At 51.6% G+C, this 281,213-nt stretch overlaps 7 protein-coding genes and 1 long non-coding RNA gene across 13 annotated transcripts in view; 5 read left to right on the top strand and 3 right to left on the bottom strand.

Moving 5' to 3' along the window:
- Window positions 1-82,079, top strand: part of LOC107535103 (carboxyl-terminal PDZ ligand of neuronal nitric oxide synthase protein-like) — a 122,721-nt gene extending 40,642 nt beyond the window's left edge. The window contains exons 3-12 of one of the 3 annotated variants that reach the window (XM_087828321.1): window positions 34,022-34,114; window positions 42,052-42,125; window positions 48,629-48,737; window positions 54,421-54,562; window positions 59,886-60,052; window positions 61,123-61,290; window positions 66,450-66,615; window positions 67,767-67,919; window positions 78,499-78,811; window positions 79,041-82,079. In XM_087828321.1, the coding sequence (XP_087684447.1) occupies window positions 34,022-34,114; window positions 42,052-42,125; window positions 48,629-48,737; window positions 54,421-54,562; window positions 59,886-60,052; window positions 61,123-61,290; window positions 66,450-66,615; window positions 67,767-67,919; window positions 78,499-78,811; window positions 79,041-79,524 (1,869 nt within the window). In that variant the 3' untranslated portion in view covers window positions 79,525-82,079. The other 2 variants (XM_087828319.1, XM_016210435.2) reach the window with 2 other exon arrangements.
- SPATA46 (spermatogenesis associated 46) lies at window positions 72,793-74,481 on the bottom strand. The gene is made up of 3 exons (XM_016210438.2): window positions 74,379-74,481; window positions 73,745-73,849; window positions 72,793-73,301 (listed from the first exon to the last, which is right to left on the bottom strand). Exons 1-3 carry the CDS (start codon window positions 74,479-74,481, stop codon window positions 72,793-72,795), a joined length of 717 nt encoding a protein of 238 aa, XP_016065924.2.
- A 14,123-nt stretch (window positions 82,080-96,202) lies between the features above and the next one.
- On the bottom strand, window positions 96,203-105,661 carry SH2D1B (SH2 domain containing 1B). Its single transcript, XM_016210481.1, has 4 exons — window positions 105,528-105,661; window positions 97,208-97,271; window positions 96,514-96,679; window positions 96,203-96,240 (listed from the first exon to the last, which is right to left on the bottom strand). The coding sequence occupies exons 1-4, from the start codon at window positions 105,659-105,661 to the stop codon at window positions 96,203-96,205; spliced, it is 402 nt and encodes a 133-aa protein (XP_016065967.1).
- A 7,870-nt stretch (window positions 105,662-113,531) lies between these two features.
- LOC107535134 (uncharacterized) lies at window positions 113,532-115,645 on the bottom strand. Its single transcript, XR_001603002.2, has 2 exons — window positions 115,560-115,645; window positions 113,532-113,941 (listed from the first exon to the last, which is right to left on the bottom strand). It is a non-coding gene; the product is annotated as an uncharacterized LOC107535134 (long non-coding RNA).
- Window positions 115,646-115,825: 180 nt separating this feature from the next.
- UHMK1 (U2AF homology motif kinase 1) lies at window positions 115,826-136,154 on the top strand. The gene is made up of 8 exons (XM_087827664.1): window positions 115,826-116,164; window positions 117,245-117,537; window positions 118,141-118,332; window positions 120,174-120,268; window positions 124,317-124,393; window positions 124,543-124,641; window positions 126,977-127,065; window positions 129,963-136,154. Exons 1-8 carry the CDS (start codon window positions 115,897-115,899, stop codon window positions 130,107-130,109), a joined length of 1,260 nt encoding a protein of 419 aa, XP_087683790.1. The 5' UTR covers window positions 115,826-115,896; the 3' UTR covers window positions 130,110-136,154.
- An 11,571-nt stretch (window positions 136,155-147,725) lies between these two features.
- Window positions 147,726-176,715, top strand: UAP1 (UDP-N-acetylglucosamine pyrophosphorylase 1). Of its 4 annotated transcripts, XM_087827662.1 has the most exons (12): window positions 147,727-147,799; window positions 150,669-150,816; window positions 153,306-153,640; window positions 161,557-161,761; window positions 163,813-163,988; window positions 165,261-165,433; window positions 169,341-169,534; window positions 170,323-170,463; window positions 171,173-171,361; window positions 172,350-172,400; window positions 175,626-175,692; window positions 176,211-176,715. In XM_087827662.1, exons 3-12 carry the CDS (start codon window positions 153,361-153,363, stop codon window positions 176,301-176,303), a joined length of 1,569 nt encoding a protein of 522 aa, XP_087683788.1. In that variant the 5' UTR covers window positions 147,727-147,799; window positions 150,669-150,816; window positions 153,306-153,360; the 3' UTR covers window positions 176,304-176,715. The 4 variants fall into 4 exon arrangements, with proteins under 4 accessions (XP_087683787.1, XP_087683789.1, XP_087683788.1 ...); XM_087827661.1 differs by lacking the exon at window positions 150,669-150,816 and having other exon boundaries at window positions 147,726-147,799; XM_016210441.2 differs by lacking the exon at window positions 147,727-147,799 and having other exon boundaries at window positions 150,257-150,816.
- Window positions 176,716-191,132: 14,417 nt separating this feature from the next.
- DDR2 (discoidin domain receptor tyrosine kinase 2) lies at window positions 191,133-265,783 on the top strand. Its single transcript, XM_016210444.2, has 17 exons — window positions 191,133-191,239; window positions 225,380-225,487; window positions 237,871-237,973; window positions 239,191-239,422; window positions 239,719-239,866; window positions 240,166-240,271; window positions 243,953-244,136; window positions 245,228-245,471; window positions 248,655-248,717; window positions 249,487-249,617; window positions 254,077-254,287; window positions 255,695-255,918; window positions 257,910-258,037; window positions 259,757-259,948; window positions 260,178-260,412; window positions 261,145-261,294; window positions 263,890-265,783. Exons 2-17 carry the CDS (start codon window positions 225,406-225,408, stop codon window positions 264,022-264,024), a joined length of 2,568 nt encoding a protein of 855 aa, XP_016065930.1. The 5' UTR covers window positions 191,133-191,239; window positions 225,380-225,405; the 3' UTR covers window positions 264,025-265,783.
- A 6,073-nt stretch (window positions 265,784-271,856) lies between these two features.
- Window positions 271,857-281,213, top strand: part of HSD17B7 (hydroxysteroid 17-beta dehydrogenase 7) — a 10,965-nt gene continuing 1,608 nt past the window's right edge. Inside the window, exons 1-7 of the mRNA XM_087828220.1 lie at window positions 271,857-271,891; window positions 272,035-272,238; window positions 274,020-274,112; window positions 275,037-275,151; window positions 276,868-277,062; window positions 279,060-279,164; window positions 279,864-279,920. Coding sequence (XP_087684346.1) covers window positions 271,857-271,891; window positions 272,035-272,238; window positions 274,020-274,112; window positions 275,037-275,151; window positions 276,868-277,062; window positions 279,060-279,164; window positions 279,864-279,920 — 804 coding nt within the window. The remainder of the gene's footprint in view (window positions 271,892-272,034; window positions 272,239-274,019; window positions 274,113-275,036; window positions 275,152-276,867; window positions 277,063-279,059; window positions 279,165-279,863; window positions 279,921-281,213) is intronic.

The following is a 281,213-nucleotide window of genomic DNA, read 5'->3' as shown; positions in this document are numbered from 1 at the left end:
CACCCCCTGTCACTGTGCCCGAGTCTGCTCAGTTATCCTCCACAAGTCTTTGGGCTTTCCTCCCTTCTAGAAGCTTCCCTCTGGAGACCTGTCTCTGCATTTACCTCATTGGTACACGTAAATAGATAGAAGAGAGGTTCTGAGCCACCCAAACTCTGCCTTCTCTGAAGGTGGAGAAAGCTGCTGTTTCTTATGGAACAAGAGGCTTCCGTGGCTGAGGCCATGAGGGGTTGGAGGCACATCTGGCTGGGTTCAGGCTGTGTGCCTAGACCAGGCCTGCTTGGGTCTGGTGGGCTCTGTCCACCTGGCGTGCAGCTAATCCCTAGAGATTCTCTCCCACTCGGGGAGTGGGCTGGGCAGTCTTCTCATCACAGACAAAGTGGGCTCTCCTGGCTGGGTTTCTGAAGGAGCAATGGATGTATCAGCCAAGCAGGGGGCAGGTGCCACCTCTAGATGAGGGTCCTGTGCCTGTCCCCTGCCCACTCCCCACCCCCACAGGCTCTGCCTTTCCTCCTCAGCCCCCACCCCCTCTGACAACCCCCACCCGCTGGTTCTCTCTTTTATCGTAATCTGTTCTTCAAACCTGATTCGATTTCTTGGTTGGATTGCACATCTGGTCTTCATTTAGCAGGATAACACTTAATTTAAGTAAGAGTTTGTCTGCCTTTAAACCAAACAGCTGTACCCTGTTGGAGGTCAGGGAGTCAGTAGCCAGGTTGTTTATTGAGAGCTGTTGTTTATGATTTTCACTTAAATCCATTCCCAGACACCCCCGCGTTCGGTTGCATGGCTGAGCATTCACACTGCCGAGCTTCAGTGCCTTGGTCCCTGTGCACCCAGGACCATGTGTGCTGGTGGTGAGTGTTCCTCTGACCTCACAGAGCACACGGTGCTGCAGAACCAAAGGCTCCTCCCATGCACCCAGCAGAGGGCTCCCAGACCACCTGGCCAGTGTGGCTCGGGTTGAGCATCGACTCCTGAACCAGGAGGTCACGGTTTGATTCCCAGTCAGGACACATGCCTGGGTTGGGGGCTTGATCCCCAGTAGGGGGCAATGCAGGAGGCAGCCGATCAGTGACTCTCATCATTGATGTTTCTCTCTCTCTCTCCCCCTCTCCCTCTCTCTTTCTGAAATCAATAAAAACATATTTTAAAAAGAAACAAAACACCTTCTGTGGCTCCCCATTGCCTGAGAATGGAATATTGTCAGCGAGCTCTGAGGGGTTGTCGGGCCCCTGTCTGGTTTCTCTGTGCGTGTGGTTTTCCACCGTTGCTCAATTCTTTGGCAACTGAGTTTCTTCCTCCTTTTTTTCCTTCCTCCTCTTTTAAAAAGTAAACTTTTGTAAACCAGTCTTAGGTTTATGGAGTCATTGTGGAGGTAGTACAGATGGCACCTTATGCCCCACGCCCGTTTCCCCTCTTGCTGACACCTTACATTGGGGTGGGGTGTTTGCTATGACTGATGAGGCGATGCTGATGCGTTATTATTAACTAAATCCATACTTTATCTCTTTAGCTTTTCCTTCATGCCCCTTTTCTGTCCCAGGGTCCCACCTAAGACCCAATGACACTCATCACGCCCCCTCGGGCTCCCCTTGGTTGTGGCAGCTGGTCGGTCTTCCCCGTGCTCGGTGACCTCGACAGCTCTGAGGAGCGCCTGTTGCCCTGTCGGCTGCCCTCAGCTGGGATTTGCTGGAGTGGAGCGAGGTCATGTGTCCGGGGGAGGAAGAACAGGCCGGCAGGGTCCTGCTCGTCACGCCAGGGGTCCTGCCATCTGTGCGCCTCGCCCCGGCGATGCTGACCTTGGGCTCGCGGCCTGAGGTTGCATTTGTAAGCTGCTTTTGTTCCTTTTCCTTCTGCTGGCCTCTTTGGAAGGTCGCGCTCTGGGGCCCACGTATGGGCCATTTCTGTCAGGAGCTCATGCTGCTTTCCTTGAAGTAGTGTCAGAAGCCGGGATCTGGGTAATGGTGTGCACGTCACTATGGGGTGTCTGCTTGCAGGCCCCCCAGCTGACAGCTGTATATGCACATGGCTATCAATGTTTCTATATGTAACCCCCGTGCCCATGCAAAGTAAACAAATCCCTACCAACACCTCCAATTTGAATCCATCACAGGTGAGTCATTCTAGCTGCCTCCCCCTGCTATCTACAACTTCCTGTTCCAACAGTGAGAAGCCTGGCTCCCACCACCACCGCTTACGTGCTTGTTCAGTCGCAGTGCGGTGCTTGAAGCACGGGTACCCCTGCGTCCCCTGTGGGCAGCCCGCTTGCCAGCTGGAGCACAGAGCAGGCACAGGGCCTCTGCCTAAAAGGGTCTTACAGGCTCACTCATTTCCTGAGTTACATCATTAAATGGAATTGTTGCATTCAAGGGTCTGTAGAATTCTAAGGCTTTTGATACATATGTTGCCAAATTGCTTCCGCCCTTGAATGTTGTGCCTTCTAAATGTCAAGTGTGCGGGGTTCTCGGCCCCCTCCCATGAGCAGAGGTGTATACAGACACGTGCAGGCAGTGGCTAGAGGATGCTGGCTCAGTCCAGGGAACCACAGGTGAGTGATGGTGAGGGCGTGTTCCTGCTGGGTGGGGTCTGGTCTGGCCTTGCAGTTGCAGCAGGTGCCCATGATCAGCTGCCTGTTGCCCTGATTTGAAACTTCCCAGGATCTGAGATACCATGTGACGTGCTGGACAGAAGCCGGGCTGTGAGCCCCAGCTGCTTCGGCCACACTCCTGCAGCCATGTAGGGACCAAAAATGAGAAAGTATTTGTTTGGAGGCGTTCCCGGGGCCACAGAGCTGTGGTGGTGTGATAGCTTGTCAGTGTCCCTGCTTTGCCGCTCTTAATGTGGGGATCGGGACCAGTTTAATCGCCGCCGACTGCCCCCATCTGCCTTGGGGGGATGAGGCTGGCTGCCTCCACGATCACGGCCCCAGCAGACCCTCTGGTCTATAGTGAGCTGGACTTTCCAGATGAAGGGGCCATTTCGTGTCAGCGAACAATGCTCATGCAACCGTTTAATCATTTTGGGCTTGTCTTTGGCCTGCTGGGAAACGTGCTCAGCAGTCTGTCCCACAGGCTTGTCGTAATGAGAGAATTCTCCTCCATTTCTGTGGCTGGAGCCGGGCCTGTGCACGGTCTCTTTGGGCCATTTCATAAAGTTAGCTGAGCTGTTGTTCACATTCCTGGAAGCCCCGGGTACTTGCTTCCTCACAGCAGGATTTCGAGGGTGCCGGGCAGCACTCACATTTCACATGGCCTGAGATGTAGCTGGCAAACACGGAGAAGGGCTGATTTTTTTCAGCTTTGGCACAAGACAGCCATTTGGTTGACCACTGTTAAATCTTTGGGGAAAGCAGCAGAGGGGAGTGAACCTGGGTGCATGTGTGTGTCACATGCTGTCCTTGAAGTTCAGTGAGTGACAGAAACTCAGTTTTCTTCAAACATTGAGCAGTTGCTGATATTAAGATTATTTGAGTGTCTTCCACAATAATGAGAGTTTGTATTTTCAGCACATTGCATGTGCTGTGATATTTATATCATGTTGTTTTACCAAACAATGGAAGATCTAAGGCTGGTCTTCTGCACATTCAGCACTCTAGCCATGAAGAGCTCCCAGAATTGATCACTCAGAGCTGCCACTATGGAAAGTGGAACTAGCAGCACTGTCTGGTCAGGCTTCGTCCGGTAGAAACACAGAAAGAGTTTAAGGCCTCCTTTAGTTCAGCTAATGGTTTATTGAGTATGGAAAAACTGGCATGTTTTTGTCAGTGGTTTGTTAATTCTTACTTGAAGCAAACCAGTGTTCTATAGTTCAGGTGCAAAAGAACATACCTGTGCACATAGAGCCAGCTTTCTCATGCTGAGGGAAGTGGCCTGTGCCAGTGTTTCAGCAAGTGCTCCTTCAAGCAACAAGAATTTGAGGGTCACTATCTGACTGCATTCCAGGCACTGGGAACGGGATGGGTGAGGCCTTTCCTTGTGGGACTTGTATTTGAGTGGGACTTACCAACTACAGTGGTAAGTCCTGTGAGGACATAAAGAGAGTGATGTGATGGAGAGATGCGAGGAGGCCCGCCTGCTTCCGCTGTCTGGGAAGGCCTCTGGAGGAGGTGCAGTTGGAGCTAGGCCTGGATGTGGGTACTGAGCCTGCCTTGCCAAGCTCTGCTCATAGCTGAGGGATCAGCAAGGACAAGATGGGGGGCAGGGCTGAGCTTTGCCCCTTCCAGCCACAGAAGGAATATCTGTGTGGGGTGTTGTTGCAGAGGGACCTAACGGAGTTGGAAGGTGGGCAGGCTCAGGTCCTGGGGGCCTTCACCGATTTATAACCTAGGCTGGGAAATTGGCACCTCATGGGATTTTGTGGAGCTTGACCTTTCGTGGTTGGTATGACAACAGTCACATGACTTTCACGGTCCCTGCATCACCTTTCTGCCCTCTGGCCAGTTCCATATTGAACATGCCTGTCTCTTTCCCACGGTAGCCCACCAGCTTCTCCCCCAGCTCCCAGGCAGCACTTCTGCTTTATGAGCCGCCCATTCCAGTGGTGGACTCTTCAGCCCCAGGTTCCCTCTTCTCTGACACCTTGTCATTGGTCTGAGAACCTCAGCAATGGGAACTTCTGGTGGTGGGAGGACAATGGAGGAGGTGGGATGCTGGGCTAAGCATAGTTGGGCTTTGAAAGGTGAGTCTGCCCAGCAGCCAGGGGTCCTCTTGTGCAGCTTTTCTGGGGTCCACAGTGCAGGGAGTCCTGCACTGGGCCCCCCATCTGACAGAATCTGAGTTGCCCCCCACCATGACTATCCACCCCAGAGCTGAACCTGCCCACGCCAGATGATTTAAAGCAGCTGTAGGGTGGCCTCAGTTTGAATTTCTTGCAGCGTTTCAGTGTTCCTGGACCACTGCACTGCTCCCACGACATTCAGATGGGAATGCCCCTGACTCCTCTCCCTGGGGGGCGGGCACTGCCCTGAAGCTCCTCCTGCCTGGCTTCTCTGCCTCAGTGGACCCCTTCTTCCTCAGGGGTGTTTCTTCCCTACTCCATTCTGAGCATTCTTTTCCTGGGAGTCATTCCTGCCTGAAAGAGCTTTCTGTGCATCGTGCTCCAGTGCCCGGGAGGGACAGCCACCCAGCTTGTTTCTTTGTGTATTTGCACCCTGCTCCAGACCCACTTGGGGGTGCAGGGGGAGAAGTTTCCTGCCGTCCCCCAGGACTCCCGCTGCTATTCCTGGATTTACTGAGTTACTTGAGGATCTGTGTTTGGGCTGCAGGGGAAGATAAGGGATTCCAGAAATTCTTGCTGCTTTCCTCCAGATAGCCAGATAGCTGGCAAAATCCCCCTCCCCCCCCCACTGAAGAGGCCCAGGACGAGGGGCTGAATGCAGATTGATCCTGTCACTGACCTCTGTGTCATGACTTTTGATCTTCTCATCAAGATGATTTATTGGCCCATTAATTTTAATAATGATAATAATTATTGACTTCACAGTTACACTGTTCCTTTATCCTGGCAGTGCCCTGTCCATTTAGAATGAGGTAACAGAGACCAAGTGCTTGTCTATGCACTGGCATATGGTTGGTGCTCAGCGAACGGCTTACTGCTACTCAGACGGAATGGGACATCCCCTGAAGCTGGGGATTGCTTGGGGTTTTTGGTCAAGGACAGTGTCTTTTTTTTTTTTTTTTAATATATCTTTATTGATTTCAGAGAGAGGAAAGGAGAGGGAGAAAGAGAGATAGAAACATCAATGATGAGAGAGTCATTGATCGAGCCCACAACCCAGGCATGTGCCCTGACCGGGAATCGAACCCCGATCACCTGGATCCTAGGTCGACGCTCAACCGCTGAGCCAAGCCCGGCCAGGCAAGGACAGTGTCTTGGTCTCCTGACCGTTTCCTGGATGGCCTGAACGATCTGGGCCAGTGGTTCTCTGTGTGGTTCCCCAGCCAGCAGCATCAGGCTCTCCTGGGACCTTGTTAGGAATGCAGTCTCAGGCCTCACCCAAGAACTACTGACCCAGAAACTCTGGGGTTGGGGCCCAGCAGTGGGGTTTTAATAAGCCTTCAAGTTTGGGAACTGCTGATCTGGATCATCAGCCTGGCTTCTGAGATTTTTCAGGATGTGCCTTAGGCTCCAGTATGGAAGTTACTGCTATTAAGATGATTCTTGAACTGGACGGGCCTCATGAGAGGTTCTCAAAGGCGTGTGGGAGGTCCTGTGATGATTAGTGGGTGGGAAGAGGGCCTCTGAGCAGAATACCCCATGGCACAGGCCTGGGTGGAAGGGGGTGGTTAGCAAAAGGGCCACTGGAGGCTGCAGACTCAGAGCACTTGCATTGGGGGAGGCTAAGAGGCTTGTGGCCACCTTCAAGCCCCAGAAAGGAGCCCCACTGTGTGCTCTGGCAGCGTGTCTGGGAGGCTTCTCTGGCCTGTGCCTCTACGGATGCTCAGCTCCTCTGTGCTCCCACCATGGCCAGCTCCCTTCTGACTTGGGAATGTGTCAGCATAGAGACATAGTGCACATGACTGAATCTGGTCATCGTCAGGTTTGCCAGCCTGGCACCTCTCTGTTTCCTGCAGGTGATTTTGCATCTCTGCATGGGTATGATCTGTGTTTGATTTTCAAGCTAAATGGTCAGCAGGAAGTCTGACATGCTCATGACCACCTTTCTGCAGGGCAGGGCATGTTCTGCGTCCTTAATGCAGACAGTAGGAGAGACCTGGGAAGGTGTCTAGCCCAGTTTCCTGACTGCACTCTCCACTCTGACCCTGGCGAGTGACTGGCATGCACCCTGTGCAAGGAGCCCACAGCCTCTACCCAGAAGTCCCTAAGCGGAGAGAACTCAGCTCCTCTGGAGGACACAGGCTGCTGCAGGAAACTTCTGATGGTTAAAGGGTTTCCTTAACTGTGAAGAACTGCCTCTCAGGCCCTCAGGAGACACCCAGTGCCATAAGAAGTGATGCTGACGTGGCTCAAAGCAGCCGAGGTGGGAGCCTGGCTTGTCTCAGAATAGGCAGCTCCACATCCTGTTTTAAATTCGGCTTAACAGGCTGTCTGTTTGGAAATGGCTTAAGGCCGACTTCAAGGCTCCCAGCCTGAAGTGGAGGCGAGCAGGGTGAAGGAGATAAGATTCTGGGCCGTTCTGTGCTGGCCCCGCAGGAAGTGCTCAGGGCACCCCTAGAGGATGGGCATGTGGCTGCTGAAAGCCTCCAGGAGAGAGACAGCAGGCTCGGCCAGGACGAAGGAGTGAGACAGGCGGCAGGCTGAGCAGAGGGAGGTGCGCGAGAATGGGTGCTCCTGGATAATCGCGTGGGCTTCCTCTTTCTCTTTACCGTTTGCTAAATCTTGGTCTGCTTTGCTGAATAGCGGCCAGAAGACTTGAATTCTCTTGGCTTCAATCTGAATTCAGTGGGTTGTCTGTTCCCTTCCCTGACAGTTCCTTAAAATCCACCGATGGGAATGACTCATGGGAACATGGAGGCTGCTTACTTGGGTTTACCTGAGCCCGACTTTCCTGTCTAGTTCCTTCATTCAGGGTGTGTGTGTGTGTGACACCAGTGTTTCTGTTAAGCTATGATCAATTCATTCATTCATTTATTATATTTTGAGGGCAGAGTCTAGTGGCGTTGTCCATATGCTAAGGATTTCAGGAGGCGTGCAGCATGCAGTAAGTGCTTTGTGAATGTGTGGGGATGGACGGATGAAACGGAAAGCATGCAGCTGGTCTGGGCTGCAGCGAAGCAGCAGTGAGAGTGGGGACAACTGGTGTGTGACCAGGAGAGGGGACAGGACCAGGGAGGAGGGGCTGAGGAGCAACCCATCGCTACCCAGCCTAGAACAGCAGTCCTGCAACGTAGTATTCTGTTGTAATGATGCATAGTCAAGAATTGTCAGTTTTACAGAGGAGTAGGGGTTGGGAAGGTGCAGGCCTGCAGGGAGCAGCTGCTCAGGAAACAGGTGAGAGGGTGGATATTGGCAGAGGCTAGAGGCTCAGGACTTTGTCCCTGTTTCTTTTTCACATCCAGCCCTTCTGCCTTTTCATTTTCCAACTGTAACTTGATGAGAAATTGGGATGAGTGGTTCAGGTAGTTTATTGGTGGTCTTCCCCTCTTCTTCTGTCCTGAGCCACATAGTTCACATGCACTTACTGGCAAGTGCATACAACATGTTTTGAGGGCAGAGTCCATGGCTCTGAGTAATAATTAACTGCTCATGCGTTGTCTTGGGTGCTGTATAGTAAATAGTGAAGAAACAGTCTCTGTCCAATGAGATTTTCAGGCCAATACAAAGACCACACACAGACGAACCTGAAAGGTGGTGTTTTGACTTAATACAAACGGAAACAAAGGAGGAAAAATCCTGCTGGTTTTGTCTTGGTGTTTAATTGCATGATAGTGTCACTTCCAGTGGATTTCTTCCTGCCCTCTGCAGGGTACAGTGGTGGAGGGTGTGCCGCCCAGGGAGGAGGAGAGAGTGGAGGCTCGCAAGTGCCTGCCCTGCGCTGGGCTTCAACTGTAGCTGCTGTAGCTGTGTCTCCTTGGAAGTTTGCAGGTCTGAGCCTGTAAAATGGACATGGGTTGAGCCTGGTCTGTGCTTAGAAATATGTCTCTAAGAACTAAGTAGGAAGCCTGCGAAGAAAGAGCCTGGGAAGCAGACTTGAGAAGAAAGGTGATTTTGGGTTCCTCTCCAGCCCTGTGCAGGTGCAGGGAGAGGAAGTGAATTGTTGAGGCCACGCAGGGCTGGCCCTGGACACGGGATGTGCTGGCCTTCCCTCTCTGTGTATGGTCTTTCTGCTCTACCCCTGAGTGCTGGCTGCTCCTTACCTTCGCTTGTATCTGACCCAGAAACCTGTGTGGGGATCCGTACACAGCATGGTTACTGACAGAGCTGGCCGGAGCCTGTCCCTGCGTCGTCTACCAGGTCTCCTGGCCACCCTGGGAGATGGACAACTGGATGAAATCAGGGGCTTTGAGTGGCTTTTGTGCTTTCTCTAAGCTGGAGCTATGGGGAGACTGGAACTCCTGGAGTTCCCTGGGTAACTCCTGCAGAACAGAGCAGGGTTGCCCTGGTGTGTGAGTCAATCCTCCCATGTTCTCCTTCCCCTGCAGTGAGTGCAGACAACCAGCCCCCTGGAGAGCTGGCCCCCAGGTGCTGTGATGTGGAATACAATTGAATGGACTGCTCTTAACCTTTAAGGTTTTGTGGCTAAAACACGTAATTCTGTGTTTGAAGACAATTACAGTAGACTTGCCCAACTGCTTGATTTACCCACTGTGACTTCTGTGTGCAAATGCTGATTAAGTGGGAGGCAAATGACCCTCCAGTCCTGGAGCTGAGGGAGTAACCGGCAAAACTGGCTTAGGAGGCCCAGGTTGAGGTGGGAGCCTAGGGCAGGGAGTGGAAGCACTGGGGGCATCCCCATGTGAGATCTCAGGAAACCTGGGTCACTTCCTCGGCTTCAGTTCTACCATCCATGAACTAGGAAGAAAAGCCCCTGGCTTATGCAGTCCCCTTCCCAGTGTCTGATCCAGAAGTTAAGGTGCCTCTGGAGAAAGAGCCACAGGCTTGCAAACGGGGGAGCCTGCCCATGAGTGCCTGTGGGTGCATATAGCTGTTTGCTCATGGATCTTGTGGGTGGCTTTTCTAGATCCATCCCACCAGGCCCAGAATGCAGCTTTTAAAATCTGTCCCTGGACTTCATTCAAGACCTGTGTGATGGCACAGGAATAAACTGAATCAGCATGTCAGAGACAGCACCCATGTCCCCTGAAGGGCAGCACTGACTGACTGATTCACTGTGCCCTGGACCCTGCCTGGTCCTCACCTGTCAGTCAGGTATAAATCCTCGGGACTCGCTCGTCCTCTCTGCCATGCTGCAGGCTGCCCTGGCCTTGGTTTCTGATGAGCATCCTCTCCATCTGCCAGGCTCATTTTCTGGTGGCGCCACATTTCCCAGAGGTGGAGAAGGAAAATCTGAGGCCCCTGTCCTCTGTGAGCATCAAACACGTGCCTCCAACTCCCAGCTTTCGTTTGCTTTCCCACTGACTCTCGGGCCTGGAGCCCTTTGGGACGCGCGTGGTGAGGGGTGAGGTGGCCAACACCCTACTCAGATTCGCTTTGAAGAAGTGGGTACTGGAGTAGGCTTACGGGTCATCTTTCCCCTTTGGAATCTCATTTATGGTCTTAAAACTCCACGGGTCCTTCGTGTTTGCAACTTTGGCACAAGATGGTGCTTAATTAACTTAGGAATGGTTTCCAGAAGTATTTGCTGTGCCCCTCCAGGGTAGACACCAGTGTGGGGCCCAAGTGTCCCAGGGATTCAGTTTTGCCTGTGAGCTTGTACCTGGGTTGACCGAAGGGGTAAGCTTTACGTTGGCAGTAGTGCTGGACTGAAGAGTGGTGAGCATGCGTGCGAGCGTGTGTGCGAACATGTGAGGTGGTGAGCACAGAGCACAGGGTCCTGTTCCAGACGCTGGAAACGAGGGAGAGCTCAGTCCTGGTGTGGTGACCGCTCGGTGGTGTGAGGACCTGGGCAGGCAATTTCTCCTCCTGGACCTGGGTCTCACCTGTGAAGGAGGAGGGTGAGCGAAATGGTCTTTACCATCTTTTCCACCTCCGAATATTCTGAGACTTGAAACTGTCACCTGGAGCCCACTTCTCTTACCCTCCGGAGCAGGGCGTGGTGAATGTGGGGTTCCCAGTACTCCGCGCAGACAGGGTCAGCTTCCCGAAGGGCTGTTGTGGAGCCGAGCAGGAGTTCCTTGTGCCCTGAGAGTGGCACCACATGACCGGAAGGCAGATTCTGTCTCAACAGAAGAATTTTCTAGCTCCCTGAGTTGTTGGAATGGGGAGTGAGCCTGAGAGGGAGGGAGCTTTCCTTGCTGGGTTTCCTAGCCTGGCCCACCCTGGTTCGGCCGAAATTGTGTGAATTTTAAAAATTATACACTTTGTTAATTTTCCTAGTATCTTGATCCCTGACAAGGGGAGTGGAAGAGGGACAGGCAGAGCTGCTTCCTGGAGACAAGTCTGTGGTAGGGATGGCGACCTGACGGGGACAGAACATCACCAGTCATGTTTCTTCAAACCCACTACTGAGTGGGGGCAGCCTGCAGCAGAGGGGCTCAGAGATGCTTGTGCCGCTCTCTGAGCTGTGCGGGTGGTGGGGAGGCCCAGGGATGGCCCCAGGCGGCACCCACGGAGAGCCGTCGGCCTGACAGCAGCAGCGCCAGCCACGTCCCGCACCTGTCTGTCTCCTCACCGCACTATGCTGGCTCGGCAGTCACAGCGCGGTGGAGACTGAGAACCAGACAATTCTCTTTCTCTGGAAATTACTTCCTCCCAGCCTGCGGCTGGCCAGGGCTGAGCTCCCTGAGGCCAGCGTCTTTCTGTGATGTCCTTGCCTTCCACAAGGACATTTTTGTAGGGCTCCATGGAGTCCCCGTTCCACTCTGTCATTGATTGGATGTATTTATGGTAATCTGCTCGGGCACCCTGCCCGGCATCGTCCCCACACTTCCTGCCGTAAGCGGAGGTCAGTTTATCTGGAGGGTAGGAAGAGGGTGATGTCCCCAAATTGTCCCATGACACTGGCCTTCCTCTTCCCACTGAGCGCCTTTATTTCTTCATCTCTGCTGTTGTGGACAACATGGCACAGTGGGTGACCAGCTGCTGGCCCTGAGCCGCTGGGTCCCTCCTGCAGGCTGTCTCTGAGCCTGAAGGCTGCGGATGTCCCCATTTGAAGGAAGCTGTCAGTGGGCTGCACTGGCCTTCCCTTGCTCACTGCTGTGTTCTTACTGCTGTCACCCTTTTCTTATCCCACCCAGATGAGGTGAGGAACCCTGATGGGCCCCTGGTTCTGGAGGTGAGGGTGAGTGGTGTTTGAGGTTGGAGATGCCCACAGGCTACGTGGATCTCTACTGTTTTCATCAGCTTGGCTGTCTTACAGAATCCTACAGACCGGGTGACATAAGCCATGGCATTTATTTCTCACAGTCCTGGAGGCTGCAAGTCTAGGACCAGGCCTGGCAGGGGTGACGTGTGGCACAGCCACCCTGAAGATGCCACCTTCTCTGTGTCACGTGACCTTTCCCCATGCACTCTCTTCCTCCTCTTATAAGGCCATCAGTCTTATCAGGTTAGGACCCACTCTATGGCCTCATTTAATCCTAAGTACCTCCTAAATGCCCCATCTCCAAGTGCAATCACTTTGAGAGGTAGGTCCTCAGTATATGAATTTGAGGGGACTTGATTCAATCCATACACTTAATTATTGGTGATTGTTTTTGTTAAGTCCTCAACCAAGGAGATGATATATATATATATATATATTTAATTTTTAAATTTTATTTTTGTTTAAATATTACAGATGTCCCTTTTTCTCCCCAATGACCCGTTCCACCCCGTCCCTTCCCCCTCCCCAGTCCCTCTCCCCACCATTGTCCATGTCTTTGGGTTGTGCATATGTGCATATAAATTCTTCGGTTACTCTCTCCCCCTCCACCCACCCGCCCTCCTCCATCCCTCCTACATTCGTCAGTCTCATCTATGCTTCCACGTCATTGAATCTGTTCTGTTCATCAGTTTATTAAGTTCTTTAGATTCCAGGTATAAGCGAGATCATGGGATGTTTGTCTTTCTCTGCCTGGCTTATTTCACTCAGCATATTCTCCAGGTCCATCCATACTGTCCCAAAGGGTACCAGATTCTTCTTTACAGCTGCGTAGTATTCCATGGTGTAAATGTCCCACAGCTTTTTGTCCACTCATCTACTGATGGGCACTTGGGCTGTTTCCAGATCTTAGCTGTTGTAAACTGTGCTGCTGTGAACATAAGGTAATTAGTGTTTCAGGTTCTTAGGATATATTCCTAGAAGTGGGATCACTGGGTCAAAAGGCAGGTACATTTTTAATTTTTTGAGGAACCTCCATACTGTTTTCCATAGTGGCTGCACCAGTCTGCATTCCCACCAGCAGTGTACTAGGGTCCCCTTTCCCCATACCCTGGCCAGCACATGTCGTTTGTTGACTTGTTGATGGATCCATTCTCATTGTGGTTTTAATTTGCATCTCTGATGATTAGCGACGTTGAACATTTTCTCATGTGTCTCTTGGCCATCCATATGTCCTCTTTGGAGAAGTGTCTGTTCAGGTCCTTTGCCCATTTCTTAATTGGGTTGTTTGTCTTCCTCTTGCTGAGCAGTATGAGTTCTTTGTACACTTTGGAAATTAGCCCCTTATCAGATGCATCCTCGGCAAATATGTTTTCCCAGACCCTGGGGTTCCTTTGTATTTTGAGGCTGCTTTCTTTTGCTGTGCAGAAGCTTTTTAGTTTGATGCAGTCCCATTTGTTTATTTTTTCCTTTGTTTCTCTTGCCCTAGGAGATGGATCAGTGAAAAGTCCACTGCGTGGGATGTCTGTGACTTTACTGCCTATGTTTCCTTCCAGGATTTTTATGGTTTCGTGACTTACATTTAAGTCTTTTATCCGTTTTGAGTTTATTTTTGTGTATGGTGAAAGTTGGTGATCTCGTTTCATTTTTTTGCATGTATCTGTCCAATTTTCCCAGCACCACTTATTGAAGAGACTGTCCTTACTCCATTGGATTCTCCTGCCTCCTTTGTCAAACATTAACTGACCATAATGGCGTGGGTCTACTTCTGGGGTCTCTGTTCTGTTCCATTGATCTATGTGCCTGTTGTACCAATACCAGGCCATTTTGATTACAATGGCTTTGTAGTACAGTTTGAAATCCGGTAAAGTGATTCCTCCCACCCTGTTCTTTTTTCTCAAGATGGCTGCAGCTATTCGGGGTCTTTTTTGGTTCCATATAAATTTTCAAAATGTTTGTTCTAGGTCTGTGAAATATGCTGTTGATATTTTAATAGGAATTGCACTGAATTTATAAATTGCTTTGGGTAGTATGGACATTTTAATGACTGACATTAATTCTTCCAATCCATGAGCGTGGTATATTCTTCCACTTTTTAAAATCTTCCTCTATTTCTTTTTTCAGTGTCACGTAGTTTTCCGAGCACAGGTCTTTTACATCGACCAAGGGTATTTTTTCCATTGCCTTTCAGAGTGGAAGTGAGAGAGAGAGAGAGAGACATCGATGTGAGAGAGACACACTGATTGGTTGCCTCCTGCACGTGCCCCACTGGGGCTTGAGCCTGCAACTGAGCCCTTGACCGGAAATTGAATCCAGGACCCTTTGGTCCATGAGCTGATGCTCTAAGCACTGAGCCAAACTGGCCAGGGCTTATTGGTGATTCTTCTGCAACCTGGGGAGACAAGACATCACTTGCCTTCCAGGTGTAAGTGGTGCAGCAAGGCCTTGGGCTCTTCTTCTTCCTGCTAGACACTTGCTTTTCTTCTTTCTTTGCATCTTTCTCATGACTGAGACCCCAGGGGAGCCACTCTCTCTCTTCTCCATGCCATTCTCTCACCCACAGACAGCTGACTGTTTCCTGGTTCAAGGACAGACAATGTCTGGGTTTCTAGATACCGTGCCATCAGTTAAGAGTGCTGCACCCAATTCAGACCAGGGCTAAAGGTGGCCTCTGTTTAGGTTGAGCACTGTGCCCTCCTCTGCCTATAGATCATTTTGTAGAAATAAAAAAAGACTGCTCGAGTTTTGATGGCTGTTACCTTCAGACAACTTAGTGCAGAACCAGGAGCACAGCCTGTTTATGGTTCCAGGTTGTTGTTGCAGCTGGTAGACTCCCTGGGAGACTGTGGTGGAGGTGCTTCGCCCATCTTGTTGAGTAGCCCTCCCTGGCTTTGCTCCCTTGGGGGTTCTCCGTTTCACACTCGAAGGGACAGGAGAAGGGGGAGATAGCTCATCGTGCGGCCATCTCCATGGACTGCGGAGGCGTCTGTGATGCATAGCTGGTGGTCTGAGCAGGTCTTCTGTAGACCCCACTCCTGTCCCACAGCCTTTCCTTTGGAACCAGCATGCTAGGTCACCCCACTCTTCATGCAAGGGATGCTGTGCTGGGTACTGGGATTTATTTTTTTTTAAATTTTTAATTTATTTTTAAATATATCTTTATTGATTTCAGAGAGAGGAAAGGAGAGGGAGAGAGAGAGATAGAAACATCAATGATGAGAGAGTCATTGATCGGCTGCAGCCCGCAACCTGGGCATGTGCCCTGACCAGGAATCGAACTTCGATCGCCTGGATCCTAGGTCGATGCTCAACCGCTGAGCCACGCCCGGCTGGGCTGGGTACTGGGATTTAATGGATGGTGTGATGAGCACCTGAAATCAACTTTCAGCAAATTTCCAGTATTCCATCCGGTACTAACTATAGTCATCCTGCTGTACATGAGATCGCTAGACAGCCATCTGCATAGCGCTGCGTAACTCCAACTTTGTGTACTTCGCTCACTGTCTCTTTACTCTGTCCCTCCCTGCCCTGGTAACCACACTGCTCTCTGCTTCTATACATGAGACTTTTTAGGTTCCCCACACAGGTGTGGTCATGCTCGGTTTTTTGCTTTCTGTGTCCGGCTGTTTCACCCAGCACAATGTCCTCCAGGTTCATCAATGTTGCTGCAAATGGCAGGATCTCCTTCTGTAAAGCTAGTGATATTCCACTGTGTGATATATATGCGCCCACACACATATATAATATATACACATGCTGTGGTTTCTTTATCTGTTCATTTCGTCAACAGACATGTAGGTTGTTTCCATATATTGTCTAGTGTGAGCAATGCTGCAGTGAATGTGGGAGCCCAGATATCTCTTCAAGGTGCTCATTTCATTTCCTCTGGATAAATACCCATAAGAGAGATTTATGAATCGATCATTTGATAGTTTTATTTTTACTTCTTTGAAGAACCTTCTTAGTGTTTTCCATAATAGCTGAGTCAGTTTACATTCCCAGCAACATTGTACAAGGGCTCCCTTTCTCCACGGCCTTGCCAACACTTAACTTTTTTTTATTTTTTATAATAGCCATCCTGCCAGGTGTTAGGTGATTATCCCATTGTGGTTTTGGTTTGCATTTCCCTGATGACTAGTGTTGCTGAGCACCTTTCCATGTGCCTGTTGGCCATTCGTATGTCTTGTTTGGAGAAACATCTATTCAGGCTCTTCACCCGTTTTTTCATTGGGTGAGATGCTTTTTGCTATTGAGTTGTAGGAGTTTCTTAAATAGCCCCTTAGCAGATATATTGTTTGCAAATACCTTCTCCTAATTCATAGGTTGCTGTTTCATTTTTGTTGGCTTCCTTTGCTGTGCAGAAGCTTTTTAGTTTGATGTGGTCCCACTGGTTTATTTTTCGCTTTTGTTGCCTAATCTTTTAATGTCATCTAAAAAATCACCAAGGCCAATATCAAGGATTTTCCCCTTAATGTTTTCTTCTAGGAATTGTGTGGTTTTAGGTCGTTAAGCCTTTAATGTATTTTTAGTTGGTTTTAAGTATGGGTGAGAGAAGGATCCACTTTCATTCTCTGCATGTGGCTTCCAGTTTTCCTAACACCATTTACTGAATAGACTGTCCTTTTTCCAGTGTATATTCTTGCCATTGTTGTTGAACGTAGTTGATTGTATGTGCTTGGGTTTATTTCTGAGCTCTCCATTCTGTTCCTTTCGTTTCAGTTTGTCTATGTCTGTTTTTATGCCATTACCATACTCTTTTGATTACTGTAACTTTGTAGTATAGTTTGAGATCAGGAAGTATGATGCTTCCAGCTTTGTTTTCTTTCTCAAGATTGCTTTGACTATTTGGGGTCATTTGTGGCTCCAAATGAATTTTAGAATTGTTTTTGTTTGTTTTTAAAAATTTCTGTTAATGTCTTGTATCTGAACTCTCCAAGGAGCATTCCTGCAGCCCAGGGATGGTGTTGACAAGCTCAGCTGTGTGTGGCAATGGCAGTGACTAGATGAGCTTGGAAACTGCCTCCTGAAAGTCTGTTTCACGACTACTTTGAGTTCAAGTGACATTTCTGAGTCTCCTGAGTAGTGCTGGTGGAGCAGGGCACTGTGTCCAGGTAGAGCAGGTATTGAGGATACCCAAGAAGGATCAGGGAAGGCTAGCTGCCTACCTCCCCAGGCTTGAGGCATCTAGGTACAGGTAGAGAAGCTGGACTTACCTGTTTCCTTAGGAAGGACATGAATGTATGATCACAGTTCCTTTTGTTTTGTTCCAGGGATATTTAAATACCTGGCGCCACTCTTCCTGGCACACAGCACTGGCTGTAATAAGGAACTGCATTTCCTGTCCAAGAGCCAGTCCTTCTCTGATAATCAGCTCCTTTGTCCTGCCCTTTAATCTCCTGGCAGTTATACCAGGAGCTGCCTGCCTAGGAATTTCTGCACTAAAGGAGGAGACTCCCACTGGTCCTGTGCAGGAGTTTTTGCAGACAGGTTGCTATGGCTAGAGTTGCCAAATCCAGGAAGCTAACTCCTCCCCCTCACCTGAGTCATGTGCTCTGGGGAGAGAGGGATGTACCCAGTCCCCTTCCCAGCTCTGATTCCTGTCCTAATGGTTGATTTTGGTTGACATTCAACTGCCCAATCTGCAGTCACACCTGACTAATTGGATTGTTTTTAAATTCTCCTCTTATGAATTATGAGCTTTCTTGACTTTGGTTAGGCTGCCTGGAGTCAGTCCCAACCGGGCAGGTGTGGTGCCAACTTCCCTGGCATGTGGCTGTGCCAGTGTATTTTGCTATTGACCCCAGAGCTCCCTGGAAGTGCCAGATCCAGAGCCCAGGAGAGGCACTGCCGCTCCCTCTGAAAGGCTGCTTTGTGCTGAGGGAGCCGTGGCAGGGAGGCCGGTAGCCAGGCCACTCGCTTCTGTAGTCACTCCCCTCGTCTTTCCTCGTCCGTCTTTTCTCAGCGCCTTTAATGAATCTGTTTCAGACTTGAAGTCCAGCACTGTGCCAGACACTGGGAAGGGACCTGGGAGTTGGAGGTTGTGGTCCTGCCCCACAGGACCCAAGGCTCTCAGTGGACACAGACATGGGCACCTGACACCATTGGAGAAAGTGCAGCTGTGCTTCTGGGAGGTGCCAGGTGCGCAGCTCCGTCTCCGTCTCGGGCTGCCACATGGACCAGGGCCCCCCTCCGTGCCTTCCAGACATGCTTTGATTTCAGCCCCTTTAGTGTGGCTTCGTCAGTTCATTTGTTCAATAAGCAGCAGCTTAATGCCTCGTCTTCCCCAGGCAGTGTGCTGGGTGCAGGAGACAGGAGGCCTGGCCCTCACCCACTTCGTCTTGTGGGAGAGGACAGGTGATGATGGCCTGGTGAATGCTGTGCTTGGTGGGGATAAGGTAACTCACCCTGGGAGGCAGAGCTCCTAGCTTCCAGGTTCATCTGTTCAGAAATGACACTCCGGTTTCTCTTGTCCTCCGCACTCACCAATGGCTCCTTCCCACCAGCCGGCGCCACTCTAGCTTCTGAAACACCCTTTTCTTCATTAGTCACCATGTACACCTCTGCCTTTCTTCTTATATATTTGCTGTTTTTGTTGTGTTTCTGAAGCACCCATGGAGCCCCAGAGCTCTAATTTTTCCCTAACTTTCCATCAGAAGTCATCCCCCCCCCCCCCCCCAAGAGGATGCTGGCACCACGCACTGTCTGCCTGCGCTCCGGCTTGTTCGTTAGTCATAGCTCCTCGCTCCCTCGCCTGCCGTCGCTGCCTGGAGTTACCCACTCACCATGGTTATCTCTGAATTCCTAAAAGTGTTTGAAAAATGTCACTATCTCCCTCCAGTGCATACAAGTGAGGGGCTGGGCCCTGCTTTCCTCTCCAGGCTTCTCCAGGTACCTGGAGCCCTGCTGGGAGGTGCCCAGCAGATGCTGGCCTCAGGGGCGCTAGCCTCCAGCAGACCTTTGAGTCCCTCACGCAGGGGGTCTTCTGGCAGGACAGCCCCGGTCCTCTGCTGGTGCCTGATATGCCTGACTCCTCAGCCTTAAGCAGGGACATTTGCAATAATTAAAAGATAAAATGATTCTAAGATTATAAAATAGTGTCCTCAAAGAAAATTTGGGAAACAGGAAAAATAACTCGTGACCTCACTTAGCATCCTTGTTTGGTTAGTGTGGGGCGTTCTCGCCAAGTCCCTCTCTCATGTGTTCTTCACATGGTTGTCTCTTGTTCTGCGGCCCTCCGGTCTGTGTTGGCATTGGTGTGTCCACCCCTCTGTGGGGCTGCAGGTGGAGGCTGCAGCAGCCCCCAGAGCTCCTCCTTCTCCCATCCTCAGTCAGAACCCATCCACTTGCATGCACCCTGTCCCTTTGCACCCCGGTGCTCGGCCCTCTGCTCTCCCAGGTTTCTTTCTTTCTTTCTTTTTTTTTTTTTAAATATATCTTTATTGATTTCAGAGAGAGGAAAGGGGAGAGAGAGAGATAGAAACATCAATGATGAGAGAGTCATTGATCGAGCCCGCAACCCGGGCATGTGCCCTGACCGGGAATTGAACCCCGATCGCCTGGATCCTAGGTCCACGCTCAACCGCTGAGCCAGGCCCGGCCGGGCTCTCCCAGGTTTCTTTCTCACTGTTGCCCACTATGAGCGACTGTGTCCCATGTCCGCTCTCCTCCTACTGGTGACCTCACTGGGCTAGTGTGTGGTGTGTGGCACCAGCAGCATGAACGAACCTCCTTCCCACAGTTGGGAATACGTAACTGCCCTGGCCAGAGCCAAGGGCACAACCTTCGTCCTAACCCTGTGCCTGTACTATAACCTGCCTGCGCACCTTCCTCTCCGTCCTTCCTGCTCTCTGTGTGTCTCTGATGTGGTCAGCGTCTGCCTGGTTTACGGCTGACTGCAGATGGCTTCATACTGGGTGCTGAGTTGTGACAGCCTCCTTCCGGCCCATAGGCACAGAGGTCATGTGATAGTAACGCCACCATGGGCAGGGCATCGGGAACTTTACGAAACCTCATTTATTTCTCATAAGTAACCATGAGGGAGGCAGTATTGTACCTCTTGTTAAAAAGAATCCTAGAAATTCTAGAACTAAAATTTCCCTGGGAGCTAGCAGCCTCTTAACTGAAGATAGGAGTTGGTGTGAGTTTGGAGTCTGGGGCCGTGACCCTGACCGATGCGACAGAGCTCGGGACAGCCCCAGTACTATCCTTCATGTGTGCTGTCTGTGGCCGGAGGAAGCAGAGGGCAGGTCTGAGGACAGGAACCAGGCTGTGCAGATACAAGACTGGAGTTGCTGGTCGAGGGCAGAACTTTGGTGCCCGAGACCCTGGGTCATGTGCAGGGAGGGAGCAGACACCCTGAGCGAGGAAGGACCGTGACAGAAAGTCCTTTTGTTTTTTATGTATCTCCCTGTGGCAGGGTAGGGTACCCAGAGAGCCTAGCTGCTGTTATTGTTTTAAATTTTATATTGTTTTCTTTTATAAGATAGTGATTCGTATACCACCCTTTATTTTATTTGCTAGGCTGTTAGGTGCTTGACGCCAGAGTTTGTGTCACTTGTTCATTTCTTTATTTGCTTGTGACTGCCCCTCCGTGCACTCCCCCACCCGCACCCAGCGCATCGCCTTCACAGAGCAGGAGCTGAGTACATATTTGTTGAAGGAACAGAAGGCGTGGCTCCTGGCTGACTTGACTGACTTGTTAATTCGAGTGTGCCCTGGCTAATGACCCCAGTGCCATGTGTTGCACGGAAAGCGTGCATTTCTGCTCTGGGGACAGAGGACAGGGAAGAGGGGAGATGGCACCTGAGAGGGAGAGGGCACCGAAGGAAGGGACTCCTGACTCCTTCAGCAACATGGTTTCTCTCATTTCTAACTGGGCCCAGTTGGTCCAACCAGGACATGGAAACCACACCAGTAATGAGAACAAGGAAAATTTATGTAACAGATTATTAGTGACTGAATGGAAATGAACTCCTCAGAGGGTGAGAGAATTGTAACGAACACAAGAGTAGCCTGTCTCTAGGGCTGAGGGACAGTGTCTAGGGAAAGAGGGTCCCCAAAGTTGAGGTGTGGCCCTCCAAGAGGGTGTGTTTCCGGGGCCCAGGGGATAGTAGAGAAGTACTGGGACTCCAACAGGACTGGGGGGAGGGGGTGCCAGCATACCAGTGGCAGGAATTGCCTGCTGTGCCCAAGAAGCCAGAACCAAAGCACCTGACCAGGAACAGAAACCTGCCTCAGAGCCGTCGTAGCTCCCTCTGCTGGTAGCACCTAATGAGCCAGTGGCAGAGCACCTTGGATTCGCAGTAGCTCAGTTCACCGAGTGTAATGCAAGTCACATGGGTACTTTTAAGTTTCCTAGGAGCCACCTTGAAAAGTAAAAGGAACCAAGTTACATTCATTTTAATCATTTTGTTTAACCCAGTATATCCAAAATATGTTAAAGTGTAATCATTGTTCAATTGAGATTTTAAAAATGTTTTGTATCAAGTCTTTAAACTCTGACGTGTTTCACACGTACAGCACACCTCAGTTTACAGGGCCGACCGCGCGGGCGCCTGACAACGTGCGCCTGGGGCCTGTGCCGGCTCCTGCCCGTCCCAGGCCTGGCCTGTGGCCACAGCGCCATCCCGGCTGGAGGGTGAGCTGGAGGCAGTCACCCACCTGTGCCTGGCACACAGCTGTAACAACCGTGACCACCAAATAGGATGTTACACGTCATTAAAAGTGATGTTCGACACAGTTACAGGAGTCTTGGGAGAAGTCTTAGGTCAAATGCATCTGGATTTGTGTACAAATAGACCATCAGTAACCACAACAAACGTACTAAAAATGAAGAGAGGAAATGCACCAAAATATTCACAGTGGCTACCATCCTGTGTTCCCTCAGAGGGTCCTTGACATGGGGAAGAGATGCTGTACAGAGAGGGACACTTTTCCCATTAAACATTTAAAACCTTTTTTAACTTGTCAGCTGTCGTGACTTTAGACCCTGGGGACTCGATGCTGAGAGCCTCCTCCATGGCAAGATTTGCTCTGCTAACCTGAATCTGAACTTCACCTCCGTCGTCTCCCCATGAGAGAACATTTTTTTTTCTGTGCAGGATTCGTTGCAAATGTAGCGACCAGCATGGCCCCTACTGGGCGTTGGTGAGGAGGGTCCCTGGTGCTGCTGCTGGCTCCTGGGCCTGGGCTGGGTCTCCTCCAGCCCCTCCCTGCCCCCTCCCACTCTCCACCATTCCCTCCTCCTCCCTGTTGCCCTGTCCCTGGCCTCTGCACCTTTGGGAGCTTTGTCAAGGCTGAACTGTCAGAGGAGTCCCTGGTTTATGCTTCAGGCTCCCGGGGCACGCAGGGGCCAGCAGCAGAAACGCGCCCCAGGGGGATCAAAGCTCTGGTGGCTGGACAGACCAGTCACTGCTCTGCTTGGCTAAAGTGATGAAAGGAAAAGAGACCATTGCTGGAAGGTGGTGGCAGTAAACTCCTGGCCCTCCATCTCCGGATCACCGGGATGGGTGTGCAAGGAGAGCTCCTTGTCTCACCCTCGCTGACACGAGCATGTCCCCTGTGCTTCCACACTCACACGTGGTCAGTCAGGTGAATGAATGATAGAAGTGTGGGCTATGGGAGCTGGAAGGTTACAGGGAGGTCAGTTGGTGCATTCCGCTCCTCTGTTTAAATGCAGGGGAGGAGAGACTTGGGGGCAGGAGTAGGGGCAGGGGAAGTCAGTGGGATGTTTTGTCTTTATGGGAAGCTATAGATGTCCTTGTCTAAAGGATTTGTGTCCAGAATATATAAAGGACCCAAAATTCAATAATAAGAAAACAAATAACAATTTAAGAGCTGGGCAAAATGGTTGAACAGACACTTTACCAAAGAAGGCATGCAGATGGCAGACAGGCACATGAAAGGATGCTTAGTAACATCAGTCATCAGGAAAATGCATGGCCCACAATGAGATGCCACTATGTAACCATAAGAAAGGCTAAAATGGAAAAGAATGGCCATGCCAAGTAGGGGCAAGGATATGGGGCTCGGTTCTCTCACTTTGGAAAAGTTTGACAGCTTATTAAAATGCTAAACATAACTCCTACCATAGGATCCAACCGTTCCATTTCCAGGTGTTTTTACCTAAGAGAAACGAGATGATGCATCCACACAGAGAGGCCTGTGCACAGACGTCACAGCAGCTCTCACTTGTAACAGCCCTGCCTGGAAACGGCCCAGATGTCCATTAGTGATTGATTTTTAGACATTGCTTTGTGAATGAGACACTTTCCAATCCTGCTTGCTAATGGGCTGGGTGGAGAGATGGGTCAGTGGAGAGCCTCTGTTTAGGCCCAAATATCAACTAACTACCTTTTGAGTGTGTCAGAGTCACAGGAGTGAGTGAGGGAGCGAGCAGTGACCCTTTTCTCTAAGTCCCAGGAGGGCTATTTCAATGATGATAGTGATGCTGGATTCTTTAAACCAGAATCCCGACACCAGTTCCATTAAAGCGTTTTATTTATACCAACATTAAAACATTTGGGGGTAACGGTGTCACTGGTCACTGTGACCTCTCCTAAAGATGACAAAGAGCCAAGAGTGGGAGCCAAGGAGAGAAATGGCTTCGAGGGTACAGTGTTCCATTGCTGCCCCAGAAATAGCCAGGGTTTTGTGATATGTGTGGGTAGGTCGAGACTCACTTTGGAATTCATTTTTAATTTATAATCTCCTTGGAGCTACTGATAGATGTTAGGCCTTGGGATCTACATGGGAAAGAAGACATGGTCCAGTCCTGTATTTTAAGGTCTCACTGTCACGACATATAAATGTGCAAGGGCCGCGAGGAGAGTGCGTGGCATGGTAGAGACAGACACTGCTGCTGTGGCAGAGCGCAGGGCAGGTCCCATGAAGAGCAAGGCAACAGTCGGTTGGGAGGTGCTCCAGCCTTCTCTCTGGATGTCTTAGCCTGGGGCTGGGGTTATGGCATACACGCCCAAAGTTACCAGGAGGAGATACTGTCTCGCTGTGAAGGAGATCGTAGTCTAGGAGACGAAGTTAGCAGGCATGGGGTTAAGGTGCCACATACTGAGAGAGAAGAGGCTCCAGAGAAATCGTTCTGGCGGGGTCTCTCCCACTTGGTGCTTTACCTGGGCAACTCATTGACTGGGTGTCTGGTCCCTGTCTTCTTGACTCTGAAGTGAGAAGCCAGGGGCCAGTCTGTGGAGGTGCTGTGAGCGCGTTGAGGCGTGGCCTGCGTGGAGTAACTGTGGCCAGCCCCTTCTTGCTGGAGAGACCTGCCTCATGAAGCAGAGAAACAGCTGTGAGAAGGGGCACTGTTGCCAGGTTGGGCACGCTGTGGGGGCAGGGATTTCCGAGGTTCTGGAAGTCACCTTGTGGGAATAGTGTTTAAAGCTAAAGCAAATGTGAGTCTTTCCTTCTGGGACCCTATTTGATGGCGTGGTCTTGGCTTGGTGCTAAGTTTCTATGCTTGTGAAAGGGACCCCCACACAGGAGCGGGGACACCTTGCATGAGTGGTCTAGTCCCTCGCCTTCTGGGTCAGCAGCGCCTCTATCTGAAACAGGAAAGGCCTTGGGTGTCCTTGCCTCTCCCAGTCCCTCCTGTCTGATGCTTTCAGACCGATGTTCCTGACCTCGGGTCCCAGTGCTGCGTAGCACTGTTCTTTGCAAGAAAAGCACAAACGAGGAACTGGTGAACAACGGCCCTGTATTTTCTTTTCTCCCATCTGTCTCAGTGCCCAGATGCCCCCTTTGTCTGACTGTGGGAGCCCAGGCCCGGGCCCCCTTCCTGGTGCGGTTGTGGAAGACTAGGTCCTGCGGGCAGCTCTGCAGGTGCACATTTTGTGAGATGGACGTCAGACTTTTTCTTTCTAAAGAGCGTGAATGACATAAGACTTTCTAGACTGGGGTTGCAGCAGCAGGTAGTTTCTCCTCTCGTATTTCTAGGCTCTGAATCTTTCCTGACTCCCATCGTCTACCTTAAACAGACGTTCCAGGTTTGACAACGTAGCTGCCAGGTTTGCTCCTTGCTTTCCCCAAACAGTGTGCCCTTTCCCTTGACTATCTGGAGAACTTCCCCAGCGACTTTGGCATCGCATGTCATTGAAACGTAACTCCCAGGACTGCTTTGGGGAGGACGAGTCCAATTTTCTCCTTTTGCCTGCACATGACCTCAGGCCTAGGTGAGAAAATAACCAGAGGTCATGGGACGTCATCCAGCTTGCCACCCAGAATTTTCATGCCATAGTAATTGGCTGGGTTTTAGCTATTTTCCAAACAGAAAGTTGGATGACAAAAGGCTTCATAGCAGTTCTGCCTGGGTAATCGCAGGTGAGGCCCTCTGCTAACATGGGTGTGGCATTTCAGGTGACCAACACCATGCGCTTGACATGGGGGAAGAATTCCTCAGTGAGACTTACACCATGTGAGGTAGACTAGCAGTTACTGTCCCCGTGGGATAGAAGAAGTCCCTGAGCTCAAGCCAGTAGAGCGCCCGGTCACGCACATGCTGAGTCATGAGGCAGCCTTCACATCTGACCATCAGACTGTGTGTTTCTGTGTGATTGTTAGTCATGAACTTTTCTATTGACCTCCAAGCTGCTCTCACCAGAGTTAAGAAATGAGCACTGTGGATGGTGGGTATTATGAGGTAGCAGCAGAAAGTCACAGGGGCTCCTCATGTGGCCCTTACCAAAGAAGAGTTCTCAGCAGGGAAGAGGGAGGACAGGCAAGCTTGTGGTGGTTCCTGTGGTCCTGGAGCTTCACAGTCGCCTGAACCACGCTGGGACCCACACACCAAGTACTTCTCTGGAGAGCCTGGGACAAGCAGATAGGGGAAGTCTTTCTTTGTGCCACTCGACTCACCCCAATTCCTCCAGCACAAACAGCAGACAGTCAACACTCACACCCCTGGTTCCCTGGCTGTGGAGGTCAGAGGTCTCCTTATATACACCACACTAGCCTTTAGGGCACTTGCCTCAATGCATTCTTTCCGTCCTGACTTGAGTCCAACTCTTCTAGTTTCCGTCTCCATCAACCCACCCACCACCTCTCCTGCCTTTCATCAAGGGGTGATGGACAATGGATGGTAGCAACAGTTTCTATGGTAACGGACTCTGAGTGGTCTCCTTGGAGAGCCACATAAAGGCCCTCCATCTCCAGACCAGCTCTGTGCAGCTGGAAGGCCTTTGTTCCCTTGAATGCATCAGCATGGGGCAGGCTCTCCGTGCTTGGCCTCGGCAGTTTCCTTTGGCTCCTGGGGCCATGGCACTTTGGGTAGAGAGTTGGATTCCCCCAAATGTTGGTGAAAGCTGGGGTGGTTTTCTGAGCCCAGCCTGTGGCCAGATGCATTGTCTTGGTCGAGCAGCAGATACCCAGCAGATTCAGCCAAGGGGCCTCTTGCTTTTCACAGTGCCCAGCCAGTCCCACCCAGCTCCCGCAGAGACCAGTAGTGGGGCAGGGTGCAGCACACGGTGAGCTGGATGCTCTGCTCTGTCTGAGGAGAAGCCCATGACGGGACACCGTGGGACAGCTGTCCCAGCTGTGCCTCTGGGTGTCCTGCAGATGCTCTGGCCTTGTTCCTTCAATGAGGGCAGGACAGCCCCCAGCAGCCGAGGGGAGGAACCCTCCACCCACCCCAGGAGCAGGCACAGCATGCCCATGCAGCTCCATGTTCATAGACTGTCTTCACGCTCAGGAGCTCAGTCACTTACTCTTTCTCATTTTTCTAAAAGCAGCTTCTGATGAAATATTTGCATCCTTGTCTCTAAGTTTTTAAAGTCAGGACCTCATGGAGCTGGGATTTCTGGTGACCAGGAGCAGTTTAGCAGGTGCCGCTGGTTGGGAAGGTTGGGAATAACACGAGTCGTCCTGGTATGAATGGGTGAGCAGGGGCCCTCCACGTGGTGACAGCCCTGACACGCAGCATGCTGACCCTGTGAGTGCTGGCATTTCTCGCCTGGAAACAATCTGAATGTTCTCACTGATGGTCCAGAATCTTGGTAAGACTTCAGGCACTGCTTCCCAAGAATGCAGACAGCCCTCCCGGCTTCTCGCTCAGTGTCTTCCTTTGGACCCTGGAAGAGGAAGTATGTGGTCTGTTAGTGGGATTCACGGATGAGGATTGAAGCTGATGGCTGTCAGGCCCCAGCAGAGGCCGAAGGTTTTGAAGTGGGCTCCAGGGAAGTGAGCTTAGAGGAGCAGGGTGTGGGCCTGGTGGATGACAGAGTGCCAGAAATTGGACTTGGGGGTAGAGCTGGCGCCACCCCCCCTTGCTCACCAGGAAGGGGCAAGCATGCTGGTCATTTGCAGGCAGGAATATGAGGCCCAGAGTGTGTCCATGAATGTTTCCTGCAGAGGCCGATCCACAAGGAGAGGGCATGAGGGGCTGCTTCAGTCCTTTATGAAGCACCATGGCTCATTGTGCACGTAGGTCATGACTAGAGGCCCTGTGAAGAGGGACATTTCACCAGCAGTCTGCAGTGTGGTGAGGGTCTCCTCCTCCTGCAGTGGAGAAACAGGCTGGGCTAGTCCTGGGCTCTTGTAGCCGGCAGACCCCACCTGGGTTTGGATCCAGATCTTTCTTGCTTCCTCTCCAGAGAGGCGCTGTGTGGTCCATTTCAGTTGGGATGTTCTCCAGTGCTGTCAAAGTGCTCTTCCTCTAAAGCCTGTCAGAAGCGGTCAGCTCTGGGACAGACTGATGCTCTCATCAGATACACACTCACTCTCCTGTGGGCCCGTGGGAGCTGAAGGTGTATTCACTTCTGTGGGGCTGGCCTAAAGTAGCAGGGAGGGCTTGAGATGACCTTGAGGAACGTTTTGAGGCGGCTCCGTTTGTATTGTAGACTGGCCACTGTTTTCCTCTCGGGGAGCTTTTCATCACAGTGGCTCTTTCTCGGGAAGCTGGGATCTGGCTCTTTCCTGTTCTCGACTATTGCAGTAGCCCTGGTCTCACTGAAGTCAGCACCCCAGACCCTCCCCAAACACTGGTCTCCTTTCTTGGCCTCTACTGGTTCATGCAGGAGGTGGGGTAGGGGTCCCAGGATTGGGGTTTCAGGTGGGGGTCATTAGCTGGTGAAGACTTATTTTTCAGGATAGGTGATTCATTGCTCTGGGCTACCCACCTTCTTGGATCTCCTCTTCTGTGACCTCTGCTGCTATGTGGCAGGTGCTGCTCTGGGCAGGAGTCCCTTCCCTGGTGAAAGCTGGGATCAGTGGCCTCAGGCAGTGAGCAAGGTCACATGGCCCTTGAGGAGGATGACCTTCATGGAGCCACATAGCTCATTGTGCACGCAGGTCAGGACTAGCGACCCCGTGAGCCAGGACATTTTACTGCAGCGTCAAGGTTGCCACCTCACAAACGGATACAAACTCTGCCACGCTTCCTTCCTGGGGGCCACTGGGCCACATCTGGGCGAGAGCAGGGTGCAGGAGCATTGAGTGGAACGAGGCAGAGGTGAACTGGGACAGCGGCATGCGCTGGGGCCGGGCTGGGCATCGGCGACGGCTGCTCTGCTGTCCTCTGAGGAGCTGGGAGCATGTGGCAGCTTTTCCTCACCTGGCTTCTGGCTGAACTTAGTCTTCTCATGGGTTGTGCTCTCCAAATGGTCTTTGTTACGTTCGCACTCCTGGGAGCCTTGGCTTGGTGGTGGTTGGCCAGATGACCAGGCTGCGGTGGAGGTGGGCTTACTGAGTCCTCTCTGACGGGCACGTGAAGCGACCATCTCTCGGCACGCGGCTCAGCCCACGCTGCCACGTGCCCTCAACTCCTGTGCTGCCGTCCTCTCTCCCACGTGTACGCTCATGTGGCTTTTATGTGGAGCGACAGTCTCTCGCCTCTGAAGAACAGAGCAGGTGAGGATGCAAAAGCCATTTCTCCTGGGGTCTTGGGTCCCTCGTGCTTTTTGCCCGAGGCCAGGACTTGACTTTCACCTGTTGCCTCGCGCCAGGCCCAGCTGCTTGTGACTGCTGCGGCGGGAGGCCGTCTCTCCATGCTGCTTCCCCAGTTAATTCTCTTCTTGCTCCAGAGCGTGTGAAGGTGAAACTGGCTCCTGTTCAGGTTTCCCAGCAACCGACTGGTCAGGAATCTTGGGTATTAGGGGTGAAAGGGGCCCCCACTGGGGGTAGGGGAGCATCCTAGGTGATAAAAACTCAGCTCATTACACAGCCCTCACATTCAGGCCTTGAGCCCATGAACAGTTTCGTACAGCCTCCGGATGGAGGATAGTTTAGAAGGGCCACTGTGGCGGGAACTTGCCCAAAGCCAGGGAGTGGACACGTGGTGGACAGTGGGGCCTTGGCTTCTCTGTGTGACTTTTCTCATAAGAACCGCCAGAGGTGGCTCATGAGCAGGAAGCAGTCCAGGGTCCAGTCTGGTGCAGGTGTGACAGGTGATGTGGGGAGAGGCAGCCACCCGCTCACTGCCTGTGTGGGTCCCAGAGCTAGATGGCCACCTTACTGCTGTGGTCGCCATAGCTGTTGCCCACGGCTGCAGGCCTGGGCAGAACATTCATCTCTTCACATTTTCTCTCCTGGTCATACCTGTTTCTCTTTTTTATCTGAATTTCAGAGGACAGGTCTCCATTCTGTACCAGATTTATTGCCTTATCTTGGCTGCTTCAAAAGCTGGTCGTGCACTGTCTCTGGCTACAGCCACTCCCTACAGCCATTTCCTGCAGAGGACGCAGGCTGTTTATGTTCCTGAGCTCTAAAGACAGGGGCCTGGGGGCCACTGCACCCATGCTGGCCACCTGACCTCCCAATTTTCTGCTCCCCTTTCCTGGTCTCCCTGGCAACCTCTCGCCCCCTGTCCCCTTTATCACACAGTGTTTGTGACACTGAACCAGGTTTGTCGCACGCCTGCCTTCCTCACTTGTCCGTGGGCCCTGTGAAGGCATGTTCTATGGTAAACAACTCTCCCCTACGCCGCTCTCACACCAGAACTGTGGCGGGATGTGGGTGCTCCTGGTAGGTGTGAAGAGTTGATTTCAGCACAGCCTAGACAGCCAGGAGGCCTCAGTGATGCTGGTGTGTGATCTTCCCCCTGGGTCCACCTCTGCTTCCCTCAAAGCTCCTTCCCTACCTTGGTTTGTTTCCTACCTCAGTGTCCACCTGTCTCATATCCACGGCTCAGCTCTCAGCTCAAGGTGTGTGCCCAAAGGCCAGGCCCGCAAGGTCTTCAGTGGAGATGGCACCTGATGGTGCAGCACTGGGTGATTCTGATGGGTGCTGGCACTCACTCTGCCATCTGTATTTCTTCACGATGCTTCCTGCATATGAGTTCTCTCAGGAGGTGCCCACACACAAGTCAGCCAGCACACTGAGGTCAGGTGCATGTAGAAGCCACTGGGTTTCACACAGGCCAGTGACAAAGGAATAGTCCCGGGTTGGCGGGTGGGGGATGTTTGGTGGCTTCCGTGGGGACCTTCCCTCAGCCTTTGAGCTCTGTGGTGTAGGTAGTTGCTGTTGCTCGGGGCAGGGTGGGAAGAGAGAGCCTGTGGGCTCTGCGGGTCTCACCATCTGGGACAGGACTCCCGGGTTCGTACCCACGTGGGCCTGGAACACACCTCCTGCACTCTCCTCTTTTTTGAGTTGGATTCCTTTTGGTTCCTTTTGGTTGACTGATTTGAGCAACGCTTTCAGTCTTTGAAAAGACTGTCCCACGTCCAGAAAGGCATTCTTGGATGTTTCTGGAGAGTAAATCAGACAATGAATATAAACACTTGAAAGAGTGTGCAGGTCTCTCGTAAGCACAGTGGCCATTTTCGGCAAGACCGAATCGTCTCTCAGGGTTAAACAGACAGAGGTGGCCCCAGAGTCATCTCTCAGGGTTCAAGTCTTCTCTCAGACAGAGGCAGCCCCAGTGTCCGAGTCCCTTCTGCAGGAGTTTTCATTTCCATGATTGCTTTTGAAAGTTTTGTCGAGATTTTATGTAATCGTTTGACTGCCATTCTTTGTGTCCAATTTCATAAATACGGTCCCATCGTTCAGTACCCACAGCACTGTGGCTTGTTTTTACATTTTCTTGTGGAATTTGACTGCATCTGAGATTATTTTTCTTCTTAGTTGAACTGCCAAAAAAATCATTAAAATTTGCTTGCCATTATGTTGTTTACAGCATATAAATACACGAAGTCAAAAAGCCTTTGAGGAGTTTTAAATGTTTTAAAAGGTGTAAAACATTGATATGCATATGTAATGGGGTTGCAGGTCTTACTAGTGTTCTGGGGTTAGATCTGGCTCCCACAGAGCAGAGGGGGTTGTGTTTCAGAAAGAAATGCCTCACTTGTGTTTCCTAGTTGCTTCTATTCCCGTTTAGTTGTAATTTTTAAAATCTGCACTTGTACTTGTGTCTTTCTGTGAAGAAGCTAAGGCCCCTGAGACAGCTGGCGAGCTGCGACGGGTGTTCCAGCCGCCCTGTGCCCGGGGGCAGTCTCCTCCAGTAACCTTGTAGCTTCCCTTTTCGAAAGTGTGGCGCTGATGTTTCTACGGAAACAGTGATTTCACGGGTGTGAATGGGCTCTGGCTTTAGCTGTGAAGTTGCTACTGGACTGTGTTGTCAGCACTGGCCAGGACTGAACCATTAGGACTGGGGGGTCCCCTGAGTTGGGGACAAGGAGCACTGGGGAGTTAGGAGATAGGCTGTGCCCAGCACTGTCCTCACTGTGTTGCCAGCTGAGTGTGCTCCTGGCTCCTGCTGAGTCTGAGGCCCCTCCCCTCATGGCCCCTCAGCCAGGGCTCTGCTCCAGACCAGGCACCTGGCCTGGGCTTTCTGGTCAGTGGTCAGTGTTCCAGGGCTTGTCTCGTTCTGTCCCTAAAGGCTTCATTTGTCCTTGCTGTGGGGCTTGGGCTCGCGGAGCAGACATATGGGGTCATTGGACTACACTGGGGAAAGAGCCGGACCTGTTGGTACACACCTTCTGGCGCAGGCTTTGTGGGGGACGCCTGAGCCGCAGATAGGGCCCCAGCCATCCTGTTTGTCCTTTAGACCTGGCCCACCCAAGCAGACAGGTTCCTTTCCTGCGGTGCAGGGTTTCCTCCCGAGTTCAACTGCCTCCTTGGAGCAGAAAGTCTGGGGAGAGGAAGGGCTGGTCCCCGCAAACCCCGTCCCCGCTCTCCTGGTCCCTCCAGTCTCCCATTCCCACACCCATTTCCTGTCCCCCCACCCCATGGGCACAAGGGCATGGTTTCCTAGTGAAGTATAATTGCTATATAAACAAACAGTTTACGAATAACACCCAAGCATTTCAGACACCGATTTCCTCTCATTTCCGTAGTTCGCAGCAGAACCACAATTTGAGCATGTATTCTGTAGAGAGGGTGGGGGATGTCTGCCTCCAGGCAGGTGGGGTAGATGCTGAGTCCCCTGAGACCCATCTCGGCAGCACTCGGTAGTCCTGGCGGTCGGTTGGCGCCTCTCGTGGCCCCTTCACTTGGAAGCTGGCAGAGCCCGCCAGCTGTGGTGAGGAGGACACCTGCACTGTTTCTGTCCTGGAGACTCCAGTGCCATCCTCCTGTCACACGTCTCCATGTGACCCCTGCCCTCCCACAGATCCCACGTGAGCCCCTGGGAGTATGTGCACAGTGGTCGCATTAGGGCTGTTTCCAGTTCTGGAGAGAAAGTTTAGTTGCATTTTGACTGTTAAGATGAGGGTATTAAGTATATGACTAAGGTTTTCAAAACTTGAGCTATAGAAATAATTAAGGTTTTAGACATACAGGTGAGGAGCTGGCTGGGTGCTTCTAATTAGCTTCTGGTGGGGGATCTTGATTTACCAAGGGTCCCAGAGACAATGGAACTTGTAGGGAGGTGGCCAAACCAGCAAGAGAAAGCTGCTCACTACAGGATTCTTCTGGAATCGAGACAGGTAAGGGCCTGGTTTGCGGACACCCGCTCTCTAAGCCCGGGGCTGGAAGGGCCGCGCAATGCTTGCAGTCGTTCACTTCCTGTCTGCTGCTTTACTTGGTTGCTAGGGAAAGGGGAGAAAGATGTGGGAGGAGCTGATGGAACAGCTGACGACTGGCCATTCAGCGGAGATCGGTGGATGCAGTAGACTGGAGACAGGGTGGGAAGCTCTAGGCTGAGTTCTTAAAACCACCGTACTAAGAGTCATGGCCCAGGCCCGGCTCTGTATTTCTGATGAGATTTTCTAAGTAGGTTATGTTTTCATCTCAGTCGGTGGATTAGGTCCATTCCTGTCACCACACTAATGAGAAATAATTAGGTCTTAGAGGCACAGACAGCATGCCGGAGGCCCCTTGCCAACAAGGGTGCCAGCTGGTGGGAGAGAGTCTGAGTATAAATGGTCTGGGGAGGAGAGTCTCTGGGCTGCAGTGCAGGTCTCAGCTCTGCGCCTCGTTTTATTATTTTTAATCTGTGGCCCAGATGTGATTAGGGAGTTTGGCAGATGAGTTTGTTAGGTGGTGACACCAAGACGGGGACCAGGTGAAAATGGGTGAGTGCTCGGAAGGAGGTGCAGTGAGCAGATGTAGAATATGCCACCGCCGTGAACGTCTGCGTGAGCCTGAGGGGTGGGCCAGCACGGCGCACATCTGCAGTGGGGCCAGCGGGCTGGGGCGACACAGGCCACTGTCACCAGTCAGATGTCTGACTACTCTCCAGCCCCCAGGCCTGCCGGCTGACAGGGCTGTGCTAGACTTGGAGATCCACCTGCAGACCAAGGATTTGGGACTTGAACTGTAGAGAAAAGGAGAATTCACGGTGACCTTTAGTATGTCAAACCCCCACAGGAAGATGGTGCTCACTCCTCCTAACCTTCACTGAGGCTGAGTCGTGCGCCAGAGGCCTCTGGGCCACACAGGAAGCCTGGCGGACAGTGGGAGTCTAAAGGCAGAAAGAGTCAGGAAGGGAACGCGCTGCGTTCCTGAGGAGTTTCCACGTGGGCTCTGCTTTCACGTCCTTAGGACGATTAGGTCCATCCGTGGTCCCGCTGAGAGCTGAGTTATGAAACCGATGACCGTTCAGGGTCCCTGCGCCAACCTGTAGTGCCCAGCCCTGCCCTGTGACACTGCCGGTCTCCACAGTGTCCCAGGAGCCGTCTGCAGCCCTTCTGTCTGGTAGGAACAGCAGGGCCATCAGGAGCTCCGACTGACCGCGTCTCTGTTCTCCTCTCCCTGCAGTATGAGTTCAAAGCCAAGAACATCAAGAAGAAGAAAGTGAGCATTATGGTTTCTGTGGACGGCGTGAAGGTGATTCTGAAGAAGAGGAGAAAGGTAGGAGGCTGGGCTGGAGCCTGCGGGGGCGGGTGGGGCCCCTTCCCCAGGTGCCGGAGCCCTCCCCCTCCCTGCTCTGACCAGCATCCCTGTGGACCGGCTGCCGCTGGAGCCGTCAGGCAGGGCCGTGGCCCGGTCGGCTGCTGGCTTGGTCAGTCCTGGGGACTGGGGTCATCATCCTCGCACCCCCCACAACACCCACACTGTGATACCTTCACCTTTGTGTCTCGATCTTGTCAAGTTTCAGTGATGACAGGTACCGGGGCTTAGCGAGAGAGTGGACGAGGGGAGGCTCCCTCGGCACCGGCCCCTCTGTTGGAGGTGGCAGCTGGTCCCCACGTCCTCACGTCCCTGTGTCCTCTTGTCACTTTGGCTGCTGCTTCAGCCCCCATTGAACTAGCCCCTCGAGACCCACTGTGCTCAGCGTGTGGGGGCCGGGCTGGGCGTAGCCAGGAGGCGTTGCCCGAGAACGTGTGCTCTGACTCTGGCTGTTTCTATGAAGGCCTCAGCCCTGGAAAGGTTGGAGGTGCACGGCGGGGGGGTGGGGGGGCGGGGAGGAGGTGTGTTTTTCCAGAAGGAAGCAGAAAAGGGCTTGGCCACCGAGGACGTGTGAGGGGTCTTGTTTCTCGGCTTTGCAAGGCCTGTTTTATATGTGCTGATGGAGGCCCCCACCCGGTCACCGTGGACTTTGGAGCTGCCATATGCCAAACCTTTGTTCCTCTACATTGAAATGGCTCAAGGTGGCCTTGACACAGATCCAGTTGTGGGCAATGCAGACCTGAGGAGTCAGCGGTCCGGGGTGTGTTTGAGGGTGTGGTCGTCTTGTCAGTCCGAGAACCTGAGTCTTCTCTGCACCCTCCTTGCAAAAGACCTAATCCAGTGATGGGGACACCCTCCTCTCCAGGCAGCCTGGTTCACTTCTGGGCAGTGGGGCATTTACAGGGGTCTCCCATATAGGAAACCAAAGCCTGTTCTCTCATGCCCCCTACATATACTTAGGGGCGGTTCTAGGAAGAGTTTATGGCTACACGGCTGGGAGTGAATTGAAAATAAGAAGATGACACACTGTTTATAAAGAACTAAGTCCTTCGTAGTCCACAGGCTGCAGGGGTTTGTGATAGCTCATCAAACTCTGTGTGAACCTCCACCATGGGACCGAGGTCCTTGCTGGGTTGTTAGTGTGGGGACGTCTTTCCTGACCCAACACATGCACACAGCACCCCCGCCACGCCCATGGGCACACACTTCCCATCGATATCATCTGTGTTTGCTTTGTTAGGTTCCATCCTGAGGCCTCCTGACCTGGCCTGTTCTGCCCCTTTGGGTAACTTGGCAGAGCTCTGGTCTGAACACTGTGGTGACTTCAGAGTTTTGCCCTGAGGGGCCAGTCTTCTTTCTCAGCCACTCTGTGTTCCCATGTGTCAGGTACTGTGTACTGTGTGATCCCAACTCTGCAGGTATAAAAACAGCTCAGAGAGTGTATTTTGCCCAAGATCACACAACATCTGGGGACATCTGTGTGCCGAGGTGTCACCTGGCAGAGGTGTGTCACCGTCACTGTGTAAATGAAAACTGAGCTGGGGAGGTGTGGTCTCCAGGGAGCCTTGGGATCGTGACTCACTGTGAAACTCCATCCCTGTAACCTCCAGTGTGAGTTCAGCCTCCACCAGCCCGAGCAGGTGATCTAACAGGTCTTCCCAGATCTGATTCCTCCAAGGCCAGATTGGGAAGGGGAGCCTCTGGTCCTGTCTGCTCCACCCACGCTGGAGTCCAGGCAGGGCCCTGCTGAGGTTCCTGTGTGCCTGTTGCCACGGTTCTCACTCTGCCTCTGACAGATGAGAGCTGATTGACAGCAGTGAGCCTCCGTGTCTGCTTGCTCCACATGGCAGCCTAGGATCTGAGCTTGCTGATGCCACCTCTATGTGTGTCTCTCTCTGTGTTTATAGAATTGAGGGCGAGAGTAGACATGCCACCCTTGTCTCCAGGAAAGGGACGCTCGCAGGTTTCAGTGGCGGTTGCCTGGTCCGGGCGAGGACAGAGCTCTGACCAGGCCACTGTGGTGCAGAACCAACCATGCTATGCTCAGCCCTGCTGCTGCCCAGTGCAGCCTGGCCCTCTCTCCTGGTTGGCCCCTTCCTGCAGAGGCAGGCTGATTTCGTTGGGCCAGTGTGACATATGGGAAAGAGCCCTCAGCTGAGATGAGACTGCTCATCCCGCCTCTGCCCTTCCTAGCTGTGTGGTTCCTGGTCAGTGGCTCTGCCTCCCTGAGCTTCAACTGTACAGTACTAACAACATACAATAACAATCGTATAATAACAGCTGCGCAATAATCACACTATACAATGACAGCAACTACGCGTAATTATTGCCAGCAGATAGTGAGCCCCAGATTCCTACATAGCTTAGGTTTGTGGTGTGAACCAGTTACTGGGATCATTTGCTTTACTTTGATGTGCACTCAATCATGCATTTTCTTCAGTCCCAACTAGGCCCCAGTAGTTGTCCCTGCTTAATCTATTAGTGGTCATTTACTGTAAGACTGGGTCACACTGTGGCACTGCTGGCCACAGAGTGGAATTCTGAAAAAGAAGATCAGTCTTGACCTTCATCAAGGGGATTTTTCTATGAAAGGACCTAGTGGGCCTGTCCTATGTTGTTACTCTTATGGACCAGTAACTTTGTGGGTCCCTAAGGCAGCATTCTGGATCAGCTGCGTTGTTTCACTTACATATTCATTGTGTGTCTACCATAGTCATGGAGCTGGGCAGGACGTGGGCATGAGATGTGGACCCTTTCCAGCAGAATGATCATGTTAATGGCAGTTACAGCTCCTATCACTGGCACTGTAGCTATTTACCTCTTCCCCCCTCTCCAGGCTGTGAGCCTTCAGGGGCAGGGCTGTGTTTTCTCTCCATTTCTCCTATGTGGGGAGGTAGACTAGAGGGAGCAAACTGCTGAGAGCAATTACACTCCAAGAGATAACAGCCCAGGGTCACAGCCCACCTGGCACTGAGCACCTGCCGCTGGCCAGGCCTGGTGATCCCTTGTACCTTCATCCGCTCTCAGCCATCCCAGGAGGCAGAGCAGCTTCGACAGGCCCGACGCCCGCTCCTAGTGGAGTTGAGGCTGAGCCCAGTCTGTCCTGCTCTCCCGCCTGTGTGTTGTTGGGTGTGTGCTGATCTATCCAGATGCTTTCAGAGAAAAGCTCCCCCACCAGAAATGCCTGGTGGTCCACTCAGGGCCTTGACTTCCGCCTGCTCTGTCACTGGACATCACATTGCGAGGACACTAGCTTCCTGCCCCAGGAGCTGTGTTAGTTACTGTGGAAACACAGAGCTCTGGTCTAACTGTGAGAAAAGGAGGCACTTAGAAGTATAGGACCAGAATAGGAGGAAGGACTTTTAAGGTGATTGAGTCTGATCCCACAATGATTAGATGTGGTGCCGGAGGACGAGAGGTGCGAGACTGTCCAAGGTCATCCAGACTGTTATCAGCAGCCAGGACTGAAGCTGCTCCCGGCTCCCACCGTGCCGTGCTTCTTGGCTTCTCTGTGGCCTGATTGTTTTAAAACAGGTACAGTAGGCACTGTGCACATGTGTGAGGGCGGCTAGCACTTCAGTTTTGAAATGTTTTCCATGCCTAGGGGTTAGACCTGAAAGGAGTGGTATTTTTAGACTAATCTTGTTCCACCTGGAAGCATGGAGAACTCATTGAGCTGAGTCTTCCTCCCTCCCTCCCTCCCTCCCTCCCTCCCTCCCTCCCTCCCTCCCTCCCTTCCATTTGAAGAGTGGCTGTTGCTGCTGGTGCATGCACAATGGTATAGCTGGCAGACCCTGTGATGTGCGTGCTGACATTTCCCCGTAGGGTGTGGAAACAAATGTTGATACAAATCCTTCCTCCACTTTGGGGTCCCCAGGGAAAGGCTTCAAAGATACCACCCCCACTTCCAGATTCCAGAAGGAGGCAAGGTCCCTCTGGTCATTGTCCCTGATGAGGTTGTTGGTACTGGTTCAGGGAGCCTACCCCTGAGCCATTTCATACACGTGCTCCCTGCCCGAGACGGGGCAGTGACAGATGCTGCAGTGTTGTGTGGAGGAGGGGGTCGAGAGCACGCCGACTGTGAGTACAGTCTTTCCCATAAGTCACTGGATGTCCTGACCCCCAGATAACATCAGGGGTGCCTAATCAAGGCCAGGACCCTAGGTGGTCACTTGGCCCTCTAGGTTCTCCACACCATGTAACAATTGTGAGCCAACACAGGTGACTATGCTGTCAGCTTAGCTTTTATTACTTGCAGGTTTAATCCCAATTACAAACACATCAGAACACACACACACAAGGATTGGGGGTTAACGAACCAGAAGTCCAAGGGTCTCAAATGTCCTCTGGTCCAGGCTAGTCACAGAGCAGTGGTTACTGGTCACTCAGAGTCAGAAGCCTTGGTGTCCAGGGGGTCCACATCTTGCAAGGAAGATTGCTAGACTAGCTCGAGACAGCAAGGCCCCAGAATAAGCAACGGCCACCAAGCGAGACACGAACTGTCAGCATGGCTCCCTCGCAGGAGGGCGAATAGCAAGTGTCACTGTCCTTAGTCTCACTTTTACCCTGCTTGTGGAGGTGTCTCCCTTCATCTGCACTTGTTAGATTAGCTCGTGGTCTCCTGAGATTAGCTTTCAACATTCAAATCAAAATGTCTGCCGTGGTGCTTGGTCATCACTCTCATGTTGAACCTGTGGGTCCCTCCCTTTAGCTGGCAGCCCAGGACTTGGCTGTTGGCCCAGACTTATATGTGTTCAGATGACAAGGTTCAAACTCAAGTTGGAGTTGGCTATCCTGACTTTGCTCTCCACAGTGGGGCAAGTGCACCTGCTGGAGGCTGGGGGGGAAGGGCCCTCTGTGGGGGGCATGCTGGCCCCACTTGGGTCCCGTGAGAGTCTGCTCTGCACGCCCTTGACCTGGCTCTGCAGGAGCCAAGAGCTTTGATTTCATCCCTTGGAGAAGCTAAGAGAAGGGCCGTCTATAGGTAGATGAGTGGAATTTCACCTGGCAAGGGGGCCTTGGGGGAGAGTAAGAGAAGTTCCCTGAAGGTCCACATTTATCTTTAAGGTGGACATCAGTTTGTTCTTAACCCTTACCTGAGGACATTTTTTCCACTGCTTTTCAGAGAGAGCAGAGCGGAGAGAGAGACATTGACGTGAGAGACACCGATTCGGTGCCTCCTGCCCACACCCAGAACCAGGGCCAGAACTGAGTCTGCAATCAAGGTCTGTGTCCTTGGCTGGAAATGAACCCGGGACCCTTTAGTCCAAGGACCGACACTCTGACCACTGAGTCAAACCAGCCAGGGCCCAGTGGAGATCAGTTTTGATAGTGTAAAGAAAGTGTCATGTTAACATTCTCAAATGGAAGAAGGGACTTTTCCCCTGCCAACTGGGAAATTTCTTGTCAGAATTTAAAAAAGCAGCTCAGAGAGGACTTGGCTATATCTTTCCTCTCTCATGTCTCTGTGTTGTCCTAGGTCCTCCGAAAAGCAAGTGCCAGGTCAGGATCAAATGCCTGTGGAAATGAGGAGCCTCTGGGAAAGGCTGGGACTGTCACGTTCAGTGTGTGTCTGATGAGGGAGGGAGTGTGGGTGCAAGTCAGACTCGGGGTGTGTGGTCCCTGGAAGTCCTGGCAGGCCTGGATGGCCTCAGTGCACTCAGGTGTTAGCTGGGAGCAGAGAGGAGAGGCCCCGCACACATGTGGCAATGGATTTCAGAGTGCAGAGCCCCCAGAGTCTGCGGGGCACACTCTGTACCACTTCTTTCTCACTCCAGGACAGGAAGCAGAGCCCTCCTTCAAGTTTACTGCCTGCATCTCATTGACTGTTTAAGTTACCTTGGAGTAAGGAATTCATACAGAAAAGAAGAGGGAGGGAGGGAGGAGGAGAGGAGGGAGACTGGTGGGAGTAGTCGCATTGAATGCACACGATGCAGAGCCTGACCACTGCCCAGGGGTCACCAGGTCACTGACCCACATATTGACATTATCAGTGGAGGCCCGGTGGGGAGCAGCAGTAAGGGGCTCCCCCGCAGCATCAGGGGAGCCCAGTGGGAGCTGGAACCCCCCCCGCAGTAACCAGGCTTCTGCCTGAAGGTGACACCCCTCCTTGAGCAGTGCCACAGGGAGACAGATAGAAAGGTCCAAAAAGATCCAGTCTTGTAATAGTCAAAATGTCCGGGTTTCACCAGAAATCACCCATTATACCAGACATGGGGAAAATCTCAACCTCAACAACAAAGCCAGAAAGTCGATGCCAAGACCCAGATGGCAGATGCTGGGATTACTCATGAAGGTTTTAAGGCAGCCATCAGAAAATTACTCCTATGAGCAATCGCAGAAACAACTGAAGGAAGGAGAACCCAGGGGAGACATGAGAACCAAGTGCGTGGATGTCGCCTTGATTGCGGGGCTCAGAGCAGACAGCAGGTGCCCGGTGAATGCTGCCAGCTGAACTGAATATAGCTGTGGCTTACTTTAACATTGTTTAATGTTTGTTATAGTTTGCCGCAAATCAAACGGTGTTTTAAACATGTTATATTTTTCTGTTTGAAGGCCTAATGTGTGCAACAGGTTACGAGGCAGTAAAAATACTGTTAGCCAATTCTGGCTGGGGTCAGAGGGTCAGGAGGAAGCGGGGTCATTGGTGTGTCCCTGTGCCCTGCTACTGTTGCCGAGAACCAGGTCTGAGGGGATGCCGGCCAGTGCACTGTGTATAAAGCCGCCAGCCGGGGCAGCTCAGTGCACAGACCGTGTGCGGTGAGGACTGTGCATGGCCGGTGACTGGTATGGAGAGGAGGTTGGGTGGGCTTTTAGGAAACAGGTGCGTCTCCTCGTTGCCATTTTTACATGTCAAAACCTTACAGGGCAGCTTCTGAACAAATCATTTGTCTTAGTTGGAGCTGAGTTTTACTGTCTGTAAAAGAGCATTTGATACTGAATATTTGTAAATCAACCTCAGTGGGCTGGGTTAGTATGGAGTCAACATTCATGCATGTGTATATATGTGTGTGTGCATGTCTGTGTATTTGTGTGCCTGTGTTCACGTGTCTGTGTGTGTGTGTGTGTGTGTCTGTGCCTATGTGTTGGTACATTCCAGGTGTATGCAGTGTTGTATTTGAGTAAACCTGCTGGGGAAATCCTTCTTCCTGGTGTCACCTATAGACCCAGACGTGGTCTCCCTGGTCCCCGGCAGGGCCTCAATATCCACATCCCCAGTGCCCTGACCGGAGCCCCATGCATGGTCTCTGAGCCCCAAAGAGCCTACTGTTCAGACTGAACAGCATCAGCCCAGCTTGCCCTGGCCTTGAGGCCTCTCCCTCTCCTCATTCTCACCATGGGAGATGAGTGTGCTCCTTCCCAGTTGTCCTGGATGGCACTGCCTCTGAGGTGGGACAGGGCTCTGTCCTTGCCTGGGAGCAGCACCCAGTGCTTCCACAACCTGTTGGTGCTACCCCCCTCATCAAGCACCGGCGTGTCCCCCCAGATCCCAATCCTATGTTCACAGTACCTGAGGTTCACAGTGGAATGAGCGTCTCTGTGGGCGGCTGCAGGTGAGCTGGTTCCCACGCCAGCGTGTTGAGCTCCCCGCCCCACCTTGGAGGGAAGGAGGGAGGCAGGGTCTGCGTTTCCTGCCACTCGACATTGTTGCTTGCCCCTCCTGCTCCATGACGTCCTGACTGAGTCACCTCTGTGCCTGGAGAGACTCTCTCCTGACATGCTCAACGGAAGTGGGTGAGAGCAGACACTTGACATTCACACGTGTCCTTTGGAACAATCAGTTGCAGGCCTCTCGAGGGAAGTCAGGCCAGGAGCAAAGGCATGTTCTGTGAGCACCTGTAGCCCAAACTGTGCCCTGGTCCTGCAGCTGAGGACAAGCCTAGCTTATCCATTTACAGTTTCTTTTATTGCAGAAAAAGGAGTGGACGTGGGACGAGAGCAAGATGCTGGTGATGCAGGACCCCATCTACAGGTAGGAGCTGCCATGAGGCTGCTGAGCCCCCTGCCTCCTCTGGAGCCACCTGCCAGGTGGGGGTGCACAGCTTGCATGCATTTCCACGGTGTCTCCCTCTGCAGAAGTACATTTGCCTCACTCTTGTCGTTGAGAGGGACTCTCCACGTGCTTAGGTGCACTGAGGGCTTGGAGGACTCTGCCAGCTTAATCCAAACCTCAGGGCGTCATCCGAGACCTCACCATTGTGTGTGAGTTTTGTCTTACCTAGAATTCTGTATTGCATGTATGTGGATCGGAAGGAGAAAACTGGGTCTCTGCCCCTCGCTTGCAGCTCCCCGCAGTTGTCTGCTCCACCATCTGCCCTTCACGAGCCCAGCGCAGAGAAGGGCGTTGCATTCACAGGGGAAGCAGGTCACACGTAGACTCCCCAGAAATTGCTTTCACAGTGAGGCTGGTGGGATTCCTACAGGTTAGGTGACTGCCCCCCACGTGCAGAGGGGTGCCCAGGAGTGAATCACTCTGAGTGCCAGGCCCTTCAGGACCCAGGGCAGTGCCTCCCCTCATCAGTCCTGGATATTTGCTGACCAAGCCCCACCTACCCCATCTTGTTTTCTTCCTGGGGAGACTGGACATTAGCTATTCCTGCAGGATTTTCAGGACCTCGATTTAAGTTGTGATTTTGTTTCCTCTCACATCACTTGCCGTGGTTGACCAAGTGGGTTAGGGCTGGAACTTGACTGAGATGCTGGCAGCAGGGTGGCCCAGCCTTTGGTCAGAGAGGAGATGCCTGTGAAACGGTACTCCATTCATTCCAGTGAAATGCAGATGTGAAATACCCACTGGGTACTGTGTCAGGTGATCTCTACAGCTACCAAAAGGAGTGAGTCGCGGTCCTTGGGCTCAGAGAGCGCTAGTGCAGTGGGGAGATGGGGCCTGGCCCGCGCTACATGGGCCACTAACAGTGAACTTCCTGTGTCCTGTGGGACTTGCCGTGTTGCTGAAATCATTGTTAAGACGTTACTGTTACTTTTACCTCTTCAGGGGAAGAACTATGCCCAGTTCTTTTGTATTTCTAGCTCCCAGCCCATGTCTGGCCATATGACACATTTTATAAGTGTGTGCTGGCAGATGGGTAAACAGATCAAATTAATATCTGAAAATTAGCATAAGTGTTGTGGAGACTCACAGGAGGGGTGAGGAAAGGCATTTGAACTGGGCTTCAGGGATGTGAGTGGGCAAACCTGTCCTCTGCATTTTGTACAAGAAAGGGTTTCTTGGTGTGTTGTTTGTTTTGTTTTTTGTTTTTATGGTGGCGCCATATACATAAAAAAGTGAACTCTTTGTGGATGCTGACCATGAAACTGAATCTTGCCAGGCAGGCAGTCAAAGGAGAGACATGTAGTGAATTGGAAGTTAGCAGTGGGTCCAAAAAATAGCATTTTTAAAAAGAGACAATGATACTGTTTTAAAGGGAGAGGGGACCCTTAGCACATAGTAGGTGCTTCATAAACTGCATGACATGCTCGGGTGGGTGTTAGCCTCTTGTTTGCTGCAGTGATGTGCTCATTGCAGAAAGGCCACTGAGCCTGTCCATCCTCTCGGGGGCCAAAAGCACAGCCCCAGGAGGCACGAGCCGCTGGGCAGTGAATGGATGAACTTGGCAGCAAAGTGGAGACAGTGGAACAGTCAGAGTTAAACCTCCACTCAGTCGCTCTGTAGCCTCAGAGGACATCATTGCACTAATAGTGGTGGGAAACTCAATTAGGCCAACTTTAGAAAACCTCACATAATTAACACTGTCTACTGGGGAGGGTCCACCCCGTGGAGGGGACCGGGGGATGGGAAACCAGGCCTGCGCCCTCCACTGTGGCAGTGCTTTCCGATGCCTTGCTCTGTGCTTCCTCTCCTTGACTGAACAAAGGGGGCCGATGTAGAATCTGGGCAGAGCCCTAGAGAGTCTCAGACAGGAACGTTGCAGAATCGAACCCTTGCCCTTCCCTGATCCCTCTCCCTTCCACCAGAGGGCACTGGCCTGGATGTCCAGCCGGTGGTCCTGACCTGCCTTTGAGGCTCTGGAGGAACTGCATTCTCTCCCTAGCACAATTCATTGTTGTACTTCCAAGATTTTGGATGTTAAGACAATTCATGGGCCCATAGAGGCTCATCAAGTCCAAGGTAAGACCCCTGGGGCCATCTGAGGGTTTTGCATCTCCAGCTGGGAAGGTTTGTCACTGGCTGTACTACTACAGGAGGGAAACCAATCTGCCTCTCTTAATAATTTAACATTGGCATGAATAATGGTTTATGCTGGCATTTGTTAGAGGAGGTTCTTATTCAAGACAAAGCCCTCTTGTATTGGTGGGTTTCAGATCACAGAGGGGAGAGAACCTATGTGCAGGAGGAGCCTTTATGGTCCCTGGGGTGCCCCTGGAATCACATGGATGTGGGATGTCGGCATAGTCTGGTCTCACACTGGTGTGTAAGGACCACGTGATATGTGACCAACGTGACCCCAAAGGCAGGTACAAAGATTGCTCTGGGTCTGGAGCTGCAGCCCTTAGTGTTCGTAGGATTGTGGTGGGACCGTGTCCCAGAGTGTCCTGTGTGGCAGCTTGAGCATCTGGGACCCCGCCCCAGTGCAGGTGCTGTGTCACAGGCAAGAGTGGTGGCATCCCAGCTCAGAGAGTGCAGCCCAGTGGGGCCTGGGCTTCCTTTCTGGTCAGATGGACCTCAGCTGTGGAGACGAGGGTGGTGGGGAGGCCTGAGAGTCACTTGTAGAATTCAGGAAAAGGGGCAGGGGGAAGCAAGCCAAATTGTCTGAAGGTCCCCACACCCTTGACCAGAAGGCCCCGAGAAGCGGCTGTGGCGAACTTGTGGCCTTTCCCAGCACCTGGTGGACTCGTGATCAAACTGTGATGAATTGAGTGTAACATGTTAGGCTTCACATTTCTGCCCATCAGATTCTCGTTTGTCTTTCAAGGTTTATTTTAAACACCACGTCCACCAGCAATGCTTCTTTGTTTCCACCCCCCCACACTGGGATCTAATTTCTGCTTCTCCTTTGGAGCCCAAGGCTGTGAGTTCATCCTTGCAGTTATTTGTGCATCTGTCTTATTTTTTTTAGTGAGAGCTATCTTGCTCCTCTCTCTGTCTCATTGACCACTGTCGTGTACATAATTGTGCTCAATACATGGTAAATTGAATTCATTTCTTAGTTCTTGGCAAAATTCCCAGGAGGTGGTACATTTATTCTGTAGAGTTTTATCTAGAATCGAACGATGGATGATTCAACTGACGACTGTCCTACACACAAGCATGAGTTAAGTACTGAATGCGACCTGGATGTGAAGTTAGTTAGGGAAGGCGACACACAGTGTTGAGTGAGGAACATCAGTAGCATGTGTGATCACAGAAGATCGCAGACAGCACACGGGGGACTGTTACAAAGGCAACATGGCAGCTGGGGACACTTGGAGTGAGAAGTAAGGTGACCTTGTTCCACTCTGCTTGGAGGGAGCCTGGCATCTCCCGTGGGGCTACCGGGAGCAGGCTGCCTTAAAGAAGCACCTGGCCCCCTGCTGGCTGAGGCTGCAGCCCTGTCCTCATCTTGTTTTTAGTTGTGGCCCCAGTAAAAGCCTTTTCCGAGGTAAGAACAAGAAGAGCTGCAGATGGGGACCCCTGGTGGTCTGCATGTGAACTCACGTAGCTCACTGTCTCCCTTTGGCACCGAACTAACTATTGTGGATGGTGGTCCCTGCTGTGAGGGGTGGGTGCTGCTGCTGTTTCCTCCCTGAGGTGGGGCTGCTGTGCAGGACATGGCCGGTGGCCTGATGTGCCTGTCCTCCCAACCAGACTCGTTTAAACAAAAATTTGTGCGTGTCCACATACATGCACACCTGTCTTTGTGTAATAGGACCAACCCCTCCCATCGCCTTTGTCCCCTGCTGGGAAGGACAAGGCCCTTAGGACCAGTGAGCTGTCAGAGGCCTGAGCTGGCGAGGAGGGGTGAGGAGGAGCCAACTGGCTGACTGAAGAGGAGCCATGGGCTCCTGCGCCAGGTCCCTGAGAGCCCTTCTTGTCCCTGCCGGGCTGTCTGCTCTCCTGTGACCATTGCTGCTGCCCAGCGGGACCTCAGCTCCTCCTGCCTAGATGTGGCCCCCCCCATCAGGCTGCGAGCCTCTTCTCGTACACTTTGCAGTTAAGAAACTGTCTCTGAGGGTTGTGGCTTTGAGAGAGTACAGGGCTGCAGCCTCAGAGGCTACTGCTCGTCCTATGAGCTCTGTGAGCACAGACCACGGGGCCCCAGGGGTTGGGGGCATGGGTGAGCACAGCTGTGAGCTTTCATGGTGATTTTGCACTGAAAGGATCTATGCCAGCCCTCTCCTCCACTTCAAGAAGGGAGGTGTCCACTGCTTTGAGAGCAAAGGGATAACTTGTCCCCGGTGGACAGGGGTGAGGGGGGAGCAGGGCCGCTTCCAGGCGAGGCCTCCCTGTAGGAGGAAGCCTGAGTCCTCACAGGGGGATGGTGGGCTGACCCCAGAGAACACAAACACAGGAGGTGGAAACCAGGTAGTGGAAGCCAGGACAAGGAGCTGGCAGCCTTGCAAACCTTGGGTTTGAAAGCCAGCAGCAGGTGACAGTTGCGCTGCAGAAATCATCTGTGTTGGAGGGAAGCTAAAGCCTCAACCTGTGTGACAGGGTTTTGTCGCGGTTTGTGAGGGATGCTGGCTGTCTGCTTGCCTGTCCACTGGACAAGAAGAAATGAATGTCTCCTGGCGCTCGGCACCTGGGAGCATCATGGGCTGGTTTGCAGTAGGGTCATGGAAGGCAGGAGACAGTGGGAGATGTTACTGGGACGTGATAAAGAACTTGTTACAGCTGAGAAATTAAAACGCATTAACCACTGAGACCGGCCGGCAGGGCTGTGACCAGGCTTCCAAGGATGAATGAGGATTTCTCTGGCTCTTGCTTGACTCTGAAAGTCAGCTGATGGTTTGCAGAGAGTCTGTGTAATAATAAATTAGATATCTGGGTGACCTCTTCCATGAGGAGGCCTAGTGACCAGCTCCAATGTCTGCACTTCTCTGCCGGCAGCCTGCTCTTGGGGTCTCTCGGTCTCAGGGCCCAGGCTTCTTCCCAGATCACATTGGGGGGGGGCAGTCCTGCAGAATGCGGCCCCGTTGCAGTGACCAGAGACCCCAACACTGTTCCACACTCAGGCACTGCCGAGTGAGGATGGGGCCTGTGTCACGGGTTTGTCACCATTTCTTCATGCCACATAGCCGCCTGAGAAGGTGAAGTCGGGGGTTTAGGGTGGGAGGAGGCAGCAGAAGCTGCAGTAACTTCTCCTGAAGGAAACCAGCCAGGGGGTAAGAGCAGAGCAGACAGACAATCAGACCGAAGAAGCGATGAGAGACAGAAGTGGTTGAGACCAAGGACATGGTGGGGCCTGGGAAGGAGTGACGGCAGGCACAGGCCTGTGGAGCTGTGGTGCTGGGGACGCTGAGGTGAGCAGTCCTTGTCCCTTCCAGGGCCTGCGTATAAGGATCACAGTGGGGGCGGTGAGCCTAGGTACCAGGGGCCTGGGTCAGCAGCTCAGGCTTGGGGTGGGCAGGAGGCATCTCTGAGTGAAGGCTGCTGAAGTGTCGCAGCTGTCGCAGAGGCAGGAGGACGAATGTGACCAGTTCTGAAGGGTTGTGCAGGTCAGGACTCGGGGAGATGAAACCAGAAAGGACTTGATCCTGAGGGCAGTAGGCAGCTTTGATAGCTTTTAGAGGAAAATAATGTAGTTTGTGTTTTAAAGCACCCCTGCCCTGGCAGCATAGAAAGTGGCTTGGCAGTGGGTGAGCTGGGAGGCAGACACCATTCAGCTGCAAAAGTCCAGGTGAAAATTGAGCTGGGAACCCAGGCGGCAGCATGGAGTGAAGGAAGGGATGCACTCAGAGGAGCTCGGCCATGGGCGCCAGGCACTGCAGGACAGGGAGGAAGGGCCGGGATGTTGCCAGGACCTGGCTCCATCAGAACATAGTCAGGAGCAGGAGGAGACATTTGTCTGGCGCTTGATGAATTTGGGGAGCTCTAGAGGTGGTCAGAGGGCACATGGGGAGAATGGGCAGTGCCTGAAGCCCTAGCCATCCCTAACGGGGATAGTTGTCACCAGAGACCACGGGCTCCGGAAAGGAGAAACTGATGCTTCAGTGGAAAGGGCTAGTGTCCTGAAAGGAGAGTGCTGGTTCCAGCCCCTTAATGGAGAGGTGGCCGGTGGCTCCAGGTAGGCTTATGGCTCTGTTGGGATACAGTGATTCTCCTCGAGCACACCAGTCAGCAGGACGGGGCGCTGCCTGGTGACAGCGTGGGGTCCCTGTCCCCTGCCCCCGAGGCTGAGGTCACTGCCTGGCATCAGTGTCCTCTAGGAAGGGAGTCAGTGAGCTCCGTACTTGGACACCTGGTGCAGAGCTTTCCTTGTTGACGTTGGCACCGACTGCCATTCTCAGTGAGTTTTTCGGTTGCTTTTCTTGCAGGATCTTCTACGTCTCTCACGACTCCCAGGACCTAAAGATCTTCAGCTACATCGCAAGAGATGGTGCCAGCAATGTCTTCAGGTGCAATGTCTTTAAGTCCAAGAAGAAGGTAAAGGGACTGTTACCCGCCTCCTGTGATTTCCCTGTGCCCCCACATTGACCCATCTCCCTCATGACAGGCAGGACCTGGAGGTGGCTCCTCTCGGGAGACACGGGACCATCTCAGGATTGTGTGCTGTTGCCCCCTTGTGATGACTGCTCTTTAGTTTCATCTGCATTTTATACCTAGTGATGTACAGACGGCTAGACAGGTTCCCACTGGGTCTGTGCTCTGGAGAGCACAGGTAGGCTGAGCAGTCGTGACCTACTCACCAGGGGCCCTTCCTTACCACCGAGAGGCGTGACACGTGGTGTGTGGCTTAGGAGGTGTGTGTGACATTGGTGGTCCTGGTGACTGCTTTTGTACCGTAACCTTGATCTCGAGAAATGAACTTGGGTAGCTATGGGGCCTGCTTCCTCTCTCCCTGTCCAGGAGCCCAACACAAACTGGGTGTGGCACTCTGTCTCGCTGAGCCCTCCTCGGCAGCCCTGAGCAGTGTCCTGTGGGTCACTGTCCCCACACCTCAGCTTTCTAAGCCAGGAGGAGTCAGAGTCAGCGTTTCCCAAAACGTGCCCTGTAAGGCATTGGCACCCAAATGCTCATGTTGGTGTGGCGCTGTCTAAACTTTCAGGCAACCCTGGAGTTGGGGAAAACCCTGTGATTTCGTTTAGCCCAGTGTTTCTCAAACTGATGTCCCGGGGAACCATGTTTTTCCCACATGATGCGTGTTAATGTCCTGGGAACTATTTTTCTGCAGAAGGGATGCTGGAGACACTAGCCATGAAGGTCTGTAGGTCTGCCACTCTAGCCCGTCCACCAGGCCTGGCCATGTGAGGACCACCCAGGCCCTCTGTGTGTCCTTGATGCTGTGACATCTAGTGCGTCAGGCATCTGAATAGGTTGTAGGTACCTGGTTATGTGGGGACAGTAAGAATCACAGGCAGCAGGGTCAGGATCTAGAATCTGTGTGTGTCCCAGCTGGCACCACAGAGAGAAGTACAGTTTGCTGGCGAAGGCTGAGCTCCTGTCCCAGGCCTTGTAATCAGTCATGGGCCTGGACAGAAGGAGGAAGGGGGCAGTGTGGCGTCAGTGTCAGGTTGCAGTGCCATTGAGAGAGAGGGGCTGAGTCATCTGTGCGCTGAAGAACTGATGGGGTGGAGCCGGAGGGACTGGGCGAGCACAGGGTTCAGGGTACAGGCCATGGTATGTGGTCGGGAGGGCAATGCCAATGTGGCATCGCTCGTGGTATCTCCCGACAGGTGCAAATTCAGAGCTCCTTTCAATTCGTTCCCAGTGCTTACCCCACGTCTGACTCGAGTTTTGTCCAGAGACTGGGCCATGTGACCTTGGAATTTATCAGAGTGACAAATGGCAGGTTATAATTTATGAAGTGCTTTAATATTTAATTGTACTTGATCCTTATAACACCTATTGAAGAAGTTAAGATGGTAATTTTCACCCCCAGTTTGCAGGTGAGTAAATTGAGGCTCCGAGAGATTAAATGGCCTGTCCAGGGTCACGTGAATAGGCCAGGTTAGAGTCAGGGAGATGCTCAGAAATGGGGACTGAGCAGGAAACTGGTAAAGGGACCAAGATATTTGGTTTTTCTGGGTTTTAGTGTAGTGATGCGGACAGTGGGTTCGCTCAGTTTTGCCAAGACTGACGTAAGAACTACGCTCCCTGCGACTTTCACCTTGCAGGGACACACAGGATGAAGTTCCTGCCACCACTGACAAAAAGGTGGTCATTGGTTCCCTGTCATCACTTTCCTGGGTCTCCCAGCTCTCAGCTAAATCTCACCTCTGGCTCTGTTTCCTGTCCCTTTGCCCTCACCTGCTGAGGCTGTGACGTTCTGGGAGCGGGTTCCAGGCCCTTGGCTGGCCGTCGTTTGCAGACATCCTGGGCTGGGAGCCCCTTGGCTGAACTGTAGCTGGAAGGGCTGGTGCCATGCCAGGAAACAGAAGTGAATTGTTCAGCAAAGGAAGCAGATGGGGAGGGGTGGGCATCTGCAGGGCTTGTGTGCTTATCCTGGTTTGCCCACAGACACCCTTCTGGTCGGGGAGATAACAGGTTGGGAAGGAATTGTAGTCAGCAAGTCACAGGAGTACATAAAAGGTGGGGGAGGGCCGCATCCCCTGAGGAGTATGTTGCAGACATGTCTCTGGGTTGTGGGAGGTCGGCAGGGAGATCTCTCAGCTGGAGCCCTCATGTCAATCATAGCGTGGAAGGTCCTCACGTGAGCTCCTTGCGTGAGCTCCTCGCTGCCTGGGCTTTGCTGTCCCCATCACAACATGCTTCCCATGCAGGCACCTGTGGTGTGTCTCCCAGGGCCACTCCTCATGTGGGTGCTGCCCTCACCTCTTGGCTCACCATCGGGACAGAATTGGGTCTCTGGCTGGCTGAGAATGGGCCAGGTGTCAGCCTTCCTGGCAGAGGGCTGCCCTGTACCTGGAGGTCACAGCCACTTTAAAACTAAACTCCCCCGTAGTGAGCAACATTCTGGCTTTGCCTCATCAGGTCACATGATCAGGTCATTAAATCACCTGCTGGCAGACCAGATCTCTCCCATTCCAGAACTCAGGACCCTGGCTCCTCCTTTGTGTCGAAGCCCACACACCTTTTATTGCTTCGGGCTTGTGAGGTCTGTGTTTGCAGTTGTGTTAGACACAAGCTTCCGCCTTTTACTCAAGTTTTAAAGAAGTGCCTGAAAGAAGCGTGACCACTTGTCCTGTCCCGTTGACCGTCTCTGTGATAGGGGAGTGGTCCCACAGCTGGCTCACTAGACTCCGGTGCCTGGAGCTCAGGAGCATGCAACAGACAGATCTCACGTGCTCAGGACAGAGCGCAGGGATGGTAAACCCCGTGGAGCTGAAAGCTGGTGGGCGAATGAAATACTCATGGTGAGATGGGTGCTCCCTCCGTCTGTCTCCACTCTCTCCTCACTGTCATCACTGTCATCATCTTCATCTTCACAGACACCTGCATTCCCAGCTCACTCTCCCTTCCTGACCTACCTGCTGACTCCTCTCATCTCCTGCCCCCCAGGAGTTCTGCACGTGGCTGCAGAGAGCTCTCCAGGGACAGTGGCATTTGGAAGGCACCAGGTTGTGTGTGGAGTCAGCTGCAGAATGAGACTGATAGTCACCTGCCTTTATATGTACACAGCACCCAGAGTCCAGAGTTTGCAGGACCAACAGACAACATGGTCACTTGAGAACAGAAAACAAATTTACCATCAACTGTAACTGTCCTGGGGCCAGGAAATGCAGGAGTCAGCCTTTTGGGTTGCGTGTCTGCCTCTGAGTGGGTGCCTCTCGCTCCAAGAATAGCGCCATCCCCAAGTCGGCGGCTGTGGTTGACTGGCAATGGCACCTGCCAGGTCCTGGTGGTGCCCACATGCGGGCACTGGGGGAGAGCTGACGCTGTGTCTTGCTGTCTGGGTGGGATAGAGGGGTGGCCTGGGGCATTGTCAACATGAGTAAGTAGGTGGTTTAAAGAAACACACTGTGTGTTGTGAGAGGAAGTGGTACAAAGCTCTGTTTTCACAGAGGTACCTGTCCTTATGCCCCTTGAGCTCTGGCATCACCATGTGCAGCAGGGAGCTGCTCTGCGGTCAGCGAACACCTCCCAGCTCTGAAGATGTCCATGCGACTGTGGTGGCCTGACCCTGACAACTGAAAGCTGCAGATGCTCTGGGGTAGCTGAGAGAAAATGGCCTTGGATGGAGGACTTGATCCATGAGGCCAAGTGCTTTCAGGGGCTTATGTAAAACCAACCTGAATTTGTACAGAAATGATGCTCACAGAGATGTCAGTGAATTCCAGAAAATGGGCCAGACCCTGGAGCTGGACAGGCTACCTTCCCAACATCCCAGTTTGCTCTGCATTGCACCTGGCTGCTTCGTGCCTGTGAAACTCCACTTTGAGCTCCTGAGGCCTGTTTGTGGTCCCGAGACCTGAGAGCTGCTTTGTGTGACCAGGGGACCTCTTTATTGGAGTTCTCTCTGTCAGGTTTCTATGTGGCTTGTTAACTATCAAGGCCGGCACATGAGGTGCCTGCCTTCCAGGGTGGTGTGCAGGCGGCCGAAGGCACTACAGCGGGAGGGGCACCCCCCCCCCCCGAGGCAGGTTGGCCCTCCTCGCCACCTTCAAGTAGCCTTTCCCTCAAGAAGGTTCTTATGTAGAATCTCCTAAAAGTAGGCTTTTCACTGGTGAAGGATGAGAGGCTTCTGAGCTCACAGAGCCATTTTTGAGTCTCAAGGGCTGTGCTGCCTCTCTGACTCTCTCGTGCTGTGGCTGAGATAGAGAGGGCACAATAGGGATGCCTGGCTCGGGAAAACAGCACGGGAGCCTTTGGGCCACACCAGCAGGGCATGGACTGGAGCATCGTTCCACATGTGGTGTCCAAGGGCCCAGAAGGCTGTGAAGTCAGCGCCGGGGAGATCCAAGCTGAATGCAGGTTGTGAGAGCATAACCATGTAGTCGCCCTTCATGGGGCCTCACGGGCTGACCACGGCCTGATGCCGCTTTGACTGTCACTCATCCACTGGTGATGCCATTCACCGGCTAGTGATGTCACTTATCCGCTAATGATGGGATGCCAGCTCTTGTGAGCACCACTCCCTAACTGCTGGTGTTGCTGTGGGGGTTGAATGTGGCGTCACCGGGTGGTTACAGCTGACCCGAAGGCAGATCACCCCAAGTGTGGCTTGTGGGAGATTCGGTTGTAGGGGGACAGCCACTACTGAGATCAATAAATGGCAGTTGGTGGTGGGATGTTGGGAGACGGGGGGTCAAAGGAGCAAGTGCTGAGCTTCCTGGCTTGAGCTCAGACTCAGTGGAGCTCACCCAGACTCATCTCAGTCTTTGAGAGACAGACAGGCTGACTGTCCAATTATAGCCCGTGAGCCACTGTGGAGCCCAAGCCCTGCATGAGCGGCTCCACCTCACAGCCGGCGGGGGTCCCTCAGGCTCCTAACAGGCTCCTCTGGCCTGCGCCTCCCCTGGCTGAGCAGCGCAGTGCTGGGGGTCAGGCTCCATCTTGGGCTGTTCGGGGAAGGGTTAAATAGCAAAGCAAAGGGGAGGAGGCACCATGGGTGGCCCAGGTGAGGGCTCACCGTAGACTAAGACGCTCCTGGTGCTGGTCCTGGGGTCTTGGGGTCTTGGGGTCTTGGGTTCCAGGCTTCAGCTGCTTCTGCTGTTTAGACCACAGTGTCTCAGTCCCATGTCACCACGGCCCTTGGTGTGTGGGGTCCAGGGAACCCACTGTCTCTAGCAGAGAGTGTGGAGGTGGCAGAGTTGCACTTGGTAGAATGTGCCCATTGAGCACATGATGGTGGTCGGCAAAGGTTCTAAAGCCTGTGCACTGGCCACTTCTGCTACACTTGGAGGAGGGTCTGGGCTGGTCGGAATGGGGGTATTTGCTCTGTCCCTTCCACTGACTGACTGTTTCGGGACTGTGGTGACAGTGTCTGCTGTCTGTAGTGTCTCAGGAAGGGGACAGGCTCGCACGCTTCTCTGTGAGTGTGTGCGTGTCTGAACATCTTAGGTTCCTGTCTCTCTTCTTGGCTGGTTCCTGCTCCTGGCAGCCTGCCCCTCCCACATCCTACCCCTACCCCCAACCCTCTGTGTCCTCACCAAGGATCCCTGTGTCCTTCACCCACGTCCTTCATCAACATCTCCTCTCCTCCCAGAGCCAAGCCATGCGGATTGTCCGGACTGTGGGTCAGGCCTTTGAGGTGTGCCACAAGCTGAGCCTGCAGCACACGCAGCAGAATGCGGATGGCCAGGAGGACAGGGACAGTGAGCGGCACAGCCACAGTTCAGAGGACCCAGGTAGGTGTCACTGCTGCAATGGGGACGGCCGGCAGGTAGACACAGCACCTGGCAGAGGGTCACTCCTCCAAGCCCAGGCTGAGGTAACTTAAAATGTTTATTTTCCCTATTTCTCTCTAGATTCCAGATTTTCTTTAAGGAGTGTATATTACATTTGTAGCAGACAGTTAACAATGTTTAAACTGTCAAACAAGGAAGCCTTTAAGCTAGACATCAGGAATCACATTTTAAAACAGAGCCACTGCTACCAAATCTGATGCCCAAGAAAGTTCAGAGGGACCTTCGTAAAACAAGTTAGAAAGGATATAAGCCCACAGTCACCTACATAGTTTCTTTTCCTATTCTGAATTCTATAGTTCGGTAAACTCTCCATGAGGACAGTATTGTAATAGCTTCAGTTTTTTATCTGCAAAGCCCAAGAAGATAAACTGAAACAATTAGAAATAATAACTCCTTTTTGGTGATAATGTTCTCAGAGCGCAGGAATGCACACATGAGACCTCAGCTACGTGGCATCTCCTGTGCTCCACTCCTCCTGAGAAAATTGTTGATATTCCACATGTAGAAACATCTGGATCCATCTTGGAAAACCCATCAGGCCCAGTGCACACTTACCTTCAAAGTGTATTATGGGAAGCAAAGCGCTGAGTGGGGCTCTCCCAGGAGGCCAGACCGGGGGTCAGGCTGGGGTTGGCTGTGCTCCCTGTATGTCACATTGGTTCCTGCAGAGGACAGGAGGTGCAGGAGCCCTCCAGTCCGAGTGCAAATGTAGGTGTGGCCTGTGGAGTTATGTCAGTTGCATCAGTCAGGGAGATATGTGTGCACGCGCGCGTGCACACACACACAAACATTTTAAGGGATTGGCTCAGGTGATTGTGGAGGTGATTTTGGACTTCCCACACCTCCACAGGGAAGTGGCGGAGGTTGTCAGGCTGGAGACTCAGGGTGGAGTTGCAGTTTGAGTTCAAAGGTGGTCTGCTGGCGGAATTCCCTCCTCTTCTAGGGAGGTCAGTCTTTGCTCTACCTGATTGGGTGAGGCCCACCCACACTATGGGGGGTAATCTGCTTTACTCAAAGTCTGCTGATTTAAATATTAATCTCACCTGAAAAACACCTCAGCAACATCCAGAATAATGTTTGTTCAAATACCTGGACAGAATGCCCAGCCACGTTGGCCACATAATTAACCATCACAGAAATGACACGGCAGTGGTGTGGTGGGGAGTGCTGGACTAGCAGACCACAGAAGCAGCTGAGCCTGGGTTCTGGCACCCAAAGGTGCCAGAGTCCAGAGCTTGAATTTGGTCTTGGCCACTTCTCAGCTGCTGATCGCATTAAATATCAGAGTCTCTCTGGATCTTTTTTTTCTTATCTGCCAGGAGTTGTGAGATGATGCTTGTAAGTCAGCATTGTGCCAGCGTATAACCCTGTAAACATGCATCAGCTATTAGCAGGTTTTTCAGCTCTGAGTGTGACATTCGAGCCCACTTCTGCAGGAAGAGGAGTCCCATGGTTCTATGACAGGTCCACATTAAATGATTAATCAGGTGCCCTCTGATTTCAGGGTAGTGTCACACCATGAAGCTTAACCTACATTGAGTATTAGTGTTTGAAATACTGCATGTCTGTGATGGGGTGTTTTCTTACTGAGGAAGGCTGCTTACTGCCTCATGGTCCCTCCTTTTGTGTCCCCATTTGCTTTCTTACTGTCCACAGACTCCTAGGGACACATTTTCTCTTTCCGTAAGTGCCTCCCCAAAACGTTTTATCAACTCCACTAGGATTCTCTGCAGTGGGCACCTGAAGCTCCAGGGTTGACCTATTGGTTGACAGGTTTGTTTTTTATTACAAAGATCTCACATCCATCTTAGGGAGCTTTGATTCAGTGGTGCTCATCTTCTGGAAGGAGCTATCCCACGTGACTCGACACCAGCTCTTTGTGTGCAGAGGAAATGAGTTCGCTCTGGGAGCTGGACAGTATGGGGCTTTGCTGTCTGGCATGTGTTGGCTGGTCCCTTTGGGCTTCCAGTGCTTTTGGGATGTTGTCTTCTGTCACTGTGTGCCCTCTCCTTCCGTCCTTACTCCTGTCCCTACCTTGGGGGTCGATTATCTTGGCAGCAGCTGCCCTGTCCAGTCCCGGGGCTCAGAGCTAGATGGGACCACTTTGCCCTGTGTTTCCTTGACTCCTGAGAGGGTTTCCTGGGAGAGGTCCACTTGGAGGCAGCCCTCTTCCCACATCCGCAGCTGGCCCACCACAGGGAAGAATAGATCTGAAAAGTAGCACTCTTGCCACCTGGACGGGCGTTTATTGTATACCTGTTACCTCTGCTGGACCTGGCATCCTGCTCACCTGTGCCCTCCTGCCACCTGTGCCCCAGACCTGTTCCTCTCCTCACACACCTGCTCTTCCCCCACACCTGTTCCTCTCCTCACACACCTGTGCCCCAGACCTGCTCCTCTCCTCACACACCTGCTCTTCCCCCACACCTGTTCCTCTCCTCACACACCTGTGCCCCAGACCTGTTCCTCTCCTCACACACCTGCTCTTCCCCCACACCTGTTCCTCTCCTCACACACCTGTGCCCCAGACCTGCTCCTCTCCTCACACACCTGCTCTTCCCCCACACCTGTTCCTCTCCTCACACACCTGTGCCCCAGACCTGTTCCTCTCCTCACACACCTGTGCCCCAGACCTGTTCCTCTCCTCACACACCTGTGCCCCAGACCTGTTCCTCTCCTCACACACCTGTGCCCCAGACCTGTTCCTCTCCTCACACACCTGTGCCCCAGACCTGTTCCTCTCCTCACACACCTGTGCCCCAGACCTGTTCCTCTCCTCACACACCTGTGCCCCAGACCTGTTCCTCTCCTCACACACCTGCTCTTCCCCCACACCTGTTCCTCTCCTCACACACCTGTGCCCCAGACCTGTTCCTCTCCTCACACACCTGCTCTTCCCCCACACCTGTTCCTCTCCTCACACACCTGTGCCCCAGACCTGCTCCTCTCCTCACACACCTGCTCTTCCCCCACACCTGTTCCTCTCCTCACACACCTGTGCCCCAGACCTGTTCCTCTCCTCACACACCTGTGCCCCAGACCTGTTCCTCTCCTCATACACCTGTGCCCCAGACCTGTTCCTCTCCTCACACACCTGTGCCCCAGACCTGTTCCTCTCCTCACACACCTGCTCTTCCCCCACACCTGTTCCTCTCCTCATACACCTGTGCCCCAGACCTGTTCCTCTCCTCACACATCTGTGCCCCAGACCTGTTCCTCTCCTCACACATCTGTGCCCCAGACCTGTTCCTCTCCTCACACATCTGTGCCCCAGACCTGTTCCTCTCCTCACACATCTGTGCCCCAGACCTGTTCCTCTCCTCACACACCTGTGCCCCAGACCTGTTCCTCTCCTCACACATCTGTGCCCCAGACCTGTTCCTCTCCTCACACATCTGTGCCCCAGGCCTGTTCCTCTCCTCACACATCTGTGCCCCAGGCCTGTTCCTCTCCTCACACATCTGTGCCCCAGACCTGTTCCTCTCCTCATACACCTGTGCCCCAGACCTGTTCCTCTCCTCACACACCTGTGCCCCAGACCTGTTCCTCTCCTCACACACCTGTGCCCCGCACCTGTTCCTCTCCTCACGCACCTGCGCTTCCCCCACACCTGTTCCTCTCCTCACACACCTGTGCCCCGCACCTGTTCCTCTCCTCACGCACCTGTGCTTCCCCCAGACCTGTTCCTCTCCTCACACACCTGTGCCCCACACCTGTTCCTCTCCTCACGCACCTGCGCTTCCCCCAGACCTGTTCCTCTCCTCACACACCTGTGCCCCGCACCTGTTCCTCTCCTCACGCACCTGCGCTTCCCCCAGACCTGTTCCTCTCCTCACACACCTGTGCCCCGCACCTGTTCCTCTCCTCACACACCTGTGCCCCCACACCTGTTCCTCTCCCCTACATCTATTCCTCCCTTACACTTGCTCCCCCCACACCTGTGCCCCCACCTCATCAGACCACCACCACCTGATCCTTGGTTTCTCCTTATTCCAGTTCCTTCTTTCCTTCGTTCGACAAATCCAGCCTCCCTGATGAGCCAGGCTTGATTCTGGGGATACTGTGAACAAGAACAGGCTCCTGCTGGCGAGGGGCTCACATTCTGAGCTGGGTAGGGGTGCAAACAAATGACTGATCAACCCAGTCATTTTAGAGAGCACCGACGGTGGGTAAGGTGGAGCAGGGTGGGGGGACTCTGGGTGGGAAGCAGATGGCACCCGGATTCAAGGCGCTGAGTGACTGGCGGCTTTGAGCCCCAGCCTTAGCAGCTGTGTGCATCAGTTTCTTTATCTGTCAGATGGAGGTAATAATAGTGCTTGCTTCTTAGGTTGGTTATGAGGATAAGTGAATTAATAAATGTAAAACCCCTAAATTAGTGCCTGGAACATAATAAGTGCTATTAAGCAGTACTATTGCAATTTTGAAGTAAAAAGTGGCCATTTCAAGTGCTTTTGGACTGAGCTGACCACCTCTTCGTTGCAAAGTTTGAAAGAATGGGCATCTTTTGGTACTACTCACCTGCTTTCAATCCTTCACGATAAAATCCCGACCCTTTCTTAGTTGGGTCCCTCCCCACAGGGCCATTTGCAGGGTGTCCTTTGTGCCATGGCCCTGCCCATGGGCCTCACTTGCTGAGCTGGCTCTCCCCACAGGTGTACTTGCCCTCTGCCCCTGGGCCACATGCTCCTCTTCTGTCTCACGGGCGACACAGCCTCCTGCTGCCTCTGGTTTGTGTCTGCTCTTCCGTCAGATGGGGGGCAGCTTGTGCTGAGGATTTCCGTCACCTCTAATAAGTACTGACCAAGTGAACGAGTGAACTCAGGTACCTCACCGTCTCTCCTGCCCCTTCCTGGCCTCTATCCTTGGGGCAAGGTTGGAGTCAGGCTCTGGGGTGGCAGGGCCTTGAATCTCTGTCCTATTCTGGTCCATCTCCTGGGGGCCTGACAGCCCCCCAGGCAAGGCTGGGGAGACTCCACACTCCCGGGCTGATTTCACTCCTGAGCTAGATGAGGTTGAGATGACTGTCACCCCTTCTTCCCAGTCCCCACACCCTGTCAACATAAATGTTATGTCCAGGCTCAAGGAAAAGCTGCCTTTGTTCCTGGACTTTCTTACTGGGTTAGAAAGTTGATGGACTTACCTGGAAATGTAAGTGAAGATGTTGGGAAGCCAGAGGCACTCCCTGGTGTGACACTGATGTGTCAGGAGGGAGATTGTCCTTGGTGTCCCGTCCTCTTCCCTGTCTTCTCTGTTGTCCCTGCAGGTCGCCAGCTCACTGGAGCCGAGAGGGCCTCTATGGCTGCCGCAGAGGAGACGGACATTGATGCAGTAGAGGTCCCTCTCCCCGGCAGTGAGAGCCTGGAATTCAGCCGAGGAGTGACCGACCTGGATGCCGTGGGGAATGACGGTGGCTCCCATGCAGACTCCAAGGTAGGCAGGAGGCGGCCCCTGGAGGCTGGGCACCACAAGGCCACCCCGGGTGTCAACCTCACAGCTCACAGCGAGGTAACAGTGCCCCAGGGCTCCTGACCTAACCCAGACGAGAAATGATGAACTTGATACGAGAAATGATGAACTCGATACCAAATCTACCCTGAGACAAAACAAACACCCAGAAGGCAAATTCTGACAAAGGTTCCCCTGCCCCCCATCCCAGCCAGGCCAGGTGTCATGGCCCCTGGTCCACCTCAGTGCAGCGGCGGTCGGTGGGCCAGCTCATCAGAGGTGGAAGCCTCTCTAGTTTGGAGGGCCATTCCGTCCCCAGTTGTCCGCTTTCTTGGTGGTCTTTGTCCCTGCGAGTGGCCTCCATCTCGGTATCCTCCTCTTGCCTTTCTGAAGGACCAGAAGTCAGGAACCACACCTCCTGCAGCTGACATCTCAGGCTCAGAGACACGTCTTACTGGAAGTGCCTATCTGCCAGGAGGGAGGTGGAGGGAAGGGACAAGAAGTGCTTTCCACAGACGGCACAGGGAGGATCTGCCCAGACCTCTGTCTTTGTCAGTGCCCAGACTTCCTTCCCTGGTGCTGTTGCTGTGAGTGGTGGTGGCTGCAGCAGACTCGTGCACAGCTGCCTCCTCCAGAGGCCACCCGAGGATGCAGCAGAGGAAGGGGGCGCTGCCTCTGTCCGTTCCCACACTGGGGTGGCGGGAGCTGTGTTGTGTAGAAGTGGGTCCCTCCGTGTCTGGAAGCTGAAGGAACTCAGCCATGTGACACAGTTGGAGGTGGGGGCAGGAGAGGGGACATGTCATCTGTCCGTGTCCCATCACTGCAGAGCTGGTACTGAGGTGTCCAAACAGGGTTTCCCGCTACGGTCCCAGCCTGGGCAAACACGCCAGCTGCTCCCTGGGCCCATCCACACTTCCACCCAGGACTCATGCCCGAGCCCTTGGTTATAGGTGAGGCGTTATACTCAGACCCCATAGGTGCCACCGTATATCAGTGAGCAAGGTCCCCACGTGGCCCTCCCCCGGGGTCATGCCTGGTGTTCTCTGCCCCTCCAGGTGCCGCCCCTGGAGTCCGTGCCCACAGCCTCACCCAGGATGCTGCTGCCCCCGTCCTGCGCCCAGGCCCCGGGCATGGGGACGCCGCTGTCCTCGCAGCACCAGCTGCAGCTCCTGCACCAGCTCCTCCAGCAGCAGCAGCAGCAGACGCAAGTGGCCGTGGCCCAGGTCCTGCTCAGCCTCCTCCCCACCTCCCAGCTCCGTGCTCAGGGCCTGGATGTGCCCCCCCGTGAGGGACCAGGACAGGTTTAAAGTCGGAGCCTAGGGATCACTCAGCTGGACCCCTGCTTGTTGGGCTGGGGGTGCAGGCAGGGGCGGTGGGGTGCGAGGGCAGTGGGTTTCCCACGTGTCTTGCTGAGCCGGGCTTGGCTGGCTTGGCTGGCTTGGCTGGATGCAGCTGGTTGTGACCTGAACTGATGGAGGGGGCAGGTGCACTGGTCCCTCCTCTCCTGCCTCACTCCTGCTGGAGGGAGGGAGGTGGCTTTGCAGTCAGGGGGCTGTGACTGCGAGACCTGCCTTCAGGGAGCTTAGTGTGAATTTGTGCCAAATGCCCTTGTGGAGAACTCCCCCTGTGCCAGTGCTCATCCATGTGATTCCCAGGCCCTCATTAGCGCTCCAGGTGTCCTGGGTGGGATCTGACACCTGACTTGTCCGGAGTTTACAATGGTGGGACTCGGCTCCCAGGAGCTCAACTGTAGTGTTTGAGCCACAGCGAGAAGAGTGGGCTGGGGTTTGAGAGCAGAGTTGTTTGAGCCCTAGAGGCTTGTTGGGGGCAGCTGGTTCGAGCAAGTCCCCTACTGCCCCCTGCTTCCTTCTGCTGAGGGAGGGCCTCGTGTCCACCTCATCCTGGGCAGTCAGGGAGTGGTGGGGACACAATCATTTGTGCTCTTTAAGGCCGACTCTGGAGATCTGAGTCCAACAGTGTCAGGAGGGTTAGCAGAGGCCGTAGGGAGAGTCCTGTGGGGCTGTGGCTGTGAGGACAGATCCTCTGTCTGACCAGACTGACCATAGGGCTTCCTGTGCTCTAAGGGACACGTACGATCCACGGCTTCTGCTTCCTCTTCTCCGGCCCTCATTGGACAAATATCCCAGACAGTGTGCAAGAAGCCTCAGCAGCCCAGCCAGAACTGGCTCGGCCTCAGCTTGGATTCTGAGGCCTTATGACACAGACCCTCACTGGGTGCCAGCCGTCTGAAATCCTGGCCAGGAAGGAGGAGGCTGTGCTGGGGCTTGGGTGACAGGTGCCCCAGATGGCTGCACAGAGGAGGGTGCCGCTCCTACATTTGGAGAACATGCAGCTCTCTGAGGTTACAGAATCCATGGCTGGTTCGAACGCGGCTGTGGTGAGAACTTGCCTCCCTGGTTTGGTGCTGACGCCAGCTCAGAGCCTGGGCTTGGCCAGCCCACCACTTACCCTTCCCAGAAGTTCCCATGGAACACAAATCATTCAGCATGTCAATTGTCAAGTAATTATTATCTATCGGAGAGTGGGCGTGATGTGCATTCACTGTGTGTGTTACCAGGGACGTGCGTGATGCCTCAGTCACTGCTGGTACTGACAAGGTGCCATTTCAGACGCATCCCCTGCACAGCGGTGGGTTGCTGTCCTCACACACAGCCAACCGTGACTTCCTATGGTTACCAACGTCAAGATGAAACCTCACTGCCCTGGCTGCCTCCTCAGAGATGGGATCGGGAAGGGGAGGGCATGGTGCTGGTGGCCCCTCATGGGCCTCTCAGTCCAGCTGTGTCCAGGCTGCACCCGTAGCCTGTGACTCGAGTCTGTTTTTGGTAGTTGGCACTGCCCTTGTGAACTCTTAGTCAGCAGTGACATGGTTGAAAGGTTACCACCACGTGGATGAGACGGCTTTGGGCAGGACCTCGAGGTCACCAGGCAGTGTCCTGGCACGCTCCTCCCTCCCTGTTCTCCCGCCAGTGGCATCTTCCTTAGCTGCATGGAAAGCAGCAGAGGTATCCTTGTCCCTGTCTCCTGCCCTCGGACAACTGGGTCCTGGGCCCACCTGCTACAGGTCTCTCCACACCCTCTCTTCCACTGGGAAGTACTGCATCCAGGTCTTTGTTAGGATCCATGGCTTTGGATAAAATCTATTACATAAGACACGTGGGTGGGTTAGTAGATGGGCCTCTTGGCATCCTCCACGCCTTTGAAGCAGATGGGATCCAGCTGCCCGGGTCTGCACCAGACAGCTTTTCTCTGCTCTGACACTCCCTGTTGGCACCAAACTGCAGAGTCTCTCGTCATTGAACAGCAGTGGTGCCAGCACCACGGAGGGTGCACTGTGACCTCACTCCAGGTGGGGACATGCTGTCCTCTCTGGGATCATCGAGTCCTCCATGTGGCTCCTGGCGAGATCTAGGGATAAAGAAGTTTCTTGAAAACACGTTCATCCCTGGGGTACATTGTTGTGTTATTTACACACACGCCCCTTTTACCCTCAAGGCCAGTCAGGCTCTGCTCTTGTCCATGGCCGTAGACCTCCCGGGGGTCATGATCAGTCTCAGACCTCAGCCTATTCCCAACTCCCTAAATTGGTTCCAAGCTGGTTCAAAAGGGCTGCCCTGGCTGTAAAGGTACTCGGGCAAAGGCTGTGTTTGCCTGTCCACATTTCCAGGTTAGACCTCTGTGTGTCCGTAGTGGACACCAAGCCCCTTTGCCTGCCTTCCCCACCCAGCATGAGGCTCACCTGGCTGCTCTAACTCCTGCTTTTTGATGCACCCGATGGGCAAGGCTGTGAACGAGGGCGCATGGCCACGGGCTGGGCCCACCAGCTCCAGGTCGCTCTGTGCCCTGGCTGGCTACCTGCAGTAGAGTTGGCTGCCTGCCTTCCCAGTTGCCGGTTCCTGGCGAGCTTGTGAGGAGACCGTTAGTGCCACTCAGTACTGCTGCCTAAAGAGTCCTCCCCACCTGAGGCCCTGCACTCGATCTGATTCAAGTGGTTGTTCTGGAGGCTTCAAGGTCGCCTATGCTGTAGCTAGAGAAATGGCGCTAAAATGGCTCCGCACTGCCCCCAGGCCCTACAGTCAGCCTCTGTCCCCCTGGCTGCTCCCAGTCCCAGGGCCTGTGCCAGACCCCCCACTTATGCATGCTGAGACGCCTGCCTCCACCCTGTGTCCAGGGTGGGGCTCAACGCCATTCCCATGTGCCTGTGCTCCATGTCTTCAGCCTGGCCCTGCCCCCCCTTCCAGCGGAGGAGCTGGAGTCCAGGCAAGTAGGTGGAGTGAGCGGGCAGTGGTCTGGACGCTGGAGGGGCCGAGGGTGGGAGCCAGCATTTCTGGAGCAGCACAGAGCTGGGGCCGGACGCAGAGCTGGACCGCACTCCAGGTGCCCACCCGGCCGTCTGTGACCGGATTAGTTGTCATCAGAAACCACGCGGCTCCAGAAAGGAGAAGCTGACGCGTCTGTGAAGGGGTTTAATATTCTGAAAGGAAAGCGTGCTGGGTGCGAGTGAGTATCTGCGTGCAGGGAGGGTGGTGGTTGGGGACGGAGCTCCCAGAGCTGCAGCCCTGTCTGCATGGCTGGAAGTCCCGCTCCCTCGGTGCTTCAAGGCCCACTGGCCTGGCTGGGTGTCCCGTGGGCTGGCCGCTGCTGCAGCGGCTGGAGCCTGATCCTGTGTACCGGGCAGGGCAGAGGCTTATCACTGTGGTTCCAACTGAGCTCGGTCAGTTGCAAGGGAAGCCTCTCTCTCCTTGTTTGGGCACTGACCACCCACCTGCCAAGTGTGGAGTCAGACCACTGGAGTTGCCGGCCAGGCCCTCTGGGCTAGGGATGGAGAAAGTGAGATCCAGAGAGAAGTGAGCCGCATGCAGGTGCAGAGTGAGATGCGTGGCTCCCCTGCTGGCCGGCTCTCCAGTGGTTTGTTGTGCTGGGGTGTCCAGGTACAGGTGCAGGGGCCCCCAGGTATAAGAGGCAGTGTGCAGAATTCTCTCTGTTCACTGAAAGTTGAGTTCCACGTTTCTGCCCAATGTTTCTGTTTTGTTCCGACAAGACTAGAGGATTCTGTCTGCTCAATAGATCCCTTTCAGTGACGCCCCCATTGCAGTAAGTTACTTGCCAGTGAATGGTGCCGCCTTCCCTCCTGGAGCAGTTCTGGGGCTTCCTACAGCACGTGTCCTGTTCCTCAGAACCCCAGGCTTGGGTACTCTCAGGTGGAATGTCTCTGTGCCTCAGTTTCCAAGGGAGATAAAGCCTTAGCAGCTCCACCCTGCTGTCTGTCCTTGTCCTTGCCGTCTGGGTCTCCATCAGTTTACATGGCAGCAGCTGAGGCCTTGGGGCAGCAGGTTTCAGAGACCTTAGGCCTCCTCACCCAGGGACAGTTAGGCCCCTTGTGGGAGCCAGGAGTGGAAAGTGGCTGCTAATCTCCTTAGAGTCTCCACGTAGAATTAAGGTCACCTGCAAGTGAGGTTGAAATCTGGCAGGAGGGAGGTGGCTGCACCCCAGAGTCTGAGTGCTGCCCTGGGGATGGGTAGGTTGGCTGGTGGGCCCTCTCAGATTGGCCACATGGGAGTGGGGGAGGGTGGGGGCACCACCTTTTACTCCTGGTAAAATGTGTGTCTTTCTGGCACAAACTGCTCTTCAGAAATGCACAGCTTTGTGGTCTGAGCAGGAGTCAGGCAGCTCCTCTGACTCCCCATCCCCCCTTCCCCTCCCACTCCCATTCCTGTCCCCAGACACTGGTCTTTATGCATACCATCGTTTTGGTGCAAGAAGATCCCTTCCCTACAGGCTGCCTTGTCTAAGGCACCAAGTTTATGAGCTCCCGCTCTTCAGGGACCTTCTGGAACCCTCCACAGAGACCCCTTAATGCCCTTCTAGGCACAAGGTCACCTGTGTGAGCATCGTTCCTGCCTGAGGCTCTGTTTCTTAAAGTGGGTCCTCCCCTAGAGTGTGCCCCACACCCAAGCACTCCAGGAGCCAACCTGGGACACAGCAGGCAGGAGGCACAGTGCTGGGGCCATGGAAATAAAAAGGAACGGACAGTCGGAACAAAGCTGGCACTGCAGATGTGAAGACAGGCTTGGTTGTGGCCACCTCACAGTTTAGAAAGGGCCAATGGGGCTTCGGATTTCTCAGTGCGTTTGGGTGTGAGGAAGGGCAAGGTGGAAGGGTGTGGCCACTCTGAGCTGGAGTTGGTTCTTGGTGCCATCTGAATTATAAGCCCAGGTTCCGCTTTGTCCAGGATTGAACATAGGTAGAAGTCATGTCTGGTCCCTGCGCACACCCTAAACTCTCTGGCACTCACATCTCGCCCTCTCCTCTCTGCCTCCTCTCCTCTCTGCCTCCTCTCCTCTCTGCCTCCTGCCTGCAGGTTCACTTGCTGAAGGACCAGCTGGCGGCGGAGGCAGCGGCGCGGCTGGAGGCTCAGGCCCGAGTGCACCAGCTCCTGCTGCAGAACAGGGACGCCCTGCAGCACGTGTCCCTGCTGGTCAGGCAGGTGCAGGAGCTGGAGCTGAAGCTGTCAGGACAGAACGCCAGTAAGCCAGGCCCCGCCTACCCCACACCTCATAGCTGGGGAAAGGGTGCTCCAGACACCACATGTTCTTTCCTGAAAGTTCTTGGTGGTGCTGACCTGCTTGCTATTCCAGCAGAAACCCAAGGCAGCTTCTCGTGCATCCACACACTGGTGGACCTTCAAGCAGTGGGGCCAGGTGGGAGCGAGCAGCCTCCTAGTTCAGTGCCCAGACTGACCTTGAAAGTCATCCTCACGGGTTCCCCCATCTCCCTGCCAGGGCTCGGCTTACCACCCCCGAGGTTTTTCTCATCACGCTCTGGTGGGCCCCTTGGACGGGCCTGGCTGGGTGTGGCCTACTCTGCCTGCCCTGTGCCTTCACTCGCAGACAGCAGCTCGTGCTGGGGCATCTCAGCACGCGTCCGGGAGAGGCACAGCTGGCCGGCGCTGTGCTGCTGAGTGGCAGCCGGTGCCTGATGCTGGCCTCTGCCCAGCTGGCCCTGGGCTAGACTGAGAGGTGTGTCTCCACGCTGCCCTCCTGAGCCTCCCGGGGCTGTCTGCCTGCTCCCTGTGTGTCCAGTTCAGAGCCGAGGAACCGGCTCAGACAGATTAAGGGTGAGAAGGTGTGGAGCCAGGATTCAAATCCAGGCCTAATGGCAAAATGACCGCTTTTCCTGTGACAGCAGTACTTCCCCCAAACTACCCCATAGCTGCTTTAAGACTGTTCCCAGGCCCAGCCCCCGGGATTGGACATCAGGAAGCCTGGCATGGCTGGGGCTGTTTTTACAGCCCAGAGCCCTGGATGGGGACCCACTGCATGTCACCCCCTAGAAGCCTCTCTGGTTTTTTAGTTTCATCCCTTAAGCCCTCCTTGTGGTGATTAATGCTGATCCCAAGGTCACACTGAAGGTCACTACATGACCTTGAGAGCCCTTGGCCTTTAGCTCCTCCTACCACACAGCCTGCTGGCCTGCCCCCGAGGTGGCCCTCTCGCCCTGCCTGAATGGCATTCCCAGAGCTCTTCCCTCCAACCTGGCGTTGGGCCCTCCAACCTGGCATTGGGCGCCTGGGTGGGAAGGACTGAGAGCTAAGAGGCCAGCTCAGCCGGTCAGGGGCAGCGCAGAGGGCGGCCTCCCCACTGCATGCTGACGCCCCTCTCCCCCTTGTGTCCCGCAGTGGGATCCCAGGACAGCTTGCTGGAGATTACCTTCCGATCTGGAGCCCTGCCTGTGCTCAGCGACCCTACGACCCCCAAGCCGGAGGACCTGCCCTCGCCGCCCCTGGGCGCTGGCCTGGCCGACCTGGCCCTGCCCACGGGCAGCCCCTTAGGTAGGCGCGACTGCTTGGTGAAGCTGGAGTGTTTCCGCTTCCCCGGGGCGCGGGGCCAGCCGATGCTGGGTGGCCTGGAGCTCCTCAAGTTCCGGGAGTCGGGCATCGCCTCTGAGTACGAGTCCACCACGGACGAGAGCGAGGAGGAGCTGCCGCGCCTGCTGCATGTGCGGCAGCGCCAGGAGTTGGGCGACGGCCTGGACGACGAGATCGCCGTGTAGGGCCCGCAGCGGGACCTTACGGGGCAGGGGCCCGGGCAGCCGTTGTGCTGTGCTGTGCGGCTGGGCATTTTTGGTTTCAGGGAAGGATTAGGATTTCGCTTCGGAGGGTGAAGGGGAGGACATTGGATTCCTAGAGGGGATCAGCTCCTCTCTCCCTCAGTGACCATGGGGAGGGGCAGACCTTGCAGAGCCCACGGCTTTGGGACAGGGTCGAGGACCCGCAGGCTCCTTGCTGTGTCTGTGATGCCTGCAGCCCCTTGTGCTCCCCCTCTGTGTGGTCCAGCTGGGAAGGGAATCATGTACCTTCTCAGGGGCCTTGTGTCTGGATACCCAGGACGCTGCCAGTTGCCTCACCCTCTGACCTCATGGGAACAGGTCCTCCCCCCACCCCTGCAGAGATGGTGGTGGCTGAACACTCTGGATCAAAATAGGCAGGACAGTCCTTCAGTTAAATGTGGATGTGGGTCAACTCTTGGTAACCTGCACCCAGACATCGCTCTGTGTCCAGCGTTGAGTGTGCTTCTCTGGGAAACTGCGTGTGACATCGGTCAGGCCTTGCTGTGGGGGGACAGCTTCTGTGCTGCTACATCACTTAGGTCCAGCTCTTCTGCCCACCTCCTCCCTGCAAGCTCAGCCATCCACATAGGTGGAGGCTGTCCCCGTCTTCTGTGTCCCCCTGTCCTCTGTCCTCCTGTCCTCTGTGTCCCCCTTGGCTGTCCCCACTGAGCCCCCAACCCCCCATCCACCACCTCTCAACCAATCTCCTCCACTAGGCAGTAGTGATTGGTTCTTACTTCAAAAAAACCAACACGGGCTGGTAGCTGACACTGCTCATGTCCACAGTTCAGAATCTCTGCCACTCGTCAGGGACCACAGCCACGTACCCCTGCCACATCTCTGTGGGCCATGCCTTGAGCACACCTGGGCAGTCCTCTTACCTGGCCGTCTTAGCCTTGCCCACTCAATACCACAGGTGACTGGGCAGCAAGGACAGGCTCTTTTGTGTGATGCTATTCAGGGGTCGGTTGGTGAGAATGGAGATTCTGAGCCCCCCCGTTTCTTAGCTGGACGGCCCAGGGGAGAGGAGCCGATGTAGCTCTGTCGGCCTACAGTGCCCTGGGCAGGGATAGGGCGGCGTGCCCTGTGTGCCTGCATGTGAGGGAACGGGCGGGTGTCGGCTTGTGGGTCACTGGGAGGTGTGTGTTCTTTTCCTCATGTGCACCCTGTCAGAGAGGGTGGCTCTGTCTGTTTTATTTTCTGATTACCCATTGGAGGTGTGTGCAGACACTCAAGGCAGGAAGAAGCAGGAATGTGAGGCCCAGGAACCTGAGGGACGGAGGTCAGGATTCAGGCTTGGCCAAGATGGCAGCCCCCCAAGGGCTCCTGGAGTGGGCCCCCTCAGGTCGTCAGAGCTGAGAGTTTGGAAAGCAGAAGGTTGGGCTCTGAGGCCACTGGGTTGGGGGTGACATGGCGGATGTTGGATAGGATGTGGGAGGAGGGGGACAGTTTGAAAGAGGGTCCTGACAAACTTGTGAACGGATGGAGGAGGGGTGGACGAGGGTGAGAGCATTGGGGACACTGTTCCCTGTGCTGCTGGCCTGACCCATCAGCACCTTGCCCTCAAGTACCCCTGGGCTCCTGACCCCTGCCTGGTCCTGGCCTTTCCCCAAGGTGACCAGACCAGCACCTACTGGGGTGGAGCTGGGACTCAGGACAGATCTAGGGCCTGTCACCTGCCCTCCTCCTGCCCTGCCTCTTCCTCCGAGCCCTGCCCTGCCCTCCATCTTCCTGCTCCACCCGTGTGGAGGACAAGTGGATGCCAGGCACCAGCCTTGTTGGTGCCCAGCCCCCTGGGGCCTGCAGTACAGACAGATGGACAACTCCTCCCTGCAAGGCCCTCTGCACAGCTCCTTGCCTCCTGCTGCTCCCACTGCTCCTGTATGGGGTCTGTCCTCTCGCCCACGCTCTGCCCCCTGCCTCCTGCATTGTGTGGGTAGGGCGGTGGCACAGGCTCTCGGGGAAACGCTTCTGTTCCTGTAAGTGCACTTACTCCGGAGGCTGTCCTTGTCTGGCGGCTTTTGCTAATAAACCTTTATTTCTAAACGCTCTTCTGTCGTCTTCTCTTGCTTCCTCTGCTTCCGCTGCTGCTCCTCCTTCTCGCTGTCACCATTTCAGAGGCAGCCTCAGCCCTGTGACGCGTTCCCGGGCCATGGTGTGAAGATGGATTCATGTCTGACTCCAAGGTCGTGTTTATATAACCGGCCTGGATCTCACCCAGGGACGGCTCTTCCCCAGGGGACACGTGTCCCTGCCGGGAATGTTTCTGCTGGGCACACTTTCTGTCATCACGGAGGATGGTGCTGAGAAAGTCACGGATCACAGTGAGGGAGGAGTGTTGGCAGGTAGTGGGTGGAGCCGGGGACACGGTGTCAGCCGTGCCCAGGGTGAGACACCTGTCAGCATGGCTCCTCTGACTCCAGTCAGCCTGGGTTATGGCGGAAGCAGCCAGTTTGAGTGCTTGGAAATGCATGATGTCATTGCTATTTGGAGCTAAAACTAAGATCACCAAGTCACAGAAGCCCACTGAGTCCCTGACTGGATATCTCATGTGAGGTTGGTCAGATTCTGAGTGAGTCCATCCTAGAAAGTCTGCTCCGAGGCCAAGCTGGCTGCTCCCACAGGTCAGAGGACTGGTGCCATGGCCGTGGGCTCAGTGTCAGGAGGGAGGCCTGTGGTGCCACGGCCTGGGCTCAGTGGAAGGAGGGGAATGAAGCGCAGGTGCTGGCGAGGGCAGCATGTTAGTGGGTAGGAGAAACTGAGTCTTTGGTCAGGACTTCCAGCCATTTGGAGGGCAGATAGCTGGTCGAGCCTGGGTCTTTGTGGGGCCCAGGCCTGCAGGTAGCCCAGCTCACATGCCCTTGCCTGGCTGAGCAGCCTGTGAAGTGCGGATAAAAGGTACCACGTGGAGTTGATACAAGGAGTGGATGAGATTTCATTCTGAAGCTCCCGCAGAGTGGACAGCCCAGGGCCAGTGGGGGTGGGGGGAGGTGCGCCGCTGGTCAGTCCAGTGCTGCGTGCTGGGCGCACTTTCTGCTGTCACTGAGGATGGTGCCGAGAAAGTCACAGGTCACAGTGACATTATTGTGACATGCAGGAAGCACCTTGTCCTAAGGGTGAAACACTGGACAGACAGCGGTTGGCAGGTGCGGTGGCCCTTGGGCTCGCACCCTAGGCGATAGCTTCCCTCTTCTCTAATGAGCTCTGTGTCTGTGACACAGACGCCCTGGAGGAGGGGTCGCAGGCTGGCAGAGGGTGCAAGAGCAGATATGAAAATGACTTTTCTCCTGGTTCCCACAGACCGTGGTGAGGCCATGAGTACCTCCCTGCTCCCACCCTCACGGTATCCCCTCCAGAGCCCTGTCAAGGGGACATATGATAGTAACATGTATACAGAGATGTCTGCAGGGTCTCAGGTGGCTTTTCCACCTGGAGAACCAGAGGGTGGAGTGAGCACAGAGTAACTCATCTGCTCCCTGAGGAGCAGGTCCATGGTGAGGTCAGGCTGTCTGGGGACCACCCGCCTCAGAGTGGACAGGCCAGGACTCTGCTGCAGTCTGCAGGTGAAGGGGATTCTGGGTGCTGGGTGGGTGGGTGGAGGGTGGGGAGAGGAGCAGGGATGGGTTGCGGGTCTGGGACAAGGAGGAATGTGGACTCAGCCTCTCAGGAGGGGACTGTGATGGTGACATCAGGAGAGGGATAGGCAGGAGCAGACGATGGGGCTTTGGGAAGGCTCCCTGTGACCTGGAAGGAAGGGTGGCCTCCTCCCCACGGTGTTGTCCGGGACATGAAATGAGAGGCAAGGAGGCCTGAAAGTGAGACAATTGAGCACTCCGCCCTTTGTCCCCCCTGCTCCCCGAGCCCACCCATGCTTCCGGTCAGAGTGGGCAGGGAGTCTGCTCAGAGTGGAATAAGCGGTGGGCTCTGCAGGGCAGCACCTGGCAACAGGAAGCAGTGTTTTCATGTGTCCACCGCGTGTTGCCAGGACTCCACACAGCCGCGTAAGATGCCCATCTGCTCTGTTTCTGTGTGGAGGACAGTGTTGGGCACATCACCCGTCCCGTCCCACCCCTCTGATCCATTGTCCCAGGAGCTTCCAGACTGTGCCAAGGTTCTGTCCTGTTGGTGGACAGAGCAGGGGAGGGCGTCCACCCGGTTTCCTCATTTGTGGGTGCTGAAGGGGGCAGTGAGGACTGGTTGCAGAGGGACCAGCAAGGGAGCCAGGCCTGAGGGCGGTGTTATCACACCCAAGTGGCATCACGGTCACTTGGGGGCCTAAGAATCTCATCTCTAAATAGTCCTCAGGGGCCGACAGTGCTGGTCCAGGCACCTTGCCCTGAGAACTACCATCTTAGTATTTCTCCCCAAACTTCAGGTGTGAGAGAGAGGCGAGAGAGTGGGAGGGCAGGCCTTCCGGGATGTGGGCCGAGGTTGCTAGGCAACTGGTAGCTGAATGGGCTGGGACAGGGACAGGGACAGGGACTGGAAGGACACAGCAGGTGGTGCCGGGTGACTTCAGACTTGACAGAGCTGTGGTAACGGGTTTATTGGCCTCTCCCTGGAGACATGACCAGGCTCTGCCCCTGCTGGCCTGGCTACTTGCGGGCCTGGCCGCCGCCCAAGGACAGCCTGTCTGCAGGCCGGGCCCAGAGGGCCTTGAGCTTGCGGTAGAAGACCCGGCAGCTGAAGCCCTCCCTGAAACCGCACCTGATGTGGCTCTTGAGGGAGCACAGGGTGGGGTACATGCGGCAGCAGGCTGCACACTTGAAGCCGTTCTGCTGCGCTGGGAGCCACCGGGAGGCCCTCAGGATGTCCTGGGACGTGATGTGGTCCGTGGCATCCCCGTGCCTGGGCTTCTTGGTGGCCTCTCGGGGGCTGGTGTTGTCGGGGGAGGAGGAGGACGAGCGCAAGCTGTCGGCCGCGTCCTCGGGGAGGCAGCTGTCCCCCCGGCCCTCGTCCCGGGGCAGCTCTGGAAAGCCGTGGGCCTCCAGGTAGCTTTCCTTGTCCACACACACGAAGTAGCTGTAAGGGGAGAACCACGGCCGGTAGATGGTGCAGCTGCGCCTTGGCTGCTCCCCGTTCTGGGGGTCCCCCAGCATGCAGTCTGCAAAGGAAAGGCCGGTCTGAGCCTGGGCACCCACAGGGCAGAGGCCGGAGTCTGCGGGCAGCAGTCAGGCGGTGGTCCAGGGCACCTTCTGCAGCCTCGCCTCCCCTTTCTCTTGCTACAAAGGGCAGTGTGATCCCTGGGTAGAGACTCCTCCCAGTCCCCACACCCTGGCATCTGCCAGGTGCAGCCAGCAGCCAGACCTCTGCCTCCGATGTCCCCATTCCGCCACCAGGAATGTGGCCATGATTCCCACTCCACCATCCCTGCCACAGCCCCCTAGGCAGAAGCTGGTCCCCACCATCCTGGGAATTGGGAGAGGAGAAGCTGGAGGCCTGTACAGCTTGCAGGGCTCTGCAAGGGAGGACCAGAGAGGAGCCTGCAGGGAGAAGGCATAGCTGGGCACCTGTCCCAGGGGAGCATCCCAGTCCCAGAGGGCTCACCTGGCGAGAGCACCACCCCTTGCCGGAGGGCGCTTCTTGGGTGCTGGGGCGGTGGGGCCTGCGCTGGGTTGGAGGCCTCCGTGGGGAATGCGGTCTTGGCAATGTCTGGGGGGCAGAGGAAACCTTCTGGGGAGCTGGGCGAGTTTGGGAGTACTCTTCCTCGCCCCCACCCAAGACATACCTCCAGGCTTCCCCTCTGTGCTTTACACAAAGCTGGAGTAAAACAGTGGCTTCTCCTGCCCCCAAGAGGGTCTGGTCACAGCCCAGTGTGGTCCCTTGGAGGACAAGGAGCCGGTTTCTCTGATCTCCCACCCACAGCAGAGAGTGTACAGGGGACCCTAGCTGCCTGTCACACCCTGGATGGCTGCTGACACTTGGATAAGAAGCTGACCTGTCTCCAGTTCCAGGGCAGTGGCCCTGCTCAGTCTGCACTCAGTAGTGTCCCAGGTGTTGGGGAGAGTGTGTGCAGGGCCTGTAACATGATCTAACAAGTCCTCCATTAAAAGTTTCAAGCTGGGGGGTGGGGGGGCATCTGTAATACTTCCACTAGTAAAGATAAATTTTTAAAATAAAGAGGGGAAAAAAGCTTCAGACCCCCTCCCCCCCATTTCTGTGGCCCTTGGGCAGAGCTTACCTGGCAAGCTGGGGCCTCGTGAAGACATGAGGTCAGGAAACGTGCTCAGGGCCGAAGACGAGACTCGTGGTCCCGAAATGCTGAGGAGCGAGAAGCTCTCCATGTTTGGACAGATTTGGGCACGCGGGTCACACGCCTGCTCCCAGGAGGCCCTGGGTTGTCCTGACGATAAGCATTCTGAGCACAGGTGACATCACAAGCAGGCCCCCGGATTCCACCTGCCCACCCGCAGGGCCACCTTCAGAGTCTGTTGCAGGAAAGACTGACTTTTCTAGAGACGCTCCGACATGTCGCTTCTTGTGGCCTCCTTGAAGGAGGGTCCCCAGGGCGAGGGAGACAGAACCTTGGCGGGGGCTGTCTGTGGGCCACTCTGCTCTTTCCCGCCACGTGTGTGTTGTCACTGTCACCCAGCTCTGAGAACCTCTGTCCTCTGAAAAACCTCCCCGCTCTCCTCCTCCACCCGTCTGACCTCTGCCTGACCTGTGCCACCGGTGCTTCTGCTGTTTGTTTTAGTTTCTGGTGATGGGTTTTTGTTTGTTTGTTTTGGGGTATATTTTCCCCATGTTCTTTGGAAATAATTCTAAACTTATAAAAAGTTACAAAAATAAAATTACTACGAAGAACATGGGTCGGCCCTGTGTGCAGATTTCCCTCCTGCCCCCTTCCCCGTTTTCACGCCAGCTCCCTCCCTCTCGCCTGTGCGCAGCCTGTGTTTTCTCCTGAGCTGTCGGAAGGCCGGTTGCCCACATAAAGTCCCTTTATGCCTGCATCCCAGTGCCATCTCCTGGGAATGGGGACCAAGGGCGATTTAAGTGGTTGGTACTGTCGGTTTTTGGCAAACGCCTGGCTTGCTCCATGCTTTGCTCATTGTGAGCAGCCTGTTGGGAGACATAACAGCCTGGCCCGCGAGGGGCGTGTGGAGGGGTGTGAGGGGATGGGGCCCCTTGAAGGTAAGCTGGACGTGCCCCATCCTAGGCACCTGTGACAGGTGTTGGCTCAGTGGATACCACATTTTAGATCTTAAAGGGGACACGTTTGTGCCGTGGGTGCTTGCCCACTCGGAGTAGCCGTGGGGGTGGGGGTGGGTGAGCCTCTGGGTGAGCCAAGCTGTCCTGTCTGTGTTCGTGCTCAGGACCTGACCGCCTACAGGACAGTGAGCACCTGGGTCAGGGAGTCAGCGTGTCTGAACTATGATCCCCACTCCACCCTTAGTCCCCCGGTGGTGCTGGGCAAACCCCTCTGTCCCCTTGCTTTCCCTCAGCCGTGTTAATTCAGACAGTTGGTATGGACGACCATCTTCCTGGTCTGGAATCTAGTGATTTGTGTGTGGAAAAGAGATGGCCCGGTAATGAGTGATGCACACAGATCCTGAGGACGTGGTGGTTGATCCTGCCCAGCCCAGGGCATCTGCCACTGCGAGCTGGGAGCTCTGACGCTCGGTGTGAAGGAACCGTAGGAGCTGACCCAGTGCCTCTTGTAGGTTGTTCAATGCGTCTCTGCTTTATTTAGTTGAAGTTAATGGGGACCTGGCTACCTGGGGCCTGTGGTAGCTGCAGGGTCTCTGTTTCACTTACATGGTCCTCGCGGTGTCGCTGCTGGTGGTTCAGGTGGTCCGTCATGGCATAAACTGTGTCTCTCTCTTGTTTGCTCCCCACCTGCTTTCCGAGCCCCTTTCTTGGTCTCACAGGTAAGATACCATCTTTCTTATACCATCTTTCTTATAAATGACTTATGTCCCCATATCTGATGTGCATGTTGAGAGGGTGTTGGGAGGGCCATGGCGTCCCCCTCACTATTTTTTTCTGAACCACCAAGCCTCTGGTCCTGAGGATGGGGGGGGGGGCAGAGTGTGGGGCCATTAGTGCCACCCACAGGAAAGGGGCACATTGCTTGTCCCTTGGAGGTGGGGGTGAGGGATCCCCAGGCAGAGCCCAGCCTGACCCCAGGAGCCCCTTCAGGCCAGTGGGGGGGGGGGCAGGGGGATGGCTGGGCGGCCTTCATAAATTGAAAAAGGCTCGGAAACAGTTTCTTTACAAGTTTCTCAGCCCAAAATGCAGCCAGTTTTTAAGTATCCATATAGAAATTTAACTCAGTTAAACAAATTTCCTAAATGCCTCCTGTCGTGCAAGGCCCTAATGCTGAGCGCTACAGAAAACACAGATCACACGAGGTGCTGCGTCCCCTTGTGGAGCTTGATGTTTTATTGTAGAGACACGTGGACTTGAGAAGAGGGCGTGCAGGGCTGCCTTTAAGTTCCTGGAGAATGCAGCATGTATGTTCTGGAGGGTAGCCAGTGCTGCCTGATCCAAGGTTACTTATGTTCATGAGAAATGTTTTTGAAACAGTTACTCAGGGGCTCACAATTTGACAGGTGCTTTTAGAAATGACTGACTGCTCTGAAAACTCAGTGAGGGAACAGCATGGAAACTTCTGAGCCAGGGGCGGGGGTTTGCCCCCTCCAGCACTGTGGTCCAAACACCTCCTGCTTTGGGGGGAAACAGTTAAATGCCTTGGTTTCCCAGGGCTTCTCTGCTAGTTTGCAGATTTCGTGGTTACAGAATATTTACAAGGATGTGGAATGTGATAGGCAAATTATGCAAAAGAGAATACAAGCCGCCCTCCTTGAGTAGGGTCGGGAGGTGATGACTCTGTTTAGGGTGAGCTGGTGGGCAGGTCTCCAGCCCAAACCCCACCAGCACCAGCTCTATGCTCATGCCCCAGGGACACCCTCATCAAGACCCCACATGTCCCCCCAGGGGTGCTGTCCCTGCACAGGGTCAGGGGCAGTTTCAGAGGTCGGGACTGTGGGCCCATCACAGGGGGAGGTCTCCAGGCCTCTTCCAACAGCCGCCTCCTCCTACCCAAAGACCCTTAGAATATGGCTCACCTAGGTCCTTGGCTCAGAAGGGATTTCTCTGCCCAGTGTGTTCCCTGGACCCAGGACTCAGCTGCACAGGGCAGAGAGCTACTTCATGCAAAGGTCGGCAAAGAGAGAGAGCTCCCTGCCCCCAGCCCCGCTTAGGAGGCCCCGAGAGGACAGGCACGGAGCGGGGGTGCTGATCAGGACAGGAGCCTGGGACAAACACAGCCTCTCCTTCCCCAGGTTGGCAAGCCTGGGGAAGCTGTCAGGACTGAAACCCATGCTCCTTCCAAGGCCCAGGTGGGTCTGGCTGCCTGGAGGAGTGAGCTGGGTTTCCAGGGTCCAAAGATGCCCTATGCGAGTGTGGGCAGCATGGCATAGAGCCCTTGAGCTTGGCCTCCACACTTCTTCATCTGCAAAATGGGTTCAGAATTCAACTCAAGATATTTATTGAGCACCTACTGTGTGTGAGACCCAGGCCCACTGTTGAGGGTACGGAGATGAATGAGGTGTAGTCCCTGCCCTGCAGGTGTTTACACCCAGTGGGTCTGCACCCAGCCCTTTGAGTGGATCATTCCAGCTAAAGAGAGGCCCCTGAGGGAGGGACCGTCCACCAGGCAGGTTTAGGCAGCTGATGTGAGCCATGGCTGGCAAAGCTTTGAACGAGAAAACCGGAGTTTTGGTTCCACCTCAGTAGCAACAGGCCCTGCGGCCTCGGGCCTGGCAGCTCGTCACTCGACCCAGCTCAGGGTTAGCTGAGCTGGTGCTTCACGGGCACCTCCGCGGGGCCAGCCCACTGTCCCACTGTCTTCCCTGGGAAACTGCTGCCTACCAGGCTCCAGCGGGAGGTGCCTAGCACAGGCCTCGCCCCTGCTGCCCTGCCCCCAGAGGCCCAGCCGAGGTAGGCAGCTCTGAGCTGCAGCAACAAGCTCACCCATCTCGTTGGTTCACCCTCATTTTTATTTTCTCCAAGGCGCCTGTGGCCCACGGTACGGGGACAGTGTGAGCCCGGGGGCGGACTGGGGTGGGTCAGCCTCTGGCCGCAGCCTGTGACCGACTCACTCTAGCAGCAGACCAGGCTTTTGGGTCCCATGTTCCCTCCAGAAACCCAGATGGGAGGTTCAGGTGTCTTGCTGGCTCTTTTTTGTATGTTTCTGGATCTTCATGCAGTGACACGTCCTGGGCCTGGTGTAGGGAGGGACATGCAGACCCTGTGGTCCACAGCCCTCCCCACTCACTCAGTTCTGTCTCTGTTCATAGTGGACCACAGCATGTTTGAGAATATGAACGCATCCCTCACGCCAAAGCTGCAGTCCAGCCGCTCTGTGCCCCACTTGTCCCGGCCAGGAGCCCCCTCCGTGGCCATGGCCCCAGGGTCTGTGGAGCCTGGCGGGCCAGGCCTCTGGGTGGGCAGCAGCCAGCACCTCCGGAACCTGGGGAAAGCCATGGGGGCCAAGGTGCATGACTTCCTGCGGAGGAGGGAGCCCTGCAGCCTGGGTGGTGTGGGAGCCATGGAGGTCAACAGGACAGCGGAGGCCCAGCTGGCCGGTGTGGCCGATGGCAAGGATGACAGGTGAGTCACCTCCCTCCTGCCCCAGCATCCCTGTAGCATGTGTCGTAGCTCGCTGTGCCACTCTGACCTCCCAGTGAGCCAAAGCCACTGTGCTCGAGCCACTGAGACCCACGCTGCAGGGGGAGTGAGAGCTGGGCGAGGTTGGGGTGCAGCATGCAGCTGGGGGGAGAGCACACGGCAGGGATGGGTGGCCATCGTCAAGCCTGCATGTCAACTGTCACCCCTGCAGGTCAGCCCTGCCAGAAGCCTTCCCTCGGCTGGACCCTCCACCACCCATAACCCGGAAGCGAACCCCCCGGGCCCTGAAGACCACACAGGACATGCTGATCTCGTCACAGCCGGTCCTAAGTAGTCTGGAGTACGGGGTGGAGCTGTCCCCCAGGCAGCCCCAGGACTCCCCTCCCCAGGCCCAGCCTGGCCCCGAGGACACTTCACAGCCAGAGGCCCCAATGCAGAGGGCCCTGCCCAACGGCGAGGTCTCCCTGTCTGTACCGGACCTGCTCCACCAGGATGGCCAAGATGAGGCCAGGCTGAAGGCGGCCGAGTGCAGGGGGGCCTCCCCAACCAGCCCCATCGAGAGGAGTGGCCTCCAGCTCAGCCTGAGCCCCATCCACCTGGCAGAGTCGCTGCAGGATAGCAGCCCCCAGCCTGGGGTGCGGACCTGCAGCCTGGACAGCGAGGGGCCACACCCTGACCTTCTGTCTTTTGAGTAGAGCCCCTTGCTCCTCCTGCCAAGCATCCCTGTGCTCTCTTCCACCCTCATCCCCAACTCCACGCCCCCCACACCACGTCCCCCTTGTGCACAGGCCCCAACAGAGCCCCCCAGGCTGGGGCAGGGCCAGAGCCGCCGTCCTAGGAAAAGGGCAGAGAACTGGGCCATCCCTGACTTCACTTCCTGTGGGCCCCTCTGCCGCTGGCTGAAGCCCTGGACACAGAGCTCCCGGCCAAGGGTTGAAGGTTCAGGGGAATATTCCCTGTCTGTCCCACACATGTCTGCTCTGGGCCCCCCACGTCCTGCTCTCCTGCTGCCTCAGGAACCGGGCTGGATCAGGAATGATGGGTTTGGCTGGATGATGGGCCCAGACCCAGAAGCCGGCACTCTGACTGCAGCCCAGCCTGGTCACTCTTGGTCCCAAGACAGTGCAGGCCCCTGGTGGTTATCTTGCCTCTGTCCCTGTGGATGTGCTTACCAGGCCTGAGACCCCGAGGCAGCGTGGGGCTGGGTTTTCCAAGTGTCTCCCGCCTGCTGCCTGCTGGGTGGAGAGCTCAGTGGGCGCTCAGCACAGAGCCATCCCAGGGGGCTGGGAGATGCTGTCACCAACTCCGCTCAGGCTTGCTGTGTGAGAAAGCACCCCACTCTGAGCTTGTTTGGTGAGCCCAGCAGCTTGGCATTGGGGGCACTGGTCCCCAGAGAGCTCAGAGCAGACCAGGCGCTGGTCCATGGCAGCTCTCCCACCCTCTGCTTGAAGTGGCGGGTTCTAGGGTCCGAGCTCGGGGTGTACGTGGCCCTGGTGCAGACTGAGAGGTTGGGACACTCCTTTGGGACACAGTGGGGCAAATTACTCAATGGCAGCTGTTTGCTCTGGTGCTGAAATTGCCACTGGCTGGGCCCTCCCTTGGGGCCTCCACCTCCCTTCCTGGTCCTGGTGCCACAGGGTCCCTCACTCCTGCCTTTGGGAGCTTCATAAGGGGCTGACCTACCCCACCCTACCTGGGTCCTGGCCTCAGGTAACCACTCTGTCCCTGTTTCCCCAGGGGTCCTGTCCTGCTGTCTTCCTGTCGCCAGGCGGCCCTGTCTGGGGGCGATCCTCACCCAGGGGGCCTTTGCAGCAAGAAGAGAACATCCCTCCCCTTGAGCAGGGTGGCCGGTTCCTGGGAGAAGGCTGGGGCAGCCAGTCGGGTTCGGCGTCCTGTGACCCCTGCAGCCCCCTTTTCTGCTCACTGTTGGGCTTTGCACTTGGTCACTTCCTCTCTCTCTCATCACCAGCCTGTGATCCCCTCCCCATGCCAGCTCTGCCAAATCTTAACGTTTGCACCCACCCACCCGGGAGCCCTCCCAGCATTCTCACCTCCACAGCCCAGTGACTTGCCACCTCCTTCCATTTCCCCAGAAGAAAGGCTTAGGCCCCAGCTAGCAGGGAAACCTGCCTTCCTCTCCCCACAGTGGTCCCTGCCCCAGGCACCGCAGGCCTGGTGAGGTGAGTGGAACTGTGGCTTTAGGTCCTGCTTCCTCCAAGGGCATCACTAGGACATGACACCTCACGCTGACAGGCATTCGTCCTCAGGGCTCACTGGTCAGGCCTGTGTCTCCCAGGACAGCTAGGCTCGGGGTTTTGCACAGAACACAGCGGGGCCAGGGTAGGGGGGCGCGCCTGGCTTCTCTGGCTCCCTGCCAGGGCTGGGTTTGCTTCTCTGAGGGAGAACATCCTGCTTCCCAGAGACCAGGCTGGCTCTGGCCGGGTGATGCTGTGCCCTGGATGCAGAGGTCGTGGGCCCTGCTGCCCTGAGCACCCTGCCCCCCACACCGAGGCTCATCCAGGTCCTGCCCTCAGACCGGCTTGTCCCAGATCACCACCAGGTGACCCAGGGTTTCTCAGACTCGCGCTCGATGCCTGGTAGGGGCTGTGGGTCTTGCTCCAGGCACTAGCTGGCCTCCCGGTGACCACCCTGCCATCCTCCATCAGGGGCAATACTGCAGCCTGGGCGGGGTGGCAGGGCAAGACTAACCTGGCCCCAGATGTTGCACGTGGGCAGAGGCAGGATCAAGGGCTTGTGACCTTGCTGAGGACCGAGGCTGAGGCCCGCTGCACCCAAAGCCCCGCCCGCTTCCCATGTCCATCTTCAGCCTGACTGCCCTGTGGCTGCGGTGGGCCACCACCCCACACAGCAGCTTCAGTGGGAGCCCGGGCCTCGGTGGCCCTGTCCACGCAAGGACCGGGTTCTGTGTCCATGTGAGGAAGTTGGGGCCACCATCTCTCCCTGTCCCCTGCCCCCCTGTTCGACACAGGTTTACCCTGACGGACCCTGTGAGCTTCCAGAACCGAGGGGGGGCCGGCACCTCCCCTGCCTGGTGGAAAGGGGTCCTGTCACGTGTGCAAGGTGTAGGAGACGCACCTGTAACCCTCCGGCTGTGAAAGAACAATCGCCACCCCGTCGGGGGGGGAGGAGATGCAGAGCTGTACTGGGAGTTTTCTAGAGATTTTATATTTATATTTTTAGCAGTTCTCTGGTGGAAGACAATGACAATTAAACAGTCTGTTTGTTTTTGCTGGTTTGGTCTTTCCTCCTGGTGGGCGGGGAGCGGTTGGTTTTCTGAATCTGACTTGTCACCGAGAGTGTGAGCTCCTAGAGCCTCTGGAGGGACTCGAGGAGAAAGTGGAGCAAGACCGCCAGCCTCGGGCCCTGGGCGGCGGTCCCCTAACTGGCCGCCGAGTGTCCCTCTCCCCACCCGACCCGGGCATGGGTGTGACATGTGGGTAAGACCCTCGGGAGGAGGCAGGGAGGAGAGTAGGTGACCGAGTCACCCCCCAGCCCGGGGACTCTAAGCTAACTGGGTGGCATTGGTTCATAAGCTTCAGGGACGAGGTGCCGTGAGGCCTGTCTCCTGCGTGCCCCCACCCGCAGCCTGGGCTCTGTCACGTGCGCCTGTCCCCTTTCACCCCCCCCCCGTGCCCTCCGCTCCCCTCTTTGCGGAGCCTTTGTGCTTTCATAGTTTGTCGCTTCTGGGTTCACATCCCACCCGTGAGTGAGGCCATTCGGGTTTTTCTCTCCCATCTGGCTTCTTCGCTCAGCACAAGATCCGCGAGCTCGATTGCGCCACGAGTGGCGGCTCAGGGTTCCCTAGTGCGTGCCCCTTGTCGTCTGTGTCCAGACATCCACCCCGTGGCGCCCGGGTTGTTTCCACGTCTCGGTGACCGCGAATAACGCTGCAGTGAACGTGGGGCTGCGCGTATCTTCATGAATGACTGTTTTCGTATTTCGGGGCACAGCAGCGGGATGGCTGGGTCGTAAGGCAGCTCTCCTCTCGCTCCTTTGCGGAGCCGCCGCACGGCTTCCCGCGGACCAGCCCGGCTCCCGCAGCGCAGAGGGCTCCCTCTCGCCGCAGCCTCGCCCCGGCCTTTAGACGCCGGCCGTGGGGACAGGTGGGTGGCTTGATCTGCATCTGCCTAACTCCCCCGCCCTCTTCCACCCAGGAAGGGTGGGCTGTGGCTCAACACTCTTCGGGGAGGGGCAGAGTTGCCACCAGACTTGGGCATAATCGCCGCCATCAGCGTATGTCAGTGGAGTCCCAGCGAACGTGACTTGGAGCAGAGCCACCCTTGGGACCGGTGGCCCACCCGGCTGAGAATCCACCAGGCCTTTGCCCCCTTGACAGGCAGGGAAGGGAGGGCAGGGAGGCAAGGAGGGCAGCCGGCGGCCAGGGCTGGGGTCTGCCTCCGAGCTCGCGGGGTCCCTGCTCCACCCAGAACGGGCTCAGCACTGGGCTGAGGCTCTGGCGTCTTCTGCGTGGGACCCACCCCCACAGCACGTCTCAGGAGGCGCGTGGGGAGGGGGAGCTGCCGTGGGGCAGACGGGCGCCGTGCTGGGAAGGCCGGGAGCTCCACGGCGCCCGCCCCGCGCGCCTCCCGTGGCCGAGCCTGGCTTCCGCGGCCTTCCTTCCCACTGCCGTGCAGGCCCCGACTGGGGCTCAGATCAAATGTGAGGGACTGCTGCATAAAAATAGGACTGGGGAAGATTTTAAGTGTAAAAACGAGTGTATGTCACATTTTAACGCTCTGCCCTGAGCCGAACCTCTGTCTAGAAACGGGGATGCAGACGCTGGTGGGAAGGGTCCCGGCTCGGCCCCCAGGCTGCGTGGGTGGGGGGCTGTGACCCACCCCCATGATGGGGTGTCAGCAGGATGTGAGACCGGAGTGTTCCTGCCACAGAGCTCGATCTCCAACCCTGAGAGGCCGTTGGAAACCTCCGTTCCCCAAACCGGCATATGCTGGGGGAGCCCCAGTTGGGGTTCAGAACGTACAGAATCCACATTTTAGAGCTGCAGCCCACAGACCCCAGGAGTTCTAGGGCTCTCTGTCCCCCCCCCCATCTTCTCCCTGCCCAGCCTGGTGAGGCTGGGGAACTCGGGGATGGCATCTCTGAGATTTTGGTCGTCGGGGTGCCCTGGGCGTCACTGGTCCCTGCTGGGTTTGGGGTACCCAACTGGAGGCACTTCCGTGGCTCCCCCGTGACTGGGAACAAGAAAGTCCACGTGAAGAAATGAGCCCTCATGTTGGAATCCACCTTCCGCTGGACAGAAACGCGTACGGACTTTGTCTCCATCCCCAAATCCACGCTGGACACGGCGTGTGGCCGGTGAGTGTCGTCCTTCGCCCTCCTCCTCCTGCCCTCTCCCCGGGCACATGGTGAAGCCCAGGTCACCCACGATGAGTAAATTCCGCCACTTTCTGAATCCAGAGCCCGATCCTCCTGAGTGTCCAGCCGCTGCCTGAGACACAGGCCGGCTCAAGAGTCTGGAGAAGTCGGCCCACAACCGTCCCTCGGTCACCCGCCACCCAGCAGGACACGTGCTCCAGGAGACGTCACCGACCAGCTCGGACTCAGCGGCTACTTCCCTTGTGTGAGGTGCCTGAGGAATCTGTCGGTAACAGTAGGAAATACTGGGGTGGCTTCACCTTGGAAAAGACAAGAAAAACCCCACACAGAAAGCACCCTCCCAACAGACTGGGGCGTTTCTGTTTGGTTCTTCTGTTGAGCCGGCCCAGGGTTTAAGCACAGCCGACGGTCCAGCCTGCTGCAGGGACGGCTCCCGCAGCACCCCTCGTCCCTGTGGCCACCGTGGGAATGGCCCCCTGAGCCAGCGAAGCGGGACGTCAGCTCCACCGGCCTGGCCGCTCCCAGTGGAAGAGCTCCTACCGCGTCCCGAGCACAGGATGGATGGGCCCACTCGCGGGACAGAACTCGAGTGAGTCCAGACTGACCAGCTTGGAGGGCCTTCCTGGCAGCCTCTGGATTCTGGTGATTCCTGTCTTTGCCCACCTTTTGGGCTTAGTGTAAACCTGGGTGCACCGTGTCAGGAGAGGTCAGAGGACTTTTAAGTCCACCTGCTGAATTCTCTCGACCCGGCAGGTGTGACATTTCCAGGAGCTGGGTCTGGGAGGCAACCCCTCGCGTAATGGGGCTGAAGGCTGAGGCCGTGGTCGTGGTCAGCAGCCCTGCCCGGGCATCTCCCCATGTCCCCTCCCTGGTCCATCAGCAGTTACCAGTGTGTAGTGCAACTGGCTAGGGTCTTCTGGGACGTGTAGCTGGGTTCTCTGCCCTGCCCCTTGCCAGCTTCATCTGTGGCTGTGGCCTCTGGGCTCTAGTCCCTGGAGCCCCATGCTGCTTGAGCCACCTCTATGCCTTCATTCGTGTTTCCCACCTGCTCTATCACCTCTGCCTCTCCTTCCTCTGACTCTGCAAGGCTGTGGTCACTCATCTTTCAGACTTTAGCTCAGTGCCCCTTCCTCCAGGATCCTGTCCAGGACAACCCCACCGCCAGCCCATCTGCTCCCTGAAATGTCCTATATGTTTTCCACGGGGGCACCTGCCCCGTGACGTGGGGAGGGGCTGCCTCCTGGTGTCTCTCCCATGAGTCTCTTAGCTTCTTGAGGGAGGGACCATGCGACCTTCATCTCTAACTGCTCAGTCCCCAGCACCTCACCTGGCACATCGCAGGAGCTCAATAATGACGTGCTTTGAACAGAACTAAGGAACCTGTGGTTTAACGTGGGCGATTTTGTGTGTATGTACACTGTCATGCGAGGACTACTGGTTGCCAACAACTACGCCAAGTGTAGTGACCACTCGGCCAGGGAGGTTCACTCTAGAAGCGGACAATCTGAAGAGGACCGTGGAGCCGAGGGAGGGTGAGACATTTACTTTATTTGGCTCTTGTAGGCCAAACATACAAGAGAGACAAACCCCACTCTCTCCCGGTGGTGGCCAGCTGGGCATTCACGGGGGACATACTACACCCCAGGGGACAAACCCATCCAGGGGGAACGAACTGCTCCCCGGGGGAACAGTCCACACCTCTGAAAGTCCTGGGCCAGTCTTCTAGGAAGCAGGACAATAGTGGCTCTCAGCCAAGGATGGGTCAGACATGAGCCCGCTAACACGGCATCTGTTACGACTCTGCTATATCATGTTTACATAATTGGGGCCTTTGCCTGGAGAAGGTGGCAAGAAAGCCTAAGAGTTTTCACTTTCCCTACAACACAGACACACACACAGACACACAGACACACATACACACATGTGCTGAATGGTGTGGAAGAGGCTGGACTGGGCCCCTCCTGGGTCTCACGTAGACCAACCACCCTTCCTTGGTCCCTGCACCAGAGGGTCGAGCAGAGAAGGACTGAGGGAGGCCGTTTGCAAGGTGGGGAATGGTTCGTGGGCTGTGGACCCTCGTCTGTGTCCAGCTAGAGCCTTTGAAGCTCTGATCCCTGGGTGGGCACCTGGCTGCATGACTGGTAGAAGGGGGCACTGACATCTACCTAATGTGCAGAGGCCACACTTTGGTGCCAGGCACCTGCCCTCTGGTCACCACTCCTCTAGCTGCTCTGAGTCCCAGTTCATAATCTTGTGCTCTACCATCCGGGGTTTTGCTGTTAATTGGTGCTTTACTGTTATGTAATAATAATATAATAATAATAATGATATAGAGGAGTCAAAGGCCCCTCTGTGTCCTAGTGCTAACCGGTGTGCATCCGTCTTGTTTGCTTTCCTCTCTTAGTCGTATGAAGGCCTCTTTTCAGATACAGATGCTGTTGTACATTGTTCAGAGACATACACAGGGTCTTGTTACACCCCCTACCTTGAAGGTAGGCATGCGGGGGCCACTTCATAGACGGGTAACCTGAGGGCGGGATCGTGACTAAGCAGACCGCCTTACAGCTGATCAAAGGCAGAAACCTGAAGGCCTGGGTTTCGACTTGGTGGGCAGTTGTTCCCCCATTGCACCAGCCAGAAAGTTCCAGGAGGTGTCTGTTCCTTTGGACTGTCTTCAGGGTGAGTGCAGTTTCTCCAAACATTGAATATTCAAGTAGGATGGTAATTAGAGGCCCGTCCCCGGCCCTCACCTGACAGCAGAGGGAGCAGGGAGACGTGTTTTCCCTGTGTTCACCTGTGCTCGCCTGGGCTCACCTGGTCTGTGTTCCCAACAACAGCCCTTCGCGGTTAGAGTCACAGTTCTTGTTTTCTTAATGAGGCTGACCAGAGGCTTAGGGAGTTCAGCACCTTGTCCATGTGCTGCACCAGCAGGGACACATCCGACTCCAGGGCCCTGTGGAGACATTTGCTCGTAGGGTTTTGGTGTGAACCTGCTCTGTGAACTGCAGGGATGTAGCCCAAGAGCACCACAGGAGGATTTCTATGCACCTCAAACTGCGGACTCAGGGAGGGCTGATCTGGCTTCAGCCTAGAGGTGAGGCTGTCACACGGGGGTGAGCACTGTTTTGTGGACACCATGGTTCCTGGCTGTGCTAAAAACAAGCTCTGTACTTGCTTTCTTGGTGGCTGTCTGACCTCGTGTGGCTGGCTTGAGGTATTGTAGTTCCTGGTAACTAATTTTTGCTTTTCATGGTTTACTGATGAGATAAATACTCTCCATTTTAGAGAGGCTGAGATTTTCCTAAGATCATTCCACAAATAGTACATGGAAGAGAGAAATCAAAGACACAGCACCTCTCAGCCAGGAATTGTGTGTGTGTGTGTGGGGGTGTCTTCTAGAAAAGAAGGGAAATTCCCCAGAAGTACAGAAAGATTGAAACCTTAAGACCGAGATGGCATAGAGACCCTCAAACAGGATCAAGAAGGACACACTCACAGTTACAGTAAAATGTAGGATCCTAGAGACAAATGTCATTAAAGCTTCCAGAAAAGAAAGCTCAGCCCTACAGGGGATCAGACTGACACTAGACAGCTCAACAGGAATCCAGATACAGAATGCGGATGGCCTGGTAGTTTTATATTGTTGAAAGAAAAGAACTTTAGACCTATATTTTATATTCAGTTCAACTATCATTTAAATGAGTGTAAAATAAAGATAGTATGAGGCATACAAGACAGCAAAAAACTATTCAAGACCATTTGATAATATGTGTTTGGAAATATATGTGTTTGGAGTTCAATTTTTCTTGATTTCCTAAGGACAAAGCAAAGAGATAATTTCAGTGATTATAGAATATTTTAAGGTTTTTTTCTCTCCATCATTGTTTTAATGCTTTTCGTGCCTTTCTTCCTGGTGTCTGAAGACTTTGTGGCAAGCTTCGCTGCGGCGGCCTGTGGGCGAGGCAGGGGACCCAGCGCCTGGGCAGGGGGCAGTGCTGATGACACTGCAGGAAAATCTCTGTTATGTTTTTGGTTTTAGTTGTTTCTTGGGACTTAATGGTAGTTTTTGACCCACCTGAAAACACTGCCTTGTAAAGGGACTGAGGAGCACCTTCCGTCAGAGCCAGCAGCGATTTCTATATCTGCCAGATTTTAAAACAATGAGCCTTGAGATTAAAGATGGCAGCAGACGGAGTGGAAGCTACACCGACACTCTCCCAGGACCAAACTGGAATGACAACTAAAATAGAGAAAAACCACCCTGAATAATCAACTGCAACTGAAGACGAGCTGGAGAGCACTCTCATAAACAAGGAGGAAAAGAGGAGACCACATAGAGACGCGTAGGAAGTGCGGAGGCAAGAGGGCTGGCTGGGCTCCCACAGATAGCAGCTGAAGGTCCTGAGGGAGATCTCAGCTGTGGGGGTTTCCACTGAGGACTCTGGGGTCTAAACCCCAGGCTGGGCTTCCCAGCCAAGAGCACCAAACTGAGAAAGGTGCCCACATAACATCTGGCTGTGAAAAGCTGCAGGGTTTCTGTCTGCCAGGGAGAGACGGCTGGAAAGGCAAGCTCCCTCTTAAAGAGCCAACGCACTAAGTTTCGTGTGCAGCCACTCACCTTGGGCAGAGTGGACTGTAGCTGTGTGAGGAGAACCTAGGGCTGTGGGCCCTGGAGATAGAGATCAGAGGGCATCCCTCTGGATTCCTGTGCCAAGTCATTCCCCCGTACTGCAGAGGAAATCTTTCTTAGGCAGACATTTACCTTCAGGCAGCTTCAAGCAGCTTTTGCCTGATCTGGAAGCAATTGCCACACTCTGCTAGAAAACCTCCCGCACTACCATGTGGAGTTTCTACAGCCTGAGTCTCATTAAGAGACTCAGATTAATCAGCCTGCAGGCAGATGCAGACCTCAGAGTGCTTTGAATCTTTGCCTGATCTGCTTCTGGACCCCGGCCTTGGAAAAGTAGGCTTTGGTGTGCATCTTGGTCCTGTCCAAACCACCCAGCCCAACAGAGGGAGCCTCAAGCCAAGGGTTATTGATAGCTTCAAACGGGGTACTCAGGGCCAGTCACAAACAGCTCCTGACATTGGCTTGCACCAGAGACCTTCCAAAAAGACTGAGAGTCCTAGCAGATCCACCTAATATGTAGAAACAAACCCAAATAGGCAGCTAACATGGGGAGACAAAAACAATCCCCAAATGAAAGAACAAGAGAAGTCTGCAGAAAAAGAGCTAAATGAAATGGAGATAAGCAATACAGTATATCAGGTATAGAGTTCAGAATACTGATTATAAGGATGCTCAACAGCATGAAAAAAATATGGAAACTATGAAGAAAATGAAGAATGACATAGCAGAAATAAAGAATACATTGGAAGGAATAAACAGATTAGTGGAAGCTGAGGATCGGATCAGAGAATTAGAAGACAGATAGAAAAAAAATCACTCAATCAGAGATCCAAAAAGAAAAGACAATTAAAAAACAGAAGGCCAGTCTAAGGGAGCTGTGGGACAACATGAAACATAACAATATTCTCATCATAGGAGTGCCAGAGCTGATGGAAAAGTAAGCAAGGGTTAGAGAAACTATTTCATGAAATTATGGCAGAAAACTTCCCTAAGCTGGTCAAGGAAATAGTCACACAAGTTCAGGAGGCACAGAGAGTCCCAAGCACGAAAAACACAAAGAGGCCCATGTCCAGACATAATTAAAATGCCAAAAATTCAAGACTAAAAGAGAATCTAAAGGCAGCAAGAGAAAAGCAATCTGTTACCCACACAGGAGCTCCCATAAGGCTGTAGGTTGACTTCTCATTAGAAACTCTACAGGCCAGTGGGAATGGCATGAAGTGTTCAAGGTAATGAAAACAAGGATCTGAAACCAAGACTACTCTATCCAGCAGACTATCATTCAAAATAGATGGTGAAATAAAAAGCTTCCCAGACAAAAAAAGGCTAAAGGAGTTTTATCACCACCAAACCAGCATTGTAGGAAATGTTAAAGGAACTGCTGTAATAATAAGAATTAGAGAGAGAAACATAGGCATAAAGAATTAAAATGGAAATAAATAAGGACCTATCAATAATAACCTTAAGGACTTTAAGGGAGAGATCAACAGCAACACAGTCATAGTCGTGGACTTTAACACCCCACTAACTTCACTGGATAGATCCTCCAGACAAAAAGTCAACACAGAAACAGTGACTAAATGACACACTAGATGAGATAGATTAAATTGATATTTACAGAACATTTCACCCCAAAGCTGCAGAATATACATTCCTCTCAAGTGCATATGAATCATTCTCAAAGATAGACCACATGTTAGGACACAAAACAAGTCTCTACAAGTTCAAGAAGATTGAAATCATATCAAGCATTTCAGATCACAAAGGCATGAAATTAGAAATCAACTACAGTAAAAACACTCAAAAACATTCAAACACATGGATGCTAAATACCATGTTATTAAACAATGAATGGGTTACCAGTAAGATCAAGAAAGAAATAAAAAATTTCCTGGAAACAAATGAAAATGAACACACAACAACCCCAAATCTATGCAACACAGTGAAAGCTGTCCTAAGAGGGAAATTCATAGCACTAAAGGCCACCTCAAAAAGCAAGAAAAATTGTTAGTAAACTATCTAACCCTACAACTTAGAGAATTAGGAAGCTGCCCTGTGAAGCCATCTGGACCAGGGCTTTTGTTTGCTGGGAGTTTTTTTATTTCTGCTTCGGTTTCATCAGTTGTTATTGGCCTATTCAGGTTTCCTGATTCTTCCTGATTCAGTTTCACATGGTCTCACTCATATGTGGAATCTAATAAAATAGACTGAGGAACAAAACAGATCCAGAGACATAGAAGCATGGAACAGACTGAGGGATCTCAGAGGGAAGGTGGGGTGGGGCAGTGGGTAGGGAGAGATTCACCAAAGAACTTATATGCATATAGCATAACCCATGCCACAGACAATAGTGTGGGGAAGGCCTGGGGGGAGGGGTGGATGTGGGATGGAGGGGATCAATGGGGAAAAAAGGGGGGACATCTGTAATACTTTCAACAATAAAGAAAAATTAAATAAAAACAATGAGCTTTCCCCAATTTATTGTTTTAAGAGCAAGAAATAGCTATTGTGATTTGAATATTTGGGGCTGGGGGAGCTGGGATGGCAGAGCCTCGTTTACGCCGATGCAGGTGTGATCCTTTTCCGCTCTCCGTGAGGCAATTCAGCAGACCTTTTTTAAAAGACAGTGGCACTCCTCATGCAGACTTGTTTCAGGTGGTTTGGAGTTCAGCAAGCCCTCCTAATTCTGCAAGCTCTTAGCAGGCAAAGCATCTTTTTGAGAAAAACATGGCCCCTTCCAGGTCCATGAAAAAAACATTTACAGTGAAATGGAAAATGAACAGAGAGCAGGGGTGCAGTCAGATGTGTTCTTTTGTTGTGGGAGTTGTTGGTTTGTGTTTTATATTTTACTTCCAGTGTGTTTCATAGCTACGAACAGTTATTACAGTTGTAGCAATGTAAAAGCAAAGTTGCCGGCATCATTTTGCTGTTGTGCCTGTTCATATTTATACATTCTTGTGAAATATAAGTACACTGAGAACAGCAAATGGTGAAGAACCTTGAGAAGGGAAAGAAAGGAATGATATTCTGCACCTGGACTCAGTCGCCATCACTGTAGCCCGGCCGTCCTGGGTTTCAGACCTTGATTGCTGGACCCCTGATGTCTATCTAATAACTGTTTCTCTGTCCAATAACTTGTCTGGCTTTTTTGTTTCAGAAATAGTCACATTTTGAAAAATACACAAAAGCAAAGGGAAGAATATTTAATCGCTAACCATAAGTAAGGACTGTATTTTGGTGTATAACCTTCCAGTGCTTTCTATACATAGTTGTAATTTTTATCAAAAGTGAAATCCTTCCCTCCATTGTTTTTGATCAGCTTGTTGTTCCCTCAGGTCATTAAATAATTACATTTAAAATATATATGTCTTTATTGATTTCAGAGAGAGAAAGGGAGAGGGAGAGAGAGAGAAACATCAATGATAAGAGAGTCATCATTGATCAGCTGCCTCCTGCACGCCCCCTCCTGGGGATCGAGCCCACAACCCTGGCATGTGCCGGGACCGGGAATCAAACCGGGGTCTCCTGGATCCTAGGTCGATGCTCAACTGCTGAGCCATGCCGACCAGGCTAATTACATTTTTTAAGAAAAGAAAATACATGTGTTTGGAAATAAATAGGAAAGTAAGGGTGAATAATTGAGTCAATGAAGTTTACTGTTATTTCAATAACAAAGGACACAAAGGGGTGGATAATAGTAATTTAGATTTGATGAATCTGAAAGTGAGGGGGATCAACAGCAACAGGGAGAGGCGTGTACATGATTATAACAATTGAGACATTTTAAATATCTCAGAGAAAAATAAACAAACACAAGAAGCCTGAGGTCAAGGTCCTGGCAGATCTGATCTCTGGTGTCTGGTGGGGCCACTTCCTGGGGTGCAGGCAGCCCCCCCCCATATCACTCCCCCATCTTCACAGCCCTTCCTCAGAGCTCTGCTGTCCCTTCCTGTCCAAGGGCCCTAATCCCATCAGGGCCTCCACCCTGGTGGCTTCACAGGAAGCTGATCACCTCTGGAAGGCCTCACCTCCAAATACCATCCCATTGGGGGGCAGAGTGTAAACATATGGTTTAGGGGGGACACAGGTTCAGCCCTTCACAGTGGCAGAAATAAATTTCAGTATAACAAATTATAATAAATGGAAGCCTACCGAACTTACCAGAGAAAATCTTAAATTGGAAAAAAATTAGTCCCTGAAATATTTGGTCTACAGAAGGCAGTTAACACAAAAGATTTAAAAAATGAAAACAGGTTGGAAAAGCTCATTAACCTGAGAAAGTGTGAATTAGAAGAAAGCCAGGATATGGTGTAAAATATAATCAAAGGCAAAAAAAATCTTCAGTGACAAAGAGAAACACTTCACAAACTAAAGGAAACAGAACTAGGTGATAAAATAATTATAAAAACACATCCACTCAGAAAACAGGAGCACTGAGAGGACATGTCGGTCACCAGTGGTTACTGTTGGCGAGCCAGACCCGCTACGTAGTGGGCTCAAGTGAAAGACTCATTTCTCTTTAACTCTGAGAGAGCAAATAGATCACAAATCAGAAAAGCTATAAAAATGCTTGTTTTACATGATCTATAAGTTTGACTACATTGAGGGGTAGTGAAGAGAATGAGCTTTAAAAAGAACAGAAAAATATCAATTATTTTCCAACAAATGAAGTAAATAGAACAGGATGTTCACACACTAGGCAGCAAGGAAGCCTCAGGTATCAAGTCAAACCATGTTATCTCACCCTAATGCCACGCAGTGTGGCATTTCATTTCCACCCTAAAACGAAAACTAAAACATACATTTAAAAACAATTACAGTTGCTAAGCAGCCCTTGGATTAAAGAGGGTATTTTATGGGCAGTAAAAGGGCTTTAGACCTAATAGCAATAAACAATATATATTTGTTAGAAAACAACAAATATGGAAAACAGGTCAGAGGACCTCAAAAGGCAAAAATAAATATCTATGAAATAGAGAAAAACAATCTAAAAACAATACCAAAAAAGGAAAGATTAACAAAACCAAGAGCTGGCTTTGAAAATACTGTTAAGATGGACGGAAGTGAAATAAAAGGTGAGATGCAAACAAGACATAGCTGAGGTCACAGCAGTTTCAGAACTGCAGGACAGCGTGAACTACGTGCCAATAACCGAGAAAGCAGACAAAACGGATACGTTCCTGGAAAACAGGAAGGGCAACACTGGAAAATCATTGACCGGACTCTTGGGAATTGAAGAGATTTAAATAGTTAGGAGACATCCCCGCCCCCCAGAGCCTCAGGCTCCATTGTACACGAGTGCTAATGAGTTTCAGGGGACAGACCCTCCTGACCTACAACGTGGCCGCAGAGGGGCGTGAGGACCAAGGCCGTGTGCCTCGCGTGCTGTGGGCAGTGCCTCGAGATTCTGGAATCATGGTTTCATTCACTTTATTTTTTTTATTTTTATTTTTATTTTTTAAAAACATATCTTTATTGATTTCAGAGAGAGGAAAGGAGAGGGAGAGAGAGAAACATCAATGATGAGAGGGTCACTGATCGAGCCCGCAACCCGGGCCTGTGCCCTGACCGGGAACCGAACCCCGACCGCCTGCGCCCGGCCGGGCTGCTTTACTTTATGAACTTGATGCACATTGTCCATGAAACGTGAGCTGCCCGCCGCCACCAGGGTGCGAGGGCCACAGGCCAGCGAAGTGTGTCGCACCGCGTGTCAGCGTGTCGCACCGCGTGTCGCACCGCGTGTCACACAGCGTGTCCCACCGCGTGTCCCACCGCGTGTCGCACCGCGTGTCGCACCGCGTGTCGCACAGCGTGAGGCGGCCGCGCGGCGCCAGCCGCTTTATTAGCGCAGCTGCCCCCTGACGGCCGGGCCCAGGCCAGCGCCGCGCGGGAAACGCCGTCAGAGTCCAATCCCGCTCCTCAGGCCCGAGCGCCCGGGCCCTGGCTGCCCGTCTCCCACCCAGCCTCAGGGGCGCCCAGCGCGGCACCAGCACCAGGCTGGGGGCTCAGGCGGCGGCCGCGGGTCTGAACTGTGCCTCGTTCTACAGGATTCTGAAGCGGGCAGGCTCAGAGCAGTCCCTGCCCCCCAGGACGAGCACGTAGGACAGGGACTCAGTCATCCCTTCTAGGAACCCCCACCAGGATGTCGTCCGTGCCAGGGACTGCCGGGGGTGCGGGAACGGGACACCCTCTTGTACCTCACAGACGGTCAAAGACCCGGGACCGCTCCCAGGGGCCGAGCTTGTTCCCCGCGTCCCCCACTGACCCAGCCAGAGGGCCGCTGCCCCTCTGAATGTGGCTGACCCCACGTCTTAGGTCTTCTCTACTTGGCGGGTACAGTCACGTGACCCAAGACTCCGGATGGCTCATGCTCTGGGGTTCCAGCCTCAGCGTCTGGGGATCTGGAGTTTCTCCCCTTAACACTGGGAGACAGGCTGGTGGGGTAGGAGTCACCCTGGCTGCCGATGAGAAAGAGCCTGGCACCGAACCGGCACGTCCCCCTCATCAGGGCTCAACTGACAGTTTGAACCGGCACAGAAATCCAACGGGCCTTAGGACTAGCTCAGCAAACCCTTCAGGAACGTTTCCACACATCGAGGCGGACACTGGGAACAGCCAGCTTTGGTGGCTCTTAAAACCTGGTTGGGACCAGGAACCACACGGGTTCCTAAAAAATCCCACACACGTCACTGCACCAAGCCCCCTCCATGCTGTCGGATGGTGGCATGCCAATGAAATGAGGCAAAATGGGGGAGCAAGTGTGTCCAGGGCCCTGCTGGGCAGGAAGGTCCAGACTAAGAAGGAGAAGCAGGAAGGTGGTCACCCTGGCTGGAGGGGTGGGGCCCCATGACCAGGACAGTGCAGGCAGCTGCCCAGGACAAATTGGCCGGGGAGGGGGAGGAGGGGCGGGTCCCTGAGCCCTTGCTGATGGGCGAGGTCCGTCCCTCCAGGACCGCAAGCCCGCTCAACAGGACCAGGCTCAGCGGAGAAGCTGGGCCAGTGAGCGTCACCCACCCCAGACCTGGAGGGGGAGGAGCTGCAGCCAAAGGCACGAGGCCATAGGGCTGGGCCCAGCGCCCAGGGCCCTCATCTGTGGAAGCTGCTGCTGCCTGCCTGGGGGAGGGAGGGGGGAACCTGGGCGCCTCGGGCAAGTCAGGGAAGCCCGACCGGTGTCCCATGCGAGGAAGCAGATGGAGGGGGCAGGGCTTCGAGGCTGCTGTGCTGTGTGCTTCTCGAAGGCTGGTGGACGGGACACCTGCAGTCACCAGACCAGGACAGTCTGAATTGTCCCCAGGTTCCAACTTCCAGACGTGCATGTGCCGGAGAAGGAGGGTCGCCAGTGAGAACTCACCCATGTCTTCTCTAACAGTGTTGACTCCCTGTCCTCAAGGCACCACCTCCACGTAGTCACTGCTAGAGTTCTCTGGGGATAAGCAGAGACGAGCCATGAAGCCAGCACCCAGGAGTCGCACTGACCAACCCCTCTCGAGAAAGGAGGCCTCTCCCAGGGCACCAGATCAGCCTGAAGCCACATCAAAGTGACTCCTTGAGGGGTCACGCGGAGCTCTCCTGCCAAATTGGGGGTCTCCTATGAGTCGGGCAGCAGCAGAGACCCTGGGCATCCCCACAGTAAGGAGAGCCCTTGTTCTCAGGAGCTCAGGGAGAGCCTCTTTCTGACCGTTGTGGGAGGTTTTACCATAAGTATCTTCCAAGTCCACCTTCGACCGCCTCCAGCGCAGGCAGGGGCTGGTTCTCCTTATCGGGTATAGAAGGGGGAACACCAGTCCTTGGTTTGGTTTCTCGAATTTGGAGACCAATTCCTTTAGGTTGGGAAAGACTTGTTTGGGACAGCCCTTCGCAGTCTGCAAAACACAAGGAGATGGCTTGTCATCGCACAAGTGTGTATGACGTGGAACACTTCTCGTGGCAGCGGTTTTCAGGTATTGGTAATTAACGATTCAAGTATGTCAATTTTTTTAGCCAGAGAAGTAAATTCAAAAGAAACAAAAAAAGTTTATCTGCTGAGCTCTGGGTGAGCAAGAGAAATGAAAGAAATGCCGCAGACGGCCAGCTGATGGCTCAAGCTCACCTGCGGAGCCCACCCGACTTCCTAACCCTCACGCCTCCCACCGCCCTTCCCACCCAGGCCTGGTCACGGCTGAGTCTTCTCAGCAGCAGCGGTTGACCTGGAGTCCAGTGGTGCATCTGACCACGAAGGGACCACTGCTGTGTGTCTAAATTTTGAGTAACAGCCCTGATTATTCCAAAATGGGCCCACACTGTGGTCCCTTCCCATTTCTGTCCCTTTGTAAAATGCTGTCACCTGAAAATCTCAGGTGAGATGCTCCCAGATGCCTCCCCCCAGCTTAGCTGAGTCAGAGGTGTCCTACCTCTATGTGGTATTGCCCGTATTGCTCCTTGAAGATGCGGTATGTGTAGACGATGTTTTTAAACCTGTGGGAAGAGGGCTGTGTGAGTCAGAAGGTCCGTACGTGCAAACCCGGGAAACACCTACCATCACATCTTGTGTGCAGTCGTGGATCCCAAAAGCGACTGACGTTTCCAGACCTCCTCGTGTATGGGAACTGGAGAGACCGAGGTTTTGAAATGGGGACCCTCGTTTGGACATGGAAGCCTGGGCTGCGGCCAAGGGGCTAAGGAGAGAGTTCACAGCTTCAGTGGTGTTGGTGGGTCTCTCGTCTTCACTCAGCTCTAGGTAGATGTAACTTACAGAGCACCTTCCGGCCTTCCTGTGGTGTCCAGTAAACGATGCTGGTGACCCCATGAGAGACGGTGGTGTAACCAAAATAGACGGTGTTGGCATTTGTATTGTGTTCTGTTCCTCTTTGGAACAGGAGCCACTGGCTAAGCAATTCAACCAGAATTCAGGTAACAGACCTAACGGAGCAGCCTTTGTAACAAGAACCAGCATTCCACGGTTTCTCCAGCTTCTGGGTGTTGTCCATGGTAAGATACCGCACCCACTTAACAATGGCTCTCCAGGGGAAAAGGGACTTGCGGGTGTCCATCAGCATCAAGCAGGTTCAGGCTCCACAGGAATGTGAAGCTGTGAAAGGGAGATTCAAGGGCGCGGGCCTGGGGTTCGAATGATCTGGCAGAGCCCCGTTCCTGCCTCTGTGCCCGCGAATCACAGGGCCAGGGTTCTGACAGAACTGGGAAGTCAGGCACCCCGTACAGCCGTAAGGTCAGGAGCCTGGTCGCTGACCGCCTGGGGACTTCAATCGGCTTCAGTCTCCAGTCCTGTTTGGGTTTCCTGAGGCGAGAATAAGGCCTTGGGTGTCCCCCCATCACAGAGCAGACGAAAGGTTTAACGAGTCTCCACATGTGGCAACTTAAAGTCCCCCAGAGCTTGAGAAGAGGTCTCAGTAACGTCTCCTCACACAAGTACTGTTCAGGCCCGCATGTGGCATTTGGCTGACTGCGTGGTTTTTTATAATCCAACCATCATATAGACTATGTTAAATTCTTCAATTAGTCACTTCATTTTTACCCCAGACACAAAAATAAAATCAGGATGTGACACCCAAAACTATAAAACTCAAGGAGAAAGTGAGGAGAAAACCTGTGTGAATTGAGTTGGGCAAAGATTTATCAGGTATAACACTAAAATTACCATCCTCAAAAGTGAAAATTGAACAGTTGGACTTTGTCAAAATTGAGAACCTCTGTTCTTTGAAATATGCTGTGTAAAGGATGAAAGGACAAGTCACAAAATGGGAGAAAGTATTTACAAATCACCTATCTCACAAAGAACGTAAGTCCAAATATGTAAAGAATCACCAAACTCAGTAGGAAAATAAACACAAAAATAATTAAAAATGGGCAAAATATTTGAATGGACACTTCATCACAGGAGATATGTGGGTGGCAAATAAGCATGTGAACAAATACTCAGACGTAAATTAAAACCACAGTGAAACACTGCCGCACACCCATTAAGGGCCTAAAGGAAGAAGCACTCATCGCGCCCGGGGGTGGCAGTTGCTGTGGGGAACAGCTTGGTAGTTTCTTAAAAATATTAAACCTGCACTGAACGCGTGACTTGGTTGCCCACACTTCTTTTTAAAATGATTTATTGATTGATTGATTTTTAGAGAGAAAGAAGAGGTTGGTGGAGAGAGAGAAACATCAATTTGTTGTTCCCTTTATCGATACAGTCATTGTTCGGCTCTTGTGTGTGCCCTGAGTGGGGCTAGAACCCGAAACCTTGGCGAATCGGGGTGGTGCTCTAAAAACTGAGCACTGGCCAGGGCTTGCCCACACTTCTTATTCTCGTGGGAGAAATGGAAGCATGTCCACAGACACAGACAGACGTTTGTGGCAGCTTCCATGGTGAAGGCTGAGTGAGAAAATAAACTGTGGGTCTGTGAAGTACCCACCTCTGTAACCACCAGGCAAACACCTGAAACGGGTGCAGAGGCACTGAATGAAAACTGGAATTGAAAATAAAAAAACATGTATATTAAGAAAGTGTGACTTGTTCCCAGAGTGGAATATTGCTCAGCAAAGAGGGCCTCTGATGCATTGACACATGGTGAGTGCAGAAAAGCGTGCCAGGAAGCAGACGATGGGGGCCTGGGCTGGGTGGGGAGGGGAGGTCACAAAGAGGCCCAGGGAGGTTCTGCGCCTCCAGCGTCTTGGCCATGGTGATGTTTTCATGGTGTATACCAATACCAACATTCATCGAATTGTGCGATTTTTATTTCATGTCACTGATACCTCAGTAGAGCTGTAAAGATCACTCATGAATGGAATTTGTGCTGTAACATGAAACCGAATTTAAGCTCATTTGGCTCTTGTGGTTTTGATGGCTGGTCTTTGGCATTAGATAGAAAGAATGTTCCCTGTATTTGCTGTTAGGTCCTTAGTCCACATGCTGAGGCTGGACCCCAGTGTGAGAGTGACCACAGTGGGGACAGCTCCGATGTGCAGGAAGGCCCAAGATCCTGGTAGTCACTCAGTCACATCTAAGGTTCGTGACACTTGGTGTGTTGAAATATCTGCATTTTCAGTCATCTGTGCAAATCTTCAACCCATTTAAAATGTGAAAAATGCACAGTCTCGAAGGGCTGTTTGTAAACCTCTGCATGATGTTTCCCGCTGCGATGGGAAAGGCTGGAGTGGAGGGCTTCTCGGTCTCTCCTTCCAATGGGCGTGGAGGTGGTTACAGGAGGTGCTGTGCCAGGCCTCTGAGCTCCGTTGCTGACAGCCCACACGTTGCTGTGGGCCTCATGCTGTGGCCAGCGCTGTGGGGAAACTTGTTCATGGTCAGGTTTATTTTTATTTAACCAAGCCTGAAAGATCAGTTGGAGGAAATGGAGCTGTCTGCTCAGTGACATGAGCAATGTGTCTGTTTCTGAGACGGTTGACTTCTGGCCTTGTCACTGATTTTGACAGCAGTGGTCCAAGCTTTTGTTGTGCAAATTTGTCAGTGTGTGAGTATTAAATAGTCTGGGATTTTATCCTAAGGACAGAGTTGGGCGAACTTTCAAAGATGTAAATGCAAAATGCTAATAGTCTCCAATCACACTGGGTACACTGGACCAGACTGGAAATAACCTAAATGTATGATCATGTATAAGTTAGGATGTCTCCAGTCAATGAAATGCTGAGCAGTCACGGCGGGACTGCGTGCTGGCCGTCTCTGCTGTGGAGAGGTTCCTGTGAGGCACTGAACGCAGCAGGTTGCAGGCCATCCTGTGTAACAGCCACTGGTGCACAGAAATCCGCTCACGGTGTCCGTGAGGTCTCACTACCAGAAACCCTGACTTCTAAGAATTTCTGCTTTCTTTTTTATACCTTTCTCTACATTGGGTTTTTCAAAAACAACAAAAAGATTGTTTTCTTTTTTCTGCCTGAACTTGAGTCTTCCCAAAGATCGCAGGATCTGAGAGTGGGAAGTGCCTCGCGGGGCCTGTCCTCCTCGGTGAGACCGCGCAGGAGGGTGGACTAGGCCCTCTCCCCTGCAGCCTCCCTGTGGCTGCAGGAAGCCCCTTCCCGTCGCACACACGCAGAGCCCCTGCATCCCAGATACCGCCTCCACTGACTACAGGCAGACCAGCTCCCACGTCGGGCACTCAGGCAGTCACACATCAGTGTTGTGCACAGGGCATCTCCTGGAAGCTCTACCAGGCTGGCGATCAGGCAGCACCTCCTGTGCGTGGCCGCCACGGGCCAGCTCTCTGTGACTTCCTTCCTTCACTGCTGTCCTTCCCATGCTATTCTTACTTGGGTGGGTACCAGCACGGAAGCTGGCACATTGCTGTTCTGACACAGCAAAGAGGATGGGAACACAGACTGAAGGGTCCGCAATCAGGGCCCACTGCCACACCCGGTCCCTGCTTGGGCACTTTGTGGCACGGCTGCAAGGTGACCACGTGACCGTGTTTCAGTGGAACGGGGGACGTGGGCAAGAGAGGAAACAATAGCATGCTGAGAGTTTGGGCTTCGACAGGTGATTTAATAAGAGGCTCGTTTCTTTCCCCACAGAACAGAGGTGTCACCTACTGTAAGTGGTTTTGCGAGGAGCACACGGGGTGACGATGGAAGATGTTAGCACAGAGTTTGGCTCATAGAAAGCAGCCCCGCGGTCGCGCCTACTGCACACATGTGGGAGGCCTGCTGTGGTGTGGACCGTATGACTTTGCTCGCATAGGGCTTGGGTGGCTTTGTGTGACCTCCTCAGAGGAACCTTTTCTGCACCCAACTGAAAGTTGCCTCTCTGTCCCTCCCCGTGATGGCCCCCTGTTGTTTTGGTCGTGCTGTCTCCTCTCCCTGTGATTTCAGGAGAGCAGGTCTAACTCTGTGGCACCCGTCACTCTCTCACCTAGGACCACGCCTGGAACTAGAGGGCCCTCGGCATAGGCTTGTCCAATAAACGGATGACAGTTCCGGTCATCCCCATAGCCCGGGCTCCTCCCTGCTCCCCTCCTCTGGGAATGCCTCGCCCCTCGCTCTCCTTCCGGCCGTGCCCGGGGGTCCCGTCCTCGCAGTCACCACATGCATCACGGTTCTATTCACTTTACTTTCCCAACCAAGTGCTGCGTTTTGCTGAAGGCACCAGTCACGTGTCGAGTGTGGAGCCTGACACACGGGAGAATTTAACTAACTAGAGTTGAAGGATCTGTGCTGATTGGCGAGACAATAAAATTCCACCTGTGTCACTGTGACCAGGATGTCTGATGGGGACACCTGACAGGAACTGGAGGCTGCGGCAGCTTCGTCTGCCTGTCAGGGACATGCCAAGAGGGCGCGAGGCGATTGTGGCGACGTCCATTTGACTTACCGTTCTTCCATTTCCAGTGGCTTTTGCTCTAGCAGATGTGCGAGCTCGGTCGGTACACACAGAGGAGTTTGGAATGTCGTCTGCTTCTTAGGAGAATCCGCGCCCTGACTGTGGGCCGGGATCTGTCCTGCCTTCAGCACCTCCCGCAGCGTTTCTTCGCCCGTCCCCTCCTTTCTGTTTGGTCTGCACGGAGAGCTCCTCACGCTACCACCCGACTCAGTCTCTCCCACAGTCACCCGTGGGAAGTTCTCCAAGTCAGATTTGAGTCCCAGAACCTCAGCACCGGTTCGCCCCATCTCTGCTCAAAACCGTCCATGTTTCCCTAATGATGGAATCATTCCCGAGACCCCATCATTTTACTCCAGCCCTACTCTCCCAGGAGTCGGTTTCTAAGCTGCCTTCCAGAGCCCTGCACGAGTCATCTGCGCTTTCAAATATTCTGCTTGGCGACCTGTCCCTGCCTGGCTGCCCTGGAATGCTTCCTGCCATGTCCAGGGACCGACCCTCATCTGGCCTGGGCCCCAGTGGAAACCCTGCCTCCGCTCAGAGGCTTTCCCGCTCACCTCTGTCCTTGAACCTGAGGGAAACAGTCTTTTCTGGAATTTATACTTGGCTTGTTCTGTTTGTTTACATGTTGGGTCTTGTCCTGGGCTCTCCTCAGAACCTCCCCAGGCCTGGCACAGTATCTGAACAGGCAGGATTCACTGCAGTTTTATAAACATTTCTTAAGTTACAAAAGTCCTGCCTCCACAGAGGGCATTTAAATGGTGCCAAGAAGTTATCCAACGGAAGGAGCACACCCACCGCCTTTCCCTCCCAGGTTTCCTGGTTGAGCACTACGGTAAGTTCTGCACCTTCTAGAAACTTTGTACAAATACACACGGATAGAGCCGTACATTTTTTTTTTTTACAGAAATGGGATCACACGACAATAGAGGTTATCTCAGAGCTCCGGTGGGCTTGCCCAGTTTTGCTCATGTCCGTGTGCACACACATAAGCGATTCTGCTCTCATCTCCCGTGACAGAGGCCTGAGCCCGACCGACTTGGGAGGGCCTGTGGGAGGTGACCCCACAGGAAGCCTGTGTTCCTGACGGAGCTCTGGGGTTGTGACCCCTGGGCCTCTGCTCCCCTCTGGAAAGGGCGGTCCCTCTTCCCGGGGCAGACACCTCACCTCTGCACGTATGGACGGCAAACCTCCATAATCCCTTCTGGTGGTGGGATACGGGTTAGATTTGCTTTACTGGGACAGTGACTACAAGGTAGGTTTTCATTAGTGAAATTGGGGTGGCTATCCATGCATTTGTTGCCTCTGGGTGCTAGCAGTTTTCATTCTTGCCCACAACGGGAGGAAGGATGTCTCATTCTTTTATTTGTATTTCATTAGTTGCCAGTGAGGTCCAGCATGTCTGTGTCAGCTCCACATTTCGGCTTCAGATCACTCCTCTCCGTAGACTTCTCTTCATTTTCTACTGACTTTTAAAACTCTTATATGTTAACGAAGTTTTTCTTTTTCCTGTTGGTTTGTCAACTGTCTTCTAAGTTTTTTTGACATCAGTATTTTTTATAATGGTCATATTTATCCATCTTTCCTTTTTTTGGTTTTGCGGTTTTGTATCTTGTTTCAGAAGACAGATGTCCTTACTGAATGTTCTTTAAGTTTTTTCCCAGTTAAATCTCAGATCTCACAGGTATAAAATCATTTCAGCTGCAAACAATAATGTTGTGTCTTCCTTTTCAATATTTGTGTTTCCTTTGACTAATCTCACGTGCTGACACTCTTGGAAAACGGACATAGTAGTGTGGTAATGAGCGTCTTTGTCGCTCGCAGTTTTAGCGAGAATTCTAGAGCTCCACCTGGCGGAAGGTAATCTGTCTAGCTGGTGTGGGCAGGAGCGTGTAAGTGTGCGCGCGCGCGTGTGTGTAATTAAGGGGTGGATGTTGAATTTTACCTAATGCCTTTTAAGTAAATTTGAGTGAGTTATGCAGTTTATTACCTTGGGCCTGTTAATATGTAGTTACACTAATAATTTTCCTGACATGAAACCATCCTTGATGTCTTAGTTTGGACTGTACTTGAGCATAGCGTATTTTTAAAACATATGTTTTTATTGATTTCAGAGAGAGGAAGGGAGAGGGAGAGAGAAACATCAATGATTCCCGTACTGGGGATCAAGCCCGCAGCCCAGCCATGTGCCCTGACTGGGCATCGAACCATGACCTCCTGGTTCATAGGCTGACGCTCAACCGCTGAGCCACACGGGCCGAGTTTGAGCACAGTGTATTTTATACACTACCAGCTTCTATTTGGTTAGTAGTTTGCAGAAAACTGATACTAAATGAGGTTGGAATCGATCTATAATCATCTTTGTGCCTGTGCAGCTTTGTGTTTTTAATGTTGTGTCTTCATCACAGAGCAACTGGAAAAAAATCAATGAAAAGACAAACAACTAATGCGAAAAACAGGTGAAGGACATGACCATGCAGCTCTGAAAGAGGAATTATTCATGCCTAAAGGTGCATGAACACACCCTCAACGTCATGGGGAGCTTGAAAACTTGAGCTGCTAACACGTGGAGGCGAACTTTCCCATCCCGTCCTCAGCACCACTTAAAGCAAGGGATCGGCCGGCCTGTTCTCTTAGCGATGACGGCCACTTCTGTTCCCACAGCTCCCTGATTCTAAGACGCGCTGGAGCAATTCCAGGGACAAGTGGGGTTTTAACCCTATAACAAGTAGGAGAAAACTCAGTGGCCTCTCCAAAGAGGAGAATCCCTAAAGACACCACCAGCTCCTGCTGATTTCTCTACCAGTTGCTTTCTCAGCAGCCTGAGTAAGGCCCTTCCAGGGACTCTGATGGCTCCGGCCTGGAGTTTCACAAGAAGCCCAGAGCCTTGGCCACATGTATAATGTGGCCACATGTATAGTTTGGGAAGCCCAGGCCCTGCTTCATGTATAATGCCCATCTCGAGCCTCCACAGCAGGCTGAGCGGGGAAGCTGTCTGCTGAAGCCCTTTACAGACCTACCAAGATCTGATCGAAGTTATCATAAGCGGAGCCAACAGGATACACGTAAAAACTTGGTCTCTTAGATTCAGATAGAACTTTCACAAGGACCTTGGCCTTTCCCACAGCAAGTGAAAAGCCTCTGCAGGACTGGACCTCCTTGTCTGCGGTCCCCTCGCCACCTTGCTGCCTGCAGCCCTGCCCGTGGGGCCTTCCCACCAGGACAGAGGCAGGCGGAAGCCGAGGACGCACATTCCTCCCACCTCCCTGCAGGATCCATTCTGCTCCCTCTGCTCACTTGCACCACACAGTCTGAGTGAAATGCAAGTTCTTTTCTACTTGGCTGTCGCCTGGCATTCACTACATGGTTTCAAACATGGGGAAGGTGAGGCTACTCACGAGACACAGAGGCACAGGACACCTGGCACAGACTCGCTGTCGCGTAGTAGGAAGTTGCCGTCCACCCTCTCTGCGAGCAGCAGGCTCTCACAGTCTCTCTTGGACAGGGGGCCGTGGTAATAAGGCAGGTCCATGGCCGCACTCTCCTGTTCCTGGGATCAGCCCCAAGTTCAGGGCGGCGTTGACAGGTGGGAAAGGTACCTTCAGCCTCTGGCTGGGCTGAAGACAGTTCTGTGGACTTAATAAGTTTCACAAGAGTCAGGAAATGAGAAGGGTGGGGGTGATAGGTGACCAACGCCACAGCCAGTAGTCAGTCACCCGGATGTGGGTGAGAGCCTGTTTGGGAACCATGATGTTTACCTGGGGCTGTGATGCTTAAATCCAGCTCCCCAGAGTTGGGGTGCACCCAGGCATATCACCCCAAGCCACCAGGTTTCCCTGCTCTGCCTCCTGGTGTCCCTTGCAGGGAGAACAGCACTACTTTTTGCTGCAGTGAGTGCCCATTCTCTGCTGAAACTCTTGACTGTACATGCTCAGCTCAGAGCAGGTGCTCAGAAAGTGTTGAGGTGCTGGGTGAATCTAGATATGTCTAGAAAGAATGGGCCGGTCGAAAGGGTAGGACTTCCACAGGTCAAATGGCATGAAAAATGGAAAACACCAAAGAGAAGCAAAAGCTACTGGACTCCGTGGTGGGGCAGCCCATTCCCTGGACAAGGCTCCTGGACTCGGGGACAAAGCCACTTTTAACATCCGCAGCATCACACTTTAGCGGAGGCAGCAGGTGCACAGGGAGGGACACCTGGGGGTGAGAGTTAGTGCCGGGATGCTTTTCCATGTGCAAGGAAAGAGGAGGTTAGGTTTGGTGTGGAGACCTTCAGGTCCTTTGAAGTCCCCACCCTGAAGACAGCAGAGATGGGTCCCCATGAAGAAAGACCAAGCAGCATCTATCCGGCCGGAGACACCTAACCTATCAGACAACCTGGTACTGGCAAGAGATCCCGTTTTTTCGGCGGAGCCTTTTCTGCCTTGATCAGCAGGCATTCTTGGGAAAGGTGGTTTCCGTCTGAGGCCGAGTTAGCTCTGGGGTAATGCCTAAGGGCCCCCCAGCTTTACTGAGGTACAGCTGACATGCAGCATTGTGTCAACTTAAGGTGTACAGGTGATGATTTGATGCCCTACATATTGCAGAATGACAACACCCTAGCTGAGCTAATGCCTCCATCTAGCCACACAATTACTTTTCTTGTGTGTGGTGAGAACATTTAAGATCTACCCTTGCTGAATAATATAGATTAACTATAATCACCATGCTGCACATCAGATTCCCAGAACGCATCCATCTTCATTTTTAAAAATTTATCTTTATTGTTGAAAGTATTACAGATGTCCCCCTTTTCCCTCCCATTAACCCCCTCCCTCTTGCTCCCCCACGCCTTCACCTCATTATTGTCTGTGTCTGTGGGTTGTGCATATAAGCATATCTTCTAACTGGAAGTTTTTACCCTTTGACCAGCATCTCCCCATTTCCTCCAGGGCTTTCTGAGCAACCAAATCTTCCTCCATATTATTTATCAATCAATCATTTACTTCAACACATCAGCCATGTAAGCATGTCTATATTCCAGTGCCAGCTGGTATAACCTGTACGTGATTTCTCTCCCTGCTCAGCTGCTTCCCTCAACTATCTGTAGGAGTTGTTCCATATCTCAGGAGGAACTTACAAACACAGGACCGAGAGTTCTTAATACTTACTGCTTCCCTCAAGACCTTCTTGACCGAGACGATGACTTCAGCTGCTTGCTGGCCACCACCCGTCCCTGGGAGGTTGGCCTGACTGTGACCCTCCTTGCTGGCGCTTGGGTTCAGTGACACTAATTGAGAGCGATATGCTTTCAAATTCCACTGCTCGTGGGCAGTCGCTATTTGATTTCTTGGGAATCATGGCAGTTGAGGAGAGAATTTTTAATGGTGAAAGAGGAAACTGAGTACCAAGCTTGGTGTGAGGCTATTTTCTGAGTAAAGGAGATCACGGGGTCCCTCCTCATCTTTGTCATTCCAGAGGTTTTCCTACCTTTCTATCCTGTTTCAAACTCAGTCCCCTCATCCTCACTCATCACAAGACAATGCAAATTAAAATCCACACTGAGATGACATCTCTCCCCTACCACATTGGTGAAAATCGAGAGTTTGAAAACACCTTGGCTTGGCCACATGTAGGAACATCTCACACATCGCTGGTCGGAGGAGAGTCCGTCATTTCCAGCAAAGTGGCAGGTGCCTTTTCCTGCCCACAGAACCATCTCCAGTCCATCTTCTGAAACCTAATGAAATAAGTCATCCAGGGAAAAATAGTCAGTGGGTGAAAACTTTAGGCAAATGTGTGAGAATGACCTTTACAAGAGGGAGACCGGGCTGTCACCAGCTGAACCCACTGGCCAGACTCAGTGTGCCTCAGCCTGGGACCAGCAGACCCTGACCACCTGTGCCTTTGTGAACAGGAATTTCACAACAAGTTGAACTTGAATGGATGAAGCCCTTATAACTCACTTCTATTTGTGGGACCGTCAGGAGGAGGCAGACAATTCCACTGGGGGCACAACGGGGGCAATTAATATGGTCTCTTCACAGGTCAGTGCTGTAGAAGTGGTCAGACGGTGGGGGCAGGACTGTTCAGGCTGTGAAGATGCTTGTGAGGCACAAAATCAGGGCAGCATGAGGGTGTTGTCTGGATCCTGGTTTGAAAAATCTTTCAAAGAATGTCCTGCCATTGGCGAAATTTAAGTATCGACTCCTCACTCACGGTGACGCGGAGAGGTTCTTGCCGTAGAGCTCGCGTGGTGATGTGTGCTTACGTGAGCGCACCCACAGCGGGCGATGGTCTGTGGGGTTCCTCGTGTTACTCCGTTTCTGGATGTGCTTAAGGTTTCTCGTGATAAAAAAATCCTTCCACTCTCGTGTTATTTTGACTGCGCGTCACCTTCGAGTCGCTCCACAGGACACAGAAACGTCATTTGTTGCCCACGTGGACCTCGCTCTCTTCCGTGGAAATCCAAGCTGGTGCCATGCTGCTTGTGCGGTTGACTGGACACTGCAGGCCCCTCACCCAAGAGGGCGCATCAGAGACCCTTGCCGAGGAATCTGAAGAAAGTGAATAGAGAAGAGAGACTCGGGGATGAGGAAGGGAGGGAGGAAGTAAGAATGGAACAGGTGTCTCTAGGAATGGCTGACAGCAGGTGCATTTTTGTGCTGTGAACTGGTGGCCGTATCCCACCCAGCAGCCAGGAGCAGAGAGAAACTGTCCACAAAATGAGGAGGCTGACTCACGGAGAGGAGCGGAGTCGCGAGACAGTCCTACAGAATGGAAAAAACTACTTGCAAACCATGTATCCGGTAAGGGGTAAATTTCCAAATATACATACACTCATACAACTCAATAGCAAGAAAAAACAATCCGATTAAAAACTGGACCAGGGATCTGAGTAGACATTTTTCCGTAGAAGACATCTGTAGATGGCCGGCAGGTACATGAAAAGATGCTCAGCATCACTGCTCACCAGGGAAACGCCAATCGGAGCCCCAGGGAGGCAGCACCTCACCCCCGTCAGGAAGGCTCTTGTCAAGAAGGCAAGAGCTGAGCGCGGGGGGCTGTGGAGGAAGGGCCCTCGGCCCCGCCGGCGGGAGAGTAGGTTGGTGCAGGCTCTGTGGGGAACAGTATAGAGTTTTTCAAAAAAGTTAAAAGAACGAGCATGTGACCTAGAAATTTCACTTCTGGGTATTTATCAGAGGAAATTGAAAACACTTATTTGGAAAAGTATGTGCACTCCTATGTTCACTGCAGCTTTATTTACAGCAGCCAAGATACGGAAGCAGCCTAAGTGCCCATCACCAGACCAGGGGACAAGGGTGGGTGCATACGTATGGACAGTGGAATGTTATTTAGCTGTGAAAAAGAGCAAATCCTGCCATTTGTGACAACCTGGAACTTGAGGGCATTACGCTAAGTGAAATAAGTCAGATGGAGAAACAAATACCATATGCTCTCACTTATATGGAGATTTAAAAAGAAACAAAAACAACCGTACTCACAGCAGGGAGATCAGACCTATGGTTACCACAAGTGGGCTGGGGTGGGGGCATTGGAGGAAGGGAATCGAAAGCTGCAAACTTCGTTATAAAGTAACGGCCAGAGACGTTTGCACAGTAGTGGCCGTAGCTAACCCTGCTGTGTGGTAGGGAAGTTGGGAGTAGATCCTAAACGTTCTCAGGGCAAGAAAAGAATTTTTTCTTCTTCTGTTTGTATTTCTAGGAGAGGACAGGTGTTAAAAACTTGTGGCCATCATTTCACAATAGGAGGTTGGAAGGTCCTGTTTAGGCATCTGAGGTCCAGCCCTTGGGCTACTTGTTTTAATATGTCTCTTTGCCACAAGCTAATTGGCATGTTTTTTACCTTCTACGAAAGGTGTTAAGTAATCCAGCCTTACAGGCAAAGCCCTGTTGTCAAGTTCAAGGGTGCATGAGGCCAAATATGAGTTACATGGTTCCAGGAGTGAGCCCCACAGACACTGGACAGTGTGGGTGAAAGCCAGAGCACCCAGGGTCCCCACCATGCAGCTGGGGACACTGTTGTGTTCAAAGCAGCAGCCTCATTGGGGCAGACAGTGTAGGGTCTCATTTCAGGAGATAGCCATGTCCACCTTCTCAAATAGCTAGCCCACTCCAGCACCTCATTCACTGAGAAGACTCCAAGGTCATACACCCACACCCCTGGACTCTCCCTGACTTTAAGGGCAGAACTGGCCATGGGAGAGGCAGTGTGGGCAGTGATTCAGCACAATCAGATCATGACTTAGTCCCTGATGCAAGGTGCATATGAGGACCTGCTTTCACGGTGTAGAAAGATGCTTGTGTATTGTTCAGTTATAAAAGGCTGCAGATCAACAAACCAGATGACCCCATCTATGCATGTGTGTGTGGCTGTGTGTCTGTGTGCATATGTAAATGCACAGAGAGGAGTTTAGAAAGGACTTTGCCAAAATATTAAGAGGGGCATTTATGAATTGTAAGTTTAGAGGGTTTCTTCTGTCTGCCTTTGTATTTTGTTTAAATTTCTACAATGAACTTGTATAAAATATAAGTCTTCCAGAATATAGAGACTTTCCAGACCTCTTGAGAGCCTTTGTCATTGATTTCTTTCAATTGACACTCTCCTTCTTGGTGAGACCGCGCAGGAGGGTGGACTAGGCCCTCTCCCCTGCAGCCTCCCTATGGCTGCAGGAAGCCCCTTCCCGTCGCACACACGCAGAGCCCCTGCATCCCAGATACCGCCTCCACTGACTACAGGCAGACCAGCTCCCACGTCGGGCACTCAGGCAGTCACACATCAGTGTTGTGCACAGGGCATCTCCTGGAAGCTCTACCAGGCTGGCGATCAGGCAGCACCTCCTGTGCGTGGCCGCCACGGGCCAGCTCTCTGTGACTTCCTTCCTTCACTGCTGTCCTTCCCATGCTATTCTTACTTGGGTGGGTACCAGCACGGAAGCTGGCACATTGCTGTTCTGACACAGCAAAGAGGATGGGAACACAGACTGAAGGGTCCGCAATCAGGGCCCACTGCCACACCCCGGTCCCTGCTTGGGCACTTTGTGGCACGGCTGCAAGGTGACCACGTGACCGTGTTTCAGTGGAACGGGGGACGTGGGCAAGAGAGGAAACAATAGCATGCTGAGAGTTTGGGCTTCGACAGGTGATTTAATAAGAGGCTCGTTTCTTTCCCCACAGAACAGAGGTGTCACCTACTGTAAGTGGTTTTGCGAGGAGCACACGGGGTGACACATGAACTTACCTGGGTGTCTGAGGTACCACAGAAGCAGTACACCCCAAACAGAATCCACTGTCTTTCTGCTCCGTCCATCTGTGCTTCCTTGCACCACGACCATCCATCTCCTTCCCCAAAGCTCTGAAGTCATTGAAACTTCGTGTTCTGCTTCACCTCCCACAACTGATCTGTCACCAAGCCCAGTCCCTTCCGGCTTCTGTTCATGTCATCCCATCTTCCTCATCTTCATTCCCTCTTCCCTCATATCCTTGCCCCTTTCCTGGATGGTCCGAATCAGCTCCGCATATGGGGATTTCTCCATATGCCTTTCAAGCCATTCTCCACCGTCTATAGATGATTTAAACAATTTAATCAGGTTCTTTCCTGCACACAATCATGCAAGGCCCTTTATGAGTTGTATTTATTGTCCCTTTATATCGTCATCTCTTTCTGCCTCTGTTTGTTCAGAATCTATTTCTCAGCCTTTCCCAGACACTGGAGACTCCTGAAATCTGGGATCTATATGCATGTCATGCATGGAAGCTGCTGCTGTGCCCCTCCCTCCTTTGATGCCTCCTACTCTTCATCCAGGGACATTTGAGAGGTCAATCCTTCTGAGCCCTTTTTTCTGCTCCTAGGCAGTCCGTGCTACCTCCTCTTTGTTTCCATAATATTCAAACAGGACTACATAACAGCACTCACCCATCCATCATTCATCATCTGTCCACCTATCTATCCACTGAGCCATCCATTCATTTATCCATCCATCCACTGTCCATCCATCCACCCATTCCTCCATGCATCCATCATTCATCTGTCCATCCATTCATCCATCCATGCACCTATCATCCATCTGTCCACCCATCCACTGATCCATCCATTCATGCATCCACCCATTGTCCATGCATGCATCCATCTGTCTATCCATTCATCCATCACCCATTTGTCCATCCACCCACTGATCCATCCATCTACCCATGAAGTCATTCATGCAGGAGTAAGAAGACAATTTAACTTAAAAAAGCTAGCCAATCATATCAAAACTACTTTTTAAAACCTATTAGCTTCTCCAAAGTGGGTCTTCACATTTCTGAACTCTTCATGACAGAATATGAGGCAGGTCTCAGGGCCAATCACAAGGGAGTTAAGAGGGAAGTGACTTGCAATAGGAGCTGTCTGGGGAACGAGCAGAGGCACATCTTGCTGCAGAAGAGGACTTGCTGCTCTCTCTGCCCTCCCCTCACTTCCTTGGGACCTTCCAGCAAAGCAGGTCAGTCCTACCAGCATGTGACTTCCTGCTCAGCTTCCCCTCCTCCTGTTGCTGCTTCTATCTTCAAGTGAGGGGGTCAGAGGCTCCTCCCCTGCATGACCTTCCAAGGGCAGAGGGCCCACCTGGGCACTGCCCAGCAAGGCCCTTCCTGGAACTGAGGACCCTGTGTCAGAGATATTGGGGGAGCAGGCAGAAAGAAGAGGAGTGGCTCCAGGACGTGAGAGAGAGTGACAGATTAGAGAGTGAAGAGAATGGAGGAGGGAAGAGAAGAGTCTGGGGTACACAGACTGGGACATTGTGAATGTAAATATTGGAAGGAATCTGAAAGGCTTTTCATTACAGCCATTGTCTTATGAAAGAAGCGAAGAGGCCAGGAGAAACCACCTTCCTGGAGACCACATGTCTAACTAGAGGATCAGGACTGTCACCTGCAGGTCCATACCTCACATACCACTCAGACGCCGATGGCAATGCCGATGGCACTCAGCTCTGGAGTGCAGAGCATTTCATACTCAGCAGTCAAATTTAGGGCTAAGCAAAAAGGGCTGGACAGGGCAGGGCCTGTCTTCCCAGGGGTCTTCCATTGGGCCTCCAGGGCCAATTGCCCTCAGTAGGAGCCCAGCTTGAGAACTGGAACAGGATCACAGCAGGAAGGGGTGTGAGCACCGCTCACATCCAGCTCCAGCCACAGCACTCATTCTAACACCATTATGCCCAACATTCTGTGGGCCCCAACCTGGAGAGTGAGACTGACTGGGTGGCTGGGAGGCAAGGGAGATTATCCGAGTCAGTATATATCGCTGTTTCTCCTGTTTACAGGGAACAGTTTTACAACAAAGGTCAAATCCATGGATGATGAATGGGACACCGGGGGAGCCGGGGACACTTCCCCTGAAGTTTCCTGCAGAAGACTCTTGGCCTCAGGATGTAATAGCTCTCATGTTCAGACAGAAAGGGAGGTACAAATTTAGGGGCTGACCCAAAACAGAAAGATCTATGGAAAGTTACCCAGTCCTCCTCCTTGCAGGTCAACAATCTGACCATGGCAGACATGGGACTTTACTGAATCGAGATGACCACAGTGACCTATTTGATGATTTCCAATTAGGATCTGAGGACGTTCGATGAGTAAAGGCTTAGAGGACAGTTCCCTGCTGGTCAGTGTGAACAGAGCTCCTCCATACCTGGGGCGGGAGCTGAATGACCCATGGTAAAGCTTGTCCCTTAGTTTCACTCTTAAGTCCAGAGTCTCAGAGGTAGATATTTTTCTTTCTTCTTATTTGTTGTCCTCAGTTACCAGTAGATTCTTGCCAATGGCCGTGGTTGTGGCTGAAAGACAGTGCACAGTTTGCTCTTTCTTCCATCAGCCCCGCAGGTCCTGAAAATGGAAGTCAGGGACCTGTTCTCCCCTATATTCCATGAGTCCTCTTCTCCTAGATGGCCTAGTAAGGCCCCTTATTGCTGTTGGTATTAACACTATTGTTTTAAGCAGAGCAGCTGCCAAGGCCTCGGGTTAGACTGTATTCCATCGACCCTGAGAACGGGACCTGCAATGCCACCTTCTGGTGTTCTGTGGAGGAAGGAGAGACCATGACATATGGGTGGATACCAGTGGGACCAGTGGCTGTTGTGTCCCAGGAAGAATCCGTTCAAGCCAGGGCTTGGTCTCTGGACCTACAGGGTAAGTACCAGTTGAAGGGCCTGGCTCAGTCTTAAAGCTGCTTCTGACATTAAAGGAGATGTGGGAATTGAAAAGAGAGGACATGTCATGACAGACCACCGACTGACTGGTCCACTTGAGGGTGTAGAAGAGAACTTAAACACAGTCTCTTTAAATAAATATTACAATGCCAGGAAGAAATGGATTCTATTATTGGACTATTGTTATATCACATGAATAATAATACCAAGAATAACACAAAAGAAATATGCTGTTAACAAGACTGTAAGAGATGTGCAGCTTCTACCTTGCTATCTCTGGATCACTTGTTTTGGTGGAAGCTAGCTGCCTACAGAGAAGTCCACATGGTGAGGACTGAGGCTTCCTGCCAGCAGCCAGGTAAGACGCTGTTCTGAAAGCCTTCAGACTGCAGCGCTGGCTGAAATCTTCACTGTGAACTCGTGAGAGACCCCTAAGCTAGAACCAACCACTTCTGTGTGACAAAAAACACTTCTGTGTTTTAAGTTGCTGACTTTTGGAGTAATTTGTTATATAGCAACAAAAAACTACAGACTAGAAAGGGCTGATGTCTGTAAATCTTAATGTTATTATAAAATTGCTTTGTAGACCACTTGTATATATTTATGCTCTAATTACCAAAGAGCACATGACTTACCATATCCATAACAGTATAAGGCTCTCTAGAGATTAGAAGAGATTTCAGATAAAAGGGGAGATACTTGTTAGAAATAGCAGGAGAGTGCACAGCTCTCCCTACTCCAGACCCTGTAAGGGCCATGCAGACAAAAATAAGGCATATCTCAGTGGCAACCAGACAAGGTGAAGAGTGATGATACTAAGAAGCAGATGGCTCCTCGCCTCTGCACTTGGCACTGCATAAGCACTCCACCTGCCTGGACGTCCAGCCTATAGAAAAGTTTTATGAGAGTTTGAGCCAAAATTTTGTTGACATGCCTGTAAGCAAAATCTCAAGGGATTGAGGAAATGCCCTGGAAAATGGCAGCTTTGCAGCTTCTTTCACATGTGAGACCCAAAGGAGGTGGCGTAAGGAGGGTTAAGCAAAGCCATTGCTGGTAGATTAAGGGGAGGAGGAAGCGAAGTGGAGGAATTTCAAGGACTGGGTGGAAAGCAAACCGAGGACACACAGCGCCCCTGCGCGGGCGGGTAGGGCAGGGGACCCACGGCGCGGAGGCCCCGCAGAAAAGAAAGCGCCTGGCCCCCAAGGGGCGCGGTCCTAGGCACGGCCGGCGGACGCCGCTCACTTACGGAAAACGCTGCCCTTTTCCGAGGAAGCTACGGCCTGGGACGCGCGGTCCCACCGTGACGGGCCTAGTCAGAGACCAGCTCGTCCAGACCCTCCCGCCCTCCTCCCCGGAACCGGACTCGCCCCGGGCGCCGGCTCCCTTCCGGCGCGGGCCCGCTCGGCCTCCGCTTCCGGCTACCGGCTTCCGGCCGGGCGTGCGCGCTTCCGGCGTCATGGCGGCCTGAGCCGGGCGGCGCGCGGCGGCCCCTCCCTGCGGAGCGGCTGGCGGCGGCGATGTGACCCGCGGGTGGCCGGCTGCCGGGTGTCGCGTCAGCTCCGCGTCGCCCTTAGTCCGCGCGGATGGCGGGGTCCGGCTGCGCTTGGGGCGCCGAGCCGCCGCGGTTCCTGGAGGCCTTCGGGCGGCTGTGGCAGGTGCAGAGCCGCCTGGGCAGCGGGTCGTCGGCGTCGGTGTACCGGGTGCGCTGCTGCGGCACCCCCGGCTCGCCCCCCGGCGCGCTCAAGCAGTTCCTGCCGCCCGGCGCCTCCGGGGCCGCCGCCTCGGCCGCCGAGTACGGCTTCCGCAAGGAGCGCGCGGCGCTGGAGCAGCTGCAGGGCCACCGGAACATCGGTAATGGCCGCGCGGCGACAGGGGCCGCGCGGGGCGGCGGCGCGGGGGGCGCAGAGGCACCTTCCCCCGGGCCGCAGCCGCGCGTCTTTGCTGGACCGCCCTGTCTTGCGTGGGATATTTTCAGCCTTTGCGTAGCAGCAAAAGACGGGAAGTGCTTCTAGGACCTCGGACATCCGTGCTGGCAACTCCTGTAGATGCTCCTCGATCCGTATTTAGTCCGGACTGGGGAGAAATGACTCAGTATTTCACAGGAGTCCTGTGGAAGTGTGGTGGTTAACACTTTGTGCCTTTACCAAGTCTATGGTTCAGACGCTCAGAATGTAAGGTCTGAACTGATTACTGATGAGCGGTCTGTGAAAAGGGCCCTGGTTGTCTAGTCACACCCAGAGCTGTGATTAGCTTTTGGCTTTGCCTGATCCGTGCTTGCTTCCTGGTGAGCATCATTTGAAGACTGGCCTTTTTTATATTACCATTTTGGAGAATAATTTAACAGTCTTGGTTTTTGTGTTGTTGTTTTTTAAAGCTTGCTACATTTTGTACATAACCATTTTATTTAAGAGGGAATTTTTTTGCAGTTTTGGCAAGCCTAAGGACTTGTTGAATCTGAAAGATTAGGTGAAAATATCATCTTCAAAAGTCTTACTCTCTTCTTTTAATATTTAGATTATAGAGTGCTATTTTGGATCAGGAACCAATCTTCAAATTTTGTTTTTCCACATTGTGACGTTCATCCTAAGAGTAGGACTTCATATTTGGATTTTTACTTTAAAACAATTTTTTTACTGTTGATCACTTTTCCTCGGCACTTTGAGTGCCTGGTGAAACAGCTTGAATTATTGTGCCGTTTTTAATATCTTTGAGTAGTAATCAGCTGCTGCAGTTACTCCCATCTTATTTTATTAAAATAACCCAGTTGCCCAAAAATCTTATTCATGGGAAAAATAAGTGAGAGGGAAAGCTTCCTTGCTGATCAGAGTTGTCCTCACCTAGACTACCCCAACTTTACTGTGCCGACTTATCTACTTAGTAGTGACTTACTGTGAGTTTTGTTTTTAAAGTATAATTCGTTTCTTTTCCTAGTGACTTTGTACGGAGTCTTCACAATCCACTTCTCTCCAAATGTGCCGTCTCGCTGTCTGCTGCTTGAGCTTCTGGATGTCAGCGTTTCAGAATTGCTCTTATATTCCAGTCACCAGGGCTGTTCCATGTGGATGATACAGCACTGTGCCAGAGATGTGCTAGAGGCCCTTGCTTTCCTTCATCGTGAGGGTTATGTCCACGCAGACCTCAAACCACGTAATATACTGTGGAGCGCAGAGAATGAATGTTTTAAACTCATTGACTTTGGACTTAGCTTCAAAGAAGGCAATCAGGTAGGAAATATGTCTCCCACCACCCCCCATCATGATGGTCTAAGCCAAATACTTTTAAATATCAGAGGTGGTTTAGTAGAGGCTTAAGAGAGATTTCTAGCTACAATAATGACATTCCTGGGGGTGAAACAAATAAAAAGATTGTCATTGCCAGTGTGTTAGAAAGTCTACATGTTTGGGTCCAGTTGGGGGAACTAGTGGAATACAAGAGGGCTCTGGAACTGTTAGGAGTAATTCACATGTAGAATATCTTTTTGTTCTTTGAGCATTTGGTTACTTGCTGAATTGCTGGTGTCTGCAGTATTGGGGGCTCATGGGAAAACGTGTGTCAGTTCTTGCAAACCCCCCCATTGTCTTGATTTGGCAGCTCTTTGCACACTGTCCTTATTTATCAGTAGTGCCTAGCAGGCAAGAGACTAGAGAAACGAGTAGTGCCTGGAAAGTGTACAGCTTACCTGTGAGATCTACCCACCTAATGAACAAAAGAATTAGGGTAGCAAAGGACTAAACATTTTGCATTCAGTTGGCAGCAAACACAGTGTACAGGTGGATAGATGGAAAGTGAGTAGTGTTTTACTGGTTGTGATATTGACTCATCTTTAGGATGTGAAGTATATTCAGACAGATGGGTATCGGGCTCCAGAAGCAGAACTACAGAATTGCATGGCCCAGGCTGGCCTGCAGAGTGACACAGAGTGTACCTCCGCCATTGACCTGTGGAGCCTCGGCATCATTTTACTGGAAATGTTCTCAGGAATGAAACTGAAACACACCATCAGATCTCAGGAATGGAAGGTAACCAGCGCCAGTGCTTTGCTCGGGGTCCCTGTCCCAGTTTCAGATTCTGAGGCTTATAGTGATTCTTGATGTGAGCTTCCCTCCTGTCCTCCATCCCCCACTTCCTGCACTATGGTTCCTGACAGCTGCTCCCCCTCCCACAGCTGCAGATGCGCTGCTGAGCAGTGTGCTCACTGCCTGGCCTGGCCTGGAGTCAGTGCTGGAATGAATGTCTTTTCCCAAAGAAGCAAAAATGATTTGTTTAGTAATTTAGTTATACTACTTTCTAAAGTCGTAAATACAACAGTATATTATAAGTTAAATGCTATTCTTTACATTATGCTTACAGTTAATGCAGTTGAAGTATTTTCATGCAGAGTCTCATTGAATTCTCCTGACAATTCTGTGAGGATGGTCCGAGTGGATATTGGTTACTCTGTTAAAATGAACTAGAGGCTCAGATGTGGGAAACCACTGGCTCTCGATCATGCGACTGTCTACCCACTTCGGGTTCTATCCACACTTCTGCACGCTTCCTACTCATTTGTCCTCCATGTGTGCGCTTTCCTGGTAACATGACTGCTGCTTACAGCATTGTTTCTATGGGAACATGCTCTGAGTTCTAAACCTCTGACTCCAGAACGGACTTTCTTTATGTTCACAGGTTAGGAATTAACTGCCCTGTGTCTTCAAACACATTCTGGGCCTTTAATGTTGTGATGATGTTTGTATTCTCCAGGCTAAAGGTTCAGTGAGTACTACGATGTTTAGGAATTATGGGTTTGATAGTAAGTGTCTGATACATAGTGTGTGGCTGTTAGGCCATACAGAGCAGCAGTTCCTGGAAGGAATGCTTTAATAGCCTAGTGGGTGTACAGTATGCTTACTTTTGGCAAAAACAAAAAGCTGCCATGTGAGTAAAACCAGTATCCTTCTTTGTCGTTGCTACTGGCAACAGTCAGGAGGCTGAGTACCTTTTTCTAGTGTCACCCATACAGATCAGTTCCTTGCATTGGCTTTGACTGTCTGAGCCCTTTGGACTCTTCTTCTTGGGCCAGAGCCGATCAGAACTAGGTCATAGTCAGACATTTTTTGGTGAAATTTGGAGGCATGATATGTACTAATAGAATTCCCAGTATTCATTCCTAGATAAAAACATTCTGTATTTCATCACTTTCTCTGGAGGCAAAATTTCCGAGTGTAAATGTAGGCTCTGAAGTCAGGCTACTAGAGTTCATACCTTGCCTCCAGCTCTTACTAAGTTATTTATTTAGGTTCATGAAACCATGGTTTACTTTCTGTAAAATTAGATTGATGGCCTATGTCTCATAAGAGTGTCGAGGTTAAAAAAGAAATGCCTGGTTCTTAGCACGTGTGTGCCTGTGGGACATATTCAGGAATTTTAGTGGTAATGATGATACCGGGTCTTTTTACTCATGTACGTACTTCCACAGTGCTCAAGGAGACGGTTATGTCTGACGAGAACTTAGAGTATGAGACATGCAGTTTTTAAATTGTGTCGTATTCTTGACAGTGCATTTTATTTCTACCAGAAGACCAACTGCAGACTTGGCACTGAGCCACAGCACACCCAGCACACCTGCTCTTGCTCACTTGCACTGAGCTGCGTTCTCACGTGGCTGCTTTGGTGTTTGTTTATTCTTCCGTCCGATGAATGCTGCTAGAGGGCCAGGTGCTGAGGACAGGACACGTGAATGATTCTGTACATAATCTCCTCTACTGAAACCTTGAGCTGGCAGAAGAGGGGTTTTCTCTTATATTGGACTTACCAGTTAATGCCTGGTACTCAGGAAATACTGAGTTGAATAACCAGAGGAAGACTTTCCCCCTCTCTTTAGGCAAACAGTTCTGCTGTCATCGATCACATATTCGCCAGTAAAGCAGTGGTGAATGCCGCAATCCCAGCCTATCACCTAAGAGACCTTATCAAAAGGTACGTTATCTGTACTTCAGCTTTGTTCCTCACTGAATAAACTTATGCTCTTACTTCTGGTTTCTTGATCATGTAGAGGTTTTTCTCCCTGAGAAATAAAATCTCCTTGAGATCTGCACAGGTCAGCTTCCTATGAGAACACAAGTGATCAAGGCTTTTGCTAAATTTATTTCCAAAGGAATGTTCTTTTGCATGGGAGTCCCCGGTAGCGGGCTCTTCCTGGCAGCTGTTTATTCAGTGGAGATGGTGATGGGTTGTTGTATCTTTGGCCTCTGGTAACCCTGGCTGTTCTGTATGCTTGATGGAAAATAGGTTTTTAAAGAGAGTCTTTATAAACTAATGACTAAGTTTTCTTTGGACTACCAAAAAAGTTTCAAATGAGGTCCTGTGTATTATACTTCAAATAATTACCATTGAAAGCTGTGGAGACAGAATAGTGTTTCTGGTTCCAGAGTAGATCTAATCACAATACATATTTTAAAATAAGAAATGTATATTATCAAATAGTTATTTTTCTCAGTTCTAGCATTTATGGTCCAGAAAGTAATAAAGTAATTAATATTCGTTTAAATGAAGGAGCTGCAAAAGGGTGGGTCCCCTGACCAGGCCAGGGTGACGTTTCTCTGGAATATTGAGCCTATAAATCTTCCAGTTGGGTGTTGTCTTTTTCACTTTTTATTTTGAAATAATTATAGATACATACATAGCAACATGCAAAAATGTTGCAGAGATATCTGCCCTTCAGCCAGTTTCCCCAGTGGTAACATTTTACACAACTGTGTGTTGGACAGACCAGAAGTTGACATTGTAATGTATGGACTGGTTTCACTGCAAGACAAATTAGGTCTAAATGGCTGTTAGTATCTGATGTCAGGCATCACATGTTGCATTTTACCTTGGAAAAAGGCAGTGTAAAGTTATATAAGGGATTCTGTACAGTTGAAAGTAACTCAATGTTGTATGCCAACTATCATTTTAAAAAAATGGGGAAAAAATTATATAATGGATTATTTTATTATACAACCAATACTAAATTTGGAAGCTACAGAAAATTGTGATGAGGAAAATAAAGCTACACACCCCTTTCTAGTGTTGGCACTTGGTGTCCTGCATCTCACGTTCTCCTGTGCACTTGCTGTGTGTTCAGGCCCCTTATTCGAGCTGTTCACTGTAGAATTACACAGACGTGAGAACAAATGTGCAGTTCAGTGGGCCTCCAGGAATCGCCGTGCCCACTGTTAGGTTGAGAAACATAGCTTTTAGGTCGCCTGGAAGCCCTGTGTCTCCATCCCAACCTGAAGCCCCTTCCTCCCCTGCAAAGTAACCACTGCCCTGACTTTATGCTGATTACTTCCTTTTTTCATTATAGATTATTACCCAAGTGTGCATCCTTAAACACTATGGTTTAGAGTCATTCTTCTAAAAAACAGTCCCTTTAAAATCTTTTAATCTAAAAATCCATTTTCGTCTCCTACCCCCTCTCCTGTGTTTCTCTGTTGAACAGCCATGGCATTGGCTCCACGAAGTTGCCCACAGTCTGAATTTTGCAGGTTGTGTTGTGTGGTGTGTGTAGTTCAGCACAGTTCTCAGATTATTTCTTGTGAATTGCTGATTGTATCAAGAGGGTTGGAATTTTAAGTAATTTTTGCGGGACTGTGCCCTTTGACAAGGAGGCACTGTAGCCACCTCTACCATATGCATGAACCTTATCAGTGCTCCTCATCTAGATACTCACTGGGGGATGCTCTAATTCTGCCATCGGTGCTTCACGTAGTTAACAAGTGTACGGGACATGCTTGATCCCTCTCTTCCCTGGTTTTGTGACTAGTTGATGCCCTGTCATCCTCCAAAGGGGGTCATACCCTCTTTGAAACTTGGAAGTATCATTATTAACTAATGGGTTTAATATATTTGATGTGTATTTGATGCAGTTTCCTCCTGATCGAAGCTGTGTGTCTGGTGGAGGGAGCTTCTACTGGTTCTGGAGGACCTTGTTACCATGTTTTCATTACTTCCTTGCTGTCTGCTGGGACAGGCTGTTCCCAGTTCACCTTTCACATGTCCTGCCCAAACCTGGAAGCAGATGTTTCTCCAAGAAGCATGGTTTCTTTTAGTAGGAAGTGGTATTTTAAAATCACAGTCTGGGTATTAGGTACACTCATTGGTACTGGGTGGTCATTGTGTTTAGGCTTTTTAAGGGAACAGAGGTCAATACTGATAGCTGCAGTTCAGACTCAGGACAACCAGTTGCGTCTTCTGTTTTATGTGTCTACTTTCTTCTGTGTCAACAGTTCTGGCTCTAAGCACAAAGGGGATGTGGAATTAGAGTACTTCTTAATCATTCATTTGCTTTTTGTACTGGTGGAATCACACTGCAGCAGCCTCAGCAATGAGAGCCGATATTCTCTGGTTAGATACTGAATGCAGTTCTGTGCTTGCCTTCTGGCCCTTCCCCCATTGGAACTGGAGATGTATCCGCACCAGGAGGTCACGTGCCCACTGCTCTGACAGTCATCTGACATCGGTTGTTCATCTGAGTGTGTATTGACTGTGGCACCTCTGCTCCTGTGTCTCGTCTCTCTGGTCATTGCAGATCAGCACTGTCTGAGTGCCCACTCGTTACTGCATGTTCTCTTACACACTTCTCTTTTCCTGAGTGTCCTAACCATGTCATTGTGCAAAAGCCTGATGGGTGAACAGTCTTTATACTAAAAATCACTTTGTTTATCTAAATGCCTGAAGGATTTCATCTTTTTCTTAAAAGTCTAGTGATTTTATCAGAATGTATCTTGATTTTGGTTGTTTGGGGTCGATGTTCTCAGGAAGAGATGCTGTTTCAGATCTTGCTGTTTGTTGTACTTCAGTGACAGTGTCAGCGTGTTTCCTGTCCTCAGTCTGCTCCTCTCCTTCAGGCTTCCCTACTGCAGGAGACTGGGCTTTCTGTATCTTCAGTACTCATTTTCTCTTCAATCTTTATCTCTTTATTTTTGATTTTTAAAATTTTTCTTCCTGCCTTTTATTTTTAAGACATTATCTCTTGTGTTTATTCATTTTTGTATCTCTTCTGTTAATTCATGAAATGACTTTTTTATTTCTCATTCTTAACTAGGTTCTGTTATCTAATTGGCTTTATTAAGTGATTCATGAATTGGACAGCATCCCATCTAGCTCCTAGAATGGTGCTCCTTGTGTGGCCCATTTTTATGTAAAATTCATTTTCTTACATTTACAGCAAAAGGTGTAGTTGAGTCAGCCTTCCTAATATACAGGGCTCCTCCTCCTGTTGTTTTGTGTACTGTTAAAGAAAATGTGGTGGGTTTTTCCTGAGATTTCCTGTTTCTTCCCCTCCCTTACTTTTTTCCTGCTTCCTCTGCCTCCCTTCAGCTAGTTGGTGCTGAGAGGTCCTGGAGCCTAGGTTAGTTACTCCAGCCCCTTTGGTCTCCCAGGACCCTCACTCTCACCTGGAGTTAGGATGTGAAGCCCTTGTACTTTCAGCTGCTTTTCTCAACTTGTGTTCCTTCGTTGGCTGTTTTGGGTTATTCTTTGCTCTGGTTCATTAGATCAGCTGTTGCTTTTCTATGCTTCCTTCCACAAAGATGCCCAGTGGGGCCAGTCTCACCACTGCATGGGGCTGTCCCTCGCCTCTTCTATTTTGGCATTTATCAAGGTTACCTAGTGTTGTAGATGATGTTGGTGGGTTTTTGATTTTGCTATCAAGTTGCTCTATTTTTGACAAGATTCAAAAATCACCTCACCACTATCTTTCTCAAATTGGATTTGTCAGTCTGTTTAGCTTTCCTTTCACTTAATATTATAAAGTGTAGATCACTTTGTCATATATGTGTTAATCAGAAGCATTTTAAATTAACATATTGTGTCCTAGGTTTGTGCCATGATTTATTGACCCATCTGTTTATAAATAGCATTTCTGTTTTTACAAATGAAGGGTTCAGCAGTCACACTAATGTAATTAGTGCTGCGATGAACTTAGCTTTGTCTTCCTCAGTGGTTGCTTTTCCAGGAGGATTGACGGTGGTCTGTGTTTCAGCATGCTGCACAACGACCCGGACCGGAGAACCCCTGCGGAGGTGGCTCTGGGCAGCCCCTTCTTCAGCATTCCTTTTGGTGAGTTGTGTACAGTTTAGTCCTCTCTTGGTCATTTGACAAGCAGATAAGACAGCAGAACTAATGTATGTCCCCAAGCTCCCCTGTCTGGTGGTCACTGATTTGTTTGGGGAGCTTACAACTGAGAATGTCATAATGGATCCCAACAGCCCCTCACATCGAGGACCTGGTGATGCTCCCAACCCCGGTGCTGAGGCTGCTCAATGTGCTGGACGGTGACTACCTCGAGAGCGAGGAGGGGTACGAAGGTCAGTGCTGCCTTGGCTGGGTCTTCATGTCTCTTAACAAGTCTGAAGTAGACGCATCTCTCCAAGATTCTCAGACCTTCCTAGTTATACAGTGAGGACATTGAATTCTGTGATCTCTCAAATGCTCTCACTTTTGATTCTTGCTGTAGATTATGCCCCCCCCCAGAGTTCATGTGGCAGAGCCCTGTTCCCCAATGTGATAGTATTTGGAGTTGGAGCAGATTTGGTAAATCTGAAGGTAGGGTATCATGCAGAAGGGCAGAGCATGAGCGATCTGTAGGGTGTCTTGGCAAAACTGCATCTGAGCCCCTCAGTAGTTGGCTGAGGCTGAGGGTGGGGAGAAAGCAGCCCAGAAACCTGCGGTGAGGGCAGCTGTGGCCGTTTAGAGAGCATCAGGTGGTTTGGTGCAGTTACATTGTAGGGGAGCAGTTGGCTGTGTTGAAGGACTTGGATCTTATCCCAGAGGCAGCAACCCTGGAACATGTACTGCACAGAGCTTTGCGTCAGGGACACAGTGGTCTGTGTTACTGAATGAAACAGAGGCATGACAGGTAAAGTAGGAGAGTGATGGAGTCAGACTTGTGCTTTCGTAAGAGTGTTCTGGAAGCACAGTGGTGAGCGGACTAACCAGGACCAGCCTGAAAAATGGCACCTGTTTAGTGTGAAGCCTTTTCTTTGTGGATAACCAAACCATTGGCTAAGTTAGGCAGGGCTAACTTACCACCCTGTTTCTTGTCAGTGTAAATCATTTGAGTCCCCAGGGTTTGCATAGTTATCTAACAGATGAAACAAATACCATTTCTTCGAACCTGTGACAGTTGTTAGTATCTGCAGCTTGACTTTCAGGACATCCTTGATCTGAAAGCATGCCATGCCCTCAATGCTGCTTTAGTTAGGCTCCTAACTAAAGGAGGCAGAGTTCCCCTCCTAATGGTTTCCATCCTTACAAACTCAGGTGCGGCCTACGTACACCGAGTGTTTTAATGTTGTTTGAATGTAGATATTGAGTCTTTGTGTTAAAGAGTCTGGCATGATCACCTTTGTTCTGATTAGAAGGTCATCGTCAGATTATATTACATTAGTTTTAGGTGAGTTTGCTGAGTTATCCTGTGTGGGAAGTCTTGTCATCTTTGTGGGATTGGGTAAGGAAGTGAGATTCAAATCTTCCCCTTTAGACCAAAATAAATTCTCAGTCAAGTGAAGACTGAAATATTAAAAAACGAACAAAAAAACAACAGAGAAATAAGGGAGGGAATAAAACAGATGGATGGAAAAGGAGGGAGGGAGAGAGGGAGGGAAGACAGGCGGGAATAAAGGAAAAACAAAAGTCATGGGAGATTTTTAAAAATAATATTCCTGGAGCAGGAAAGGCCTCTTACAAGTTTATCACAAAACTCAGAAGCAGTAAAGTGACAATTCAGCAACTACCTTGACAGAAGACAAAAACCATAGTCCAGGAAAAAATAGTCACAGCTCTTACCAGGGACAGAGCCCCTGTAAACCCACCCAGGAGACACACACAGACCATCTGGAGTATCTCACCTGTAGATTTCATTCTCACTTATTGAAATGCTCATCAAAACCATACTGTGATGCCTGTGACCCATCACACTGACAGTGGGGACCGTCTGTGGGGAAGTAGGGAGGACACATCGTCATAGGTCCCTGCAGAGAGCCGATGTTGATGAACCTTGATGAAAGGTGATGCTAACCGAATTAATATCAGTTCAGGCCTAGGAAGGTGGTGTAGAAATACACAAATTAAATGAGATCTGTACACATTTGTCTATTACAGATTGTTTATAAGGCAAAGGACTTGGAAGGAGGTTAATAATTCAGCAGGAGGCATATTAGAGACTCGATCAACCATTCATAGAGTGAAATACGACACAGCCGCAAAACAAATGAAATATTTCATATGATATTGAAAGATCTTAAAAGATTTCATGTTAATAAAGATTGGAATTTTTTCACTTAAAAACGTGATCATATTTGCGTGTATGAATTTATATTTATGGAAGGGTACAGAGGAAATGATAATGTTTGTTGACTTCAGGGAAGGGCTGGAATAGAAGTTGGAAAGTGGGAGGAGGACTGCTTTTTTTAGAATTTTTTATTTTGAGTCATTTGGCTGTATTAGCTATTCAGAGCATTAAAATATAAAAAGAAAACTATTAAGTGTATTGAATTTATATTATAATTAAGCTTAATTTTCAAAGCTCTAGAAAGTGATCTCATTATTTAAATATGGACTCCTGACTTTGTTGACGATGTACTGTTTTTAATGAATGGATCTTGTTAATTCCACTGAGTGGTGCTGTGTTTGAAAACGCAGATGCTGTAGAAGATGTGAGGGAAGAGTGTCAGAAGTATGGGCCGGTGGTATCTTTGCTGGTTCCAAAGGAGAGCCCTGGCCGAGGACAGGTGAGTGGGTGTTCTTGTAGCTCCATTATTCGTGACTGAAATTCGCTACAAGGGATTTTAGTTCTATAGAAAATGTAGACAAAAGTGTTGGTAGCGATTATGAAGTTTTCATTATGGAGGCTTTATTTTCTTGTACTTTGCACTTTTTTCCAGAAGTTCTATAATATGCATGTATTTATCAGTTAGTATTAGTTTTTAAAAAAGTATTAATCTTTGAGCCATTGTAAACAGTAACACCAATGGAATCATATGCTAATTTAGGTCAGGTTCAGTACAGAAATATTTTGGCCCAATTTGTTCTAATTAAATAGAGTTAGAAAGCCATTTCGGTTATATTCTGATCATAACAAAATTAACCAGCCATCCGACTTCTGTGACTAATTCAATGTGATTAGTTTTGTGGCATTCCTTAGTTTTTTCATCTATGAAATGTATGGGCTAAAACTAGGATCACAGAAATTTCTTTAGAAACTCTGTGATTCTAAATTAAATTATATGGCAAAGAAGATAGGAGAAATCTTCCTTTTGTCTGTAGTATTTTTATTTTCAGGAAACAGAACATTGTTTTACTGTGTCAGTTTCCCAGCTCGACACCTTTGACACGCTCTCTTGACACACGGGTACTTCCTGCTGGGGCTGTTGTGGGTGCTGTGGGCTGTCTCATTGGGTGGGGAAGGGGACAGACCAGGGAAGAGAATTCCAGGCAGAGGGCACAGGGGTTCCAGGGTGGAGTGTGCTGGCATGTGAGAGGGTCAGTGTGACCTCAGAATGGGAGTGGAGAGAGCAGGTGAGATGTGGGCTGGCAGGCAGGCTGAGGCTGGAGGGGATGAAGATTTTGAATTGAGGATCAATGTGTTCAACCCCGTATTAACCTCTGGTCAGAAGGAAATGGAAGCCCAAATAGAGAAGCAGGAGGAGCATTTTCAGGGGGGTGTCGAGCTTCAAGGTGACAGGGACAAAGGAAGTCTCCTGCAAAAGGAAATTTGCTGCGTTGAGAAGCTTCCCTGAAGTTTTCACTGAAAGAAGACTGACTGCAATGTGGTAACTTGGAATCCCAGGTTTAACTCCTTCTGGTATTTAAACTGTTATCTGAATATCAGGTTTAACTCCTTCCGGTTTTTAAACTGTTACCTGAATCCCAGGTTTAACTCCTTTTAATTTTTAAACTGTCTGTTCCCGGATTACTCATCCCTGACCTGGTTCAGCACAGAGGAGCCTGTCCCCTCAGATCTGCAGATTCACAGGGTACTGCAGCCCCCCCAGACTGTGGACCCTGTACAAGGACACGGGTCCACAGGAGCCACCTCAAAAAACTTTTTGTGGTCGTATGGAGTCCTGTACTTGGGGATTTTCAGGTTGTAATCATGTAAGTTGTACATAAGTTTTAGTTCTGCCAGCAGTTCAACACCAGAGGGAGGTCTTTGCACCAGAATAGAGTCAAGGAACCAAAAGCAAGTTTCCAAAGTCAATGTTGAGTCCTCAGCCCTACACCCTCCTCAGGTCAAGCACCCTTTTTTTTGAACACCACAAGGTTCCCTAATCTGACACTGTTGTCAGCACGCAGTAGCCAGGCCACATCTCACTGCAGTCCCTGTGTTCCTTCACCTCCATCCTGATTTCTTAGTTCTACTGACCCTCAGGCCACTTTGTACTTCCTCCTGATAGTCACTATTAAGGTGATCTGCGCCTCACCCAGCCAGTCTCCCCCGGATATTACAGTCACTCCAGCCCACACCCCTGTTCATGGAGCAGCATGGACGGCTTCCATATTCTAGTTCTGGCCTTGTGGGAAGGAAGCGGGAGGCTGTGGGACAGTGTTTATAAATTCCACAGTAGTGTCCAGTGATGTCCTGGCCTCCACACTCACCCTGGACTCACCCAGAGCAACTTCCCTCCTGCAGGTTCCATTCATGGTCAGTACCCTGCACAGGTGCACCACTTTTATCTTCTCTGCAGTATTTGTGCTGCACCTGTTCTGTTTAGATGTGTTTAGGTGCACAAGTACTTACCACTGTTGGTCCCTTACCTGCAGCACAGTAACCGGCTGTGCAGGCTAGCCCAGGGTGGTAGGCTTGCCATTCAGGTGTGTGGAAGGGCCTGTGACTGCAGGAGGAAATTGCCTTATGACTCATTTCTCAGCAGGCAAAGCAGGATGGCATTTGGAAGTTATCTCCTCTTTTCATGCCCTGGAGGTTTTCACACCCTAGAGAAGTAACTGCTCTGTCCAGTGGGAGAAGGGCTCCTATGCAATGGAAAGGCTGCCTTAGGTAGATCTGATTTAGGAAGATCTGATTTAGGAAGAGATGTGGATGAAAGCGGGGAACCTAGAAGCCCATTTCCTAAACCGTCGTTCTTGCCTGCCTGTGGAAGTCTGTGCCTGCAGCCTGGTCCTGGTGACATAGGTGAGGACAGAGAGGCCGTCCTCCTGGCCACAGACTCCGGATGACTGAGGAGGCGTCATTTCAGGTCACCTCCCTCCTGTGACTTTAGCTTTAGATTAGCAGAGAACCTGTAAGTTGTTAGGCTGTGTCCTCTACCTGTTCAGGTAGGGATTCAGATGCTCTGGAAGAGGATGTTACCTTCCTTCCTGCAGTGATGGCTTCTACACATCTTTCCTACTCTTCCCTAAGTTGGGACTGTTCCCGAGGTGCCTGAAGGTGCTCCGGGCTGCTCCGCCCTGTCTTTGGCACTCCTGTGTAAACTGGGCAAGAGGCTGTATGTTGTCACTCAACTGGTCTGTGTTGGACATTTGGAATCAACAGTTCTAAGGAAGTGTTCTAAATCTTGCTGCCCAAAAATGTGGTCCCTGGGAGTCTGCCTGGACATGGGAGTCGGGTAGAATTGTGGTTCCATGGCAGCTGGTGGAAATGAGGTCTCTGTTCTCTGTCTCCTCACAGGTCTTTGTTGAGTATGCAAATGCTGGGGATTCCAAAGCTGCACAGAAGTTGCTGACAGGAAGGATGTTTGATGGGAAGTTCGTTGTGGCCACATTCTACCCACTGAGTGCCTACAAGAGGGGGTACCTGTATCAGACCTTGCTTTAATCAGCCACCATGGGAGACGTCCTGTTTCTCTTCTTCCACTTTCTGGGTTATTGTATTCTCACCCAAAGGCAGGAGCACCCCTTCCTGCTGTGAGGGGACCTTGTACATGTGTTTCACCTGCTCACGTGCGGCTGTTGCTCAAGCTGTGCCTGCACTGCAGACATGGGCCACCAAGCAGGACGGGGCCTCTCCTGCTGCGTGCAGCCTCAGACCCTCATTATTGCATGTGATCCTCACGTGAGGCAGGAGTGGCGGAGTGGTGATGTCACCTGCACAGCCCTCCTCTGTTGTCCATGTCCTTGGTGGGCGCTGGAAGCTCTGGTGTTGCCTACTTGTCCCACACTGAGTCACAGATTGTGGAGAAGTCCTGTAGTGCCGAGTAGTCCTCTAAAGAAACTGCAGTGAGCCGATCTACATGATTTAAAGTAAGGCTTTTAAGCTAGAAAGCTGATACTTGATGTTGCACAACCTTTTGTCTGGTGTGTTTGCTGGAGTGATTGCAGGCATGAGAGAGAAAACCTGAGTTGGGTTCTTTTCCTGTGAGTCCTGTGAGTGGATCCCACCCACACCCACCTCTTCCTTACCTGTGTCATACCTGTAACATTCAGAGTGTAAGTTTTTTGAGAGTTGGCCTGTGTGTTAGAAGGTAAATGAGAAATTATTTCATTTCTGAGGCTCAGAACAAATGAGTCTGGGCTGGGTTCTGTTGAAATCTCTTAATTTAGTGGTTGGATCAGAAGAATAGTTCTGCCTTGTGTGGCTGCCCACTGTCTGCATCAGACCCTTGTGTGAGCTCATCTCTATTGAGTCTGTGATCACTGTTAGCTTCCTCAAGGTGTAGTTCTCCCTGCTGTGATGGAAAACTGTAGTGGTCAAAAAAGGAGTTTGCTGTTCAGTGAAGGGAAAATAAAAAACAGTTGACAGAGGGTAGGTGACCAAGAGGTCTTCTGTTCCTGCTTCTCTCCCCTCCCCCATCTCTGCCCCCTCCTTCCTTCTCTGATGAGAAGCCAGAGGAACCTCGTCCTACGTGTTCTGGTTTGGAAGACAAGGGAGTTAAGAAAGGTGTAGCTGTTCAGGTGGAAGTCAGAAGGAAGGAAAACTGCTGAGTAGAGGGTGCTGGGCTGAGGTCGGGGACACGGGTGATCACAATTTCCTGTCACTTTATGGTAGATTGTCTTTAACGGTTTAAAATGTAGGAAACCTTTATAAAGCACTGATTGTACAAAAAATAGTAGTGTACAGAGTATGCATTTTTTTGTTTCCTTACCTAAATGAGATTGCTATTTATTTATTTTTTCCTAAGGAAGTGGTCTTGTGCATCTTTCCCGCTGGAAGCCTCCTGTGTTTCCATGCAGGCCACTGAGAGCCAAATGCAACTTACATTCAGAGGGTGAATTCTGTTCCCTGTTTAACAGCGATGGACAGTTCAGTTACTGGCTTACCCAATTATCTAGGCTCTTTCTTAATATTATTGTGAAGCCAAATCTGGTATAATGGGCCGGCTTATGAATTGCCAAGGCCTGTGGCATGGTCCCCGGGGGAAGGTACACAGGGAGCTTTGCACGTGTGCCTGTAGAAGGAAGAACTACGAGTTTTCCTTTTGGCCCTTCCAGAGGTTGATCAGCTGACTTGTTTTCAAATACCAATTCAAGAGAGTATAACCAGTGTGGTGGAGACCTGAGCATTCCTAGAACAGTGTGTGTGGGTGGCAGCTTCCACTGTGATTACAAACACCAGGGTTCTTCCGTACATAAAGATGAACGCAGAATACAAGGGACTTCTTTTCAAGGGCAAGTATTCTAGGGAAGCACGTGTACCCCGCCATCAAAAACCAAATTCTTAGAATATTGCAGGTGGGCTTCCAGGCTTAGTGATGCAGGAGGCTGGCAACATCAGTGCTGCATCTCAGCGTTCTTCAGTTATCGCCTTAGTGCTGTGTATTCAAACATGTATGTGGTGTTTAACACTAGGATTTTATTACAGAAGATGCTAACTAGGTTATGAGGGGCTGAGGGAATACTCGATGAGCCTAAGTAACCATTTATTGAATTAAGTATTTTATATTAAAGTCATAAAGTTGAAAAACGATGCCTCCTATGATTTAAATTATTTTATTTCCTAGCTCTTAGCCCATTACTACCAAAGATATTTGTAGGTTCTCCCTCTTCTCACATGATTAGAAGTTCAAACTTAGTGTCTTTCTTAAACCTCAACCAAACACATCCACAGAGATTTAGATCCTTTGAAATTATTAAAAGCCTAGAAATTTTCTTTTTGAGAGTTCGGGGTGAGGGGTCATTACTTAGCCCTTACCCTTTTGGGAAAGTTTGATCTCAGGTAGTTCTTTCCTGAATTAGTATCTGTGCTTTTCCTTCCCTCTCCCTCCCCAGTTTCTTCTCCATTGTTCATGGTGTCCTGGTGGATTTCTGCCCAGACAAAGCCTGTGAATTGGTTTGTCTAGGGATTGTTTTGATGGTTTGCAGAGACATTTTGGAGGTTAGTAGGTAGCACCTCCTAGCGTGGAAGCCTCTGAGAAGACAAGCATGAGGCAGCACTGGCTGTGGATGGAGACGAAACCAGCTCCAGCAGTGGAGGGTGCATCTTGCCTGGTGTCCTCCTGTGGGCAGCCCCACAGCGCTGAGAGCTCCCTCTGCTGGGCCTGGTGCAAAGCTGCGGCTGCTGCAGAGCAAGCCCCAGCCTGGAGGAGCGTCTTCTGGAGGCGGGTGCTGGGAATTCAAAGATTGTTGGAAAGGTCCATTATACTAGGTTTATATTTAACCTTTGAGCAAATTTATTTTAAGGAATGCTGCTAGAAACATTGCTGCCATGGGGAGGAGACTGCTCCGAGGTGATTCCCTTCTCAGTACCTTGGGCTTCCCGTGCTTGCCCACCAGGCCAACTCTAGAATGAGTCACAGCACTCACCTGGCTCGGCTTCAGCTTGTCATCAAATGCGGGACTTGGACATTTTGGCCTCATTGTCGTCTTAGGTCTTATTTTTGACTTTATGAAGTTAAACCTGTCTTACGTAATTACTATCAGTTACACCTGGCAGTGTGACTTTTTTTGTACTTTAATGAAAACCAATACCGTAGTAGCTGGTAGTAATGTAACAGTTTCTGGGGGAGGCGCTCAGGAACCTAGGGTGTCATGCTGGGGTGTGTCTGGGTGGCTTTGTTCAGGGTAGGGCGCAGATGGGATCCCCTCAGACTTAGTTTGTGAGTGAGCGGGTGTCAGAGGTTTAAGCAAGTGCCTTGTTTCCTGGAAAACATTGAAACTCATTTGCATGAAAGCTTCCCAGATGGGGACAATTAACTGCACTCCCCTGGCTTTTCCTTGGAATAACTTTGGGTGGAGTCACAGAGTAAAAAGTCCAATATTTCCTTGGTTTACCTTTGTGTGTGTAACACTATTTATATTTAATTTCCCATAATATTATGCTTGGTAGAAAGCCAGAGCTACCTGGTAGAACCTGATTCTTCCTTGGATCTATTTCCATTTCTTATATTAGGCCCCTCCCAATTCTGTCCCGCTAGTTCTCTGATACAGTTCATGTCTCTCTTGTTAGGTGTGCTCACATCCAGACCAGCCCAGCTCACATTTCTTCTCAAGGTGCTCAGTGCATCACCTTCACATTGAGGGGGCAGTCTTTTCATGCTAGTCTGGCTCACTGTCTTTTTCAGTGAGGATGAAACGCTGCATCTGCAGGCCAGGGAGCCCTCTGAGCAGTGCGCCGGGATAGTTCCATTTTCTTAGCTGCAGGGAGCGTGGGCATTTTAGTTTCTGAAGCACTGGAATTTGGGAGATTTTGTTTTGCTTTGTTTAGGTTAGATTAGCTACTTACCTGGCACGGGGATGATCATATCTGTTGTCTCATGTTTTATGTTAGACTGTTGTTTAACTTGCAGGATGACCAGTGGATTCACACAGTGGTGCACCGTTGACAAGTACTGTGGGTATTTAAAAAGAAGGCAAAACAATTTTAACTATTTTTGCTGCAATTTTATAGGAGCAGTGGTCTGTAAAAAAAAAAAAAAAAGTATCTGTAAACCAGAGGGCATTTAGGAAATTTTATGTTTTATAGGTGGCCATCAAGGTGACAGTCAGGATTATAAGGTATATTGTTTACACAACCACTGTTTTTCAGATAAACTTTCATTTATCTTCCTGCAGCTCAGCACTTTGGTTGTTTCTTGCTGTGCTTTTATGAGGATTGACGTTTTAAATTTGATTTACTTGTGCTTTTTAGAGAGTTGTCATAATCATGGCATATATGTTTGTGGCTCCATAAATTGTGGAATTTAGGGAAACTTATCAAACTACTGCCCGAGTGTTATCTCCACTGAATAGAGTGGCTGTCACAGTCTGGGGAGCCAGGTGTGCTTCCTGACCTATGTTTGTAGCAGTTTCAGTGCAAGGCAGAGAGAAGCATTTTGTCTTATTTTCCTTAATGACCATTAATCCTTGTGCAGAGAAGAGCTTATTTTGTTAATGAAAATAAGTCACATTCTGGATAAAAAGAAAAACCCAAACTGAATTGTTAATTCTTCTGTTCCTTTTTGGGAAACTTGTGTAAACATCAGAGTTGTAAACTCTGATTGTCAGCAAGAGAATTATTTGTAGGAACTTTCATATCCCGGGTTGGAATCGTCTTCTGCTGCTAGGTGATCCCCTGAAATAGTGTGATGTCAAGACAGTGTGTGTGCAGGGGCAGGGCGTAGCATTGGGCATGCGCACACAGGTCCCTGCTGTGGTGTGATTCTGTGCAGCTGCATTTGTACTGGTGTGGCTGTCAGAACTCTGCCGTTCAAGAGCAAGGAAGAGAAAGATGAGTAATAGCAACAGTGGTGAGGGGAGGAAATGGCTTCCTTGCTGGTATCACTGACCTTCCATAGAGTTTATGATCTAAAAATGAGACTTCATCTTTCAAGCCCAGGCTTGGGTCCTGTAGCATAGAAGCATTGCCTTTCCTACACATTCCTCGTTGTCGTTTACCCTAAAAGTTATTACAAGAGTGTGTGGAGCCAGATTGAAAACCATACTCAGTTTGGTCTAATTTTTAAAAATAAGTATTTGAAGCCCAGCTTTTGTGCACTCGGTGCATGTCAGTGCTCATGTGAACCAGGTGAGGATGGACCCAGGACGGGCCTGTCTCGAGCTCCCCGTGTACTGCAGGTGGTGGCGCCTCGTGGCGGGAGCCATGCTGGTTTATTACGAGAGAGCTGAGCTGCCCATCTGTAGAACAGCTGCTTTGCAGAGCTGCCACACCTTTCTGCAGGGTTTACTCCATCATTTTTTCATTCTTTTCAAAAAACCTAGTAATTTGACATTCCTTTATGTGCTCTCAACAGCGTCCAGTCTTGAGTGGGAGGACTTTCCCCAGAGAGGCCTCTCTGTCCTCTTTGGTCACGCGAGAAGCCCAGTGTGATTGTAGGTTGTCACGGCATGTGGCTTCCTGCAGCAACACTGGAGTGCTTGGCTGTGAATGTCAGACCCGCTCCTGTGTTCTCTCAGTAACATGTACTTGCTGTGTTTTTGATAAGAATGTATGGCTGGGAAAAATGTGGAAGATCACAAAGCCTGTGGGGTTACCTTTGCCGGAGATCTACAGGACTGCTGCGTGTGACTGGTTGCCCGCAGGTTTCTGCTGAGGGCTTCCCTGGCGCCCTTGGCAGTTCCGGCACTTGGTCTCTGTTCTTGGTGACATCTTGTTTCTGCGTTGTTTTTCATGACTACGTGGGGCTGTGAGTGTCACTGTGATCAGTGCCCAGAAGTTCTTTTCTCAGATCCCCAGTTCCTATTAAGTCTTTGAAAACTGTTTTTCTTGCTGAGTAGCAAAGAGCCTTTATTTTCCACTTTCCTGCATATGGAGAAAGTATGGGCTCTGTTCCAGTCAAGTGTATGGTGTGTAGTTTTTGCTGAAACCTGTGAACACAATTGCCTTGCTCAGTTTTGTTGTAAACTGACTCTCCACAAGGTGATGCACTGTTGACATGCTTCCCGATGTGTGTTTGATGAGGGTGATAAAATAAAGCTTCAAAATGAAGGAATGGCTTCCTTATTTCAACTCTGCATTTAGTGTAAGTATCACATTAGCTGACAGGTAAGTAGACTCACTTGGACCTTAACGACACGGCAGATTGTTTTTGTGAAACTTTATGTGTTTTTTAATTCCCCCTCCTGCATCCCATCATGCATTTGAACAGCCACAGCCCTGAGTCCCTTCTCAGCACAAGTGCACTGAACGCTAAGCAGACGGCCACTAAACACCTGGTGTTGACTGTGACATGCAGCTCCCTTCTGCAGTTTTCACAAGCAGGTGGGGATGGGCCGGGGCTGCACCGTGTGGCCACTAACCATTTCCACAGAGTATGTCAGGTCACACAGCTGTGTGTGTATTTATAAATTACATGCAGTGTCTGATGTCTCTGTGTGCTTCAGGATCTTCATTTGCATGTGAAATAGCAATCTGCTCAGACAGTTCCCAGGAGTGAGAGACTGAAAGGGTGTGTATCTAAAGAGAGCTGAGTTGAATGTGGCTGGAGTTGGGAGGACCTGGAAAGTCATTGTGACAAGGTCCTATGCACCCACCTGTGTGGCTGAGATGGACTGTAAAGCGGGAGGCAGATCGTTATGTTCCTGTTGGGACACGCTCACCAGACCGGAAGCAGAGTATTGCTGTAGAATAAGCACCTTTCTATCTTAAGACCACACATCTTGAAGAGAGCTCAGTGATAGATGAAGGGAAATAAAGTTGACTGTTTGCAGGAACCTTTTGAAGGTGAAGCTCTTAAAAAAGGGTGCTACATTTTAGGTGGAAATGAGCCATTTACAAAGGCCTCAAACACATTTGGTCACCTGAGCAGCCCAGTTCTGTGCAGTTGGAAGTCTGTTGGGAGACAAATCTGCCATTGTACTTATTTTTGCTTAAAAAGGCAAACTGTATGTATAACTTTGTTAAAACTTTGTTAAATAAGATGTTCAAAGAGAAAGGATCAAGCGTGTAAAGGCTGATCTTTTAAGAACGAAAGCTCAAGTTTTGTTGAGCAGTGATCGCCCGAATTGGAATTGGAGAGTTTGCATTAGCACCCCCTCGGGTGTGTCGTGGAACACGGACCATCCTGTGGTGCTGGTGCCGAGAGAGGCTTTGGGGCAGGTGGGGTGGGAATTCTGGTGACAGCGGGGGTGGGGGAGTGGGAGGTGTGTGTGTGCTGCTGACTGGTCAGTTGGCAAGGTCCGAGCTAATAGCAGCATACCTGTCACCTGAATTCACCTGGTGTCAACACTGCCTCACATTCCCTTCACTCTTGTTCCCTCTGCCCTATGAATATAAATACATGTAAGTTTTTCCTGAACCATTTGAAAGTTGCACGCCCCTGTGCACATCAGTGTGACTCGCCTTGGAGCTGTGCCCTCTGTCACCACCTTTTCACAGCCTGGAATTGAGCTCTGCTGCAGAAATGTCCCAAATGCGGAACACAGGCAGCTTTTCTCAGTTGTCTCAACGTTGTCTATGACCTTCCCCTGCCCAGCACCCGTCAGGACTCTTGTATTTAAAGATCTATTGAGAATGTGTGGGATGTTGGTGTTTTACAAAACACAGTTTGGGGAAAACTAGACTGTATATTTTTATTTATTTTAAATATATCTTTATTGATTTCAGAGAGAGAACAGGAGAGGGAGAGAGAGACAGAAACATCAATGATGAGAGAGTCATTGATCAAGCCCGCAACCCGGGCATGTGCCCTGACCGGGAATTGAACCCCGATTGCCTGGATCCTAGGTCGACGCTCAACCGCTGAGCCACGCCCAGCCTGGCTAGACTGTATATTTAAATGTGTCCCTTTTCTTGTCAATCATTGCTGACACTCCATTAAACATGCTTTTCCTTTACGGGAAGCAGTGTTGACTGGAGTGTGTCTTCCCTTTGCTCTGTGGGTGCTGAGACCCAGAGCTACCTGACTGACAGTGAGCACCATGGAGAAGTGCAGTTTCAAGAGTGAGCCTGGAAAACAGCCTGTGCCACCTGCTAACAATGTCAAACCCACTAGAGATTTTTAAAGTTCCTGTTTCTAATTCCATCTTATAAATTCCATGCTAAACAAAAATTTGGAAAAACAGTATGTTTCTTCCTCTCTTTATGTCGTGGGAGGGGGGACTGGCATGCTGAAGATGGACAGGCTCAGGGCCTGCACTGCAGAGGATGTTGTGATGGAGTGTCTTTCAGAGGAAGGAACAAGTAGGATCCAAAGGACTCTCACAATTGACAGGTGTCCCCGTGGGCATTCAATAAAAAATAAACTTAGTACCCAAAGTTCCATGACAAATAATGCTGAACACGAGTGTAGGAGTCATGCCAGAAGAATCCCAGGCTGCCGCTGACTCAGGCCTCATAGCCGTGTGTGAGGCCGAACCAAGAAGTGCGTCCGGTGTCCCAAGCAAAGCCAAGGGCTGCATCCTGGATTCTGCGTTCTGAGCAGGTGTGTGGTCGCCTCAGGGCCACTTGCCGTTGGTCTTTCCTGAAAGCAGGAGTGCTGCTCATGAACACTGGAGGTCTCTCTCACAGTCCTGGATATCGTCATTACTTAATATTGTTAGGCTAGTATGATGTTTATAATCTTAATCATATGTTGTCATTTGGAGTTGGAAATTGTTTTAGCCAAACCAAAGGGTAATTTCTACCCTCAGAAGTAACAAGTCTAACTTCCCTCCAGAATTGTGTCTCGGTAGCTCATACTGTGTCCTTTCTGATGACCTAAGTGACAGCCATTCCAACCCATACACTAAACACAGTAACCTTGCAAACCTATTGGATGTCCGTCCCGCTTCGGGGGACGCCTCCATCTCATGACCACACCCGGCCTGTGGTCTGCTGCCTGTCCTGTGTTGCGTGCAGCTGAGGTGCCAGCTGAATGGAACCGGCCAGGTCCAGTTGATGAGAAGGACACAGGTGGGTTCATGCAGTGTGAACAGTGCCACCAGGTCTTCCACGTGGGAGTCGTGCATGTCTCAGCACTGTCATGTGCAGTCCGTTCAGTCCTCCCATCAGACACATCAAGCATCTTAAATCTCAGATGTTACAGCCATTGTCGGCGACATTTGGAGCATGTAAGTCTCTTGCTTAAATGGTCAGTAATCTCCCTGCCTTCAAGCTTCACTCTGCCAACAGAGTTGAAAATTCCTAGCACTTCTGGAAGCTTCAGTGGCTCCCCAAGTGTGGGCAGTGTTCCTCAAACTTTCCTAATCTAGAAATTACCTGGGATGCTGAATCAAGTAGATTCCAGCTCATTCCTCCCTTCGGTCAGTGCATTTGTGAGAGGACCTGGCCGCCTCTGTTTTTAAAGTATTCTGGTTGCTTCCAGTGTTTACCAGACTCCTCTCCCTGGGCCCTGCTCTGTCCTCACCAGCTCTGGCCTGGACATGGGACCCAGTGTTCCTCACCTTCCACTTCCTACCCCGCTGCCTGGCCGCCCACTACCACCGATCAGCCTGAGAATCTCATGCTCTGTCTGTCAGACTTTTTCACACTAAGCATTTCTCTGTCCCCGTGGCATGCGAGACCTCTGAGGTGGCTGTCTTACCTTACAGCTCAAAGGACATGTAATAGGGATGCTACGTTATTTCTACCTGAGGGTGAGGAAGCGGAACACATACCCCTCTGAGTCCTGTCCTGAACTTGTGAGAGAAAAGTCAGCAGGTGGAGCTCAGTTGGATACCGACCACAGACGGGGCAGCCGGAGAGCGCAGTTCAGTGCCCGGTGATGACACGCTTTGTAACTGCGGCACAGAAGAGGATACCCATGACAGCCTCCCTGTGAATGCAGGGCATTAGGCTCAAGCTCACTGATACCAGGTCCCAAACTCAGATTGACCAGTCAGTTCTGTTCCTCAGGAGATGACTGAGCAGGGGAAAGCGAGGGCAGGAGGGGCCTCTGTAGCAGCCTCTCCATGTGGGACACCAAGTAGAACTATGTCCCCTAACACTGAGGGCTCCCAGCTGTGTCAGCCGCGCTCTGGTGACAGCAGTGTGGAGCTGGAGCTCTTACCCAAGTGCCTCACTTTGTGCTCAGGCAAAGGGAATTCTGCCGCTCGGAATGGCTTCCATGCACTGGTCTGTACCTGTTCACGCACATGACAGTCATTTCCTTCTTCCTGTCTAAGGAAAGGGCGGAGTCGGCTGGTTGGCTGACCCGGAGGCCACGAAAGGTCCTGCCAGGCCTTGTCTCTTGCAGCCTTGGTTGGTGTCCCGTGGACGTAGAGGGTCAGGGTGAGGGAACGGCTCCTTTTTCCTTCTCCTGCCTCTCCTTTTAAGTGCTGTATTTCACCCAGTGTCTTTCTGGACAGAGCATCCCAGCTTGCCAGCTTACAAAGGCCAAAGCACTGGGGTCAAAGACAGATGGCCAGATGCCACACGTGTGAGAGACAGAGAAGGACATTGGGGCAGAGGAGGTGGAAGTGACGTGGGCTGAGTGTGCCTAATAAAGGGCTGTGTGACTTCATATTGCTTATGTGACTTTCACAAGCTGCTCAACTCTGCATGCTTTGGTGTCCCCATTTGTAACTATTTGCACCATAAACTATGACTGAGGAGCCCTCGGGAAGAAATAGTTCTGTTCCTTTCCCTGGGTTCCTATTGGCTTCATTACTGCTCATGTCAGGCAGCGAGTTGGGCTTTTCACAACCTTTCCTTCTATTTTAGTTATGTCTCTGACTGTTTGGGTTTGGCGCCCAGCTCTTCCTGACCATGCTCGATAGAAAGAACATCCCAAACAGCCGGATTTTTGGAAAATCCATAGTTTTTATTTCTAACAGGTATACATTTGGAAAACTCACTTCTACTTGGAAGGGCAGGACCATGCATCAACTAAATGTGTGGATCCAGAAACGTCTGTGAAGGGCTTTGCTTCTTCCTCTGTTATTTCTGTATTTTTTCCCTAATTGCTTACGCCTGTCATGGAGTGATGAACTATAACCAGTATTTCCTTTACTGCGGCCACCAGTCTCGTGTTTCATAGGAAGTTATTCTGTATTTGAGTTACCCTCAGTGCAGTTTCACTGTCATTCACGATGGAGACGGTGGGATTTTGTTTGGGATTTTAATACACTATTTCTTTCCCAAGGTAATGAGCCCTCATTTTTCAAGGTAATGAGCCTGTAGTTGTGTGACTAGATGAACGGAGATTATTACCCCAGCACAAAAACTTAGTGAGCTGATTGATGGCTAAGTTAGACTTCCACTGTTCACGTGGGTGTGGCCCAGTTTCCGAAGCTTTTTGTTTAACATGTCAGGAGTCAAGTTTTGTGACCCGATCCACACAGTCTGTCCCCAGTATAGCCAGAATTTCAAGCCTTAAGTCTCCTTCAATTGTGTTTTCACAATTGGTTTTACCAAAGTAGCCTCGTTCCGTAGACATGCCCACGTACACATGCACTGCACAGATAGCCCACAGTGCTCTGGTAAAGGCCAGTCTTCACCCAGCTAGTTCCAGCAGCACGACCCAGAGGGCCTGTTTCCTAGTTTTATCAAGAGGAAACACGGAAGTTAGAAAGACTGACCTCGGGGCATGAATGACCCCCCAGCTGCCCCAATTCAAAGGCAAGTTCTCAAGTGAGGGTGAGTGCAGTGATTGTCCCCAAGCCCACCTGTGGAAGAGGGCAGCTGACCACACGGGGTTAGCAGCTGAGCCTGCTGGTAACAGCCTCTTTGTTCCAGTCCAGCAAGTTTGTATTCTATATGAAATTACACTTTTCTATCCAAAGACATTATTTGTAATAATGGGCAACCATGTTAAAAATCTAGATTGGGTCATTAGGATCCCTGATGGAAGCTCTGAACAAGAAACCAGGGGAACCCCAATCATTTAAGAGTTTTGGGGTCTCCAATTTTAAAGCTGCTTTTTGTAGCTCCAGATAAAATTCATCTTTAGGGGGAAGCTTATGGGCCTTTGGGTAAAGTGAGTGCTCACGGATAATTTGATGAGGGGTTCTGGTGAATGGGAGAGAGTCGGTATGTTCTCAATCAAAAGGATTTATTCCAATCCTGGTGGTATTTTTCCACTTTCGTTATAACTGCTGGGAATGCAGTGCAACTAAATTTATTCTTTTTCTATCCAGAGAAGATTCCAGAATCTCTCTTACAAACACTCTTTATGGCCAAGATGAACCCAGCCAAGTCTGGGTGAAATTCCAGAAAGGCCATGGGCTCCTAAGCAAACCCCAGAACGTCTTGTCTGAAGCTTGTGGGTGAGGAGTGACCTCAGCCAGGGCCGGGTGTGGCTTTGGTAAGTCAGGATCTCCAAGGAGAAGGTTCCTCCCACTCCCCTGAGTGTTTAAGAAGTGCTTACTGTAGATTGCATCTGGCTTTGGTAAGTCAGGATCTCCAAGGAGAAGGTTCCTCCCACTCCCCTGAGTGTTTAAGAAGTGCTTAGAAAACATAATTGTTAATAGGAACAGTTTTACGAGGCAGCCCTTGGGGCGATGTCCTTTTCTCTGCCTTTCTTTCCTGCCTCCTACCCACCTTTCTCCCACCCTTGCCTCCCCTTCCTTCCTTTCCTCTTTTGTACATTACAAATTTTAATGTTTATAATATTGTATAATAAAAAACACACACTAAGAACAAACTTTTTAAGAAACCCAAAAGTTTCTGGTTTGAATTTTAATCTTTCATCACAGACAGGAAGGTAAAAAAGGAGTTCAGGCAGCACCCACTGTGCATGGGGACTTTCTGTGCTTTTTGGGGCAGCCAGGCCCCTCCAGTTTCACAGCGTAAGCCTGGTGCCCAGGGGGTGTGCAAGGCCTTGGTACTGTCTCCGTCCCATGTAGGCAGACATGGTAGAGGAAAGGCGCTCCTCTGCTCTCTGGCCAAGTCTGAGGTCCAGTGTGGCTGGATCTGGCCGACCATGGCAGGATGTGGAGAACACAACGGGAGAAGTTATAGAAGGAATGTGTGTGTAGGGGGGAGGGAGGCAGTCGTATGAGACCATGTTTTTACTCAGATCAGAAGCCAGGGAAGTATGAGCAGATGGCTGCTGGGACTGCAGAGGTCCTTGGAGCTGCCGCTGCCCTGAGAGTGGCTTGACGGGCCAGGCGGGTGCAGGGAGGTCTGTTGGGAGGCTGTCGTCATCTTTGTGAGACATGACACTGGAAACTTGCTGGAGAAGGTAGGGTTTGGGTAGGTTTGGAAGACAGAGCCTGTGGGATTTACTGTAGATTGCATCTGGCAAGAGAGAAGGTGACTAGAGGTGTCTCTAGCCGGAATCCCATATGTGCCATTCACACTGAGTTGAGGAACACAGGACATAAATGCACGATGAACCCAAGTACATGGCCATTCCTGTAGAGCTAACAGCATGCTGTGGACAGTCATCTAGCTGAGGAGACGTGGTGGCTGGACACGGCCAGGTAGGCGAGAATGCAGGCTTCGCACAACATCCCTCGCCATGCTGGTGTCAGTGTAGGTCTGATGCCATTTAGGCTCAGTTTCTGAGGGATTTCCCCTGCTGACAGCACCACTGGGCGTCAGGAAGGCTCCGCACTAAGAACTCTACAGCAACAGGCAGCTGACTTCTCTGGCCTCTGTGTCTTAGATGCCTGTCCTATCCTTAGGCAGACACCTTCCCTTTGGGGAGGCTTTGTTGTCTTATCTGGGAACTAAGGGAGGTGGACCAGATGACCGCTAGTCCACAGCCCTGGAATAGAACTTAAAATCTACTCTCCCACACCATAAAGACATACTCAGTTTGGAGAATGGAGGCATTTTATCTCTAACTATCACACACCAATGCTCTTATCTACTTTCCTCTGGTTCATTCCATTCTGTTCTTTATGTTCTTCCTAAATTCCAGTTGTCCTCCCTTATCCACAGGGAATACACTCCAAGACCCCAATGTGTGCCTGAACCTGCGGACTGAACTCTGTATATACTTGTTTTCTCCTACACATACCTTTTCACCGAGAGGAAGCATTGTGGCTTCTCAGTGGCCACATCTGAATGGCCATTGTCCCCACTCGTGCTCTGTGGGGCCTTTATTAAGTAAAATAAGGGTGACTTGAACATAAGCACTGAGATACCAAGACAGTTGGTCATATAACCAAGATGGTTACTAAGTGGCTAACGGGCAGGGAGCATATGCTGGGTGGACATGCTCGGCAGAGGGATGATTCACGTCCTGGGTGGGACCTCGCAGGAAGTCTTGAGATGCTATCATGCTATTCAGACAGCACGAGATGTAAAACTTATGAATTGTTCATTTCTGGAATTTCCATTTAATATTTTTGACTGTGGGTAACTGAAACCATGAAAATCAAAACTGCAGATAAGGAGGGACTACCAGATAGTTTTATGGGGCTGTACTTAAGTAAAAAAAAAATCATTTCATAGGGTGTATTCGTTATTTCACAATATTTCAAAACACATCCTGAGCTACAGAAAGTTGGAGTGTGGGAGGAGTGGTAAGCTGTTACGTCAGGATCATCTCCTGGGAGGATACGCTGCCCATGTCCTCAGACAGTTGGAGCCAGTCCTTCCACCACCATGTGTCTCCTGGAAACAGTGACCTCAGGCCTGGCCTTGAACCTGGCCCTGAGCTGGGCCAGACTCTGGGGTCAGCATGCACTTCTGGAAAAGGGCCTGGGTCCTTCCAGAAGTTCATTGGCCTGCCTGAGGTGTCTGGTTTATCCCCCCAGCCAAGCTGAAGTATGTATACTCTTCTCATTGCCCATCTTTCATTTGTGAAAACTTGCTCCCACTTTGCTCTCTTTCCTTTAACAAGATTTCCCAAAAGTCACTCCATGTAAGTTCATTTCCGTCTTTTGGGGGCAGATATATCATATTCCATGCCTTCTAGTACTTGTATGATTCCATAGTTAACACTTAGATCTCTCCTGTATTTGAAGTTTATTCTTGTGAATGGTGTGAAGATGGGTCTGTTCTTATCTTGTTCCAAGTGGCTCCTCAGTTGCTTATTAAAAAGTCAAATTTTTGTTCCAGCGGTCTGAGATGCCTCCTTTATGAGAGAGTACTTGGGCCTGTTCTGGGCCATCTAGTCTGTTCCACTGGTCAGTCTATCCATGTGCAGGTCCCACACTGTTTTGATTATAGAGCCTTCTCAGCATATTTTGATGATCGGTAGGCTTCTTATTGTAGCTTCTCTTTTTCAGTGTTTTCCTAGCCATTCTTTCATGTTTCTTTTTCCATGACCACTTTAGTATCAACTTAGCTAATTTAGAAATTTATAATTTAACAAGGAATGTAATTAATAAATGAACTAGGGGTATTTTTCCATTTGATAAAGTACCTTGTGGAGGAGCATTTTACAGTTTTCCTCACCTGGGTTTTGCACGTCTTGTGTTAGATTTATACCTAATTATGTAATATTCTTTGTTGCTATTGTAAGTGGGATTTTCTCTATCATTGTGTCCTCCAAGTAGGTATTGCTTGTGTATATGAACACTACTGACTTCTGTCTGGTCAGTGCGTCCCTGCTGCCCTGCTGACGTCTTTGATTGAATCTTATCACTGATCCTCATAGCCAGAGTTCATCTCACTGATTCTCCAGGGTTTCCCAGTGACACAGCACACTCATGTCATTTGAAAATCAGGGTAGTTCCACTTACTCTTTTCTGATTGCGTTACCTTCATGGCCAGAGGGAACATCGGGCAATGCTCCTTGCCATTAGCTCTTAAAAGGCCATGTAGATAAAAAAGGTTTTAAAGTGTAGAAATAACTCTTCTTTGTGAGAAGTGTCCAGGTATTTATCTAGCAAGATGAGATTAAGGAACTAGAAAAAAAATTTAGGAAAAGGTAAAAATAAAAATTTGATTTTGTAATAGTTCGTTGAAAACACTTGTGCTGGGCTCCAATTCTACCTTTTTTTTTTAAAAAAGAGACTCTTTAATAGTGTTTTTGCTCTTTATTTGTGCATTTATCTAGGATTTATAGAATGCCTGTAGCACTCCAGACACTACCTCAGATTCCTCCTTATTAAACATTTACTACACCCATGTGAAGTAGGCATTGTCCTCTTTATACAGGAGGAAATTGGGGTTTAGCAAGGTCAAATGACACATACCTTATAAGGGCTGAGCTGTGATTTCGAATGTGTCTCCCAGTTCTAATTTTTCTAAGCCCTCTGTATTTCTTTCTCAAGGAGTAGGAATGTGGAAGAGTAACAATCAGTATATTTTTGGAAAGCAACTGTCTTAAACTCTTCCCTTCATGGAAGGTGACTTTGTGGGCAGGCTTCTAGGTCTATGTGGGACCTGGGCATCATTCACGGAGTGGTTTTTCTTTTCAGTTATCATGGGAGATTTAAGAGAAATGTTCCTCATGGCATCAGGCATCCAGGCAACAAAAGGCTTCCCAGATGAAGGTGAGGTATTGGAGTGTCCGGGGGCTGGAACAGTGCCTTGACACCAAGGAAGCACTCAGATATCAAAAGTTAAGTTTATTTAGTATTTACTCTGTTCTATATTCCTTACTTGTGTTTCCCAGTTTAATCCTCACAACAACCCTAAGGGTATTTGTTTGTTTGTTTGTATTTTATAGAGGAGAAAATTGGTGCCCAAGAGCTACTGAGCTTGCCAGAGATCACAGCAATAAGGAAGCTGGAAATCTGTCTGCAGATAATGGGCGACCTTCTGGGGTCGTGAGAGATGAGCGTGTTCAAATTCCCGAATGTAAACCGCCAGCCGATCACCCAGTGTGAATCTGTTTCTTGATGCAGAGGCGATTTGATTTTGCAACTGACAAAGGCCTGTTGCACTCAAGTTGGAAGAAAGGCACCTAACTGCCTGGAATTCCTTATGTATCTTGTTAAATCTAAGGGTGGACTTCTTGCAAAACCGTGCGAAGTGCAACCAGACTTCAAACGTACCCGCGGTTTCTAAGGGCCGAGCCCCAGCACGCAGCTGCCCGCCCGTGTCCCGGCCCGCGCGTGTCCCGGCCCGCCCGTGTCCCGGCCCGCGCGTGTCCCGGCCCGCGCGTGTCCCGGCCCGCGCGTGTCCCGGCCCGCGCGTGTCCCGGCCCGCGCGTCTCCCTGCACCCGAGGCTGGGGCAGGCCCATCGGTGCACGACAGTCAACGCGGCCCTGGACCGCGCGGGGCCGACGCGCTCAGGCCGTCACCTAGTCTCCGGGCCGCCCGCCGCGTCTCCAGCGACGCTCGTTCGTGCCGGGGCGAGCGGGCCGGGCCTCAGGCGCTTAGGGCCGAGAACGGCGAGACAGCCCTCGGGGCGCCGCGGCACCCGGGAGAGTGGAGCCCGCAGTCCCGGGGCGCCGGCGCGCCCGCAGAAACCCGCGCCAGGAAACCCGCGCCTGCCGCAGCCCCGGAGAAGCCCGCCGCCCAGCCGCAGCGCCGGCGCCGGGTCCCCAGCGGGGCTGGGCTGGGGCGCGGGGCGGGGCCGGGCTGGGGCGCGGGGGCGGGGCCGCGAGCGGCGCACGCCCAGAGCCGCCCTCATTGGTCCGAGGGCCGAGTGACGCGCAGGCCCCGCCCCCCGCGCTGGCGGCGCTGACGTGTCCGCGGGCGCTTCCTGCTCCGCGCCGCGTCGGGCCTGAGGGCGGGCTGGCGGCGGCGCTCCCCGCCCGGCCCCGGCCCCGGCCCAGCCCCCGCCCGCCGCCCGCCCGCCGCGGCCGCGGTATAAATGCGAAGCGGCGCGGGCCGCCGAGCCAGCCGGGCGGACACCGTGGCGCGAGGTCGGTCGCTGGGGCCGCGCTGCCGGGAGGGCCGAGCGGGCGGGACGGGCCGAGGCGCGGGGCGGCGCCGGTGGTCCTCCGAGGACCGGGACGGAGCCGGCGACCGTTACGGGAATCGGGGGCAGGGGTGGCGGTGCCCACGAGCCGGGTCCTGAGCGGTGACAGCGGTTCCGAGGGCGCTGCCCCCGGACGTGACCGCGGCGCGGAGCCCACGCACCCCCCGGCCTGAGTGGACGGCGCTGGGGGCGCGGAGGGCGGCGGAGCGCAGGGACGCGAGGGCCCCGACACGTGGCGGGGATGTGGCGTCAGGTCGCGGTGGCTGCGGGACGCGTGCGGTCGGGACGTGCCGCGCCCGGTGGCGGGACGTTGGGGTGCGCTCGGCGGCCTCGGGCCGGCCCCCTGAGTGCCCGCGGGGCCAGAGGCGCGCCGGGCCCGGGCGTGCGGGGCTCCCTGCCGGCCGCGGGCCCTGCGTCGCTGAGGAAGCTGCGTCCGGGAGCCGGTGGTCCCGCAGCTGCCATCTTTTGACACAAGCTTCAGGCTCTGTCCGCACTTCGCGCATCTTCGTCATTTGCAAACTGCGGTGGCCCGTGGAGACTCCGTCCGCTGCCGGGTCGGCACCGGCGGGGAGCGGCCCTGCCTGGCCCCGCACGTCCGCCTCGGACAGTCGCGGGCAGGCCGTCTGTCTGTCGGACGCGGGCCCGCGGGCGCCTCGGAGGTCCCCCTGGCCGTAGGCCCCGCGGCCGGGCCGGCCGGGGCTGGGGTCAGAGCTGTCTGATTGGCACGTGAAGCCGGGTGGGCATCTAGGGCTCCTTAGAAGTTGGACGTTACCCGAAGTGTGGTGACACTGTGCTTGCGGCGGCGCAGGGCTGCGGGAGGTGCGGGGGCGGGGGGGGGGGGGCGAGGGCTTCCTCTTCTTCGCTCCTGGCTCCTGCCTCCTGCCGAGCCTCCCCGACCTCGGACAGCCGAGGAATTAAAAGGCCTTCCTATTCATGTGCATAGGTTTCAGGAGCTAGGATGCCGTTACTTAGCTTTGAAATTACCCCGTATAGAAAAGACCGCTAGAGACAGGTTCACATTAAACTTTTCCATCCAGGAGGACTTTCCTAAGGCTGCTCTGTTTCTGCCTGTCCTCCTTGGGCATCTCCTTGAGCTCGCAAGCAGCGTCCTATATGACCATGACCTCTGAACTCCCATCTCCAGCTGACCGTGACCCAGCGTGGAGATCTACCCTCCCACTCTGCATGCATCCCAAAGTCGGTGCCTGTCCTGTGTGTCCCCACTCAGGATATGGGACACTGCCTAGAGTTGCCTTTGCTTGATGCCTGTGATTCTATTACTCCAGTCTTGAGCTGTGACCCAGTCCTCTAGGTCCACCCTAAGAACTGCCTTTACCACTGATCGCACAGAGCCACCGTCATCTCTCGTTCACAGATGATTGGGTAGTTCCCCGACTGCTGGCTCCATGTGGCCTTCATTATGGTATTTTTTCCCACAGAGCAGCAGAATGACCCTTTAAAACCTGAGCCAGACCAAGATACTGCCCTGCTCCAAATTCCCCACTGGCTTCCCGGGCCCCAATGTCCTTGCCTTGACCACAGGGCATTAGTGAAGTAGCCTCTGCTCATTTTTCCAGCCTCGTTTCCTGTCACCCTTTGCTTTGATCACCTTGCTCCAGCTGCATCAACTTTCCTGCCTGCCTTGAACAGGCCAAGCACCTGCCTGTCCTGTGGCTGCTGCTGCTGAAGGTTCCTCAGCCTGGAGGCTCCTCCCCAAGATGCTGATCATTGAGGTCTCAGTGAGGCCCTGCCTCACCACACCGCTGTCTGGAGTACCTACCACCAGCCCCTGCTCTTTAGCCCCATCACGCTTTGCTTTTCTTTCTCTCTTTTTAAAAAAAATGATTTTAGAGAGAGAGGAAAGGGAGAGTGATAGAGAGAAACATCGGTGAGAGAGAAACATCTAGTTCTACTAGATGAAAGATGATGGACCCACAGCCACCTTCTCACCGACACATATGAATAGGTTTCTCTAAACGTTTCCTTGAATATGCAAAGATGCATTGGGAGGCTTTTAGAAGGAAAACTTTGAAACTTCCTAGCTGCCTCCCGCATGCCCCCTACTGGGGATCGAGCCCACTATCCAGGCATGTGGCCTGGCCAGGAATCAAACCGGAACCTCCTGGTTCATGGGTCGATGTCCAACCACTGAGCGACACTGGCTGGGCCTGCTTTGCTTTTCTTCATAGCACTTGCCTTATCACACTCCTGACACTGTTACTATCTCTGGTGCTGGAGTGTGGGCATGCATATAGTTGATTTACCCACTGCTGTGTTCCTATCACCTGGATGAGCACCTGGCTGACCAAAGTACTCATGAAATATTTGTTGAGTGAATTAATGGCAATGGAAGTTTCAAAGTTTTCCTTCTAAAAGCCTCTCGATGCATCTTTGCATATTCAAGGAAACGGTTAGAGGAAGCTGTTTATATGTGTTGTGAGGAGGTGGCTGTGGGCCTGCCATCTTTCGTCTAGCAAAACTACCATCCTGATGAAAATCCAGCCTTTTGAAGCACTGTTCCTGTTCTGGAACACATTGATTCAGTTATTGTTCGTTCTGTTCTCACTGACTGGACTTTTCTCTCAGTTCTTGTAGCCTGAGACAACCTTCATCCTCCAAAGCCCGACTCTGGTAATGGCTGTGCTTGTGTTCAGGAGGCTGTGGCTCAGCGGTCTGGAGCACACTGCATTTTAGACTAGAGGACGGAGACAGGGCTTCCTAGGTGCCAGGGATGGTTAAGTGCTTTGCATTGTATTAATACCTCAGTCCTCTTCACCTTACAAGACAGTACTGTCTTTGTCCTTTCTTTGCAGATGAGGAAAATCAAGGCACAGGAAGACTAAATAACTTGCTCAAGGTCGCAAAGTTAGGAGACAGGAGCTGGGACATCACCCCAGCCAGTCTGACCCCGAGCCCATGCTGGTTACTACCCCAATTGCATGTGAGACCTTGAGCTGAATGGTTAGTATTTCCTCTGCTTTTATGAGAGACATTGTCGTATTGTGGAAAGGTCTTAGGCTTTAGGGCCAGGGTCAAAATTCTGGGTTGGAATTCCTGTTTTTCTGTCTTCTAGGGCAATTACTTAGTCTCTTTGAGCCTCATTTTCTCATTGGTTGTAAGGGTTATTTTGTTTATGCCTTTGAGCCTTGTGAGGGAAATTTTATTGAACGCATCTGCTCCTTGGCTCAAGCAATAGAATCAGGAGTAAAAGTTGGTTCTGTTTGGTTCCCCAACCCATAAAGACTCACTTTAGGCTGGATGCAGTGTGTGAGGGGCTTCTGAGGATGGCTGGGTTCCTAGAGATGGAAGAGACTGAAGGAAGGACATGGAGGGTGGGTTGGGGTCTGAGGTGACAGCACAGTAGAGCCGCGTCCCACTCATAATCAGCAGGCTCTCATTTTCACTTCATGTACAAGCCTCAGTGTGGGTATGAATCAGTGGTAACTAGGAAAGCGTGTTTTACAGGGGGTACCATTCCTTTCACATTCGAGTATTCTGTCCCCGAAGTAGATCTAAATAACAAACAAAATATAAGCTGTGAATAGAACACACTCAGTCTTACCTGCTCATGTAATGAGAAGTGGATTTTATAAGAGGAATCGTGGAGCCAGTCTGTACTTCAGTTTTGGGGGTCATCTAGCTAAGAGAAAAATATCTAGAAGTTCTGTGTCTGTCTCTGTTGGATTATAATGTCTTTCCCAAGTTTATTTTCGAGTGAACACTGTTAAAGTCACTTCCGAGAAGTTTCTGGTTTTGCTCAACATTCCCAGTGTAGAATAAAGAGAAACAGTGCTTTTAAAAGGAAGTGTTTACCTGTCCTGTGAAGTTCCTCACTGTGTGTCCTGTGCCTCTTTTTCCTTTCTCCACTTCACTGGCGTTTTTGCAAAGCAAGTCAGCTACAAGAACATCAGTTGTGTCTGTCTATTTCTGAATAAATGCCATATGAATGTGTCTTTCTTGCCACCTTTCTCTTTTATATGCACACACGCACAGGCACACGGATAGTCTTCTCCTGACAGGCAGTGCAGCTTGATGGTTAAGAGCATGACTTTGAGAGTCATCTGTTGAGATTGGAATCCCAGCTCTCACTAGTGGGGGGCCCTGGGAAAGTGGTCTCTGTGGCTCCATTTCTTCCTGTAAAGTGATCCTAGTAGCAGTGTCTGCAGTCGTTCTGAGGATTAAAGACACAGTTTCTGCAGGGCAGTTAGGATGGTGCTGCCTCTGCGTTGTAGATGGTGTTTGATGTGCGGTGGTCCTGCCCAGGCAGATACTGTTTGAACTGCGTGGACACTGCCTCACCAGTCTCACTGTGGCATACAGTGGGCTGTTTCCTTGGTGCCTTCATGTCTTTTCCTCTATCCTTCAGGTCTGAGCTGAGCAGTCTCCGTCTGCGACCTCACCTCACAGTCCGTCCGCCCTCCCTCCCTCCCTCCCTCCCTCCCTCTCTCTCATCGCCTTTGGTTCATTGTACTGCGTTGTCGTCCCTTGTTTTTCTGCTTCTGGTTGTCTTCTCTCTAGGCCTCTGTTCCTCTCTGTTGTCTCTGAAGCAGGTGACGCTGCCGGTTTAGAAACATGCTGTTGGGTTCCTTTTCCTGTTATTCGCCTTCAGGTTTAAATCTCTCTACTTAATCTTCAGAACCCTTCTTGGTTCAGCCCTACCCATGTCCCTTCCCATCATTCCACATAAAATGCCCACATTTTACTGCCCTGCCTCCCACACATGCCTGCTTCTGGTGGCCACCAGCTGTGCCTGTTCCTAATCTTATCTTTGTCATCTGCCTAGCCCTCCAGGCACAGCTGTGTGTGCTTCCTTCCACTGTGAACTCTTTCATTTTCTCTGATAACCTAGCTGATTGCCTGTTTCCCCGTTCTCTTCTAGTGCTAGTCAGTTTAATGTTTTGTTGTATTATCACAGATGCTCTTAAAAAACATTGTCTTACCCATTGGTTCTGTGTGTATTGCTTGTCCCCTTAAGGGTTCAGTTTTTAGTAAAGATAATGCACATGTTTTTATCCCCTCTCTGCAGAAGTTGCTGTTGAAATAAAATATTTTTCATGAGTATAGGTGGTCCTGTTTTCTCAAGTCTTGTATTCTGAATACAGTGGAGTTATTGCCATCATTAGAGATAAAAGGAGAACACTCGAAATATTAGGCTGTCAGACATTCTTTTAGTGGCAGCTTATGGTCAGAGGAATTGTACAGAGGAGAGGTAACTACACATGGTAGCGGATGAGCCGGGATTCAGTCTGGGCTCCTGTCCTAGCTCCAACAACTGAATGAGACCATGTAGGTGAAGTGCTTAGTGCAGTGCCCGGGATATAATGGAAGTGTCGTCTTACAACTTGGGTGCCTTACAGACACTGGCGGGAAGGCAGAAGTTCATTTTAGGAAAAACTCATCAGGTTTTGAGGCTGGACTTTGACCTGCAGTTGATTTCTTTTCTCTTGTAGGTTTCTAGGTGCAGAAATCACACCTGTTTTCACAGAGCTTGGTGCCCAGAGCATCATGAATGTCAGTGACCTCAAACTCAGGTTGTCCAAAGTTGGACAGGAGCACCTGCTACAGTTCTGGGATGAGCTGGACAAAGCCCAGCAGGTAGAACTATATTCAGAGCTCCAGGCCATGAACTTTGAGGAGCTGAACATCTTTTTCCAAAAGGCCACTGAAGGATTTAACCAGTCCTCCCAGCAAGAGAAGGTGGATGCGCGGATGGAAGCTGTGCCCCGGGAGGTGCTGGGCAGTGCTACTAGGGATCAAGACCAGCTCCAGGCCTGGGAGAGTGAAGGTACTGGCAGTGAATGGTTTGTTCCGAGGTTTGGGTGAGATGCGCTGACTGTGCAGTGTCTCCCATTGTTGGTCCCTGCGTTCTCTGTTCATTCCTGGTGCCCGATTCGAACCACTCCTCTTTCAAGTCTTAAATTGCCTCTAGTCTCTTCCTTCCTCAGTTTTCGTACTTCTAGGTTTTCTTCCCGAAGCACAAGTTACATGTTTATGCTGCTTGAACTATAAACACTGTCCCCACCTGGCCTGAATGTGCCCTTCAACCCTGCCTCCGCTCTTTCTCTCCATGCTGCTGGCCGCACGTCGTTAGGCAGGCCAGACGGTTCTCCTCCGAACATTTGTTGTGCCTCCCTCCTCTTCTCATGCTTGCCCTGAGAGGGCCAGCCTTTGGGCCACCTGTGAGGCCCTTTCTTGGGCTCTGCCACGTGGGGAACTCATACCCCTTCTCTAAGCCCCACCATGCACTGTCTGACCTTGACTTCTGTGTCCTAAGTTGCAGTTATTTGTCCAGGCTTCTCTTTCATTCCACCTGTGGTAAGAACTGTTTACACCTGTCTTCACTGCACTGTGACCTGCAGAGCAGCCATGCCATGTCCTGCTCGGCTATGTGTCATGTAGCACTTAGAACAGGGTTTTGAGTTACTAGTTGGTGAATAATGTTTGTTGAATTGCCCGATGCTTTTCCTTCTAAAGCAGATCATGAACTGTCCCAATAACTAGTACTAGTTAATGCTTTTGAGAATGAGAAAATAGCTCAAATCTTGCTTTTTTGGTGGAGTTAAGAGCTGTGCTTTTTCTAGTCTACCCCTTTCTGAGTAAAAGGCTGACTAGCAGCGCAGCCTATACCCTTGAGTGTTGTGCTTGTTCCCCGTCAGATCGGGCCTCATCTTCTCAGTGAAAAGGCTGGACTGATTCTGTTCCTTCCTAAAAAACATTATTGCAAAAGTAGTATCAAAATATCAGGAATACTATGGAGAAATTGCCTGTAACCTCATCAGATCCTTTTTTACTTGCTCCCACCACAGCCTAGTACTTGATTATATACGTTTACTGTCTTCGATGTGCAGTAGTATTACAGATACAATCTTGCGGGTCTGCATTTGCACTACACACGGCTCTTTTTTTGGTAATCCTCACCTGAGGATATTTTGTCCATTGCTTTTCAGAGACAGTGGAAGGGGGCGGAGAGAGAGAGAAAGAAACTTCGATGTGAGAGAGACACATCAATTGGTTGCCTCCTGCACGCATCCTGACTGGGGCGGGGGATCAAGCCTGCAACCGAGGTACATGCCCTTGGCCAGAATCAAACCCGAGACCCTTCAGTCTGTGCGCCGATGCTCTAACCAGTGAGCAAAACCAGCCAGGGCATGGCTGGTTTTTTTTTCCAATATGTTTTTATTGATTTCAGAGAGAGGAAGGCAGAGGGAAAGAGAGAAACATCAATGATGAGAGAGTGTCATTGATCGGCCTCTTGCACACGCCTTGCTGGGGATCGAGCCCACAACCCAGGCGTGTGCCCGGACTGTAAATTGAACCATGATCTCCTGGTTCATAGGCTTAACCACTGAGCCACACCAGCCGGGAGGGCATGGCTGTTTTTATTTTGTTGTTTGGCACTCCCTGCCCCTCACAAAAAAAGAAAGATAATTGCCATTATCAACCTTCTGTATAGCTCTCCATATCTTTCTCTGGGCTTACAGATTTACTGGTTTTCAAAATGTGCTCCAAAGAGCCCTAGAGCTTCTACTCCTAGGAAACTGTCTTGTGTCTCATTTAGGGTGGGGGAGCAGAGTCTAAATAGGTGGGTCTCCAACCCCTTCACCTCCCACTACAGGAGCAATTCTACTTGACTCGTTTTATCTGTATCTGATCTTTGCGTGAGTTTTATTTAAAAGAGGTTAGAGATGAAAAAACATTGAAATTAGTTGGACTATCTGCAAAGGCAACTCTAAAATGCTTGGCTGTGAGTAACCTAGCTTCTTACTGAGAGGAGGGCTCACCACTGAGTGGTGAGAGAGTGGCTTCCGAATGGGCCTTCTGGATGGAGATACTTCCGAATGGGCCTTCTGGATGGAGATACTGTTAACTGTGGTGGTACCATGACCCCTGCTGACTGGATTTGCAATCCTTCCTCCTTCCCTGCGTTTCTAAAAGTCTGCTACTCCAATCAGAAGCCACACAGGCCTCTACTTACCCTGGAGTATCCCAGCTGCCAGTATTTCTCTTTGCAGTTTTACGAGGGTGAAGTGTTAGAATGAACTCTTATGGAAACCCAAGGCTTTGAGCTTGTAAAACGGGGACTATGAGCACCTATCAAGGCTTCCTGTATTTGAGTCTTTTTTGTGACCTTTTTGTTGGAATCTGTAAAACTAGTCTACATTGATGACTTTTCCTTTAAACTAAAGACTGGAGCTATGACAGTCTAGCCTAGTATAAGAAGTACAAAGCAAACTTCCTTTTGGCGTAATGTCAGGGAACAGTGTTTATTTGTGATTTAAACAGTAGGCGTGGAGAGACGTTGTAACTGACTTCATATCCTCTTCACTTAGCCAGAAACTTCCGTGTACAGATTCGTGACAAAGTGAGGCTCCACAGGCAGTTGTCACAGGGAGGAGACTGCCATTGTGAAGACTGATGCTGTATTTCAGGAAATAGGAAGACCTGATAACCGTATGAGAGAGTTTTTTACTCCCCTAGGAATGGGGCAGATAGAAGCATTGGGCAGTGATCCCAGAGTGTCTTGTCTGGTGGCTCTGACGTGATAGTGGACATGAGCCACCTGGGGTGGAGAATTACTTCTGAAGGATAAGTGTGTGCATGGCCACAGTGCTCCCTGTTGATAAGGGGGCTTGTGCTAAGCCTAGACATGCTCTGCAAGGTATGGAGCAGCCGAAGCTGTCTCACAGGCTGAGCTCTTGACAGAGAGGTAGAAGCTTCGACCAGGAGTCATTTAGTAAAGACACTCACAATGGGAAAGTATATTTGCTTAATAACCACCCCTTTTCTTTTTAAATAAACACATGCTCAAACTAAGCACAAAAAAATCTTTTGATTTTATAATAGCAAATTAATATTCAGTATTAGCCTTTTTTATCTATGAGACATTTGAAAAATTGATCTTAAGGGTGGTTCTCTCCCATGCAGTGCTGAGGTAGAAAGTGAATGTGTTGTCTAGAAAAATGTGTTCAGAAGGTGGCCTCCTTGACATTTTCTGAGATTTAGTGCGGTGACTTTTTTTTTTTAATCTTCATCTGAGGATATGCTTATTGATTTTAGAGAGTGGGGAAGGGAGAGAGAGAGAAAGAAATACCGATGTGAGAGAGAACATTGATCAGAACCTTGTGGTATATGAGACAGCTCTCCAACTGAGCCACACTGACGAGGGCTGCAGTGACATTTTTAACAGATTTATTTTATTTTAAAAGTAACACATGCCTATTTTGGAGAAGTTGGAAAATAACTAAAAATTACAGAGGCAAAAATAGAAATTTATGCCATCCCACAATCCAGAGACAAATACTCAGTGGTAATATTTTATGGTATTTTCACACACACACACACACACACACACACGATTATGGTTTGTGTATAATTTTGTAGCTTGCTTTAAGAATATGTTATTATGAAAAATTTCAAGCGTATTTTGAAACAGATATTTAGAGAGAAATACAGTGTCATGAACTCCCACATATGCATCACCTTGATTAAATAATTATCAAAACTATGCTATTGCTGCTTCATCCCTCTTTTTCTGTGCTGTTGTATTTTAAGGCAAACCTCCAACATCATGTTATTTTACCCTCATAGAGTTCAGCAGCATGGACATTTTCTTACTGCTCACAATGTCATTTTTATACCTAATGAAATTCACAATAATCCCCTGGTAATTAAAACTGGCTCAAGTAGAGATTTCCTTGATTAGTCTGTTTAACTAACGTGCTCAAAAATGTGTTTAACATTTTGGGGGAAATAGCTAATCTGTAAAATCATAGCTTCAGCTGTGATTAAATATTAACGACTTAAAGTGCCCGCTCAGACTCGCCCTCTTTCTCTCTCCTCGTGGAGCAGCCTGTTTCCCCCATCCCTGGGTTTGACTGTTTAGGAGGAAAATCTGGCAGCCTCCACTTCAGCACCTGTGCGCCCTCCCAGGGTCAGGCAGGTGCCCAAGTCAAGGTGTGTGAAAGGAACTTGTCCAAGCCGGATATTGCCCAGGAAGCATTAGAGCTGACACGTCACTGCAGACTCTCCCTCCTCCTATGAATGCTGCTGGGAAAGGTGCTTGTGACTCCAGGGAGAGGGGCATGGACCCAACCTGGAAATGGCCCCTCTGCCTTGGTGTTTTGTTTGAAACCTGATTTGGTCTGTGTCGAGGTGCCTGCTGTAGGAGACTTTAACTCTTGTGTCCTGTAAGGGGAAGATAGGATGACACACTGATGTATTTTTCAGGTTTTTCCTATATCTGCAGATTTGAAATAGGAGTAGTTCATAATTTCCTAACTGGTGCGTGAATTAAGTACATTTATACTCAGATAACATTTTAGGTGGGTGCGGTCTCCCATATGAAATTTATGTTATGACACCCAGTTTGAAATCATTACTATTGCCATGTAACTAAAAGGCTGACTGAATTTTATTGGCCCCGACTTTGAAGCAGAATGTACCTGTCATTGTGAGACAGACACTAACTTGTGTGACACAGTGTTTGTTGTTGTTTTTTTAACCCTCACCCGATGATATTTTTTCCACTGTTTTTCAGAGAAAGGGGGGAGAGAGAGAAACATCGATGTGAGAGAGACACATCAATTATTTGCCTCCTGCATGAGCCCAGACCAGGGCCAGGGATTGAGCCTGCAACCAAGGTATGTGCCTTTGGCTGGAATCAAACCCAGGATCCTTCAGCCCAAGGGCCGAGGCTCTAACCTCTGAGCCAAACCGGCCAGGGAGTGTGACACAGGTTTGGTAAACATTGCAGTTTTATTGTAGTAGCAACTTGATATTGTCAACAACAGCTGTAGCTGCAGTTATTTCCTGATTGCAGCTGGCCTTGACTTTCTGGGGATGGTTTCTTTCCTCTCGACTTTTTGTCCGCTTGAGAGTGAGACTCATGAGCAGAAGTTAGTGCAGGACCTTTTTATCGCAGGTAGGGTGGACTGTGCTGCTTGTCACTGCAGCAGGTGTGGCTGGATGGCAATGAGATGTATGTGTGATGTGCCTGGACTTGTGTCCCGGCAGGCATCCCCTCATGGCTACTCTGGAGACATGGTGATGGGTGGGCTGTCAGGCCCATGGACAGAGAGGAGAACTGAGGAAAGTCTGATAGACACGGGCTTCAGAAACAAACATGTACCATTTATTTGGATAAAGAATGAGGCTTCTGTGAGCTGCTGGGCAGCAAAGCTTCAAAATGGGAACATTTGGAAAGCTGGAACGAAGTAGTAGTTTAGGGCGCTGACCCAAGGAGGAGGAATTTTATACAGTGATGTTGGATAACTGACTGGAACCTGTAAAAAACCTGATGGATGCTGAATATCCACCAGGCAAGGAGGAGGGAGACACCAGCTGCTAGGAGCCTGGCTCTTACCTTTCACAGGGAGGCAGCCAAGGGACTGAAGGTGACAGTAAGACACAGAAGGGATGGCTCGAGCCACATCAGCATGAAGCAACTCAAACACATGTCCTGTTGGAAGAAAACACAACAGCAAGACTGGCCTCTGGGGGCATGTTCAGACATGTCTTTCATTCTGACACCTGTGGAGGTTTGCGTGGGTTGGGACAGACCAAAGTGGTCTATCTGCAGTTCTAAATGGCACAGAACCTGACATGACCAGACACTCAGTATGGTTCAGTGCTCTCAGCTCTGCTGGGGGCAGAATGAACACGCTACGTGGCCGTATTCCTTTCCTAAGTTTTGAGAGGTTCTGCATTCTGAGACAAGTATCCCCCACGGTAGGTAAGGGATTGTGGACTTGTATTTTAAAACGATGCTTTTGGGTCAAAGACAGTAGAATTAAGTTTACTCCTTAGAAACCATGTTTCTTTGATAGCTCAGGGAATACACAAATGTAAAGCAGTTTCCACAACTGCCTTCCATGGCTCCCTACCCCCTTAAGTTGCTTCTTGTCAGTCAGTCTGTTTCACAGGGTGATGGGATGTAGGAGACTCAGGTCTGGAATGCTGTTGGAAAGTTCAGTGTGTGGCAAGTTTGGGAGAGCATGGGCTCTTCCCTGCCTGGCAGCCTCTCTTTCCTTTTAGGGTGGTGGGTAAGAGATTAAGGAAAAGGCAGCACAATGTCTGGTAAATTCAGTGGAAAGAGGAGAAAGGGCAGGAAAGAAACAGGAAAAGGGGAAGTTGTCCATCCTCATAGTGATGGAGCAGTATGTACCCGTTAACTGTCGGGGTGCGATGAGAGGTGCATGGAGTGGTGGGGAGTGAGCCCTGTCGGGTAGCTGAAGTCAGCTTCATATCAAAGGGGACATTACAGAAAAATCTAATGTGTTTTTAAATTTTTTGATTGAAAAAAAAATCTATAAATTTGCTGAATAATGTCCTTGGGCTATACTTATTTTCTAATGTAGACAGATTGTACAGCCAGGACTGGGGACAGTTCCCATTTTATAATGAACTTATTTAGGATATTACTTTATGTTCTCCATGTATTAGTATATCAAAAACATGTAAAGCACAAAGCTGGTAAGTTAGACAAACCCACATTACCTAAGGATATGAAAATAACAATAATTGATACTCACCACCACCCCACCTTTCAGCCCCGGCTTGGCCTACAGCTGTGGCCAGTGGCCGGCTTTGTTCACAGAGTTTCTGAGAACTTTAATGAAAGTATGAAATTCAAGAAACAAGAACAAAAGCCATCCGTTACTGCTTTATCTCACCTGACACTTCCTAGCTCTTCCAGCTTCCAAGCATCCACACTGTCTCCTCCCCCCAGTCACCCTGCCTGGTGCTGAGACATCACCTTAGTGTGAGCACGAAGTGGCTCTTAGACATGGTAGGCAGAGAGATTGAGCTGATTTAAAAAAAAATCCAAACCGAAAGCCTCTGTGTTTGAATAACACTTTCATTTGTTTGCATTTGGATCTTAAATCCATCTTGAATTATTTTGATGTTAAGAATAAAATTTTTATTCAAGCACTGTGGTTGGTTATCACTTACTGCTGAACATTCAGCTGGTGAAAACTGACCGACCAGCTCCCAGTGCCCAAAATAAACCAGCAGCAGAAAGACTCGTTCTCACTTCCTGCTGCTGCTTTGGATGGCCCACTAAAAAGGCATGTTAAGCTATTTTATTGGAGTGTAATTATATACACTAATGTACTAGTCTTAGGAGTTTTAACAAATTTATACTCTGATGTAACCATCACCCTAGTCAAAAGATAGAACATGTCCATCCCCCAGCCGCCTCCTTTCATTTTGCAGGCACATCCCTTAGCACGTCCAGTCAAGTGGGTTTCACACCCAGGCATCCTGACTCCAGAGCCTAGCTTCTAGCCATTGTGGCTGATGTTCTTTATGTTTACTGCATGGCAGCTTGCCTAGGATATTTGCATGCTCATTGATTGATTACTTATTATTGATTGATTTATAGTCTGGAGGTAGTTCAAGAGCATCCTCTTTATCCTGTCTGTTTCTTGACTTACCTAGTAGTCAGTACTTGTAAGACATTCGTAACATCTCTTGGTCTTTGCTTTCCAACATTATCATAAAGAAAACTATTCATTAAAGTATATTATTTGTTGTTTGGTTGGGTTGTACAAATTAATTTTTAATAATAAAGATATTTTAAGGAGCATCACCCGTGATCATGTGTGGAGCCCTTGTTGGGTATGGGGGAGGGTGACCTTTGGGATTGATCTTAAAGTTCTGGGTTATAGAGCTTTTGTGATGCAGTGTTTTCTTTCCTAGGCCTTCTCCAGATTTCTCAGAGCAAAGTGGCAGTTCTTCTTCTAGCTGGTGGGCAGGGGACACGGCTCGGTGTTGCATACCCCAAGGGGATGTATGATGTTGGCTTGCCATCGCATAAGACCCTTTTCCAGATTCAAGCGGAGCGAATCCTGAAGCTTCAGCAGTTAGCTGAGAAATGCTATGGCAACAAATGCACCATTCCGTGGTAAGAGGCTCATTGGGGGTCCCCACACGTGTTGGTTTAAAATACTCAGAATGCATGCGAACCTATTCCTAAGCAGATCTATTTCCCGGTACTACTGGTTTTCTTGGGAGTTGTAATTTATCATATATATTAAAAGTAACACGTATTATAGCTAGATAGGTGGTCACTGTAGCCTAAAGGAACAGCGAGCACCCACCTCCAACCTCTGCATTCTGACCTGAGTCCCTTTGCTTCCAGTGGGCTCTCTCAGTCTAGAAACTTCATACTGATTGGTAGTTTGTGTGTAGAATATCAATTGAACATTCAAATCCTTGAAATTTGGAAGCATTGCTCTGTGGTTTCCAGCATTGCTGTTGAGGGGTCCATTGCCATTCTGATTCCCAATCTCTTTTTCTCTCTCAGAAAGCATTTAGGGTCTCTCCTTATCTTCAGTATCTGAAATTTCATGACAACATGGTGTGGGGCTGTTTTCAGTGGGTTCTCTTAGTCTAGGAACTCATATTCTTAAGTACCAGGTTATCTAGCCTTCCTGAACCCCCTTCACCCCCTCAGCTGAAAGCTCCACTAATTTCTCTGTGGTGGGTCATGCTTGGGGCTTGGGGTACGGGCACGTGTGTTCTCAGGGCCTGCCTGGCCCAGGGTTTCTCTCCTTTGGGAAATTCTGCTCGCTCTTTATAGAGTTTTTTTTGTTTTTTGTTTCTTTTTAAAGAGAAGATCTTTATTTTTAAATATGTCTTTATTGATTTCAGAGAGAGGAAGGGAGAGGGGGAGAGAGAGATAGAAACATCAATGATGAGAGAGTCATCAGTTGGCTGCCTCCTGGACATCCCTTACTGGGGATCGAGCTTGCAACCCAGGCATGTGCCCTGATGGGGAATCAAACCTTGATCTCCTGGATCATAGGTCATCTCCTGGATCATAGGTCAGTGCTCAACTGCTGAGCCATGCCAGCTGGGCATCTTTATAGAGTTTTTGATTTAGCTCTTTAATCTCTTTCCCCACAGCTTTGGAAGTTAGCATGTTTGGTGGGGGGGTGGACCAGCTGTGGGTGTGAGATTCCTCTAGTCCCTAATCTTGCAATATCGATCGATATTGCACTAATCATGGCAATCAGAGCCATGTGACCCACAAAGGCTCTGCTGGTTTCTCTGTCCTTCTGCCTGGACCCAGGCCAGCTGCCCAGGAAGAGGCAGCCATGTGTCCTCAGCTCCCCTTTGACAGATCCTCCTGTCTGGTTGGTGTTGCTTCTGAAACTGTGATGCCTTCCAGTGGGCTTTTTGTGACTCTCCCAGATCTAGCTCCTCCCACACAGGCTGGCCTGCTGTGACTGTTTTCATTTTGATCCCTTTGGGAGATCAAGTGGCCAACATGCCTTCCAGCCCAGGCCTCCTGTGGTCATTTGGCTCCATCTCTCCTCACAACTCAGGAGTTCTGTTTTTCTTGGGCATCATTTTGTCATCTTCTAAATCACTCCCGCCTTTGTGCCCAGAGTTCAAAATGCCCAGGACAGTTTGTTACAGAGACAGATACCTGTTGTGGTGCATATGTATGCCATTTTCTTCATTGATTCACCCAACAGATGTTACTTGAGTGTCTGTTTCTAGGTGTTGGTTTCAGACAGGACTTTTCCTCCCCTGCCGTCTGCATGGGCTGGATTTCTGTGGCCACACAACATATAATTGCACTTCTCTGACTTTAATGAAGGTGAACAGAGCCCAGATTCCATTTAAGAATTTTGACCAAAAACCCACTAGAGATCATTAGATTGTATTGCAGTTACCCTTTTCTATTTATTTAGAATACAAGTTTTTAATTTAAAATACACTTTTCACAGAGCTCGCAGGTGGTTCCTTGAGCTGGCTGTTGGCTGCTGCTAGAGGCATGTGCGGTGTTGTCCCATCGACATGTCTTGTACTAGGATAGGTGAAGGGGGTGGAAGAGGCTCCCTGAGGGAAGTTGAGTCCCTCAGAGATGTCCTTCCACTCGAGAAGTGGATGGACTTTCTGTGCCTGACCCAGATGGCATGGGCCTCAGGATGCACTTTCCCACAGGTATATCATGACCAGCGGCAGGACAGTGGCACCCACGGAGGAGTTCTTCACCAGGCACAGGTACTTCGGCCTGAAGAAGGAGAATGTCGTCTTCTTCCAACAGGGGATGCTGCCGGCCATGACTTTTGATGGGAAGATTGTTTTGGAAGAGAAGGGCAGGGTCTCTATGGCTCCAGGTCTGTAAACTGCTTATCTAATAGTGACTAGAAATGATACTTGCACTTAGTTTAAGTGCTTCGAACATAAGTAATTACATTTTAGTTTTCTTTTTAATGTGATTTGGATGCTAAAAATTAATATTTTTAATTTCTCTGCAATTTGGCCATGATTTTAAGAAATGAAAGTGCCCATAGGTGAAATGGATGCTTTTTATCCTTTTTGGGGACGTCTGCCTGGAGAGAGTCTGAGCGGCATTGGAGAGCTCGCTCCCTCTGCCTGTGCCCTGCCGTAGTGCTGCTCATGGCTGCTGTCTTTGTTGAAGTGGAAAAATGTCAGCCTTCTGCGGTTTAAGAAGTAAGAGGCTGAGTTAAGGTTTATCTGTAGTATCACCTCTTAAATAGTGTTCAAATGATTGATAGGAGACTAAATGACCAGGAGAAATAATCTCAGTAGGCTGAGGGAGAGAACAAGAAACAGAGCTGCACACACAGTGCCCTTGGGGCCTCTGCCTCAAACAGACCCAGGCAGTGCGAGCACAGGGCACTCAGTCCCGGAGCCGTGACCTGGGTGTGATCCCCACTGGAGCAGGAAGCATGTTGGCAGATTCATGTCTGTGGGTCCATGCGTGGAGGACGGCTGATGAGCAGTGGTGCCAATAGGGTGCTTCCAACTCTCTCTTTTCTCTCCCACTTCTTTTCAGCTGACAGGAGAGTTGACTCTTCTTAGTGCCATCTGGGACGTGGTCTAATTTCTTGTTATTTAAGCGGTGGCTGAGGCTGTTGATGGAAGGAGGACATCAGGCAGCAGTAAAAGGTGGAAGAAGAAGCTTTCACTTGCACTTAGTTTAAGTTCCCGTAGACCTCCATGTTACTCTGGTTTCTAAACAAATTATTTGGTATAAAATTCTCATGTAGCTTTATATTTGACATGGGTGAAATTGTCAGGGCTGTAAATGCAGAGCCAACTTGAATCAAACAAATGTTAATAAAGCTTGAAATGTTAGGGAACAATCATTGCCTGATATGTAATTTTGTATTTCACCATACATTACAGGCTAAAGTGTTAGAAGGGCAGGTTAAAAGGGAAAGTATGGTGTTTAGGGCTAACTTGTCCTACATTAATGATGTCATTCTCTGGATGCTTATGCAAAATTACCTTCAGTTCATGCATTGTGATGACACTTGACTTTTTCCTGCGGACATTGAATTTTCTTGGCCCACACTAAGCAATTTTTGGGTGACCTTCATAGTGGGTTTTGGTGTGCTCTAAGGGGCTGTTTCATTTCCCAGATGGGAACGGTGGTCTTTATCGGGCTCTGGCCGCCCAGAACATTGTGGGGGACATGGAGCGAAGAGGCATTTGGAGCGTGCATGTCTACTGCGTCGACAACATCTTGGTGAGAGTGGCAGACCCGCGGTTCATTGGATTCTGCATTCAGAAGGGAGCAGACTGTGGTGCAAAGGTAAGGCCTTTCTCCACAGGAGGCTTATAGGTCTTTCTCTGTCAGCACCAACATGCAGGAGTCCAACTGGAGTCATTAGGTGATTGGACTATTTTAGAACCACTCATCTCTCCAAAGTACTCAACCGTCCCACACCCACTCTTTTTCTTAAATTTGATTCTAGAAGTAAGGTTGTACCTTGTCCATAAGTGAGAGTTTAAAGTAAGCACCTGGGCAAGGAGATGATCCTCACCAGGCCCGGGATGGACCCATTGAGTCAGCTTATGTCTGTGCAGATGTTTGGAGTTGTAAGTACGAGAAATGTGCAAATAGTGGGTTTGGATGTCAGCGAGGCATCTGACAAGGCGCCTCTGCTACCCTTGTGATAAGATGGAAACACACTGGTTGGGGTGAGGGCAATTGAGATTAGTAATTGCTCGAATGACCTAGACATGCTGAGACTTAAGTTTGAGGGAGGTTTATCATGCCATAGAACAAGGCCCTGTCCTCCCCTGTCTTTTCTAGCATTTCTTTAGCTGCATAGGCAATGCTATGGGAGACATGCTTCATGGAGGCAAACAAGTCATCAACTCTGTCTAGGAGTCAGGTAGACAGGGAACGTGAGGGATCTCAACACTACGTGACAAGGTTTAAAAATACTAATATAAATATTACTTTCTTGGAAATGTATAAAGGTACCACCAAATTGAAGTATAACACCATCCTGATTAAAGTCCCATTGAGACTATCCTGGGACATCTGGGGACAAAGCAATTGTAAAGTTTAGAATAAATTTGTAGCCTGGCCGGGCGTGGCTCAGCGGTTGAGCGTCAACCTAGGATCCAGGCAATCGGGGTTCAATTCCTGGTCAGGGCACATGCCCGGGTTGTGGGCTTGATCAATGACTCTCTCATCATTGATGTTTCTATCTCTCTCTCTCCCTCTCCTTTCCTCTCTCTGAAATCAATAAAGATATATTTAAAAAAAAATTTGTAAAGATGGCCAGGAAATGTGGATAAAGGATGACAATGAGGAGGGACGAGGTTTGGAGACAACCCGTCCAACTTTCAGACGGGTTGTAAATAAAGATGCAGAGTGTGGTGCAGAAGCCAGCAGAGGACAGATTGACGGATAGAGATCAGTCAGACACAATCCAAGTGCATACAGGAATGTACTGTGTGAAAACACACATTTCTGATTGGTGGGGGAATGAGAGATGGCTGGCTGAAAATAAAGTAAGCTCTCTCCGTCAGAGCCCATACCAAAATCAACCTCAAATGGATTACAAGGTTAATATTAAAAACCCCAGAAAGATGTTAGAAGAAAATGTAGAATAATTTTATACCATTGACATGAAGGAAGGGAAGGCCTTTCTGACAAAGATTAAATATCGTAAAAATTTAAAAGGAAGGCCTGCCACAGAGACATACCATATCCTTGGTTAGAGATGTTCTATTATAACTTTGTCATTTCTCTCAAAATTTATCTGTAATGTTGAGCCTGGAAGAGGGATATCAGAGAACCCTGGTCAGCCAGTTTGACCTCAGAAATGAGCACCTTGAGCTCCAGGCCTGCATTAGTCCCACGCCTCAATCCCCACTTCTAGTTTTAGTGTTATATTACATTGTAAAACCAAACTCTTTACAGTGCTTATCTTTTTGCGGGTAGCTTGGAAAACTAATTGACATGCAAACTTCCGTGAGCTAGCTAATCTCACAGTCCCTCTTCTCCACTACCCACTTCTGTGTCTGGAATCCAGATTCCACAGGACTGCTGTGTGTCAGACTTTCAGAAACGTTAGCAACCATTTATTTGCCTCTCCTCCCACCCTTTTTATTTTAGTAAAATTAGGATAATAAAAAGTATTTTTAAAAGCACCTGAGTTAGGGAGTGAGCCCCAGTGCAGCAGTAGAATTCTTTGCAGTACTTTCTTAATAGGCTTCTTCTCGTGAGTTAAGTTTTTTAAGGAGTGAGAGCCTTGAGAAAAGACTGAAGAGTGGAGTGGTTTGCACACAGCTGAAGGAGCAGGACCATTGCCAGTTAAAGATCATTTTCTAGTGCACACCTGTGCCTTTCCCTTCTCCATCCTCCCCCACAGGCGTGCATCTCCTAAATGTCCCTTAGAGTTTAGGAGCTGGGCAGGGGCAGCTTGTCCAGGGCTAACCCCCTGAACTTGTCCCTAAGGCCTCCTTTTCTCTGACTTCTCAGTGAGCCAAAGCAGTTCCTCCTAGGCTCTCCTGTTGTTGTTTCATTGTCTGCAGTTTTAATAAACATACTCTAAAAAAAAAAGGTCATTTTCTAAGGCAGTCACAGCGACTTTGAGGCTGACGGGTTATTTTGACTGTGGAAAGCAGAACAATCCTCTTGAGTTTATACTATGCATCTTTTCTGTATAAGTGGTTTCTAGCTTCATGCGATTTACAGATGCTTTCTTTGTGATCTAGGTTTTTATAACCCTTGCAGGTTAACAGTTGTCATAGAAGTGCACCCTTCACCCCGAGATGAACAGTTCAGAGGTGTACAAAGTACAATGCTTGTTGTTGTTTTCCGTGGCAGTTGGGAGTAGGGGTTTTGTGCAGTTTTTTTGTTTTTTTCCTGGGGACGAGAGGAATCGATTCCAGACTCCCACGGAGTGAGACCCCACTGTGGGGGGTGAGAGGCATGGGCTGGTAGATGGGAATCCACCACTGAGAGGCTGCGACTGGTTCGCATTGTTTGCTGTGTGACAGCTCCCTCCAGCTTCATCCCCTTCTTTGGTAGAAGGTTCCTTTTTACTGAGTACTGTGGTCCTTTCAGCACAAACAGTGAAGTACACAGCTGGCCGAGCCCCCGGCACGAGGCCTCAAGGGCCAGCCTCTGGGCCTCACTGCTGTGCAAACCAGGTTCTCAGTCATAGCCTCAGCTCTCTGGAAGGCTGGCAGCTGGCTGTGTTGACTTAAAGAAATCGGTTGCTGGAGAAAAGTTTTGATTTCATCTGTATTTAGGGCAGACTTTTCAAATGCGGGACATACTTTTCAGAGTACTGGGAATATGCTAAACCGTTAATGAGCCCACAGGCAAAGCAGTCCCTTCAGGTACTTTTACTGTGACTCTCCCGTTGGGTAGTCGTGTTGTCTGAGTCTTGATCTCATAGTGTTCTGTCAGGTCCCTCCTAAACACTGAGTGACTTATGGGGTTGGGGAGGGCTGTCAGAAGCACCTGGGTGGGCTTTAAATTAGATACTCTTCCATCTCCCTGATTGCCGTGCACACCCTTCTCTCACTCCCACCAGCCTAAAGCCATCGGCAGATGATCTAATCACTGATTTGCAAAGAGTTTTTAAATCATAGAACCTCTTCAGACAAAATCTAGCAGCACAGATACATGTGGGGGGCCTTTCTATCTGAAGGTGGAGTGGGAGCCCAGCAACTTGCCTGCTTCCCTGACTCACAGAGACTTCCCCGAAAAACAATGAATGTGCTGTACTCATGAATGAAGGTGAAAGAAATGTCATTTTCAAAGGAAAGAGTGATTTGGTAAAATAAAACGAGAGGCGAAATGCCTTACTTTTTTGTCTTGTGAGTCCCAGAGAAATTTCATTCCGTTTATTCTCAAAGTAGTTGAGTGTGGTTAGGGATAAATTAAATAATAAACATAAAAGGCATTTGGGGGTGTAGATTTCTCATTTAATTATTCCCAGGTCAGGTGACTCCTCTGGGCTGTGTCTGAGGGATTTTCTGCTCTCCAGTCATTCAGGTTTAAGCCTTATGTCCAAGCGGAAAGGAGTCTTTCAAAGACCATAAGGGGCAAGTGATCTCCCACAGTTAAAGATTCTTCCTGACCCGATACTGTAGAGACAGTGTAAGCAAAGTTGCACATGTGGCCTTGAAAATGGCTGGTGGCCAGTGCATGAGCGTCTGTCTCTTCTGTGCTGTCCCTGTCTGGGCAGGTGGTGGAGAAGACGAACCCGACGGAGCCTGTGGGCGTGGTGTGCCGTGTGGACGGGGCTTACCGGGTGGTGGAGTACAGCGAGGTCTCCCTGGCCACCGCACAGAGGCGCGGCCCGGACGGCCGTCTGCTGTTCAGCGCGGGGAACATTGCCAACCACTTCTTCACCGTGCCGTTCCTGAGAGATGTTGTTGAGTACGGGCCGGAGGGGCTGGGGCTCTGGTCACTGTCACGTGAGGAGCAGCCAGGTGCCCAAGTCCAGCCTGCAGACTCGGTCCTCTTCCTGAGGCCCCTGCCCAGTGGAGACACCCTCCCACGGTGGCTGTCAGCTGAGCCTCAGGGCCCCTCCCCATGCGTGAGCTGGGCACACAGTGGAGCTTGCCCCTTTTCTTCCCTCCCCTCCCGCCAGGGTGCGGGGCCCTACAGCTACTGAGCCAGAGTCGGGGACATAGCTGTAGGGCGTCTATGTGTTTACATGACACAGTTTACATGAGCTGGTTCCCAGACGAGATTAGGAGCCTGTGTGTTAGAGAGCGAGGAGAACCGCCTGAGACCTAGGCAGGGACCAACATGGTCATCTGCCCAGAGGACCAAGTGGGAGCTGTGTCCCCAGGTTTTAGAGTGAGGGACGCTTGCTGTCTGACTCTCCACTAGACAGCTTTCAGGCCTCCAGGATGGCTGCTCAGTGGCTTAGCTTTCCTTAGGATACCAACTCCAGTTTCAAGCCACTTCCCCATCCACTGTGCTGTCTGTAGCCGCGTTACTTTATCTGTAGTAACTGTTAGCATTCAACTGTCCATTCCAAACTTGGAAGGGTCTCGGGGGAAGTTGGGGCAAAGAGGAGAATGTTTATGAAACATGGGATTATGGGGGAGACATTGATGTGAGTGGTGGGTGTGTAGTTTTTAATGTCTGTCACTTTGAAAGTGCTGGGCCCTGAGCATTTTACATTTGTACAGTGATTATTTCTTTTTCCTGCTTAGTGTTTACGAGCCTCAGCTGCAGCACCACGTGGCTCAGAAGAAGATTCCGTACGTGGACTCCCAGGGGCAGATCATCAAGCCTGACAAGCCAAATGGAATAAAGATGGAAAAATTTGTCTTTGACATCTTCCAGTTTGCAAAGTAGGTTTAACATGGCCCGTGGGGTGAACTATATGTCCTGGAACCTGCCTGTACTCTCCCAGGCAGGACGCTGTCTTGGGACATTGGACAGCACGTGTCAGGGATGCATTCTGATGGCGGGCGTTTGGTCTGGATGCGTTTTCAGCTCTCATGTAAACCACAGTCCACGAGTGTGTCCAGTTGCCCATGACTCTGCTTTATCTCGGTTCATTTGTTATCTGGGTCTCTGGCAAGATTGCTCAAGTCCCTCACTCTGCCTGAGGGACTGAAAGGTCAGATAGAGTTGGCCCCTGTGTTCAGGCTGTCTCACTGCCTGGAGCAAGCATCTCCTCTCAGCAAGCGTGTTCTTGGACTCTGCAGCTCTCTCTGAAAGATCGCACTCAACTCCAGTCGTGTCTCAGGTGTGTCTCAGAACCAACCAGGATGAAAATGCAAGAAACTAGCTAAGAGTCATCTCACCCAGCCCATTCCTGCATCACCCTTGTTTTCTAGAACAGACATGAAGGGGTTCTTGGTGCACCAAGGTTCCTGGTCTTTCTGACTAGTTTGGGTGGAAGTGATCTCATTGCCTTGGAGAAGTGTGTTCTCCTTTCAACGCTTGTCCGAGACTGAGTGGAGACCTGCTAGTGTGGGGTGGAGGCTGAGCTGTGGGAGCCACACTGCCAGCAGCCTTACTTGTAGTCAGGTGTCCTTGTTCGGTTCCCTGCAGGAAGTTTGTGGTGTATGAGGTGTTACGGGAAGATGAGTTCTCCCCTCTGAAGAACGCTGACAGTCAGAATGGCAAGGACAACCCGACCACGGCCCGGCACGCTCTCCTGTCCCTTCATCACTGTTGGGTGCTCAACGCTGGGGGCCACTTCATTGATGAGAACGGCTCCCGCCTGCCTGCCATTCCCCGGTAAGCCCCTGCCTCCCGACCTTCCTCCAGGCCGTCCTCCTCTCTCATGTTTCCTACGTCTTGAACCCCTGTGGGCACTTCCTGATGGGAACTGGGGGCAGCTCTGCCCGTGACAAGGGGAAGGCCAGCCTCTCCTCCTAAAGAGGAGCCTGCCTTTTCCCCATGTTTCAGACAGACCTCCACCACGTCGGGACAGGACTCCCACTGAACAGTGGCTGGAGGCAGCCCTTCTGGGGTGCCTGTGGGTCAGGCCTTCAGCAGCAGCTGTACCACAGGGCAAGAGGATTGGTCACCCCACACATGTGGGCTCAGGACAAGTGCTGTCTGGGGGACCCCAAAGTCCCACCACCTACACTACCTGTGAGACACAGGCCACTGTGTCTCACCATGGCAGCCGCAGGTCATGAAAGAGGTGCCAGGAAGGGGAGCGAATGCCACTAACAGTCCCTGATACTCAACCTTGAGAGGAGCTCTGGGATTTTAGAACTTAAAACAAGAAAGCACGTAGAGCTATTCAGACCAGAGACAAAGCCCTTTCAAGCTGAATCTCATATTTATGATAAAACCTTCACTGCCACCTAGAAGTCCCCTCTAATTGTTCTGTGTTTCTGTGCTTACATAAAGTGGTTCTGCCATATCGTTTGTACTCTCACGGGATGAAGTGTTTGGTGGGGCGCAGGAGCACGGAGCCCTGGGTCAGCGCTGGGCCCAGGACGGAGCCTGCTGGCCTGGGCTGTCACAGGAGGGGCGGTGTTGAGTGGGGTTAGGCCAGGGCCAGGGCCGGGCCTGCCTCATCATCCAGCTTGCTCTGACATGTCAGGATGTCCTCACACTTCATCTTGGGACTGAGTTTATTTTTCAGCCCCTCCATCTCCTTTGCTGAGTTTATTAATCAGTCCTGCCTTCCAGTCAGGTACAGTTGGCAGTTCCACTTCATCGTTATGTGTGGTTTGCTCCTTCCCATTAATGCTTCTTTATTCCTACATAGCACTGCTGCGAGCGGACAGTCAGAGGCCGTCACAGCCGATGTCAATGACAAGTAAATATCCCAGCCTGCTGCCACGCATGGTGACGGGCTGTGCTTCCTCGCACTAACGGGCAGCCATGTAGTGTAGCGCTCTGCCTTCTGGGCTGGGGTGGAGCTTCGGTGGGGGTGCTGCTTCCTTGGTGGCAGGCGTTTGTCGGGATGACCTAACTCAGAGCCACAGTGCATGCTGGACATGGCCGCATGCCTTACTAAGAGCCCACCCACAGTGTCTGAGCGGGCAGTGATGCTTTGACAAGTGACAGGTAAGATCCAGAGCAGGCCCTACGCTGGGAGCGCATACCTGTCAGCAGGAGCCTAGTGAGAGAGGAGTAATTCTGTGGGGTGTCTCCCTGCACTGGGCATAGTGCCTGAGGCCCTGAGCGGGAGAAAACTGCTCTTTGATTTATTCTCAGATTAACACCTCCCCGTTTTGGTCTCTGTGTTAATTTTTGTCACTTACTATCCTGCTGCTAAGAAAGAGCAGATAATTTATAGCTGGAAGTACTTCATGCTCTCTCTCCTCTGGGCTTGACAGAGTTTGAAAAACCATTATCTTTATAGCTAAAGAGACAGCATCATATGCCTGTTACATGTTCAGGGTTGTTAGGTTTAGTTTGAATTGTAAGTTTTTAAGACAACTTGGGACATGTGCATAGGGTCCGGTGCAGGGACAGGAGTTTTCTCTGCAACAGCGGAGCACTGATGTCGGTCTGTCTCATCTGTGTGCTTTTCTGGCCTGTGCCATTTATCTTGGCCTGCAGAGGCAGGTCCCATAACTGTCAGTGTCTGGGATGTGGCCCTGAACACGGGAAGGGGACCCGCAGATCCGGCTGGTTTCTTCCAGGAGCCACTGGTGACCGTTCCCCTCATTCTTGGGGACTGGGTACAGGGCCCTCCATTCTCTGTCCATCCAGCATCTGAAAGCGAGCTGCCTTCATGATTTAAGAAAGAGATTTTTGACCCTAAATTTCCTTCTCATTGAACTACAGCTTTTAACCTGAAAAGTGAAAATATCTTAATTATACACCTGAAAGCAACCTCCAGCTTCTCAGTTAAGACGCAAAAAGTCTTAAAGTTAGTCCTTGTTCAGGTTCTTTTAGTGACTGCTTTTCTCCCTGTTTACTGTACTTTACTCACGTGGGATAATTGAACTGACACCTTTTTCCCCAGATGAGGTCATGGCCTTAGCTGTGGCTCTTGCTGAGGTCCTAAAAGATGCCCAAGGGTGGGGAAGCTGGGGATCTTGAGGATGGAGGGAAGGAAGGAAGGATGCTGGGTAGGCCTGATGGAGTGGCGTTATTTCCATTTTCACCTGAACAGGGTCAGCCACCGAAAGCAGGCTTGGCTGAAGAATTGGGGCAATAGTGTGACTGGGCTGGTTTGTCTGCCTCCTGAGGTTTTACATTTGGTGATGTGGCTCTGTCTGTTTCCTCCAGGGATTTGCTTGTTAAAATCGACTTTCTTAGTTTTTGAGAGGATCTGTGTGGTTTGAGGGAGGTTCTGTTTAGGCCAGCTGTGTGTTCCTTGGGTTCAAGACCACCTCCTGATCCTGGCACCCCAAGTCCCTCACAGCTTTAGGTGGGGTGGGACCTCTTTCCCATTTGGTTTATGTGACTCCTAGCTTCCCCGGGGGGCTGAGCCAAGTTTCCGGGGCTCTTGTGATAGAGCCTGATGCAGGCCTGGAGAGCTGCCCACCCTACCTTTTAAAGCATATTTCTCCGCATCATCTGTGGGCTGCCTACCCCCAACAGACAGCAGGTGCTGTCCGCGTACAGGTGCTGAAGTAGGTCTCGCTGAGAACAATTCACTTCTCAGCCCATTGGGAGGCCATGATGCACACACATGATAGTACATGTTTATATCAAATGTGTGGCATAAATAACAATTACCCAGTAGGCAGTGACTTAGCAGAAGTCTAATAAACATTATTGTATAAGAATACATGAAACAGTGGTCAAGGGAAGGATGGGCTTGAGCTGAATGTTGGTGCTTGGGAGGATTAGGCTAGTCATAGGGACCTTGTGGAGGATGAGTTGCGATAACCCAGAGTGAGTGGCCTGGTCTGAGTGCAGTGTCAGGATGGTTGTTGGAGTAGGACATGGAGCACCTTGAATGCAGCTGATGGTTCTATTGGAGAAAGACTGGGTGTGGCCACACTTAGGAGCCTTGGTCCTGTGGACCCTCATGTAGCTCCAGGCTGCATATCAGCCAAGGAAGAGAGCCATGGAGCTCTCATGAAATTTCATTTTATCTCATTTTTTTAACCCTCACCCAAGGATATATTTTCCATTGCTTTTCAGAGAGAGTGGGAGGGAGAGAGAGGGAGAAACATCGATGTGAGAGACATCAATTGGTCGCCTCCCACATGCACCCCAGTTGGGGCCAGGGAGTGAACCTGCAATCGAGGCACGTGCCTTTGGTCAGAATCGAACCCAGGACCCTTCAGTCTGTGGGCCGACACTCTAACCACTGAGCCAAACCGGCTAGGGCGACTTTTTATTTTAAACACTGTTTACTGACTTTGTGTTAAGTAATTGAGAAACTCAGGATGGCAAGTGGCTGTCAGTGTTGAATGTGATCTAGAGGAGGTGTGTCGTGACCAGGCCTGGCCTTCGTGGGGTGTGTCCTGCTTCCGCTGTTTAAGGGACTTTGGTGAGAGCAACGGAGGAGATGCTCTGTATCTGTGCTGTCCAGTCGTCAGCTGTTTGTGGCTACAGAGCACTTAAAATGTGGTCATCATGATAGTGGAACTGAATTTTAAACTTATAATTAATTTTTACAGTTTTAAGGAGCTTAACTTTGGGTAGCCCGAGTGGCTGCCAGAGGGGGTTCTGCGGTGTTAACATCTTTGTTGATGTTTGTGCCTAACTCACTAGGTTGTGGAAAGGATCAAAGTACCTAGTGACATACCTGGAACATAGTCTGCGTTCACTAAGTAGTCCCTTCTTTGTCAAATAAAACCTAGAAGTGATGACCATGAGATGTCAGTAGGGTGTGCGTGCACCAGTGGGGTGAGGTAGGTGCTTGACGAGCTAACTGTTGGCACATGTCCCAGATGGTGCATTCCGACCATGACACTTTCATGTGAACTTAACCCTCAAGGCTTTGGCGGTCACCAGGCTGTTCACTAGCAGAGCTTTGTGCTCGGCGAGCTTCTCGGAGGAAGGCCGTGTGCCATCCTTTTGTTCTGGTGAGTGACGTGGGGATCAGTCTGTAATGCACGTGGTCTCTCCTCAGCCTAAAGGACGCCAACGATGTCCCGATCCAGTGCGAAATCTCCCCCCTCGTCTCCTACGCTGGCGAAGTAAGTGTCTGCTCTCTTCCTACTTGTAAAAGTGGAGCCTGGTTCTGTTTGACGATTAAGTGGAGTCCCCCTCAGAGAAGACAGAGCATTTCGGGGACCCCGCCCTGTGGAGCTCATCCTGGGCAGGAGCCACCAAGCTGCCTCTGCACTCAGCTCTTTTCCTCAGAGTCCTGTCCCTGCTCTGCCTCTGACCCCTGAGTGCGCTGGTTCCCACCCTGCTTAGAAAGGGACCTGCACTTGGGACGATTACAGGAAGAGTGAGCAGCATCTTACTAACTTTAGAAACTGCAGTATAATCAGAATAATCTTACTCTTCTGTTGTTTCATACTGTTATGAATGGTCATTAAGCTCAGTTTACAGTGTGTACCAAATAGATTTTTATTGACTTAAATTCTACATCTCAGCCCAGCTTTGGTTGTTCATGCTTTAAATCATCATTACAGCCCTGGGCCCAGTATCGTGCATCACCAGTATCCACCCACTTTCTAACCATGTTTCCCCTCCACCCTCCTCCCAGGGACTGGAAAGTTACGTGGCCAACAGGGAATTCCACGCACCTTTGATCATCGATGAGCGTGGGGTCCACGAGCTGGTGAAAAACGGGGTGTGAGGCAGGCGCTGTCCTCACAGTAAGAGCAGCTTCTCTTGATGGGTGGACTGGGACCTGTAGGACCCACAGGTCTGCTTCGCGAACCCTTGGTAGCTGCTGCACATTCCCTGGGATCCAGAGGACTGGACTTCAGAGCAGTTATGTTCTCAGCTCACTGTCTTATTTATATTTTTCAATTGTATAATTTTTCCCAAGCCCTGGAGACCGTTGCCATCTGCAGCTTGTCTGGTTGGCATGTGGCACCCTCCTCGGGCCTGGGAGTGTCTCTCCTCACAGTTGTACATGGTAATAACATGCCTTGTTCATGCCGAGAGGTATCTGTGATACTGAGAGCTTGATTTATTTTATCAAAAAGTAAACTTTTTAAGAAAGTAATTTAAAAGGAAAATAAACTTTTCTTTTAGTCTCTGGAGTGTCATTTGTACCTTGAGGAATTCATTCTGTTGGGAAAACAGGAAACTTGGGAGAAACTTGAGATAATACAAAAAACAAATCACCATCGTGGGAAATTGCAGACTCAGAGTTTTCTAACAAGTGCCTGACTCTGGACTTGGTTCTCGCCCAGAGAGGCAGTGTCCTCCACGGGCGCATTGGGCTGTGTTGGGATGTGAGCACTGAGCACAGCTGAGGGGGTGGGATGAAGGGGCCAGCACCTGGGACGTGTCCTCAGCAGGATGTCTGGCTCACAGTCCCGTCAGGCTGGGGACCTCGTTTCATATCAGTGCTTCATTCTCTGCCCAAGTGTCTGTGGCATTGAGGGTTCAGAAGAATGTAGTTCCTGCATTTCCCTAGGCAAGTTACCACTGTCATTCCAGGTGTTTGGGGGTTTTTTTTGTGGCAGGGGACGGGGGGAGTGTTGTTTGTTTCCAGGTAGAAGATTTTTAAGAAAGAGAAGAGTGTGGTTATAAAAATATGGGCCATAGATTACTTGTAAGGGTTCTCTGTGTCTAAAATAAGGTTTGTGTGAAAATATTGAGTTTATAAATACATTTTACATAGCATTTATTGACCAAACTCATAAAATTAGCATCTGGATAAATGAGAAATTCCAAAAATTATGTCTAGAGGAGAGCTTAACAGCCCGATTTCGCTGTTTTCCATCCCATTTCTCAAAAAGATTTGTAAGGCTTGTGTTCTCCATCGGAATGAGCTCCTCGTGGGTGTGAGGGCAGGCCTGGCTGGTCTCGTTTCCTCCACCGCTCCCTCCCGCCCTTAGGTAGCACCTGCCATGGCCAGATGCCGGGACTGGAGGCTGGGACTGGGGTTTGATTGGAAAGGACTGGGGTGGGAGCCGGGTGTGAGGTGGTGGCAGTCTGTTCCTTCATGAGTCCCTGAAAAATAACTGCCTACTTAGAAAATACAGAATCGGGCCCGGCTGGGCGTGGCTCAGCAGTTGAGCGTCGACCTAGGATCCAGGTGATCGGGGTTTGATTCCTGGTCAGGGCACATGCCCGGGTTGCAGGCTCGATCAGTGACTCTCATCATTGATGTTTCTGTCTCTCTCTCTCCCTCTCCTTTCCTTTCTCCGAAATCAATAAAGATACATTAAAAAGAAAAGAAAAGAAAATGTAGAATAGGGTACATGTTTATGAAAATGGGAGTTAGAGGCTTTGGCAGCAGAGTGGGATTAAAATCCAATGGCACCTGACTCTTGAACCCTGATTTCAGGAAGCTGTGAGGGCCACCCTGCCACGCCTTCTCACCCCACAATGTCTGGAAAATGCCACATGCATTGGCCTAGCCTTTGAATGGATGAAAGAGCCAGACAGTGTGTGGCCGCTCTGAAGCTGCCAGGGTCAGGAGGGTGGAGAAAACTCAGGGAGGGAGAGCAGTCCACGTGAAAGGCAACGAGGTCAGAGCTTGGATTGGCCCCCAAGAGGCCAGATCAGGACCAGATGCTGCCTGCCACCAGGGCCACGCCCAGGGCAGTGAGAAGTAAGGGGAATTGCGACACGGTCATGCAACAGCAGCTCGGCCAGTCACTGCTCTCAAGCTTCTGTCCCATTTCCTCTTAATTTATAGGAAGGAGTGTGTGTGTCTGTGTGTGCGTGCATATGTATCTGTATGTGTGCTTGTGTGTGTTTATATGTGTGCATGCATGTGTATGTGTCTGTGTATGTGCTTGCATGTATTTATGTGCCTGTATGTGTCGGTATGTGTGCTTACATGTGTTTATATGTGTATCTGTATGCATGTGTGTGCACGTGTCTGTAGGTACATGTGTATGTCTGCCTGTTGTGTGTGTATCTGTGTGTGTGCGTATGTATCTGTGTGTGCCTGTATGTGTCTGCATGTTGTATGGGTCTGTGTGTGTGCACATGGGGGTGTGTGTGGTTGCAGGGACTAGCAGAACAGTTCTGGGAATAACTAATCAGTGTTTAAACCAGAATGGGCTATATTTAGATGAGTGGCTGTTTCAGTGGGAAAGTTTTTCCTCACACTCTCCCCCTCCCTTTATTACACTCACTGCACATGTGTCCACTGCTTAGAAGAGACACTGAGGTCTGTGCACTTGGCAGCAGAGAAGAGGGCCTGAGGACATGAAATGTGTTGGATTCTGTTCATTACGCTTTGGGGCAGGAACTTCAATAACGTGCTTCTGGGTCATGAGAAGAAAAACCACACCATATGATTTGTGCCTCGGGACACAGGTGGAAGTGGAAAACTCTACCCCCACAGACAACACCGTTGTCAGGCTGCTTGGCTCATTGACCTTGTCTCAGAGATGAGAATGTCCAGATGGTGATCAAACCAAAGGCCCAGAGCATCTTTCCAGCCACCTCTGTTGGGAAAGGGCTGTTTTGCCTCACCTCTCTGCCCTTGCCTCTGTACTTCATTGGCCTTCCTGCAGTGACACTGGGGCTTGTTTCTGGAGTTGCCTGGAGTCTCCTGGACGGTGGCACAGCCGTGGCCCTTGCGTGTCCTACCTCAATCAGCCTGCTGCCTGTCAGGGTTGCGGGGAGTGACCCCTGTGGATAAGATGAGGTCACACTGAAGCCCTGGCACAGATTTCATGGCTGATCTTTCACTGACTTCCTCAGGGCACACAGGCTGGTTCCTGAGTGAGCTGCTCCCGGGGCCTGTCCGCTGTCTCGGGTTTGGGAGGCCTGTGTGGCCTTCCGGTAGGTTGTTTCTGTGCAGCAGAGGGCAGCAGTCTCCAACGCTCAGGCACTAGGTTCTGGAACACTGGGATCTCTGTGTTTACCCCAGGGTGCTGGCACAGGGGCTCCAGGGGCCCACGTCCCACTCCAGGCCAACGTTCCGGGAGGGTCCCCCACAGCTGGACACACACAAACCGTCTCTGCTGTCACCACTCCCATTTGGAGAAGGACTAACAGATCACTTGGTCTGAGCCTTTTGTAGATGAGACAACCAAGGACCAAAGAGAAGCGACCCCCTTAAAGTCCCATGGCAAGTTAGTGATAACATTCAGGCTAGATTCTAGGGCAGCCAGACTTGGAGTGGAGGGTCACCAGTTCATTGAAGGTAATTAAAGGTCTAGGAGTGGATAAGACGGTAGGGACTGTAGAGGAAGAGGAGGAAGGGGAAGGTAGGCCCAGGACTGAGTCCCAGAAATAGTACCAACAGCATGGGTCACAGAAATTAGTAAAATTTCCTTATTTTTTATGTGTGCTCTCTCCAGACCTCCCTCCAACAAAAGTCCTTTGGGAAAAAGGGCCTGATAAGTTCATTTACACTAAGATGTTACTTGGCAGATTAAATTGTTACCTCTCTTGTGTTTAGAAAGTTAAATGATAGTAAAAAGATTATTGAAAAAAATGCCAGTTCTCTGCCCCACTCCTGTTCCACCTCCCCTTGCCCCAGTCCTGTTCCCTGGAAGTAACCACTAAGTTCTTGTAGCTTTTTCTTTGGTATTCATGTCCATATTTCCATATATATGTGCATCTGTATGTATATGGAATGATTTATAAATTTATCAGTCCTAGATGCTGTCTAATAACTTTCTGTTATGGTAGATGAGGGCTTAGCTTTCTAAATACCTTCTCTTATGTATCATCTTCCCTTCATCCTTCTGATACTGGGTCAAATCAATACCACCATTTTCAGTCTTATGATTATATAAATATGTTCCACAATTTCTCCGAGTAGTGTACAGTTATGTTTTCTTTTATGTACAACATTTTGTTTAATCTGGAGTTAATCATTTCCTCATTTTTTTTCATTTGCTTAGTTTGCTATTTTATCCAAATGCTCCAAAAAGAACTCTCAAATGCAAAGCATAATACCAAAATTTCAATTTCAAAATAGTCAAACACGTCAGACCTCCCTTCCACTTCCCTGCATTCTCCCACCTGGATGGGCTTCCTCTAAGCCTAATTTGCAGCTGTTGCCCAGGTTCCTCCTTTCACACCTTTTCTATGGTGGAGCCCCTGTTTCCGTGTCTTTTCTGCAAGAAAAGTACATTTTTGAGTCCTTGTATACATACTTTAACATTCTGATGGATAATTCGGCTGGGTACAGTGTTCTGGGTTGGAGAGATTTTCTCAGATGTGGAAGGCATTGATTTATTGCCCTCCAGCTTCCAGGGTTGCCGTGGAGCAACCTGACACAATACTGATTCTCAGTATGGATCCCTGTGTGTGCTGCTTCCTCTCTCTAAGCTTGGAGGACCTTTGCTCTCTTGGTTCTGATTTCATGATAAAATTACTTAGTGTGGAACATTTTTCATTAACTGTGCTGGCTTAATGAGAATGCTTTCAATGTGAGGTTTGTGTCCTTTCGTCCTTGGAAAATGTTTATATTTGCCCCTATGGCTTCACTGGTAATTTCTAGCAAACATTTAAAGAATTTACATCCATTCTTTTCAAGTTATTCCAAAATGTGGAATAGAAGGGACCATTTCCTAACTCACTTGATGAGACCAGCACTACCCTGATATTAAAGCTAGAGAAAGATGTCATGGGAAGGAAACTACAGAACAATATCCCTTATGAATCTAGACACAAAAATCCTCAATAAAATACTAGTAAAATGAATAAGGCAGGATATGAAAATAATTTTACACATGAACAAGTGGCATTTTTACCAAGAATGAAAGAGATTCAACATGTAAAATTTATTCAAGTGACTACACCACATTAAAAACACACAAAATCATCTAAATTGATGAAGAAAAAGCATTTGACAAAATCCAACACACTTTCATGATGAAAACATTTAACAATCTAGGAATAGAAGGAAATTTCCTTAATCTGACTAAAGGCATTTATGAAAATTCACAACTAATATATCAATGGTGAAAGACTGAAAGCTTTTCCCTTCAGATCTGGAGCAAGATGAGGTTGTCTGCTCTTGCCCCCTTCTCATCACCCCAGCGGCCCAGAGCAAACAGAAAAGAGCTAAGAGCAGCCTAGCTTGGTATAAAAGAAGAAAAAAGTATTTATTTTTATATGACATGATCTCGTATATAGAAGATACTAAGCAAAATATATACATACACACACGTGTTTGTTTTGATCCTCACTGGAGGATTTTTCCATTGCTTTTCAGAGAGTGTGAGAAGGAGGGGGGAGGGAGAGGCATCGCCCGGCTGCCTCCTGCACACACTCAGCTGGGGCTGGGGATTGAGCCTGCAACCCAGGTATGTGCCCTTAGCTGGAATCGAACCCAGGCCCCTTCAGCCTGCAGGCTGACACTAACCACTGAGCCACACCTGCTGGGGTGTGCTTGCTTATTTGTTAACCCTCACCTGAGGATACTTTTTCCATTGATTTCTACAGAGAGTGGGGAGGGGGGGGGCGGAGAGAGGAGAGAAACATCGACATGAGAGACACATAAATTGGTTGCTTCCATCATGCAACCCGACTGGGGATGGGGAACCTGCAACTAAGGAACATGTCCTTGACAAGGAATTGAACCCACGACCCTTCAGACTACTGGCTGATGCTCTAACCACTGAACAGCCAAACCAACCAGGGCCACTTTTTAAAAAAAAAAAATCTTTATTGATTTCAGAGAGAGGAAGGGAAAGAGAGATAGAAACATCAATGAAGAGAGGGTCATTGATCAGCTGCCTCCTGCACGTCCCCAACTGGGGATTGAGCCTGCAACCCCAGGCATGTGCCCTGACCGGAAATCGAACCCCGATCTCCTGGATCCTAGGTTGATACTCAACCACTGAGCCATGCCTGGCTGGGCAACACACTTTTTAAAAAAAAATCCATTCTTCAAATCACAGCCTTTTGATTGGAAGTTTAATTCATTTATATTTAATGTAATTACTAATAATCTGGTATTTACATCTTTCATTTTGTTGTTGTTTTCTTTTTAACTTATGTCATCCCCTCTCTGTCCCTACATTAATATCTTATTTTGTGTGTTAAATAGGTATTTTCTAGTGTACCAGTTCCCTTGCTTTTTCTTTTACTGTATATAGTTTTTAGTTTTTCTCCCTTGGAATTACAATTAACCTGTAACTTAAAACAATCTAGATCAAATGAATACCAACTTAATTTTAACAGTACATAAAAATAGTATTTAGTATAGTTCTGCTCCTTCCTTGCCCACTCCTTTCTGCTATTAGTACTTATATAAATATCTTTATACATGGTAAGCCTAACAACACATTTTTATAATTCTTGTTTTATTCAGTTGTTTTCTAAATCAGGAGAAGAAAAGTGTTAAAAACAAAAATACATCTATACAGTGTTTACATATACTTGTGTAGTTACTTTTACCAGTGCTTTTTATTTCTTCATATGAAGTCGAGTTTCTGTCTAGTCTTTTTTTTTTTTTTTTTTAAATTTCATCTGAAGGACTCTCTTTAGTATTTCTTTCAAGAAGTGTCTGCTAGTAATGAATGTTTTAAGTTTTAAAAAATATGGTAATAACTTAATTTCTCCTTCATTTTTGAAAGATAGTTTTGCAGGACATAAAATTGTTGGTTGGCATTGTTTTTGTTTCAGCACTTAAATATGTTATCTCACTGCCTTCTGACCTTTAATGGTGTCTGCTGAGGAGTCAGCATGTAATCTTAATTTGGATCTCTTGTTATTTTGAGTCATTTTTTCTCTTGATGCTTTCAAGATTCTGTTTTAGTCTTGGGCATTCAGTAGTTTGACTATTATAGTGTAGGTACAGATCCTTGGAGTTTATTGATCTTGGATGTGTAGATTAATGTTTGTCATCAAATTTGGTATGTTCTTGGGCATTATTTGTTCATATATTTCTTTTTCCTCTTTCTCCCTTCTTTTCTTCCAGGACACTCATTATGCGTATACTGAATCCTTGATAGTATCCCACGTCTCTGAGGCTCAGTTCATTGTTCTTTACATTTCTCAGACTGCGTAATCACCATCGATCTATCTTCAAGTTCACTGATTCTTACTTCTGCCAGCTCAGATCTTCTGCAGAACCTCTCTAGTGAATTTTAAATTTTGGTTATTTTACTTTTTAGCTCCAAAATTTCTGCTTAGTTTTTAAAATAACTTCTGCCTCTTTATATTATCTCTTTGGTGAGACAATTTTCTTATACTTTTAATTCCTTGGGTATAGTTTACTTTAGTTGTTAGAAAATATTTATGATAGCCTATTTAAAATCTTTGACTAGTAAGTTCAACATCTGGTCTTCCTCAAGTAGCTTTTATTGACTGCTTTTTTTTTCCTGTGTGGGCCATACTTTCCTGGTTGTGTGCATGTGTCCTTTTTTAAACAACAACAACAACTGGACAATTAAATTATATAATGTGACAACCTAGAAATCATGTTCTCCTCTCTCTCTAGGCGCAGTTTTTTGTTTTTTTGCTGTTGCTGTTTGCTTAGTAACTTTTTTTAACTCATCCTTCAGCCGGTATTCTTTGTGTGTGTGGCCTCTGGAATCTCTGCTAGATAATTTAAAGGTCAGTTACTGATTGGACAGAGATTTCCTTAAATGCTTTGAACCAAATAGTCTCCTCCTCTTTGCTGAGGAGCTCAGTCTTGGGACACACCAATACATGGACCAGCAGTTCCTTAGTTTTCACTTCCTGTTTGCACAGAGCCTCAAGGTTGGCCAGAAGTGAGAGCTTAGGTCTTCCTCAGATCTTTCCTAGGCATTCTTACAGACTGGTACGTGTGTGTGGTCTTCTAGGGACATGTTGAGGCTTTTCAGAGTCCCCTGTGGCTATAGCATACCCACATTTTCCTTTCAAGCTTTTTGGCCAGGCAGCCTGACTTGCTCCTTACATAGCTGCAATGTTAAACTTTTGCCACTATTGGTTTAATTGATTTAATTAATTGATTTGTCACAATTAATTGTTTTTGACAAATGTCCTAAGGATAGGTTATTTTGTTTGTTTTTTTCTGAGTGAGATCAAGCCCTGTAAATGGGGCTTTCCCAGAGGTACCAGGCAGGTAAAATAGTGACAGTTTTCTGGGATGTTGCTATTTGGGGAGGTCCACACTCCTCTGTCTGACTAGTGGCTACTAAGCTGCTGGGTTTCCCATATATCACGGTTTTGAGGCTGATGATTTTAAAGGCTACTGCAGAGCTGGGCAGAAGGGGATGTGAAGACAGTGAGTTGAAACTTCACAAATCTCACTATTCTTACCTAATTTCAGCCATTTCCTTCAATCCTCAGGTTGTTGTAAGCCCTTGGTTAATTCCTAGTTTCAAAGAGTTGACTTTGACAGTGTTTCTAGTAGATTTTGGGGGTGCTTCTCCTTTTGCTGACATTCGGGTGCAAGCCCAGGGGGAGAGAGGGACACATACATGTACATATGTCACCTTGAAATGGCTAAATCAATGCTTTAAAAATTGAGCCTCCACATTACCATTCCTCCTGTAAGATACTGGCTACAAGGCATCTCACGCAGGCAAATCATTTTACGATTCTGTGTCAGGGTCTGTAAGCATAGCCTCACAGCCTAGGTTCAGTTTAAAGTAAATCACCTCCCATGACTGACCCGGGCACTGATTTTTGGGAAGAGCACACACAGGTGGATGGAGATACATCCATATGCCTTATTTTTAAAGGACACCATTTAGAAGATACGCCTTTCACCCCTTAAACACATACTGTCATTGTCCTCAAAGGTTTATTTTTACTGGTGGACAAATTGGAGCATTGAATTTCATTGAGACCAGAGTGACTGATAACCAGTGGTTAGCTAAGGGACATGCTTTCTTGAGCCCTTTGTTTGTCTTACTTGATTTAGGTTAATGAACCAAAAGGAGTCAATGAGCAGTAAAGACTGACCCCGAGTGCTACTATGCCCTTGTGGGGATTTGAGGGAGGCCTGAGGCCCCGTCTGCCATCATTGAACCCCTGTGTGTTTTATTCTTTCAGAAGGTTCTGTGGAGAAAAAGCTGTTTAACTCACAGGTAGAGCCCTGCTTCGTGTTTGCAAACCAACCCTTGACTGAACGCATAATGAGAACACCAGTTTTCAGTTGGAGGCCAAATAAAAGTTCTATTTTAGACACGTTTCCTTATTTGTTTCAAGTGTGCCACTGACAGGATGATGACGGTCTCCCATTTCGATAACCCACCTCTTTTTCATGTTGAGCTTGCTCAGGTCCCCAAACCCAGAAACCAACCGTATTTTCACTTCACTCTTCTTTTCTCTGAAACTGCAAATTAGGTTTCTTTATAATATTCCAAAAACTGGCTTCCTTTCTCTTCTCCATCTCTGGGTTCTCCAATGGTTGCTACTCTGTGGAGCTGAATAACTGCGGGTGGTGTGTGGTGGTTCAAGTCCTGCATTTACCCAGCTCGCTGTTTAATCAGAAACAGGGCCCGACCTCTTGGGGAGCCAGACCTTGCTGGGTGCACCTGCAACCGACGCACCTGCAACCGACGCACCTGCCTCTCGGACCGAGCTGCTCATGTCTGGCTTTCCACAGACAATGGAGATGCTTAGGACACACAGGACGTGTAAAATTCTATCAGGTGACAACATCTGAAAGTGAAGGATTAGAAGTTTAACTGATATTCTATTTTTATTACTCCACAGGAGGCTTTCATGGGGCTGCGTTTTCTGTGCTTTTCATTTCCTTCAAGACATTACTCTCAAATGTCCTTTCTGGGATATGATCATGATTATGTAATATTGTGTTTTAGACTTGAGACTCTGTGGGTTGTTTCTAGAGACTCTGTCTTTTCAACTAATTTCAAAATAGAAATAAAAATGCTGGAGGATTGAGAGCTGGGGGCCAGGTTGATGCAGTTGGCCCTCAGTAAACTTTGCCCTTTAATGCTCTCTGGGTGTCCTCAGTCTTTCATAAATCACTTCAGATTTTCATCAACTGTTGGGTCACCTTTCCAGCATTTTCCGTGAGATAGGTCAGGAATCGGGACACCTGGGCTCTCTCACCTGTCTTGTGATGAACCAGAGAGACTGGGGCCAGGTCACGATTCCTTCTGAGCCTTGGTCTCCTGGTCTGCAGAGTGCAGCGGGGTGTGTGTGTGTGTAGGATGTGGCTCAATGAGCTGCATGTGTGTTTTTCTGTGACTGTGAAATACCCTGGTTGTGCAATATGAGCCTCATTCATCCATGCCTTTGGCTTCTCCTAATGTTCTTGCTAGTCACCCTCTTTCCATGTATTTTCATTGTATATCTATTTTCCCGTCTTCTATGTTGTAGCTAGTTCACATGTATCCAGTGGTTTCTATGAGGCAGATGCTGTTGTAACTGCTTTATATTTATTAACTCATTTATTCTTCACAACAACCCTCTGAGCTACAAGCTACCTATTGGGGAGTGGGACACAGAGAGGTCAAATAGGCCACTGAAGGTCACTCTGAGAGCACGGAGCTGAGCTAAGACTTAAACTCGAGGATCCAGGGACCAGAGCATGTTCTTAACAACTGCTCTCTGCCCGAGTTCCCCCAGTACAGCGTCAAGCCGCGACCTGCTCCCTCTTCCCCGTTCGCTATATGCTATAAATACTTTCTCATCCATGGGCCTTCCTTTCCTCCACATAATCCTTCCCAGCACCTGGCAAACTGACTCTTCATTCCGCCTTTAAGGATTTTAGTGCCTCATTCAGTCTCTCTGCCACTGGCTTATCAGGCCCACAGCCTGCCTCCCTCTCCTGCAGATTCATGCAGGGGCCCAGCGGGGACCTTGCCACCCGCATCTTTTGCCTCTCAAATGTGGTCAGCACTTTCTGGCTGTGGCATCTTTGACGGCTTGGTTCTATCTGCCGGGGACTCCAAATTGTATTTGTTCCCTAAAACCCTTAAAATGCTCTTTTCTCCATGAAGCCCATGATCTGTCTAATAAGAATCTTACAACATGTGGCCTAGGCCTTGCTCACGGCATTTGTTTTCTGCCACGTTTTACAACTCTGCTCCCGTGGATTGAAGTCCTAGAATGAGCTGGAGATATGGGGGAGCCAGAGATGAGTAAGACCAGAGCCTGGTGGAGGAGACATTCATTTGTCAAGGGCAGGTGGGAGGAGAGGGCAAGCCAAGGGGTTGCTGGTTAGGGGCCCTGATGCTGAAGTCCGTTCAGCTGTGCCTCTGGGGGAGGGTTTCCTGGAGAGACCAGAGGGTCCCTGTGCTCTTCACACTCTGTGACTACAGGGAACCTTCTGTCCTTCTTTGGGAGAATTGGCAGCAGAGACACTCTAGGTTCATTGTGAGGAACAAACCTGTGGGGCCCGGCTGGTGGGGCTCAGCAGTCAAGTGTTGACCTAGGATCCAGGAGATCATGGTTCGATTCCTGGTCAGGCCACATGCCCGGGTTTTGGCTTGGTCTCCAGTTAGGGACATGCAGGAGGCAGCCGATCAATGACCCTCTCATCATTGATGTTTCTATCTCTCTCTCCCTCTCCCTTCTTCTCTCTGAAATCAATAAAAACATATAAAAAAAAAATAGCTCCCAAGTAGGAGCACGTAACATCTGAGAGAATTAAGACACCCTGACGAGCTCAGATTCTGGAGGAAGGAAGGAAATGGTAGCCGGGAGCCTGGAGTGAGCAGAAAGGACATGCAGGGAACTGGTCAAGCTCTTTTCAGGAATAGTAATGATACAGCTCTATTATAATGGTACTATCGCGGGGGCGACAGGGCCGACGCTGACTGAGGGTTGCAGCACCATTGCACACTTCTGAAGTATACGAACATTTATACCCAGGAACATTTCCACAGGGTGGATACTATTAACATTTCCTCTTAGAGATGAGAAACAGAGCCATAGGAAGTTAGGTCATAGCTGATCCTAGAGGAGGGGAAAGTGGGGGAGATTAAAAGTACACAGACTATAGGTGGTAGAAATAAATAAAAATACTTGGTCTCCATAAATAGCTTGAATTTGCCACACAATGCAGAATATATGAAAATAACCAAACCCAAGCATATGTTATTCATGGGGATTAACCTAAACCAGAGAAAGTACCCTTCAAAGTATTAGAAGATCAAAGTAAGCCCAAAGTTAGCAGAAGGAGTGAGACAAAGATCGGAACAGAAATTAAGAAGAGAAAAGCGGTCCTGGCCGGCGTGCTCCGTGCCTAGAGCACGGCCCTCGCATTCGGGGCCCGCAGGTTCGATTCTGGTCAAGGGCACGTACCTGGCTGCAGGCTCCATCCCCCGCCCCTGCTGGGGTGTGTGCGGGAGGCAGCCGACCGAGGTGTCTCTCACGTCCGCATCTCTCTCCGCCCCCCTCTCCCCCCCTTCTACTCTCTCTAAAAGTCAATGGAAAAAATGTCCTCAGGTGGAGATTAACTAAATGAAAGAATAGAAAAACAATAGGAAATTCAGCAAAATGAAGGGTTGGCTTCTCTAAAAGATAAGCAAAGTTGACAAACATTTAACCAACTTAGAAAAGACTCAAATAAAGTTGTAAGTGAGGAAGGAGACCATGTCACCGACAACCACAGAGAGACAAAGACAAAGAGCCTCTGAAGTCCCCGGCTGACCCTGCTCCGGTCCCACCTGGCCACACCCTGACCCTCACTGGCCCGTTTGCTTCACTGGTTTTCTTCTGTTTATTTTGTTGGCCTAAAATCTCTTAAGTGTTTAAAGTAAAAGCATTTTGTGCAATTGCACGGTGTTTTGGAAAAAGTGATGCAGTGGGGACTCGAGACTTGGGCTCCGCTCGGCACTTTGCCTCCTGTTCTGTGACACCTCGGACGGGTCACCTTGCCGGGGCTCAGTGGTCAGACAAGGGGCTAGGCTGGCTCTCTGGAGGCTCCTCCCAGGTCCCACGCACCAGGTCCCAGAACAGAAACTTGCCCTGCTGGTTGTGAGAACACAGACAAAGGCCCCTGAGGAAGGTGCAGGAGCCCGGCTTGGGAGAAGGGAAGACAAACTCCATGTATAAGACCAACGTGGAGCCTCCCAGGAGCACACGGCGTTGCGCAGAATCAGTCTGGTCTTTATACTGGACAGCGGTGGAGTGCCGCTGGCCACCTCACACTGGTGTGAGCGTGGGAAGTGACACTGGCGTGGACATGCCCCTCTGCTTTGGAACACGCCGTGTTAGAGATGGGGGCGCTGTTAGAGGTGCAGCGTGCTCGCCCGGCAGCCCCGGGTGCCGGGATGGAGTTCCACAGGGAGAGCCCAGTGATGGCCAGCGAGCCAGCCCAGGCTCTAAAGTGAGACGTGTCGCCCAGTTGCCACCACAGCGGCTGCCCTCCAGCAGCCCAAGTTCCCGTGGCCTCTTGCTGTGCAGCACAGACACGAACGGCCGGTTTCTGAGGAGCTTTAGGGACTTAACAGAGACAGCTCGGCTCTTCATGGTCCCCCGCTGGAGGTCTCCTAGACCTGGTTCCTCTTGTGAAGTGTCTCCTTCTCCAGGCGCTCTGTGGGGCCGCCCCCAGGGTCCCTGTCCACTGTCCTGTTTGCGCCCCCCGCCCATCTTGGGGGCTGAGCAGTCCCAGCTCGCCTGTCCAGGTACAAGTGGGGAAGAGATGGTAATGGCCTCAGGGCCGGGACTGTCTCTAGAAGGTGGGTCAGGTCTCCTTGCCTCCTGTTGCCACCCGCCCCCCCCCCCGCCTGGAGCCTCCAAGAGTCCTGCACCCCGGGACTCCCAGGCAGCCTGGAGGCTCAGGACCAGTCCGGGCTCTGAAGGGTTGAGGCCACCAGCCTGGGAGGACGCAGAGGATGACAAGTCCTTTAGAAGCTGAGGAAGGGCCGCTGTGTCCCCCCGCCCCCCGCCCGCCCGCAAGGTCTCTGGCCCCACTGCGGAGAGCAAAAAAAAAGAGGGAAAATAAAAGGTTCCAAAACAGTTTAGAAAGTCCTTGTAAACGCCTGTGTTTTCATTTAGCAGCCTGACCAGGGCAGCGACAGACCCTCTGCAGCAATGACCAAGTGGGAATTGAGTGGAAAAATAGGAGTCCTGGGGCCTCCAGCTGTGTTTTTGGTGGGGTAGCTGTGGGGGGACGGGATGGAGTCAGATCTTCTAGGGGAGGCCCCAGCTCTGCGCTTTCATGGATAAAACACAGACCAGCTCCGTGTGCCTGACCCCGCTGCCCTGCAAGCTCTGGCTGTGAGAATCCCAGCCTCACACGGTGCCGACTCCAGCGAGGTGGGGTCCCGGGTGGGGACCAGCAGCAGATGGAGGGGCCCGGGGACAGGGTGGAAGAGAGCTTGTCTTTCAGGCTGTCCCGTGGTTATACATGTTTTTCTCCTATGAATGGGTTTTGCTGTAAATTACAGCTCTGCCCGTGGTCCCTTGGGTCAAAAGAACTAGTCTCCAAACAGAAAACAGCTCCGCCTGGTGCCTCCGCCGCTTCCCTCCCAGCCCCTTCCTAATTGAAACCACATGTGCCCCGTGCTGGATGCTGGGAGCCTGGCGTCTTCCCAGGAATCCTCAGAATGTGAAGTTTCTCGCAAAGGCGTCTTGCATCAGCCCGTGGATGCGCGCCTGCCGCTGGGCTCCCGCGGCCGAGCGAGCGGAGCCCCTCACGCCCAGCTCTCCCTCCGGGGCCCGGGGACACCGTGGATCGCAGCCCGCCCGCCTCGGCCCGCAGCTGCGAGCTCCTGGATGAGCGTGAGTGCCACGTGTTTTCTTTTTTCCTTTGTGTTCTTTCTTCTCCAAAAATCGAAAGCTCTGACTGTACTTCTCCTGGTCTCTGGAGGAGTTTACAAAAGAGCCCGAGAGGGTTTCGAGTGAGGAGCGGAAGGGAAGCAGCTGGGGCGCCATCGGCCCCAGAGATCAAGGTCTCGCCTTTTCGGGGGGCTGGATTTACGTTCTGGAGGGAACAACAAAGAGACCAAGCGCCAGAGAAGACAGGCAGGACGAGGGGGCCCACGCGGCCTCCGGGCGCTGCAGCCCGGGAGCTGGGCGGAGGCGCCGGCCCTCGGAGCTGCGAGACGACATCTTTTGCGCTTCTGTCTTTTTGGAGAAGGTTGACTGGCTGTGAGGGGGGCACCTCGGGCAGAGGGGTGGCCTCGCCCTGAGGTGCGGGTGCAGCGGGGCCTGCGCGGACGGTGATGGGGACATCCCCCTGCCAGCTCCGTCCTCTCTGCCTCGCGGCCAGGCTGCCATTCCCTTTGTTACCAAGACTCGGGGCTGTTTCCCGCTGGGACCTCTGAATCCTGGCTGAGGCTCAAGAGTCCCATCCAAGGGGAAGGAGCGTTTTTCCAAGTGGCGGAAACCGTCAGGCCAGCCATTTCAGGCGGTAGTCCACGCGGCTAGGCTGGCGGGGCCTCAGCACCATTTTCTTGTGCCGGGCTCCAGCACTCTCTCCGGATGACATGGCCTGCAAAGCGCTGGGGCCTCTCCTGGCCTCGCTTCACAGACGCCGGGAGAGAGACGGCCTGAGCAGGGGTCTCCACTTCCCGTGGCAGGTTCCCCTCACGGCGAGATCCTGGAGGAGCTTAATTAGCAGTCAGCGCAGGAAGAGGGTGCTGGGTGGGACGTTTGGCCCTGTGTGGAGATGAGACAGTGGACGCCACATGCTCACCCTGCCCCAGGCCCCATGCTCCACGCTCAGAGCTCCACACTTCGCGGCGGCATCCCCACCGCTCTCAGGCATCATCCCACCTTGAGGACGTGAAGGCTCAGAGCGGTGGGGCATCAAGCACGTCTGGCTCTGCGCCCTGTGCTTGTTCCTGTCGATGGCATTTCCTCTTCTTAGTTGAGGTGTGGTTGGCATATGACGTTATATGTTAGCCTCAGGTTTACAAACGATTCGGTGTTTGTGTCCATTCAGTGGAGATGGCCGACCACCATCCAGTCAGTGTATAAAAGCGTTTTCTTCTCGGTAGGACTCAAACCCGGCTCTGGGTCACTGAGTGGTGCCCCCGGCCCCTCAAGGGGGCTGCTGTCGGGGCAGAGGGCAGCCTGCGGCTCCCTCGCGGGCGGCTGCGCTTGGAGATGCTTTTCCCTGGTCATCTCCTTGGGTCTGTTTCCGGCTGCTCCATGAACTCAGCTTTGTTATGCAGAGAGCCCTGGGGGTCAGAGAGCCGGGCTCAGGCCTGAGCGCACCTGTCGCCGCCTGGCAACCTGCTTTCCCTTCCTGCCCCGGCCCCTCTGCTGACAGAAACGGCAGCTGTGCCCCGGTGGCGCTGCTTTCAGAGACGTTGGATGTGGGCCCTTCCCAAGCTCTAAAGGGCCCGGGCAGCCCAGCTTGTGGGTGGTCACCGAGCGCTGGGCCCTCGGGCGAGCAGCCGCCCCGCGGGGAGTGCTGGCCCCAGGGGTTGCATTTGGGAGTGTGTGACATTGGCGTGGGCAGCCTGTCTCAGTGGCCACCTCCTTGAATGGAAGCTGTCCCTTCTCGCGGTCAGTATTCCCGGTTTTCTCTCTGAAACTGGTGGCCAGCTTGGTCGCGGTCCCTGCCCAGGCGGTGGGACAGCACGCTGTCCTCCGCTGGGCCTGCGCTGTCCTAGAGGAGGATTCAGGATCAGCGTCCGGCTTCTCCCTCTGGGTTTTTCCAGGTGAGAGGCTTGCGGTACTGTGTCACATAGAGGTGGCTGAGGCTCCAGCACCGTATTCTCTCCGAGAATTGCTGATATTCAGTGTTCCGAAAAAGCAACCAAACAGCCATAATGAGAAACGTGGAGCGTCAGGGACTGCCAGCTGCACCCCGCCACTGTTCAGCATTGCTGCTCATGGCCAAGCACTCCGAGCCCCAAGGGTCTTTGCAGGGACATCAGCTATTGTCACCTACACTGTCCCTGCGTTTCCTCAGCGTGAGTCAGCCTGCGGCCTCGGGGGAGCAGTCACCCCCTCTGCTGTGGGTAAATGGGGCTTAGTGAGAGTGGTGACAATGTCCAGCCCACATCGTTTCCTTCGTCAGAGCTCAGCCAGTCCCAGCCCACCGCTACCCACACTCTGAAAGCCGGTGGCGTGGCTCTGGGTGGGAGGCAGAGGCCTCTCTGGACCTCTCCCAGGGACAGCCTGGCTGCGCTGACGTAGCGGGGTTCCCGGGAAGTGGGTGACCGCTGTGAAGTCTTACTGCCGTTACGCCAATGCCTGACCCCTCCAGGCACCCGTTTCCCAGGGAAATGTTTTCAGCTTGCGAGGGTGGTAGATTATTGGACATTATTAAAACACCTGCAAACACAAGCTAGGTCTGCACTTCCTTCAGGGTCCTGGCCCCACTTCCCACCCCAGCTCGAGGGCCCCTCTTCTGCTGCGAGTGGCAGGGCTGTGTGACAGCCACCTCCCATCTGCCTGTCTCTGCCACCGGGTCTCCACCCACGTTCCATCAGAGGCCCCTGGTGAGCTTTGCAAAAAGGCAGGTCCCCAGCTCCACCCCAGACCAACAAATAAGCACATTTATGTTCAGTGACCAGGGCACCTGCACTTTGTAGCCACCTCCCTCTGTGACTCGGTGGTGGGTGTCCCCCTGACTGCATTTAGGGTGCCGTGAAGACCACACAGTGACTCATCTCGGGGACTTGCTCCCTGAGCGTCTGCCGGGCTGCTGAGAGTGGATGAAGGGAGAAACAACTGTCGGTAGAGAATGGTCATGGGAAGGACACGCCTCTGGCCAGCCCCTTGGAAAATCCAGAGATGAAGGTCCAAACATCTCTTAACAGACCAGTCTAGACGCCCCATGAGGCCCGCCACGCAGAGGCATAGCTCTGTCTGTAAGAAAAAGAATGAACACTCGTGGGCCCCAGGACCGGGTGAAGTCAATCTTTCCTTTTCTAAGACTAAGATGAAAGAACTAGAGTGGTTTGAAGGCCTTCAGGCCCAGAAAGGGGCTTGGCAGATGTGACGTTTTCTGTTTCACTCTATTCTGAGGTGCATGTGGATCATTCCTGTTCAGCAAGAGAGTTCTGAGTGTTTACTAAGTGCCTGAATGTGACAGGCAGGGTCCCTTCCCAAGCTTATCACCAGGCGGAGAGCTCAGGACTCAGCATGGGAGCTGTGCAGGAAGTGGGCTCAGTGTCTAGGCCCAGAGGGTCGGTGCTGTAGCCGGAGCTCCAGGTGCAGGAAGGATCGGGTGAAACCGGACAGGCGGGAGGCCAAGGGCAGGGCGGGCGCTGCTGTGATGGATGGTGAGGGACCAAAGGCTCCGTCAGCAGTGAGGACGCGGCCTGGCGTGGCTTTGGCCGGGAATGGAGCCATAGCCTGCACAGATGTGCTCTTTTCCATTCGGGGAGCTTCAGGCCTTGTGCAGTTTGAACATTTCCTTTACCCTAAAGCAGGGGAAGTGCTAAGATTCACTGGCTGGCGCGAAAGGAAAGTTACAGGTAGAAGCAGGTACGTTGGCCGACTCTCAGCCATCTGTCTGGATGCGAAGGGGTTGGGTCCTGACCCTGTTGGTGGACAAGCTCGATGGGCCGAGCGGGTGTGGAAGCAACTGGAAGGAGCCTGCAAGGAGGTATTGCCGCTGTTGGAGGGGCAGAAGCAGAGAAACCTCAAGCCAGCCATGGGCAGGACAAGAAGACCTAGAGCTGGAACTCACAAGACCAGCACCTAAGGTCCAGGTCAGCCAGGATTTCCCTAGTGGCTGCTCTGCCCCGGCTGCCCACAGGCCGGGCGCTGGGGAGGCTGGGCCTCTTCATTGTCTCTCTTCCTTCTTGGTCTCATCACTTCCACCCACTCCCACAGTGCGGACCTCTCAGTGTGGATGCTTCTACCTGGGACCCACAGGAAACATTGCTAACTAGACAAAAGTGGTGTTTCCCAAAGCATGACCTTTGGGAACCTGTGAGTGTCTTACTAGATAATGGTCTCTGTGCCCGAGTTTGGGAACAGTCTTAGACTACAGGTTTCTCTTCAGGACTCCCGAGGTCCTTCGTGTGGCAGCGAGCGCTGGACTCTCCCAGAGGGCAGCTTGTGCTCCATGCGCGTTTCGGACTATGGAGCTCTCTTTGAAGGAAGTCTCCTGAGGGGCGAGGGCTCACAGCTCACAGGTAGAGAAATTCGAGACTGGGGAATTTGCCTTAAAAACAAGTCTCTTGCAGGAAAGGCTGGCGGAGCAACGGAGCAATAGCAGGCTGGGGTTGGGGCCTGGGCTTGCCCACAAGCTGGTGCTCTGGCCACAACGGCCCTGGGTTTGTTTCTGCAGAAGTGGCAGTAACGCCAGGTGAGCCACAAGTTGTCAACTGCAGACACGGCAACCCTACGCATGTGCGGGGGACACGGCACTGGGCGGGGGCAGTGACCACACGCTGCCTCAGAGTGGTCCCCCGAGCTGACTGCACGCTGGGCAGCTGCAGTGCTGGCCTGAGGGGGCAGGTGGGGAGCGTCTCCTTGGTTCCCAGGCCTCTCCGAAGCCGCGGTGTCAGATGGGGCACATGCAGCTCTCTCTGCTGCCAAGGCAGCACTGACTCCTGGCAGCCATATATTGATGCCCAAGGGCCATGCACTGACGCCCAGGGGTCACTTAGTGCATCTGGCTACAAAGCCGCTATGAGGCGAAACCCTGGGCCTGGGTCTCCTTCCTCCGAAAGCAGGGCTGGGTCGGGGACTCCGATGATTTGGGACGTGAGGGACAGCCCCCAAGTGCCCGGTCTGACCCCAGTTCCCTCCCGAGAGCTCCCTGCTGCTGCCCAGGACGGCCCATCCTCCGTTCAATTCTTGGCTTCTCCCCAGACACGCTGGTCTCAGCCTGACTCTCCTTCCACCGCTTGCTCGATGTATTTACCTGTTTCCATCGTAGGAAACCGCGCTCTTTATGTTCAAAACCAAACTCACGATCTTCCCCCACAAGCCAGCTCCTCCTCCGTGGTCCCAGGGTCTGTTCTCGGTGACCTGCCCATGGTCACGTGCAGCTGTGGGGACATGGCTGTTTCCCCACGGCAGCCATCCTCAGCACGCTCAGCCCCTCTTCCCTTCCTGTGTCGTCACCCCAGGTCAGGCTCTCTGGGCCGCTTGGCCTGTCTGTCCTCTAAGGCCCTGCGTGCCGGGTGCAGCCTGACCGAGTGAGCAGCAGCTGCGTGAATCCCGAGGTCATCCAGCTACCGCCCAGTGAGGAGATGAGCCCGACGGTCCGCGCATATGCCGGCATCATGGTCGCGGTGCCCTTGGACCAACTTTGCTGTAAGAGTGATGGCTTCCTTCAGCCTCGGGGCAGGGAGGTCACCAGCCGCTAACCTTCACCATCGGTGCTGGGAAAACAGCTGTCTGCATGCTGCCTGGGGACCCGGGGCTCTGGCCCTGCTCTGAGTTTCAGGAACAAAGTGAGGTAGTGTTTTTAGACATTGCTGTGAAAACCAGCACAGAGGTGGCTCACTGGGCCTCTCTGGAGCCGTGAGGTGTGACAGGGCAGCAGTCCAGCGGAGGTTGGGGTGTTCCCTCAAGTGCTGTGGGCCTCGCCGGGGACCTGGAAGCCAGGGTGAATCTGTGTGACGATACCTGATGGCCGTCTTGCCCGGCGTGGGCTCTTTATTCCTCTTGAATTCTGCATCCTTTACAGAAGTGGCTGGAGACTGGTGTAGCCAGTCTTTGAGGGGACCCCACGCCGAGGCACCGTGGACTCCACGTGGCCACAGACACTTAGTGGGACCCGGGAAAGCCCACGAAAGGGATGTGAAATGTAACTGTACCCAACACCGGTGATGGAAAGGGGAAGCGAGGTGAAATGCACAGGTGCCGCTGTGTGTGAATGTACAAGGAGACACCGCGGGCAACAGCTGCACCTGCAGAAGGGACGACCAAACTGTGACGGGGACTTGCGTCACACGGAGCGGGGGACCAGTGTCATCCAGGTCCCTGGTGGCCTCGAGACCCTCTCAGGGAATCCACAGGGTCGACGCTGTTTTCGTAATAACACGAAGATGTTTTTGCTTTTTCTCGCTCACTCTCCCAGGTGTGGGAGGTGGGGAGCCCAGAGGTGACGCCATAGTCTGCCTCGGTCTCCCCCCCCCCCCCCCCCCCGGTGAATTGAACCCAGGAGCAGATGGGAGCACATGAGCTCGACTTAGCAGAGCAGAGATTCTGCCCAAGTGCAACACTGTCATGCTCCTTCCTAAATATTTTTTGAAAAGACTTTTCATAAAAAGTTATTATTTATGTTAGCATGTAATCATCATTTCACTGAATTAACAAATAATGAACTAATAACCCTCAGTTTTAATTTCTGAACTGATGGACATCAAGGAGTAGAACCCTCTGGCCTGGCTGTAGATCAAAGTGGGCAGGGAGGCGAGGGGAAGGCGGTGGGAATGAGGCCAAGCAGGAAATGAGCAGGGCTTCCCTCCGTGAAGCGAGGCCGACACCAGTCTGGGTCCCATGTCTAGAGTTTTCCGAGGCCTGTGGCTCGAAGCAGAGAAGCTGCAATCATTGCAGGGCCAGTGTCCTTGGCAGTCTGGCCACAGAGAATGTTCTGTGCAAGTGGGGCCCGTAGCCGACACTGTCCCCAGGTGAGGTTGGGAGTGACAGCTGGAGGGGAACCAACTTCAGTGTGGCCCTCGAGCCTCTCACTGGCCCTGGCTGGTGCCATAGGGAAAGTTAGGTCCCCAGGGTGCAGATGTGAAATTTGGGGATGATGCATCTGAGTGTAGAAACTCAAGGCTGAATGTCCACTTACTCAGTGCACACCGCTGGCCCCCGCCCTGATTAGAGGCCAATCCTGGGGGTCCCGGCTCAGGGTGTCTTCCTGGCCCCACATGACCTAGGATGCCTGGTCCTCCCGTGTCCCCTCAGGACCCACCGGGACCTCTGGTTCCTGGATCAATCTCTGTCTCTGCCAATACTGCAATTTTATTTCTTTATTTAAGTTGCCATCTCCCCGCAATAATTTCAGGTGGTTCAGGGGGAAGAATGCTAACGGAACTACCACCACCTGCACAATAGAGCCAGAGTCCTGTGATGGGCTCAGGGACTCGAATGTACAAAGAAGCCTGGCCCAGGGCTGCTCCCTGCAGATGGGACACACATGCACCTGTCTCCGTGTCTGCAGCAGGTGAGCCTGGGCCGCCAGCTGGTCCCACTTGCGGCCCCAGGACTGTGCTGATTCCCTGAGTCTGGGCCTTGTAGCCAGGAGCTTGCTGAAGGAGGACCCTATGTCCTTCGTGCTGGGAGAGGCCCAGGGAACCCGATGTTGCCCAGATGTGTCCTGCCCCTCGAAGCCTCTGCAGTTTTCAGAATGAAGAGTCGAGATATGGCCTCGAGGGGAAAGGATGAGTCCCCAGGGGTTCTTATTGTCAGGGTGCTCATTGGATTAGACTTGCCTTTCTGTCCCTTATCTAGGGACCCCCACCCACATCTAGTTAGCTACCTTGTGTGAGAAAACATCTTGGGTCCCCTTGTCCCCACAGACCCCTTGGCACTAATTCTTCCCCCCTCTCTGCTCCACCCCTTACCCCCTCCTCTCTGCTCCCCATTGGCCCTCCTCCCTCCCTGCGCCTCTCCCCACTTCTCTCCCCCCCCCCCCAATAGACTCCTGATAGATACTGGATGGCTAAGAGGTCTCATCCAAGCCTCCATGGCATGCATTCAGAACAAGAAATTCATAGCTACATTTAACCACTAACTAGAAGTTATTGCAGGTTTCTCTACTGCATGGGATTCCTCAAACATTAATTATCTGAGTCATTCTGCTCTACCTTTCAGAAACCATCATTGTGGTCTCTCCTTCCCTGGCTCCTCAGTCTTTAGTGATTATTTCTAGAAATTATTAGTGTGCCATCCAAGGCAAGTGTTGTGTAGAGCCATGGCTGGGGAGCCTGGTCTGGGTGCCCCCGCCCCATGACCACAGCGTCGGACCTGGGACTGTCCCCAGGGAAGATCCTCTGGGTCTCTGGTCACTGATCCAGGCTTAGTCTTCCTCTGAGAACGAGGAGACTGGGTGCCAGTCTGTTTGGAGACTTCAGTTTCAGTTTCCCGCATGTCTCATTAAGAACCAGTGTTTAGCACCTAACCTTGAACACTTGTGAGGGAAGCGGGTTATTTAAAACTCCCCCATGTGCCGCCACCTACTTTTCGGGGCTCCCTCCCCTTTGTGGGTGTTCAGAGCCTTTGTGGTGAGGTCTGGGTTCTGCTCCATTGTCTGTTTTGGGCCTGGGGGCTCTGGTTTGGGTTTCTAATAAGCCACCAGAGCTGTCCCCTTGTGGATGTTAGAGCTCCCAGGGGACACTGTCGGGATGTGAGATGCAGGTGCACCTCCCAGCTGCACCCCTTCTGAGCCTCCCTCCCCCTCCGCCGGCCTGTCCTGTGCTGCTTCTCTCTGTGTCTCCTTGTCTCTCCTCCACCTGCCACACTTCCTTCTCTGTCCCCCGAGTTGTTCTCTCAGCCTTGTTGGATGGCAGCTCAAAGGAGCAGGGCTGCCCTCACCGACTTCTTTGCCAGCTGTGACTGGTTTCCTTCAGGACCTGGGTGCTGCCTCCATCCCTTGGTTAGTTTCTCACTCATCTGTGGTGGGATGTGTGGTCCAGGGTGTTGGCTGTTGGGGTGCACAGCGTGGGGCTGGGACGGGAACAGCTTGGGTGTGTCTGCTGTCACAGAATGGGTCACGTGCACTGGAGGTAAATGGGACAGTGTGGTAGCTGCTGCGCAGACCTCAGCGTCGGGAGTCTGGAGTTTGGCTGTGCCAGGTGACCACGAATGAGGCAAGGCCAGAGCTGCTGCTGTGAATGTGGCTGCAGGGCTGGGAGCCCATGGGGACAGGTGCGTGGGCCTCAGGTTGGCTTGGACATGGCTGGTGGCTGGGGCTCCAGAACTGTGAACAGCATGAGCTGAGAGCAGACACCAGCGGCATGAGAACATTGTGCTTGTATTCGCTCACGGGGTCCACAGACTCAGGGTGATGCTTCCAGTCACTAAAATAGCACCTGTGACTGGTAAGGGACTCCAGAGCTGACCTGAAGGGGCACAAATATAAACTAGGATCGTCCCAGCCCAAGTTACTCATGGCTAACAGGACCCCAACAAGGATGCCCACCGGAAGGTAAGGCTGTGGAGAGGTGAGCCCCGGAGGAGGACAGAGCACTGTGGCTGGGGGGCAGCGGGCAGGGGCCTTCGCTGTGTGGGCTGGAGCTAGGGCTCCACCTTGGGGGGCAGGCAGGAGTGTCTCTGTCTCTAAAGAGGAAGATGTGTCTGTCATCATTGGTGAAGCTAGCCATTGAACCTGGGCCACAAGGGACACGTGGGTGAGGGAGGGAGGAAACAATGACCTACTGGGTCCAGGGTGAGGGTCAAGGTGGGAGGGAGGGAGAGAGAGAGGATGGGTGGGTGGCCAGCCGCTGGCACGAGAGTCAGGGGTCCAGCCTCTGTGTGGAGCCTTCTGGGGAGGGAGGGTGAGCTCGTGGAGCCGTGAATTCCCAGCACCCGTCCAGCTGGGAGAGGGTGCAGCTATGAACCGGATTTGAGGTCTCCTGACAATAAACCATCAGGGGAATATTTGGGCACCTAACACATGATGAGTTACTGCTAGCCAGTGTTTTCTAAGCTCTCAGTCTCTTGTTTTGGTTCGATGTTCACAGCTTATTGGAAAGGTCCAAGGCCCAGCCACAGCTGTGCTGCCCTCAGAGCTGCGAGACTTACCTTCATGTGTCAGAGTTCACCTCCTCGTGGGCCTTGTGCCACCTTAGTTGCTTGAGTCCCAGGCCATGGGCTGCAGGGCCGATACTGAGTGGCCTTGGTTGACAGTTCACCAGTTTCCTCCTGAGTGTGAAGCCACTCAGCATCCCTGGTCCCATGTTGCAGAGCCCTGGGCTCCTGCCTCGGGTGGAGGAGGCTGGGGCCTCCCTTCTAGGACTCACAGCACTTGCCAGGACCTGTTCTTGCTGTCTCACTGTCCTGTGAGAGGCATTCATATAAACTCTTATATCAATTAATTAAAAGGATGGTGAGTTCCTCTTAGCTTAGGCCCCATCTGCGTGGTCGTTTTGCTCTTACATAACACTGATCACAGTGTCATATGCACTGTTCCGTCTGGGGACAGAGAAACTGGGTAAGCAGCCTGAGCTGCTGGAACCCACCTGCCCCACGTCCACCCAGCCCTGGCTTTTGTGTAGGACGATCTTTCCTAATCAAAGGGTCATCCACCCACAGCATCAGGGTCACCCAGCGCTTGTGACTAATGCAGACATTCGGGCCTCACACCTCAGAACCTGTCATTTAACCAGCATTGGTGACACATTAGTCCCCAGATGGGATGCTCACAGCTCACCTGGGGACAAGCTCAGTGCAGTTCCCAATAGTGTTCAGGGTCACATAGGTGATGGCGAGACAACTGGGCCTTAGGGTTTTCTTGGACCAAAGCAGCCACTTCCCTTCTAAGGGTGTTGCTGGACATGGTTCCTCCTTGAATGGACAGTTCTGCACAGAGCGGAGCTTCTTTCCGGGTGGGCCCAAGTTCAGCTGGCTGCCAGTTTTGTAAATTAAGGTTGAGGAGAACGCAGCTCTGCCCATTTATTACGTTGCCCATGGCTCCCTGGTGTGATGCCGGCCCAAGGGAAGGGTTACAACAGATCCTACAACCAGGAAAGCCTAAGGCATTGACTGTCTGGGCCTCACAGAAAAATGTGAGCTGATCGCTGTGACATGAACTCTAAATATTTCCTTACAGGACAGGAAAGTGCTCTGGTCTCCAGCCCCTTGACCATATCTGTGTACTGGTCCATCCAGGCCCCACACCGCCCTCCTGGAAAGATGGTGGGATTGCATGGTGCTGACTCCTTCTGCCAAGTGTTTAAATAAGCTCGACTTTCCTCAAGAGTGGGAGCCATGAGAAGTCTGAGTGGGATTCTGAGTGGAAGTTTTGAGACCAATGCCTAAAAACAGCCTGTATGGTCGAGTAGAGCCTACTCCTGAAATGGAGCCACAGTCTAGCCCACTGTGGGCAGGTCGCTGGGTAGCCAGACTCAGCCGTGGGCCTGAGTCCTTCCCCAGATCCCTAGGACAGCCCCACCCCCTGCTCTGATTTGGGATTTGCAATGGAGAGATGAATGCTCAAGGCCTCAGCTCAGGGACAGGTGGAAGGACATGTGAACAGGGAGTAGCCCTGTGGCCCTGAAGGCTGTGGGCGCCCTGTCTGGTCTTCAGGCCTCAGGGAGCCCGGCACTCCTCCCTCCGGAGCCAGATCCCAGGAGAGTCAGGTCCCTCTTCCTTTCTGCAGGGTTCCCTGGAGCCCAGGGGCCTCATGGGGGCTGTGGTAGAATTGGTGCTGTAGCTCTAGAAGCTTTAGCGTCCTTGGTCTCTTGACCTCTGTCTGCAAAACCCAGGACACAGACGGCTCTCTGAGGAGGCAGAGCAGACCCAAATGGGGTGCTCTGTTCTCAACTCTGGACTCTCATCTTCCACTGATTCCTAGAGGCCTCAGAAGTGACTTAGGGCCCCAAAGGTGGGGACCACCTGCCCTGATGCCTGGGATAGGTAACAGGACTTTGATGACACTATGAATGTCCCCACAGTCCTGTCTGTACCTATGTTGTCATGAGAACCTGGAATGTGAAACCCTTATATAGAAAATGCAAGTTTGGGAGGGAGAAGATGGTAAGTTCAGTCTGCAACATGGGGACAGTGAGGCTGGAGAGCTGGAGGGAGGCAGGAGCATGGACCTTGCATCTTAATGTCCACATAATGGGTAGGAACACTGACTGCGGGGTGCAGCAAAGAGTCAGGACCGCCGGCTGAACCCAGAGAGTCAGGGACAGTTGGAGTGATTGAGGTGGGGGCACTGGAACCAGACACACTCAGCCGAGCACCTGTGTGTTCGGCGCTCACCCACTCAGAGTGTGTGAGGAATACTTACCAATCTCTTGCAGACTTGGGCCTGGGCTCTGGGGCAGGTGACAGACACCTGCTGCAGAGACTTGAGCAGGCTGTGAATTTTGCTGCTATGTGTGGAAGATGGGAGGGGGAGGCAAGTGGGCTGCGTGGGGGTCAGGCTGTGCAGGAGGAAGGGGAGGGCCTCACCGTGCACCAGGCTGGTGACCCCAGAGAAGTCCCCTTGTATGGCTCTGGAATAAAAGGTGGTGGCTGTGTCCACGGGAGATCGTGAGAGACACGTGGGTTGTGGGATCAGGAAAGCGCTATTCACCTTTTTGTTGCAAGACTTGACTTTTCAAAGCCTCTGCATGAGGATGGGCCTTCCTGCCTTGGAAAAGTGACAGGCACTGAGAGGCTGGGCCCGGACAGGGTGGGCAGGTGTTGAGGGACGGGAAGTACCCCTGTCAGAAGACAGGAGTGGGCAGGGAGAACACACGTTAAATTTCACATAAGCTGGTCTTTTCCCCACAGTCTGATTTTATGGAGAATTTTCTTTTCTTCAAAGAGGAAATATTTTTAATTAACAAAAAGCTATTAAAACAGAGAAGCTACTTGCATTCATTCTATGTAAACAGTAAACCCTCCAGAACTGTAAATCAGTACAAGACAAGTGAGTTTAAATAAGGCCCATGCAGTTTGGTGGAGAATTTCACTTTTGTGGCTCTACTCTGAGGAAGTGCCAAACAGGCCAACACTATGCACAAAGACAGAGCATTCGGTGCAGAACAGAGACCGTCCGAATGGCCGGCACCGAGGGTGGGTTAAAGATACAGTTTATTGCCCTTTAACATGACAGTTTTGAGAATTTTAGGTAATACAGGATGGTAGTTATGGTTTTATATAAACTAAGTTACCAGTCATGAAGTTGTATAAAGGTATTAAACCCATTATGTAAAAATGCACAGAAAAGAACTGGAATGAAAACGGGCCAGATGTTAACCACGTTTGATTTTTGGAGAACACTTTTGGTTCTTCCCCCGGTTGACAGTTCATACTAAGCCAGCACTCCTTTTATATCAGAAGGAAAGAAAAGCAGTTATGTAATTTTTTTAAAAGGGGCCATGCTAGGAAGAAATTTTTGTTGTTATCATAGAGGCAAGTGGACAGCCTTGGCCGCCTCCATCCTGCCCTGGGACTCGGGGCAGTTAGTCCGGCTCCCAGTTGAGTCATCTCCACACGTCAGCCGGCTCCTGGGGACAGAAGCTGCTCTTCATGCTCTGCTCCAGCTCGAGGCTCTGCCGCCTGCTGGGAGCAGAGATCCAAACCCCTGGCTGGTCAGCGTCTTTCAGAATCAAACCCAACTGCTCTTCCTGCCTTCTCGTCCCCACGTGCACTTTCTGCTAAATCAGAGCCCCTCTCAGACTCGCGGGACTTCATGTGGGTCCGTGGCTCATGCTGGGGACAGCACATGTTAACCGGTCCAGCGACCAGATGCCTCTTTCCATAGGATAGGTTTGTGGCACTGGGTAGTCACCTCTCTGGATCTCGGATGGCACACCTGTGACATGAGGGAGGGTGACAGTTGGTTGCCAAGGCTCCTTGTAGCTCTGAAGCTGGTGACCTTGTTTCGCCACTGTCCCGGGTGCGCCATTCACCTGTCTGCACCTGCCTTGGGTGGTGACTGCTGCCCAAGGTTCCACACCTCCTAGCTCATGTTCCTTTTCTGCCGTGACTGTCCCCAGTGGTTCCAATCCACAGTGACTGTGTGCGGTCCTTTGGCCACTCACACATACTGCCTCTTATCAAAACCACAGCATGTGCCAAGGACATAGAGATGCTATTTGAATAAAAATTCAACGCCATGGGGAACAAACCAAACTAAGTGATCATCTGAGATGAAGGTGTGTCCTTCTCTGGAGCCTTTGTTTACGGTCCAGTGGAGCTGCTTGTGACCCCCCCGGGGCAGGGGGGATAGAGACTATGTATAGCTTGTCATGGTGGTTGAAGGGCTGGCTCCCGGCGACCATGTGTGGTCTCTCTGGGAAAGCGGCTGTGGCCGGGCTTCCCCACACTGAACATCCACGTCCCACCACACGTGAACGTGGTGTGGGCCAGGACTGCTGCTGGGAGAGTGTCTCCACCCCACCCATTCCTTCATCAGCCAGGACAAGCAGCGGGCCTGGCGTCAGGGTTGAGTGGTGAGCGCACCGTCAGGCAATGTCAGCGACAATGACAGTGATTAATACCTGCTTTGCAGTCGTGCCCTTCCCCGACCCTCATTCCCTCTCGGCAGTGTCCTCTCCCTGGGCTGCCTCAGGCCACCCGGGCTCTGTGTCTTTCCCTCAAAGATGGCTCTCCGCTCAGCCAGCCGCCTCCCTGCAAGACACTGTGTCTTTTCCCAGGGTGGGGCGGGCCCGAGGGTCAGAGCAGGGCCAGCGCTCGGAGTGCCGGCACCGTAGCCTCGTGTCCGCGGCCCCCGCCCGCGGGCCCCGGTGCAGCAGCCGTGTCAGCCTCTCTGCCTGGACTTGGTGCTCCCAAGATCCTGCTCTGCTTGTCCCTGAGCCTGGTTTGCAGTCATCCACAGACAACTGGCTGGCCCCATATGCACCGGGTGGCACACAACATATTGTCTTTCTTCACACTCCCTCAAGCTGTGTGCATACATGTTATGTGCATGCATGTTACATGTATACGTGTCATATGTACACATGATAACACAGATTCCCATACATTCTCTTTGTTTCTTACTTAGTTGACTTCATGTTTTGATGATGTGTCTTAGTGAAAAAGACTGAAGTAGGCAGGTCCCTACCCATCACATGATGGCAAAGATTAACTTCCCGAACTCTTTAGGGAGCAGCCTGACCACACTGGCCATGAGATGTCACTTTTCCATGTCCTGGCCCTTTGGACAGGAATGGGCTGTGCTGACTGCTCTCAGGGAGTGCGATGGGAGGGAGGGGTTCTCAGGGGCTCTGCTCCTCGCCACAGACCCACTCAGAGACCGGATACTGGTTTTGAGATGCGCTCATCCAGCCAGAGACTGTGTGCCGGGGGTTCCCGGGGGCAGCGCCTGATCAGAGTCCCGACTCGCTCGCGCTGTGGTTTCACTCTTACCTATGTCCTTCAATTATGGGCTCTCGCGGCCCATCCTGGTTCTGCCTTTAGATACGAGGACGTTAATTTTGTAGATGTGACAATGAACTCAAGTGGACTTTCAAATTCTTCCCCCTGCCCTACGTCTCAAAGAAAAGTGCTGCATCATTGAAAAGTCTGTGGGAAGAAGGAGCCTCTCGGGTGGTTTTGGGAGCCCGTGGGCGTTGTCACTGGAGGGGCCCTGGCTCAGGATAGAGACCGTGCGGCTCACGTCACAGCGATGTGCCAGCCTCAGGCAGCAAGCTCCTCTTATTTGTACATACCCAGTGGCTGCTCCCTGGAGAAGCGGTGACGTCCACGCTCAGGGCACACGGAGAGAAGGAGCTAACGTCAGGGCAGCTCCAGTTTCCTGTTTCCCTGGTAGCTGTGGAAAGGCTGAGAAGACGAGGTGACTTCAGATTTGTGGGGTTTGTTTTATATTTGTGTACAGCCAGCTAACTGTCTGCCATCTACCCATCATCTGTATGTCAATCAATTGATCAATATCATCTATCTATCTATCTATCTATCTATCTATCTATCTATCTATCTATCTATCTATCTATCATCTATCTATCATCTATCTATCTCTATCATCTATCTATCTATCTATCTATCTATCTATCTATCTATCATCTATCTATCATCATCTATCTATATCTATCTATCTATCTATCTATCTATCTATCATCTATCTATCATCTATCTATCTATCTATCTATCTATCTATCTATCTATCTATCTATCTATCTATCTATCTATCATCTATCTATCTATCTATCTATCTATCTATCTATCAATCATCTATCTATCTATCATCTATCATCTATCTATCATCTGTCTATCATCTGTCTATATCTATCTATCTATCATCTATCTATCTATCTATCTATCTATCTATCTATCTATCTATCTATCTATCTATCTATCATCATCTGTCTATCATCTATCTATCTATCTCTATTATCTATCTATCTATCATCTATCTATCTATCTATCTATCTATCTATCTATCTATCATCTATCTATCATCTATCTATCTATCTATCTATCTATCTATCTATCTATCTATCTATCTATCTATCTATCATCATCATTTATCTATGTATCAATCTATCACCTGTCAATGCTGATCCTTTTCAGTTACATACCTGATCCCATAATGAATGTATTTAGGGTGCACATACCAAGCAATAGTGGGGTGATGAGGGCTGCTTTTGTGGGTGCATCAGAAGCTGTGTACACAGTGGAAGCAAGCCTCTGGGGTCTACATGTGCAGCATTGAAATGACAGCCCAGCCCACTAAAAGTTCCCGCCGACTCGGCTAAGGTGGCTGTTTTGGAAAATCTGAACAGTGTCGTGGGAGTGGAAGGATGGGCTGTGGAATTGACCTTGGCTTTGGGCGTGTTCTAAATGGCTTTGACCTTTGGGAACACTTGAGCTGGAGTCAGTGATATGCATGGGACAAACGTTTCTCTGGTGAGCACTAGCACGTGGCCGTGGCCGTGGCTCTGTGTCTGTGTAGGGCAAGGCTCCTCTGGGTGCTTCCCCTTCATGCGCTCAGTACCTTCACTGCCCAGTGTGAGGGGAGTGCTGAAGCTTGGCAGGCCCCCTGAGCTGTAACTGTGTGCTTTACCGAGGAGGCACCTTGGAGGGGTGATGTCTCATGCGAGGCAGACAGGTGGTTCAGCCAAGGTTTGAACTTGGGCAGCGCTACCTCTAGAGTGGGAACTCTTAACCACAGGCCACATTGGCTCTATAAAACCTGCAAGTTCCTTGATTTTAAGTTCTGCTTGTGGAAAAGCTTTTATACCCAATTTCTATTAAAAATCCGAGCTATGTGTGGGGTATGAATCCGTCCGTCGGGAAGGCTCCACCCTGACTCACAGAGGAGGGCCATCCGGGGTGTGTCAGTGGCCACTGTCATCCAAAAGCTGTCCCGGGTTGAACTGAGCCATTGCAGCCGCCAAGACCCTGGCTGGAGAAGGCCAAGGAAAGCTGGGGGCGGGGAGGTAACCCGAGCCTGTCCAGGGCACCCGCCTGTCCCCTGCACGTGGTGGCCAGCTGGTGTCGGCTGTGGTGCTGGCCTCCTGGCACTTGTCAGTGGGTTGGCACCTGGTGCCTTTGCCACTGGCGATGGAGGCCCAGCCCCTGGGTCTCCTCACAATGTCCTGCCGAGGCTTGCCCTCACCCTGCTGTGACTCCGTCTGGGTGACTGGACTTGGCCCTGGGAGGCAGTGTTGGCCTGTGAATTATTCTGTGGTCTCCAGGCTGGTGTCAGGCTGTGTCATGGTTTGGGACTGTGGCTCTGGTGCCAGGGCAACGTGGGCATGGCTGCAGAGACAGCTAGTGACAAGTCAGCCATGCACATGCATTTAGCTGAATCCATGACGACACATGTGAATCCACATGGATGGAGTCTGCATGTGTTGACGGCTGATCCTGTGGTGCCACCAAAGAGCCAGTCACCCTTGGTCTTTTATACCCTGTGTGGTGGGTGCACTTAGCAAACACTTCACCATTGAAGAGGCACTTCCCTGGGTCACACAGTGTGATCCCACCTCACCTCCGCAAGGCTCCATGGGGATTCATGTCCCCTCAAAGGCTGTCTTGATGGTTTCATTTATTTAGGTTTTTGATACTTTTGGGTATAATGTAAGGTGATGAACTTCTGGAAAAAATGTAAGATGTCATCTACACTTAATGCTTCAAGGTCTTGTCTCAGGTTGGTTTTCTGAAGGGCTGACCGGGATCACAGAGTGGTGTTGAGCCCTTAGGGGCTGGGGATGTGGAGGACCGGCTCACCATCAGTGGTGTCACACAGCGGCCCCTGCATGTTGAGCCCGCCTGTGAAACGGGCACCCCCTACACCCTGGCACCTGTGTCTTCACTTTCGCTCACAGCTGCTCTTGGGAGTGTGTGGGGAGGAAACTGAGGCTGGGGTGTTATACAGTCTGCCCACAGCCACACAGCTGTAGGTGGTAGGCTGGAGAGGGACCCACGCAGTCAGCGTATAAGGTGATGGGTTTGGGGTCAGGACCCCCACTTGGACTCTGCCACGGTGCCAGCATGGTGATGCAGCTGAGCCTCGTCTTCTCTCTGGTTGTCACCCATCCGTCCCACATCTCTTCACTGCACACCTACTGTGTGCAGACCTTGTCAGTGCAGGCACAGGCTGGGGAGACGGGCCGGGAGACTGGCCACGCCCTTCAGTTTGAAGGGGAACGAGCACATGGGAAAAGCGTGCTTCACCCTTTCTGTAAACATAACTCCTTTCACTCCCCTGATGTTCTTTGAACTTCCAAGTACGTGAGTGACCATGACTGAAACTAAATGAAAGCAACAGTCCTGGGTAACTTCGTTTGAACCTCATTCCCGCGCTGGAGAGGTTCTGACTGTTGCCCCACCCTGGCACCTCCTGTGTGTCTGACGCAGCTGCCCAGGGTGGCCTGGGAGGTCAAGGAGCTCTAGGAAATGTCCAGGTCGCGTTTGCTCTGAGCTTTGTGTGGGAAGGTGCTCTCAGGCCCCCTTTGTGTGGGACACCTGCTGGGCGGGGCTCCGGCAGGCTCTGGGGACTGGCTTGTCTAACTCGCTGTGCCCTTGATTCTGAGCTACCCCCCCTTCTGTAATCACTTCGGGGCTCACTTGTAAACTCTCAGGGAGGGGCTGTCATGCGCAGGAAACAGCAGGAACGGAGAGGAGTCCAGCAATTTCACTTTTTGAGAAGAGCACTTACCATGAGGGAGACCTGCCTCTCGGCAGATTCCTTATGCACCGTCCTGGGGGCCGTGGGCCGTGCTGCAGGGCAGGTCTCTGGAATCATCCTCTCATTCACTCAGACTTTGTACCTATTCATTAGTAACTACCTCCAACACCTGGTAACCAGCACCCCAGTCCTTGACTCTGCACTGACAGTTTTAGATCCCTCATATAAATAGACTCAGGCAGAACTTGTCTTTCAGTGTCTGGATTACCCCCCTCAGCACCCTATCCGACTGTAACTAGAAGAATTACTTACTTGGGTTCTAGAAGGAGTGGTAGGTATTGTGGAAAATGCGACTTAATTCAGATGTGGGTTTGGGCGCTGTGCTCAGTGAGACCAGTGTCCAGTGGTGTGCAGGCCGTAGGAATCGACTCAGAGTGTCCACCAATGTCCGAGGCTAGAAGCTCCCTCACCAGGGCTGGTTTCGAGGTGTCAGCAGCTTGGGGGATGTCTGGAAATGTAATAGTCCACTCTCGTGCGCCCACAGGAGCTAGTCCTGCAGGTCACCGCCAGAGTCGCTCCCAAAGAGTGGTCAGTTCAGACTGGGGCATAGACACATGGTGCGAAGTGCGGTAATAACAGAAAGAACTGGTGTCACGGGAGATAGTGGATGGTTTGTGCCGGGTACACCTACTGGGGGAGCTGGGGACAGGAAAGACCTGGAGGGAAGGCAGCTGGAGACAGGCCACCCATTGTGGCCAGCACTGGCTCAAGGTAGGGAGATGTGATACCAAACTCCACACTGATGTGAGCATTAGATCTACAGAGACATTGAAATTTCTCGCCAAGTAGAAATGGCTTTGCCAAGCGAGGGCTCATGAAAGGCCTCTGAAGCGTGTGTGGGGTGGGCGAATCTGCTCTGAGTAGACACTCTCCTTTCTGGGGATATTGGGATCCTGGAGAGACAGGGGGGAGCAGCTGCCCATCTTCTGAAGCCCCTCTCTGGCCCCTGGCTCAGCGCTGGCTCTGGCTGAGGGTGTGTTTGTTTGGCTACGACTCCTTCCCTCTGGTTTACTTCCCCAGGGTGTCCTGTTTCAGGAGCTCAGGGCCAAGCAGAGCCCCTGGCCTTCATCCTGGCCTCCTTGGCCACAGCAGGGTGGGGTTTGAAAAGAGATACTGATTGGGGCACATTTGGTGGGTGATTGCTGGACCCTGGACGAGCACCTCCCCCGTCCCAGCCAGAAAAGCAGCTATCGGCTGACAGCCACACCCTCCGGGTTGGGGCCAATCACTGCTTTGCAAGAGGCCTCTCTGCCCTCCCACCCACACCCTGCAGCTGCTGGCCCTTTCTGTGCACCCTAATTTCTGGACCCGACTTAGCTGACCTAGCTGTGCAGTCTCCACTTCCTGCTGAGATCACCCCCCACCCCACCCTTCCACGCCCTGTCTCCTCCTCTTGCTGAGCCCACCCCCTCTGGTGGGCAGATGGGGGGACACCCAGCCCCTAGAGTCTGATCTTCATGTCAGGGGAGAGGGAGCATTTCGAAGTGACTCCTCTGCCCATTTGTTTGTTGAACTTTGTAGAATTTGTGCGTGAACTGGGATTACGGTTAGTCTCTTAGAAGACTAGGAGTTAGAGATGGTTACTAGGGAGACCAGCAACTGCCTCCCAGGAGTGCCCGGGGCAGCTCAGCCACCACACCACAGTGGTCCCTGGGGAGGGATGGGCGCCCTGGCTAGGACCGCTGGGCCCTGCAGAGCCTCCCACTGACCCCAGCCAGTTAGCAAGGAAGGCAGGCAGCTCGGAACAAACTTGAGAAGCACTTTCCAGGAGGGGATGGAGTCAGGCTCACCTGCCTGGCCTCTGTGGGAGCCAAGGAGGTGGGACTTGTTTTGCTGCAAAGTGTTGTGATGTCAGGATTATTTAATAGGTATGAGCCTGGCCACGTCTTGGGCAAAACAGGCAAGGCCCAGCTGTTTGTAATAATAATAGCTCCTCGTGAGGCCAGCGCTCCTTAAGTACTAACGCATTTGTTCCTCAGGATGGTCCCATGGCCCTGCTGCTGTTAGAGTCCCATTTTTAGGTGAGAAAACTGAGGTCGGGTATCATATGATTTGAGAGCTGAGACTTAGAGCGAGGCAGTCACAGAATGAGGAGTTTTTAATCTGCAATTCTTTTGGGGTTTTCTGTGCTGTAAGCATGTTCTCTGGGGCTGTCCATGTCCTTGTTTAACCAGGGTTCTCTGCCAGGACGGCCCCGGCAGGCAGGGCAGGCAGAGGCAGCTCAGTGCTCAGGCTCGAGAGTGCGCCAGGATGCCTGGGAACGTGGGCAGGGGAAGGCGGTTTCAGAAACCACCAGAGGCGTTCGGGTCTTTCAAGGCCTTCCCAGAAGCTGTGCTATCTGTCCTTGTCAATGCTGCCTTGCCAGGCCGAGTGATGTCACAACGGTCTCCAGGAGGCCACATCGGTCCCACGTGCATCGGATCACAGCCCACCATCCGGTTCTGCACTGAGTCTGAACATGCTGCCTCATCCCCAGAGTAGTGGTCCTGCTCTGAAAACCCGGGCTTCTGTGGAAGGCCGAGTGCAGGGGTTGGTCTAACTTGGTGTTGCTCACTTGCACTACCGTCGGCTTTGAGACTGTGGACTGTGGCTGGAGGATGGCTGGCAGCCACATGTGGGGGCGTGGCCCGTTCCTGAGACGTGTCCGGGGGATGGACTGTTTCTCCATTCTCTGTGTCTGTTTGGTTCACTCAGAGCAGGAGAAAACAAAAGCAGAACTAACTTCCTGTAAGTTCATTTATTTCCTTTCTATACGAATCATTTATTGTTTCCATAAAGCCACCAGTTTTGTCCATGTGAAAACCCAGGTTCAGTTTATAGCTCGGCGAGTGGAGGACAAGAGCCAAAGTTCTGTAATGAAGTTCTCATACATCGAGGCTGAGATTTTTGCATTTGCAAATAAGTAGCTAACACTCAGCAAGGTCTCTTCCTCCTAATTAGCTTCTAGCCTCACCTGTCCTGTTATCAGTTAGGACTATGGTCCCAGCTACAATCGTAACCATTTTCAAACAAGCATTGTCACTCAGGAGATACCTCCCTGAAGCACCTGGGCCCCGCGGAGGCGGGCGCCCAGCACACCGGCAGTGGCCTGACTTTGCTCTGAGCCTTTCACCGCGGCTCTGGATGCTGGTCGTGCAGGATTCTAACCTGTGGGCTTGGCTTCTGTCTGCAGCCTCAGCTCGCCTCTCCCTGGGTGCTCAGCTGTGGTGTCCTGGCTCCCGCAGCAACACAACCTGCTGCCACTGTGGGTGAATGTGTCCCTTCTCGTCAGCCCCGACCTGAGACCGGGCTCAGGATGCTGGGAGTGCTGTGCCTCTCAGGCTGCCGTGCCCCTCGGCCTTGACCAACCTGGACACTCACTTCTGTGTGTCACATCCCTTCCCAAGGACCCAGGTCGAGGATGTCATGGGCCCACGTCAGTGCCGTCCTGGAGAGTCACACTGAGGGGACATTTGGTCCCCGGGACCCTGGGAGGATATGGAGAGTACTGAGCTCTCAGGATTGTTATCACATGATTTCTGGCCTGGGACCCTGGTAGACAGGCAAAGCTCCCACAGAGGGATATTTGTACAGAAGGCTCAGCAGGTGGGGTCATCCTTCTATTGAAGGTACATTAGATATGCACATTGTGTGGCTTAAAATGTACACTCTCTCCTAAATTGTAGAAGCACTGGAACCCCAGGACTCTCATATTAGGATCAGGGGACATGACAACCCACTGAGGGATGTTCCTGAGAAAACGCAGCTCTGAGGGGTTACCTGGAGTCTGTGGTGACCTGTTTGGGGCACTGTTTGGGGCAGGATAGCCTCCACACCTTGAACTACATATAGCTTCAGGGTGGAGACAGAAAAGGCAACTGGATGCTGGGTCCTTAAGCCAATGGTTTCTTTCCATGTTCTGTCTCCAACGCATTTGCTGGGAAATGAAACGGGACGAGTGGTTTCGAGGGTGTCAGGATGCTGATAAATAATTCAGGATTTGGGGGGATCAGGACATGAGAGGAGCAACTGAAAACAAAGGCAACCTCACTGCATGGAGATTAAGACACTTGAGTCGCTAGGATTTCATGACCGACTGCGGGAGATCTAATTATTCTTTACGGCTACAAATAGGTTGCCTGCGTTTTCCTGGAAAAGTGGTCAGTTTTGCCTCCAGCTCTGACTTCCAACTGGAGTTGAGAGCTGCTCTGAACAGTTTCACTGCTGCAGAGAGTGCCATCCTCGTCTGCCCCCTGGGCACCGAGTATGCCACGGAATGCAAGGTGACGTGACCTGCTCTGTGTCAGCACGTGCCTGGCTGCCAGCACGTGAGTGTCCATGTGTCCACACACCCTATGACTCTTGGGCCTGAGGTTGTCATCCTGTGAGGCTTCAAGTCTGTGTCAGGCGGCAGGCAGGTCGCCCTCCCCACTGGGGTCCTGGTCACAAAGTCCACGACAGCCCGTCTGAGGAAAGTCTGCTCTTCTCGTGGGCCGCAGGTGGGCCGTGTCGAGCTCTCCGGTCTCCTGCCCCTGCCAGCCCCCGCCCGTGGGCCTCGCTGTGTGGGAAGCTCTGGTAGCATTGCTTATCTCGGCTTGTTTGGGTGTCGCCCTCCCTCCCTTCCTTCTGGGGGGTTAGTCCTTCCCTTTTCCTTTTGAAATGTCTGCCTCGCCCACCAACTGGAACAAAACCAGACTCTTCAGGCCCTTTTCTTCCTCCCCAGCTATAGAGCAGATTCTATCCACAGCCTCACGGAACCCATGAGGTCCACAGACCAACAACATACAGAGCCTTGTAGTCACTCTCGTGTGGCTATTGGCCACCCAACTGGATTCACACGTGTGACCCCGAGTACAGCTCCCTGTCGATGTCTGTTGCTGCTGTTCTCTGAGAGTGCAGTTTATGGGGCTACGAAGTAGCTGCTTCTACACCCAGTTTAAATGTTGCCTCCTGTCAGCCTCACGAGTCTCATTCTCTCACTGGCGACAGCAGGTCTGTTCTCTGCTGTGGATTTTAATCAGAGGACGCTGCTGCTGCTGCTCCTGGTCTGGGAAGGACAGGACCTGACAGGTGCAGGTTCTCCGTGTGCTCTGCAGAGGAGGGCGTCTCAGGGAGGGTGTTAGGATGTTCAAGGTCACACCATCAGACGAGCACTGGGGAGATGCTGTTTCCGCTGAACCACTCCACGGGTAGAGAAAGAGACTTAGGGTGGCGTTTCTGACCTATAGTGTGTTCATGCGTGGGCATGTGTGCTCATGTATGTGCCCGTGTGAATGCACATGCACATGTGAGTGTGCTGTGTGTGCATGTGTGCACGCGTCTTTTCCTCGTTGCCACCAGCACGTCGTCTGGTGCGTGATGAGTGGTTGGTGACTGCTGGTTAGCGTGTGTGTGAAGCCTTTGCTCCTTTTGAAAGCTGGCCGTGTGTTTCAGTGGAAGACGGCAGGGTGAGTCATGAAGGATAAAGCAGGGAAGTCACAGCTTCTGGAGCCTGTGAAGATTGTTCCAACATACAGAGCAGTGCCCTGGGTGCCACGGTCCCTGCAAAGGGCGTGAAACTCAGCCTGTGATCTCAGTGCGTCTGTAATCTGATGAATACAGTTGGCACCAGGCAAATGGGTAAAAATGGGCACAAGACTGAGTTGCATGAAAACAATTAGCTTCCGGTTCATGGTAGAAGGTGGTCAATACCGGCGATGAGCTCAGTGAGAGGCCATGGGCTTGTTGCATGTGGTCCCTGTGGAGGGTGGTGGGTGTGAGGGCGGAAGGGGCCTGGTGGAAAACGGGCAGTTCTGCCATCCAGGACCAGCCACGTGTGGGAGACAAGACAAACCCACAATACACTTGCGTTCCTGAGACAGAGGCAGTGGACAGAAGGGAACAGTCTCCTGGGCATGCGCACCTGCTGTGCGCCACCAAGCACAGGCGGTGGGCGCGATGCTAGGCGCTAGCACTGTGAGACCCGAGCAGGCCTGCCAGGGGCTGGGAACCAGGCATCCTGGGCCCAATGTCCACGCCCAGTGGGTGCACTGGAGCTTCTCATTTCCTCCCAGCCTGACCTTGCCCACGTTTCCACCCTTCCCAAGCCTCCTCCTGTCCCCTTGGAGGGGCTGGAACCCCCTGGGGTTGTGACACCATCTGCCACGGGTCTGCCTGCCGGATGCATATTCCCAGTTACTGCTGAACAGGGTCCTGGTGGGAGCTTAGCCCTTCATTGATTTCAGACCTTCCTGTCCTTTGTCCTTTCAGTGTCTGACAGACACGGTGATCGAGGAGGAACGTAAAGCTTGGGGAAGGGTTGCCCTGTGTTGCCATTAAACCCACAGTATTGCCGTCTCTGCCACCTCCTTTCCTGGTGGAAGCACCAGGGAGGACATTTCCCAATCAGTGGGGCCAAGGTGCTGAGGCCAGAAGCCAGCTTTGTGGGGGGACAGCCTGTTTCTCATCTGTGGGGGACCCCTTTACCCTGAGTCCACACTGTCCAATGACTGCTGAGGCCTCTGAGCAGTCAGGCTGGTTCTCAGAGATGAGGGGCTGGGGACTCTGCAGGGTGAGCTGAGCAACATGGATATGGCTTCAAGTTCACCTTCTGGAGCCAGCAGATGCCCTGAAGACTTGCCCGTGGCTGAGGGAAGGTCCCGTGACCTCCACACTGCCCACAACTCCATCCTGTCTGAGTGATGCTTGTGGTTCTGCCCTGCAGACGCCTCCCAGGCCTGGGGGCCTGGCCTCCTTTCCATGAGATCTCTGGCTGGACCCCCCCGCCTGTCCCGGGGGTGAGGACGTGGTGCCTGCAGCCTCGGCTTGGCACCCGCCCCACTCTGCCGGTCCAGTCGCTACGTGTGGCCCTCTGTCCCAGCGTGACCCTGGCTCTCCTTTGGATGGGCTCCCAACAGCATGGTCATGGGTGACTTTTATTCCAGATGGGAGCCAGCAGATTCCTAAAAGAAACGAGGTGGCTTCTCTCTCCTCTGTGGTCTGGGGTGGGGGGAGTGCTGAGGAGCCCGGGCGGCCGCTGTTTTTGTTTTGTGATATTTGAAGCCACCCAGCTCTCATTACTGTAATATAGCACAGGCCTGGGCCGTGGGAGGAGGTGTCCCCTGGGATGGGCCAGTGCCACGTGCGCTGAGCCCACAGTGTGGAAGCAGGCAGGTAGGAGGAGAGTGCCAGGGTGGAGGGCTGCAGAGCTGCTCCCCCCCCCCGAACCAGCAGAGGCTCCGGTGGCAGCCTGGTGAGGGACAGAGTGGGGGCCAGTACTCAGGTCTGAGGTGGAGTCATTCCTATTGGTGAAATGTCGGCCTCGCCTTCCTACTTGCTCAAGACCCCCTGCGCCCGGACCTTAACTTTGTATTTGTGATTGTATATTTCCCACCAAAGTCGGGCCCCAGATTGTCCAAGCTCCACGCCGCAGAGCCCTCTGCCTGCCCAGGCCTCTGGCTGCCCCCAGCTGCCCGAGCCCGCGTGCCACCCCAGCTGTGCGCTGGGCACCCGGGTGGCTCCTATGCGCAGAAGCCCACCCTTCTGTCCCACTGTCCCTGCGGCGCCGCTGCCAATGGCTAGATGTCGGCCTGCGCCCGCCGTCGCCCAGCTGTGCTGTGGCCTTTCCTCCGCGCCCCACATTTAGTCTTACCCACGACACCATTTCCTAATTCACCCACACCGCACGCCTTCTACAGAAGAGTGCCCTTTGGCTCAGACATGGCGCAGCACTGGCTGCTTTGGGGGCATTGGCCTGTGTGGCTGCCAGGTTCTCGCGTCCACTATAGCTGAGGCCTCCAGTGAGGTGGGGGATCTGTGTCAGTGGCACCGGCACCAGATGAGCCCTTGTACTTGGGAGGCCCTGAGGTCTCCATGGATCTCCTGCCGGGACAGAAAGCGGGGCCGACTCTCTGCTGAGGCTCGGGGGCCTTTCCTATGTCTGTGTGAGAGAGACTTTGTCTGGTGCCCAAGGGCTCTGAACCCATGCCACTGGCCTGCGCAGAGCAGCCAGCAGCCTGAGAGAGCCAGGTGCTCTTGGAGGCCAGCACGGCCAAGCACCCTGCGTCTGAGGTCCAGGCTGTGTGCTGGGACCTCAGCTGCGTTCCCAGCTGCTGTCCTGAGAGACACTAGCCAGGTGGCTGCACTGCCTCCTGAGACCTGGCTCTGAAGTCTGTAGCCGGCACCTTCTCTGCTCACGTCCCGGAGGCGGGCCATGCAGTCGAGCCTGCGTTCAAGAAGAGGGCAATTCAATAAGGTCTTCATGGGCAGCGCCACAGAGAATGGGCACATTTGAACGCCACATAGCGGTTTCCAGGTAACTTCACTCTGATTTAAAGAAACCAGTTACCTGAGACAGGCCTAAGGAAGGGGATGTGCCGAGTTTCAGGGGCAAAAGTAGAGTGGGGGCAGGAGAGGCAGGATGACAGGCCAGGTGAGGGGCTGAGGACAGGCCTGCCCTGCCTCTGACCAGCTGCTGCCCGCGGGGACCCCACGCTGCTTTCGGCCATCTGACTTTCCTCACCCTGGAAGGGACAGCACTGAGAAAGGTGGGCCCATGGTGGTGGGTCTGTGACTTTGAGGACTATCTTTCCTTCATAATCCCCAAACCCTCTGACCGCAGCCCCGTGAGCTGGCTCCGCTATGGGCAGGCAGCTCTGGTCTGTGAAGCCTGGGATGACAGTGGTGGACGCTGGTGTGAAGAGGCTCAGGTGCAGGATAGCAGAGGTCAGGGGATGGAGTGAAGTGTCCAGTGAGGAGCCAGGAGGCTGGGCTCAGGCAGGTTAGGTGACTTTCCAGGGTCTGAGAGCCAGGTCACCTGGGCTCAGCGACGTTAGGTGACCAGGAGGCTGGGCTCAGTAAAGTAGGTAACCTGACCAATACCTTGGCCCAGGGAGGCTGGACTGCAGAGCTTCCGACAGATCACTCCCCTTCGCCCACTCGTCACGCGGGGACGTCAGATGTGATGCCCTCCTGCTTCCACGGGACAGGATAATGCAGACCATGTCCTGCAGTCGGTGTTCTGTGTCCCATCTGCCCGAGGGACCTGTGCTCTGTGATGGTGACTTCATTCAGGGCCCTCTCCTCTCCCGGGCAGGACAAGAGACTAAGGGGAGCTCTTGGCTTCCCCTCCACCCTGGACAAGTTCTAGTTGTCTGCATTTTACAGACAAAAAGAGCAAGACTGCCCTGTCTGAGACTGCCCTGCCTCAGTGGTTAGTGTCAGCCCGCACACTGAAGGGTCCTGCGTTTGATTCCCCATCAAAGGCGTGTACCTGGGTTGCAGGTTCCATCCCTGGCCTTGGTTGGGGGACATGTGGGAGACAGCCAGTCAATGTGTCTCTTTCATATCAGTGTTTCTCCCTCCCTCCCTCCCTCCCTCCCTCCCTCCCTCCCTCCCTCCCTCCCTCCCTCCCTCCCTCCCTCCCTCCCTCCCATTCTCTAAAAATCAATGGAAAAAACATCCTTGGGTGAGAATTAACAAAAACGAAAAGAAAAGAAAAGTGACAGAGGGAGGCACAGTGCTCTTCTGACCAAGGCTGGCTGCTCCGTCCCCTCCAGTTGTCAGCAGCCCAGCATGCACACACTCACTGGGCCTCTTGGGGGAGCTGGGAGTGAGGAGACCTCAGCACAAGCTTGAAAATCAAGAGAAAACAGGAGGATGTTGGGGATGACCGTGGATGCACATGTGCGTGCGTGCATATGTGTGGACATGCACATGGGTGCATGCGTGTGCATGCGTGTGCATGTGCGTGGGGCGTGCACATGGGTGCGCGTGTGTGTGCATGCATGTGTGCACATGTGTGTGCATGTGTGTGGGCGCAGAACCAAGCCCAAGTCTGCACACTTGTTTGCTGGACACTAAGTCTTCCCGATTGCTCTCCCCTTTGTTCAATCTGGAATGGAAATGACTCAGCAGAAAGGAAAGCCACGCCTTGAATGTCCAGAGTGAGAATATGTGGCGCTAAAGCTCGTGAGTCTCCCCACCCCTGCCAACCCCTCACTGTCCCCCACACAGGTGCCCACACAGCCGTGCACACGGCACACCAGGCTCTGCCGCAGCACGACCTGTCTTGTCATCACGTGGCCTCTTCCCGCTCCTCTTCCCAGGCCCACCCTTCCTGTAGGGAGGCCTGTCTGGGCGTCGGTGGCGGTCCGGGCATTGGTGGTGGTCCGGGCTGCAGGCCACCGCTGACTTTCCAGGGGGGCATGTGCTTCCTCTCTGGTCCCATCACAGGCTTGGGGAGAAGGTCCCTGTGGGGAATCGGTGACTTTTGTTCCCCCCCAATCCGCTAGAGCAGATTGTCTCTAGCTTTCGGATCTGGGAAGGTGGACTGTCTGGGGAGATGAGCACCCGCCACACCAGACGCGCCCTGCTTTGTGTACAGCTGCGCTCCTGGGGAGCCGAGAGTCAACGGGATTTAGGTGGATGCCTCTGTCCCGAATGTACTGGGAGGACTTGCTATTTGCAGCAGCCAGCCCTGGGCCTTCTGTAAAGCGGGAATTTTCAGTCCCGTGGAGACTCGGTGATCGAGGAGTCTGGTGAGTAGATGGGACATGGTTGCATACTGAATGCTATTTTAAATGTGCCGTGTGGAAACCTGTTGCGGAAGGACCCAGAAACTCTCCGCGACTGATGAGTGTGGTGCTCGGCTGTTTCCCAGGACTTGCCCCAGTTCCTCTCCAGAGGAAAAGGCTGCTGTTGCTAATGCTCATATTTAGAGGGGAGAGAGCGCTGTAGGCTCACTCCAGAGGCCCTGGGAGGGACAGAGGCCGAGCTCCCATGACATCAGGACAAAGGTCCTGAGGATTCGATCGCCTGCCACCCACTCCCCATGTTGTCGGGGTGGATGTAGTGCTGCTTTTGCAAATAAGTGCAGTTAACTCTCATAGCTACATCTATAAAGCATCTATCAATCAATCTGTCATCTACCTATCAATCTACCTTCATCTATCTGTCATCTGTCCATCTGCAACCTATCTGTCATTTCTATCTGTCAATTATCCATCAGTCAAACAATCAACCATCGGTCATCTGTCTCTCCATCTCCCGTGCACTCGCTCCCACAGTGAAGCACACACACCTCAGGCTTGTGTTTGGAGCATAGACAGGCTGAGGCCCACCAGTGCCCAGGGCTCTGTCCCCTCGGTCATGGGTGGGGGAGCTCACTCAGAGAAATCTTTTCAAGTTTTGTTATTTTAAAAAATACTGCACCAACAGCGTGCAAGTTTCCCTTTCTCCACATCCTTGCCAATACTTGTCTTTGATCTACGTGTTTTTAAATAATAGCCTCCTGACAGGTGTGAGGTCCCGTCTCGTTGGGTTTCGCTGCACACTCCTGATGCTGGGCCGTGCTGAGCATTTTTAATGCATCTGTTTGCCGTTCCTGTGTCTGCTTTGGAGAAACGTCTGTTTAAGTCCTTACCCTATTTTTTATTTTTTGCTATTGAGTTATAGGAGCTTGTTATATATTTTGGATATTATCAGATATTTGGTTTCCAAATATTTTCTCCCATCTTCTCAGTCTGTTAATAGTTTCCTTTGCTGAGCGGGAGCTTTTTAGTTTGGTGCAGTCCCTCCCACTGGTTTGCTTTTGTTTTTGTTGCCTGTGCTGTTTTTTTTAACCCTCAGCTGAGGATATTCTTTACATTGCTTTTTAGAGAGAGTGGAGGGGAGAGAGAGAGAAACATCGATTGGTTGCCCCCCGCACATGCCCTGTCCAGGGCTGGGATGGAAACCAAGGTGTGCGCCTTTGACTGGAAGTCGAACCCGTGGCCCTGTGGTGTGTGGGCTGAGGCTCTAACCACTGAGAACACTGGCCAGGGCTGTTCCCTGTGCTTTTGACGTGAGACCGGTGACGTCATCGCCATGACACTGCCGTGAAGCTTTTCCCTATGTTTTCTTCTGGGAGTTTCATAGTTTCAGGTCTTACTTTTAAGTCTTTAACCCATTCTGAGCTGACTTTTGTATGCGGTGTAAGGTAAGGGTCTGGTTTCACTCCTTTGCATGTGGACGTCCCGCTTTCTCGGCAGCATTTATTGAAGAGACTGTTTTCTCCTCAGTGTATATCCCTGGCTGCTTTCTCGAAGATCACTTGGCCAAAGCCTCTATGGAAACAGTAGGAAGATACCTCCAAAAAATAAAAATAAAACTACCGTGTCACCCAGCAATCCTTCTTTCTGATATTTACCCACATTAATTAGGGTCAGACCTTGGAGGTGTTGGCCCACCCGTGTTCCCGGCAGCGCTCTCCACAGTGGCCACAATGTGGAAGCAACCTCTCTGTGGACAGGTGAACAGGTAAAGAAAGTGTGTACCTACAATGGAACATTGTTTAGCTCCAGGAAAGAAGGGTGTTCTCAATAGGGGACGCCATGCGGGTCTCGAGGACATTATGAAATTGGCCAGTCACACAAAGACAAATACTGCACGATTCCAATTGCATTGGTGTCTGAAATCGTCAAATTCATGGCATGAAAGGCTGCAGTGGCGTGTCGGGCTGAGGAGCCGGGCATGAAGTTCCCGGCAGGATGAGCAGGTTCAGGGACCTGCTGGACGGCACCGACCCAGGCTCAGCCGCTGCTCTGCACGCTGGGAAGACTGTGGAGAAGCAGATCTCCTGAAAGTGTCTTACCACAGTAAAATAAAAATTTTAAAAATATTGCAAAGCACATCTTTGTGCTACATAATTGTGCACATGCATAAGTATTTCTCTGGGGTAAATAATAGTAAGTGAGTATATGGAACAGAGGATACATGCAATTTTTAATTTAAGTTATCTTCTAATTGACATACCCAGTAGCAGAGCATGGAGTATCTATTTCTACCCATTGTTTCCAAATTTCATACTTTCACACTTAAAGATTTTGCCAACCCAACGGATGACACTGGTAAATTGCTGTTCAGCTCCTGCTCTGATGCCTGTCTCTGATTACTAGTGAGGCTGAACACTTTTACCTGTTTCCTGGAATTATATTGGCGCCTCTGTCAAATGCTTTTTATTTTCTTGGCCCATTTTTCTAGTACCTTTTAAACTTGATTTATAGAGATTTTTTAATTATACCAGAATGATATAATATATGCATTATTTTGTTTTGAAATTTCAAGTCTTTATTGTTGCCTGTTGCTTGTCCACTAAGTTTACGATGTCTTTTATCTAAAGACATCTAAACTTTGACGGAAAAATTTATCATTCTTCTCATTTATGAGTTTTGCTTTATATATCTTATTTGTGAAGGTCTTTCTTCTGCTCACAGCAAATTCCCAAAGAGTTTCTAGAAATAGTTTTATAGTTCTAGTTATATTTTGGGTATTTATTTTCAGGCAAGGTAGGGGAAGTGAGGTGTGTGGAGGGGAGGAGCGGGAGGCGAGCAAGTCCCCGCCTATCGAGGAGGGCCCTGTTGTGTGTGCGAGGGTTGCCTGCTCTCTTCCGTTCTGTGTGTCTAGTGCTGTGCCAGCCCCTTACGCAGGGAGCCGCTCTGGACCACGTGCCTCCTCACTCCATCCCCGTACCACATCTCACTATCGGCTCAGATTCCTGGTTCACATGTTTGCTTATGGAATACAAGCTCCATGATCAGAGGGGCTCTTTTGCCCTTTTTAGGACCTAGAGCAGGGCCAAGAAGACCCTAGAAAATAGTTGGTGAGTGAATTAATGAAGGCTGATGACTTGACTGGGGCATTTGCATTTTGAGTTTTATTTTTCAGGTTGAAATTAATTATTTGTCAAAGAAATTTGTACTATTAACTGAAGAAGTGGTAGTGTGGCCTTCCCAGGCTCTTGACATCCTTCCAGTGTGTTTATGGCTCTGCTCACAGGCCAGTTTTAAATATTGAGCTCTTGAAAAGACCCCTTCCAGGGCATAAGAAAGGTGCTGTCTGCATGCAGTGAGTGCTGGGGACACTTCCTGTTAGGTGTGGCATTTAAAGGTTGGATGCAGCCACGAGCACATGGTCCCGGGCAATCCTGAGGTCATTCTGCAGATACTGGCCAGCACTCTGCTAGGGCGTGAGAGCGGTGCGGACGTCCCTGGCAGTCCTGGCTCGGATGTGCTGTGTGTCAGGAACTAGGACCACTCTGTGTAGAAAAGTGCACAGGCTTCCAGGGCACGGAGCCATCAGGAGGGTCTAAGAGCACCCGTGAGGACGTGGCCGCTGCACGGAGGTTTACACTGGAACGAGGAGTCGAACTTCCTGGCAGAGGGGGAGGCGGGAGGAAATGGAAGAAAGAACCGGGAGAAGCCCGTGGTGACTGAAGGAGGGAAGCTGAGCAGGATGTGGCTCTGGGGAGGAGGTGGAGGCCAGAGAAACCCATGTGGATTTTGGAATACAAACCATGTTTCACAGATGAGTTTGGTGCCTGTGAACTGTGTGACCAGATCAGTTCTCACCTGTCCCTGCTCAGTTGCCTCGTTGATGAACACGGGCCTCACTGAGTTGCTCTGAATAGTACCCGAGTGTCCTCAGCGCATGTTAGACACGCCTGGTGTAGTTATAGTACTTCCAGGTTTGCTACTAATGTTCTCCTGGGTCTGTTAGCGGCCCATCACCCCAATTTTAAGAGAGCAAAACTCATTGCTTTTGGGGTGACATTGCTTCTCGACCCTCTCAGCTGACAAGGCAAGGAGACATGTCTGCATGCTACCTGCATATGTGTGCCTATCTATAAACATTTCCATAGGAAACCACCTGCGTCTCCATTAGGGGAATGTGCACTCGTGCTGACATCTCAGCTCCAATCCGTCAAAACAGGGGTCACTCCGGGGAAACTTAAAAGTCTCAGGTGCCCCTTCAGAGCCAATAAATCAGGACACTGTTGACCTTGCATCTTTTGAAAGGCAAACACATTAACATCACTGAATGTTTTTCTTGGTTTAATGTGGACATCAGTATCAGAATTATGAAAATGTTATAAATATAAATTTTACTGTTTCATCGTTCACACTTTGAGTATCAATCTTAGTTAAACTGTTTCCTGCCTATAGTCTTGCTAATTTCAATTCCATGAGTGCCTGATCTCACAGAGTTTGAAAATTCTCATATTATATGACTATTGAGTGAATGCCTCATTCAGCTCCCAGAGTCTATAATTTGAAGTCCTCAATACAGAAATCGACACTGGAAATACGAGAATTGGGTGCATCGTGTTCCTCGTGCCGGCGGTGCCGCCCACTCACGCCCTCTCCTCTTTCTCGTTTTCCGGTGTTCCTGCGGGGCTGCAGGCTCCAGGCCCGTCGCTGCCTCTGAGATGACCCTGCTCCCCAGGATGCCCTCGGCGCTGCTCCTGCTGCTGCCCATCTTCAGCTCTGCCAGAGCCCAGGTCAACCCAGGTAACGTGGCCGTCGCTCGGCTGCGGGCTGCGGGCCCAGCCCGTGGGCGAGCCTGCCGGTGCTCGTCTCTGGGAAAGCCCTGCCGGGGGTCCGAGCGGGAGCAGAGCGGATCCATCCCTCCGCGACTGGCGACCGCCGGGACGGGCGTCCGGTCTCGAGGCGGGTGGAGTATCAGGAAACCTGTTGAAAATGGGGGCCGAGGAGGCAGCCATGAGCTCCTGCACCCCCTGAGAACAGGAGGAGGCTTGGGGACCCCTGCAGGCTGGCTTTCTGGTGTCGTTGCTGGCTCACGCCTGTATTTATTTGTGCTTCGTGTGACCCTTTCGGCACCTGGTCCTGTGGGTTCCCAGGTAGGTTCTCTTTCCTACAGGATGCTGCCAGGCTAAAAAATAAACATGTTAGGAGGCCTCTTTTAGTCCCCCCGCATTTTTATTATATATATTTGTAAACTTAAATTGACGTAGACAACAGTGTCACGTGCCTGTCACTCCAGTAATGCCGCTCAACAACCCATGCCAAAGTGGTGACCATCCGAGGCTTGGGTGGACCGTCCTCTGGGTTCCTGTTGGCCCACCCCCAAATGTGGGTGTCAGTGGCACTCGCCCGTCTAGGATGGATGGCCTTGGCCCTGATGGCCACGGTGCTGGGCTATGCTCCCTCCAGCAGGCTAGCGTGGGGATGTTTTAGTGGAAGTTGCTCCCGGGCCAGAGCAGAAGCAGAGATGTGCAACCTCATTCAAGGCAGGGCTTGGGTCATGATGGCTGACATCTCCTTGCCCATGCCGGTCACGCGGCCCAGCTAGAGTCCGAGTGGGAAGGCACAGAAAGTCACACAGGAGAACGTGGAGGATTGGGGCTGTGTCTTCATTTTGCCACAAATGTAAACTTAGGAAAGTAAACGTAGCATACATGTTCCATCTGCGGATTCGACACAGCACATCCGTCCGTGCAACACCCAGATCGGGGAACAGCTTCCCAGCCCGCCCTCCCCTCCCCCGCGGCAGCGAGCCCCACCTCCTGGAAGCGTGGGTGAGTTTTGTAGGTTTGTGCCTCTGTCCGTGGAGCCCATGACATGGAAATACTGCCGTGCGCCTGGCTTCTCTGGCTTGATGTTGTGTTTGTGGGCGACTGTTCTCACTGCTGTGCGATGTTGAGGCGTTTGTTTACCCAGCCTGCCGTGCGTGGACGCGAGTTAAATACCGCTTGCGTGGTGAATAAAGCTCCTACCCTTGCGCTAGGGCAGGTCTTCGGGTGGCACGCGCACTCGGTTCTCTTGGGCGCACGCCTGGAAGTGGAATTTCTGGGTGTGCGAGTCTTACCCGGGGCGCTTTTTCTGCACGCTGCTACGGAGTTTTCCCGGTGCCTTTGCCCACTCGCCCGCCCAGGCAGCGTGAGGGTCAGTGCTCCGTCCTCAGGTTCCCAAGGGCATTTCCAGTTTTTCCTTTTTGTTGAATTTATTGGGAGACACTGCTTAATAAAATTACACAGGTTTCAGGCGCACAGTTCCACAGCACATCATCTGTACACTGCCCTGTGTGCTCACCACCCCAAGTCAAGTGTCCTTCTGTCGCCACTTATCCCCCGTCCCCTCCTCCACCTCCCGCATCCAAGGGCTTTTCATGTTGTTCTCGCCACATAGCGAGGGAGTCATTTGCGAAAATGCTCAGCCCTTTCCCCTGGCAGAAATTCCATTTCCATGAGACAGGCTTTGCACCCAACAGGAAGTACCATCGACACACCTTAAAATCCGAGACGTATTGACTTCACAAAGCAGGGCCCTGGCGCTTCCTGCGATGGGCTGGTGACCTCGGGCCTGAGCGCGGACGCCGGGCTCTCACTGCTCTGCCCCCTCGCTGAGGGCTGAGGCCTCTCCCCGCGAACAGGCCTGCTGTTGCCTCGTCGCTCTCCCTCCCTGTCCCCGGGAGAGCCTCTGTGGGTGCAGAGGCACGGTGGCTGCTGGCGCTCGTGGACACGGTGCGGCGGGAGGGCTTTAGCTGACGGGACGAGGAGCGGCCTCCCGTGTCAGGGCCGTGGCTGTGGCCTGGGGCAGGAGCGGCTGCAACAGCAGCATGGCCGTCGAGCGTGTCCCCATCCTGACGGCTGCTGTCGGAGGAAGAAGCACGAGTCTCGGCTTGGACGGTACTTATAGGAACACGAAACCCCTGTGTGTGCGTGCGTGTGCGCGTCGTATGAGTGCATATATGTGGGCATTGAGTGTGCATTCGGGTGTAAGAGAGTGAGTGCATGCATGTGTGTGGTGTGTATTTGTGGGTGCACGTGTGTTCACATGTGCATGTGTGCACTTTGCGTGTAGACTTGATATGGCCTGCACAGGGCCCTGGGAGGGAGAGACCTTCCTGGTGGAATTGCCCTTAAGTGAGCAATGCTAGATGCCTCCCATGTTGGCTCTTTTTTGCCTGTGTGTTTGTTGACTGCTTCCAGCCTGAGTGTGGCCTCTGTTATCCTTCCTGCCAGTAAAGGGATCTCTCTTGGGACAATGGAAACTCACCTGCCCCTTCAGCACCTTGGCCATGCCAAGTAGAGAAAAAGAGGCTGCAGAATTTGAGAAGAGAGCCCACTAACTTCAATGACCCCTTAATACAGATGGGGAACCTTTTTCTGCCAAGGGCCATTTGGATATTTATAACATCATTTGCAGGACATACAAAATGATCAACTTAACAATTAGCCTGCTATATTTGTTCAAAGATTGAATTAATTTACCCCTAATGTGATGGCCGGAACTGCTTCTCTTTGGTGAGGCCTTGGCAGGGCCAGACCCAAAAATTTCAGCCCAAGCGCTGGACATTCCCCACCCCTGATTTAAAGGGATGATATTCTGGCCCTAGCAGGTTTAACCCAGTGGTTAGAGCATCGGCCCGTAGACTGTAGGGTCCTGGGTTCGATTCCAGCCAAGGGCACGTACCTCAGTTGCAGGCTCGATCCTCAGCTCTGGTCAGGGTGCATGCAGGAGGCAACCAATTGATGTGTCTCTCACATCAATGTCTCTCTCTCTCTCTTTCACTGTCTCTGAAGAGCAATGGAAAAACATCCTGGGGTGAAGATTTAAAAAAATAAATAAATAAATAAAAATAAAGGGGTGATATTCTACCCTGGCTGGTGTGACTCAGTGGTTAGAGCGTCAGCCTGTGCACTGAAGGGTCATGGGGTCGATTCCCGGTCAAGGACACGCACTTCCTTTGCATGTTCACTCCTCGCCCCTAGTTGGGGTGCGTGCAGGAGGCAACCGGTCGATGTGTCTCTCTCACATTGTTGTTTCTCCCCCCAACCCCGCCACTCTCTCTGAAAAAGCAATGGAAAAAATATCCTGAGGTGAGAATTAACAAAAAATAAAAAATAAAAACAAAGGTTTGATATTCTTACGAGCTCCTTAGCTTCCTCACATGTTTGCGAGCTCACATGCCATGTGGCCTAATGTAGATCCTTTTGTGCAGAACACAGAGAATCCTGGGGCTCCTTCACTTCCTTTCTCCCCACCTTCTCCGTGCCCCTTGCTTGCCAATAGAAGCAAGCACCCGGATAGGTGTCAGTCATGAGTACACAGCAGTTGTCACCACAGCATACGAGACAATGGCCAAGGTCATAAACATCTGGGAAGCAGGGGAAAAGTCACAGGCTGTTCAACAACTTGTTACCTCCTACTTACGGTTCCCTACCCACAAAACCTCACTGTTTTGAATGTTTGAATTTTCACTTCACTTTACTGTGTATGTGTCCAAACCACCAAAAAATTCTGGGAGGCTGCCCTGGCCCGTGTGGCTCAGTGGGTTGGGTGTCGTCCCATGCACCAAAAGGTCACCAGTTCTATTCCCGGTCAGGGCACACACCCAGGTTTTGGGTTCAATCCCTGGTTGGGGTATGTGGGGAGGCAGTTGATCAATGTTTTTCTCTCTCCCTCTCCCTTCCTCGCTCTCTAAAATCAATTAAAAACAAAACATTTAAAAAAAATTCTAGGCTGCCAATCTTGACACGTCCGTGCTCCTCCAGAGGCCTGCTGCTCAGACCAAGCGCCGAGTCAACAATCAGACTCTTCTCCCAGAAAAAGCCATGGTCAGGGACACCTCAGCCTGGGCTCCGGGCCTGCACCTCCTTGCAGTGGACATGGCCCGCGTTCGGGCTGGTGGAAACCCCTGCCCTCCAAAGGTAGCTCGCGTCTGTCTTGGCCACCACAAGGGACCATAAGGGTCACTAACAAATCCTTTTTCTCTTTCCTCCATCAGCTGCTTGATAAAGGCCACTGACTCACGGCGCTTGGGTTATTTTAACTTCCTTCTCTTCCAAAGGCAACAACCCCCCCGTGCTGTCGGCTGTGACTTCCCAAGCCCGCTGACCCGGCCGTCTCGGGTTCCCTGTGGAGCGCAGAGCAGTGTATTCTGCCCATTTCATAGGTGAGCAGATGCGGCCCAGAGATTCCCCTGAAGTTACAAAGCTGGACAGTGGTGGAGCTGGAACTAAACTGAGACCTCTTGACGTCCGTTGCCCTGGTGTGGCCCCCGCGCCTGCGCCTCCACGTTGCCATCGCCACACGCCCTCCACACTGTGGAGGGTGAGCCTCAGGGACAAGGAGAACCAAGTTGGCAACAATGTGGGCAGAGGGCAGGGGGAGGGCTATTGCCCGTGGAAGTCTTAGAACATCCTGGTCCCAGATTTGCTGACTTGTGATAGCAAAAGAAACCTGTGCCCTGTCCCGGGATGCAAGATCGGCACGCACTGCTCCATTTCCACACCCTGACAAACACTGCTGGAAAGAGAATTAAAGAAAGCCGTCCTATTCACAACTGTATCAAAGAGGTAAAATACCTACAGGTCAACTTGACAAAGGAGGTAAAAGACTTGTATATTGAAAACTACAAAACACTGATGAAAGAAATCAAAGAAGATACAAATAAATGGAAAGCTCTCCTATGCTCCTGGAGTGGAAGAATCAATATTGTTTAAATATTTGTACTACCCAAAGCAATCTACGATTCAACCCAGTGTTATTTACAGTCGCCAAGATATGGAAACAATCCAAGTGCCCATCAGTAGCCAGTTGGATTAAAAAGCTGTGGTGCATGCACACACTGGAATGCTGTGTGGCCACAAAAAGAATAAGACCTAACAATCTGCGATAACCTGGATGGACCCGGAGGGTGTTATGCTAACTTACACAAGTTGGGGAAAGACAAATACCATGTGATTTCTTTTATATGTGGAATCTAAAACCAAAACAAAACACTAAGCTCATAGACACAGAGAACAGACTGATGGTTAGTTGCCAGATGTGGGGAGTGGAGGGTGGGAGAACTGGCTGAAGGGGCATACATCTACTGAAAAATTCATAAATAAAATAATGAAATTTTAAAAATAACATGTCCTGGAGGCAGGACATGGTGCAGCATCATCTTGTCACCACAGGCGAAGACAAAGCTATTAACCAGAAAGCTCTTGTCACCTGCCGAGGATCCCCGAATTAAGTGGCTCCTCTTTCAGGTGCCCCCCTAAGTTCCCCTTTGCCTTAACCCTCACTGATAACCACCCCACACTTTCATTTTCTGTTTGCACCTCGGTAACTTTTTTTTCTAGCTCAGATGCTCTCCTTTCCTCTTTTCACCTCACCTGGCAAGTTCTTTGTCTCTCACAACAAGCAAGACAGCGGAGCCCTGGCCTGGCTGGCGACATGTGAGTGTTCAGGCCGGCACTGCAGGAGGCAACCTCGAGTGAGCGCCCCGATGTTCTGGGGCCTCGATTCCTCCTCTGTGGGCTTGGAATAGCATATGACCTACCTCATGAGGTTGTGTGAAGATTACATTTGCTGACAGCTCTTCGAATGGTTCCAGGAACGTATTAGGGCAGGGGTGGGGAAGGTCTGGCCCGGGGGCCATATGTGGCCAGCAAAATCATTGGGTCTGGCCCTCCCAAGGCAACTGCAGGCGGGACTTGAAATTCAATAAATCTAGGAGCTTTTCTCATAGCAACATAAATTTGTATTAAGTGAATCATAATAATGTAAATTTTGAGGGACAAGCAAGGAACGTCCATTATGGGATGGACAGGATACATACGAGCCGTGACGGGACAGACAGGTGTGCTTCTCAGCGGCTGTCCGCCGCCATCCGCCGGTACTGTGGTGACTCAGAGGACAGTCAGGGCCAGGCAGGCTGGGAGTGCGCACCCTGCGAAAGGGTTAACACTGTGGGGAAACTACAGCGACCCCTGATGATGAGACGAGATGCGGTGAGATGGTTCCTCCAGACGCTGCCGACCTTGCCTCCAATGGCTGAGGATGATGTCAACCCCTTTGTCCACACAGACAGTGACTGCAATCCAGCCTGTACCCACACATCCACGACCAACAACGCTCGCAAAAACGGAATCTCAGAGGAAGATTAAGGAAGTTACGTGCACAGAAGAGACCTCGGGAGTCAACGATACGGACGCTGGATATGTTCCAAGTCCAGACGCAGGATTAGAACAGCGATCGAAGCAAAATAACCACGTCGCTGGCGACACACACACTGGACGGTTATTGAACTGAAGTGGTGTGACGTTCTACAAATGGTGACGTCCTACAAATGGTGACTACAAAGAAAAGAAAAGTTGATCTTTCCAAGAGAAATGGACAAATGATTTTTTCTGTTGTTGAAGTCAAAGGCAAACCTGGTCCCTGGTTTGTGGCGATGCATTAGCAGTAATGAAAAAAGGCAACTTGGAGCCTCATTACAGCTCAAAACATGCTCAACTCAATGAATTGGGAGGCCAAATGTGCCTGGATAAAATCAATGCTCTTCAGCGGAGTTTGGAATCACAAGCCACTTTCGCTAGGCCTTGTGACAGAGACAAAGTTATGCAGACGAGATATGTGGTATGTAGTGAGCGAGCTAATCGCAAAGAAGCGGAGGCCTCATATGGAGGGGTTTGTGAGAGCACACGGCGCTGCTGCGGAGCTGTCAGCACCGACAGAGGAGAAGTGTCTCCTTGTGTCAGTTTGTCTTGGAGAACTGTCTCAGATCAGATTACTGACTTAGCACAAGGTATTGAAAAAACACTGAAGGATTCTGCAGATTTCCAGTTTTTCTCTCTGGCTTGTGACTAGACAACAGACATAGCAAATACTGCCCAACTGGCTGTTTTCATTGGCAGAGCTTGAGACGCGAGAGGACCTGCTGTCACTGGAAGCCATGCATGGCACTATGAGAGGTGAGCACTTGTTCAAGAGACTTGTTTTATCAATGAAAAAACTGGAGCTAACATTTGAAAAGTTAAGTGGCCTTACTAGAGATGGAGCTCCAGCCATGGTCGGCTCACAAAAAGGGTTAATTGTATTTGTCAAGAAAGAACTGAATCGTCTCAGTCTTGATCTAAGTGATTTACAGTGGAACCTGGGTTCTCCAACTTAATTCATTCTGAAGGCTGTTCGAGAAGCGATTTGTTCGAAAACCAAATCATTTTTTCCCCCATTAGAAATAATGCAAATTAACTTAATTTTTTGCAGACCCCCAAATGAGTCCCTGTTTTAACCTTTCTTATATACAGTACGTCTAATGTACTGTTTAATCTGTAAAAAAATACTTTTCATATATCACCAGCCAACTGCTTTTCATTTATCCTGATCAATTGTCAAGTCTTTCTACCTCCTCAGTTGCCTGTGGTCGTTGTTTTGTGAGCACTCTCACACCCTCAGCAACATCAGCACCTTGATGGCCTCTTTATGTTTTAAAATTGTGCTAATCATGGATTTCTCCAGCAATAAAAGCATTCTGTCCTTTGTTGCCTGAGAGACACTTTTTGTCATGCTGAGGTATCAGTGTGAAAGGGTTGTCTGGTCAAGAACTGAAGTTTTGGTTGACAGTTGAGACATTTTTTTCTGTGAACAACTTGGTCAAGAACCAAATCGTGTGCCATGGGAGAGGCTTGAGAACCGAGGTTTGACTGTAATTACCTGCCACTGCCTCATACACCAAGAAAGTCTCTGTGCATAGTCGTTTTGGCTCAACGATGTGATGTCAACAGGAGTGTCGTGCATAAATGTTCTCAAAAGCAGAGGGTTTAACAGCCTCCAGTTTAAGGAGTTACTGAATGACCTTGACTCAGAACGGTGACCTTGTTTATCACCGTGAGGGGTGGTGGCTGCGTTGCAGGAACGTGCTCGTGAGGTTTCATGAGCTGCGGGACGAAGCCAAGCAGCTCGTGGAGATGAAGGGAAGCCTGCGGGGAACTCAGTGGTGCTAAGTGGCTGTGGGATCCAGCGTCGTGGTGGACGTCACCAAGTACCTCTCAGAGCTGAACGTCAAGCTGCAGCACCCCAACCTGCCTCTCAGCTCCCCGCTTCCAACCGTGAAATCATCTGAAGCTAAATTAAGGCTGCGGCAAGTGCAACCCGGAAGCAATACCACGGGGCAGTTCCCGCTCTGGAAGGACAAAAGCCCCCTTGACACTTGAACATGCCGGTGAATGTGGGGAACTAATTGAGGCATTTAACAGAAGACTCAGGGACGTGAAAAGGAAACAAGTGGAACTGAACACCTTTGCCACCGGATCAGTGTGGGCCCAGCCGATGGGCCTGATAACCTGCAACACGAAATCATTCCGGGCAGAGCGGTGGCGAGCTGAAAGCTGGGGCACTGGCGCCGCTGCTTGGGCTCCACAAGCGTTACATAAGCAGAGATGAGTGTCCCACTTGGAGGAGACACGCACTGCAAGACGCATCTGTGTTCAGAACAGCTTACTGCTGCGAGCAGATCTTTTCAAAACTCACCATCGCAAAGAGTTGACCGCTCCAGGTTGACCGACACAGAACTGGAAAAGCAGCTACGAGCAGCAACATCATCAACACCAGCTAACATCACAGGCCTCACCAAAGAGAAGCAGTTCCCGCCATCACATTAGGGGTGAGTTAATGAAATGTTTGACCAAATAGAGCAGGCTAATTTTTTAGAATTTATCTTTATTGTTGAAAGTATTACATATCTTTAACACAATTGCCCAGTCGGTAGCTTCCTTCTCACGGCTCCTTTCCTGCCTGCACAGTGGCAGTTTTTGGCCTTCACTCACATTCTGTCACTCCCAGATTTCTGGAATGAATGAGCCACATCAGTTCAAGACTCCTCGACTATAAATCTTTCACCCTTAAAAATAAAATAGGGCATAACTCTTAGTTCCTCATCATAAACCCAAAACTTCATTATTTCTGGCAGCCACAGACATCAGTGTTAATTGCTATGCTAGGAGCAAAAGTTTCCAGTAATATGGATGAAACTAGCTAAATTTTGCTGCTCCTCTTAGAGCAGGTTAAGCTTTAAGTTGATAATTTCATATGGCCCACAAATGATGTTATAAATATCCAAATGGCCCTTGGCAGAAAGAAGGTTCCCCATGCCTGCTATAGACCATAGACGGTCTTGGGTAACCCCCCCGCCCCAGTCACTTTGTCCTCCCTGTGCCCAGAGAAGCCGGGTGTTGCCCCAGGCATCACATGTGCCGTGTGTTTTCCTGGAAGCTCATATAGGAGCCGTGGCCTGGAGCTCCCAGCCAGATGGTAAACAGCACGAACAAGCAGCCCTTTGAGGCTCTCCACCTTGGCAGCGTCAGAGACCATGGTTCTCAGGCAGCTGCTCCCAGGCCCGCCTGCTGGACCCACTGGATACAGCAAGGGGTGGATGGTGCTCCCGGGGGCCTGGTTGGCCTCGCTGGTAGTTTTCCACTCTGGGAAACTGGAAGAGGGAGTTGGTTTCTCTGTCCGGGAGATGGGGCACCGGAAGAGTTGGGCAACCACCAACGCAGCCCAGCAGCAAAACCAGAAGCTGCCACTCAGCAGCAGGCCCCGCGTCCTCCCTGTCTCACCTGTCACACTCTGGCTGGGCCCTGATGGGCTGCCAGACAGACTGGTGGGCATGGGGGGGCTGGCATTTAGGATCTGGGCCCACTTGGCAGCTCTGAGTCTTTCCTCTTGGCTGGGACGCCTTCTACAGAGGAGTTTACCAAAAATAGGCATGTTAGGCACAAAAACTGCATGGTGCTGCTGACAAGTGCCATGCTGGTGCCCTGGGCCAAGGCTTGTCCTGGTTCTAGCGACCAGCTGGGACAAAAGACCATCCAGCATCAGCTTGCCACTTTCCTGCGACCTTTCCCTCCAGCCCGAGGGAACCCCGACTCATTGCGTGCGGCCCCTCTAGCGTCTGTACCTTTTGATGACTTAGCATCTGGGTCCTTTGTCCCTCTGTGACCTGCTTCTTCATGGTGGTTCGGCTCTTCTGGGATCTTCGCACTGCCCTGTGAATTTTCGAATCATTTGGTTTGTTTATGTAAAAACGCGCAGCTGGGAGAGAGTGACTGGGTAGAAAGGACGGGCTCCCACACTGCGCTCTCAAGGCTCCGCCCGCGGCTCCTCCATTCGTGTCCCTCTGAGTTCCTCTCAGCAGCACCGGCTCGTTGCTCTCGCCCTTTGTGACCTTCGTCCCTCTGTCTGTCTTCATCTCACATCACTCAGGGGACCATGGCTTCTGTTTGCTCGTTGGGCCTCTTTGCTGTTGTGCATTTTACTTTTGTGTATGTTGTAAACCTCACAAATTTATTATTTTTGTTTAAGTAGCCAGTTGCCACTTAAGGAGGTGTAAGTGCCGTGAAAAACCGTCCTCTGTGTTTACCACGTGATGACCACTTTGGACGGGAGTTTGCTGCCATCTTCGTCTTTGGTCCTGTTGACCACGTGTCCCTTTTCTCTGGCTGCTTTACAGTTTTCTCTGTCACCTGTTTTAAGCCATTGGAACGTGACATGCTGTCATGCGGTTTTCTTCGTTTCTTGTGCTTTGGGCCACAGAGCTGCTTGGGTTTAGAGCTTGCATCACACTTGCAAACCCCTTCGCCGTATTCCGGTCGGCTGGCCCCGGCCCCCTCCTCGAGGTCCACCGGCGTGGATACCGGGAGGCCTGGCATTTTCCACATCTTGCTGATGTTCTATTTTTTTTGATCGATTGATCGATTGGCTGCTTGATTGATTGATTTTCTGCTTGCTTCACTTGGGATCGTTTCTACTGATTTTTTTTTAAATCCTCACCTGAGGATATTTTTCCCGTTGCTTTTCAGAGAGAGTGGGAGAGGCACTGATGTGAGGGACACACCGATGGGCAGCCTCCCGCATGCGCACCTGGGCCGAGGTGCACGCCCCCGGCCGGAGTCGAACCCCAGACCCTTCAGTCCACAGACCGACGTTCTAACCGCTGAGCCAAACCGGCCAGGGCCCTACGGATGCATTTTAAGTTCATAAGTCTTCTCTTTAATGTGTAGCCTGCCTTTAATCCCACCCGGTGTATTTTATCTCACACATTCAAGTTTTTTTCCTAGAAATTTCACTTGTTACCCATCTCGCCCACGTTCTCCTGCGGTTGGAGCGCGGGCCCTGCCCTTGTCACGGTTTCACCGGTTTTCTTCTCCAGTCCTCACTCCGAGATTAGCTCTGAATCAGTTTCCATTGGTTGATTTTTTTTCTCATTAAAGGTTCTATTTCCCTGCTTCTTTACATGACTTTTTTTAAATCGCATGGGACATTTCTCTACTAAAACGGCATTTATTGTTTATCTGAAATGTAAGGGTAGCTGTGTTGTATCCGGCCAGTGACTCCTCAGAGCTCTAGTGCCCGTGTCCTCTGCAGGCCCGTCTCGCTGTCCCCTCGGCTCGGGAAGTTCCCCAGCCCCCACCCGAGTCCCCATCCTGAGCGCCAGGCAGGGCCGCGGCAGGAAGCGGGAGCCAGGGTGGGGCTCATTGCCTTTGTTCCCTGTCCCGCAGGGGTGGCCGCCCTCAGTTGCCTGACAGTCATTATACTGAAACCCAGTTTTTCGCCTACTTTGTCCATTCCTTTCTTGTTTGTTTCGCCCGGGAGAGTAAACCTGGGCCCGTTTCTCAACCTCAGGGGAAGGGGAGGCCCACCCCTGAGGTTCCTGATTTAGCTGGGGGCCCAAGCCTGGTGCGGGTGCGGCCAAAGCCGTGTGCTCAGCACCTTCATGGGGGAGTCTGGATCTGCTCCATAGTTTCATGAAATCAGCTCCTGCCACCACTGTTGGGAAACCTCAGGCCAGCTGACGAGGGGGTGGGCCCTGGGGTTTTTACCAAAGGAAAGGGAAAGTCGAGGCGCTGGCCGCCGCAGTCCTCAGCATTCGGGCCAGAGGGCAGTGAGGCTGAGGGTCGATGCTCGGACGGCTGCACTGCGGTCAGTTTCGGGGCAGAGCCCAGAAGGAAAGGCTGAGTCACGGTGATCGAACGGGGTCGTAGCGGGACTTTGGGGGATTCAAGTCCGCTTTTTTCCACATCCAATAACCAACTACCTTCTTCCCCGGGGTCTCTGGAAATAGAATAAAGATTTCCTGTCTTCGGTTTCTCTTGGTCCAGCTGTGTGCCGCTATCCCCTGGGCATGTCGGGAGGCCACATTCCAGACGAGGACATCACGGCCTCCAGCCAGTGGTCAGAGTCCACAGCGGCCAGATACGGAAGGTGAGCGCGGGTCCCCGGGGCGGAGGCTGTGGGTGGGACAGTTTTCCTGGACAGGGCTGGTGCTTGGCAGGAGATCATTGGCATGGGGAGGACATCACAGGGCCGGCCCTGCTCTCTGCGATGCAGGGAGACAGTTCAGGGCCCAGCATGGGTGCCAGTCTGGTGGCATCCTGACCACGGAGGCCCAGGGCCACGCCATAGCAGAGGCCCCCTGAGCTGCAGGCGACTTGCCTTCCAGTCTCGCTATGGGGAGTGGGCTGGGTGGCAGATGTGGGGAGGTGCAGGTTAGGTAGGTCACTGGGCTGAGAGGCCTGGTCCTCTCCTGGTTCCCTTCCCTGGGAAACATCGCTCGCAGTGCAGAGCGTCAGCGCTCAGGCCGCCAGCGAGGCCCCCTGGTAGTTCATCATCTCTTAAGGACACGCCCAGGAGCCGTCCTGTCCACGGGAGTGTGGCGTGTTCCTTGTGCCCTGATACCAGGGGACCTCTGAGAAATAAACTCCTTTGTCTAAAGCCTCTGCTGGTCGGGGCCAAACGCTCCTCCTGTGAGCTGAGTATTTTGGTGTAAAGTGTGGATTTTGGTTATACTGGCATCACCCACGAGAGCAGGGGTGGGGATGGAAAGGGACAACAAGGGGTAGGTGACATCTGTGAGCAGGGCCACATGCCAGGGAGGGGGAGCGAGGTCAGAGGGTCCCCAGACAAGCCTGACACCGACTCCACAGTTCTGCTCCCTGGCAGCTTGGCCTGGGCGCAATCACCCCCTGACACTCTCTCACTCTCACGCCCACCGTGGGGACACCTTGCTGGGCTGCCATGCCTGTCCTGCCGGCTACACAGCCCACACCAGAGATCTTATGCTCCGTCCCTCCCCACACCTGTGGCGTGACAGCCAGGCAAGCTGTGGTTGGCATTGTTGCGCGGAGACCATCAGGGGAGGGTTTCACGGCATGTCACCTCCACAGAGGTCTCCAAATCAGGATGGAAATAAGGCTCCCTGTGATCTGAGGCCTCTAGCTCCCTGGTGGTGACTATCCTCCGGTTCCTGGCGCCCAGGAAGAGGGGCCTGACCACTTGCGGTTATGGCAGTGGCAGGCAGACCGCTGGGGAGAACCTGGGGACTGGACTCCCTGCTGCCCTCTTCCAGGATGGGGCAGCTGAGGATTGGGAGGTAAGTCCAGGGTTTCATGGACCCCGTCTCCCCAACCCTCCTGTCTCAGGCTGGACTCAGAAGAAGGGGATGGAGCCTGGTGTCCCGAGATTCCGGTGGAGCCCGACGACCTGAAGGAGTTTCTGCAGATTGACTTGCACACCCTGCACTTCATCACTTTGGTGGGGACCCAGGGCCGCCACGCCGGGGGCCACGGCATCGAGTTTGCCCCCATGTACAAGATCAACTACAGTCGGGACGGAACTCGCTGGATCTCCTGGCGGAACCGGCACGGGAAACAGGTGGGAGGAGGATGGCCAGCCCCTGGGTGTCCAGGACCCATGGTCTTTCTACTCGGGCTGAAGTGGAAGTACACAGGTGGTCTGTGCGGGTGTCTGTCCACAGACTTGTCCTGTCCTGTGGATGCTGGCCCGTCGTGGGGAGGGTGGGGGCAGACAAGGAGCATCCAGGCTGCCGAGAGAGCCCTATGATCTTTCTGCTCCTTGAATTACAAAGAGGGTCTGTCGGGTGAGGGCTGGGGCGAGGAAGGTCACCACAGAGTCATGCCATGCTCCACTCCCCTCTGCTCTCCCCTCAGGTGCTGGATGGAAGCAGTAACCCCTATGACATTTTCCTGAAGGATTTGGAACCACCCATCGTGGCCAGATTCGTCCGCTTCATCCCTGTCACCGACCACTCCATGAACGTGTGCATGAGGGTGGAGCTCTACGGCTGTGTCTGGCTAGGTGGGTCTCAGAGAGCAGGCTTATCACAAAGCCCGCCCCGGGAAATGCAGGCGGACAGGTGAGTGATGCCTGGATGCAGAGATTCCCTCCTGGTCAGAGGAAAGACGGGAGCTCTGTTCCCCCGGCCGGGGAGTGGTCCCCATCCCTGGAGGGATGTTCCTGGCACCTCGCTGGCTGCTGTGCCCAGATTGGGTCCTAGTGGACCCACACCCAAGTGGCAGCCTTGGAGCCTCAGGTGGCTCCCTAGCTGAGTCGGTCTTCCTCCCATCAGCACTGACCCTCTGTGTGTCCCTCTGCAGACGGCTTGGTGTCATACAGTGCTCCGGCCGGCCAGCAGTTTGTGCTTCCCGGAGGCTCCGTCATTTACCTGAACGATTCTGTCTACGATGGAGCCGTTGGGTACAGGTAAATTCGGTGGGGGGGGGATCTTGGTTATCAGAATGGGAAAATGGCCACCAGAAGAGAATCCTATTTTATTGTGGCTTGGGATCAATAATCAATCAATCAATCAATCAGTGGACCAAGCAGTGTTCATTTAGACCCTGTGCTAGGCATTGTGAGATAATTAGATGAAGTGAAATGTGTAGTGTACTCGCCAGGAATGTAGAGCCTGGCTTGAGGGGCAAAGCAATGGCAGGGAACCACGAACTGCACGAGACAACTGTGGTGAGGCTCTCGGGACGGCAGCCGTGCTTTCTGACCCTTAAAACAGGACCTATGGTCTGACACAAATAATGGCCGACTTATGGAGGCAAAGGGCTGTGGGAATTGAAGTTATCAGTATAATAAATTGGACAGGTCAAGAAGTTCAGGAGGAATGGTCCCGTAGCTATAAATGCTTTAGAAGTTGTGACAAGGCGAGACCTGTAGGAAAGGTTTACTGTAGACGTGGACGTTTGCGGGACGAGCTGGTCACTGGAGCAGAGAGGGAGGTGGAGGGGCCAAGGACGAGACAGCCTGAGCCACCGCAGCGGCTGGAGCAGCAGGTGGGCCTGAAGTGCACCCAGGACACCATGTGCAGTCCGTTCAGGCCCAGCAGGAATTAGGGTTGGATAAGACCTGTTCCCACCTATCTCACCTGGTGCCAAACCCAGCCCTTCCTCCACCCCCTTCAACACCCCGATCTCGCTTAGCTCTGTCTTGATCAGCAGAAGTGGAGCCTGGTAGGGAGGTGAGACCACAGTGAGGCCCGGACTGGAGCACGGAGGTCAGGGGCTCAGGAGCGTGGGGGTCCAGTGCCACACGGCCCAGGAGGGAAGAGCCGGTGGCTGTCCCTGCTGCCCTGGCACAGGCCTGCCTCCTGCCTCCTGCCCCCAGCCCCTTCCTCCCACCTGCCTGGTCACTGCTCTCCGGCTGCTCTGGTGCCATGGCATCATCCCCGTGGCCACACCCGGACCCGCACACTCCCCAGGCCCAGAGGAAATCAGAGGGGATTGAGTCCGGTCCAGTTTAATAAATCTTTGCTAATCAACCATGACTGTGATGTGCAAGGAACTTGCTAGACGTGGCAGACATTCGAGTATAATGCAGTCATGGATCCCAAAGCTCACGTTAGGAAAGGGGCTAAAATAGGGATCAGTGACTGTGTGCGGGTGGGAATGAGGGGTGTCCTGAGTGCTGCCGGGGAGCACAGCTCAGGTGAAGACCCTGGTCCACACAACGAAAGTTCCTTCTCTTTGCTCTGACGCTTCTGTGACAAAAATGGATAGAAAAGCTCCCCATGAAGGGAAAGAGCTACACTTGCACAGGGGACCGGTGAAGACCCGGTGGGATGGGCGGATATCACAGGCAGGGGGTGCTGACATGGCATTTTAGGCAGAGGGCACAGCGTGAGGGCAGAGATTCACACCTCTCAAGTTTAAGAGGAAGAGCAGCATTCAGTTCACTGAAGTAGCGGGTGGGAAGCGTGGCGAGGCGGAGGAACTTGGATGCCAGGGGCCGGGGGGGGGCGGCGCAGAGAATTAAGTGCCCGGCCACATGGTGACTGTGGGGGTGGGAAGGAGGAGGGACATTCACTAGGGATATTGGCCGTGAGAGGCCAAGGCTGACGACACATGAGAGTGCAGGCCACAGATACAGCGGAGATGCTGTTTTTTGTTCAGCAAATGCATCTCGAGCACTTACTATGCACCAGGTACTTTCGGGGACTATGAAAGAGACATGCAGTCGACAGTGGGGGAGGCCCAGGTGGAAGAGTCAGGTTGGAAAGGGACGGTGATGTGAGCTTAAGGGACCTACAGGACGTTTGAATGGAGAGATAAGGCAGGTGGCTGGAAACTAGAGGGAAGGTGAGGAATGATCAGAGACTTAGAAACACTCAGCGGCCACCAGTAATTGAGGTGATGGGCGACCTCAGGTGTGGCCGAGCGAGGAGACACAGCTCCCCAATGCAGAGTCTCGGGAAACAGAGCAGTAAAAGTTACTGTTTTTAATGAAAAACTTTCCAAAAGTAACCCGTGGTTGTAGTAATTCTGGCCATTCTCAAGTAGAGGGAGGGAGAGTTTTCCCGTATTTCTTCCCCACATGATTTAGTCTCGATTAAGGAGAAGCTGAGTGAGCATTCCCTTCAATTCATGTTGCTTTTCATACAACTTTCATGGGGCTTTATTTCTCTGGAGACAATGGGCACTCAATGTACTGTGAGGAAACATATGTCCTCCTGGCCCCCTGATCCGTAGAGAAGAAAGGAATGCTGGAAAAGGCCAGTCAGATTCTGTAAACTGCCAGATGTTTTCCTTCCTTTTTAAATTTTTATTTATGTTATTTTTCCATCACCATTTATGCCCTCTTCCACCTCCGCCCCTCCTACCCCCTGCAAACGTTTTTCAATGAACCACTATATTTAAAAGCATGTCTTTAAGGCCGGCGTGATCACAGGCAGCCGTGTTCTGTAACCCACGCGTCTCCACAGCCTTGGTCCTGCTGTGACTTGAGGGTCACAGGTGTCCCTGCTGGAGGTGAGCACCCCATGTCGTCACTTGGGAAACTCCAGACTTTCCTACCAGAGCCAGGAGGACAGGGAAGTGACATGTGGTGGGTTCCAGCTCTATCCCTCCTTACAAGAAGGGAGGAGGCCTGTGTTCCTCCAGTGGTGACACTAACATAAATCCGCCCCCCGCTCCCCTACAGCAGTGGCTTCTGGCCAGCTCAGCCCTTTGGAGAGCCTTACGCTCGGAAGTTGAAAGGCTTCCAGGCCAGAGAACAAACCTGAGCCCAGTGCCCAAGACCCTGGTGTAACCCATGCATCTTACTCCCTGGATCTCATTGTCTAGGAATTTGATTAAAATTAAATATAAATGAGTATTTAAATTTGGCAGTTCTTTAAAAAATTCTTCAATTACAGTAATTAAATTTACTTCCAATATTATTTTGTATTGGTTTCAGGTGTACAGCCTAGTAATTAGATATATAATTTATGAAGTGATCCCCTCAAGAAGTCCATTCGTGGTTACTACAGCATCATTGACCCTGTTCCCTGGGCTGGACTTTACATCCCGTGACTGCCAATTTGCACTTCTTAATCTCTTCACCTCTTTCACAGGACTGGGTAAAAGGGTTACTTGTCTCTTGCCCTGTAGTTTGCTGTTGGATCGGGTTGTTGGAACTGACTCACTGAGCAAGGACAGTTTCCAACAGCTCAGGGACCCAGAACATGGTGATGGGCAGGGCCGCTGTCCACTCCATGTGCACTCACTCATTCATGGATTCATTAATCAAATGTATTTGATAATATTGAGTCATTTTAAAAGGACTTGTTACATTCAGTATATAAGAATAGGTAAGGATACAATAGAGTATAGCAAGCTTTTTATTGAAAATGATAGAAAGTTTCAAAATTTTGCTACTAAAGGAAGGGGTAATCAAAATCAAATACTTTGTAAAATTCTTCTATGTGAAACTTAATTCTGCACTTATGAAGGACAAATGAGTCAATACTGTGGAATATTCTGGACTTTTCATAATCCTTCAACCTCCATGATAACCAGCTTTTTCAAAACCCAGTGCAGACTCGGGTGAGGGCTCCTCTGTGAGTGTGCCCGTAACTCCAGCGCCTCTGTCCCTTTTCCTTCTGCCCTGGCTGAGCAGCATGACTGAAGGGCTGGGCCAGCTGACAGACGGGGTGTCTGGCCTAGATGACTTCACCCAGACCCACGAATACCACGTGTGGCCCGGCTACGACTACGTGGGCTGGAGGAATGAGAGTGCTGCCAACGGCTACATCGAGATCGTGTTTGAATTTGACCGCATCAGGAATTTCACCACCATGAAGGTCAGTGGGGCCAGCGGCGAGGGGGTGGAGGGTGCTGGGCAGGCCTGGGGCGGGCCTGCAGAACACTCCTGACAGTCCATGTGCAGTCCCCAGTCACCTCACCTGTCCAGCCATTTCCTCATTGTTAACAAGGTGGTCGGACGAGGCCACTGTCCCCCAGTGTTCTGTGGTCCCAGCCCCGGAGCCGGCATGTCCGCTAGGCACAGTGAACGGTCTCCAGGGCCAACCATGCTTTTAGGCCCATGAAAACGGTTTACCTCCTTTAAAGATTGGAAGAAAAAAATTAACTTTAGGGCCAAAAGTTATTCTCTCCTTTTAACAACACAGTTGTAAAATATAATTTTAATATATTTTTAAGGAGAGAGGGGCCCACCGAGGCACAATTGTCAAGGGCTGTGGAAGTGAGTACATGGCCCTGTCCATCCCCACGGGGGCAACTGACTATCCCAACCAGTGAAGGTGGATCTCCATGAGAAAGACAGGACTTTGTAGTTTGGACCACTTCCCACCCCCAGGTGCTTCATCCACCCACAGCACCAAGGAGCCATGCCAGAAGATTCCATACTTTTCTGTCCCCACATTTCTTTTCTGCACATGTCCATTCTCTTAGAAGACCTCCAGCTCCTCCATGGTGGGGAGTCCACCGTCTGACTCTGTCTCTGGCAATTAGTATATGCCAGCTGGATAAACATTTGTGAACAACCGAATTATGACACCCTTGTGGCCCGCACTAGCTTTTTATAGGTATAAACATATCTGCCACCTCAGGTGCAAGGAGGAGGAGGTTTGATGGGCAGGAATAGGACCCTGGCAACTAGCATAGTCTTCACTGTCACAGAAACTTGCAGAAGAGAGCGCCAGGCAGGGGCATCGAGTGCCTCTCGCTGTGCAAGAGTCAGGTCCTCGACCTTCCACCTTTGAGGGCAGCCTTCAGTCTCTCTGGGTGGGGGCTCAGCGACCCCCCCCAGCCAGAGCAGTCGGCTACCCAGCGGGTGGGGGCTAACCTGCGTGAGTCCCTCGTGGATTATTCCGCCCCTCTCTGCGTGGCGGGCATGGGGCAGGGACTCACGCCCGGCCCTCCGCTCTGCCAGGTGCACTGCAACAACATGTTCGAGAAGGGCGTGAAGATCTTCAAGGAGGTGCAGTGCTACTTCCGCTCGGAGGCCAGCGAGTGGGAGCCCAGCGCCCTGTCCTTCCCCCTGGTGCTGGACGACGCCAACCCCAGCGCGCGGTTCGTCACGGTGCCCCTGCAGCACCGCATGGCCAGCGCCCTCAAGTGCCAGTACCACTTTGCTGACACCTGGATGATGTTCAGCGAGATCACCTTCCAGTCAGGTGGGCTCGCCGGGCCGGGCGGGCGGGCCCCAGGAGGTGGCTGCTCCCGCGGGGCTGCGCTCCTGGCCGCCTGCTGGAGGCCGGACGGGACTGCAGAGGGCGGGACGCTTGCTGGGCTCTCACCCGCGTGTCTAAAAGATTTGTGCAGTGAAGGGCTGGGAAATGACAGTGCGACGTGTTAGAGACTTTCTGTACGGTGAGCCAGTTAAGGGAAGTCCAACTCGCCACTGTTAAAATATGTAAATAAAAATTTCCAAAAATACACGAAAGAAGGAGCGCAGGGAGCCCGGGCCTCTCGGCTGCGCTGGCCGCCAGCCTGTTCGGCCTACTCTCCCTTCTGCTGTAGTATTTTAAGGCAAATCTAAGACATTGTTTGATTTCATTACTAAAAATGTTAGAATACTGCTGAGAAAATAACATCATCTTCATACGCGTAATGCCGTGGTCACATCTAACAGCATTCACTAGTAAACGTGGCACTTCCCGCCTGCCACGGGCGGCCTGTCCACACTCTGTCCCTGGCTGTCTAGTGATGACCGATGGGAGAGGGCCCTCGGGGGTAGTTCCTTCGTTATATTCCTAAGTCTCCTTTAATCTAAAACAGTCCTTTTTAAAAAATTGTGCTCTGGTCTGGCTGACCGCTCCCCCCAAAGATGGGGGCTGTGCCTACAGGCTAATTTCATCCCAGTTCCACATTCATCTTTGTCAACATTTCCCTAGATGGTGCTCTGTGGAGTTTGGGGGGGGGGGTATCATTTCATTAGGGAACATTTTGCTGGAGTAACCTGCCAGAGTTCCGCCTGGTCCCCTGAAGGAATACTTTGTTAAAGGGAAAAGGGCAGACTTACTTAGCTTTCCAGGGCCCTTTGCTACTGTCTTTACGAAAGCCTATCGGTGAGTAGCCCTGGGCTGTGTAAATTGCTTATGGGTCGGGCAGCAGTGGGTTTAACGTCAGGGGGCGTGTTTAGTGCTTTAGGTTAAGCCTTGTCCTGAGCGGGGTTGTCAGGCGCGTTCGCTGGTCGGCCTGAGGGGTCTCAGCTCAGGTGACGCCCACGAACTTGTACCTCCTTAAAGCCCCCGACTTGAATCACGTATCCCCTCAGGGGAAGCTCAGTGGTGGTCCTCTAATTATGTTACCCCCGTACTTAAGAGGTGCCGCGTGCCTTCTAACGAGAAGGACACCTCCTCCTGCACCGCGGCGCTCCTGGAGGGCAGGACACAGGACTGATTTTCCCCTTGGTCGGTTTTCGGAGTGAGGAGCCGAAGCCCTAGCCACCTTCAGTGATGCCTAAGGAGCTGTGTTGCTTCCCGACCTTGTGTCTTTGGGAGTCACTGCACACTCATTGCTTTTATAGGTTCACTGTGTCCAGTCAAATACAGCGCCTCATCCGCAGAGCCCAGCCGTCCTGCGTGTGAGCAGAGCACACCCCTCACGCAGCTCTGTGTTCTTTGGGTCCAATCCTATAAGCCTTTGAACTGTGTTGCTTTTAGAAGGAACGGGATCCCCCAAGCCCATTTTGAACATTTACTTCTCCAGAGGTGGGATCAACAATTTCCCCAAGCAATCTCGAGTTCTTCTAGTGGGAGTGGTGTCCAGAGGCCACAAACTGAGTAGCAGGGGCCGTGCCAGGTCTGGAGAAGCTTAAAGGCTTTGAGGACATTGTGCCATCCCAATGCGGGTGGGGACACAAAACCTGTGCAGGCATTTCCCAAAGATTGTCAACGTGGCACCAACAACAAGTGGTCAAAGGAGAGAAGAGGCCACAGGCCGTGGGGCTGCAGTGGACAGCACCCAAGGACTGAGACTTGGGGCCTGGACAAATAACATGAGAGGAGGAGAGGCTCATTTCAGGGTCAGCAGAGGACCCCCTACTCCCTGAGCTGATTTTTTTTTTTTTTTAATATATCTTTATTGATTTCAGAGAGAGGAAGGGAGAGGGAGAGATAAAAACAGAAACATCAATGATGAGAGAGTCATGGATCGGCTGCCTCCTGCATGCTCCTGGCTGGGGATGGAGCCTGCAACCCGGGCATGTGCCCTCATCGGGAATGAAACTGCAATCTCCTGGATCCCGGGTCAATGTCAACCGCTGAGCAACTCCTGGCCTGGCCCTGAGCTGATTTTTAAAAGAAGAAATGTCAATATGCTTTGCTCATTGGGATATACTAGAAGGAGGTCGAGCGCAGGTTTAGAGAAACAGGTTCTTGCCTCAATGCCTTCTGTTGTGAGGGTTTCATCTGAAAGAAATGGACTGGTTATTTCATGTGAGTGCTTATTAAAAGCAGATATCTGGCTGTTCCTTAGCAGTTGCATGTGTTACTGGGGTACCCCAGATTTCTGTCCGCGTCCAGGGATTGGGCCTGTAGAGCAACTGGTACATATTATACATCTAATGACAGCCTTGGACTGTTTTGAGTCCTGGGGTCCCCTGAGCTTGCAATTCTATGTCATGATAATGTTAGTTGTCACCGGACCCCAAGGCCCCGATTCAGAGACGTCCATGTAGATGCCAGATACGTCCCTACACGATACAATAATGCTGAGAAGAGGAAGCGTGAGGGTTTGGAGAGAGAAATGTCTTGTGGGTTGGCAGAGCGTGATCCAATCGACCTCCTCGACCAGATGTACCAGAGGAAAACAGTAGCTGCCCACGTCAGTCTGGCAGATACTTGGAGTCTAGTCTTAGAAGCTGCAGCCACACAGAAAGGACACTCTGGTGTCATCGTCTGTCTGTAAGGATGAGGCTCAGTTTACACACACCAGGGCCATGGGGCGTAGTGAAAGCCCGTTTGTCAAACAACTGAGTTTCCCGGAGGGAAGAGCCCCTTAGGGGGTCTGCCCCAGGCCCACTCACCCCCGTGCTCGCTCTGCCCTGTGCTGCCCTTGGGTCCTAATTCCTGTGCCAGCTTCACGGTAACACGTGGCCACAGCGTTCCACATCACTCCCCCTTAAACTTTCTCATACTGTGGCACCTGGTATATAGTAATTTAGACAAAAATTTTACAAAAGAAAAGTTGTCCTTACTAAGTAGATATTTTTGTTTAACATATGACATGGTTTTGTGTCTGAGAAAGGCAAGTGGCAGCGGGTGAAGCTGGCTTCAGTGTGCTGGTCACCAGCTGCCCCGTGGAGCTGCTGTCTTGCCCTCTGTGCGTGCCCTGACTGAGCCTGTCTCCCGCAGACGCTGCGATGTACAACACCTCCGGGGCCTTGCCGACCTCGCCTGTGGCACCCACCACCTACGGTACGTGAGCCTGCCTCCTGAAAAGGAGGTGGAAGGGAGCACCTGGAGGGGAAGGGAGGGCGGCCTGTGCACCTGGCTGGCTGTGTCGGAGGCTGTGCCAGGCGGCTTTGCATGAGCCCTGGGAAGGCAGACGGCCGCCTCCACAGTGAGCGCCCAGACCCTCCGGCCTTCCCGCTGGCTCATGTGATTCTGCAGCGGAGGCCGCGTCCAGAGTTGCTGCAATTGCTTCCTGAGAGTTTGGGAAGCGAGGAGCAGAAGCAGGGGAAGGGGCATTTCTATCTGAGACCCACAGTGGGGCTCTCCATGGATGGGGGGACTCTGAGAAACAGAATGCCAGTCTCCCTCAGAAATAAATACGCAAAATGTGTCCGTTGCTTCGACACTCATTGGCCACAGGAGCCAGCCTTGTGGGAAATGTGTGATCCCGTCTGTCACGCCTCAGAGTGCAGAGTGAGACTCTGAACCGGGTTCTCGTGAGGTGTGACTCGTAGACCCCAGCCCTGGTGACAAAGGAACAACGTTTTGGGATGAATGGGAAACCTGTCCATGATCCAGTCTGATTCAGGGGGAGGAGGAGGCCCCTGTCCCCGGAGGGAGGTCTGCAGGACACAGGAGCTGAGTACCAAGGCCAAGAATGAGCAGAAGTGTGAGGGTGGCACCTGGATGAATTATCCTGAAGGACCGGGTCCCGCCTCCCCGTGCCTGGTCGAGCCCCTGCTCTCCCTGTGCCATGAGATGACAGCACCCTCCGTCTCTCTTCCGGTCCCAGATCCAATGCTGAAGGTAGACGACAGCAACACCCGGATCCTGATCGGCTGCCTGGTGGCCATCATCTTCATCCTCCTGGCTGTCATTGTCACCATCCTCTGGAGGCAGTTCTGGCAGAAAATGCTGGAGAAGGTGAGGATGTGCCCAGGCCGCTGCTACCCCAGGAGCCAAGGGCAAACTGTGAGAGTTTGTGACCTGCTAGGCGCTGGCCGGGGCCACCAGGAAGCCTAGCATGGACAGGCTTGCAGCCAAAGGGGTCAGGAAAGAGTAGGCCAAGCCCACTTCTCATTTTCAGAATGGCGACTTTGGACCCTCCCCCAAAACTCCTTCAGTAGTTGAATCTCAACTGAGGCAGCACCCTGGAAATGCTGATTCCCTGGGTGGGGAGAGGGTTGTAGACATGTGCATTGTTAAAATCCTCACCTGAGGATATGTTTTATTGACTTGAGAGAGAGAGGAAGGTGAAGAGAGGGAGATGTGAGAGAGGAACATTGATCAATTGCCTCCTGAACATGCCCTGACCAAGGATCAGACCTAGGTTTGTGCCCTGACTGGGAATCGAACCTGCCACCTTTTGGTGCACGGGACGATGCTCCAGCCAATGGAGCGTACAACTCATGCTGGGTGGATGCTCTCGGAGAACCGGTGCCCACGTGGAGGAGACCAGAAGAGGGAACAGGGCACTGTGGGGATGGACTGGAATCTCCAAGCTCCAGCTGTCAGAGGGAAGTGCTCAGTTCCTTCTGATCTGCTCCACAGTCAGTTTCTGAGATGATTTTAAGGTTTTTCAGGCAGCAGTATTTCACAGAAGAGCGGATATACTTGCTTTCCTCTAGGACCTCTATCATCAGCCTACAAACACTTTACCTAAATTAAAGCTTTCCATTCACACAGTGACTGGAGATTAAAGGGAAGTGCCTTCAGCGAGCTCACCCGTCAGTGTGATGCTGGGACACGGGGCATCTGAAGTCCAGGGAAAGGGCAGCAAAGGGAGGTGGTGGCCTTGGTGTGGGTGGACTGAGGTTCACTGGGCAGCTCGAAGCTGATTAGTCTGCTGGACTGGGGGGAAGGGTCTGTGTTCCCTACTCCAGAGCCATTCTCTCTTTATTTGAACCACACTTGGCCACACTTCCATGGCTCTTTCTTCTGAAACCACTGGGGTGTATTCCTGGGCAGGGAGAGGAATGCTGAATTGGAGACTCCCCAGGTACAAAGGAGAGAAAATTTTGCCCTTGACTATTTAACTTGGTCCTTCAAAAAATTCTTTCTACCCTGTATATCCGAGCAAGATAACTCAAGAGGCTCTAGGGTGACACATGGTTTCTCCCTGTGGAAGGAATTCTTTGTGGAGACATTTAAGCGTATACCTCTATTCCCCGAAACGCCACCTAATATAGCTGCAGACTGTAGATGTTTGTAGGCTACTTTTTTTTACTTTGAAAAATATTTTAAATTTACAGAAAAGTTAGACTACTATAATGAACTTTCACCGAGGTTTACTAACAAAATATTAATATTTTTGCCACATTTGCTTTATCTCTTTGTCTTTCATATAAACAAATGTTTCTGAGCCATTTGAGTTGCAGATATGACATGTTTTACCCTTAATATTTCATGTGTGTCCACCCTTTAAGAGCAGGGTCATATTTGTTATGTGATGATAAGACCAAAACTCAATATCTGACATAAAAATATGTTAAATTCATTGTTTACCATAGAAGAGTTTTTTTAAAAAAAATAGTTTAACAGTTACTTTTTTTGTTTATTTTATTGTTGAGAATATTACAGATGTCCCCCATTTCCCCCCCTTTGCCCCTCCCCCCATCTCCCCATCCTAGGCCTTCCCCTGTCTATTGTCTGTGTCCAGGGGCCATGACTAATCTGTACTCCTCAGTCCCTTCACCTTTTTTTTTTTTTTTTAAAAAAATATATCTTTATTGATTTTAGAGAGAGGAAAAGAGAGGGAGAGAGAGAGACAGAAACATCAATGATGAGTCATTGATCGGCTGCAGCCCACAACCCAGGCATGTGCCCTGACCGGGAATTGAACCTTGATCGCCTGGATCCTAGGTCGACGCTCAGCCGCTGAGCCATGCCCAGCCGGGCATCCCTTCACCTTTTTCACCCATCGCCCCAACCCTCTCCCATCTGGCAACTGTTAAAATGTCCTGTGCATCAATGAGTCTGTTTCTGTTCTGCTTGTTTGTTTGTTTTGATTTTTAAATTCATTGTTGATAGATGTGTATTTACTGCCATGTTATTGTTCCTATTCTTGATATTTTTTATCTTTTTTCTTCTTCTTCTCAAAGGAGACCCTTCAACATTTCCTGTAGTACTGGTCTGGGGGTGGTGAACTCCTTTAGCTTTTTCTTATCTGTGAAGCTGTTTATCTGACCTTCAGCTCTAAATGACAGCTTTGCTGGGTAGAGTAATCTTGGTTGTGGGTCTTTGCCTTTCATCACTTTGAATATTTCTTGCCACTCCCTCTGGCCTGCAAAGTTTCTGTGGAGAAATCAGCTGACAGCCTTATGGGAGCTCCCTTGTAGATAACTAACTGCTTTTCTCTTGCTGCTTTTAAGATTCTCTCTTTGTCTTTAACCTTTGGCATTTTAATTATGATGTGTCTTGCCATGGGCTTCTCTGGGTTCCTCTTGTTTGGGTTTCTCTGTGCTTCCTGGGCTTGTAAGTCTATTTCTTTCACCAGGTAAGGAAGTTTTTGGTCATTATTTTTTCAAATAGTTTTAAAATTTCTGGCTCCCTCTCTTCTTCTGGTACCCCTATGATGTGAATATTGGGATGCTTGAAGTTGTCCCAGAGGCTCCTTACACTATCTTCATATTTCTGGATTCTTTTTCTTTTTGCTGTTCTTATTGGGTCTTCTTTGCTTCCTTATATTCCAAATTCTTGATTTGATTCTTGGCATCCTCTACCTCTCCTTTTGATTCCCTGTAAATTATTCTTTTTTAATTTTTATTTTTAACTGATTTCAGAGAAAGGAAGGGAGAAGGAGAGGGAGAGAGATAGAAACATCAATGATGAGAGAGTCATTGATCGGCTGCCCCCTGCACGCTCCCTACTGGAGATTGAGCCCTCAGCCCAGGCATGTGCCCTGACAGGGAATTAAACTGTGATCTCCTGGTTCGTGGGTTGATGCTCAAACACTGAGCCATGCTGGCCAGGCTGTAAATTATTCTTTATTTCAGTTGGTGTATCCTTCATTTCTGACTGGTCCTTTTGTGTTGTTGATGTTCTCATTAAGTTTCTTGAAGTTCTCTCCCAATTCCTTGGTTCTCAGTAAGCTTTTTATAACCGTTGTTGTGAGCTCTGTATCTGGTATTTTTCTTCTGTTTCATTTAGTTCTTTTCCTGGAGATTTCTCCTGTTCTTTCCTTTGGGACCTGTTTCTTTGTCTCTGCATTTTGGCTGTCTCCCTGTGTTTGTTTCTATGTATTAGGTATATCTGCTGTGTCTCCTGGTCTTGGTAGAGTGGCCTTGTGTAGTAGGTGTCCTGTAGGGCCCAGTGCTCAGCCTCCCTAGTCACCTGAGCTGGGTGCTCCAGATGTGCCCCTGTGTGAGCTGTGTGTAGGTTACTTTTGATGATGTGCTCAGCATTCTTTCTCTGAGAGATTCAACCATACTTACTTAGTCCCTATAGTGTGCTGGGCTCCAGCTTAGATTTTTGGAATTCTGCCTCAGCAGTGGACCTTCCAGTTCCAGTGACAAAGCAGGCATCTAAGTTTCTCATTGACACCCACAGTGTGAGGTGACTAACCAAATAGTTATATATTCAGATTCTGGCATATTTTTGAAGGAGCAGGCAAGTCACATGAGGTATGATGACAAACAATTATTTGTTTTATTCCAGTATGAGCTGTAATACACCTGGCTATCCCCAGACACCAGGGCTTTCCTTTACGATTCTGTAACCATTTCAATTTTGGTTAATAAAATTGTGGGGGCCTTGCCCTGGCTGCTGTAGCTCAGTAGGTTGGGCATTGTTCTGTGCACCAAAAGGTTGCCAGTTCGATTCTGGGTCAGGGCACATACCAGTGTTGTGGGCTCGATCCCCAGTAGGGGACATGCAGGAGGCAGCCAATTGATGTTTCTCTCTCTCTCCTTTCTTCTCTCTATAAAATCAATAAAAATGTATCTTTAAAAATCATGGGGCCAGAGGGACAAGGTGATTCAGCATGTTGAGTTAGTGAGCATTTAAATTTATGTTTACACCAAATCAAAATAGCACAAGTGGTAGTCAACAGAGGCTACTGTTTAATAGAATGCCGAAAACACTAAGATTGAGCTCTGTGATTGAGACTGATAGGTTCTTAGAGTGTCAGGTAAACATTGTGTATTAGTGCTTCAGGGAATGTTGGTGGCACAGGAATTAGGTCGAATTCTGCCTTGAAGAAGTGAGGGACCAGTGTAAGTTTCTACAATGCAGGTACTTGTGGAACCAGACAGCATCCCTACCTGTGTGGTGTGTGTGGTGTTTGAGAGCCTTGAAGAGCCATGCCATCTGGGTAGAGAGTGGGAAAGAGAAGGTTTACGGTCCCCTTCATGCAGCAAGCCTCCTCCCTGTCCCTCCCCTCCAGGCTTCCCGGAGGATGCTGGACGATGAAATGACCGTCAGCCTGTCCCTGCCCAGCGAGTCCAGCATGTTCAACAACAACCACTCCCCATCGCCCAGTGAGCAGGAGTCCAACTCCACCTACGACCGCATCTTTCCTCTACGCCCTGACTACCAGGAGCCCTCAAGACTGATCCGCAAACTCCCAGAGTTCCCTCCCGGGGAGGAGGAGCCAGGTGAGGACAGGACAGGGGAGGAGCTGAGGGAGGACCCTGAAGGTGTGTGTGACTGTGCTCCAGGGGAGGAGGAGACAGGTGAGCATGAAACAGTGAGCTGAGGGAGGAGCCTTGGCCAGAGAGTGAAGGTGTCTCACCCCCCCCAGTGTTAGCTGGAGAAGCCCACGCCCTCCCTTTTCCCCTGGCGTCTGCTCTCCTCGCCTGATCTGGGCACCTCTCCTTTGCTCCTGCACAGAGCAGATGTTTACAGGGACCCCATCTCAGAAGTGGAAGCAAAGGAACAAAAGGGGTCACTAAGGTGTTTGCTTCAGGAGAACCTAAACAATCCACCTCATCCAACCTCCTCATTTTACAAAGGAGGAAAGTGCCCAGATAAGGGACTTACCCAACACCAAACATCTTTAGGGGTAAGTCCAGGACTAGAATTTCCCCTGGAGGAGAAAATAAATGATGCTAACCATGCCCTGAATTCCCAGGTTTTCACCACCGCGATTGCCTTTACCTCATTTTCGTTGATTTCTCTTCGGTGGTGATTTGTTGGAATCACACAAGATTTTATTATGAGAATAATGAATTTCTTGGCTTTTCTCAATAAAAGCATTGCTTGGTAAAGCAGTGCTAGTTGACTCACACCCCCCTGTTTTTTAAAGAATTGTTGCAGAGTGACATCAGAAGGGCTTCTGGGGTCATTGCTGAGGCTCAGAGCAGCCTTCCTGTGAGGTCAGCAACCCACATCAGCAGACAGGGACACAATGCTCAGGAGAGAGGTATGGACAGGCAGACAGACGACCTAGAGGAGTGGAAGCTTTCCAGGGGCCGTTTGAGGGAAGAAAGGAAACTCACATGTGTTTATACTCGGGAGATGCTGACATTGAAGGGGCACACTGGCCTTGGGATTTTACAGACAGCAGGAATAAAGGGTAAAAACAAAATTATTTCCTAGACTGGGGTAATTTACCTAGTTTCTGAAGTCTAAAACTTTCCCCCTCATATTTTAATGATTTTTTAAAGTTAGGAAGTATCTTAAACTAGACCATATAAACTTAATCAGAAAGCTTTCCAATACTTAAATAGGTTATTAAGTCAGTGGTGGTGTCTCACAATGAAAGAAATATGCTATCAGATCTTTAGCCTTTCATACTCCTACCTAACATGTCACGAACCTCCCTGTAATGGCTCCACCCAAGGCCATCCAAGGACGTGCTCATGGTCCTGTGGTCTGAGAAGGAAGGAGAGGCAGAATGATGGCCTGCACTCTGAAGGCCATGAGGAAGTCTCAGGAAGAGTCAAGCAGAAATGTGTGGGGTAGGTGACTTGGGGACGTGCTCCAGCCCTCTGTCTCTCAGGCGTCTGACCCCGAAGAGATGCCAAAGCCCCCTCGAATGAGACCACTGCCTTGTCTTCCAGGCTGCAGCGGCCTTGTGAAGCCAGTCCAGCCCAGTGGGCCGGAGGGTGTGCCCCACTACGCAGAGGCTGACATTGTGAACCTCCAGGGGGTGACCGGAGGCAACACCTACTCTGTGCCTGCCCTCACTATGGACCTGCTCTCAGGAAAGGACGTGGCCGTGGAAGAGTTCCCCAGGAGACTCCTAACTTTCCAGGAGAAGCTGGGAGAAGGCCAGTTTGGGGAGGTGAGTGGACTCTGAGGGGGGCATCCAGTCCTTGGTGGCTGAATAAAAGTGACCAGGAGAACAGAGTGTCCCTTCACAGTGGACTTGCCTGCGGATGTCTCCTCCATGTGCCTCTCCCCATGTTCCCTTGGGAAGACTAGTGTTGGGTCCAGCACATCTTTGCCAGGTTCCAGTGGAGTTCCCGGGTTTCCTTGGGATTTTAAAGCAGGCAAGTGACTATGCTTTGCAGAAATCCTGAAAACATTCAATATTTTCCCATTTTTTACAATGGATTATACAAAGAGTGGGGACCCATAAAATGTGATCATCTTTTATAAACTGTCCAAGACCCTGCTGCTTCAGAGCCACTGTTTTCCCCTTTTCGTGGAAGCTATGTGTGAAAGGGTCAAACAGAATCCCCCCAGCCTTGGTCCCTGAATCCGCTACTAGAGCCTGAATCACTGACTTAGATGAGGGGGAACAGTCCCCTCAGTGGACTCAGAGTCAGGCCTGTGATACTGGCCCATCCCTCCTACAGCAGTCATGAGCCTCCTGAGAACTCAGAGCAGTGGCTGAATTTGCACTGGGAGTTTTTGCTCTGCCATCCACACTCCAGTGTAACATGTGGTTTAATGGGAAAGTGTGGTTGGTTTTCAGGTGAACCCCATGCTCATGTCTTGGGTAGGTTTGGTGTTGCAGAAGGTGCAGGAGGTCGTGGCATCTGTCCCTGGTGTCATATGATCTCTTCCTGTCCTCTGAGTGAAAGATGCAGGCTCATTACACTGTCCGTAAGAATAAGCCGCACGTGTGATGCTAACCCCATGTAAGGGATTCAGAGGAAAAGTGCAAGCATCTCACAGTGATCCCTGCTGCAGTGAAAAACCATGCTGCAGCTCCATGCTGAATGAAACACTGTGCCGCAGCTCCATGCTGTAATGAAACACTGTGCTGCAGCTCCATGCTGAATGAAACACTGTGCTGCAGCTCCATGCTGAATGAAACACTGTGCTGCAGCTCCATGCTGAATGAAACACTGTGCTGCAGCTCCATGCTGAATGAAACACTGTGCCGCAGCTCCATGCTGTAATGAAACACTGTGCTGCAGCTCCATGCTGAATGAAACACTGTGCTGCAGCTCCATGCTGAAGGAAACACTGTGCTGCAGCTCCATGCTGTAATGAAACACTGTGCTGCAGCTCCATGCTGTAATGAAACACTGTGCTGCAGCTCCATGCTGAATGAAACACTGTGCCGCAGCTCCATGCTGAAGGAAACACTGTGCCGCAGCTCCATGCTGAAGGAAACACTGTGCCGCAGCTCCATGCTGTAATGAAACACTGTGCTGCAGCTCCATGCTGTAATGAAACACTGTGCTGCAGCTCCATGCTGTAATGAAACACTGTGCTGCAGCTCCATGCTGTAATGAAACACTGTGCTGCAGCTCCATGCTGAATGAAACACTGTGCTGCAGCTCCATGCTGAAGGAAACACTGTGCTGCAGCTCCATGCTGAATGAAACACTGTGCTGCAGCTCCATGCTGAAGGAAACACTGTGCTGCAGCTCCATGCTGAATGAAACACTGTGCCGCAGCTCCATGCTGTAATGAAACACTGTGCCGCAGCTCCATGCTGAAGGAAACACTGTGCTGCAGCTCCATGCTGTAATGAAACACTGTGCCGCAGCTCCATGCTGTAATGAAACACTGTGCCGCAGCTCCATGCTGAAGGAAACACTGTGCCGCAGCTCCATGCTGAAGGAAACACTGTGCTGCATGATCTATTCATTCATGCAGGTAATGTTCTGATCAATGGGTACTTCCTTCATAAAGCAGTCACATGTCCTATTTTTTTTTTATCAGTTATTTGAATCACAGATGTGTCACACTTACCTTCCATGTGTCTCTGGTTGCTTGATGTCATTGGTAAGGGGTAATTCATCCCTAGGTGAGGCTCCTTGGAGGCTGAGAACTTTTGGAGAAGCGGTAATGCTGAGACACGTGCCTTTTATCTAGGTCCATCTCTGTGAAGTGGAGGGAATGGAAAAGTTGAAAGACAAAGGTTTTGCCCTCGATGTCAATGCCAGCCAGCCTGTCCTGGTGGCCGTGAAAATGCTCCGGGCAGATGCCAACAAGAATGCCAGGTCTGTGGTCTGCATTTTGAGTTTTCCTTTGTGTGCCGCGTCCTCCGATCGGGATGCTACCGAAAGCTTCTGAGCAGCCTTTTGTCTGGAGAGGGGCAGGTCTGTGGGCCGCCTCTCGTTTCCGTGATTACACTGTATTTTCTGCGGGGCCAGCATCCTCACTTTGTTCTTCATCTCCCTCAAACACAAACACACATTTCCCACTGGACTTGCTACCTGTTCACTGCCTGACCATCGGCAAGGCCCGAATATCCCGCCCCCCCAAGCCGTCGCCCGCAGAGTGCTCCTGAGGCCCTCCCTCTCGGCCCTTCCAACTCCACTTACTCCCCGACCCTGGCTTCTCTTTCATGCTCCTTTTCTTCTGTGTCCAGCAGCCCCGCAATGAGCAGCTACCTCCACTTGGCAAAGCACCCATGGCCCTCAAAGCGAAAGGCTCCACAGCCCTTAGGCTGTTTCCCCGCGGGACCCCCCCTCCATAGATGGCAGCCCCAGACGCGTCCCTGGCCCGCAGCCTTTCCATCCCGGGATGGTGAGCTCCCCTCACCGGGAGGCGCAGCCAGAAGCTGTTGTTCGTCCCTGACAAGGCTCCATCTGGGGGCCGTGTGCTTCCCCACTTGTGTTGGCTGCTTCCTCTCGCTGAGACTCGGAGTGGGAAAGGCTCCTGTCCCTCCTCCAGATCTCCTGAACTGCAAACGCCGCATGGGCTGCATGGAAAGTCTGCAAGCGCAGGATGTGGGATGGGAGGAAAAGCCAGGGAGCGGGACCGAGAAGGTCTGGAGTCTAACTGAGAGCTCCTGTTAGGATATTAGCAGGAGAGACGGGACATCCTGGGGCCTCACAGAGAGGGGGGGGATGCCCAGTGTTACTCTGGGCAAGTGACCACTGTTTTGCTTGGTGTGTTGGCATCCCTCCTCCTGTGTCCTTTCCTGCTGAGCAGTGGTGGACGGCCTGGGCTCTGGCCCCTCTCGAGCCATGGGGACCCCTGTTGGGGTGGATGTACCTGATGTGGTTTGGGGGTTCCACTGATAGAGCTTTCCTAGAAAATTCCCAGGAGACTTAACCGATCTACTCCAGCAATTTGGGGAATGTGGGCTGGTGGTCTCACCCACCCAAATATTGTTACTGGAAAGGTTGTAGCCATTTTGTGACTCAAGGGGTGGCTGTCACCAAATACACAACAATTACTAGTTTTGGCCAAGTGAGTGCTTTTTTAAAATGACCCCATGTTGCCACTATAACCGTTAGCAGCTCTGTGTTGAATGTGGGGACTGACAGCTGCTGGTTCCCTCATTAAGAAAAGCCAGTAGAAAATTATCAGATAAATTTGAGGGTTTCTTTGCTTTGTTAATAGAGTGTTTCAGGGCTTTTTAAATGGGTGGCCTTCCAGTGAAGATTTCCACTTTGCAGGGCAGCTCTGGGCAGTGGATATGACTCAGCCCATGCTGTTCACTCTCCGGGTGGCAGGCCTTTGGTTGGGTGCAGGAATGCCAAAGCACCTAGGTCACGGCTCTTGTTCTCGGAAAGGTGACAGTGTGACAGGAGGCCTGGTACTGCAAGGTGTGCAGAGTGAGACAGCCTGGGGGCCAGTCCTCAGCCTTCTCCAGGGTCTCCCAGGGATGGGTCCTGGTGTGATGGGAGGGTGAGGCTGGGCTGGGCCCCTTTTCCTTGTGATCCTGACTCTGGCCACCTCTGGGTTAATCTGTGTGTGTTCCTCCAAAGGACTGATTTTCTTAAGGAGATAAAGATCATGTCCCGGCTCAAGGATGCCAACATCATCCGTCTCTTAGCCGTGTGCATCGCCGAGGACCCTCTGTGCATGATCACTGAATACATGGAGAACGGAGACCTCAACCAGTTCCTGTCCCGCCACGAGCCCCCCAGCTCCGCCCCCAGCGAGGCGCCCACTGTCAGGTAAATGGCCGGTGCCCCTCCTCTGCATGCTTTTCTGACATTAACCTGCGTCTGCAGATGGGGAGCAATGGACCCTACAGCTCGCTGTGCTCCTCACAGAGGGGCTGCAGAGGTCCCCGAAGAGCAGAGCGCGCTGTGGGGCTCGGCGCTCGGTGGAGCCGCTGTGGAGCGTGCACCTGCTGTGGCCCCCTGTGTCCACAGGAGACTTTCTCTCCTTGTGTTTCCTCAGTTATGCCAACCTGAAGTTCATGGCCACTCAGATCGCCTCTGGCATGAAGTACCTGTCCTCCCTTAATTTTGTGCACCGAGACCTGGCCACGCGGAACTGCCTGGTGGGCAAGAACTACACCATCAAGATCGCCGACTTTGGGATGAGCCGGAATCTGTACAGCGGGGACTATTACCGCATCCAGGGCCGGGCCGTGCTGCCCATCCGCTGGATGTCCTGGGAGAGCATCCTGCTGGTGAGCGCGGGTGCAGGCTCCGAGGTGCCGCGGGTGCGCTGGGGGAGTGGCGGGTCGGCACGGCCCGAGACAGCGGAGACAAACGGCTGGGGTGTCTGCTCTGACCGGTGGTCCTCTCTGAGTGCTAACTGTTACTTTCTAGCACTGGCCTCTTTCTGCTGGTACACCCATCATGATAAGGCATTCACTATTTTTTTTCCTCTCCCCTTTCCACATACTGAATGATGTTAATTAGTTTAGGGTACTAAAACATCATTTAAAAAAATGTTATCCACATGAAATAGTTTTTTTCTGTATTAATTTCATAACCATATTTCTAATTAATTATTTACACTGATCTCTATATTTTTATTTTAATGATTATCATTTACTTTTTATTTTACGTTCACCACTCTTTGCTTTATAACTTTTATAACTTTTATTCGGCTCTTGGTCTTCTGGACCACGGGTGGATAAGAGACATTTTTTTCCAAATGTCATTTCTTCTTACCACGGGATGGCTGACAGCCCTGCCCCTTTCACCCGTGTCCAAGGGGAGCAGCCCTGAGCTGAGACCTGAGGATGGTGTCAGAACAATGTCCTGGTGTCCTTTCAGCTCTCCCATGCGGTGTGACAGTTTCAGTGCTCCTGGCCCTCAGTGGGGGGAGGGTGTAGCTCCAGGTTATGAAACCCTAACCTGTTCCTGTGCACACAGGTGATTCTGATTTTCTCTCCTTGTTCTGATTGAAACAGGGCAAGTTCACTACAGCCAGCGATGTGTGGGCCTTTGGGGTGACCCTGTGGGAGATGTTTACCTTTTGCCAGGAGCAGCCCTATTCCCAGCTGTCTGATGAACAGGTCATCGAGAATACCGGGGAGTTCTTCCGAGACCAAGGGAGGCAGGTGAGGGCTGTGGGGATGATGCTCTTGAAGGAGAGAGGCCGGCCCTGTCTTGGCAGGACAGGGTGGGCTGGAAGACGGGCCACCTGCGTGAAGACCTTTGTCACTGAATATACAGATAACATGAAAGACCAGGCTCCTCCCCAGGCACCCACTCTGCTTCTGTGTCAACCTGGGGTTACTGGGGGCAGGAGGTGGTCACATCAGGCTCTTCTCCAGCTTAGACATCCCAGCAAATAAAATCCTCTCGCTCACGGTTGACCCATTTCCTGATCTAGACTGTGAGGTTTGTCTCCCTGGGTGAAAAAGTGAAAGTGAAAAAGCGATTTATTAGCATTCATTAAAAGCTTGGTTTGGACCGTCTAGCAATGTTTCTAGACTTACATGTCCAGAAACAATCAGGTGTACCCTGGACTTCCCACTCCTGGCATGTACCGCTGGACCCAGCTCTTGTGGACACGCTGAGTTTCCAAGCTCACAGGGTCCCAGTTCCTGGCCAAGATGCTCTAGCATTTGTTTGGCTGACTCAGTTAATTTCCTGTGAGATGTGGGATTAAAGCTTGCTGGTGGCAGAAGCCCTGAGCCTCCCCAACATGGCCTGGCTGCAGCGCACCCTTGGAGTGTGGCACATAAAACCAGAAAATGACAAAAGCTGGGGAGAGGGAAAAGTCTCTTGCAGAAAATGAAAAATGGAGCCCAAATAGACAAGCCACCGAAGGACAAGGGGGGCAGGAGAGAGAATGCAGCATGAAGGGTGGAAACAAGGAGGGCCTGGGATTTGAGTTTATCTTGAGACTGTGGCCATGTGGCAGCAGGGGATCTAGATCATCTTCTTTGGTTAGGAGGTAATGGATTTCTTCCCATGGCAAAGGGCAGAGCTACCCATGGGCAGGGGAAAGAGATGGGCCAGGAGGAATGTTGTCACCTGGTCTGAAGCAGTGCGGCCACCAGGCTGACATCTTGAGAATCTGTGGCCAACTGAGAGCGATGTGTTCAGTTGGAAAATGCAATCTTATTTATCATACCGGTGGTTCTAATTTGAGTATATCCTGGACTTACAGACGAAGGGAGGGAGGTGGTAAACCTTTTGTTCTTTCTCAGCGTATTCTTCTGGGACTGAAATCCCACAGGGGAAAATATGTCCTTGAGGCAGAATTGGGGCTCTAACCCTCAGTGGAAGCCAGGCTGCAGCCCCACAGGCCCAGTCTACTTGCGAGTCAAATGCTCCGGCTAGGCCATAGCTTTGATTTGGAACTAAATGTTCCAAATTAATTATGCAAATTTTATGCTATTCAGCTTCACAATAAAAGTTTTCTCACTTAATGGAGTTTTAATTTCTAATAATCTCTGGGATTTAGTTTTTTACTCATTTTTAAATATTCTGTGCAAAAGGATCCACCATTTTCACCTTCATTAAATACAGTCAGTGAACCTAGCGTACTCTGACCAAGTACCAAACGGTCGAGCAGTGAAGTCAAATATTGGACCGAAGCCTAGGCCATGGTCACATATCACCGTTGTGCAGAGTAAGCTCCTCACCTCTAAGCACAAGTTTAAATTTTCAATAAAAATTTATTAAATTTGCCCTGGTACTGTGGCTCAGTTGTTTGGGTGTTGCCCTGTGTACTGAAGGGTTGCTGGTTCGATTCCCGGTCAGGGCACATGCCCCAGTTGTGGGCTCCATCCCCAGTACCGGGCGTGCAGGAGGCAGCTGATGGTTGTTTCTCTCTCATCAATGTTTCTATCTCTCTATCCCTCTCCCTTCCTCTCGCTCTAAAGTCAATAAAAAATATATTAAATAAACATTTAACACCTGAACTTATTAAACACAATTTATTAAATTTATATTTTATTTTATTACATTTTATTATATAAATATTATGTATCTTTCCAATTTATATTTTATTGCTATAAATTTTATTATTAGAATTTCAGTATTCAAATTTTAAAAGCCTGGTCTTAGAGTGTGGTGCAGCTGTCTCCACTTCAGCTGCTAGGTGGGCGCTGTGGCCACTAGACTGCACCCATGATCTAGTTCTATTCCCAGTGGCTCAGTTAGTACCACAGTTGATTGAACAAAGTGGATATAATTCAGAAGAAAACCCCAGTGGCATGAATTCTAGAAGGAAATACGTAGGGTCCATAGCTTAGGCAAACCTGAAATCCTTTGTATTCAGTTGAAAGTGCTTGAAAGTCTATAGCAATAATTTCAGTACTTAAAAGAAATTCATTTACATTTTAATTTTCAATTTATCATGACAAATTGTGAAGAATTTCCAGAGAGCACTTTTCTTGGAAGCTCATGGTCTAAGCAAATGGACTAGGGGTTCTAACCACTTGATCTCCAGTCTGAGGTGTCTTTTTGCTTCTGGGTCACCTTTGGCTTGATGGTAAGGACCCCAGAATGGCCCCTCCAGGAACTCTGCTGCAGAGACGAAGAACAGACAGGGGGAGGAACGGGGCTGACGTGCTTTCGACTCCTGACTCAGTGATCATGTTCGAGATGCTGGGACCGAGCAAATCAATAGATGGTGCAGCAACTCTTCCTTACCTCCCTTTCTGTAATATTCTCTTCTTTTGTTTATTTTTGTTTCCAAGGTTTACCTCCCCCAGCCCGCCATCTGCCCTGACTCCGTGTACAAGCTGATGCTGAGCTGCTGGAGGAGGGACACCAAGCATAGGCCCTCTTTCCAGGAAATCCACATTCTGCTCCTCCAGCAGGCGGATGAGTGATGTGTCCACGCCTGTGACACTGCAAAGGCCCAGGTCCTCATCACAGGAGCCACCACTCACCACGCCCAAGCCACCCCCTGGATGCTGAGGGCACGCGAGACAGGCTCGTTTGCTTTTCTCCCTCTGTCTCTCATCTCCCATCACTCCACCCCACTCTCCATCCCTGACCCATATATACTTTTTTTTTTTTACATTAAAGAACTAGAAAAGAAAAAAAAAAAAGCCTAGGGCAGATAAGATCCAGTAAAGAAATCTTCATTGATATACCAAAGTGTTGGATAACAAAGGCTAGATAATTTATAAAGGTTAAATATGCTTGTGTTTATAAATGTGCAGATTCTACAGTGTTTTTCCATGTTGCCTTAAAAAAATAGTTTCAGAAAAACCCCCCTAAACCTGAAGAATATTAATGTCTTAGGAAACCTGAAATTAGCCTTAGGGAAAATGCTTGGCCAGCATGGAGACTTGGATGAAATGGTTTCAGTAATTAACCACAGATGGTTATGTTTCCTAATTTGGACTCTGGACTTGTCACACGCTCTGAGTTTCTCTCCCTGTCAAAGTAGCTGACACCTGCTTGGCCCCCCCTTCCTGGAATAGGTGTTTTGTTCATTCGTAGGCAGGGGCCAGGGTTGAGGCCTACGTACCTAAGAATACAGATTGTGGAGGAGAGAATGTCTGCTGCATGGCAGTGTGAAGGGGAATCGTCATTTGCAAAAACAAATGTACCTCAGGCGTGGAAGGATTCTTCAGCAGGGAGAGGACACAGAAAAGAGGCCTGTGGGGGACACGTAGCAGGTGTGCTACTCATTTCTGCAGAGGGGCCTCCTCTTTATCTTGTTCAGACATTTCCAAGTGTGTGTCCTCGTAAGGGCCTGATTTCGAATCTGTAAAAACTGGTGCTTCGATAGTTACGTCTCGGGCCCGCTGGCTCATCGTCACAGCTGCCCTCTGTGGCGCTTCTGGGCTGGGGTTGAATTTCTCAAGCATGGGCAACAGGGCACAGTGTCTGGATGTTTCAAAGCGTTGACCTAGGGCCAGCGAGGGGACGCTCCGAGGAGACGATGCCCACCCTTTACTGGGGACATACAGGGCGAATGTCCTGCCTCCGGAGGTGGGGTCCCCTGTCAGGCAGGCTGAAGAACCAGGGGAGACAGGCATAGGCTGGGACTCGAAGTGGTGTGTGAGATGGCGTTGGGTGGCCTCCTGGACAGGCTGAGCGTGAGGGAGCTGTCATCCACTGGGATGGCTTAGTAGACACGGGTGCCCTGGAGACCCTGTGAGCAGCAGAGAAGGAAGAGGGAGGCAGGCTTCAGAATTCGTGGGGGCAGATACCTGGTCAATCGGAGCTTCCAGGCTCCCCCATTCCATGAACCCTCAGATTCAGTGGGGAGCAGGGAAAGGAATCCCCAATTCCTGCTGAGGAGACACAAGAAAAGATGGCAGAGGAAACAGCCCAGGCTTAGGGGGAGCAGCTTGACCCTGGGGTCCCCTCTGTCGCCCTCCCTTGGTCCCTCCACAGCCTCTGAGGAGCTCGAATGTCCCCTGTTAGCCCTCAGCACTGCCCCAGGCCACACAGAAGCACGACCCCCACCCGAAACTCTCCGCAGGCCCTCTTCCTCCCTCTCCTCTCGAGTCCTGGGACTTGGTCTCAGTCTCTCCCAGGACGAACTGGAGGCTCAGGGGCTGGGAGTCAGGATGGAATCGCCTTGGGAGCTCAACCCATTTCTGCTTTGAACCAAGAGTGTCAAACCCTGGACAGTCTCTTTGCCATCTGGTCTTGGCTTTCCTGCTAGGTCAGACGAGGACAGTGCACTAGGTGGCTGTGAAGTCTCTTCCAGGTGTGATACGTCCAGAGCTTGCTGGAAACCTGGATCCCCAGCTGACGCAGACACGGTCACCTGCTCATCTCCTGCCGGGGAATCGTGGCCAGGAAAGGAGGCCGTGCAGGGAAGCCACTCCAGTAGGACTAGTAACGCCCGCCCCGTGTGGGCCATTTGGAGGTTCGCCATGTGCTCCCAAGCCCATGATCTCCTTTGATGTCATGCTCCCCTGCACCTTGAGACCTGCCACTATGCTCTCAAGGTCAGTGTTAACATCATGTACTATTGAGAGTTCTCCAGAGAAACAGAGCTAACAGAAGATACACACACATATACTTCTGATTTATTATAGGGAGTAGGCTCATGTAATCAATTAGGGGCTGAGCCTGAGACCAGGAGAGCTGGCTGTGTGCCTCTAAGGGCCGACCGGCAGGGAGGCAAGTCCAGTCGAGGGAGGAGACCCAGGTGTCAGCTCAGTTGCAGGCAGGAGCAAACTCCTGTCCTATTTTTCTTCTATGTGGGCCCTCATTGGAGCGGGTGAGGCCCCCCACCCTGGTCAAGGCCCTCTGCCTATTCAGTGCAACAATTCACATCTAATCTCATCAGGAAACAGCTCACAGACAAACCGGAATAGCATTTAATCTGGCACAACATGAAGTCAATCATCACTTTCTCTAGAAGTTTGGGGACTGGACTTCGTGTCCTTGGCAGGGCCGCAGCCGGCCAGGCCCTGTAGGTGCAAGAGAGGGTCTATGTCCCTCCTTCGTGCAGCGTTTCTCCACGTGCTTCGATGCACTGCATTTCACTATCCCACAGAAAACAGTCATATTTAAGACAAACTTAGTGTGTCCGGATTCTCCCGGGCTTGAGGCAGAGAGGCCATCAGTTCCCAGTCGCTGGCCAGCCCTATTGTCACCTACTGCTGACCTTGCTGGGCTGAGGAAGGCAGGGCCCTGTCCGCTTTGCAGTAAGTCGCCCGCCCCATGCTGTACGTGGAATGTTTTACGTCCAGGTGTGGTTCTGGGGTCAGACTGAAACGTATGTGCAGGCTGGTCACTGTGCTGTGCGCTGGGCCCTGCTCTGGATGCGCCGCTCGGACGCATGCCCAGGCTCCTGGGCTCGGAAACCAGGGGACTGGAGGAGCCCAACAGGGATGCGGCTTTACCCTGGGCAGGATCACACGCAGGTGCCCGAGACTGTGACAGCTGAGCACGGAAGGGGGTGGCCGGCGATGAAGGGCCGTGCCTGTGGCTGAACCGGAGGCGGGCGCGCAGGAAGAGGCTGCGGGAGGGGGCCAGGCCGCGCACAGGGGGCCGCGGGGGGCGAGAAGCCGGACAGATGGGCACAGTCGAGATTCTGCTCTAGAGACTGGGCAGAAAAGGTACGTGTCGTGAGGATGAAAGGTGGGTATGTGTGGAGAGAGAAGGAGTTCTGGATGATGGAGAGTAAAAATATTGATGAGAAAATGAGACACGGGGGGCAGTGCAGGAAACAGACGGGAGCTTTGCAGGGTTTCAGGAAGAGCAAGTTGCTCAGGGACACGTGGCACGCGGGCCCAGCAGGGAGCGCCTTTCATTTCAGAGGAAGCAGGTGACGGACAAGAGGTCTGAGTACCTCGTGTCCCCAGGCTGAGAAGCAATCAGCCCCTCCTGCCCTGGACCTGGTTTTCCAAGAGCTGCCTTAGGTGCAGACCTGGACATGGGGAGTTTGCAGAGCTTCACCAGGCTTTGTGTCCTGTCTCCCGCCTCTGTTAATGGGATCACTGCTGGGCCCAGAAATGCCACAGAAACAGGGATTGAGTTAGGTCGACTCAATCTTGTTTGACACCTTCACAGAGGTGGGTGCCATCGGGAGCCCTCTATGGTTCTCACCCCATCGCGGCTCCCCGCAGGGAAGTGGAGCTCAGCCACGTGTTCTGGGGAAAAGTAGAACAGAAGGGGAGTGTCCGAAGAGGAAAGAGGAAGAAGTTCCAAAGAAATATTCTAAAACAGAATAGCATCTGTTTTGCCCAAAACTACAAAAAAAAAAAAGAAAAAAAAAGAAGAGGAAGAAAATTATAGGTAAGGCTTAGATCATTCCCCAGATAGGGCTAGTCAGTCTTTGATCCTAAGTTGAATTTATAGGTCTTTTTTCAGTAAGACCTCTGACCTCTGGCCATGCATGTGGCAGGTCCCTGAATGTTTCTAGGAGTTTCGGATCCTGGTGTATCTGGGAAACCCTTCTGAATTGAAATTTAACATCTTTATAGAAACAGATGTCTTGTCCACTTGGTAAATGTATTGGAATGCTGAACCGACATGGAAAGAGGCGGAAATGGTTCATGGTGATTTGGTTGCTGGCATTTTGAATTCTCTGCGACAATGAGCTGCATTGCTTGGTGTGCAATTATTTGTTTCTAAAACTTACTATTTTGAAATAATTTAAGCAGTTGCAAAACTAGTACAGAGGGGCCTTACCCTAACCCCAGGTTTTCCCACTGATGATGTCTTATGTAACCATCATGCGTTTCCAAAGCCCGAAAACTGACATTGGTATAATACTATTGACTAAACCACAGACCGGATTCAGATTTCACCCGTTTTTCACATGTACTTATTTAGTTTCTGGATAGGTTTAACCGTTGCCAGTTTGTAACCTGGCCTTGCTTGGAAGCAGTGAGAAAGACACCATCTGGATACAATTGTACAAAATTCTAAAGAGAATGTAACAAATTAACCTGTTCCTTTATCAATGAGCATCCTGCCTACACTGTGCCCACGTTTGCTGACCTGGTTTGTCTGTTTAGCATCTGGAACAATCCAGAACAACTTGAAAGGATCTGGCAACACAGAGGACAGTTACGATCCGACACGGCTCTCTGGCTAGAGAATTAAATCTAGAGGGAACTCTAGGCTGTTCCTGCTATTCCTACAGTGAGGAAAATTTGTAATTGTTGCAAAGACAGGAGTTGAGAGTGAACCAGTGTTTTGGTCAAGAAGTAGGTGGCACTGAGGTATGGCCCCAGGGCAGCTTGTGGAAGGAATAGAGTACAGTGGCATAGACCCCTGAAGTGTAATAAGAAACTCTTTTTGGAATAGTAGAGGTTTTGAAACCGGACACAATGGGTCCGGACTGACTGGCATTACTTCGGCCAATTAAGCAGAGACAAAGTTGAATCACATATGAGCATTTATTCCATTTTTGCTGACAAATGGGAGAGCAGTGGGATTTGTCCACATAAAATCTGCCCTTCCCTTATTACACGGCTGGTAATATAGGGCTGCATTCAAGGAGGAAAGGGTGTGTGTGTAAGGATGGCTGCAGGGTCTATGGTCCCTGTGTCTTCCAGAATCCTGAAGTCCGATAACTAGGTAGTTAATTTTCAGTGGTGTTAAAACCCAGCTCTGCCAGTTCCTGGGACCTGAGAATGGTCACCATTCCTGAGGCAAACTCCCAGAGCTGGTCAGGGTCCTGGCACAGCAACCAAATCAAAGCACATCCTGTCCTTGGCCTGTTCTCAAAATGCATTTTCTTTTCTGAGCAAGGGACCCATCCAGCCCCAAGGTGTCTTTTATCTTTCTGCAGCTCTGTTTTTCCTCTCGGAGCACGTCCTCCAGTTTCCCAGGGCCTGTAGGACAACCTCGTGTCTGTCGTTAGCGAGGTGAATCATCACCAGACAACCGTGGTCCTTTCCTGTTAGGTGCCCTCCCGCCTCCCACCATCACCGTCCACAGAGCGTGATCCACAGCTCTGCCCCCAACAGTTTCATTGCGTGAATATCTATTCTGAAATGGAGTACCAACCGCACTGGACCAAATTAAACGCAAGGACAGTAGCGATCTAGGAGGGGGTGTTGAGACTCTAGCTGTGTGGCTCCCACCATGAGCTTTGTGGCGGTGTCGCGAGTGCCCTGTTTAGGGGTCACAAGATTGTAACTTGTTCACCACTGCACACCATGTCCTGTCCTGCACGCAGTGGGCACTCCACATGTTTGCTGAGTGTTGTTTTTGAGTGAATCAAATAGAGGAACAGAAGCTTGTCACACTGCATAACTGGGGTGAGTTAGGGAGAACTGCTGTGCTGTGACTTAGAGGGTTTGTTTTCAAGTGAGGAAACAGAAGAAAGAGCCCAGAGCTTAGCTGGTGGAGAACAGCCCCCTTTTTATATTATTTGATGGGGAAATCGACCTATGGAATACCTGATTCTTTGAGGTCTTTAGACAGCATTTCAAGGTTGTTCTGTACAAGGCACTGCACCCAGAGCAGGCACCAGACTCTGGCCCCTAATTCAGCCCTTTTGAAACAAGCTTTGCAGACACCTTGTCAGGAACTCCCCAGGCCTCAACAGGAGCAGGAGGAGTCCCGACCTCCCCTTCGCTTACCTGCATTCACAGCCACAGGGAAAGGGAGGGTTTGCAAAGATTGGAGGGAAAGCCCAGTGGGATAAGGTAATCACTTTGAGTGGGAACCTGTATTCTTTAAAAGAGGTTTGGAACTAACTGAAAGTGGGAGGGTTCCTGCAAACAGGCTGAGTTTGCAGTCCAGCTGCTCACTTTCCGCCTTCACTGCCCGTGACACCCGTTCCTCCCTCTCCCGTCTTCCCGTGACTGCGAAAGCAACACGCAGGAGCAGGCTTCCCGTGAGGAGGGGCCGCCTGGGCCTGCTCTGCAGACTCGGGAGGACCGTGTGTCCTGTCAAGGGGTGAAGAGCAAACTGACTTAATTTCTGCTTAAAACTATCATAGTCATTCCAAAATAGAACACATAAGAATTCTCGTATTAGAAAAGGAATGATACCAACTGTAAATTTCCTTTTCTTTATTTATTCTCTGTAAGTCTGATCATGATGAATTGTAAATAACAACGATTAAAGAAATATGCTACTGACGGGCGGTGCTTCTGGGCAGTGGGAGCGGCTCTGAGCCCTGCCTCCCTCCGCTGTGCCTGCGTGCTTTCTGCAGAGGAGATGGGGTACAGGGCGTGGGAGCGGGCGGGTGGCCGGGGAGAAAAGGGGGGTGGGGGTGTGCGAGGTGGCGGGTGGGGGTCGGCAGCGGGCTGCTGGCCCGGGCCCCTCCGTGTCGGCGCACTTTTTGGAAGAAAAGCATCTTGGTCCCCGGCACACGCAGACCACTGGAGACCGGGATGCCCTGCGCCACGCGGCCCGGGCCGTGGAGATCCGGAGCCAGGACTCACTGGGTCCCTTACTGTCACGAAGCTGCTGGCTTGACGCCTGAAGTCCCTTCTGGCCCGCGCAGCACGCCGGGGGCAGGGGGCAGGGGGCAGGGGCCGCGACCCCCGCCCTGGGCGGTCACCTCCTGGTTTCCGAGGGAGGGGACACGCCTGGTCAGCGACGGCCGCAGGTGCGGGGGCGCAGTGCAGAGGGCAGCGGGGAGGCTGCGGCCACACCCTTGGTCCGTTTGGAAAGCTGGCAGCTCCTGCGTGGTTCCGCACCGTTCTTCATAAAAGCGATGTTCCAAAGATGACATTTTAGAGGAGGTCTGGGAGCAGGAGTGGCACGGCGCCGGATGCTCAGGTAGAGAGGAGGGACAACCAGGGGACAGTCCCCAAACTTCAACTCGCAGGCCCGAGCCTTCCCTGTGACATACGGGCTCCGCTGCAAATGCCGCAGTCCCAGCGGCCGGAGCCCAGACCCGCGATGGCCGAGACCCCACCCGGACCGCAGCGCCGCCCGCGGGCCCGCGGGCCGCAGAGGAAGGCAGGGGCCGGAGTCCCTCGGCCCCGCCCCCGGGCCGCCCTCGCCCCGCCCCGCCCCGCCCCGCCCCGCCCCTCGTCCTATCTCACCCCACCAGATCCGGGAGGCGGCGGGCTGCGATTGGAGGGCCCCGCGCGGCGTCGGCGACGCCAGGGGAGGTGGGGCAGCGCCGCGCCCGATTGGCGGGCGCGGCTGGGGGCGGGGCATCACGGGTAACCAGGCCCCGATTGGGCGGCGGGCGTGGCGGCGGGCCGGGCGGGCCCGGCATTTCCTCGGAGCGCTGCGCCGGCCGCGGGCAGTGGGGCGTCGGCGCGCCGAGATGAGGCGGGTGGTGCTGGTCACCGGGGCGAGCAGGTGAGGCCGCGGGGCGCGAGGCGGGCAGCGCGGGCGGGCGGGGCGGGCGGGGCTCCGGCCGGACGCCGCGCCGGGCCGCCGCCTTCTTGCCCGCGCGCCGGGCCCCGGGGCCGCGTGGCCGCGCTGACCCTCGCCTTGCGCAGCGGCGTCGGGCGGGCGCTGTGCGAGCGGCTGCTGCAGGAGGACGGCGCGCTGCACCTGTGCCTGGCCTGCCGGAGCCGCGCGCGAGCCGAGGCCGCCCGCGCCGCGCTGCTGGCCGCCCGGCCCTCGGCGCAGGTGAGCACCGTGCAGGTGGACGTCGCCGACCTGCGCTCCGTGCTGCGCGCCGCCGGGGAGCTCCGGCGCAGGTGAGCCTCCGGGACGCGGGCTTCCCCGCCGTGGCCGCGCCCCCCGCCCACGGGAGGGCGCCCCGCACCCCCGCGCCCCGCCCACGGGAGGGCGCCCCGCGCCCCACGCCCCGCACCCCCGCGCCCCGCGCGTTTCCTGGGGCGGGCGCGCGCCCGGCCGCCCTGGCCCCCGCGAGCCTTCCCTCGCCTGTCCCTCGGGCGCCGCCGGACTCGGCGTGGCAGGGGCGCGGTGCCCGTCCCCCCGGCCCCTCGGGGAGGACGTGTTGCCACAGGTGGCAGTGCGGCGTCTGGTAGGCACTGGGTGACTTAGCCCGACCTGAGGCGGCGAGGCGGGGAGGAGGCAGCGGGGGCGAGGCGTCCAGCCGCCGCAGCGCCCGGAGGCGGGCGCGCTCTCCGGGTTTAGGAAGCGAGGCCCGCGTGCGAGCTCGGGAACGGGCGGCTGGGCAGACAGACCTCTGGCTCAGGTCAGGGACCTCCCGCACCCGATGCCCAAAGGGGCATCGCTTGCGGACGGCGGAGAGCCTGAAGGACCCGCCCATCTGGCTGAACAGCGCCAGCCCGGGCCGCCGGGGCTCCCGCCCTGCCAGGTGCGGGCCTGAGCGCCGACGGGGACCGCGGGCCTCTTGGTCAGAGTAGACGCTCAGGCCCCTGCTCTTGGAGAGGTAAGACGCCCTTTTCCTGAGGCCAGGCCTTGCTCTGGTGTCCGGTGCGGTGTCCGCTCCGCTGAGCACCCTGCGCGTTCCCAGCAACAGTGGTTAATAGACTTCGATGAAAGTTTGCAAATTAGATGATGGGACACCCTATGGTTCATGGACCCACACTGTCTTTGTGACACTTGGTGATCTGATGGAATCAATATTTAGGCATTTTAAACAGTTTTGCAGTTAGAGGCACTTGGCTGTCAGTGACTTACAGGCTGACCAGGAGTGTGTGTGTGTGTGATCTGCATTGTCCTGGGCTCACCGGACTGTGTGTGCACAGAATCCAGGAGGCATTATGAATGCTCACAGCGCCTGTATCATGAGTGCAGGCGACACTTATCTTGAACCTGGTTGAAAAAAAGTACACTCAGATTCAGCCTTATGAGGTTTAAAAATGAAAAAGTTTTCTCAACTTGGCATGTCCCAGTTCCTCCATGACAAGCGTCCCGGAGGGAACCGCTGAGAGTTCGTTCAGCCTCTGTGACCTGGTCTCATTCCTGCGAGCGTCCATCATCCTGCGGTTCAGAGCACGGGGCGCGAAAGGGTCAGGGTTTTCAGCTTTAGTGAATATCTTGGCAGTCAGACTCCAGCATTGATGGGTCAGATTAGGTGAATGTCAGTGTTGTATAAATCTTGTCAACTAGGGAAGACGTGAATCTAAAGTAAATAAATAAATAAATAAGCCCCAAACTGCCTAAGACCAGAGGAGAGGGGGTTTAGTAGACTGAGGGTGGCTGCAGGGCCTACTTGGGGGTATGCAGTTGAGGGAGGATTGATCAGAGAGGGTCTGACTGGACAGCCTATTGTAGCTCCCCAAACCCTGCATGAAGCCACCGTGAGAAGAGGAGTCCTGCCCGTGGGTTTGATTCCTGGTCAGGGTGCATGCCCCAGGTTTCGGGCTTGATCCTCAGTAGGAGGCGTGCTGGAGGCAGCCGATCAGTGACTCATCACTGATATTTCAACACTCTCTCCCTTTCCCTTCCTCTCTCTGAAATATTTAAAAAAGACAAGGGGGAGGGGGGAGGGGGGGAGGAGTTGTTCCCACATGACCGGCCTCCTTGCCTTGCATTTTGCTTGCAGGTTTCAGAGGTTTGACTATGTGTACCTGAACGCTGGCATCATGCCCAACCCACACCTAAACCTCAGAGCGCTCTTCTCCAGCCTGTTTTCAAGGTAATTACCATTTTCCAGATACATGGGGCATTAGGAAGGTGTTTACTTCTCAGTCTAGTTTTGCCCTGGGATGTAAAGTTGCGGGGCAGAGGGGGTGTCAAGAAGAACGAAGACAGGAGGGAAGAAAAGCATTTGTCTCTCATGGGCAAAGTCACCGTCACCGTTCCTTGTTGCTCTGGGTCCACAATGTCTGTGACAGGAGTCCTTTAGAATTAGGCAGGTTGGCAGCGGGACTCCAGTCCCCAGGAAGGCTCCTTCGTGTCAGGTGCTCTGACCAGCAGGCTGGGGAGCCCCTACAACTCACTGTCTCCCTGGAGATACTTAATACAGTGCGGTGGCTTCCGAAAATGTCTGACCCCAGCCCACAGGAAGAAAGCTGCCTGACCTTGTGACCTCGTGTACTCATTCCTAGAAGTTGTCACTCTATATTTGTTTTACTCTTTTCCATTAAACTCACATACACACTCACGCCCACACTGGCCTTGACCTACTCTTACGATCTCACAGCAAACACCATAGTAGTATGTTTGATGCTCCACAAATGCCCAGTAAGAACCAGCTGCCAGACTGTGCTGGGCAGTTGCCCTCAGTTAGTGTGGGGGACGTCTCCTCCGCATAGCTGTTGTCCCCCAGGAACCTTGACTTGTAACCAATTTGGAAAGAGGTGAGGAGAATTTTAGCAGGCGTTTAGAGGCTCAGGTACCTGTTGGCAGCATGGGCTGTAGTGTGTGAGTACTTCGGGGGGAAGGAGGCATCTCCACATCATATCGGCACAGTCCCCCAGTCTGAGAAATAGGTCTTTTCGTTCCTGTTGTTACAGAATCAAAGACATGGGGTTGGGGGCGGGGAGGGCAGCAGGGAGCATCTCAGTGTCTCCAGTTGCAGGATTTTTGAAGGTCATGCAGTTGTCTTCTGCTGTTTCAGAAAAATGATTCGTGTGTTCTCCACAGCTGAAGGACTGCTGACCCAGGACGATAGGGTCACTGCCGACGGGCTCCAGGAGGTCTTTGCAACCAATGTCTTTGGCCACTTTGTCCTGGTAAAGTGTCAACAAGCCAACACTCGGTGCTGGGATCCTAAAGGCTGTCCGGGCACACCACAGCGCTGTTTTGTGAAGCTCAGTAGCGTGTTGCTGGTGTTTGATCTTTGAGTATTTAAATAGGATGGTCACTCTATTCTGAAAACATCGGTCCCTACAGCAGCCAATCGAGATATTACTTTTCTTTTGCCGTCACCTCTGGAGAGTGGAGAGAAAGTAGGAAGAAACACATAGGCCTTCAGAGCCGGGCTTGGCTTCAGATGGGAGGTAGCAGGCAGGCATTGAACGCCGATTCATAGCTAATCTCTTATCACCCTGATTCTCAATTTCTCAAGCACCTGTGCTGTGTGCTGCAATTCCAGGCACAGGTGTCAGGTGAAGCAGAGATCTGTACCTTGTCTGCCTTGTTCCGTGCTCCCGCCTCAGGTTAATATCATGGCGTAACGTTAGTGTCTAGCCTGAGTCACGCGGACCTTGTCCAGCGGCCGGCCACTCCAGGTGCTGGGACTCCTGATGCCGGCTTCACTGCTCACAGCCTGCTTCTCTGACACTCAGATTCACGCTCACTTTTCTGTACCTTGAGCCTGTTTTCCTGAAAATTAGACCACCTCCTGGAGGACTAGCCTATATTTATAATAAATTAAGATATATGCAAACATTGGGATATTATGAAACCATGAAAGGAAATGAGATAAATATTTTGCGCTGGTGTGGGACAGCCTCCAGGGTTTTATTCGTATGGAGAAGCAGCCTTCTGTATAGTGTGACCGCATTTGTGTAAACAAACAGATATATCATTACATACTCCATCTACGTGGGTATCATATTTCTAGAATGATACAAATGGAACACTGGCTGCCTTTGAACTGGGTGCCAGGGCCTCAGGTGTAAGTGGAGGTTCATGTTTTATTCTATATACTTTAGTACTATTTTTTATATGATACTAGTTTTTCAATCAGAAGTTAATTAAAATATAAAGTCAGGATGGGTTGAATTCTACCTGGCCATTTTAAAAATAAATTACAGAGATCATTATCTAATGTTTCCTTTATTTTTTCATAACCTTGTCTTTCTTTGCCCTCTGTTTGAATTGTTAAGTGATTGGTAAAGACAGATATCCATGTGGACTTATGGGTATGTAGTTTCTGCTTTGAGTTATAAATATGACTTTAGTTTCTTGTTCAGATGTTTCCACTGGGTCCTGTACATCTTGGCTACGCCCTCATTGTGATGGTTTTGTGTTTGTTTTAGGCACGTCCTTCCTGACACTTTAAGGTGCTTCAAACTCACTGTGCCTATTCCCTGCCCCAGGCCTAGAACCAGCCATTTCTTTAAGGAGATCTCTTCTTTTATTGGAGGGGATGTTAGATAGTAAGTCCTAGGTGCTTGTTGTTGAGGCAGCAGATGCTTCTGGGCCCTCTCAGCTGACACCAAGGGGGTGTGTATGTGTGTACCAGCCCACGTGTGTGCACATATCTGTACATATTTCCACATGTAACCATCGAAATCTTAATCACGGTGAACCCGAGTCCAGGCTGAGGTGTCAACTCCAATCCATTCCCCTGTGGGGCTTTCTGGCCCTGCCCCAGGCTTACTTGCGACGCCCACTCCCAGCGACAAATCTGCTCCATTCCAGTAGACATTGTAGTGGTTTCAGAACTGTTACCAGTACCACCCAGTAGACCTTGATACAGTTTTTGTTTCTTTTCCGCTCAGATTCGGGAGCTGGAACCTCTCCTCTGTCCCAGTGACAGCCCCTCTCGGCTCATCTGGACGTCCTCCCGCAGTGCCAGGAGGTCCAACTTCAGCCTGGAGGACTTCCAGCACAGCAGAGGCCGGGAGCCCTACAGCTCCTCCAAGTACGCCCTGGACCTTCTGAGCGTGGCCTTGAACCGAAACTTCAACCAGCGGGTGAGCCCCGCTCCCGTGCGGGTACCGGGAATCCTCTGACGGGGCTCGCTGTTCGCCCTGTGGTTTAGAAGATGCAACATTGTTTCTTGAGCAGGATCGTTGTGAGGAAGGATGAGACCTGAATGGGACTGATGGCTGGTGCATAGGAACGTTTTAGGGCAGAGACAGTGAGCTCCTGACCTCTTAGGTATACAGGGATGGTCACCGTCCTGCACTTCTCTCTAGCACAGCCACACTAACAACGCCAGGCGCTGCTGCTGAACACTTGCTGTGTTTTAGGTGCTCACTCTTCACCTGTGTATTTAATACCTTTCTTATACCTTTCCTGTCATGGTGAGGTAGGTCTGTGTATTCCCATCGTCCTATGAGGACACAGGTATGGGGAGGGCAAGTGAAGAACTAGTGGAGGGTGCAGCTCAGGGCGGGGCCCAGGCTGCTGACTTTGTGGCCTGGATTCCCCACCAAACCATCTGCCTCCTGGTGTTCATATGCACGTCATAGCCCAGTCTGGAGAGGTGGCCATCAGTGAGTCGTCTGAGCTGTGTGTGTCAGGACCCTAGGTATGGAGGGCGTTTCTGTAGGAGGCACCCTTGTCAGTCACGCTGGCTCTTGCGGCTCGGGGATCTGGAATGTACTGCGACCTTGTATGTCTCAAATCGTAACATCTCCTGTCCTTCCCACGGCATCTTCCTGATTGTGTTGACTGTTGTTGGAGTGTTTAGTTCCACTAATATTTATAGAAGGCTCACCATGTTTAAGGCACTGGGCCAGGCTCGGGGTTGAGGAGGAGGGAGGAATCACGAGATGACGGTGGAGCTGCCTGCTGTTGAGGGAGCAGCTTAAGTTGTGCGTTACACATAGCAGTCAGCCTCCATGGGTAGGACCTGCTCTGTGCTGCAGTGGAGGCCTGTCAGGTGGGGTCTCGCTTCTGCGTCGGGGCTCGCAGTCCTGCCCCTTAGAGGAGAGGTTGCCTAAGAGTAGAAGCTGAGAGCTCACTGCTGGGCAGGACTAATCCTGGCTCTGTCACTGCCTCTGTGACCTCGGCTAAAATGTTTAATCTGGGGCCTCTGTTTCCTCATTTGACCAGTAGGGGCAGTAGTGGTTCCTGCCTCTGGGGAAGGGCGGAGGGGGGTCTGAAGTTGTGGGGAAGAGAAGCTTCTTGGGTCTGCTGCTCAGGGGCTTCCTGTCCACACGACTGTCTGTCACACTGTCACACTGGGACTTCCTGCTTTATGTTTGAAAAACAAGATTAAAAGTAATAAAAATATAAGTTGAAATTGTTAGTATCAAAATAAGGTAAAATGTGGTAAAAATTAAACTGAATTCAGTGGTATAAAACAAGCCCCAGTTCTGCAGGGAGGCCCAGCTGCACAGGGTCCCCTTCTAGTCCCACGAGCTGTGTTACTGGGCTGTCTGTATGGGACAGAGCTTTCTAACATGACAAGTCCTGGGCTGCAGGCCTGTGGCAGGGACCTGATGGAGGTGGCCTCTGCGGGACCACACGGCCCTCCCTGCTCTGACCTCAGGACCCCACCTGAGGTCTGGGTCTGTACCTGCAGGGAGGCAGACACACAGGGCAGGTTTGTGTCCATATTTCCTGGAGCAAAACTTGGAGGCAGAGGCTGTGCTGTGTGTGTCTTTATCTCAAGTGGTTTTTAGGATCGATAAACTGATCTGCAGTTGGCCCAACAATGTGGAAAACTCGGGTAACCAGGCCCACTTTCTCCTTCAGCTGCAGGCCTGGCTGCTCTTGTCTGAGAGGGTTCTTGAGATCAGAGACTTTGTCTCCCTAGTTTTTGCATCCTGACTGCTCCTTACAGTGAGTTCTCAGTCCCTGATCCTTCCACTGAAATGGCCTCTCCAGCGTCCAGAACGTGCAGAGCAGAAACCCTTCCGGCCTGTGTCCTGGCTCCTTGGTGGTGTCCCTGATTCACCAGCCTGGAGCTGGACTGGGTCAGCACGCCCCAGCTCAGCCCTGCCTGCCCTTCTGCCCCCAGGGCCTGTTCTCTAGTGTGGTGTGCCCGGGGACCATGCTGACCAACCTGACCTACGGAATCGTGCCCTCCTTTGTGTGGACCCTGATGATGCCAATCATATGGCTGGTGAGTGAGCGCCTGCCCAACACCTCCTTTCTCTGCTTATGGAAGCTGTTCGGGTCAAGACCAGAAAGGTGTGTTTGATTGGTTTGTGAACTGATTTAAGAAATTGAACCTGGAGGTGGCAGAATCCCAGGTCACTTGAGGTTTGAAGTCTCATAGCTCCTAGCCACTGCTTCCCACCAGCCGAGCCTCAACAGCAGGTGTCCTCGGTCCCTGTCTCCGAGAGGGGTGTGTCCCTGAGCATGCTCCGTAGGTCCTGGGGCCGAATGTAGTGAACAGAGTCTTCTGAGTGCTGTGGTCACATGCATTTAGAGCTCCAGGAAGGGTGAGGGTGCCTCTGACCCATGAGTCGCGTGCTGGCTTTTCTGTTGTGTGTGTGGAGTATCTTCCGGGAGCACTGTGCCTTCAGTGCACCAGAAGATGCTGCTTTTAGGAACTGTCCTTCCATGGTGGCACTCAGGAAACCTGTCCCTCCGTCCCAGCGGGCGCAGAGAAGACAGGAGGAAATAAGCCTTGGTGTCCAGTGGTTGGCTCGGAGTGATGGACACTAGGGATATTTCTGTTTTAGACCCTTTATTCGTTGACACTTAAAAATGTTCAGTGATGAGAAATGCATGTGCCTTTTTAAATGTCTGAGTAAGTAACTCTTCTGCAACCTTGTTCTAAACCGCCAGAGAATGACAACTAATTTCTCTTCCTCAGCTTCGCTTCTTTACAAACTCGTTCACCTTGAAGCCGTACAACGGAGCCGAGGCCCTGGTATGTTACTGGTTGCGTGGCTTGTACGATCACTAGCAGATGTGAGCCGCAGGTTCCCTGGTGGCAGAAACCGTCTGGGCGGGAAAGACGGGAACGTGCCTGTGGAGACCCGCGGTCCTGCTGAGACCCGGTGAGGCTGCTGGTGCTGTGTGCCCTGGGACTGCCCGTCGTTGCAGGGACAGCACTGCGGAGGCTGAGCAGTGGGTCCCCAGGGGCAGGCAGAGCAGATGGTGGCCGGGCAGTCAGTGGGCTTCCTGGGGAGGTGCTCCCGTGGGTCGGGGCAGAGGCAGTGAAGACTCCCCTTCCTCCGCTCACAGCCGGGTCGAGCTGCTGCTCTGTCGGGAAGCCAGTGTGTTTCCTTCGCTGGGCCGCCAGGGGCTGCTGTGTTTCACCGTCAGGCAGCGGTCGCCAGTGGGTCATCGTCACGTCCGTCAGACACGTGACACCCCCATGTCTCTGCTGCTGGGTTCGGGTCACCAGGTGACCTCACCGTCCTCTGAGCACTGTCTGGGTGAAGTTCCCGTTTAAAGTCACTCTGTGTTTGTCCCTCCCTCCACGGGCTCCTTCAGGACTTTCCTGTTCATCGGGAGACGTGAGGCCCTAGCGCTGTCCTGCGCATGCTCAGTAGATTCTTAAATCCGGCTGAATGAGAGTGAGCTGGGAAAGCATCTACCAGGGATCAGCTAACACACCAGCTGACACTCTTGTTCTGGAAAGTGCTGCAGAGATAAGTGCGTCTGTGGTAGGGACACAAGCGGATTGCAGAATCAGGTGCTTTCAAACTATTTTTTTCCCATTGCTTTTCAGAGAGAGTAGAAGGGGGGAGAAGGGGAGAGAGAGAGAGACATCCTTGGTTGCCTCCCACACGTGCGCCGACCGGGTCTGGGAGCAAACCCGAAACCCAGGGCTTTCAGTCATTCCCGTGACTAGGAATCGAACCTGTGACCCTTGGTGCTCAGGCGGATGCTCTAACCGCTGAGCCACACCGGCCAGGGCATTCAGACTAACTCTCATTAGTCCTTAATGTATTTGCCAAACCTGTAGACATTTCAGTGAACATCCCTTTAGGGATTGGCCACTCCACACAGCAAGTGGAAAACCAAAGGCCAGAGGTCAGGTTTGCGCCGAGCGGCCCGTGGGGACTGGAAGAGGAAACTGTTATGAGGAGCTCAGTCCGGTTTAGGGAAAGAATGAGGGTGGGAAATAGGCAACAAGCAAGACTCTGCCCTCGGCGGCGAGTGCTGGGGACGCTCGGAGTGGGGGGAGCGGGGCGGACAGGCAGCTTGACCCCAG

The sequence above is a fragment of the Miniopterus natalensis genome, chromosome 19 (genome assembly GCF_054644295.1).
Source record: "Miniopterus natalensis isolate mMinNat1 chromosome 19, mMinNat1.hap1, whole genome shotgun sequence".
NCBI lineage: Eukaryota > Metazoa > Chordata > Mammalia > Chiroptera > Miniopteridae > Miniopterus > Miniopterus natalensis.
The sequence above is the reverse complement of the archived record's forward strand: the minus strand, read 5'-3'. Positions and strand labels throughout refer to the sequence as shown.

Bases quoted from the DNA above. Each gene is read 5' to 3' on its own strand.
- SH2D1B (XM_016210481.1), bottom strand. From the start codon at position 105,661: ATGGACCTGCCTTATTACCACGGCCCCCTGTCCAAGAGAGACTGTGAG. The intron at 97,272-105,527 runs GTGAGTAGCCTC...CTCTTCCCACAG, and splicing joins GTCCTGTGCCTCTGTGTCTC to GTTTAAAAACATCGTCTACA. The intron at 96,241-96,513 runs GTAAAACCTCCC...GCTTATCCCCAG, and splicing joins GGACTTGGAAGATACTTATG to AGAACTCTAGCAGTGACTAC.
- UAP1 (XM_087827661.1), top strand. From the start codon at position 153,361: ATGAATGTCAGTGACCTCAAACTCAGGTTGTCCAAAGTTGGACAGGAG. The intron at 153,641-161,556 runs GTACTGGCAGTG...TTTCTTTCCTAG, and splicing joins CCAGGCCTGGGAGAGTGAAG to GCCTTCTCCAGATTTCTCAG. The intron at 175,693-176,210 runs GTAAGTGTCTGC...CCCTCCTCCCAG, and splicing joins TCGTCTCCTACGCTGGCGAA to GGACTGGAAAGTTACGTGGC.
- DDR2 (XM_016210444.2), top strand. From the start codon at position 225,406: ATGACCCTGCTCCCCAGGATGCCCTCGGCGCTGCTCCTGCTGCTGCCC. The intron at 255,919-257,909 runs GTGAGTGGACTC...CCTTTTATCTAG, and splicing joins GAGAAGGCCAGTTTGGGGAG to GTCCATCTCTGTGAAGTGGA. The intron at 260,413-261,144 runs GTGAGCGCGGGT...TGATTGAAACAG, and splicing joins CCTGGGAGAGCATCCTGCTG to GGCAAGTTCACTACAGCCAG.
- SPATA46 (XM_016210438.2), bottom strand. From the start codon at position 74,481: ATGGAGAGCTTCTCGCTCCTCAGCATTTCGGGACCACGAGTCTCGTCT. The intron at 73,850-74,378 runs GTAAGCTCTGCC...TCTGCCCCCCAG, and splicing joins ACGAGGCCCCAGCTTGCCAG to ACATTGCCAAGACCGCATTC. The intron at 73,302-73,744 runs GTGAGCCCTCTG...TTTCCTTTGCAG, and splicing joins AGGGGTGGTGCTCTCGCCAG to ACTGCATGCTGGGGGACCCC.
- UHMK1 (XM_087827664.1), top strand. From the start codon at position 115,897: ATGGCGGGGTCCGGCTGCGCTTGGGGCGCCGAGCCGCCGCGGTTCCTG. The intron at 120,269-124,316 runs GTACGTTATCTG...TCTGTGTTTCAG, and splicing joins CTAAGAGACCTTATCAAAAG to CATGCTGCACAACGACCCGG. The intron at 124,394-124,542 runs GTGAGTTGTGTA...GGATCCCAACAG, and splicing joins CTTCTTCAGCATTCCTTTTG to CCCCTCACATCGAGGACCTG.